Source organism: Vulpes vulpes, chromosome 2 (genome assembly GCF_048418805.1).
Source record: "Vulpes vulpes isolate BD-2025 chromosome 2, VulVul3, whole genome shotgun sequence".
In the NCBI taxonomy this organism is placed as follows: Eukaryota; Metazoa; Chordata; class Mammalia; order Carnivora; family Canidae; genus Vulpes; species Vulpes vulpes.
The window spans coordinates 91,471,493-91,711,802 of NC_132781.1; the positions used below are offsets into that span (position 1 = coordinate 91,471,493).

At 37.2% G+C, this 240,310-nt stretch overlaps 1 protein-coding gene and 1 pseudogene across 4 annotated transcripts; both read right to left on the reverse strand.

Annotated features, from left to right (window-relative positions):
* Positions 1 to 55,072: 55,072 nt before the first annotated feature.
* ODAD2 (outer dynein arm docking complex subunit 2) lies at positions 55,073 to 240,013 on the reverse strand. Of its 4 annotated transcripts, none has more exons than XM_072749250.1 (20): positions 239,959 to 240,013; positions 235,687 to 235,947; positions 229,486 to 229,643; positions 226,907 to 227,099; positions 226,181 to 226,287; positions 225,866 to 226,002; positions 223,421 to 223,537; positions 210,043 to 210,248; positions 208,564 to 208,662; positions 200,834 to 200,981; positions 182,547 to 182,693; positions 181,939 to 182,148; positions 178,951 to 179,193; positions 178,317 to 178,427; positions 175,985 to 176,139; positions 173,791 to 174,033; positions 144,523 to 144,637; positions 112,827 to 113,015; positions 111,325 to 111,546; positions 55,073 to 55,535 (listed from the first exon to the last, which is right to left on the reverse strand). In XM_072749250.1, exons 2-20 carry the CDS (start codon positions 235,908 to 235,910, stop codon positions 55,422 to 55,424), a joined length of 3,138 nt encoding a protein of 1,045 aa, XP_072605351.1. In that variant the 5' UTR covers positions 235,911 to 235,947; positions 239,959 to 240,013; the 3' UTR covers positions 55,073 to 55,421. The 4 variants fall into 4 exon arrangements, with proteins under 4 accessions (XP_072605351.1, XP_072605352.1, XP_072605353.1 ...); XM_072749251.1 differs by having other exon boundaries at positions 235,687 to 235,747; positions 239,959 to 239,980; XM_072749253.1 differs by lacking the exons at positions 55,073 to 55,535; positions 226,181 to 226,287; positions 239,959 to 240,013 and having other exon boundaries at positions 110,099 to 111,546; positions 235,687 to 235,739.
* LOC112921554 (serine/threonine-protein phosphatase PP1-gamma catalytic subunit pseudogene) lies at positions 123,092 to 127,672 on the reverse strand (annotated as a pseudogene).
* Positions 240,014 to 240,310: the final 297 nt, after the last annotated feature.

Sequence of the window (240,310 nt, forward strand, 5' to 3'; positions counted from 1 at the left end):
GCAGGATAACCAAAACCTTTCCAATATTTGGAAGTGATTACCTTTTATCCTCAGGTTATACAACAAACAATGTATAGAAGAATTCCTATGGGCCCTGAATGGTATTGGTCACAACAGCAGATTTTTTGGTTTAAAGTCATTCTAATGAGTGCTAAGTCCTATACAACAGAGGCACCGTGTGCTCTTTAATACAGTTACCTGCACACAGGTGTATGATGTAGGTCCTTTCAAAGAAAGGTTCAGGGCAGTGGCCCCTTGCCCAGGTCTAAGGGTGATACTGGTTGTTTCGAGTGCTTTTAATTTTTTTGCATTTATTTATGTACTGATTTACTGACTTCTAAAAAATTTATTAAACTTGGGTTCTCTGATGAATCAAAATGAAATCACACTTACTGAATAATTCCCATGAGTTTATCCTCTGATGAGCCTACAATGATTAATGCATGTGACAACACCTGAAGTGACAGAAAGGAGTGTCATTTTTAACAGGGCAACATACATTTTTAACAGGGGCAATTATTACAGAGCCGTTCTTAGGAAACAATATTTTCACTGAGGGTCAGGGGATTATACACTTGAGCGAAGTCAGCTTTGCAAATTATTTCCCTTAAGATGAATGAGGAGACAGCTGATTATGGGCACTGCATATGGCTACTACCACTTACCAGCCTTATTCACAGGCAATCATGAGCTCCACAAAATGCTTTTTATTTCCTTCAACACCATGTTTTTCAACATGTAGCTTGTGAACTGCCTTAAGCAGGGGTACTTGTTAAAAATGCACATTCCAGATCCCAACTATACATGCTGAAAGTCAGGTTTCCTGGGCTTAGGCCCTATGGCAATGCTAACACAGATGTTTCTCAAACCATACTTAGGGAAAAAATTGATTTAGGGCAGTGGCGCTTAAGCTTTTTAAATTATACACCCTGATTAGTAAAAAATATTTTGGGCAGACATCTCTAACATATAATCATGTATTTGTAAATAGTCTATGTGCACTATTGTCCTATTATATCATGTTAATTCTAAAACACACAAAAAAAATTTTTTTAAAAGGCAAAGGTAAGTAATATTTTTAAAATATCTTTTTCTCTCAGTGAAACAAAAATATTTTTTGCTTCCAGCAAAATATAATTGTTAATAAGTAAATATATATTAATATGATCAACAGGTTTTAGTGAAAGCATTATAATTTGAATTGCTTTATAATTAAAAAAATCTTGGCTTAATAATAATTTAAAAGTTGGGGCTCAAGTTCAGGTTAATTAGAGACTTGTTTTTCATGTCATCTCAAAAAAAGATACTTCAAGACAAGACAGATTCACACAGAACAGGTCAATTTCAGACCGCATTTACCATTTGTTTTCAGCCCACCCACAATAAAAGAAGAGTTTGCTTAAAATTATGCTTACAAGTCTTTGGGGATCCCTGGGTGGCTCAGCAGTTTAGCACGGGCCTAGGGTGTGATCCTGGAGTCCCAGGATCGAGTCCTACATCAGGCTTCCTGCATGGAGCTTGCTTCTCCCTTTGCTTGTGTCTCTGTCTCTCTCTGTGTCTCTCATGAATAAATAAATAAAATCTTTAAAAAAAAATTATGCTTACAAGTCTTCCTTGATATCAATCAGTTCTTATAAATTAATCACATGTTGCATTTTTATTTTCAACAACTGACTTTAATAATTCGCTTAAACTCTTTGAGAAATTTTAAAATAGATGTGAAAGTTTCTGTTTTCAAGTTTTTAAAGTGTGATCGGAGTTTCAATAGGCAATACAAATCATTTTAAGGAGCAAAATCACACAATGGTGGGTACACTTGTAAATCATGAGTGTCTTTTGGAAAACAGTTACTTTCTCAATTATTGTTAAATGTCATCTTTACCTGAAGGGGGCAGATGAAGAGTGTTTTATGCTTTTTGTTCTTAAATAACAGCTAAGGTAGATTCCCATTGAAAGTCATATCCTCAAGAAGATAAACAAATGACCGTGGCTTTTAAAGCTGAAGTTTCAGAGGTGTAAAGGAAATGGTGAAAATGATGAGGCTGCCAAGAAGTGAGCATAAGCTAGATATTGGGAGACCTGTGTTTTATGTCCACTGCTTTCATTTGTATCCCATAAAAAAGGAGCAGTCATCGATGCTAATTGCTGACATTGCCAATTCACTGTGGGAAGGGTATGGAGGCCTCTGGGATAATTGGGTGCGTAGTGGAATTCTTTACTGTGAGGGAGAATAGTAACAATAGCAAGAGCTGGTAATTATGGAACCCTTAGGTGCCAGGCACTGTCCAGGGTTTTATATGAATCACTTCATTTCTTACTCACACAATGTCCTGGCACAGTCCTAGAATCAGGTTTTTCTGGATGAGGAATCTGAGTTCAAGGTCATATAGCTACTAAATAATGGAGCCAGGAGTCTGGCATGTTAGGGATTTCATTTGTGAATCTGGGGATTTAAAATGCAGGCCTGGCCCTGGACCTACAATTATGACTCAACTCTGACTTCCCAGTAAGATGGAGGAGGTACTAGAGGGTCCCTGGGGGGCTGAATGCTACACACTCAGGAAACTGACCAATCTCTTGTGGAAGGTGCCCTCTGCAATCTTAAATCTGCAAACAGAGCAGAGGCTAAAATAGCTGATCTTGTCAGCTGATCTTGTGGAGCATTGATTTCCTGAAGACTACAGCCTTCTTGGCAGGATTTCCCCGGTTGTTTTGGATCTCATTTACTTCAGAATGTGTTTTTTTAATTTCTGTGACATATAGAGATGCAATATTAGTGGCTGGGGCAATTTCTTGCCCCATTATAAATATTAGTTTATGTTTTCTTGGAGGGCTTCCTCTGATTGAGTCAATACTTAAGCATCCATTCTATTCCAGGCATTGTGCTTGATTCTTGAGATACAGTGGTTTCAAAAATCTGTCCCTTGCCCTCAGTCTAGACAGAAAGAGGTAAGTGGATAGGTAGTTAATATAGCACGTTGAGATTGTTTTTAGGGCTAAAACGGCTGTGCAGAGACTTGGAAAGACAGAAAGCTTCCCAAAGGGATGATTTGAAGATAGCTAGGTGGAGAGGTACGGGCTGCAGAGACTTCATTCACGTGTGTATCATCATACTTCAAAATAGGTATCATGTGCTTCCTATCTCTTTCCTCACTTCTGTCCTTGCCCAATACCCTCTTCACAGATTTCCTTTCATTGCTCTTCTGTTTTTAATTCCTTCCTTCCTTTAAAACAGAATCACTTTCTTATGTTCAGAAGATATATTATTAGCAATAAACAAAAGGAGATGAGCAAATCTTCACCAATAGTCCTTACCGAAGATTAAGAGTTATCTGTTTAAAGTCATTGAAAATTATTTCAGTAATCAGTGTGAGGTACCAGAGAGGTCTAAAATTCTAAGGGCATTAAATCATGGGCACTCCCACCCTCAGTGTTTAATTCTTATAGTTTTTAAACCACACACACACACACACACACACACACAAAATCTTATTGTTACAAACACTGCTACCTTGAGAAAGCTAGAAAATAAGATAAGCAAAAATTAAGAAAAGAAAAGCACTATATTCCCACCATTGGAGATTATTTTTAATATCTTTTTGATTTGCTTTCAGATACTTTTTATATATGGATGTATTTTTATAAAAGTGAAATGATTGCAAAGCAAGTTGTTTTGTATCTTGGTTTTCTAATGATCTTTCCCTTTGTGAGTCAAAATTTTAATCTTATCTAATAGTCTATCTTGAATCAGATTTTCTCAATTATCTTCATAATACCATTTAGAGCTAGTAAGTCCTACGTGTTGAATCTAGTTTTTATGGCTCTTGGTTTTCTTATATTCTAGCATCATCCTTAATTCTTTTCCCCATTGTACACTGACTTGTTGAACAGATCCGACCAAGGACCCCAACAGAATGATTCGTCTTGGTTTTGTCTGGGCTTCTTCTGGTGCTATCATTGAACTTCCCCCATCCACACTATTTTCTTATGCTGAAAGTTTGGTTTAAACTTCTGTTCAGGTTATGTTAAACATTTTGGCTAGAATATGCCACAGGTGACAGTTTGTGGTTTTTTGTGTGTCACATCAGGAGACATAATGTTTGATGGCTCCACCATTCAGGGGGCTAAATTTGAGCACTGGATTCGGGTGTTGAAAATCTGATCCTTTTATGAACGTACACTTATGTTTTTCTCCTGTGACTAGAAAGAAATCTTTGTAGTTTTGCTTTGGCACTTTATAACAGATCCCCCATAAAACATGCACTTAATGCTTTTTAACACTACTTGACAACCTTTCCTAGGTCAATAATTTCATTAGGGATCAACAATGATTAAAATCTAATTCAATCCTTCCTTTTCTCTTAGTAGGTGATACTTTTCTATGAAATAACACTTTCTTTCATCAAGTGGTGTTGTTTTGTTTTGTTTTGGTTACTCTGTAATATAGTCTAACTGGGGCAGCAAAATAAATGTTTAATATTCCCCATTAGATACATGTTTTCAAAGGAAAAAACTTACTTAATAACTGCCTCAAATGGTGACATCTGGTGGGGAGGGCTTCTTTTTTCAGTATCATTCTCTATTCATGGATTTTCACTGATTCAATCAATGTTCCTATATCCTTGAAACATTTCTGGTCTAAAAAGTTTTAAGTTGAGTAATTCAGTATCAGTTGTTTTACACTGAAGTGCTACTTAAGAGAAACAGATACAGCCAATTCTACAATTTTATGAATATTTTGAAAAAATGAGATTGACAAGATGGTGAAAATCCCTTTCATTACACATGACGAGCCACCTGGCTCGGAGTATGCCCTCCCCCGGTTGCAGTGTGTGAAGTTCAGTCTGTCAGCCTCACAAGATGAAAATGAATTTACTCTTGGAAAAATGGATTTACAAGGCTGAAAGGGAGGCACCATTTCACTAACTGTTCACTTGTACCATAGGCAAGATAAGATGTCTCTATTTAGAGAATTTTTCTTTTTTATTTCACAATACAGATATGGAACTTCAGATTTTTTCTTACCCATTTTAAAAAATGAGTTGATAAACAGCTGACTACTGGGTTAGTGGTGCAGCTCATCATATAGCACATACATTGGAAAGAGGTATATATTTATTTGCTTGTTATTCTGTCTTCTAAAGTGAAGTCAAACCAAGAAGAACATGAAAATGACAAATGTGTGTGAGCAGGTATATATAAGCATGTATACATGCATGCATTCACAGAAAGATGTATTACTGAATTATAATGTTACTGAATGTCTTGACCTCAGCACTGAAAGTCTCGTGTCTGGGTAAACATTCCAGTCCCAGGCAAAAAGGGATGGTTGGCCACCCTAAAGTTACCAGATAGAAACCACATGGGATTCAGCAACAGATCTCTGATCAGTCTTCCTGTTCTTGACTCAGACATTTAATAAGGCCTTTAATTCAGACATGAGTTAATATGTCAAACTGGCAGGAAAATAACTTATTAAGTACATAAGAATATGAATTCAAGTAAGTATGAGGAATGCACTAAAAGTCTTTAAAACTGCCAGTATGAAAAGGATCAAGAATTGTACTCCCTATTTTTTCTTCAGAAGAGGTAATATAGCTGCCAGTATTTCTGAATATTCCAGCCAAAGCTTGGAAAATAGCATGGCGGAAGGTACGAGGTACTTGAGTTGATTTTCACGATGGAATTTTATTTATACAGAGAACATTCATTGACTGTTTAGTTAGAAAAGACCTTAAAGAGTTATAGAATCCATCTTTCCACATCTAGTCAAGGCCACAATTAGATCATGATGGGATTCTACCCAATATATGTTTAAAGACCCTCAAATAAAGAGATGTTCCATTATTAATTTTATGCCTCGCCTGAAACTCTCATCCTTTATATGGAACTAATTACTTTTCTGGTTAATGCTAGAGAGTGTGAACAGCCAGAAACCATTCTCTGACTAAGGTTAGAAGATTATTTTTCAATTTCCTTTAAGTATTTGAATTCTAGAAGCTCTTAACTTTTCTTCAAAGTTTGTACTTTTAAACTTTTGATTACATCTGTGCTCTGCTCCAAATCCCTAACGCATACATTTGGGTATGTTCTGCATTCCTAATAGCTCCTAGGTGATGCTGATGGTTCAAGGACCATACTCTTGCTTGCTTGCTTAATTGAAGTATAGTTGACACACAATGTTACATAAGTTTTAAATGTACAACATAGTGATTCAGCAACTCTGTCCATTATCCTATGTTCACCACAAGGATAACTACCATCTGTCACCATACAACACTATTACAACACCGCGGACTACATTCCCTATGCTGTAACTTTCAAACCTGTGATTTATTCATTCTGTAACTGGAAACCTATATACCTCCCACTCCCCTTCACCCATTTTGCCCCTCCTCCCACTGCCTTGCCCTCTGGCATCCACCAGTTTGCTTATTCTGTATTTATGGGTCTATTTTTGCTTTTTTTGTTTATTTGCTTTGTTTTTTTTTTTTTTTAACCACACGTTGAAGAGCAAGGTTGTGAAGAACTTAGTTATAGCTTACTTCAGACTTTTCTTCTTAACCTAGAAAGACAAATAGTACCCAGTTAGATACACTCTTTACAGAAAGCAGTGGACATGGATAGAGATGGAAAAACTATTTTAAGGGTATAATTGGTATAGAGAAATATTTGTAAAAACAAAATAAGAAAGCTATTTCTGTAGCATAGTGACTAGACTATGATATAAATAGTATATAAGTATACTTATAATAGTATACTATTACTTTTAATAGTATATACTATATACAATATAAATTGTATATAGTATTCAACTATACTATATACTATATACAAATACTATATACAATACTATACATAATGAATACTATATACAATGAATACTATATACAATGGTGACTTATCCTGTAATTGCTGATTGCTTTAGTTATGAATTTTTTTAAATTCACACTTTATTCACACTTTAATTGCTGATTGCTTTAGTTATGAATTTTTAATTCACACTTTATAACTAGATTTAGACTTATTTTACTCCCCTTTGATGAAATTATTTTTCTCTACTTATTTTTTCTTTTTCTTTTTTTTTTTAAACGATTTTATTTATTCATGACAGAGAGAGAGGCAGAGACATAGGCAGAGAGAGAAGCAGGTTCCTTGCAGGGAGCCTAAAGGGGGACTCAATCCCAGGACCCCAGAACTGTGACCTGAGCCCAAGGCAGATGTTCAACTGCTGAGCCACCCAGGTGTCCCAATTTTTTGTAACATGAATATATGAAATTACTTTATACAAAGAAAGTTCACATGTGGAAATGCAGTATTGCAAATACCATAAACCAAAAACATTTTTATATTTTGTAATTCAAGTTAGCATTTAGATTGGGGTGCCTGGGTGGCTCAGTCAGTTGTACATGGGACTCTTGATTTTGTCTCAGGTCCTGATCTCAGGGCTCTGAGATTGAGCCCAGCCTGTGGCTCCATCCTGAGTGTGGAGTCTGCTTAGATTTCCTCTCTCCCTCTGCCCCACTCCACTGGAACAGCTGAGGGCAGTATGGAAAACCTCAAATGTGTCTGTGAGGAGGCCTACCAGAAGACATAACAAAACTGCAGAGGCAAGGCCTCTATCGTACTTCCAAATGCCAAGTCTCGCACAGAGTGCATCTGATTTGTCAAGCCTAGATCACATTCAGAATCCAAGCTGCAAGGCAGTCTGGAAAATGTAGATCTTAAGTTTCTAGTCTCTGTGACCTGAGAAGGCCAACTAGAAAAGGGGTGGAATGAATGGTGGTCACCAATACTTTATACCCTGTTCTAGAACTATTGTTCTAGAATAGAAGCTCAACATCTACATGGGATGATGTTCTTTTTTGTCAATTCTGACAAGTCAGTATATCAATCTATCAACAGTCTTCCTGATCTTGGTTAAACCATAAAAGTTTGATATTCTCAGAAGCATACCAGAATGAGGCAATCTTAGATTTGAAATAATCGAGTTATTTAAAGATTTTATTTATTTGAGAAGGAGAGAGTAAGCACAAGTGGGAGTGGGGAGGGGCGGAGGCAGTAGGAGAAGCGGGGAGCCCAGTGTGAGATCATGACCTGAGCCAAAGCCAGACACTTAACTGACTGAGACACCCAGGCGCCCCTTGAAATAATCACTTTATTTTTGGATCGGTGCCTTCATATATATATTTTTTTTAGCTAGAAAATGCATTCTTCAGGTAAAATATCCCTTGGAAACATTATACATAAGTAAATAAATAAATAGCTGCCCTCCTCAAAGTGGCGGTAGGGCTTGTTGGCAGAAATATTTTGGGCTTCCTGTGTATTCCAGGTGGTTGCTTAGGTCTTCCAGATTCCCTTGAAGTTAGCTTGAGACCATGTGATGGCTTTCCGGCCCTAAAACCCCTGTGGATCCTCCATTCCTTTCTTCCCATTGCAGACAGTGGAGTCTATGTATTGATATATAATAGCATCACACTATGATGACAGCTGGACCCTACGCTTACTAGATGGAAGAGGTCTTTTGCCTTATGCTAGTGTTTGTGGGGAGAGAAATAAACATTCATGATAGGATACCATTGAGATCGTATGCCATTGCAGCATAGCCTGGCTCTCTTGACAAATGTGGGCCTGAAGTCTCCACCTCTCATTCTTCCAATGCCAGCCTCTTTGCCTCTCCTTTTCTCTCTGCTTTCTACCTGCCTCCCAAGGCAAATCTACATCACTACTTCCGGGTGCACAGTGTATAAACCATTACTCTCGGCTTTTCAAGTACCCCCTCCTCTGGTTTTAAAAATATAAACAACTGTGTGATAAATGAGAATTACTTTATAGATAAATGGAGGATAGGAGTGGGGTAGAAATTATGTTAAAATAGGCACAAGGGGTCCCAATTTCTGAAATAAAAATTACTACAGATACTATATCTAACCACTTGAAAATAGTATATTTGACTAACAATAGAAATAAAGTTATATTATTCAAATAAATGGGAACTATATTAATCAATCACAGATCATTCTACCTAATGAAGAACATTATCATAATATACTATAATTAATCAGCTCATGAAAAACAATCTCGACAAATAGATCACAAAATTCAGAAGGGTTTATTTGAAAGATTGACAGGTTTTGGGGGGAACAGACCTATTGCATGACTCATCCAGGAATTTGATTACTTTCTTTTCCTCATCAAACATTTCCCTGCAATAATCTTAGGTACCAGAGATCAAGCAGTTGACCTCACTGATACATTGGAGGTCAGACTGTTTCTGTCAGCTTCTCTCTGGGATCCATGGTGTCCATGAATGTCTAGAAGGTCAGAAGGAAGAATGTTAATGGACTGAATATGGATCTACCTGCATTTACAAAGCAAGCTTCTAATCCATTCACACCTCAGCTCAGATGCCACCTCTTAGGGAGATCTTCCCTGACCACCTTATCTGAAATAGCTATACTTTCCTCCCTGATCACTTTCTAGGCCTTGCTTTACCTTATTTTCTTCATACCACTTATCACTGATTGAAATTCTATTGTTTATTATCCTATTTCTTCACTAGCACATAAGCCCCACAAAGAGAGGTGCACCTGGGTGGTTCAATAAATTGAGCATCTGACTCTTGGTTTTAGCTCAGGTCATGAGATCAAGTCCTGTATCAGGCTCTGTACTCAGCACAGAATCTGCTTGAGATTCCCTCCCCTCCCCTCATTTGCTCGTTCTCTCACTCAAATAAATATTTAAAAAAAAGAAAAAGAAAAAAGCTCCACAAAGGGAGAGCTTTTGTTTAACATCACTGTAACTCCAACAAATACATTGCCTGGTACATTACATAGTAAGAATTCAATATTTCTTATATTTCTTATGGTTCTTTGCCAGACACAGTGGAGAGTTTCCTCTGATCTTTTCTATGAGAACCTGGTAGGGCTTTTGGAGATAAAACTCATTCCACCTTCCCAAGGCTGGATCCCACTCTGGAGTTTTTAATTCTCAAATTTGTCTGCACAGAGCCTCCAGCAATTTGTCAATTACAATTTAGGTTTCCTATGCCATTAATGGGTCTCTAGAAGGTTTTTTCCTGCGTGGGATTCACCTATCTGTCTCTATAATTTTTGAGGCAAGGGTTTGCCCTATGACCTCAGTTCTCTAATGGATCCCAGAATTGTTGTTGATTCAGCTTTTTTTATGTGGATAGGAGAGATAACTTCCAAGTTCTTTTTGTGCTGGACTGGACACTGGAAACCATTCAAAAATTTTACTAAATAAGTGAATAAATGCTATAAGAATGTACAGCTATCAGCTGGCTCACTATTCTAGTTTTGTAAGTCTGAACTTTATTTTAATCAATCACAACATAATTATACAGGAAGAGATGAATTCTCATGCCAGTGAATGGCACTTCTCTGATGACTGAACTTTTGGACTGAACATCATATTATTTGCATAATATGGAAAGTGGTATATAAAAGTTACATTATTTATTAATTAATAATTCCTTAAACTGAAAGCAACATATTCTAAATGTATTGATTGTGGTATAGGCTAAGCTGCAATAACAGATACTTCCATAAATCATTGGTTCAAATATAATAGAAGATTATTTCTCTCTCTTACAGTCTGGAAGGAGATGGTTGCCCACGTTGGGGTGGGCAAAAGATCAGATAGAGACCCAGGCTGAGTTCAAAGAGAATATGTAACCGGATCCTGGCTGTTTAGTTAGGAAGGATTGTATATGATCCAAATATAAAGTGTGTATATGTGTGTACAGGGCTCAGATGAATCAATTTTAGCATAGCATTCCATTTGAAGAAATATATACTCCAGTAGCCCAACAGAAATTAAAAGACATTTTAATATTTTATGTGCATTTCTCAAGAACTGTTAGGGAGATCTGTGCCATAACCCACAACAATACTTTAAAAAATATTATCTGTCTTCCACACTTCTTTCGTACTCCGTGTTTTTTGCAGTCTTCTTAAAATCCCCCAATTCCCCTGACACCCACCTTTTATGGCTTTTCTGTGTTCTTCCTCCTGCCCCCACCTTAAGCTCTTTCTTATTTAGATCAATTTAGAATTCAGCTTCTTTTTATGGTTTCATTTCTGCTTTGCTCATTACCTGGATTCTCCACAAGAAAGAAACCAGGGCTGACCCAGAAAGCAAATATCCTTTCCCTTTGCTTGACTGCAGCTCTGGCCCAGTTGCTCTCCCTGTCTTCTAATTTTGCATTACAAAAACACCAAGAACTAGACTGGCAAAGAAAGACCTGCTTAAGGTGGTGGGGGAAGGGTAGAATCTGCACAGACAGGACTGGGGAGGCAGTGAATACTTACACGTTAAGACGTCTTGTTTCCATCACACATATATCATTAAGAGCTCAAGTGAGGATAATGTGGACCGCTATAACTCCAAAACAGATGGAAAATCTCTCAGTTTAAAAATATTCACAAAGCTAGATTTATGCAGATGTTCCACCTGAAGGCAGCGCTGAACAAATTAATGCTCACTGTGGACTATGAAAGTCTAATCTATAAAGTGAAAAGGGAAGAGAAGGAAACTGAAAATTACTGAGCACTTACTCAGTATTGGGTTAAGCTCTTTAAACAATGTCATGTTATTTAAAATCCCCCATAACCCTTCAGATCAGTGTTCTCGGCTTGGGGATCTATAGACCATATCCTCACTCATATGTGAGTGCTGAGATTGAAAAATGCTTGTGTTTTCATACCAAAAATAACATGAAAAATGTTTAACACTATATAGTGTGCCTGACATTAACCTTTTTGATTGTAATTTAGGTGCCTGACATCAAGCTTTTGATTGCTGAGGTATCCATTTCAAATAAGTCCATCTCAAATAAACATACTGCCAGCTGTATGACACAGCTACTAGCTAAACAACTATGCTAAGGAGTTAGGCTGCCCTTACCTGTGAAGGTCCCTTTTCAGAAAGTCCTGTGTCACCTAGATAGATGATTGCTTGAGTCAACCCAATTTTTCTTTCTTGTACCCCAATTCCTGCTTGGGATGCTGTAAATTCTCCAATAAAGAGTGAACCCAAGAAACCCTAGGGAACCACACTTGGATGCCAATAAAGTCAAAGCCCCAGATCCACACTCCTTCCCTCTCTCTCTACCCATGACCTCACTATATGGCCCTTGGATGTGCTGTGCACCCTCCAGGACCTCCAGTGCTCTTTTATCTTTGGCACTGAGGTGCATCTTGCAAATGTAAAAACACAAAGGCTGGTACAGCCACCACCATTGACTCTGGTCAGCGAAAATGTCTATGGGACCTTGCCATAAATAATATGAACCCAGGTGATTGGCCTCGGGCATTCCTGGGCCAACACATTACTAACAATTGGCTGGCACTGATAGGAACACAGGGGCATGTTCTAGATCATCAGGGAGATTATCTTATAATCAAATAATTCTAACCAAAGAATCATATGACTGTATGCTACTGTATGCTACTGTGATTGAGGTAGACTAGTGAGAAAGGCATGCAGTCAGACTTGATCTGTAAATGACATGTGTAAGCCAAGTGAAGGCCAAAATATCTCATACTGTATGAAATAAATGATGACTTTGTAGGAGCTAAAATTCAGAATTGGGCTAAGAGATTTGAGTCATCACCCGGCATATGGTGGTAAAGTCATATTCTAAAGAACACGCCTAAAAGCAGTATTAACATTTGAGCTGTGATTTGATATAAACAAAAAAAAGTCATTACATTGTTAATGCTATTTCCTTGAGGTTTGTTGTTTTTGTGAGTATTTAAACAAATTTACAAAATGTGTTGATTTATATCAGGGTGGTAAATTGGATCATTCTTCCCAATTTTTCATCTCTCTCTATCCCAGCATTCTCTGTTCTACAAGCCAAGCTTATGTCTTGTGACTTTGCAGCACCCCTCACTAGAGAAGGCAGAATGCCGTAGGAAGCTGGAAAAGAGGCAAGCTGTTTATGTGGCAGCAAAACACTGGCAAAACCGTTGCTTTCAGTGGCCCAAAGGCAAAAAAAAAAAAAAAGTACTTAATGAACCTGTGGCAGACAGAAGGTTCTCAATCAGAATGTTGATAATGTGATAATGTGAACAGGCTGTAATTTGCTGCATTCAAAAAGGTACAACAAGAAAGTGATGAGCTCAGAAAAACTGGCCAGTTTGTAGGCAAAATTGAGAGGGGATGTAGAGAACCTCGAAATTCCAGAAGCTGTAGGGTTGATAAATAAAATTGTTTCTCCTTTCCATTCAGTAAGAGATAAAATTTAAAAACACCTTGTATTTGAAAGACCTACTAAAAAATAGCCTCACAGAAATGACAAAATCCAGGCACAACCTCATTAAGACCGACCTTAAGGCAATGTCTGGCATAGATACCTTCACCTGGACAAAATGACTTTTGAGAAAAGTGATTATGAACTCAAAGTACTTGTAATTAAATCTAGAGAGAGGCCTCACAAAAACTACAGTGTGGATTTTGGTACATGGAGTGGCTGTAATTAACGGCATCAAAAATCCAACAGGTTTTCAAGAGCCATGTTTGCAAAAGTGCTGCCATGCTAGATGAAGAGATTGACTTTGAGATGGATCAAAAAGCTCTGGGATCCCAACTTTCTACAGGTAGCAAGTGGGTGAGAGAGCTGCTCATGTTCTGCAATACTATTTCAGATGTGGCCCCAAAGGGTGGAAAGAAAAATCACACCGGAGGCAGAGCAGGGCTGTGGAGAACAATGGACTGGGCCCTTTGTCCCAGGGAGCAGAGCCAGGGCCTGAATAAAGGACTGTTCCCTACCCTAGTGGAGAAACTGGCTGATATATCCCTGTTTCAGAGTGTCTGTGGACCAGTTGACCCCATATGCCTTCCAATCTTCCCTTTTTTCAGATAAGAGAGTTTACTGCTATTTCTTGTCCCTGTTTTATGATTGTTTGTTGGCAGAGGGTGACAGATTCCTTGGGTTTGTTTTGGCTTGTAAATATCTAGATTGGGAAGAGCCACATCCGGCCCCAGGGTAAAGCACAGATCCTGAACTTTGAACCCCATGCTGTGACTGGATGAGACTTTTTAATTAAAATGTCTTGAGAGGCAGGGGTGGGGGCGAGTACCTCGCAAAAGGGAGCAAAGTGAATAATTATTATTTGAAGGAGACTGTGGTGGATTAAGCAGCTGTCGTTCTCAATTCTTCATATACTTCCTCTTATAGATCTATTCATCCATGCTCTTTGCCTTGGGACTTTGCAGTACCTCGACTAGAGTAAAGTAAGATATTTCCTTGCCCCATTGAAGCTGGACCTGGCTGGAATGTTAATAAACATGATGAGGCTTTAAATATGTGTGCATGGTTTGGCATTGCCTCTTTAGTCCAGTAATACATCATTAAAAAAAACCTAAACAAAACTCAAAGAGCCGAAAAACCCAAACAATAACAACAAAACCCCATACTCCGTGTAGCCTCTGATGTCAAAATGAAGACGAGGAGAACTGATTCTACTTGTAACCTGGGGCTAGTCTTTACCTAGTCTACCTGACATCAGCCAAACCCAGCTGTGAATTAAAAAAAAAAAAAAATTTAATGTGCAAGCAACAGAGATCTTTGGTGCTTTCATTTATGCAATCAGTATTAGTTGACTAATAAAATTCACATAAGGAATATAAGCATAAAGAATTCATACCTCATTTTATGTTTATACATCGCTCATGTCATGAAGTTAGAAAACATTTTGAGTTAACAATAGAGTTCAATTTTTTTTTTTGAAGATCTCTATGGAATTATCAAGTTTTAGAAACTTTGCCTTAGAGAGTTCTGATTAAACCCATTTTCTACTATCTGTCTTTCTGACTCTTTTATTAGTTTTAAGTATCTTCTCTTTTGGTTAGGTGACTATTAAAATTTGCTCTAAGGGCATAAAGAGATTAAAAGAAAGAAAAAAGTTTTCTAAGAAGAAAGATAGAAAGGAAAAAGCTAAACTGCTGAATTCAGATGATGCAATTTGGCAGAATAATATAAGCAGAACTGTGAATGTCCAAACCCTGTCAGAGATTTTCACCATCAAAGGATTGACGTACCAGGTTTGTGCATCCCTACTGCGGCAGACAAGGGCAGCTTTCAAAATACTTCCAAACTTGGGACCATTCATCAATAAGGCTGATACTAACATCAAAATGTGCAGCCTAAAAAAAAAAAAGATAGAATCTTGCAGAATTAGACCAGGAATGAGAGGCCCTTGGGGAATAAAAATGCAGATTACAAAACAAGTAGAATCTTTTAATATTCAAGAGAGATTTTTTTGTTGAAGTTTTCCTCACTAGACCATAATTTGAGTAGCTTCAGACATTAATCACATCATGGAGGGGTGAACCCCCCCCACCCCTGATTTATTTTTTATGTGTCTCACTGTTAACAAACTTTTTTATATTTAGAAAAAACTTGAAAGCTCCTTGGGGATTTGCACAAACTGTTCCTAAGGTGGGCCATACAGAACCCTGTGGTCAGTCACTTCATGAAGGTAGCTGTGGCTTCCTTCAGTCTTTACCTCCTTTGGGTGAGCGGAGGGGAAAGGCTAGAGCAGCTCAAGCTCCTCCCAGTCTGTCTAGAGCGAACTATAGTGACCTCACAGGTTGCTTTCACACAGGCAGGCTGATAACAAGAATGTCTTGTTTATGAGCATTACTTCCTCAAGGAGTGTTGTGGGGATACTAACGTGGTAAAAAGACGGAAAGGAAAAACTAACAAGGAAAGGAGGTTAAGTCCTCCACCTCCAGCCACCAAGAGCCAATTTTCTCACTTTAGAAAACTTCATTTCTGAAAGCTCTCAAAAACCTGCCCACTTCTTAATTTACTAACCATCTCTTGGGTAAGGGTACTCACCTCCTTCGTATGACATGTTGGGGCACATTTGCTCTGGAAGCAGTTTGGAATCAGAGAAGAATGGTTATCCCATAAATGTGGGTTCTCTTTCAGGGAATGATGCAAAGTCATTCAGTTTCAGGAGGTGAAACTTAGAAAGGTTGCTCTTGCAGATTCAGGGTCCTGGGGAGGTCATTCTGGTTTGGAGACTCTCAGCAAGCCCTTGTGTCCAGGCTTCTTTGTCATTGATAGCCCGAGGGATAAAGAGAGCAGCTGTTTAGCCAGGGCAAACTCTGTTCTGGAACCACTGTGAGGAAAATAATACTTCAAATCATATTCATATCAAAAAAATTCATGGATTTTTGGTCAAAATTAAGACTCGCACAGTTATCTTTATTATTGGTTGATTGATTGCTTTTCCCATGATCATAGGTGAGACCACTTCGTTTCCATCTTTACCTTTTCTACATTCTCCTTAGCTCCTTTTTTGGGGGATGCTAATCCAATTATTTGTGTCGTGGGGGTGGTCATGGAAAAGGAGAGTGGCTGCAATTATGGAAGGAGTGGGGGGTATGGATCTTATTTTCAGTGCAGTTTTTGCAGTAGATTTCCTTTAAAAATTACATTGAGCAGGGATACCTGACAAAATATTACTAATACATAACTCTGAAATTAGATATAGCTATGTCTTATGTAGACCACTGTACATATCCTTAACTTGAGTAATTAATTTTGGATAGATACATTGCATTATTTTTATTTTAAAATTCTTTTAAAATCAGGAAAATTATTCTATTTTAACAAATACAGAGGACAAACTGGTAGTTGCCAGAGGGGAGGTTTTTTGGGGAGGGGAATGGTGAAATAGATAAAAGGGATTAAGAATATAGACTTATCATGATGAGTGCTGAGAAATGTATAAAACTGCTGAATCATTATATTGTGCACCTGAAACTAATATAACACTATGTTAATTATACTTCAATAAGGTTTTCTTTTAAAAAAAACCAACGTTTTTGTTGAAATATTTCAAGTTATTTAGAGGTACATAAAAAATGTCCAATCTCTCTGATAACAGTTTAACACTTTGGGGTATATTCTCCCAGACATTACACATACCTCCATATATAAATGGACTTTAACAAGCTTTTCTCCCCCTAGTTTTCACTGATGCTCTTCCCATGTGAGTTTATGTAATATAATTCATTCTTCTAGACAATTACACAGAATTGTATGTACTAGAATTTATTTAATCATCCCTTTATTGATTGGGCATTTAGGTTACTTCTAATTAAATTTATATTATAAACAATGTTGAAAAACAACTATGTAGAAATACATTTTTACTCACTTAGAAAATTCTCTATAGGAAAGATTCCTAGAAATGATATATTTGATTGGCCTTTGTGCTTTTAAAATATTCATAGATGCTACCTGATTATTTTCCAAGAATTTTACTAGCTTATAAATGCATCAAAAATAGATAAATTTTGGGATGGCTGGGTGGCTCAGTGGTTGAGCATCTGTCTTTGGCTCAGGTCATGATCCCGGGGTTCTGGGATTGAGTCCTGCATCAGGCTCCCCAAAGGGAGCCTGCTTCTCCCTCTGCCTGTGTCTCTGTCTCTGTCTCTGTGTCTCTCACAAATAAATAAATAAAATCTTTTAAAAAATAGATAAATTTTCTTCCAAAATTCCTTTGAATTTTTATGCAATCATAGAATTCATTTAAAAAAAGGACATTTATATTCCTAACCTCCAAAGTAATGGTATTTGGAAGTAGAGCCTTTGGGGGGTAATTAGGTTTAGAAGTGGTTATAAGTGTGAGGTTCCCATGATGAGATGAGTGTCCTTATAAGAAAAGGAAGAGCATGAACTCTCTCCATCCCTCTTTCATCCCCCTCCTCTTCTCTCTGCTGTGTGGGGACAGTGTGAAAAGGCAGGCATCTGCAAACTATGAGGAGGATTCTCATTATATTCTCAACATGCTTCACACCCTGATCTCAGACTTCTCAGAGAAATGGATTTCCATTGTTTGTCACCCAGTTTATAGTATTTGTTTTGGCAAAGCCAACTGACAAATACAAGAGTTTTCTTTCCAGTTAGGGTGTTCTCAGCTGCAAGTGATAGAAAGCCTAATTAGGTGGGGCTTAAGCATTAAAGGCATTTGTTACCCTCCCCCCGCCCCACCCCTTAAGAACTTCAGGGTTTCAGGGAACTCCAGGGCTGGATAACCTCACAAATCCATCAGGGGCCTGGGTTCCTTTATCTTTGCACTGCATTGTTCACACTGTGTTCTTACACATATGTAGGAATTCCTGCCTTTTCTCATGATCTTGAAATTGCTGCCACAGTTCTAGGTGTCATATTCAGACAATTTTTATTTATTTATTTTTTTAAGATTTTATGTATTTATTTGACACAGAAGGAGAACCAGAGAGTACAAGTAGGGAGAACAGCAAAGGGAGAGGAAACAGCAGGCCCTCCACTGAGCCCGATGTGGGGTTCGAACCCCAATCCCAGGACCCCAGGATCATGACATGAGGCCAAGGCAGCCACTTAATGACTGAGCCATATGGTCACCCCCAGATAACAACTTTTTGAGGCAGAAATGGTAATATGTGTGACATTCTCAGAGTGAGGAAACCTTTGCAGCCCTCTCGCATATTTAACGCTAATGTCTCACTATGCAAAATGTAGTCATAGACAATGAGATTGTCATGATTATCTTGCTTCAGTGAAGACTTGCCCTCTGGGCAGGGAAGAAGCCTACCCTTCTTGTAAAATTGATTGCTTTAGTTCTGTATTGCTAGAAAACAAATTACCCCCTGAATATAGCAGCTTTAAAGAACAAACATTTATTATATCACACAGTTTGTGAGAGTTGGAATCTGGGAGTGGCTTAGCAGAGTGGTGGTGCCAGTTGAAGGTCTTTAATGAGGTTACAAAGAAGTTGTCAGCAAGCACATGAGAAAATGCTCCGCATCACTTGCCATCAGGGAAATACAAATCAAAACCACAATGAGATACCACCTCACACCAGTGAGAATGGGGAAAATTATCAAGACAGGAAACCACAAATGTTGGAGAGGATGTGGAGAAAAGGGAACCCTTTTACACTGTTGATGGGAATGTGAACTGGTGCAGCCACTCTGGAAAACTGGGTGGAGGTTCCTCAAAGAGTTGAAAATAGACCTGTCCTACGACCCAGCAATTGCACTGCTGGGGATTTACCCCAAAGATACAGATGCAGTGAAATGCCAGGACACCTGCACCCCGATGTTTCTAGCAGCAATGTCCACAATAGCCAAACTGTGGAAGGAGCCTTGGTGTCCATCGAAAGATGAATGGATAAAGAAGATGTGGTTTATGTATACAATGGAATATTACTCAGCCATTAGAAATGATGAATACCCACCATTTGCTTCGACATGGATGGAACTGGAGGGTATTATGCTGGGTGAAATGTCAATTGGAGAAGGACAAACATTATATGGTCTCATTCATTTGGGGAATATAAAAAATAGTGAAAGGGAATAAATGGGGAAAGGAGAAAAAATGAGTGGGAAATATCAGGAAGGGAGACAGAACATGAGAGACTCCTAACTCAGGGAAATGAACAAGGGGTGGTGGAAGGGGAGGAGGGTGAGGGGGTGGGGGTGACTGGGTGACGGGCACTGAGGGGGCACTTGATGGGATGAGCACGGGGTGTTATTCTATATGTTGGCAAATTGAACACCAATAAAAAAGAACTTTATAAAAAAATTGTCAGACTGAGTGGCAGTAATCTGAAGGCTTGACTATGACTGGAGTATCTGCTTTCAGAATGACTCAGTAACATGGCTGTTGGGGGTGAGGGGAGCTCAGTTCCTGGTTGGCTTTGGCTGGGGTGTTGGCTCCTTGCTGGATGTTGGTGGGGTGTCAGGTCCATGCCATCTGAGCCTCTCCACATCTGGGCTGCTCATGCTTGGCAGCTAACTTCCCGGAGGGCAAGCATTGCAAGGGAGTGAGTAGTAAGCTGCACTGCCTTTAGTGACCTAGTACCCCAAGTCATGCACTGTCACTTTTACTTTATTCTATTCATCAGAAGTGAGTCACCATTAGGTTCTGTCTCTTACAGAAACAAGTATCAAAAAATTTGTGGATATATTTCAAAACCATCAGAGAAAAGTGAGTAAGTGTGGCAGCTCTTTCACAAGGGAAGAAATGAGGGTGGCTGATGAGACAATTGATTATTTTTTTTACCTTCCATTCTTGGTTTGCTAGGTTTTTAAAGATTGTGTACACTTGAATTTTATCAAAAATCATTTCAATTATAGAAACAAATGTAACTTTTTTCTCTTTTAATGTGTTGGATTATATTCTTAGATTTTTCTAATGCTGAAGCACCTTATTACTAGTGGGATAAATCTTTATTGTCATTCTGTATTATTATTTTTTGTACATTGCTTACTTGATGTTGCACCTGTGTTCAAAGGTGAGATGCATTTCTTCTTTATTCTTCTATTTTCTTGTCAGGTTGTGGTATTAAAGATATGCTAACTTCATAAAATGATTTGGGAAGCCTTTCCTCTTTTTCTATTCTCTGAAAAATAAACCATGTCTAGCGGTCTCTCTTGCTCTCTTTCTTTTTGCTGTCCTTGCTTAGCCTTTTTTGGCTCCAGGGATATCTTTTAATTTGAAAATTTGTCTTTCTTAAGAGTGTGATGTTTTCAACCACTGCCTTTTTTTTTCTCTAATAATCATATTTAGCTTCTCGCTTCACAAGGATCCCACAGTTACAGTCCCTCTGCTTTATTTAGGGAACAGTTTTTCAGACTTTATTCTGCTAAAAATGTGACAGTTTCTGTGGAACTCTAGCCTAGTACTTTTGCAAAGTTTTAAGTAGGCATCCCTCCCTCTCAGTGCATGATTCCCTCTGGCTCCATGGATATCCTGACTCTACCCAGGGTGGCTGAGAGGGTTCTTGTTGGGAAGATGGTAACACACTTCTCTGGCAATTTTCTCCTGTTAGTGCTTGGACTCACTTATGAGCACTTGGTGCTGGTTTCTTCATAAAGGGGACCTCATTTGCTTTGTATACTACAGAAACTCTTCCCGATACCTGTTTTACTGGTGATACTCGTCCTTGATTTCTAGCACTGAATGGATTTATTCCTTTTACTCTTTGGAAATTTCAATGAGCTTTTGGGAGGAAGGATAATAAACCTTCGTGTTGTCCATCCAACCTGCCGTTTAGACTACAAGTCTGTTGCTGCTACTTACTATGCACATAGAACTTGACCTCCACACAAGCATGTCCACAACTATGGTATTTAGAATCCATTATCTTTTAATATATACATTATAAAAATAACATATGCATACTATAGAAAACGTGGAAAATGCAAAAACGTGAAAAGAAGGAAAAAAGATCCTTTGACCTAACACCTCAAAATGATGACTTGTATCAGACCTGGTATTTTCTTGTAATTCTGTTAAATATTTGTAATCATACATATATTTTTATATCTTTTTTTGTGTGTGTGAGAGAGAGAGTGAGAGAAAGAGCTTGAGCGGAGGGAAGGAGCAGAGGGAAAGGGACAAACAGACTCCATGCTGAGCACAGAGCCCTATGTTAGGCTCGCTCCCAGGACCCTGAGATCATATCCTGAGCCAAAATCAAGAGTCATATACTTAACAGACTGAGCCACCCAGGTGACCCTGTATATCTTTTTTTATTTAGTGTTATACCAGAATTCTCTTTTAGTGTTATTGCTTGTTTTGTAATGATAGTGTCATTTTTGAAGTCACAGTTTTCATGATTCTAGTATCTAATTTTTAAAATCTGATGATGGTCTTTGATGTTGCTTATAGCATTCCATTTTTCTGTTTTTACAGGATTTTCTACTAGTCCTTGGGTTGTGCTTTCTATGAGCAATGATTGCTCACCTTTTCTCTTTCTATGATCTTTTCCATTATTTTATTTGCTGTAGTGAATTTATATATACTTGGTATGTTATTTTGTTGCTGAAGGCAGCCCTACCAAAGTGTTCTCTCACATCTGAATGTAAGTGAGTCATCTCGATTCCCTTATCACTTATCTGAAACCTGAGAATTCGAGGACCGAGTGCTGGTGTTCCAAATACTTTCAGAAGCCTGGTTCTGATCTTTAGTGAATGAGTCCTGATCTTTCTTCTATAATTTAAAGCCCTGTAATGGGATTAATTACATCTAAACAGCGGCATTTCTTACTCCCTTCAGTAATTTCCTTAAGCTTCACATCCTTCTCGACTCAGGCTATAGCACTTCAGCAGAGCCACTTCTTGCACTTCCCCCAGCTCTCCCCAGAAGCTGTTCGCACTCTTCTCTGGCTCCTTTTTTTTTTTTTTTTTAATAATAGGATTTTTTAAAAATATAAAATTGACATACCATAAAATTCTTCATTTTTAGGCATACAATTCATTGTTTTTTAGTATATTCACAGAGCTGTGCAACCATCAGCACTAATTTTAGCACTTTTCCTTATCCCCCAAAGAAACCCCCTACCCATTAGTAATCCTTCCTCATTGTCCTCCTCCTCCCTCATCCCTCTACTTTCCTGGGAATTGCCAATCTACTTTCTATTGATTTGCCTGTTTGGGACACTACATATATGTGGAATCATACTGTATGTGACCTCTTGTCACTTAGCATGATATTTTCAAGGTTTATCCATGTACTATTTATTTCTTTATTTGAGAGAGAGAGGAGAGAGAGGCAGAGAGAAAAAGAGAGAGAGAGGGAAAGAGAGAGAGAAAAGAGAGAGAGAAAAGGAGAGAGAAGAGAGAGAGAGGGAGAGAGACAAGAGAGAGGGAGAGAGAGAAGGGGCAGAAGGGAGAGGGAGAGAGAGAACTTTAAGTAGGCTCTATGCCCAGCATGGAGCCCCCACAAGGTTCGATCTCACGACCTCAAGATCATGACCTGAGCCAAAATCAAGAGGTAGATGCTTAACCGACTAAGTCACCCAGGTGCCCCTATCCATCTACTTTTTAAAAATTGTGGTAAGAATCCTTAATATGAGAGCTACATCCTTAACAAAATTCTAAATGTATGATATGGTATTGTCTATAGACACGAGGTTGTACAGCAGATATCTAGAACTTATTCATCCTTTACAATTGAAAATTTATACACATTGATTAGCAACTCCCTATTTCCTCCTCCCCACTGGCACCCACCGTTCTATTCTTTGTTTCTATGAGTTCTATTGTATTAGATTCTTCATAGAAGTGGAATCATGCATCATTTGTCCTTCTGTGACTGGCTCATTGAACTTAGCATAATGTCCTTAAGTTTCACCCATTTGTCACATATTACAGGATTTCTCTCTTTTTTAAAGCTGAATAATATTTCATGGTACTTATATACCACATTTTCCTTATTCAAGTTGTTTCTTTATTCTGTTGTGGGGATAGGCCACATTTCGCATCATCAGTTAATGAACGTTGGGGTTGTTTCTACTTTTTTGGCTATTATGAATAATGCTGCTATGTCTCGGAGGTTTTAAGAGGGGGAAAATCTCATGAGTTTTGAAACAGACATTCTTTGATGGGGTATGGAAGGGGATGGGTGGTGGGAATCTCCTTAGACTTCTCTGCCCTGTGCTCTCACTCTAACAATGAATTTGCCTTCTTCTCCTTTGCTTTCTTTCTTTTTGTTTTGCTTGTTTTAAGATTTTATTTATTTATTTTATGGAGAGAGAAAGAGAGAGACAGAAAGAGCAATAAGCAGGGGGAGTGGCAGGGGGAGGAAGAGGGAGAAGCAGGCTCCCCGTGGAGCAGGGAGCCTGATGTGGGGCTCGATCCCAGGACTCTGAGATCATGACCTGAGCTGAAGGTAGATGCTTAACCCACTGAGCCACCCAGATACCCCTGTTTTGTTTGATTTTTTTTTTTTTTTTTTTTTGAGAGAGAGAGAGTGAGAGCACGAGGTGGGGGTAGCGGCTGAGGGTTAGGGAGAGACAATCTTAAGCAGGTCCCATGCCCAGTATAGAGCAAGATGTGAGACTCAATCTCATGACCTTGAAATCATGATCTGAGCCAAAATCAAGAGTCAGATACTTAATGAACTGAGCCACCCAGGCACCCTGCTCCTTTGCTTTCTGTTCCAGCAAATCCTTGTTTGTCACTGAGCTTTTTGTCTGTGCCTCACAAGGGACTGCTCTGCAGAGCCCTCTATGTGTTCTATCAAGAAAAACAGGAATGGTGAGCCACCATTCTTTGTTACTGGCCAGACACTGGCTTGGGCAAAGGAGTTCTCCCTTCTACAAGAGTTTGCTGCATTTCTTGTTCCATACTGCTCCCCTCTGTCCCAAATAACCTCTCCTCAACTGAGTAGGAGTCACAAGAATATTTAGGATTTCATGTATTTACCTTCTTCCTCCCTCTCACTTCCCACTGTTCTAGAATGGAGAGTTAGGAGTTCATCCAAATGACATTATTTATTGGTCTGTTTCTTGCCCTGACTGCCACTTTTCAAGCATTATTATATGAAATTGGCCTTCTCTCTATGCATTGCTTTTTTCCTTCTGTTTGTAACCTATTTTTTTTTCATTTTATTAGTTTTAAGAGGAGGGAGAGACATTTTGTGATTTGGCTTTGTTTTTTTCAGAAAGTCTTCAAGTGATTCTCCAAAAACTGTTATAAATTATTTATTTAATTGCTATTTAATAGTCCATGGTTCAATGTGACATGATTTATTCCAGAATTCCCTTATTTTTGGACATTAGGTTTGTTTCCCTTTTTGGCTATTATAAATAATGCTTGGAGGAGCAATTTTTCCATAAATCTTTTTGTTTCGAGATCATTTTCTTAGGCTAAACTGCCAGATATGTAATTATCTGACCAAAGAATAAGATGGTTTTTAAGTTACTTGAAACATCTATGCAAAATTATGTCCCTAAAAGATTTCTCATTTGCACTCCCAACAATATGGGTTACATGACTCTCTGATTGAATTTTTGCTCTTATTTAAACAAAACAAATCAATGAAACACGTAACTAACTTCTTGTTAGAATTTATGGCACTATGAGTTAGAAAAAGCATAAAATTCATTATAACTGCCTTACAAGGCATAAAGGTGTGACAATGCTATTATTTTGTTTTGTATATCTGCCTACTTTTTGGTGGCTAGTGTTTATTTCAATGAAAACAGTAGAAAGATACATGTCGGATCAGCATGATCCACCAAGTTTGGGTATACTTAAGTAGATTTTTCAGAATCTTGACTTCAGCCAGGTCACTTTTTGTTCTGAACAGTTTTATTAGGGTAGACATACATATTGAAACATATAGTATAGTGCATATTTTAAAGTGCTTAATTTGGTACATTTGACATATGTATATGCCCATGAAACCATGAGCACAATCAAGACAAAGAATATTTCCATAATTTCTAAGTTTCTTCTTGGTCTTGTATTCTTTCCAGGTCTTTCCAGCACTCCCGCCCCTCATCTGCTTTTTTTGTCACTGAAGATTAGTTTGAATTTTGTAGAGTTAAATAAATGAAATCATAAATTACTTGCTCTTTTTTTTTTTGTCTGGCTCTTTCAATCAGTGTAACTATTTTGAGAGTCATTTATATTGTCATGTTTCCAGTTTGAGGACATTACCAAAGAGTTGCTATGAACATTTCTGTACAAGACTTTGCATGGACATAGGCTTTCTCTTCTTTAGGGTAAATACTTAAAAGTGAAAAGTCTGGGTCATATGGTAGGTATATGCTTAATTTCCAAATAAGCTGCCAAACTGTTATCCAAAGTGTCTATGCCATGTCACATCCTACCAGCAGGGTATGAGAGCTCCATTTCTTCCACATCATCACCAACACTTGGTATGTCAGTTTTTTTGAGTTCAGACATTCTGATTCTAATGGGTAGGTAGTGGCATCCCATTGTGATTTTAACTTGCATTTCCAACAGGGTTATTTGGTGCTTTTTGGATGCCTAGTGATACAGTGGAACTGTTGTGTCCCTTTATATAGTTTTGTGATGCTGGATACCTTATTCGATCTCTCTGTGTCTTGGTTTATTTATCTAAAAATATATAGACGAAGAAAACTGTGCCATATACTTCAAAAAAGTTGTTATTAAAATTCATGGACATTGCGAATGTAAAATGCTTTGTAAATTACATAAGTAATAGATATTATCATTATGATGGTTAAATTGCTGCATGATTTTGGGCAAATCACTTCAACTTATTTGAGGATTACTTTCCAGTTCTGTAAATTGAGGCTAAATAAGGTGACCTCTAAGTTTCCTTCAAGTACAAAAATGTTCTTGTCTAAAAAATATACTGATGTTCCAATACCACACACACACACACACACACACATATATATATATATACATATATATATAACACATTTATGGAAAAGTACTCCTTAATGTGGAAAAAATGATAGCAAAACATTAAAAAATGCATACTTTATAATTTCTTATTATCTTAGCTACGCCATATTTTAGAATTTTAGCACAGATTTCTATTTTTCTGTGTCTTATGTGGAGGTGGTTACTAATAAGACCTTCCTTTATCTCTGTAACTACTCTGATCCAGAGAGAAAGAAATTTTAGCATTCATACACAAGTTCATCCTCTATTCCAAATATATGGAATTCAAAATATTCAAAATAATGTGGTCATTTCACTAAATATCATGCAGTTTAAGGCATTTTTGTGAAGTTTAAAAAACTTTATCTGCTGGGGCACCTGGGTGGCTCTGTGGTTGAGTGTCTGCCTTTGGCTCAGATTGCGCTCCCCATGTCCCGGGATTACATCAGGCTCCCCACAGGGAACCTGCTTCTCCCTCTGCCTAGGTCTCTGCCTCTCTGTGTGTCTCTCATGAATAAATGAAATCTTTAAAAACAAAACAAAACTCTACCTGCTTATTCAGATCAAGAGCCAGGCCAAATTTTGGGATGATAAAAGGTCTAGGAATCACTTCTATCTGGATTTGCATATAAATGAAATCATTTAAAGGAACACCTAATTGGAATTGGGATCAAGGGAACTGTGCTGTGAAACTATTGGAAGATTCGAGGTTCCCTATTTTAATAATGTTCTGCCAAACATCTGTTTTATTGCTTAAAATCACGTAAACAAATAATAAGAGATTTGATAGAATAGCATCTCAAAGTTGCTTTTTAAATTATTTAGAGATTTAAGGATATAACTTGTTGTATCTAATGTATTTCTTAGCAATTGACTTAAACATGTTAATTCCCTCATAATTTCAATGACTTCATTATATTTTGATGCAGTTTAACTGCTCGGTTTGAAATATACTCACAGACACATGTTTTTTCTTTAAGTCTTCCTGAATACATTATGATTTGTCCATATTCCATAGAGTTCAACAGTCATCTATTAGATTGGAGAGAAACAGTAGCAAGCAGGAGCCAATTCCTTCCTTCATATTCTCCAGTATTTAGCAGTTGAAAGCTGACAAAGTTACACCAGTGGCCTCCCATTTCTGCATAAGAATTCTGTTTTTCCAATATTTTATTTCATCATTTCACTGTCTTATTTTAGTTTCATTATTCCCATTTCCGGGCTTGATATTATTGGATTTGTTTTTACAACAGTTGTAGAATTACAATGATAGCTCCAGTTTTTTCTCCCTGACTGTATTCACACCCTTGGCCATCTCATTGTGAGTGGGGTGACTGTTTATCCCTCAACAAGGAACTCAGCCAGCTAACTTTCTTTGGTTAGTGGGATGTTAGCTGACCTGACTGACACAAGCCAAGTCTTGAAGAAGGTGTCTGTGGTTTGCTCTCTAACAATGTGGACATCACCACGAGAATATCTTTGGGCTAGCCTGCTGGAGGATGTGAGAAAGTGGGCACAACCAGAGTCACCCTGCTCATGCCCAGTCACCTGGATCAGGCAATGGCCACCTGACCCCCAGTTGTGTGAACTGGTCCAGCAAAGGTCGGCAGAACTGCTAACCCAATCCTCAAATCACCCCAGATGCATGAGCAATAAACACAACATTCTCTCCAGCAATGCAGCAATGCAGTGTTATTGTCACAATAGACAAGGACACACTACCAAGTCCTATCCCTAAGCAACTTCTCTTCACATACATAATATATATTTTTTTAAACTAAAGAGACTATGTGGAGTGGCTGAGCATCTGCCTTTGGCTCAGGTCATGATCCTGGGGTCCTGGGATTGAGTCCCACATCAGGCTCCATCCCCCCCTGCCTGTGTCTCTGCCTCTTTCTCCGTGGCTCTCATGAATAAATAAATAAAACCTTTTTTTTTTTAAAAAAAAAAGCAAAAAAAAAAAAAATAACCCTTAAACAGACTATAAGGGTAGAATAGTCTAGAACAAAAAGGTATGGATATCTTTTGGTCAAATTTTGCAAGTATGCCAGGAATCTCCTATGCTGTTGATAGTGAATGAGAAAAAGTTTTATACCCACATTGTTTGACAAGATGGATTGATTAATACCATCAGAACTTTCATTAGGATAAAAAGGATAAAAGCCAGTGACAAGTCTGATGCTTTTCTGACTTAAATAAATTCAGGTAGGTGTCTTAAAGAAAAATTGGAGTTTATTGTTTGTTTGAAGTGCAGTTAGGTGATATAGTTACAAGGCATTGGTTCTCAACCCTGGATGCATATCAGAAGCGCAAGAGGAGGGTTCCAAAAATACCCATGTTCAAGTCCATCCCAGACCCGCTGCACCGGCATGTCTGGGAATGAAGCCCAGGTTTATACATTGTTTAACAGCCCTTCGGGTTTTCTAACATGCAGGGCAGGCTGGCAGATATTACCCTAAGAGGAATGATTGCATTATATAAGAGATAATGCTAAAAATTTCATTCTGACCTCAAGAAGTAGGCTTCTTACAAGAGTAGCTTTCTACCCTTTTTTTGCAAAAAAGGTAGTGGTCGGTCAGTTCTTTGGAGACAAGGTACAGAGCAGAATGGTTTAAAGACTTGAAACATATGGAAGGTCTTCCAGAGTGGTTAGAGCTCACTATCTTGTGAACATTGTTGGCATGTAGGTTTTATTTAAGTTTTTATTTAAATTCAACTTAGTTAACATATAGTGTAATATTAGTTTCAGGTGTACAATATAGTGATTCAGCTTCCATACATCACCTGGCACTCATCACAAGTGCACTCCTTAATCCCCATCACCTATTTCACCTCCCACCTCTCCTTTGGGAACCATCGGTGTGTTCTCTAGAGCGAAAAGTCTGTTTCTTAGTTGGCCTCTTTCTTTCTTTCTCTCTCTCTCTCTTTTTTTTGTTTCCACATATGAGTGAAATCATATGGTATATGTCTTTCTCTGACTTACTTCACTTAGCATAATACTCTCTAGCTCCATCCACATCATTGCAAGTGGCAAGATTTTTTTCCTTAGGTATTATTTGAGAGAGGGAGAGAGCACCAGCAGGAGAAGGGGCAGAGGGAGTGGGAGAAGCAAGTTCTCTGCTGAGCAGGGAGCTTGATGCGGGGCTCAATTCCAGGACCCCAGGAGCATGACCTGAACTTGAAGGCAGACACTTAACTGAATGAGCCACCCAGGCGCCCCAAGATTTCATTGCTGAGTAATATTCCATTATGTGTGCATATCTGCTCATTTGTTAATTGGATTGTTTGTTTTGAGGGTGTTGAGTTTTAGAACTTCTTCATATAGTTTGGCTATTAACCCTTTATCAGATTTGTCATTTGTAAATATCTTCTCCCATTCTGTAGTTTGCCTTTTAGGTTTTTTTTTTTTTATTGTTTCCTTCCCTCTGCAGAAGCTTTCTATTTTGATGAAGTCACAAGAGTTTATCTTTGCTTTTGTTTCCCTTGTGTCAGGAGACATTTCTAGAAAGAAGTTGCTGCAGCTGATATCACAGAAGTTACTGCCTGTATCCTCCTCTAGGATTTTGATGATTTCATGTCTCACATTTAGGTCTTTCATCTATTTTGAATTTATTTTTGTGTATGCTGTAAGAAAGTAGTCCAGTTTCATTCTATTGCATGTGGCTGTCCAGTTTTCCCAGAAGCATTAGTTGAAGAGACTTTTTCCTACTGGATATTCTTCTCCTCTTTGTCAAAGATTAACTGACCATACAGTTGTAGGTTCATTTCTGTGTTTTCTCTTCTGTTCCATTGATCTCTATGTCTATTTTTGCGCCAGAACCATACTGTTTTGATCACTATAGCTTTGTCATATAACTTGAAGTCTGGGATTGGCATCCTCCAGCTTTACTTTTCTTTTTCAATATTGCTTTGGCTATTTAGGATCTTCTGTGGTTGCATACATATTTTAGGATTGTTTATTCTAGTTCTGTGAAAAATGTTCTTGGTATTTGCTAGGTATTACATTAAATGTTTAGGTTGCTTTGGCTAGTATATTTGTTCTTCCAACCCATGAAGATAGAATGTCTTTCCATTTCTTTGTGTCATCTTGAATTTCTTGCATCAATGTTTTATACTTTTCAGAGTAAAGGTCTTTCTTTCACCTCCTTGGTTAGGTTTATTCATAGATTTCTTATGGTTTTTGGTGCAATTGTAAATGGGATTGACTCCTCAATTTCTCTTTGTGTTGTCAGCATATGTTTTGATCTAATAATTTCTACCTGTCTTGTTCAGTGTAGCACACAGTTCAATAATCTTGTAACTTTCAAAAGCTTTTCATTAACAATTGCTCCTTAAGCCCCTCAGTCTCCTTCCCCCAAGAATGTACTAACCAAAGCAGAAGCAAAGAAAAGTATAGTACTTCTAGAAATCAAAAACTGCCACAAAGATTATGGGTTTGGAAAATGGTAATTATGATTTCTGCCTCCATAGCAAGTTGAACTACTGTTTGAATACTTTAAGTGGTAATATTGCTTGCTAGCATAAGAATTCTAGTTTTTTTAAAAAAGATTTTATTTATTTATTAATGAGAGACACAGAGAGGCAGAGACACAGGCAGAGGGAAAAGCAGGCTCCCTGCAGGGAGCCCAACGCGGGACTCTATCCCGGGTCCCCAGAATCAGGTCCTGGGCTGAAGGCACGGGCTGAAGGCGGCGCTAAACCGCTGAGCCACCCAGGCTGCCCAAGAATTCTAGTTTTAAGTTCAGATAGGTTTAGATTCAAAATCTGGTTTTATCACTAATTTTAGTTTTGTCATTTTAAAAATGGAGATAATAGTTAATGGTCAGTTGCTCATGAGGTTGCTGAGTGTATTAAATAACATGTTGCAGAAAAGTGTCCTTCACAGTTCTTGGCAGACAGTAGTACTCAATAAATGTTATCTATAATAATGATAATAGTTATTTTAATTACTATTATATCATAAGGCAATCATTCTATTTTATATTGCTTGGCAGCTCTGTACGATATTTAGGCCATTATATATTTTCTCATAACTTCCAGTGACTGCAGTCATATTCTGAAGTACTGGGTGTTAGGACATTGACGTATGAATTTGAGGCAGGAGCACAATTAAGCCCATAACAAAAAGCTTTGGAATCTTCTCCCAGAGTATGAAGCCAGAGCATAGTGACCAAAGACAGAACACAGCTAGAGCTGATTCATTGAGGCAGGGTTTCTTTGAGCGTCTTTCCATTAGTACCCAGGGCTGCCCTGACTTGACTTCTGTCCTTCGTGAGACTTGGTCCTTTGCTTTCTCTTTTTTTATGAGCAATCCCCATTCCACGTGATGCATTCTTTTCTTTTCCCTTTAAGCTAGCCAGAGTTAATTTCTATTGTTTGCAAGAAAAACAAAACAAAACAAAACAAAACAAAACCTCTGACACATATCCTGAAGTTTGTTCCCCAAGTGTGGACTCTAGACAACTCGTGCCGAAAGGTGGCATCACCCTTTGGAAGTCCTTGCTACCAGAACCAACAAATTCCCAATTTGAGTTAGACCAAAAGAAAACTCCCTAATTGTGTATGTGTGCAGATATTTTACTTTACGAGTGAATTATATTACTTATATGCTTAATAATAATCTGTTCAAAGAATATATGCTGGGAAAGGATTAGGAGAAAGTGCTCTTTTTTTAAAAAAAAAAATTCTATTTATCACTGAAAAACCTTAATTTTTTTGGTTTAGTTAACAATTGTGAAAGTTCCCTTATGAAGACCAGGAAAAAAGTTGGGCTAAACTGACGGAACACAAATTCTCTGGTAAGAAATGTGTTGCTTGGTAATAAAAGGTTTCGAGTGAAAGTCAAATCCATAATGCTTGATTTACAGGGTGGCTCTGACAGAGACTACTATTTATACTCAATGTTCATCCTCTATCTCCCCTTTTTATGGTATTAGACTATTTTAGTTGGGTCCATGGCCACCCGGAATAAAGGTGACATCTTCCAGCCTCTCTTGCAGCCAGTTGTGGCCATATGACTATAGCTATTGGATGAGTTACATGGACAGTTTTATGGTTTGTACCCTGCCCTTCTCTTTTATTCCTTGCCATGGCTAATTATGGATCTAGTGGGCTCTATTAGATAATGCAGACAAGGGCAACATCTAGAAGAGCACTAGGCCAAGAGAGAAGGAACATGGCCATCTGCTGATTTTATGGGACAGACCCTTGGCACCACCTTGAATACTAAGATCCTTAGTATTGGAGAAAAATAAGCTTCTCTGTTGTTTTAGGCTCTGTATTTTGGTTTAACCTGCAACAGTATCTATGTCCTATCTGATATAGTGGCCATTAATATGCTTTTTATCCTTGATTAAATATGGGGGTAATAGAGCAGCCTGGGTGGCTCAGTGGTTTAGGCCGCCTTCAGCCCACGGCGTGATCCTGGAGACCCGGGATCGAGTCCCACATCAGTCTTCTTGCATGGAGCCTGCTTCTCCCTCTACTTGTCTCTCTCTCTCTCTCTATCTCTCATGAATAAGTAAATAAAAATCTTTAAAAAAAATATGGGGGTAATAGTGGAAAATGGGACTATAACCAAATCAGAACTGTTGGTAATGAGTTGTATTCAACATGCTCAGTGAACGATGAACATGTACGATATTCACTTTTATCACATGTTGAAAGTGAGAGGAAGGCCCTCAATTTCAGTAAGAAATGTTATATTATATATTTCAATTCCTCTTTAAAAATGCTAGCAAAGAGCGTTGCCATGATTTCAAGAGGTTTGCCAAAGTAGCTTGTATTGCAGTAGAGTGGGTTTTGTTAATGGCCTGATCCTATCACTTCAGAGCCAAAAACAACTTAATTTCTTGATGTTTAAGAGAAAAAAAGAGAATTTCTTAATAAAATCAAACTCTGGTGCAAACAGCTCTATCATGCTGTGTATAACTCCTTTCAAACATCAAATACTCAATTTTCTTCCATCTTCAGAGGAAAAAAATAATGACATCATACTGGGCACATTATAAAACCACATACATATGCTGTAACAGAAGTGGGAATGCTTTTCAGAGTCAAATGGAACTAAAGAATGGAAATCATTTGCCCCTAACTTCCAACTCAAAGCATACAACAGTCCAGCTCTTGAGTGTGGTATGTTCCTTGATTTGGTCTTTGACAGAATGCTGAAAGTAGTCCTCAATTGGAAGTTTGTCCATAATTTCAATCCAAATATCCAGAGCCATTTGTCAGATCCATAAAACATTTTCTGCCAGTTCTGATGACCTATAATTGTGAGTTAGCATTTTTTTATCTAATAGAATAAAAAATGAAAAATAAAACCATTTGAACTTGGAATCTAATCTAGCACTTTAGCTATCCATTTTTGAGGTTGATGTCAATTTTTGGTGAAAAGATTTCAGATCTTAAAATCTTTCTAACAATTACATAGTTTCTCCCTAATATTCTCATGAGTGTTCTTTTAAAAATTACCTAAAATGGATGTCTCCTATGTACATCTAGTGTCTAATAAGAGGATCTTGTGTTCCAAAAGTCAAGGAAAAACTTTTTTTCCAGAGTTTACATTTTCAGATTCCTTAGGGCTAAGATTCTTAACTGGGATCCATGAGTGAATTTGAGTCTATGGGCCCACTCACTGAAATGACATCAAAATTTTGAGGATGCAGAGCCATAGCTTTCATCAGATTCACACAAACATTCATAACCCCCAAATAGACTAAGAGCTTATAAGATATTGGATAATAGATACTAAATAAGTGTTTAATATAACCTGGCTCTATACCATTAAAATATTAAAACAGTTCAATCCTTTTGCAATGATGAAAGCAAAATATCTATTGCAACAGCCCACAGTTTTCAAACCTTATTATTTTTCCTCAGTTGTACCAAGTCTTGATACTGTGATACTGAAGCCAGAGCCCTGCAGTGGCTGCTTAATGGGGAATATAACCCAAGATTGGAATAAGAGTTTGATGTTTACTGCATCAGTTTCAAAGTCCAGCTGTAAATATACTATAGTTGAGAAACAGAGCAATATAATCTTTTCAAGCTTGAAAAAACAGTGATGCATAGCCAAATACTTTGAACTGTTTGCTTGTTTAAGAACAAATCTATTTCAAGATTTGATTACCACTAACTCAGACTTTTTCATCACTAAGTCCTTTCAATTCCATATCATGTGTTTCAAATTTTGTCTGCATAACTTATTTTTGTTCTACTTTTCTGTCAAAAACAATGTGGAAATCCCAGGTTATATAATTGAGGACTTGGAGAGGCCATATACATCTAGCCAACCAAAATAAAATGAAAGCTATTATCATGAAACATGCTTAAGGAAGTGTATCCTTTGTTCGGGTAAGAGTGCCAACATTTGTGATCTTAGAATGAAGTCAAAGGAAACGAAAATGGGTTTTCCTTAATGCAACCATGTGCAGAATCACTCTTTACCAAACATATGATCCATAAAAATATTTGTGCATATTTAGATACCCATGAGAACAAATCAATTTCAAGTAAAATAATAATGTATTATTTTTATAATATACCTGGAGGCTGAAGTCATCCCATTCATCTTCCTTACTTGGGTTTATTATCCTACACATTTGATAAGTCAAGTGGAACCCTCTCTGCACACCCTCTCTGTATATAGAGCAGACACCAAACTGCTAATTTCTTTCTTCCTCCTTCCTTGTGTCAGGTTGACCATGCAACGCATTTGAATTACTGTTAGAAGGTAAATGTTGCATGGCTTTGAACCAATATGTCTCCTGTCTATAGAGTTTTAAATTCACATGTGGGTGTTCTAGAAAGAGGAGGTTACCAATGTGTAGAGTTGTGAAGAGTCACCAAGGAGATAAGGAAATTTAGATTTCTTTGTGGAGGGGTCAAGGGAGTAGGAGATTTTTCTGATAGTTACCTGATGGAATAAGGAAAACATTTCTCTATGGGGTGACAGTGGAGAAAGGCTGACCATTACTGGACTGGCTATTGTATAAAATTGCCACAAAAATGCTTAATAAAGAGAAAATGAACAGCATATGGACTCTGGTTGAGGCTTCATGAAAACATTCAGGGAAAGAAAGAACAAAGGGCAATCTTTCCAATGTATATAGAAGAAGTAAGATGTTTTCCTAAGTTTTTCTATCACTGTCAGCATTTGGGATGGAAATATGCTGTAGGAAAAAGATTAGCTCCAGTTTGCTTAGAAAGAATTTTCCCTGAAAATAATCCTGTGTGTTTTTAATATGTCGGGTTACATTGCCAATCAGTTCTATTTGGTAATTTTCAGTATGATTTCTTTTTAACCCATGAATTATTTAGAAGTAGGTTTTAAAATTTCTGAATTTATCAATTTCTTGGCTCTCTTTAGCTATTGATTGCATTTGTAACTTTGTTGCATTGTTTTTTTGAGTTGTGTTTGTGGTCAAGTGGTGATCAGTTTTTGAAAATGTTCAATGTGTGCTTGAAATTAATATGTATATGCCATATTTATTTATAGGACTGTATACATATACAACATATTTATGTACACACACACATATATATGTTATGTCAAGCTTAATAATTCTGTTGTTCAGATTTTCTCAATTTCTACTTAATTTTGATCTATTCAATCTGCCTCTCAGAAAGGTATGTTAACCTTTTTCTGCTATGATCTATATGATTTTCCACTATGATCTAAATTGTTAGCCACCCCTTCCTGCCACCTCTTGTTTTTCTGCTTACTTTTTGGCATGTATTTTGAGGTTATGTTTTTAGGTGGATACATAATCATAATAATTATGTCTTCCTGGTAAATTTATCACTAAGTAGCTCTTGATCTTTAATAATGCTGTTTTGTGCTTAAATCTGTTTAGTATATATCACCTTTTCTTTGGTTCCTATTTATCTGGTGTTGTGATCATCACTGGTTGCTCAACCAGCATCCATTTATCCCTCTTCTAATAGAACCAGGACCTCAGTTTTGTTCAGGTAGCCACCTCTTTCTCACACAGCTAAGTGTCTCAGGTGAAGGTTTGTTTGGTTTAAGGGTGAATCCATTCTTTTTTTCAGTTGATAGATCATTAGGCGTGGGATTCAATGCTGGCCAAAATGAAGTGTGTGGGTAGGTAGGGAGTCTTTGGGAAAGTGTCCTTCTTCTGAGCAAGAGCTGGGGTCTCTTATTTCCACCTGGATATTGCTGTTTCTGGTATGACACCCAGAATCGCTGCAACCATCTCGTTAGAAGCCTAAAAACTCACACAGGGATGTCAGAGCACAGAGATGGAAAAGACCTGGGTCCTTCATAAACCATTTGCCTAATTTCTTCTTGCATATCCTTTTAATTTTTATGTGTAACTTTCCTTCTAGTGCCTTATATAACCTGAATGAAGTTGATTTGCTTCAGACCTGAACACAGGTTTTTTTCTTAACCTCTTAAGAGGTACATTCATCCATTTATATTCATTTACTAATATATTTGCTCTTCTGTCATCTTATTTTGCTGTTTTCAACTTCTTTTGCTTTTTAATCTTTTGTCATATATACTAACTTTTATCTATTTTTTTCTTGATAACTTTTGTAATCAGGGCAGCCCCGGTGGCCCAGTGGTTTAGTGCTGCCTTCCGCCTGCGATGTGATCCTGGAGACCTGGGATCGAGTCTCACGTCGAGCTCCCTGCATGGAGCCTGCTTCTCCCTCTGCCTGTGTCTCTGCCTCTCTCTCTCTCTCTCTGTCTGTGTCTGTCATGAATAAATAAATAAAATCTTTAAAAAAAAACTTTTGTAATCATGTTTTAATTCTGCAAGCAGGTGCCTTTAAAAATAAGAAAAATTCTCAATGTTCAATGCCAGTTTTATAAAAGCAAAAATTGATACAATTAAATGGTAGCAAGAATGAAATAAATCATATATATACATGTAATAAGATGTTGATAAGCAAATGAAGTGGTAATATTGATATTCACCTGGAAAAAAATTTTAAGAGATAATGATAAAAACAGTTTGTAAAATTCTATGTACAGTTGACCTTTTGTGACTTCCTATAGTTTGTTCCCATTCCCTTTATATTTAGCAGAAATTTTGTTACGTTTCTGGCATGTAACGCCACTTTTCCTAGTTTCCACATCTAGTTCAGGCTTTCTTCTATTTTTATCTTCCATTGGTCCTATCATTAGCCTGAGTGGTGGTGTAAGAATTAGAGTTTTTATTTCTTTTGTAAGTCTTTTTTTCCCTTTAGTGCTGGGTTTCATTCATTCGTTCCTTCAATAAATAATAGTGACTACCAACTAAGTGTCAGGTATTTAAGTGTTAAGGTTAAGTATTTATGCTTAACTGTAATATTTTATCATATATAAACTAAAAACAAAAGAGGCTGGAAGATAGAAGGTGTTAGAAAATAAAAGCCCAATAAGGTAGCTTTGACTATGAATGAATAGGAGAGATAACTTCTCATTATGTATTTGTTGTTTTCCAACTGAGTAAGTAGAGTAGTGATCAGAAGAGAGTTCAAGGAAAGTAAGAGATTAGTAAATCTGAAGTTCCCCTTATTATTTTTTTTTAAAGATTTCTTCATTTTTAAAGATTTCTTCCCAGCAAGTGGGAAGGGAGAGACAGAGGGCAAGAATCCCAAGCAGCCTCCCTGCTGCGCCCAGAGCCCAATGCAGAGCTCAATGTCATGACCCATGAGATCATGACCTGAGCTGAAATCACTAATACTTAACTGAGCCACCCAGATACCCCAGTTTAAAGTTGGTTTCAAGGTGTGAATCTTACTCTACAACTTACCAGGAAAATCCTGCCATGTCACTATGTAAGAAAATCAATAACCTTTTAATTATCTATGCTTCAGTTTCCTCTGTAAAATGGGCTAAAAAAAATATACTGACCCTTCTAGGTCTAGCCTAAGGATTGAGTAAATACAGGTAAATGGAGTAATAATGACATAGCTATTATATATTATAATGATATTATATATTACTACATGATATTAATAAATTCTATTATATAATGATATTATATTAATATGTCAGGCACTTTGTACTTACTTTTCATATGTTAGCTAGCCCCTTTAATCCTCATGTACCCTATGAAGTCAGTGTGATCTTTCTTATTTTGCAGATGAGGTTTAGAGGCTTACTCAGAACATTTTCCCCAGGAAATAAATTTTTTTTCCCTAGAAATTTCAAAGATATGAAGACTAGTAATTACAGGGAAAAAAACCCTGAAATTATGCTTTTTTAGAAGGCCAAAGTTACTGTTAATTTAAGAATAAATGTATCACCCACAGTTGTTCTCACCAATTACATTTTGTTGAAATGAAAATAGAATTTATTGAGATGATAATTGCATATGGGACAACTATTTGCATTGAAATGTTTTTGGTTTTATTTTGAATTGAGCAGGAAGCACAAGAACCTTTGTTTTGATTTAAAGATTATTTATTCATGAGAGAAAGGCAGAGACATAGGCAGAGGGAGAAGCAGGCTCCCTACAGGGAGCCCGATATGGGACTTGATCCTGGGACTCCAGGATCACGCCCTGGGTGTGAAGGCAGGTGCTAACCCGCTGAGCCACCCAGGTGTCCGGCACAAGAACCTTTGACTCTGTGGAAGACCCATTGTGAGAAAAGGGATTCACACTCTCACATATTTAGTGACACAATAACTGAGAAGAGGAGAAGGCTTTGTAGCACCTATTATGCTTTTTAATACATAGAATTGTTGCTTTTCTTTAAGAGAGAAATGCAAGAGATCCAAGCTAAGGTTTACTCCCTGAGAATGTTCTATAACCTGCCATGGTTTGTTACACAATAGCCTTGTTTCTTACTATTTGCCTACTTATTCACCCAAATCAGTCAAGGACAGTTTATTCCTGCTCCCTTTCTGTCACCTGCATTACCTGAAGCAGGCAATTTACTGGCTCCCTCCACTGCACACTTCCCCACTGAGTACCTGCTATGTGAGGTGAGTGAGATGGAGTCTCCATGTTGTAGTCTCTATAGAACCCAAGGAAATCAGCATAAATCCATTCCCTGCCTTGGTTCCTCAGGGATGGATACAGTTAAGTCTAAATCAATCTATGTTGTCATTACCTGAGTCCGTTTAATCAGCGGAAAGCCCAGAGGTTTACTCAGTGGCTCGAGGAAGTGAAACTCTTTTGAATGGAGTGATGTGAGGATATGACCTTTGGAATTGCTGCAGCCCTTTTGCAACTATGAAGGAACCCAGCTGAGGAAGACAACATACAGTAGAGGGGACAGCCAACATAATTTCAGACAATAAAATTCAAACTATAATGGAAGTTTACTTGAAGATCACTCTACCTTTGGAGAGTGGTTACAAGGTCCAGTAAATTCCCTTTATTTTAAATGCCATTTTGAGTTAGGGTTTCTGCTATGCAACTACATGCATCTTAGTCAGTGCTGACAGTGGTGTCAGACAACAGGCTTGTAGAGAAATGTATGAAATCCAGGACTGTTTATTTAGCCATATGGTAACATAGTCAATAATAACTTGGTTTTTATTATTGCAGCTGATTAACTGCTTCCTGATGTCTTTTGTGTGTACCCTACATTGTATTATCTTTCTCACTTTTGATGTGGTCCGTCCACATTTGTGTTCCTTCTTTTTGTTCATCCTTGGTGATCTGGCTCAATATCTTTCCTTGGTTCTCTAAATTGCCTTTCAGAACTTTGCACAGTTCTGCTCCTCCAATTTGGCAGGCTTTTCCCTGTCCTGCACTTCCCATATAGTTTGTTCACCTGCCAAAATTGTTTGTTTAAAGAGCATCCAGCTCTTCTGGAATCCTTTCTTCCCATCAAGTCTTTTTTTTTCCCTCGTCAGTGCCCTACACTTGTTGAAATTTGCTTTCCCAGAACTGATTATTTTTCCCTCATCAGCTTCTTTCCTTTTCCTTAGGAAAGGAACTTTTTTTTTTATTACTTTTACAGAAGCTTTAGTTCTCTTTTAAGTCTTTATTAACTCTGCCATTATTGAGAATTGATTTTAAAAGGACTTTTCCCTTATGATGCATTTTTAAGCAAGTAACTATCTCCAGTATATTTTAAATCTATTTCACAGTTTGTGGTTGACCCATTTTCTACAGACAATATCGGGGAAGTTAGAAACCTGTCTGATCACTACACTGGGGTATTTGGATTCCTGTCCTTGTATAATTCTGTGAGGGGTAAAATAAGAGATTATAATCTGCTAAAATAGCTATAATTATCCCCCACCCCACTCCTAGCTCATCATATGCATACCTCTTTTCAAAGTGACTTTGTAGCTCTATCAAGTGGAGACCCATGACTTCAAATGCAGCAGAGGTGATGTACTAGTATTTCCTAGGATTCAAGAAGCCTTGTATACATGTGCTTGTTCTCTTAGAACTTGGCCCAGCCTCCATGTGAACAAACACTGGTTAGCTTACTGGAGGATGAGAGACTCCATAGGAGATTCATGTCAGCTCATCTGTCCCAGGTGAAGCCCTAGACATATGAGAGCCCAGCTAGTAAAAGCAAAGCTAACCTCCCGATGATAGCAGATGCATGAGGGTGCCCAGCTGAGTCTAGTCCAAATTGCTGACCAGCAGAATTACTAGCTAAATAAGTGGTAGTTTGGAATGGTTTGTTAAACAACAAAAGCTAATTGATAGAGAAATATTTAAATCTCTGAGGATACCATTATGCTAGGAATGGGGGAGGCTATGGGAAAGGAAAATTGGTGGTAAGGAAGAAAGAGCCCAACAGGGCAGGCAATGTCAGTCAGAGGTCAACTGTGAGAATGGCTGGGAGGCAGAGCTGAGGTTGGTATTACAGAGTAAGTTTTCTTTAGTCCTGCCCTAACCCCAGAATCTCCCACAAAGGACTCCTACTCATGTTTGCCTTGGATGAGTGGTATTTTTCAGAATCAAAGAAAAGAGGTTGTGTTTCATATCTGCAATCACAAGGGTATGAAGGGAGGAAGGAAAGGGGAGTAGTTGCCAGAAGTGAGACTTGGGTTAACTGAACATCTAGAAGAACCAAGCAATGATTAGAATTGTGCAGTAAGTCAGAAAGATAGGTCCCACCCAAGAATTACTGGAAATATTCAAAGTGTTGAGTTTTTTTGTCCTATGTAGGTTCAAGCCAATTTTATCTAAATGTTAGTGCATAAGATCACCCCACAAACCAGAGAATGTTCAGTCACCAGGAGCCATCAGGTAATACAAGCTTCTGTCTACCAGATATGTTGTTGTGTCTTCATTTGTTTCAAAAGCTTAAGGTGGCTACTGAAAACATGGTATGGCACACCAGTTCAGCTCTGGCATTGGTAAGAAGTCATTTTAATTAATTCATTGCTAATGTTTCTTTTAATACATCTGGGATCAAAAGAGAAATCTGCTCACCAACCAATGTAAAAAGCCAGGCAACAGCAAAATAGGTGTGAAGTTAAAACTGAATTCTTGGGTGTGTTTGAGGTAGAGGGAACAATGCAGGCAAGATGTAGAAGCAGGACAGTACAGCCTATTTGGGGAAGAGAAACAGTTTAGTCTGGCTGATTATAGTGGACAGTTGTTTGAAATACCATATGATGTATTTTTCCTCCCTATTATTTCCAGAGTTAGTATTTTTTATTTGTTTGTTCGGGTAGTTGGTTGTTTTGAAAACCCTGCAGCCTTCCCTCCATTAAACGAAGAAGATGAAGATAATTTTTTGCAGGGAAAGGGAGACTGAACACTGTCCAGAACAAAGTCCTTGCTCAGCTTTAAGTTTCAAACTAGATTTTTAAAATAAAGTCTGGAGATAAATAATAGTCTCAAAAAATTAGACTTTCAAATACTCTGCAGTGCTAGAAAATCAAAAGAGTGCTTTTGTGCAGTGATGGGGAGAGGGTATAAAAGAGAACTGGGGGTGCTGTTGGTGTCCACTTATTGATCTGTATGATCTTGATCTTATATGGATGTGTTTGCTGTGAGAACTTTAATTGAGCTACATACTCATAATTGTATAAATAAATAACTGAATGAATAATCAATAGAAAAAAATAGCCTTTCAAGCAATAGAGGAATGTTTTCTCAAATGTCTTGGAGCAGTGTTTTTATTTGAAGAACCAAAGTTTTGAGAGGTGGCCTCAGAGAAAGACGAAGAATACCATTAAAAAATGTGCCCAAACATAGAGGAGAGTGAAAACCCTCTACTTTGGGAGGAGATGCCTGGGAATGCAAGGAAGAAAAGGGGAAGAGGTTGCTTGCAAGCTCTTGTCCCACTTGGAGTTTGAGGGAAACAAAACAATATTAGGGATAGCTTGAGTAGAGGCAAGCCTCAGACAAGTTCCTGTGTCAGCAAAGCACCCCAGAGGAAGATGCCCCAGCACACCTGGCTGGGAGGGACATCTAAGTTGGTGAGCTCAGAGCAGCCTCATAAGATCCTCTTACAGCTTTAAGATGCTGGGAAAGTTGCCAACACATCCCACCCAGCCCTCCAAGAGGGCCCAGGAGTGTGGTGACCTGGATGCCAGAAGAGGCCAGGGGTCCTCAAGAGAAGCTGCTGAGATGAGGCCCTCCCTCTTGACTAGGACCCATGGAGGACTCCAGGCATCAGGACAGTTGCCAGTACAACACCCCAAACTCCAGCCACACATCAGCAGCCACCAACACAATATGCCCAGCGACCATGAGAGCCCAAACTCCCTGCAGTGTGACAGGGAGGCAGACTGGTGATGCAACCATCAGGGAAACATAACTTACCTAGAGGCTCCTCTATGCCTCCCAGGAATCCTCCCTGCCTACAAGATGCCAGTGAGGGAAGCAGGTGAGAAAAGAGAGAACACTCAAGAAGTGGGCAAGCCCTGAAAAATGTTGGAGTTAATCCAAAAGAGCTATTCTTCTAAATCAAGAGAGGCTGGACACTTTTATTTGGCAAAGTCAAGTTTTTCTTTTCTTTTCTTTTTTTTTTTAATACTTTATTTATTCATAGACACAGCTAGAGAGAAAGAGGCAGAGACACAGGCAGAAGGAGAAGCAGGCACCATGCAGGGAGCCTGATGTGGGACTCAATCCCGGGTCCCCAGGATCACCCCCCCCCGGCTGCAGGCAGCGCTAAACCGCTGCGCCACCGGGGCTGCCCAAGTTTTTCAACCATCAGCAGAAAGGCATGTAAAAATTAAAGTTCTATGAATTTCTGCACATCAAGTCAACATATGTGATTTTTTTGTTGTTTTGGACCAGAGTACATGTAGAATATATTTGAAAGAGAATAGTGGGAGAGAAGACCGGTGAGGTAGATTGAAATTAGAACACAAAAGTATTCTATAAAGGAAGGGAAATCGAAGACATTTATGTTAGTTTCCCTGATCTCTGAATAGAAGGGCCAGGACTACATCTGATCATCTAAGAATATTTATTTAGAATGTTATTATTATCATCATCATCATCATCATAATTATTATTATTTTTAGAAGGTTATTATTAATGTTTTTTCCTGGGAGACATTATGCTAAGTGAAATAAGCCACTCACAGAAGGACAAATACTGAATGATTCCACTTCAATGAGATTTTCTGTGACTATTCTAAAATGAACTCAGAGAAGCAGAAAAACCAATAGTAGTTGCCAGGGGTGGGGGCTGGGAGGGAATGGGAAGATGGTCAATGGCTATAAAGTTTCACTTATGCTATATGAATAAGTTTTAGAAAATTCTAGAATATTCTAGAAACTACAACACATTGCCTATAGTTAACAATTTGTTAAGCAGGTAGGTTTCATGTTAAGTGGTCTTACTATTCACACACAAACACACACGTGACACAAGGAAACTTTGTTTTTAAATATTTTATTTATTTATGAGACAGAGAGACAGAGACACAGGCAGAGGGAGAAGCAGGCTCCACGCAGGGAGCCCGATGGGGGACTCGATCCCGGGCCTCCAGGACCACTTCTGGACTGAAGGCAGGCGCTAAACCTCTGAGCCACCCAGGGATCCCCGACACAAGGAAACTTTGGAAGGTGTTGGCTATGTGTATTACCTTAACTGTGGTGCTGGTATCATGAGTGTTTGCATATGTCCAAACTCCTCAAACTGTACAGATTAAATCTATGCAGTTATTTGCATATTAATTAAAATTCAATAGAGAGTTAAAAAAAAAAGAATTGAGGATTTTCCAATGCTCAATAAAGAATTCCTCATTCCTTAAAAATAGATCTGCCCTATGACCGAGCAATTGCACTGCTGGGGATTTACCCACAAATGCAATGAAACGCCGGGACCCCTGCACCCCCGTGTTTCTAGCAGCAATGTCCACAATAGCCAAACTGTGGAAGGAGCCTCGGTGTCCATCGAAAGATGAATGGATAAAGAAGATGTGGTTTATGTATACAATGGAATATTCCTCAGTCATTAGAAACGACAAATACCCACCTTTTGCTTCGACGTGGATGGAACTGGAGGGTATTATGCTGAGTGAAGTAAGTCAATCGGAGAAGGACAAACATTGTATGTTCTCATTCATTTGGGGAATATAAAAAATAGTGACAAGGAATAAAGGGGAAAGGAGAAAAAATGAGTGGGAAATATCAGAAAGGGAGACAGACCATGAGAGACTCCTAACTCTGGGAAACGAACCAGGAGTGGTGGAAGGGGAGGTGGGCGGGGGGATGGGGTGACTGGGTGATGGGCACTGAGGGGAGCACTTGATGGGATGAGCACTGGGTGTTATGCTATATGTTGGCAAATTGAACACCAATAAAAAATAAATTTAAAAAAAGGAATTCCTCATTCCTTCTTTGGAACATCAGTCCTCTGCCTAAAGGGCTAAAAGAGAAATATTCTTTCTCAGGAAATTATTACCAGTATTATCCAAAAATGAAAATCTCACACAGCCACCATCCAGGGCAGGTCCGTTTGAGCTCTGTTGGGCTCACAAGCAGAATCTGCAGAGCTGAGAAGCTGGACCGCAAGTCTTGGCAAGAGCACATCTGTCTCACACATTTGTCTGATGCATTCATAGGCAGAGAAGGAGACAGGACTCTCCTTTACACCTTCACATTTGTTGTTTTAGCTCATAATTAGTTCAGATTAAGAGAATAACCCAAATAAATTGATTTCAGAGAGCACAATGTGTTAGCTCATCTTCTGTTTTAAATCAGCATCAGCTGGTGTTTATTGCTTCAACAAGACGGTATAACTAAGATGACCCCTTAATGTTTTACACCTTGCAAGTGAAGATTGGGAATAACAGCCAAAGCTTTTAAAAAGCAACACATGGGTCTAGCTGTGAGCTCCTCCCGATGTGTGCACAACACTCCAATAAGACGAGGTTTGGTTGGTGCTACCATGGCCTTGCAGTGGAGGTGCATAAAGCTGGAGGGGAAGAGCGCGCAGGTGCAGACAGCAGCATTTGCAAGCAGTCAGGAAACCGGCCTTACTGTCTTTACAGGACTATTTGTATGGAAGTTTGGATTGCATCCACAGTGCAAATTGCACAAATTCTCATCGCAGCTCCCACCGAGGAAAGAGCTCTGATAGCTCCAGAACAAACTTTTCAGAGGCCTTCAGCCTTTTTCTCTCTCAAATAGTGCAGTATTATACATGGTAGTTGCAGAAGAGACGTATTTGCCCTTTAGCACAACCTAGACATCACACAGTGGAACTTATGAGAGTTAATGTTCATTTTTTAGGCCATTTTGGTACTATTAGTGGCATAGTTGCAAGGCCTTACTATTTTCCCAAAAGTATGACTATACCTTCTTAAATGCCTAATTTGCACTCACTGAATCACACCCTGGAAGAACTTGGCTCCTTCAGGATTTAAAATATACTGAACCTACTGAAGCAGCTTGAGGGGATTCTTTGTCTATGAGTCAGTGACCGTGAAGCTGTTGGAATGCTTAGGAAACAGAGGTCCTTCTAGAGAGACAGTGTGTGAGTGTATCTCAAGTCCACTGACTCTGCTGGTAAGGATGCCCAAACCACCTTTTCTAATGATAAATTTGAGGAGTTAAGTCTTAAAAATAACTGTATCTAATTCAGCAATTCCACTCCTGCTTGTCTACCCAAAAGAACTCAAAGCAAGGGCTTGAACAGATATTTGTACACCCACGTTCAGAGTAGCCAAATGATGGGAACAACCTGAGTGCCCCTCAGTGGGTGAATGGTTAAAGGAAAGGTGGTATATACTTACAATGGAATAGTATCCATCCCTGAAATGGGAGGAAATTCTGAAGATATGCTGAGTGAAATAAACCAAACACAAAAGACCAAATACTATATGATTCCATTTATATGAGGTTCCTAGAACTGTCAAATTCATGGAGACAGAAAGTAGAATGGTGATTACCGGGGGCTGAAGGAGGAGTCATTGTTTAATGGGTAGTTTCAATTTGGGGTTCTGGAGATGGCTTGTGGTGATAGTCACACAACAATGTGAATGAACTTAATGCCACTGAACTGTACATTGAAAAATGGCCACACTGGTAAATTTTATGTCATTTATATTTTACCATAATAAAAAACATTTAAAAATAACTGTATCAGAGGCGCTTGGGTGACTCAGTTGGTTAAGCATCTGCCTTCGACTCAGGTCATGACCCCAGAGTCCTGGGATGGAGCCCCACATTGGGCTCTCTGCTCAGCAAGGGAGCCTGCTTCTCCATCTCCCTCTGCCCCTCCCCTGCTCATTCTCTCTCTCAAATAAATAAAAAATCTTTTTAAAAAATAACTTTACCCCCAACATAATGCTGACTATAGCCTTCTAGATGAATTTCATTGAAATTCAAAATTGACACAAATTTGAATTTAAAAAATCATCATGCAATAGAAAGAGCATGACTGAAACATCTGTCAGAAGGGAAACAACACTCAATAAGATGGCGAATGATCTAACATAACCTAAAGAAATAATGAAAACTTGTATAAATTAAAGCAATAGTATTAATTAAAGAAACCCCTTAGCCTAGCCAAGTGGATAGACTAAGACTTATCCAACATGGCATCCCCCTGGCTATATGAGACCAGAGAGCCCTTGATTTGAGGCTGGTCTGAGTTGAACTGTGCTATAGGTGTAAAATATACATCAACTCCAAAGATTTAGTGAAAAAGAAAATGTAACGGATCTCAATAGTTTTTATATTGATTAAATGTTTTAATGAGAATATTTTGGATGCATTGGGTTAAACATAGTAAACTTAATTTCACCTGTTTTAACACTTTTTAATAGGGCTACTAGAAATTTTATTTTATTTATGTATTTGTTACTTTTTTAAAAGTTTGTTTAATCTCTACACTCAACGTGGGGCACAAACTCACCACCCTGAGATGAAGAGTTGCATGCCCTTCCTACTGAACCAGCCAGCCACCCCTGCGTTTACTGCCTTTTAATTGAGATATAATCGACATACATTTATTAGTCTCAGATGTACAACATATTGATCCAATATTTGCATGTGTTGTGAAATGATCACCTCAAGGAGTCTAGTTAACATCCAACCATGGTTACAAAAAAGTTTTTCTTGTGATGTGAACTTTTAAGATCTCTCATAGCAACTTTCAAATAAACAAACAATCCAGTAGTTTTAACTATAGTCACTATGTTGTACATCACATCCTCAGAACTATTTATTTTATAAATGGAAGTTTGTGACTTTTTTACTTCTTTCACCCATTTCACTCACATCCTTCTCTCCACTTCTGGGAACCACCAGTCTGTTCTCTGTATCTATGAGCTTGGGTTCTTGTTTTGTTGTTTTGAGTCCACATGTAAGGGAGAGCATGTGGCATTTGTCTTTCTCCATGTACCTTGCTTTACTTAGGCTAAGCTCCTCCAGGTCTACCCATATTGTCACAAATGGCAAGATTTCTCTGGTTTTTAATGGCTGAATAGTATTCCATTACACACACACACACACACACACACACACACCCCTACGCCATTTTCTTTATCTATTCATCCATCAATGGACAGCTTAGGTTGCTTCCATATCTTGGATATTATAAATAAGGCCGAAAGGAACAAGGGGGTGTATTTATCTCTTTGGTGTTTTCGCTTTCTTCAGATAAATAACCAGAAGTGGGTTTGCTGGATCATGTGATACTTCTAATATTTTGAGAAAACTCCATACACTTTTCCAATTTTTATTTTCACCAAATAGTGCATGAGGGTTCTTCACATTCTCACCAAAACGTGTTATTTTTTCAATATTAGCCATTCTGACAGTTGTGAGCTGATATCTCATTGTGGTTTTGATTTGCATTTGCCTGATGGTTAGTGATACTGAGCAGAAAAAAATTTAAAACGAGTGGCTTGTCTTTTATTTCTATGGGACAGCACTGCTTTGGAGGTATACTAGGGTGCTTCCTAGTATAACAGTATAGAAATAGAGTTCATTTCATGATTGTGGATTCAATCTCTAACGTATAAGAGAATAGCATTATTTGTTACTTTTAAGACTTTATCAGTCCTGCCAATTTTTTCTTAACATCTTTTTCTCATACTTTTTCCTTTCCATTTCTATTCCCTAGTGTTGGCTCTCTGTGGCTTTGAACTAGATCCCGTATAACCAATAATTATTGGCTTCAATTCCTCTTCTATAATCTATTCACTATACCCTGACCAGATTAACTTTTAGGAAACCCATGTGTAGATATTTTTTTCTGTGCTCAACACTCCGTGACTACAGTCTAGGGAGTTTGCAGATTCTGGGTTTCCCCAGAGATTCTGAATCAGTAGGTTGGGGTGGGGCCCAGGCTTCACATTGTAACAGGTACCCTAGACTGCATTAAACAGGTCTAAAGAACAATAGCCTGTAGAGTTAAGCTCAGATTCCTCAAAGTAATTTTCAAGACTCTTTTCACCTTCATAGTCTGGTTAGTTCAATCTGTCTGAGGGAGAATGGAAACACTCAATATCTAGAGAACCTCTGGAAAAAAATAAGCTTCTGTCTGAGCAGCTTTAATACTTGCCTAATTGAGGGAAGTGATTTGACCCTAAAGATATCTCCACCACAGCTATTCTATGACCCTACACTTACCATTATGATAATCTACTTCTTCAGAGTAATTTTTCTCAGCTTCTATCTGAATTTGAGGAAGCCAAACTCTTCAGTACCGCATTTTATAGTGCTGCTATCATAATATGAATCTACATAGACCAAGATAGTTTTGACATGTGCCCTTTTGCACTAATTATTTTCTTTGGTTTTCTATTGATTAACACCAGGCATCTTTAGGGATGCAATTGTCAGGATTTAGTCAAATAATCTTTCATCCTACTAGATAAAGATTATGATGTTGCAGACTTGTGAACCATATCTGGTTCGAAGAGTCATTTTGATTTTTCTGCATGTTTGTTGTTATAGACTGTATCTCATAAAAATTCATATGTTGAAGCCCTAACTTCCAATCTCAGAATTTGAAGAAAGCCTTTTAAGGAGTTAATTATGGTTAAATAAGGTCAGAAGGGTGGGGCCTGATCCCACTGGACTAGGGTCCTCATAAGAGGAGGAAGAGCCATCAGAGACTTGTCTCTCTTTGCATGCACACAGAGGAAAGGCCATATGAGGACACAGAAAGAAAAAAAAAAAAGCATCTGTCTGCAAGCCAGAAAGAAAGGCCTCATCAGAAACCAACCTGCTGGCAGCTTGATCTTGGACTTCTAGTCTCTAGAACTGTGAGAAAATAAATGTCTGATGTTTAAGCCACTATGGTATTCTGTTATGGCAGCCTTAGCAGACTGATAGAATAGCCAATATTTAAAATTTGGGAGGATGCCTGTAAAAATCTGAATTTCTTTTGAGAAGTTGTAAGATTTGGCAACAACTGGCTAGAGATGAATAGTAATTTGTTTGCACTCTCTAGTTCTCCAGTCTCTGTCCCCCAGACATGAAGGCTAAAGGTCCAGTGCCAATTGTGTCACTCTTATTTTATTTTTTATTGTTTTTATTTTAATTTCAGTATAGTTAACATACAGTGTTATATTAGTTTCAGGTGTACAATATAGTGATTCAACACTTCCACACATCACCCGGTGCTCATCATGACAGGTGCACTCCTTAATACCCATTACCTATTTCCCCCACCCCACCCCCTCATGTCAATATTATTTTAAAAACAACAACAACATATCTAGCTATTTACACTCACTTATGTTACTTGCCTAGCCCTTGTGAACACTTAGGTTTAAGAAAAGGATTTTTAAGGAAAGGATTTTATTTGCTTATTCATGAGAGACATAGAGAAAGGCAGAGACATAGATAGAGGCAGAAGCACGCTCCCTGCAGGAAGCCTGATGCGGGACTCAATTCCAGGACCCTGGGATCATGACCTGAAACAAAGGCAGACGCTCAACCACAGAGCCACCCAGGTGACCCTAAGTTTATAATTCCTGATGTATCATATCTACTGTCAGTTTTCAATAGTGAAAACAATTTGCATTTAACTATCCACACTAACTTTTAGGAAACCCATGTGTAGATATGTGTAATTATCTAAATTTCATTTTTGATATATAGTCATTCTCTATGAGCAAGCCAACCAGCTATAGATTCTCTAAGACTGTATGAACTATGCTGATGTACACTAATGTACCTTTCAATCATTAAAATAAATTGGGACATAAATCTAAACTTATGACAAATCTTAACTCTGAACATCATGAGCCAATTATGTAATTTGCAAAGGATGTCTTTTTATCAACTAATAAATCAGGGTGGCATGAACTGGAGAAAGAAAAATTCCTTTTAGTCTTGACAGATGCAAATAAAGAATAAATTATTTTTACTTGAATATTTGAAAATAATGAATTGGGAGTATAAGGATTCCATCTGTTAGATGAGTTCAAGTCAGCATGACAGTTGTGTATTGAAAACATATTGAAATATTAACTTTACATCTTGCATTTATAGAAACTAAAGCATAAAAATTTTTAAGAGGCAGAAGATGTAAGAGCCATTCATCAGAGAAAATGGGAACAGAAGCTAGAGATTTGAGTGGAGAGAAAAAAGGAAAATAAAAGCTTGAAGGCAAGGAAATTAATCTTAACAATTAGAGCATAAAAGAATAGCACACAAAAGGGGAGATCAGAATTCTATGATAGTCTACAGAATTTACTTACTGGCTGGCAAATTTTGTTGGGACTGTATTTCTTATTAGACTTATACTGTATTTCTACTATACGGGCAAAATATGTTAGTAAATTACTATATCGTTTGTCTTAGCTATCTATAATGAAGTAAATAAATGAATGGGTAAAATCATTCTTTTCAAAACAACAATGTTTTATGAAGCAATCTGTCAATGACCTTCTGAGTTATTTCATTTGTCTACTTCCTATATGCTTGAGAATAGAACTGATCTGCTGAATTTACAAAGACCAAATAAGGAAATGTTCAAAATTTTGCAGATTAAAAATATTCTGATAGTAGGTTAGATGTTTATTTCATCAAAAAAAAAAAAAAAAAAAACCCAAACCAACCCTGCTCATTGATTTGATCTATGGGTTGTGTATCCCATTTGTTGATGGTGGATCTCTCTTTTAAAGTTAGTATTAGGAAGAATGTCTATCCTAGCAGTTTCCAAATAATAGAAAAGTAAATTCATTGGGTGTTTTTATTGAAAAAAAAGTAATTCATGTTCATTTTGGACAGTTTAGAAAACACAGATGGGTAAAGAGAAAGCAAAAATCATTCTTATTGCTCTATTCAGATATAATCATTTGTTTAATCACAGATTGGTGTATCTAAGTTCTTTCTTCTTTCATTGTGTCTAGCTACATACTAATAATTTTCTAAAAATGTGGCTCAGGGTGTATATACTGCTTCAGAACCTGCTATCCAATTTAACAATATTTTGTGAAAGGCCTTCTATGTCATTAGTTAATATTCTACAACACGTTTTTGTTGTATGGTTGGACCATAATTGGATTAGCCAAAATTTCCCCTAACATTTGTACCATTATAAGCAATGATGTGGTAAATACTCTTGTAGAATAACTCTTGGGCATAATCCAAAACGCACACAAAATTATGAAGCTTTTGATATGCATTGCCAAATTTCCCTTGCAGAATGATTGTGCCCATTTAGATAGACCCTAGTATGATACGAGATTATCTATTTTTACCAATTCTTCTGTATTTCAAATAAGATCACAAGTAGGAAGAAGTATATAATACAGTGCCTGCATATATTAATTAGCATTATGTACAATTTGGTTCTCTTTCTACTCCAGTCTCATTAAGGGACAGAATTCTACATTTGAGTACATGAGAAAGTGTTTTTTAGGGGGGAATTTAGTGCATTTGAGGCAGATTCTTAAAAAAGTGGGTTTCCTTACTGTTTTCAGTGAATTATAGGAATAAACATAGCCTACTTATTTCCCAAGTCTTCCGTGGGATGAGATTAAATATCTTGAATTATTGAACTGTGAAATTATCTTTTAAACCTACTCCCATTAGGTAAAAGAAAAAGAAAAGATTTACCCAATGATTTCAGTTGTCTGTTTATCAACAACTGAGATTCTCATTTTCCTAACTGGAAATGCATTTTCTGAGTATTTTGGATCATAGTCTCTTAATTCCATGCCTTAGGGAGGCATAATGATAATACCAAAATCTCTCAAAATAACAGGATTTGCAATGCCATTCCATAAATGAAAACCAAATTCCTGTTAACTGTCAGAACCTAAGACAGTTATAAAAAGAGACAAGTTATTTTTAGTGCAAGTCATTCTGATAGTGGCAAAAGAACATTCACTCTAAACAGCAGAATGATCACGGCAAGATTTCTAAAAGAAGCCCTGAAAACTGAAAATGGTGGAAGATCAAAGAATATCTATTTAAAATTCCTTCCACCTTAAATTCCTTTCAAATTGAAACAGCTGGCTATCACCAAGAGTATATTGGATTCCCAGGATGTCCTGGGGAAGAGTAAAATCTAAAAAAAAACTGTTGCTGAAAACTAATAAGGAATTAAGGTTGCCAGCTTTAAATAGCAGAAAATAAATTATAACACACAAAATCTTACTAAAAACTAATGAAAAAAAAAGAAAGAAAGAAAAGATGAATGCTATTGTAGCATATAGTAGCAACGAGATGGTGTGACCGTCCCCCGCTTGTTCTCTGATAGCTCTGGGTGCTTTCACCGTCTTTGACATTTTTCTCACGAGTTCAGAGTTTTCTGTGATGTCATTTCTCACACAGATGCACACACACACACACACACACACACGCACACACAAACACAAATTAACCCTTAACTTCAGGTTCTCATTTGTAGTACCTAAAGATACTACCTTCCTGGAGTTTAAGAATTTAAAAGAATTCTTAGGAACACACAAGACGATTTTCATATTAATTTCCCTGAACTGTTTTCAAGTGCTTAGTTTCATTTCACTTTTTTAAAAGATTTTATTTATTTATTCATGAGACAGAGAGAGAGAGAGAGAGACATAGGCATGGAGAAGCGGGCTCCATGCAGGGAGCCTGATGTGGGACTCAATCCCAGGACTCCAGGATCACTCCTTGAGCTGGAAGGCAGACGCTTAACCACTGAGCCACCCAGGTGTCCCCTTAGTTTCATTTCAAATGGCACTGTTGCTTTTCTTTTATGCATTTATTAACCATAAAAAATGAAAACTCCAGCTTCCTTCTATGAAGCATATTGTGAAAGAACCGTCCTTCACTTCCAATGATTCTTCCAATTCTTTCTGTGCTGATGTTTTCTACCTGCTGCTTCCCTTGGCTCCTAGGTCTCCCTAATATCAAGAATATTCTGATATTTTAAGATAGTGGTAAAAGCTTCCTTTAATAAAAATATAGCAATAATGTTTGTTCAGTTTCTATAGCTGAACATGATTCTAAGATGATTTCATGATTTCTAAGATGTATTTTTAATTTTTGTGAAGCACAGGCAAACAGTAACTTTACCATTAGAAATATGTTGAAAGTTAAAGGATTTACACTATTATTCAAATCCAGTTCTTAGTTAGCATTAATACTATTGCCTTGTTCTTATTATCTTCTTTTATGACCTCTGTTTCAGAGGACGGAATAGGATTGATGTTTTACAAAACCTTGAAATTCTCAGAAACGTCTTATTTTTTTTTATCAGATAATCTATCACTAGTATAATTTTCATCATGTACAGGCTTCTCATTTCATACAAATTATTTACATTTAATTCAATTAAGTTTATGATCTTCTCCAAATTATGACAAACATAGACAGCACTTAGTATTTTTCTTAATAAAAACCGCTTAGCCTGTTCTTCAAAGAATTAACTGAGATAGTCAGTTTATGGAGCTGATGCATACAAAATGATTTTCCTGGCTAGTACTGGATGCTTGGGACAGTTAGTTCCCAAACATTTTAGCACACCAAGGTTACATATGTGATTCCTTAAAGTGGCCTCTAATGTTTCCATAACCTGATAAAATGCTATTAATCTTTTGTGGCCACTTAAAAAAAAGTACTCTATGTGCTAAAGGCGAGTTCAGAAATTCAAAGCAATTTTATGTGAAGTAATATTATCCTTACAGCAACATAAATTAATTCTTCAATAAAAGTGTTGGTCAGTCCTGTGAGGGAAATAAAACATAATTGTTTATGCTTCGTAAGTCTAAAAGTAAAAATCCCACTCACTGCTTATGTTTTTGTGATTTACATTATCTGGTACAGTGACAGCCATACATTAACTTCTCCGATGTCTGATAGTATTTAGGAGAAATCTAGAATGACCTCAGGATGATCTCTCTAGGTCCCGCTGCCTGACTCTAAATTCTATTTAATAACAGTTCGTGAAATCAGCACATCTCCTTAGAGCTCTCCCGTGGGTTGCAAGTGATCAAACAGACAAAACCATAATGACAGGGCAGTGAGATAGGTTTAACAGAAGAAGAATTCTAAAGACATGCAGAATGACTATAGGACTGAACACCAGGAAGGCCATATCTTTTATTAAAATCATCACAAATACAAAAGTATCACTGAAATAGATATATGTACTGTATACATATCTATCTGGAAAATTACCACAAATTTATTAGCTTTACATTTCATTACATGGCATATCCCCAAAATATTAAATAGAACACAAATATCTATGCAATTTTTGGATGAAGAGTACCCTTTGCATTTTTAATTCCTGTGTTTTCATTCAGACATTTATCTGCCTGTAAAACATTTGCTCAACATGCTTCCTGATCTAGGCTTCTTGGCCATGGGACTGACATGTTCCCTGTCATGTAAAATTTGGTAGTTTGTAATATCTGTGCACATTTCAAGTGTATCTTGCCTTTTCTGTAGCAAGAGCCAGTCTGCGTATGTTGGATATACATCCAGCTGCGGCTTCCTGGAGGTCCTGGTCAGGAGACCCAACCATACCCAGCAGTAGCTGTCACATGTAAAAGAGGAGGGCGGAGAGGGAAACAAGTATAAAACCATTAATCTCAAGGCATAAAGTTAGGCTTTGAAAACAATTTTTAATATTAAGTGTTTTTAAAAGTCACCAAAAAAAAAAAAAAAAAAACAAATAAAAGAAAAGAAAAAAGGACAAGAAATGCCATTTAGGCAAATGCAAATATAAATGGTACTTAACCAGAACGAGATTTCTCATGAAATGCTTACCATTTTATTTCCTGAAGCTGAGATAGACCTATTTCTCCCACCTTTCTTTGGTCATCTAACTGCTATGGAGTCTGCTTTGAAATTTGTCTTGCATTCTTTCTGACTTTTCTGCCTCTAGGCCAAGCCAACAGCACACCATGCCTCGACTATTAGTACAACCTCTTAGATACGATTTCTCTGCATTCCAACCCACTTGATCATGTCACAACCTAATTATGTCAATCCCCTAACTGCATTGACTCCCAGTGCTAAATAACTACAGCTTGGGACAGTTAGTTAACTAACGAGTTAAACAGTCTGTTAACTCATCCTTTAAAGGATTTTTGTGCTTTGGCCTCAGTTTACCTTTCTAGCCGCTTATCTTTCTCCTGCTCTATCCTGTACTCCAAGGTCACGCACTTCTCCACTTCTTTTGCCCTGATTGATGCTATCCCTCTTCCTAAAAGGCCCTCTCATTCTCTTCTCTGAATTTCTAAATTTTACCTATCTTTCATGATCCAGTTAACTTTTCCACGAAGCCTCCACTGATTTTCATCAAATAAGATGCTATCTTTGCTTTATCAGAACTATCATAGCAGTTTACTCAAATGCCTATTACTATCCTTATATCATCCCTTTTATTTTTTTTAAGTTTTGTTTTTTATGTATTTAAGTAATCTCTACACCCAATGTGGTATTCAAACCTACAACCCCGAGATCAAGAGTTGCATGCTCTTCCAACTGAGCCAGACACGTGCCCCTATATCTTTCCTATTAAATAGATATGTAAGATTAGTGCTTTCTGTCCTTTAGATTATAAACTCTAAAACTTATAATACTGTATCATACCTAATACACCAAAAAATGACATCAAAAAATGTAGACACCAAAAAGTGTCAAAGAAATTAATTAGAACTTTAAAAAAAAATCTATCAGTTATGAATCAGATGAGTAGTTCTGACAAAGGATTTGAAAATTTAATTCGGGTCATCTATTTTCTACACAGTAGCATTTGGGTACAAATGTTGATGACAGAAAAGATGTGATAAGCAAAGAGATACTGTAAAGATAAATGTGAAATACCTTAAATATGACAGGCTTAGGGATTGGACTTTTATTCTGTAGGCAATAAAAAGAAGTTATTTAAACAGTTTAATCAGCAGAGTGACATGATCACATTTGTATTTTAGAAAGACAAATTTCATGACACCGTGCAGAATATGGATTATAGAAAAGAAAGGGAAGGATCCTGAAGTCCTTCAGGGCAAAATGAATTCAAGGGACATTTGGGGGTTAAGCTTGTGTTGAACACAAATGGCCCAAGGATATCTGGTTATCCAAAAAGAAGAAAATAAAGATGGTAATCTTCCATCATACATAAACATTATGTCCAGGTGGATTAATGATTGAAATAAAAATGAAAAATATAAAACATTTGGAAAGTTGGAGTTGAGAAAACCCTGATAAAATTGAGGTACTGAAGGATGTCTGGCAACTCAGGTCCTCGACCTCCTCATTGTCCATGGAATTGTCCTCCACTTCCAGGGTCACATCCTGGTCCTTATTTTTCATCATGTTCAACAGTCCCACCAGTGCTTCTTGGACATCTCTATACTAGGCAATCTCAGAACTATCTCGAACCTAATATATTACAGATAAAATTTCTAATTTTTTCTATCTAAACCTGGGTTCCCCATCCCCAGTATTCTCCTATATCAGTGAAGATATCACCACTTAATTGCTCAAGCCAGAAATCTCCTCACCTCACACTCCCACCTCATCTCCCCTGCTTCTATCCAACAATTATATCTTTGTGATTCAACTGCCTACACTTATTCCAAAGTCATTTGCTTCTCTCTATTGCCATTGTCATCACCCCTGTAAAGCCTACAGCATTTTCCCACTGTCCTTGCACCCTCTCTTGCTTGGCCCCCAGTCAATCATTCATACTGTATCCAGAGTAATGTCCTAAATTGTGAAGTTCACTGACAATGGGCAAAATTCTAGAGAAGCAAAGGGAATAAGACATGATCAGTCTTCTGAGAGTCAAGAGAAAGAAATACCGTCTTCTGAATAAGGGAAACAGAGCTGTTTGGGGGAGCTCCTGACTTGAGAGTTTTGCATTGTTAAAGTAATTAAACAGGAGGCCATTAGATAAGGTGGCTCTAAAGCTTTGGTGGCCTATGTAAGCAAACCAAAACCTAATCCAGAATTAGCACACTTGAATATAAGAATATGAAACCTGAGGCCAACCAATCACAAATAGGCTTTCCCAAATAAGGCAAGAGCTTATGCTATAGCCAATCAAATAATTTCCTTGCTTTGCTTCTGTATCTTGTTAAAAACTTTCCCCTAGTTCCTGGAGTGCTCCTAACCACTTTCAGTTTGGCACTGCCTGGTTTGAATCATGCCTCAGTTTATCTTTTTAATAACATTACTAGTGTTTTTCTCCAGCATCATTCGATCACCAAGGTGTAAGATGGAGGAAATAGGTTATAGCACTGCAACTCATTTGAATAGTCATACAGTCTGAGCTGACTGAAAGGACAAACAGAAGGCTACTCATAGGGACGCCTGGGTGGCTTAGCGGTTTAGCATCTGCCTTTGGCTCAGGGCATGATCCTGGGATCTAGGATTGAGTCCCGCATTGGGCTCCCGGCAAGGAACCTGCTTGTGTCTTTGCCTCCTCTCTTTTTGTGTGTCTCTCATGAATAGATAAATCTAAAAAAAAAAAAAAAGCCTACTTATAATCTGGGAGGTCATCTGTAAGAATTAGGAAGGTAGGAAGGCAGATCTCTGTGAAGTGAGAAAACGGTGAGATGGAAGATCAGGAAGTTGAAAAATAGGACATTAGAGTTTGAGAATGGATTATGTGGAGTTTAAGATTTTATAGATAAACTTGTATTGTTTATTGACAGGGTCCAGGATGTGACCATGGGAACATACGTCAATATAAGATTGTTTGGCAGTTTTATACATATGTGCACATGCATACACACACATACCTCTATGAACACATTTATTGAATTTATATTCTTATTCTCTCTGCAAAAAGAGAAAATAGTGCTCTATGATTATTATTGAAAAATAATGAGAAGGAAGAACAGAGTAACCAGCTCTCCTTGGTTACTGTAACACATGGCTTAGGTGTCTCGGTATTATAACTCACACTTAAATCCCTTTTCTAGCTTTCAACTTTTAACTCTTGATCAACAATTCAATATTTTTATCAATTTATTTATTTTCTTGTACCTTTTTTTATTATCATATGAAAGCTGCTAAAGCAGACACAGCTATATGAGGCTTTGGCTACTTCTTCTAAATATATACTCAACACAGACTTTCATCCACCACTCTCTTTTCACACACACACATTTTAGTTGTCCACCCCCATCCCTATAGCCTTCTATCACTCTTGAGTATTGAGTATTAGCTATAAATGTGGAGATTTTGCTCCTGTATGTCATTACAGAATCAATAAACAAGAGCAGTCCCAGTCTGGATGCCAAGGGAGCCTGATATTGATACTTCTCTATTCTTAAATGGACCTATTTTTTCTTTTAATTTCTGCTTTCCAAACTCTAAATTGGTTCTTTAATCAAAACAAAACATTCCAATCATTTCTTTGGTAAATTATATAATCCCTTGAGGATTTTAACAAGTTAATAATTTCCCTTTACATAATGTATTTTCTCCCTCCATCCCCTAAGTAGATGACTCAAAAGAATTCATGAATTCCCTCATTGATTCCATTATTTTATAAATACAGCATTAAGCTGTTCCAACAGCTTATTTATTTATTACTATATTATTTTTTTATTACAGCTATGTCATTATAATGAATAATGTCAGTTACCTGTAGACTTTTCTGGGCTCTCAATGAGGGAGGGCCTGATGCTACATTAAAATCTTGATTTCCACAAGAAAATGGGATGGATAATAATCTACCATCCAACTTCCCTATATATATGAAGAGTTGTTTAGGAACTTGGAGGAACATAGATTGCCAGCTCCATCAAGCCCAGCTAATGCCTATCTCACAAGGCCAGCCTGCCTTGCCTTTGCTTTGGTCCTTGGTCTCTCCTCCAGTAGACTCTGTTGTTGATAGTTTTTAAGTCTAGGAAGAGATGTAATAGATTTCTAGCTGTGAACACAGACTATCTGAGCAGAGAACTAGACAATTGCCTTATGCATTTTAGCTGCTTTCTAGAAAAGGCAAACAGTCATCAAAAAGGTGGGTTTTGAAGTCATAGCTCCTTGGATTTGTATCTTGATTCTTCTACTTACTGGGTAGGTTACTACTGAATCTCTAAACCCTATCATCTCATAAGTTTAAGGGGATCACCTGCCTCTGAGGCTTCTTGAGAAGATGAGTAAGATAATAGAGATCTTTAAAAAGTGTTGTATGCCGGTATTCACAGCTTCTTCCTGTCTTTACATTTTTTATCTTCCCCTGCTCTCTTCCTATTTTGTCTGTTTCCTGAGCCTTGTAAGGATCCAAGCATGCAGTGTGAGAGGAAAAACTAGAGAAACTCAAGCAGGGAGAACTCATACCAGAAAGGGCAGAGGATTCTTTGTGGGAGAGAAAGAAACAACAAATGGGGAAGGAAAGGAGGAAAGTGGAGAGAGGGAAGAGCTTCCACTCTGTTTTGAATAGAGAGTTTGGAAAGGTTTGAATGGGGGGGGGGAGTGTTATTTTAGGAGCAACTTTAGGGTGAGACAGATGTACTGAGTATAAAAAAAGATAAGAGGATTTTAAAGAAGTTTAACAGTGTACAATTGTGCTGTTTTCAAGAAAGAGTGAAACTAGAATTAAAATTACTTTCAATTGCTACCTAGTTGCCAGGCTTTTGTGTCTGACTGCATTTCCATGTCAGGACTGGACCACAAGGCAGCTTGGCTTCACAGGTTATGCGTTTGAATCACATAAACCCATGCTTAGTACAAAGTAAGAGCTCCTTAAGTGGTATTCATTATCATGGTGATTATTTCGCCAGTTCTGAAGTCTAGTTCTGGCTTCTATTCCCTGGAGTCCAGCCCTGGTTAGTTTGGGAGGAATGAGGAAGCAGGAATCTTGGCCCTAAGGTCAGGCTAGCCCTGTCAGCACTTGCTGCAGTCCCCACCTCATCTCTGGTTGACCCCTATGGGCACCAGTGGCCCAGGCTTCACTTGGTATCAGCTGTTGCTACCAGGCCTTGCATGGCTCCCTTGGAAAGCAGTGTCTTGGCTGGATGCCTGCCCAAACTGAACCTGCATTTTGCTCCTTTGCCCTCAGATCTTGTTGCTCTGTGGTTCCCCCCTCTTCTGGCTTTCCAAGTCAGTTGCATTTATTCCCAAACCCTTGATGCCAGTTATATAATTTCATATTACATAAACTAATGAACTGTGAGTGTGAAATGTACTAGTCATACGTTTGGCAGGCTGTTGGCATCTTGGTGTTTCACAGAGAGCCTGCAGTGTGTTGGCAATGCCAGGAGTCAGCTAGATAAAGGTTGCAGAGGGGAGGATCTACTATGCACTCACATGCTTTCCATTAGAATATGTTAAATCAGTGCAGGGTCCTTTTTATGAGTCTACTCTGTAAATGGCTTTTTCTAGGACCTGAGTAACCTCTAGTCCTGAATGCATTAAGAGGACTACTACTCTTTGGGGAATTAATTTAGTCTAAGTTTCTTGCATTAACCACGAGGTTTCATTCTGCATGACCTATGATGGTTAGTAAATGTTTAATCTAAAAGTTCAACCAGTGGAACCTAGCAGTCCAGTATTTTAAAGGCCTAAGGTAGAAGCAAGGGTGAAATTTTAAAAGAATAAATAAAAGAAGAAAAGGATGGCCTAGAACAATACCTGTGATAGGCAGTGAGAGTTGCTTCCTTAAATGTACCTCACTGGCATTGGGCCTACAAGTTACCTAACATTCGTACAACGTGAAATGATTTTATTAGCTACCATGCTTAGTATGTGCCAGGTGCTGTGATTTATACTTCACTAGTTAATTTATCCTGCTCTACCCATTTTCCTTAGCCAGGAACATTCTCAATCAAGGGTATAGTGTTGGAAGTGCAGAAGTTTCTGTGTTCTCTGGGCATGAATGGCTTGATATTTGAGAAGCCCTTCTGAGACTCTTTTGGTGATGCTGCTCTATGAATGTATTGGTTTTCCTGCATTTTATTTACTGCTGTAAATGGATGTTACTCATTGCTTTATTAATACACCTACAGGCTGTGTTACTAATGCTGCTTTACAAATTGAATAAGGATGTACTACTTTCCCAAACCACTATCTGGACAAATGTACTATATATGTGTCTTGGTTTTTAATCGGGCTCAGAAATCTATGCTCTTATTTTTCATAAGAGCCTCATAAGCAGACTAGGACACTCAGGAATGCTTTAAAATAAATAGAAACATCCACACAACAGAAACTTAGTACAAAATTCTGCATTCGACAGGCAGCTAACAGAAAGGAGAGAGCAGCACGTTTTTTTCAATCACTAACACACGGGGCAAGGTGAGGGCGGTTTGTAATACTTCGCCATAATTACATAAAGGAGTACTTTTCTTAGGAAACTGAACTGCAAATTGGGTACAAGTGATTATGGAATCGGTACACTCTTTTGGGTGTATATTTTTTGATCTGTAGACATTTTCCAACTATAAAAACAGTTTTGATATTACAAGGGGGAAAACACCTCAGGTTTACTTTTTTTGAAGTGTTTGTTCCTTTCAAAAACTTTCCCCGTTTTAATCTTTCCCTCCCCCAAAACACATTCAAGGACCTTAAATTTATTGGGAGTTTCATATGTACACCAGAGAAAAACTAGCCCTCCTGCTTGCTTTCCAACTTAATTGCATAGAACACTTTAAAACATCATTCAAACACATTAGTTTTTACAGCATTGGCGTGAACGAGGACACGGGGAGGGGCACAGAGCGTGGTGTGGTGTGTGGATCAGGCTAATTCGAATACTTCCTCCAGCATCAAAGGCTTTGATCTCAAGACGCATGCCCTGAGCACGCAGCTGTGACCCATGATTCACATCCCCTGGAAGGTGAGGCAAAGGTAGCATGGGAATCGGTGTCTGCATTCAATTTTTACTTTTATACCTAACAGTTCATGATTTTATATAATATTTCAGTTGTATGAAAAATAGGTCCCAATTTGAGTGATAACAGATTTTCTTGTGGTTTGACTCAATATTGTTTGGGTGAACACAGACGGGAAGTATGAGTTTTAATTAGAGCCGGATGAGCTCTGAAATACCTGCATGCACACCCAGCTTAGCAAGTTTTCCAGAAAGATTTTGAGTTCCCAGAGCTCATTTGAACTGTGAACCCTTTAGCTATTTTCCAAATCGCAAGGCACTGCAGTGTGGCTGTAGCACAAACGTGCAGCCCAGTAACAAGAAATGCATTGCACAGTGGCTTCCCAGCTATCCAGGCTGGCTGAGGCTTCACAGTGGTTTCTCTCACATCCCGACTTCAAGCCCTGGTAATTCATTTCATATGACGGCTCACTAGAGCCATGGGCCTCAAAACACATTTTACATTTGCTGGTTGGGGCAAAACCTTTGATTCTGTTCAGTCAGTAAAGTGAATCAAGGGGTTTGCCTTCTAGTGGTGTCTGCATGCATCCCAGTGACAGGAGTGTGCCCTATTTATGTGAACTGAGGTTCATGTCCACAGAGCTTGAAAGTGGGGTCTGACTTGTTTGATCTACTGCCTCTTCTGTGCATGTTTGTTTACACTTGAGTAGGTCTACCCTCTAGTTTTTCATCCTCGTTGTTTTTCAATGAACCTTCCCATAGGGAACTTTTGTGCACACACACACACACACACACACACACACACACACACACAAATTGGAGTGCTGGATCTAGAGTACTGGAAGGTAGAAATGGGGCATATAATAAAGCCCTAACAACTCTAAAGAATGCTAGAAATTCTAGAAGTGGACAATGCCTTGATAACTGGCAGCATCAGGAGATTCCTTAAGAAAAAGGAAGTGGTAAGTCTTGGCGTGCCCTGCAGAGAAATTCATGGTATCGTTTGGAATGGCTTTAAGTTCCTCTTCAATTTTTCTTCCCACCAAATGCAAAGAATATCTGTGCATATGGGAGTTTCTTGGATAAGAATGCTAAAGAAGTGAGAGGCTAGGAATGGATAAAAAGATTCATGAGGATAGGGCTGCTGAGGATTGCATTTTGCTATTGGGTAGATCAAAGTGACAAAGAAAATTCTCTGGAAGTAAAAAAAAAATAGCATGTTCTCAAAGATTATGGAGTATAGTGGCTATGAGTTCAGGCTTTGAGTTCATAGTCTGGGTCTGAACCCTGGTTTCTCCTTACCGTGTATGACATGTGGTTAAGTCTCCCAGATCCTCACTTTTCTTATCAGTAAAATTAGGATTGGCAGTAGTACCTTTTCACCAGGATTAAATGAAATAACAAATGTAAAGTGCTTGCTCTACTTGCTCATACATGATGATTGTTATAATTACCATTGTTGGTATTACCTGGAATGCGAAGTTGTTTGTTGTAGGGTAGAGAGAGTAAAATGAATTTTTTATCAGCCCACTTTCTCTGCTAGAGTTCCAGTAGGATTGACTCAATAAATAATTTTGGTCTAGTTATATCGAGAATTAATATGTTAACAGGGGCTTGTCATGTCCTGTTATGTGAAAAAAATAAGGGAAGAAAGTGGCACTAGCAGAACTCTGTGTTCATGGTAATAGATGGATCAGTTGCTCAAATTATAGTTTCCTCCTGCATCAGTGTCTAGTCCAGAAGGACATCACCCCCATTGCTAAATAAAGGCATGAAGTAGCTATTAATAAAAATGAGACAAAAGCATTAGATATGGAATATGCTTGCAAGGGAAATGGGAGAAGTTCAATGGATAGGGAAGTGGCTAGAATTCAAAATATTCACAAAAAGTTAAGGCTAAGCGATATTATTTATTAATTTATATTATAGAAAACCAGAACTCAATCACACCTCCTTTGCTATTAGAATAATTGAATAAAACTACCTTCATTTTGGAAAATATTATCCTATAAACTCATTTCTTTTTTCTTTTTTTTTTTTTTTTGAGATTTTATTTCTTTATTCATGAGAGACACACAGAGAGAGAATCAGAGGGAGAAGCAGGCTCCCTGCGGGGAGCCCCATGTAGTGAGCCGAAGGCAAACGCTTAACCACTGAGCCCCCCAGGTGCCCCTATCCTATAAACTCATTTATGAGTTTGATCAGAACTCAGATGCTTTTTTGGTCAGATTTTCTACTTCTTTCTATTGGGTTGGAAGATGTTGAAATTAGAAAATTCAATCTAAGCGAAGGAACATGGAGAAGACCACAGCGAAATGAAGTACACTGATAATTTAATATTTTAAATGATTGTCTCTTCCCCTGCCTGACCTTTACAAGGCACATTAAGGAAAAGATTCACACCCAGCCTGCTCCTGCTCTCAGACAAAGGTAATAAATTGGGAAAAGATGGAGTATATGATAGGGGCCAAGAGGAATGTGCATGGGGAAGCCACCTATGATAATCCCATGTTTATTATTTTCTATAATATTATCCATAAAGGAGACAAAGTTATATCTGTTAAGGATCCCAGAACAAGGTTTGGCTCACAGTAACTACTCTTTAGTTCTTAGCCATTATTATTCCAATAGAAAACATACTTCAAGCACTGTTCTGATTCTAGTAACAAGTGAGATGTAACAAAACATTTTCAGCACTGTTTTGGCTGGCATGATATCCTCTCATGAAGAAGTCAGGTTATTGCTACCCAGTGGAGGCTGAGAGTCACATAGGTGGGCACTTCTGTAAGGAAAGGCAAGAGGCCCTCAGGGGAAGGTCAGCAGGGTAAAGTCTCTGAGTCCCTATCAAGTTCTGCCTCTGTGATGGGTTCTAAGGAGCAAGGAGGGAGCCCTGAGAGAACGGGCTCATTGCATTGGGAACGCTGGCAGGATGTAGTACTGACAGGTTACTGCAGGTCCCATGGAAATATAGTAGAAGGAATAGACCACTCTGTATTTTCTGCCTTGGGTTATCACTATGACTTTCCTCTGGTTCTTTAGCAGGAAGTCAAAGAACACTTTTGTGGGGTAAAATGATCTAGGAAATAAAGCAGTCAGGAACTTCATCAATACGTGGTCAAGACAAAATCAAGTTTGAATCAGAGTAACTCAACATTCTCTGAAAATATCAGTGAGGGTGACAAAACATGAGAGACACCTAACTCTGGGAAATGAACAAGGGGTAGTGGAAAAAGAGGGGGGCAGGGGGTTGGGGTGACTGGGTGATGGGCACTGAAGGGGGCACTTGGCAGGATGAGCACTGGGTGTTATGCTATATGTTGGCAAATTGAACTCCAATAAATTATTTTTTAAAAAAAATGCATAGTCAACCAACAACAACAACAAAAAGAATAACTCAACATTCTCTTTGAAGATTTAATGATACTGGCAGAGTCACACTCTCCAGTAGCCTCTTGACAAATGTGCAAAGGAGGTAAACTTCTTAAGACTCATGTGTCTTTTCTATGACTTGATTAAGAGTTTTACTGAATATAGGATTCTAGGTGAGAAATAATTTTTGAAGGGTTGGAAGAGTTTTGAAGGCATTCCTCCATTTTCTTCTTGCTTCCAATGTTACTGTTGAGAAGCCCAAAGTGTTCTTCATGTTTGGTTTCTCTTGTTCACTCTATCTTCTTTTTCTATCCTTTCTCTTCTGAATATTACAGAATCTTTTATTATTATTATTACTATTATTATTATTATTATACTTAATGTTCTAAAAATTTACAGTGCTATACCTTGTGGATAGGTATACTTTTATCCATTGTATACAGGGAACCTGATGCATCATTTCAATCTGGTAAGTCATGTACTCCAACTCTGGGAAATTCTATTGCACTCTTTCATTTCATTTCCTCCTCTCCATTTTCTCAGTTATTCCTTTGTGGAACTAATATTGTGAAGTTAGATCTTTTGCACTGTTTTTTTTTTAATTTTTATCTTTCCTTTTTCATCTCTTTATGTTTTTACTCTTTCTGCGAGTTTTTTTCTTTTTAAATTTTTATTTAAATTTTAGTTAGTTAACATACAGTGCAATATTGGTTTCTGGAGTAGAATTTAGTGATTCATCACACATACAACACCCAGTGCTCATCACAAATGCCCTCCTTAATACCCATCACCCACCTAGCCCATCCCCTCCTACCACCCCTCCAGCAACCTCGGTTTGTTCTCTATCATTAAGTGTCTCTTACAGTTTGTTTCCCCCTAATTTTCCCCATTCCCATATATTCATCTGTTTTGTTTCTTAAATTCCACATATGAGTGAAATCATATATTTGTCTTTCTCTGACTTATTTTGCTTATAAAACACTCTAGCTCTATCCACATTGTTACAAATGGCAAAATTTCATTCTTTTTGATGGCTAATATTCTATGGTATATATGCTACATCTTCTTTATCCATTCATCAGTCGATGGATACCTGGGCTCTTTCCATAGTTTGGCTATTGTTGATAATGCTGCTATAAACATTGGGATGCATGTATTCTTTCTGTATTTTTGTATCCTTAGTAGTGCAATTCCTCAATTCCTTGAGCAAAAAGTTCCTCAACTTTTTGAGGAACCTCCAAAATGTTCTCCAGAGTGGCTGCACCAGCTTGCATTCCCACCAACAGTGCCAAGACGGTTCCCTTTTCTCTGCATCCTCACTAACACTGTTTCCTGAGTTGTTAATTTTAGCCATTCTGACAGGTGAGGTGATTGTGGTTTTGATTTGTATTTTATCTCCCTGATGATGAGTGATGTTGAGCATCTTTTCATGTATCTGTTAGCTATCTGGGTCTTTGGAAAAAACGTCTATTTTGTCTTCTGCCCATTTTTTAACTGGATTATTTGTTTTTGGGGTGTCGAGTTTGCTAAGTTCTTTATAGATTTCGGATACTAACCCTTTTTCAGATATGTCATTTGCAAATATCTTCTCCCATTACATAGGCTTTTAGGTTTTTTTTTTTTGACTGTTTTCTTCATTGTGCAGAAGATTTTTATCTTAATTAACTCCCAGTAGTTCATTTTTGTTTTCGTTTCCCTTTCCTCTAGTGATGTATCTAGTAAGAAGTTGCTCTGGCCCAGGGTGAAGAGGTTGCTGCCTGTGTTCTCCTCTAGGATTCTGGTGGTTTGCTGGTTCACATTTAAGTCTTGCATCAATTTTGAATTTATTTCAAGAAAGTGGTCCAGTTTCATTCTTCTGCATGTTGATGTCCAGTTTTCCCAGCACCATGCGTTGAAGAGTTTTTTTTTTTCCCATTGGATATTCTTTCTGCTTTGTCAAAGAATAGCTGACCATAGAGTTGTAGGTCCATTTCTGGATTCTCTGTTCTGTTCCATTGATCTATGTATCTGTATTTGTTGTGCCAGTACCATACCATTTGTTGTATTTGTATTTGTTGTGCTAGTACCATTCTGTCTTGATGACCACAGCTTTGCAATAGAGCTTGAAGTCTGGAATCGTGATGATTCCAGCTTTGCTTTTCTAAAATTTTCAGGATTGCTTTGGCTATTCAGGGTCTTTTGAATTTCTGTACAAATTTTAGGATTGTTTGGTCTAGCTCTGTGAAAAATGCTGGTGGTATTTTGATAGGGATTGCATTAAATGTGTGGATTGCTTTGGGTAGTATAGACATTTTAACAATGTTTGTTCTTCCACAAGCATGGAATGTTTTCCATTTCTTTGTGTCTTCTTTAATTTCTTTCATAAGTGTTCTACAGTTTTCAGAATACAGGTCTTTGGTTCTTTGATTCAGTTTATTCCTAGGCATCTTATGGTTTGGGTTCGGTTTAATCCTCTTCGGTTTATTCCTAGATACCTTACGATTTTTGGCGTATTGTAAATGGGATCAATTCCTTGATTTTTTCTGCTGCTTCATTATTGCTGTATAGAAATGCAAGAGATTTTTGTATGTTGATTTTATATCCTGATACTTTACTGAATTCATGTGTTTGTTCTAGCAATTTTTTCATGGAGTCTTTCAAGTTTTCTACATAGAGTATCATGTCATCTGTAAATAGTGAAAGTGACTACTTCCTTGACAATTTGGATGCCTTTTACTTGTCTCTGTTGTCTGATTGCTGAGTTTAAGGCTGCCAGGACTATGTTAAATAGTAGTGGTGAGAACAAGGCATCCCTGTCCTTGTTCCTGACCATGGAGGAAAAGCTCTCAGGAAGATGGTATAAGCTGTGGGTCTTTCCAATATGGTTTTTATGATGTCGACGTATGTTCCATCTATCCATCTATCCCTACTTTGTTGAGGGTTTTTATAAAGAATGGATGCTGTATTTTGCCAAATGCTTCTTCTGCATCTGAGAGGATCACATGGGTCTTATCCTTTCTTTTATTAATGTGGTATATCACACTGATTGATTTGTGAATATTGAACCACCCCGGCAGCCCAGGAATAATTCCCTCTTGATCATGGTGAATAATTCTTTTAATGTACTGTTGGATTTGATTTGCTAGTATCTTGTTGAGAATTTTTGCATCCATGATCATGAAGGTTATTGGCCTATAATTCTCTCCTCCTTTTTAGTGGGGTCTTTGGTTTTGGAATCAAGTAATGCTGGTCTTGTAGAATTATTTTGGAATTGTACCTTTCATTTCTATTTTTGGAAACAATGTGAGAAGAATAAGTTTAGTTTTAGAAGATTAAGTTAAAGAAGTAACTCTTCTTTAAATGTCTGGTAGAATTTGCCTATGAAGCTACTTAGTCCTGGACTCTTGTTGGTTGGGAGATTTTTGATTAATGTTTCAATTTCTTTGCTGGTTATGGTCTGTTCAAATTTTCTATTTCTGTTCAGTTTTGGTAGTTTGTATGTTTCTAGGAATTTATCCATTTCTCCCAGATTGCCTAGTTTGTTGGCATATAACTTTTCATAATATTCTAATTGTATTTCTGTGGTGTTAGTGGTGATGTCTCCTCTTTCATTTGTGATTTTATTTATTTGGGTACCTTCTCTTTTCTTTTTGGTAAGTCTCGCTAAGGGCTTATCAATTTTATTAATTCTTTCAAAGAACCAGCTCTTAGTGTCAATCTGTTCTACTGTTTGTTTGTTTGTTTCTATATCATTTACCTCTGCTCTAATCTTTAGTATTTCCTTTCTTCTGTTGATGTTACACTTTATTTGCTGGTCCTTTTCTAGCTCTTTTAGGTGTAAGGTTCGGTTGAATATTTGAGATTTTTCTTGCTTCTAGAGTAGGCCTGTATTGCTATATACTTCCCTCTTAGGACTGTCTTTGCTGCATCCCAAAGGTTTGGACTGTTGTGTTTTCATTTTCACTTGCTTCCATGTATTATTTTTTTTAACTTCTTCTTTAAGTTCTTGGTTAGCCCATTTGTTCTTTAGTAGGATGCTCCTTAAGTTCCATGTATTTATGGTCTTTCCAATTTTTTTCTTGTGATTGATGTCAAGTTTTATAGCATGTGGTCTGAAAATATGGATGGTATGATCTCAATCTTTTTGTTACTTGTTGAGGGCTGACTTGTGATCCAGTATGTGATCTATTCTGGAGAATCTTCAATGTGTACTTGAAAATAATGTGTTTTCTGCTGCTTTATGATGAAGTGTTTATATATCTATTAAGTTCATCTAATCCAGTATGTCATTCAAAGCCATTGTTTCTTTGTTGATTTTCTGCTTGGAAATCAGTGGGGTGTTAAGGTCCCCTACTATTATTGTATTATTATCAGTGAGTTTCTTTATGTTTGTTTTTAATTGACATATTTTTGGGTGCTCCCAAGTTGGGGACATAAATATTTACAATTGTTAGATCTTCTTCTTCTTTTTTTTTTTTTTTAAGATGTATTTATTTATTTTTAGAGAGACAGAGGGAGAAAGAAAGTGAGAGCAAATGGTGGGGAGGAGCAGAGGGAGAGAATACACAAGCAGGCTCCCTGCTGAGCATGGAGTCTGATGTGGGGCTAGATCCCAAGACCCATGAAATCACTATGTGAACTGAAAACAAGAATCAGAGGCTTAACTGACTGGACCCCAGGTGCCCCTATAATTATTGGATCTTCTCAATGGATAGAGACCTCTGAGATATTTATTTATCTTCCAATTCATGTTCCCTGAATGCTCTCTTTTCTTTTTCTTTTTTTTCTTTTCTTTCTTTCTTTCTCTCTGAGGATGTTCACTTTTTTCATTCTCTCTGCTACACTACGTTTCTTTCAAGCACTGATTTGTTTCCATTTGTTTCAGTTTTTGTCTTCTATATTCAAAACATTCTTCAGATGTTACTTGTTGGATGAATAGAGAATTCGAGCACATAAATGGGGCTTGTTGGCTGTGTTTTACTGTAGGATAATCTGAGTGGTCTCAGGCCACTCAGGATTGTGCTCTCCATGAAAACACCTGATTAAGGGCCCTGAAAAGCAGCTCTCATTTTCTCACTATTTCACTGGTCAAGGAAGAAGGGATGCCTTTTTCTTTTTCTTCCCTCAAAAGAGTTATCTCCTTTTTAAGTCTCAGACCAACAAAGCTACATCTTCTCAGAGGGAACATCTTTTTCTAATTCACATACAACAGTTTCCCACAGCCACCAGAGGCCCTGGAAAGGCTAGGTGGGGTCTTCCCCAGGTCAGTATCTTGAAATCTTCTGTGTTGAGCTAGTCAGATTCTCCAAGGAAGAGCTTTTCAAACTCCAACCTGTAGAGGAAGGGACTCACTTGTAGGAATTTGGGACTGAGAAGGGCAGATCATCCATTTAGCTTCGGTGTTTATATGGTCACTTAATCTCCATCTTCAGTAGAATATCTTTACTTCACAGGGGCTGCTGTCCTCCAGTCCAGAGACTGTTTTATTTGGGCTGCTGCTGTGTTGGGAAAGGTCAGTGACTTACTGAGTGGAGTTAGGGAAGGGGCTCTAGCTTTTACTCAGTTTCCCTTATTATAGCCTCCATCCTGAACCTTACAGACCAATTCCAGAGGCACTTAGGGCTACCAGTTCTTAATATTTTGAGGCTTCCACATTGTAAGCTGGGTTTTTTCTGAGTTTCTCCCACTGTTGACTTTACATTCTGATTCCTGAGGTCTGCCAGGCAGTTGTCACTCTTCCACTGAATTTGAATTTACAAAATTTTGTTATTTTCTCCTCTCCAATTCTCCCTGTCTTTTTTTTAGTTACTTGAACGTAATGTTAGATTTCAGAAGGAAGCAAAAGTATATTCAAGAGTTTAATATGCTTGGAACAAGCTATAGGTTTTCTTCAGACTCCAGGAAAAATGTCCTGGATATCAACTCTTAATACAATGCCTGCATTTAACGTGGGTTATCTCCCATTGAGAAGAGACTGAAAGTCTATGTGGTTGCCTGTGTTCTATTGTTAGAACAGTTTTTGAGAGAGTATTTAGAAATATTTTTCTGAGAAAGGCTGTATATATATATATATATATATATATATATATATATATATATATATTTATTTATTTATTTATTTATCAAATATATGTATATATAAGTCTCCAGCTCAGACCATTCAATTGCCTGTTTGACATCTGCACTTGGAGAGAAAATACACTGAGTTTCACATGAACAGAGCTCAATCCCTGACCCTTTCAAAACCTATTTCCCTATGGCCTCCACACCTCAGTTCATGTCAACCCATCTCTCCAGTTGCTTGGGCCAAAAACTTTGGAGTATCCCTGACTTCTTGCTTTCTCTCACTGCCTTTATCCAAGCCATGAACCAATCCTGTTTTACCCTCAAAATGTACCCAGAATCTGACCTCTTTACCTCTGCTGCGGTGACCTGAGCCACTATCATCTCTTGCTTGGATTTAAGAATGAGGCCAAATTTTTGATGCAAGAAAATCTGGAGCTAACTTTGAAAGGTATAGCCTAGAGAAAACTGAATCACTCAGATCAGCAATTTGTGAGAATCTGTTCTTCTTTTTAAGAAGAAAAGGCAGAGAAGGGAAGAGACAGTAAAGTGATCCACTGGGAGAATGAAAGCCTAGTTCAGAAACGGCCATGGGTTTTTTACCAGCTGCCAAATGTAATACCTGTCTTGGAAGTTGTTAGCATTGCTACAATGTATATTTCCTTCCATCACTACAAATCTTTGATTTTTTTAATTAATTTTTTTTGCTTTGTATACAATGACTTTATAAGAATGTTTTTGTTTATTGTTCTCATCAAGGTAGAAGTTAGTGGGGAGGACAAGATAAAAGAGTGAAATTTGAAATCTATGTCAGCTCTGGGTACAAAATACTTATAAGAATGAAACAATCCATAACCTGAATGAAATAACCAGACTCTGGGTAATACACAGAATTCCCTCTAAATTAGATGTTGTCTAGGGCATGGAAAGCAGAGGGAAGCTTGAGCCAATATTTCCTACGTGATCATGGGAATGGCAGCCTTAGCTAACATCTGAACTACTGACTATGGGTTTTGTTTGTTTTGGTGTTTTTTTTTGTTTTGTTTTGTTTTGTAACATGAATAAAATTGTGACTTAAGATGACATCTCATCTCAAAATAAAAAAATAAACACTTTGACCCAAACAATAATGTCAACTATAGCCTCAGAATTTGACCTTCTCAGTTCCATTGATTTTTACCCCTACTCCATAAAACTAGTCAGCTATTCTCATGGTCATACTTGGGCCTTACTAATCCAGTAACTGTTCCATATCTGCCTCTAATTGCCCTCTAGCAGAAGCTCCAGGTTCTGGAAGAGACAGAACGGGACTGAAAACACAGGAGACACTTGTATATTCACAGTCTTCCTGCTCTTACCTACCTTCTGGGCTTCACCATGTCAGCTGCTTTTCCATCACTAAGTTTAGCTCTCTTTTCTCTACTATTCTCCTAACATACTGATATTACAAATTGAAATCCCAGATCTCAACTAAGCTTCTGGATAATGCACACATGTTCATGGTCTCTTATCTCAACTGGCTCTCAATTCTGGCAATCCACAAAGGTATCCTTTCTCATCAGCTTTTTTTCTCTGCAGCAGCTATTTAAAACTTTCTCTATTCTCCTCAAATTACCTAACTCACTACTTCAGTTCCCTTGCTCTCAGCCTGTGCCTTTGCCTCCTACTTGATGGGGAAAATAGAAATCACAAAAATGGAAATTGCCCAACTCCCTGTCATCTCGTGCATAGATTACCACTGCAACTGCGCCCATCCTTTCCCCCTTGCCATCTGTCATACACAAGAGGTGTCTCTCCTCCAGGCTAAACTCATCTCCATGCCCTCAAGCTCTGTGTTCCCCCACCTCTCCATTCCTCTAGGAGCTTGCTCCACATCATTCTCAGTCCGATACCTTCACTGGCTCCCCTCTCTTCCTGCACTTGCCAATGAGCACATAAGCACACTCAAGTTTCTACTGTCTCAGGACACAAAATAAACAAAGAAAAAACCACCCAATCTGCCTTTACCTCCCCTTTCAGCTACCATTCTTGTTCCCTCTTCTTCTCTGCCAAACTTTCCAGAGTGGCCTCACTAGCTGTCTTCATTTCCTCATCTCTTTTCTGAGGTTATTAGAAATTGCTTTGCTATGAATCTAGTAGATGCTTTTTGTTCTTGTCTTTCTTCACTTTTCAGTTGGTCCCACTGGTTATGTCCTTGTGCTCAAAATAATCTCTCTTCTGGACTTTCCTAAAATAGCACTTTCCTGATTTGTTTTGATTTTTTCTCTTTAATACTCTGCTTGTGTGTGTGTGTGTGTGTGTGTGCATAATCCTCTTTCTTTGCCTATCATGGTATGACTCAGGATATCATATCAACCCACTCATTTTTTCTTTTCTCTATATACCCTCTAAGAGAAATGTCACCCAGTCTCATAATTCATGGACCATGGCTTTCAAAGCTGTTGTTAAGGCTTCATTATATGTATATATATATATATATATATATATATATATATATATATGTAAATATGTGTGTGATATCACATATACACATATATCACATCTCTGTATCTTTCAAGATGTTCAAAGCCAAAATGTCCCCAATGAGCTCTTGTTTTCTTCCAAAAGTGGATTCCTCCTAGCATCCTTGAATCTGGTTGTCCAACTTAGACACTGAGGCATGCTCTCTCTACCCTCCTCATCATTATTCACATTCAAAAAGCCACCTAGTGCTATTGTTTTTACCTCCCAAACATCTCTTGAATCCACTCATTTCTCTGTCTCTAGTGCTTACAACAACCTTGGTTGAAGCGACTATTGTCTCTTTCTGAACTGCTGCCTAATTCACCTTCCATCCCTCTTCCAATTATTTTCAAACCGAGTAAATTCTGAAGAGCAAAATGGACCAAAATGGACCAAATGACTACCCTGTTCACAAAATGTCAATAGCTCCCCAGTGCCCTAGCCCTACAATTCTAGTTCCTCAAAAAAAAAAAAAAAAAAAAAAAAAGATTCACAGAGGTCTTCTTCAGCAGGCTTCAGTTAATATTTTTTTATCTTTTTTTCATCTTTAGTTTCTAATTTGTTATCAGTGAACATACATTACTTATATTATTTTAAAAGTCATAACAAATGGATTAGCCAGAAAGAAGTGAGACCCGCAAAGGAGATGAAGAGTCAACAAAGAGGTGAAAGGAGGACCAGGAGACTATGGAATCACAGGAGCTAAGGAAAGGTGGCACTTTAAGAAGATGGTGGGATCAATATTATAATGAGACTTAGGGAAATTAAGTAATTTGAGGACTGAAAAGAATACCTTGGATTTGGATACTTGGAAATTCTAGAGATTATCAATAGAGCAATCTCAGAATTTTTGAAGGTAAAAGCCAATGGAATTGGCTGAAGAATCAAGGACAGCTGGAGAAATGAGGATCTCTAGAGAATGAAACTCCTCTGATATGGTGGATTCCATAGTGGATGTGATCAACTGATGGTGCAATATGAAATGAGTAAGTAGGCAAGGAGATATTAAGATTAAATATGCAGAAGTTAGAGGGAATAGCCAATGTAAGAATCTCCAGCTTTTGGAGATAAAATGAGATCATGGGTATAGTGGAGTATAGCCAGGAGAAGGAACACGCAAAGACAAGAGAGGTGTATAGACTGAATGTATTTAAGGATAAGTTTGTAGGTGTAGGACAGAAAGTCAAATTATTTTCTGCCTGTAACTCAATTTTCTTTTTAATCTTGAATGCAAGTTCATGTGAGTAGTATCCCTACTAAATACAGACGTAGGTCTATAATTGATAATTTCACATGGAAGTATTTTAAAACAATAAAAGATAAGCACTATTTATAAGAAGGTATTTAGCTTAATTACCTTAAGAAATTTTCATTGGAAAGATTTTGGTTTGGTTTACTTTGCTCTAGCAAATGCTAAGAATTTATAAAGTCTGATGTCAAACTATAAAATTATATCTTGCCAAGCTAAGAAAAAATTTAAAATTGTTTAATATAAAAATAAGGCCAAGCATTATCTCAAAATGGATATATTAAAAGGGATAATGATTTCCACAATACTCCTCAATACTAGAATCAGTCTGAATTATTAGTGTTATATTGTTCGCATTTATATTTATCTCCAAAAACTGGCACATTATTAGAAGGAATTCAAAACCGAAGACATGTTAATATTTAAAATACCTTACTAGATATAGAATTCGTCCTGCATGGGAGCAAAAATGGAAAGATATCCAGAAAAGTTGAAGCTGAAGAATTGAAAAGGAAAAAAAATCCTTTAGTGAAACCACTTTCCCAATTTTATTTTGATTTCTTTTCAGCTTTAAGAGCAGCTTAATATGGAAAAAATAAAGCACAAGGCTGGAGAGAAGAGCCACATTTTTTCTTCTTCAATGTCAAAGAAATAGCTTTCCCTGCTCCTACTAAATTGGAACTAAGCTCGTAAGAATGAAAATAAATGACTAATTTCTTGGGAAATAACCTTAAATGAAAGATTCTTTTTGCCCAATGGTTGCTTTTCTTAAACTCCAGTTGACTTAACCTCATTCTCAAGGCCTCTTCTCGTCTTCCTTTCCTTGCACCCTACTGGTATCAAGTGTGCCTTAGAAGTCTGTCTCAACACTTGCTACCCATTTGGGAAATGTTTTCCTTTTGTGATACAATTTGTGGGAAGGAATAAGTCAAATGTGATTGTGCTTACTTAATTTCTCTTTTAAAACCCACCGAATGTTTAAGATTTGTAAAAATGGCAACCAAAAATATGACCATTAATTTTGCAAAGTAATGTTTCCAACAACTTTGACAAAAACTCCTGATAATCCTTGAAGTTTTTAATATATGCCTAAATATTAATTTTAGTCTTCTCTTTTTTGCTAAAATTATTTAAAAGGATACTTCTTAGTGTCATCTGTGTAAGAATTTAAAATTTCAGTGAAAGAAACTGAATTAATTTTATTAACTAATGAACACAAAGACTGTGTTCATTTCAGAGCCCACTTTGCATGATTTTTGCTAGGTTAGCTGTTTAGAACTTCAGGGCTGGCCCTAAGCATGGTATTTAGGCCAGTGATTTAAAAAAAATTTTTTTTAAGCAGTGGAAATCTTTTCCTCTCCTGCCCTCAAACTGAATCTTAACTATCCCATGAAATTCACATATACATAAATATCATATGTAAGACAAAATGGAACATCTGAAGAAAAAGTAGGGCTTGGGTTCCTAGAACTCTGCCTATTTCTTCTTGTTTTTCATAGTGACTCTCTGGTACCTTCTTTGATTCTATGATATGCAAAAAAACCACTCATCTTCACCATAGAAAGAGGCCCAACCTTTGGTCTCCATGCTCATTTTCTAGAATTTCTCTCTCACTGCAAAACACCTCTCCTTGCTTCTCACTCCTCAACTGGTGATGTAAGCTTGTTCGTCATTTGTTCATTCCACACAGATCTGCCCAATCCACACTTGTACCCTTCCAACAACTATCCCAAACCACTACTTGCACCACAATCCCAGAAACTCAGTCCCTCTATTCCGATAGTCTTAGCTAGACATTTGGTAGAACACAGTTCAAACACATTGCTATTGAGTTTTACACGAGTGATAGCCTTGTTTACTGTTCCCAGATTTGAAAATTTTTGTTTACAAATTTTAAAGAAGATATTTTTTAAGCCAAATACTTAGTCTACAGAATTTCAATTATATACCAAAGTGTTACATTTTTAAAAAGATTTTTTTAAATTTATTCACCCTGTCTCTGTATCCTGAGAGAACTGGAATGGGTCACATCCCTAAGCTGATTCCAGGACCAGTCCAGAGATTCTGATCAGACATTTTCATAAAGTCATTCCTTCAATCTTACTTTAAAATCTACTTGGATCTGAGTTACTAAAGTAGCTTATTTGTATCAATACTAATTTTATGTTAATCTAGCTTCTTCAATACATATCTTACATTTCTGGGAAGATTTTACTTTTAAGTAAATTTTTTCTCTATTACATCTTTTTGGGTATGATAAGCAGGTGGGGCAGTTCTTTGTTTCCTGTGTCAATCAAGAAAATGTTGCTGATCACCTGTGATGGGATGTGATGTGAAAGGCACTATAGGAAAGGCACAGTCTAGCTCTCAAGGAGTGTACAGGGTGAGAAGCAAGGCATATGGCAGCCAGTGGCCCAGGGTAATAGCTCTCTCTCTGCCTTGTGGAGGGGAACCCAGGAGACAGAGAATAAATGACTTCCCAGCTTTCTGGTTGTTGTGCCCAGTGACTCAGGGAATGGGTGGTGGGGAAGATCTCTCCCTTTACAAAGCAAAGCCCAGGCCAGATATAAGTGAAAGCTCAGGCAAGCTTTCTCAGATCATCATCACCCAGTCTTCACCAGAAATGACATTCCTCCACTCATTCCACCATTAAAGATCCAGGAAAGGCAGGGAGGATAGGTATCCCTTGGGAAGGATGGAACTAATAATAGCAATAGCTAACATTTCAACAAACAATTAATGCCTGCCAGGTATCAGGTACTATTCAAAGTGCCTTATATATGTCAATTCATTTAATGCTCTCAACAAACCCAAAGTTAAATATTATCATTAATAGTCTAGTGTTACAGATGAGGAAACTAAAGCATAGAGAGATTAAGTCACTTGCCCAAAGTTGCAATGTTTGGGAAAGCCAGGATTTGAACACAGGCTCCAGATCCCATGCTCTTACCCATATACACACACTGCATCCCTTGGTGTAAGTACCCATGGAGAGGGAGCTGGTCTGCCCTGATTCCTGGACCTGGACTTCCGGGGCTAGCATTTCCTGAGGTGTGTCTAGTTTTCCCTGGTCCATGGGCCATCATGCCTGCACCTGATCTTGAAATCTGTAGTCATAGTCAACTGCCTCCATCAGCAATTCTTCCATTCAATGGGGCCTCTCTGTTCCTGAAAACTCTCCTGTGGGTCTCATAGGAGCATGTGGCTCCCTTGTTTGCTATGTGTAATCTGTGGGGCCAGGACCTAGCTGTGGTTGACCTTTTAGATGCCCACCTCCACCAGTGGTGGACCATTGCTCCTACACCATACTGGTTTGCAGTCAAACACACTCAGAGCTTCTCCTGAAGGCTGAACCCCTTTACTTTCATCTCTGTGTCTTCAGGGGCTGACTCAATCAACATTACTTTGAGGTTAAGATGCTCTGCATATTGAGTGGAGGTATGAGGTAACTAGGTGATGGCATTAAGGAGGGCATTTGATGTAATAGCACTGGGTGTTACATGCAATGGTGAATCACTAAATTCTACCTCTGAAACTAGTTATATGCTGTATGTTAACTAAATTGGACTTAAATGGGGAAAAAAAAGATGCTCTGCATATTTCAGCTCCAGCAACAAACAAAACTGAGATTTTAAAAATGCCCTTCTGATCCTTTTTTTTTTTTTTCATTTCAACTCATATTCCTTTTCAAAAGTGCTTGAATTTTTTTTTTTCTGGTCCAACATAAAACTTAAGCAGCTACTCTTTTGTCTGGGCACAATGACACTGGATCTCTCTGCTTAATATTCCTCATAGCTTACTTGTGTTCACAGACTGGATTTCATTGTGTATGTTTTTTTCTAAACTGTTCAGTGAGATTATTCCTAGGACTGACCCTTCAAGAAGGCTGCCCAGGAATGGCTGCCCCCTCTATCTGTTCTCTCTTGTCCTTGTGTCCGTGTCAGGTTTTCTGACCATAGCAAAGCTTACTTATTTTGAATTGCTTTGGTGCAGAACTTTGTCACAAATGTCCTAGAAACTTGCATGACAACTGGTTTCCTCCTTTGGGGCACTAGAGGAGCCCTAAGCACATTGGATGAATTACCAGAATACACGTAATCGGCAAAGCTATTTTTTCTCCTCAAGTGTTATGCCTTAACACAGGGTAAAAGGATTTACTTAATGTTGCATTTCAAGAGGAGACATTCACAATGAGAATCTTATCCTCTCCATGATCCTATGGTATGTTAAAGCTCTCATGTATTAAAACTAAGTATCTCTTTTCAGCCTATCAGCTTACTCTGACATAAGCCATTACTATGAAAATTATCTTAATCAGCATTAAAATTATAAGTAACAGAAATAATTTTAAAATTATTTCAGTAAAGTCAAGTGTTTATGAAGAAAGTATCAGTGCTAAATGGCTTTCCTAACTTGGTAGTGGTAATTTTTAAAGTTAAAAGCTTTGAAATTTTTACCTTAATGCAACAGACTGGCTTTCTCTTTTGCCCAGCCATGCTTTTTGAAGTTTTTCACATACCACAAAAATACATAATAAGGGATAGTTAACTTCACTCTGAACCCCAGCTACATGACCATGACATATTTGGAGGTGACTTTGAGGTGCATTCCCAAATATGGTACAATGCTTTCTAAATTTACAGTCTGATTTCCTGCTGCCAGTTATGACTGCCAAATGCTACTGACAGTGTGGCCAGTTTGTGGTGTCCCTAAAAATCATCAGCAATTTGAAAACATTAGCGCCCGGCAATAGTCATACTTTGCAATGATTGCCTGTATTTACCACCTTACTTTTCCAGGGTACAAACTAAAAAAAAATCACAGAGAAAAATTAAACTTCTCTAGCAGAGGGAAAATATAGAGTTGAAAAGTCAAATGCATTATAGGATCCCAACCCCTTTCTGTATTGTTTAAAAACAAAAATAAACAATTTAAGCACTGGGCTTCTGTGGCTATGCAGAAGAAAAAGATCATAAATATGTACCCTCCTCAAATGCTGCTTTTGTTTGCCTTCACATTTGCAGAGTATTTCGAAATATTAGTATTTCGATCCTAATTGTGGTTATGTGGCAGTACTAAAAATGGGGAGAAGTTCATTGCTTCATTCAGCAAATATTCACTACGTTCTGCACCATGGCATGAACTGTGCCTGGCAATGCAGAAGTGCATGACACAGGCCTGGCTTCTGCCTTCAGGAATCTTATAGTCTCCCGAGACAAACAGTGATGTCCATACAACAGAGAAGAGGAGGCAGTGCCAGGAGAGCACATATGTAGGCAGGCAGTAAATACAGACTCCCCGGAGGAGCAAGAGTGAATCCAAAGCCCAAAGGATGGATGTGAGCAGTGCAAAGTGTGGTATGGGCATTTGGAGAACATTCCAGACACGGGAAGAATGGTGGGGCCACCTACTAGGGATTTGGGTTTGTGCTGAGCCCAGAGGTGTCAACATAAGAGATGAGTAGCAGTCAGCCCCTGCTCTGCTCTCCATTTATACATCGTGGCAAGTAGCTGTCTCCCATCCAAGACCATGTGTCTGTCTTTTCATACAAAGGTACCAAATGCTTGCCAAATCAACTCCTATGAGTAGGTTAACTTTTTAAAAAATATTTTATTTTTTTTGAGAGAGAGAGATAGTAAGAGAGCAGGGTGGAGAGGGAGAAGCAGTTCCCCAGAACATGGGGCTCGAACCCTAGACCCTGGGATTATGACCTGAGCTGAAGACAGATGCTTAACCTACTGAGCCACCCAGGCGCCCCTGAGTATGTTGAGTCCAGGATAAACTATTTTCACATACAGACTCCCAAAGTTAGTGGTTTAAACAACCTAGAAGTTTGTTTCCTCTCATGTGACACTGAGCAAGTGGTCCAGGGGCAGTAACGTGGCTCTACCACTGTCAGTGGGTTGGCTAGAGTCCAAAGCCACCCAGTGGTCTCTATCCTTTAGCCTTCAGGAGTAGGGAGAGGGATGTGACCTGGGATGCACATGTGAGCCTTGATGTAGGGCGAGAAACACAAGTAGCGTGCATCACTTCTCACTTCTCATTCACAGGGTCATAGCAAGATTCAGGGGAGGCTGAGAGATGTATCCTGTGGCTGGAAGCCATTTGCTGTGCTAAAATTAGCATCAAAGAGGGGAGGAGGGATGTGGGTGGACACTCAGCAGTCCATGCCACAAGGGCAGTGAGGAAAGAAGGCGGGTGTGATGGTAGAGAGGCAGGCAAGAGTCCATCACATGAGGCCTCATTCAGAGCAAAGGAAACCATGTTAGTGTCTTAAAGGCAGTGGTGGATTTAGGAGTATGGTATTGCTCACAGAAGAGGCTTTTGCAAAAAGCCTTGATTGATCAGGGCAGCCACAAGCCAAGGTTTTCTACTGATTCTCCCATTGAATTGTCACATCACCTTCTTCACCAAAAACCCAAACACACATTTGGGGGACACATATCTGAGTCATATGGTCTCTGAAGAAATGGCTTGAGGACTTTTAACAGATAGTTGTGTGTAGTTATAGACAGAAACCTGAAATATCCTGTGTTATTTGGCTTTATACTGTCAGTGACCGTAGGGCGTACTCTGAGGTTACACCCGGTCACAGAGGTCCCAACAAAACACACAACCTAAGGTGCAGAGGTGGCCACAGCAGCACATTCATACCTGTAGATACAAGTGTGGCCCCTGCATTGTGGTCAAGCTACAGAAAAGAGCTAAGCTAGAGCTACCCTCTAGGGGGGCACAGTCCTGCCTGCAGCCTCTCTGGGGAGCTGTATTTGTGGTCAGATCCCACCACGGATACAGGGCTGTCCACACAGCATTTTTCAGGCCAGCACCCCAAATTCTGTCTACACTGGGAACATCGAGGTCAAGGACTTTGCTGCTGTCTGATTTGTTCGGTATACAGGAACTGGACTTGAATCCAGGGAGGAGCCTGTTAGAAAGCCACCTGCCCCACACCACAGCTCAACTTGGCAAGATGCCACTCTTTTAAGGACAGCAGCAGCTATTCTGATGCACCCGCTGCGAGGCAGGCTCTTTATATATATGTAAGTGTGTGTGTGTGTGTGTGTGTGTGTGTGTGTGTGTATGTATGTATATACATGTCATGTTATATAGAAAGATGTATATATTATATATGTCATTTTCATCCTCTCAGTAACTATGTGAGGTACATATTATCATCCTTTTAGAACCACGGAGCCTGGGGAAGCAGGGTGACTTGGCAGCTGCACCCATAGGCAGAATTCAAACCCAGTTCTGATGGCACCAAACACCAAAAATTTTACTGCTGACTGTGTTATTTATTTAATTAGTAAGTTTCTTCCTGATATTTAATTTTCTAAATTTGATCAATGGACTGGCTTTGGGACATCTGTTTAAATTATACTTATATATATTATAAATGGCTATCAACTAAAATGATCTTTTCGGGGCACCTGGGTGGCTCAGTTAAATGTCTGCCTTTGGCTCAGGTTGTGATCCCAAGGTCCTGGGGTTGAGTCCTGCATCAGGCTCCTGGCTCTGCGGGGAGCCTGCTTCTCCCTCTGCCTCTGCATCTCTGCCTCTCTCTCTCTCTCATGAATAAATAAATCTTTAAAAATAAAAAAATATGATTTTTTCAAAACCTACCTAAATTTGCATGCAAATCACTGGCTATATCCTATAAAAAGTACATCAGAAAATTCTGATGCTCTTATTCTTAAAAAATGGCTTGTGGCAACTTTAGTGCCTATAGGCTGCCTGGATTCTTGTCTTAAGGCTTCATTATCAAATCATTCTTTCTATGATAGGACATCATTTCTTTTAGGATAGCAATCAATGAATGAAAAATACAGAGAAGTCATGGCAGTGGTGTCAATTTAATTACTAATAAGTGTTATCAACTGATTAATAGTTAATTTCTGGTTAATAATCAATTATTAATTTAATTGAATTGCCAGAGTTAAAACTTAAAGTGGAGCTGAAGCACAGAGGACTGATTTAATAAAAGTCAAACCTAACCAGGAGAGTTAAGTGAATCACAGCTAAGCCTCAAAACTAGAAATGGGGCTTCTCTCAACACAGGGTTTTTGAGATTAGTCCATATTGTTGCATATGTCACGGCTTGTTCCTTCTCATTGCTGGGTAGTATATTCCATTGTATGGATGTACCTGCCATTCAGCCATTCACCTGTTGAAGGACATTTTGATTGTTTCTGTGTTTTGGTGATTAAGAAGAATGCCGCTATAACTATTCACAGAGAGGTTTCTGTGTGCACATATGTTTTCATTTCTCTTGGGTAGATAGCTTAGGGCAGAGAGGCTGGGCCATATGGTAGGTGCATGTTTAATTTTGTAAGAAACCAGCAAGCTCTTTTCCAAGGTGGCTGTATCCTGTTGCATTCCCAGTGTGTGAGCAGTATATAAGGGTGCTGGTTCCTCCACATGCTTGTCATCACTTTGTATTGTCAGGCTTTTGAATTTGCACCATTCCAGGAGCGTGTGCCTGTTTCTCAAGAAGTTTTGGTTTTCATTTCTGTGATGATTAGTGATGATGATTTTGAGCATCTTTTCATGTGCTTGTTTGCCATCCGTATATCTTTGCTGACATTTTGCAAAGTTTTGAGTTATCCTCTTACGTTGTAATAATTTTTTATGTAATTTGAATAATACAACTCCACTAACAGATATGTATGAGTGGGGACTTGCCCTGGTTTTGACAAAAGAGCTGGACTGAATGTTACCTAAGTCCAGATCTTGAATACTCAACTTCCAGACCCAAACTCCCCCACTATGAGAATTTCTGGGACTTGTGCAAACAAAATGGAGGGCACATTTTTGTGCAAGAAAGGTATATTCATCCAGATATATATCCGGACATATGATAATTTGTTGTTGACACACGGTTTCACCATAAAGTAAAGCAGCGTCTTTGCTTCCTCTCCACGTCTCAGTAAGCATGCTGCATTTCCATCTGCGCAGCCCTCTGACCATGCAGCATTGTGCCAGCAGACCTGTCCCTAGCTGATCATGCAACACATCTTAGATGTGTTTCTACTTCTCTTTGGCAAAGATGACAATTTTCAAAGAGATTTTCATTTTTACTTCTCTGCATGCAAGGTGGAGTAAAATCATCCAGTCAACATTCTTATAAGTAGTTTCACTGGCAAGTGACCATCTGAGGAAAAAAAATACCTTTTGGAATTTATTTTCACAGAAATGTGATCAGATCTCCCCCAATCAGAAAAGCATGACCTAGAGAAAGTATCAATATTTGCACTAGTCAGTGTGCATATTTTAAGTTACTTCTTACCATAAGCAGAGGTAAAAATACTAAGCCCCATGTCATAAAGAGACCCCCTCAAACAGCATGTCAGTTTTCATTGCTGTACATGGAAAAGAGGGGTGCTTTTCTAATTTTTTTCCTCCTTGGGGATTCAAACTTAAAACTTGGGTTATAAAGAATAATAGCTTCAACTTTAGAAATATTTTTCTTACTTTTACTCATGGATAACTAAAGACCTAGAGAATGAAGTGCTTTTTCCCAAAAGCATATTGCAAACTAGGATATTATAAACAAATCCTAACTTGTTAACCATAAGGATAAGCCATTATGTTTGATCACTCCTGAACCACAGGCATAGTTGCTCTGATTTCAATCTGAATAAGCTATAATTAATTTGATTTTAAAAATGTAACTTTTGTTTAGCACCTGTACTTTTAAATTTGTGTCCAAAGACATTTCAAAGAGACATCTTACACCATGGCAATAGGTTGGAAAATACAGAGAACACAGCTCCTAAGAACCCAAGAGTTTTGTATTTTTTTTCTTAACAAAAACTGATTGATCCTGAAGGAAGTGGAAAAAAAAAGGAGCCTTAGAAGGGAATGTTAATGCATGCATATTTTTGGTACATTAAAGACTCCAACGTGCTAATTCAAGCACTGTTTACTTTTTGTATATAACAGAATTGCTGTTTTCAAGTGAAAAACAGAAGATATTTTCTGAGTGCCAAAAACTACTTATTCATGAAGTCTGAAGTACCATTATTATTATTATTAATTCTTATGTCTAGCATCTGTGAATAGCTTCTTATACGAGAAAACCATTTTGGGTCAGCTGAAGGCCAAAAATAATGAGCTGGCCTCCTGCCTCTGTGTATTGAGTCAAGTAGCTGCCAATTAATAAAACTGATTTTTTTTTTTTGTTCCTGAGGTAAATTTCAGAAAATGAAAACAAACAGTTGTTGGTGCTTTTCATAAATTTCCAATGGAAAGAATATATTTTTCACAAGTTTAAAGACTGCCTGTACTATAAGTAACCAAACAATTACGAGAAGCCGCCCGGTGTATTTCTGTGGTTTAGCAAAAGGGCCAAGTCGGAAGGAAAAGACATTCCCGGCATTTTCTGAAGCTAGATAAATACAGAGAAGAAATATAGATGAAAGATGGAACTGCTCTGCACAGTCCCTGCCAGATTCCTCGACTTTTTGGCATACTGATTGAATTTGGCAAATGTAACCAGTAACAATCTTTTCCATTAAAAAGAGCAGCATATACTTTATTTTACCATGCTGTTTGTGTATTTCTGACCCTCCCAAACTGTCTCTCTTTTTTAGAAAGTGATTCTTTCTGCAGAGTTGGCTGCCACTTCATTTATTTGAAACGGATCATTTATCACCAAAAAGGCTGCAGGGCACAGCTACTGTTGAACAGCTCCAAGAGACCTACAGCTCGGCAGGAAAAGTGTCTTTTTCTAGACCGAAAGATCCTTTAACATGTGCCAACAGCATCTTATGCCAATCTAATGCCTTGATATCCAAACCTGTGTAAATTTGAGGAATCCTGGACTGTACAGTTTAGACAACATAAGCTACCCAGTCCTGTCATTTTCTTTTATTTGTGATCAGAAAAACTCTAATGTAGCCTGATATTCCTAATTTTGGTAACATGATTACGTTAAGAAAAAGAGTAACTCTCCAGCCCCAAATCTAAATTTCATGGACTCCAACACTTCTGAGCCCTAATGCTTTTTTCTTATCTGGCAGTGATACTATAGTAAATTTATTAGGATAGGTAAGTAGCAATCTTTGGAAATACGACGTTGAGAAGCAAATACTAAGGCTGTGGTTTTCAGCTTCCCCCAGTTCAGGGAATGGAGGTTCACACCTGATAGGCCTCTTATGCAACTCAGATGGAAATGACCTTTTGTCCTTACCTTTCATTGGTTTCTCCTAAACTCAACAAAGATTAGGGTGTTCACCTGTTGCTATGAAGTTTCTGAATACAACATGATAGACATGTTTTGGTTTTTAATCAGCCAAAATTCAAGCAGCCTTTGTGTGGTTGGCAGTGATTTGTGTTTGTTATTGCTCTCATGCTATTTGCCATCTCATGCACCCTTTCTTAGTCATTAAGTAGCAGCTAATTTAAAGCAAGGGAAAAACATTAGCTTGGTGTATGTGCCAGATAAATCCTGTGGTTTCAATTTACTGTTTGGAGCCAACAGTGACAGATAAAAAAATGAGAATCTGTAATTTGCCAAGTTTAAAGTCCCAAAACCAACATGTGAATACTTCATAGGCTTATATGTTCATAAAATGAAGACTGCGTAGATTCAAAATGCTGATGGAGTGTTGTTTCTTACACTTCAAGATGACAGATAATAATAGGCCTCATTTAATCACAAAGTATTGGAAAAAAAAAAAGCCAAAAGTCACTGTTTAAATTTCAGAATGCTAATTCCATACGAGTGGTAGGTCCAAAATATTCTCAATAAAAATTACAAATAATTACTTTCCACATTTTATAACTTACATCCATTTAATTCACAAAGGTTGCTTTATGAATGAGTCTTTAATAATAATAATAGAGCTAGCCAAAGCTGTTAGCAAGAATTTATAATTTTAACAAACATGGCATAACTCTTTAGAAATACTGGGTAAGGGCAGCCCCAGTGGCACAGCGGTTTAGCGCCGCCTGCAGCCCGGGTGTGATCCTGGAGACCTGGGATCGAGTCCCACGTCGGGCTCCCTGCATGGAGCCCACTTCTCCTTCTCTCTGTGTGTGTGTCTCTATGAATAAATAAATAAAATCTTAAAAAAAAATACTGGGTAAAATGACTTCTGTACATCTTTACAAGACTTGCAAAATAACCTCACAACTAAAGTTATATAACTCCAAAACACCCTCAATAACAGCATGATAATAAAAGAGTAAATGTTAACTGCCCTAAAAGTTTCTCCCATTATTGGTCCAGAAATCCAAATCCTGGCTTGTCACCTTAGTGCACACCCTTACAGTATCTGCCCAGCCCACCAGGGATGCTCTTGCCTGCTCCTGTACCTCACCCCCAGGGCCAAGCCTTGGAAGCAGTTCTGTAAATGACACACTGTTTCCTTGTCCATACTGATTGGATGAGAGGTGGATACTCTTCCTGAACTGGGCCAGTCAGATCCCCCTTCCCTGAAGTTTCCGAATTGAGAGTGGGAATAGGGGGCACCTGGGTGGCTCCATGGTTGAGTGCCTTTGACTCAGGTCGTGCTCCCGGGGTCCCAGGATTGAGTCCCGCATCGGGCTCCCCACAGAAAGCCTGCTTCTCCCTCTGCCTATGTCTCTGCCCCTTTCTCTGTGTCTCTCATGAATAAATAAATAAAATCTTTTTTATTTTATTTTTTTTTTAATTTTTTATTTATTTATGATAGGCACACAGTGAGAGAGAGAGAGAGGCAGAGACACAGGCAGAGGGAGAAGCAGGCTCCATGCACCGGGAGCCCGACGTGGGATTCGATCCCGGGTCTCCAGGATCGCGCCCTGGGCCAAAGACAGGCGCTAAACCGCTGCGCCACCCAGGGATCCCAATAAAATCTTTTTTAAAAAGTGGGAATACTATGTGGCCTCACTGGGTTGACTGGAGAGTGAAGCTTGGGGACACAGTGGAGGAAACCACAGAAAAACAAGGAAAGCCAACTGATGGAGAAAGAATAACATGAAACAGATACAGATGACAGATGAGAAAAAAATATGTGCTAGAAAACCTGTGATACCCTGTCTCAGTACCTTTTTAGATCTGGGTCTGCTACCTTCTTGCTTGCTTTTCTTTTTCTTTCTTTCTTGACTTATTTATATAGAGGGATGGGGGAGGGAAGAAGGGAGAGAGAGAGAACGTGTGAGCATGAATGGATGGGGCAGAGGGAGAGGGAAACAGAATCTCAAGCAGACTCTGCCTGGATCCCAGGACCCTAACATCATGACCCAAGCCAAAACTAACAGTAGGGTGCTCAACAGGCTGTACTACCCAGGTGCCCCTACAGCTTTGCTGCTTTCTTGCCCATGAGGTGTTAAATATCTGTGTATCCTCTTTGGTACCCAAGCTTATTTGTGTTATTTACATTGCTTGCAATTTATTGTATCTCAATTGATCCTGCATTCTATCTATGGGGCTTTGGACACATCGCTTAGACTATTGAACTAAAGCTTCACAAATCCTTAAAATGGGGACAGTATTGCCTCCATCACAGGGTTCTTGCAAAGACTAAATGAAATAAGAAAGCACCTAACCCAGCAATGACCACTCAGTAATTGGCTGCTATTTTAAAGAGATTATTCTATAATTTACATTTTATAAAATATATACAGCTATTTATATTACATATTTGTTAGTCAAGGGAAAGCACTGCAACCTCTTATTAAGCCTAATATTCTAATATTTGCTAATTATTCATTTAATGGGTGATTCCAAATTGTTTGGTGAAATTTAAAATAAAGAGGGGCTTCCTAACAACTATTACCACTATAGTATTTCCCTCTTCATAGCAGAAACCTTGTAAAAAAAAGTTTGTGAATAAATCCATAATTTTTTCTTTTCTCTTAATCTCGCATTTAATCTGTAATGAAGCCCTGTTTAGGCTGCCATGTTCCCATGCACTTGACAGCTCACCAGCTTCCTAGAGGGTTTTTGCCAACACCCTTTCTGACCTTCTCCCCACAGACTTCTGAGAGTGATCTTCAAAAACACAAATGAGATCATATCACTGTTCACATTAAAAATTTTCAATAGCTTCTCAGTACCACTAGAACAAAATCCCAATTCTTTACTATGGTCTGGCATTCCCCATGTAATCCAGGCCCCCACCCCCACCCCTCCAGCTTTCCAAACACATCTTGTGTCACTCTCCCATTCAATTGTCACTTAGCCTCAACTGCCTTGATCTTCTTATAAGTCCTTGGAAACTCTAAGCATATTCCCACCTTATGGCCCCTGCACATACTTTCTTTCTGCAAATTCTTCTTGTCTTTATCCTTCGTATCTTAGTTTAGATGCACCTGCTCCAAGATGCTTTCTCTGATTTCCCGGTCTAAATAAAGTATGTTAGCCCTCTATTACTCTTCATCCAGCCCCATTTGTTTCCTTCATAGCATTCAGCACACTTAATAATTATTTTGTCCATTTATTATTATTTTTTTGACCAGGACCTTCTTATAGCATTTGAGAAAGCTATGAGGCCTGTAGTCCTACTCTTTCCTCCTGAATTCTGGGAGTGATGACTAGGCCAAGTCCTGCCTGTGTGGAGGATCTGTATACTGTGACTTTATTCTACCCCTTTGCAAAGGGATATCTTTGTGAAGGAGGAGTCATCGCCTGGATCAGCACTAAACATAAGTGGTCATTCTTGATTACACTTTTCAAGAGGTCTTGCCCCCAGTTAGCAGTGCATAATCTCCTCTGATTTCAATAAATTAATAACCAGCCTATGGAAATGAAGTAGAGTAGAATCACTTCTTTTCACAAATAGTTATCAATCTGCAATCATTTGAAGGATTATTTTGCTAAAAGGGAAATTCAGAAGCATATAAAATTACCTTTAAATAGATTCTATAAAGCAATAGACTATCTCCTATAGATTAACTTAAAGTGGAAACTAAAAATGTGGTACCTGTGGCAAAATCTTTAAATAAATTTAAATGACAAACTGAAAGGGAAAGTCAAGTCAGCTAAGTTATTACGATTATTTTTTTAAAGATTTCATTTATTTATGTGTGAGAGAGAGCAGAAGGAAGGGTAGAGAGAGAGAGGGAGAGAGAGATTCTCAAGAAGACTCCATGCTGAGTGAGGAGCCCCACAGGGCTCCACCTCAGGACCCTGAGATCATGACCTGAGCTGAAATCAAGAGTCAGATCCTTAACCAACTGAGCCACCGAGGAGCCAAGTGATTAAAATTCTGAATATTTATCTAACATATTGGATATTTATCCAATCCAAATATTTATCCAAGTTTGAACATTTGAACTCACATCTGGCATGAAATCAGTACAGCAAAAGTAATTGTTTAGTAATAATTATTAAAACCAATTATCAGTCAGTGCATAGGTCCACCAAAAATCATGTCAAGAATGCTCATAGCAGCACTATTTGTAATAGGCCTAATTTATTCTCACTTAGTATGTAGAAGATTATTTAAAAAGCATTATGTTCAAGTTATCCATTTGTAAGTTTCTCAGAATGTTGAAGAAGTACTCTATAATTTGTAAACAATGTAAATGTCTGCAATTACACATAATGTGTTATATATTCTCTAGAATAGATGAGAAACTAGTATCTAAAATAAATTAGAAACTGGTGTCACAATTTAAAAAGTAAAAGGCTGAAGTCACTTATTATGGAATATTAAATCTTAACAGAAACATCCTGCTTGCACACACATCTGTACACAGATACCCTAAGGGTTAGGAAAGAGAGCTGAATCAAAAATAATTTACACATCATTCCAGTAATCTGTGTAAATATACAAAATTTGAATACAATTATGATGGATGCTGCAATGGCTGCCCAGTATAACTGAGTAGAAAAGCAATTGGCTGATGAAGAATATTTCTACATACCACAGTTACCTAAGAGACAATTATAAAATTTGGCATTCAAACTTAATAAATTAATTTAAACAACAAATAGTCTGAATGTGGACTAATTCATCAGAATCTAGGATATCTGAATAGTGTCCCCATGAAGTATGAAGTCAACAATATAAGGGCAAATAAAGTTGCTTTCTACTGAAGAAAGTAGAAGACTTATGAAATTTTCTCATCTAACTTGTGGTTTGGGATAATAATATGAAATACTTAGATAGTGTTAGAAAAGTTATAGTGACCACATGTCCCAAATCAGAAATTGTAGCAATGTATATAAAACAGTTTTATGCATTCAGCACACTTATAACTATTAAATTACATTTATTCATGTAACATACCTTTAGGGTCCATTCAAATCAACTTTATAGAAAATATTAAAACCATATCAAATTGAGATAATTAATAAAGGCAATCATGGAAGGAATACTTTAGCAACATTTAATTCCTTTTTCTAAGTTTAAGTGTACTCCTTGTCCAGTGCTTCTCAAGCTTTACTATGAATATTAACCATCTGGGAATCTTCTTAAAATGCAGATTCTGATCCAGTAGGTCTGAGGTAGAGTCTGAGATTCTGAACTTCTAATATGCACCTTGGTGCTCCTGTTGCTCCCTGTCTGGCACCACACTTCGAATAGCAAGTCCTTAGCCATTGGACTGTTGGGAGAGACCAAGAGCAATAAAAAGCACCAGACCAGTTGCATCCAAGCCACCACAACTTTGTCCATTTATTCCAGGGTGCCATACAAATATCCCATATTTTTCTGCTGACAGGGGAAAGGTTAGGAAGCAGTGTTTTAGAAGACAAACATATAACATATATTTTGATAAACTTTTGGAGGCAATACCATTAGTTGGCCTGGCCAGGGGTCCAGCATACTGGGTCAGGTCTTCCTATTTTAGGAGAGTATTTTAAACTGGTCAACATGTCAATTTGTCTTCTCTCAGTTTTAGGAACTTATAGATATATTTTTATAGCATTAGCAGAAAGTTCTCCTTGTTTTCTTTTCTTTGATGACATCATACACTGGAGCATTCTACATACACAGTTGTATTTGTTGAGGGGATTAGTTTTCCATGTAATGGCTTACTCATCCTCAGGCATTCTTTAACTTTTTTCTTTGAGAAGGCTGATTTTTATTTCCCTCGCATTTAGCGTCATGGACCAATGAATATAAATGATAGTCTGCTTCTCTTGCCACTGAAACTCCTGTGGATTAAGGGTTCTTAAACTTTTGTGTGCTTCTCAGTTACCTTAGGAGCTATTGAAATACAGTTTTCAGGTCTTATTCATAGAGACTCTCAGTCAGTCCATTTAGGGTATGGCCCAGCAATCTTTATTTTTTTTTTCAAGCTCCATATTGCTTCTAGACAGGTGGACTATAGACCACCCTTTGAGAAACACTGTGGCAATGCACCACAGTACATGAATGTGGCCCAGGAGTAACTGTTGGGAATGTTCCATAATACTTAAAAAGTATTGTGTAAGGAGAGATGAAAGTGCTGACTCGTAAGAAGTTATAAGGCTAAGAATGGACACTGTTATTCAAGATGTGCTAAGAGGCATGACCTTTTTATTGCAGGTATCCAGTTTGAACTTAGATTTTTAATTTGATTTCTTTCATTAGGGATTTTTCTTTTTACTGCATAATAATTAATGGCATTTAAGGTACCTAGAAGTCATCCCTTGGTAGTGGGGGATGTGTTTTTTTTTTTTTTTTTAAGATTTTATTCATCCATTCATGAGAGACACAGAGAAAGAGAGAGACAGATAGAGACACAGGCAGAGGGAGAAGCAGGCTCCATGCAGGGAGCCCGGAGTGGGTCTGGATCCCAGGACTCCAGGACCACGCCCTGGGCCGAAGGCAGGCGCCAAACCGCTGAGCCACCCAGGGACACCAGGGGGGACGTTTTTAAAAGTAAAAATAAGATACATGGAAGGTGACTAGTTACAAAGATCTTAGACATTTGGAATAAAGCTCATGTAAGTGGTAGGTATAGAAAATTGACATAGATTAGTGTAAAAGATTTAAATTAAACCCAAAGCTGATGTATTCCAGTTTTCTAGTTTCAATTATCTTAATTCTAAAAATGCAAATATAGGGCAGCCCGGGTAGCTCGGCGGTTTAGCGCCACTTTCAGCCCAGGGCCTGATCCTAGAGACCTGGGATCGAGTCCCACGTCGGGCTCCCTGTGTGGAGCCTGCTTCTCCCTCTGCCTGTGTCTCTGCCTCTCTCTCTCTCTCTCTGTGTGTGTGTCTCTCATGAATAAATAAACAAAATTTAAAAAATAAAATAAATTAAAATGCAAATATATACATATATGGGTATATACTTATGCATACAAACATATATGACATAAAATGCCATTAGTATTAACTAATACTAATATTTGGAAAATATAGCTACTCTTCTTAAAGTCTACGTAATAGAAATAACTTTAAAAAATCACAAAATCTTATGGTTTTAACTTCATATACCATAACTCTTACTAGTAATAATGCTTAATTAGTATTAAGCTGCAAAGACAGCAAGCAAGACTAGAAAATCCTGAAAACCAAGGAAAGAAACAGCATTTGGGATGCAGGAGGATGGCACCATTCCTCCATAAAACAAGTATGTTCTCTGTCAAGTCCTATTCCCCCTTGTGCCTTCCGAGACAGCTTCTCTGTCTCATAAAGTAGTTTCTCAACCAGGCTTAGTCTTTCAAACACAGCCTTACACAGCAGCGTCCACACCCACACACTGCTTTACCCTGCAGTGGCCGTTAAGAGAACAGACTGCAGAACCAGATTTCTTGGGTCCTTTCCTTATGACCTGGGTGATTCAGGGCAAGTCACCTAATCTCTATGTAACTCAGTTTCTTTACCTACAAAATAAAGATAATTCCTATATCACTGGAAAATGGAGAAGACTAAATAAAAGGGTATGTGTGAATGGCACACAGGAAGCCAAATAAAATGTAAATGATATTACTTTTATCACTATCTCTTTTGCTCTACTTACATGCAGCTCTGTTTTTCATCTTTTCTCACCGTTAGCCTTCAAGAAGGGGAGGGAAGTTTATTCTGCTGGGAATGTGGTAGTGGTGACATAAAAGAAGTAAGATGGATTCATTACAGTGAAGCAGAGCTAGTATGGATGAAGGAGACAAGTGTCCTATTAGCTCAGACTGTTCGAGACACATTTGATTTTTCCAAGGGCTCCCTGGATATTGTAGAAGACCACTGAATCACATCAAGCGTAAAAGCATTTCCTAGAGCTGTCCAAGGAAAATTTAAAAACAAACAGACAAATAAACAAACAAAAAGTGGCTTCAAAGAGTCATTCTTGTATCAGATTTTTAGATGCACTAAACTTATAAAAATGCAAAGAATTAAGATTAAAATTCTTGATTCTTATTTTGTAATCTTTCTGTCAAAGCAGAGTGCTAAATAAATATGAAAAAGAGCTCCTACTGGGTTTCATAAACAACGATTAAAGGGCAGCATGGCCCTAGTGCAGTAATTTTCAATTTTTTTCTAAAGCAACAAAAAGCTGTTTTAAAACAAGATCTCATGCATAATCCTAATATGTAAAATGGAAAAACTAGCTGCTCTAATTAAAGTAGGTGACTGCCCCCCACACCAAGCATTGGCTTCCGCCTTGCCCTGAGGACTGGGCCCTGATCTCTCCCAGGGGGACCCTAACAGTCCACGAGACACAGTTTGAAATTCCCTCATCTGTGGAAACAGCCCTAAAGTAGACATCGCAATCATTTATGATGTTATGCCATGTGTTGACAGTGTGGTTTTCGGTCCTTCACTGATCTGGGCCTTACATTCCTCATCTGCAAAATGTGTATTTAAACAGGTAATTCACGTCTCCCAGCTCTCCCTTTCCATGAATTTATTGTATAAAGAAAGGATAAAAAGAAAATAGGAATTCTGCTTCATGCATGATAGGCTAATAGGGATTGGATTTATCTTCCTGTCTAAAAAAACTTAAAAATAGTAAAATATATAAAGTAATGGCTTTTAAGACACTGGACATCAGGGAAAAAAGGACAATCATCTCTGAGAAAAGGTAAACTCAAGAGGTAAGCCCAACCACTGACCCAGGTCCTGCCTGGAGAGAGCTGGAGTGCAGGGAAAGAGAACCCGAACAAAGCACAGCAGCCTCTCCGAGCTGGGAGGCCAAACTTGGAAGGTTGGAAAGCTGTGATGACTGGAGTCTTCAGGGAAGATTACTGGAGGGGAGAGAACATTCTGAGCACAGAACTCTGGAGATGTGTAGTAGATGCCCATGAAGCTTTAGCACAGAACTGATCAGCACTTGTGTGTGCAGAAAGTACTTACCCAGACAACAATCTCGAAGCTCTTACGGGTCAAATAGTGCCTGATCTCACTACTCAGCATGAAAGCCTTAATAATTTATGGGTTTCAGGTAGAGTAACCAGAAGGCTCTTATCTCAGTAGTGGGTAAGAATTAGCCATAATCTAATTGTGACAACAAAGCATAGAACTGAGGGATGCCTGAGTGGCTCAGTCGGTTAAGCATCTGCCTTCAGCTCAGGTCATAATCTCAGGGTCCTGAGATGGAGTCCCAAGTCAGGCACTCTGCTCATCTAGGAGCCTGCTTTTCCCTCTGGCCCTGCCTGCTACTCCCCCTACTTGTGTTCTCTGTCAAATAAATAAATGAAATCTTAAAAAAAAAAAAAAAGCATGGAACTGAAAAGATCAAATTGTTTCTAAGTAATACAACCACATCCTAGGAAAAAAACTCAAGAATATTTATAGAAACTATCAACTCAACACATTAAAATTTTGTGTCTTCCAAGAAGCAGACTCTTCACTATGGAGGACAAACTGATGGTTACCAGAAGGGAGATGGGAGACGGGAGGGGTGAAAATTGGTGATGGGGATTGAGGAGGGTACTTGTCTGATGAGCACCAGGTGTTCTATGTAACTGTTGAATATTGTACACCTGAAACTAATACTATACTGTATGTTAACTATTCTGAAAATAAAATTAACAACTTAATTTAAAAAATCCCTTCTACCCCACAGTCAGTGCCTGACATGACCCATGAAAAGGGAAAAAAATTAACCAGTTGAAAGTAAACCAGAAATGACACTAGAACTGTTACTAGAACTGGATTTCATAGGAGCTAGAAAAAAGACTCAGTATATTAAGGAGAGACGTGAAAGATACAGCAAGCCCCAATTATAATCTTAAGAGATGCTATTATACTATCTGAGATATAAAACGCATTAATGGAAATAAAGGTAAATTAAACATTATTAAAAAAAGATTTTCTGAACTTGAAGGCACAGAAATAGAAACATTCCAAATTAAAACAGAGAGAGGAAAAAAGACAAAAAATAAAAAATTAACAGAGCCACAGGGAGCTGTGGGAAAACGTCAAGTAGCCAATTATGGGTGAAAATGGAGTTTCCAAAGGACAGTAGAAAGAGAAGAGGACAGATAAAAGTATTTGAAGAAACAATGGCTCTAAATTTGATGAAAACTATAAGCCTATACATCTAAGAAGTTCAACAAAGCCCAAGCATAAGAAACATAAAGAAAACAATACCAAGGCACATCATAATCAAATTGCTCAAAATCAGCGAAAATGATAAAATCTTAAAAGCAGTACAACAACAACAAAAAAGACATACAAGTAAACAAACATAAGAATGACAGATTTCTTCTCAGAAATGACACAAGGATGAATAAAATGAAGAAACATGCTTATTGAAGGAAACAAAAAGTCTTTGCAAAATTCTATGCCTACCAAAAACATTTTTCTTTTTTTAAAAATAAATTTATTTTTATTGGTGTTCAATTTACCAACATACAGAATAACACCCAGTGCTCATCCCGTCAAATGCCCCCCTCAGTGCCCGTCACACGTTCACTCCCACCCCCCGCCCTCCTCCCCATCCATCACCCCTAGTTTGTTTCCCAGAGTTAGGAGTCTTCATGTTCTGTCATAGAATGTTTTTCTGATATTTCCTATCCATTTCTTCTCCCTTCCCTTCTATTCCCTTTCACTATTATTTAAATTCCACAAATGAATGAGAACATATAATGTTTGTCCTTCTCCGATTGACTCATTTCACTCAGCATAATACCCTCCAGTTCCATCCACGTTGAAGCAAATGGTGGGTATTTGTCATTTCTAATGGCTGAGGAATATTCCATTGTATACATAAACCACATCTTCTTTATCCATTCATCTTTCGATGGACACCGAGGCTCCTTCCGCAGTTTGGCTATTGTGGACATTGCTTCTAGAAACATTGGGGTGCAGGTGTCCCGGCGTTTCATTGCATCTGTATCTTTAGGGTAAATCCCCAGCAGTGCAATTGCTGGGTCATAGGGCAGGTCTATTCTTAACTCTTTGAGGAACCTCCACCCAGTTTTCCAGAGTGGCTGCACCAGTTCACATTCCCACCAACAGTGTAAGAGGGTTCCCTTTTCTCCACATCCTCTCCAACATTTGTGTTTCCTGCCTTGTTAATTTTCCCCATTCTCACTGGTGTGAGGTGGTATCTCATTGTGGTTTTGATTTGTATTTCCCTGATGGCAAGTGATGCAGAGCATTTTCTCATGTGCTTATTGGCCATGTCTATGTCTTCCTCTGTGAGATTTCTCTTCATGTCTTTTGCCCATTTCATGATTGGATTGTTTGTTTCTTTGGTGTTGAGTTTAATAAGTTCTTTATAGATCTTGGAAACTAGCCCTTTATCTGCTACGTCATTTGTAAATATCTTCTCCCATTCTGTAGGTTGTCTTTTAGTTTTGTTGACTGTATCCTTTGCTGTGCAAAAGCTTCTTATCTTGATGAAGCCCCAAAAGTTCATTTTTGCTTTTGTTTCTCTTGCCTTCGTGGGTGTATCTTGAAAGAAGTTATTGTGGCCAAGTTCAAAAAGGGTGTTGCCTGTGTTCTCCTGTAGGATTTTGATGGAATCTTGTCTCACATTTAGATCTTTCATCCATTTTGAGTTTATCTTTGTGTATGGTGCAAGAGAGTGGTCTAGTTTCATTCTTCTGCATGTGGATGTCCAATTTTCCCAGCACCATCTATTGAAGAGACTGTCTTTCTTCCAGTGGATAGTCTTTCCTCCTTTATCGAATATTAGTTGACCATAAAGTTCAGGGTCCACTTCTGGGTTCTCTATTCTGTTCCATTGATCTATGTGTCTGTTTTTATGCCAGTACCACACTGTCCTGATGACCACAGCTTTGTAGTACAACCTGAACTCTGGCATTGTGATGCCCCCAGCTATGGTTTTCTTTTTTACAATTCCCCTGGCTATTCAGGGTCTTTTCTGATTCCACACAAATCTTAAAATAATTTGTTCTAACTCTCTGAAGAAAGTCCATGGTATTTTGATAGGGATTGCATTAAACGTGTAAATTGCCCTGGGTAACATTGACATTTTCACAATATTAATTCTGCCAATCCATGAGCATGGAATATTTTTCCATCTCTTTGTGTCTTCCTCGATTTCTTTCAGAAGTGTTCTATAGTTCTTAGAGTATAGATCCTTCACCTCTTTGGTTAGGTTTATTCTTAGGTATCTTATGCTTTTGGGTGCAATTGTAAATGGGATTGACTCCTTAATTTCTCTTTCTTCAGTCTCATTGTTAGAGTATAGAAATGCCACTGATTTCTGGGCATTGATTTTGTATCAATTTTGTATCAACACTACCAAATTGCTGTATGAGTTCTAGCAATCTTGGGGTGGGGGCTTTTGGGTTTTCTGTGTAGAGTATCATGTCATCTGCGAAGAGGGAGAGTTTGACTTCTTCTTTGCCAATTTGAATGCCTTTAATGTCTTTTTGTTGTCTGATTGCTGAGGCTAGGACTTCCAGGACTATGTTGAATAGCAGTGGTGAGAGTGGACATCCCTGTCTTGTTCCTGATCTTAGGGGAAAGGCTCCCAGTGCTTCCCCATTGAGAATGATATTTGCTGTGGGCTTTTCGTAGATGGCTTTTAAGATGTTGAGGAATGTTCCCTCTATCCCTACACTCTGAAGAGTTTTGATCAGGAATGGATGCTGTATTTTGTCAAATGCTTTCTCTGCAACTAATGAGAGGATCATATGGTTCTTGGTTTTTCTCTTGCTGATATGATGAATCACCTTGATTGTTTTACGCGTGTTGAACCAGCCTTGTGTCCCAGGGATAAATCCTACTTGGTCATGGTGAATCATTTTCTTAATGTACTATTGTATCCTATTGGCTACTATCTTGTTGAGAATTTTTGCATCCATGTTCATCAGGGATATTGGTCTGTAATTCTCCTTTTTGGTGGGGTCTTTGTCTGGTTTTGGAATTAAGGTGATGCTGGCCTCATAGAATGAATTTGGAAGTACTCCATCTCTTTATATCTTTCCAAACAGCTTTAGTAGAATGGGTATGGTTTCTTCTTCAAGCGTTTGATAGAATTCCCCTGGGAAGCCATCTGGCCCTGGACTTTTGTGTCTTGGGAGGTTTTTGATGACTGCTTCAATTTCCTCCCTGGTTATTGGCCTGTTCAGGTTTTCTATTTCTTCCTGCTCCAGTTTTGGTAGTTTGTGGCTTTCCAGGAATGCATCCATTTCTTCTAGATTGCCTAATTTATTGGCATATAGCTGTTCATAATATCTTCTTAAAATCGTTTGTATTTCCTTGGTGTTGGTAGTGGTCTCTCCTTTCTCATTCATGATTTTATTAATTTGAGTCTTCTCTCTCTTCTTTTTTTTCTCTCTCTTCATTTTAATAAGGTTGGCGAATGGTTTATCTATCTTATTAATTCTTTCAAAAACCAACTCCTGGTTTTGTTGATCTGTTCCACAGTTATTCTGGTCTCGATTTCGTTGAGTTCTGCTCCAATCTTTATTAACTCTCTTCTTCTGCTGGGTGTAGGATCTATTTCCTGTTTTTTCTCTAGCTCCTTTATGTGTAAGTTTAGCTTTTGTATTTGAGTCTTTCCAGTTTTTGAATGGATGCTTGTATTGCGATGTATTTCCCCCTCAGGACTGCTTTTGCTGCATCCCTAAGATTTTGAACGGTTGTATCTTCATTCTCATTAGTTTCAATGAATCTTTTTAATTCTTCCTTATTTTCCTGGTTGACCCTTTCATCTTTTAGCAGGATGGTCCTTAACCTCCACGTGTTTGAGGTCCTTCCAAACTTCTTGTTGTGATTTAGTTCTAATTTCAAGGCATTATGGTCTGAGAATATGCAGGGGACGATCCCAACTTTTTGGTGTCGGTTCAGACCCGATTTGTGACCCAGTATGTGGTCTATTCTGGAGAAAGTTCCATGTGCACTTGAGAAGAATGTGTATTCAGTTGAGTTTGGATGTAAAGTTCTGTAGATATCTGTGAAATCCATCTGGTCCAGTGTATCATTTAAAGCTCTCGTTTCTTTGGAGATGTTGTGTTCAGAAGACCTATTGAGTATAGAAAGTGCTAGATTGAAGTCACCAAGTATAAGTGTATTATTATCTAAGTATGTCTTCACTTTGGTTATTAATTGATTGATGTATTTGGCAGCTCTCACATTCGGGGCATATATATTGAGGATTGTTAAGTCCTCTTGTTGGATAGATCCTTTAAGTATGAGATAGTGTCCCTCTTCATCTCTCACTACAGTCTTCCGGGTAAATTTTGGTTTATCTGATATAAGGATGGCTACCCCTGCTTTCTTTTGAGGACCATTTGAATGGTAAATGGTTCTCCAACCTTTTATTTTCCGGCTGTAGGTGTCCTTCTGTCTAAAATGAGTGTCTTGTAGACAGCAAATAGATGGGTCCTGCTTTTTTATCCAGTCTGAAACCCTGCTGCTTTTGATGGGGTCATTAAGCCCGTTCACATTCAGAGTTACTATTGAAAGGTATGAGTTTAGTGTCACCATGATCTATTCAGTCCTCATTTTTGTGGATTGTTCCACTGAACTTCTTCTTAAAGGGGAATTTTAAGAGTCCCCCTTAAAATTTCTTGCAGAGCTGGTTTGGAGGTCACATATTCTTTCAGTTCCTGCCTGTCTTGGAAGTTCTTTATCTCTCCTTCCATTTTGAATGAGAGCCTTGCTGGATAAAGCATTCTTGTTTGCATGTTTTTCTCATTTAGGACCTTGAATATATCCTGCTAGCTCTTTCTGGCCTGCCAGGTCTCTGTGGAGAGGTCTGCTGTTACCCTAATACTCCTCCCCATAAAAGTCAGGGATTTCTTGTCTCTTGCTGCTTTAAGGATCTTCTGTTTATCTTTGGAATTTGCAAGCTTAACTATTAAATGTTGAGGTGTTGAATGGTTTTTATTGATTTTAGGGGGGCATCTCTTTATTTCCTGGATCTGAATGCCTGTTTCCCTTCCCAGATTAGGAATGTTTTCAGCTATGATTTGTTCAAATACATATTCTGGCCCTCTGTCCCTTTCGGCGCCCTCGGGAACCCCAATTAAACGTAGGTTTTTCTTCCTCAGGCTGTCGTTTATTTCCCTTAATCTATCTTCATGGTCTTTTAATTGTTTGTCTCTTTTTTCCTCAGTTTCCCTCTTTGCCATCAACTTGTCTTCTATGTCACTCACTCGTTCTTCCACCTCATTAACCCTCGTCGTTAGGACTTCTAGTTTGGATTGCATCTCATTCAATTGATTTTTAATTTCTGCCTGATTGGATCTAAATTCTGCAGTCATGAAGTCTTGAGTCCTTTATGCTTCTTTTCTAGAGCCACCAGTAGCTGTATAATAGTGCTTCTGTATTGGCTTTCTGACATTGAATTGTAATCCAGATTTTGTAACTCTGTGGGAGAGGGGACTGTTTCTGGTTCTTTCTTTGGAGGTGAGGTTTTCCTTCTAGTCATTTTGCTCAGTGCAGAGTGGCCAAAAACAAGTTGTATTGGGAAAAGGAGAAAAAGAGAGAGAAGGAAAGAAAAGAGAAAAAGAAAAAAGGAAGAAAAAAAAAGAAAAAGAGAAAGAAAAAGAAAGAAAGGAAGAAAAATGTGGGGAAAGCAAACAGAAATCAAAAGAAAAAAAAAAAACCATGGGGGAGTATCCTCTGATTCTGTATGCTTTAAGTCCCTTGACTTGCCCTGGAACTTGTCCCTCTAGCTGGTCTTCTGGGGGAGGGGCCTGTTGTGCTGATTTTCAGGTGTTAGCACTTGGGGGAGCTGCTCTGCCCCTGCCTGTTGTAGGGCTCAGTGGGGGTTGTTCACTCTGTGAGGCCCCAGGAGGGACAACCGCAGTGGCTGTGGCAGCTCTGCAGCCCTGGAGTCAGCTCCCGCAGTAGCTCCGGGGCTCTCCGTCTGCAGGGCCTGGAGGCTCCAGGGGCGGGGCCGCTGATCTGCTCAGCTCGGGGCAGGAGCGTCCTCGCTGTCCTGGGCCCTCCCGGCCTCTGCCTGTCCCGGGGGGAGGCCGGGTCCTGGGCTGTGTCCCGGCGCCCTGTGCTCCGGGGCCTGCACTGTTGGATTCACGCTCCCACCCCGCAGCCCCCTCCGCGGAGCCGCCCCCGAGCCCCTCCGAGCTGCTCCGGGTCCCGCCGTGCGCGCTGAAGCCCTTAGGGAGCTCGGCGCATCTCCCGGGGCGCAGGTGCCTGTTAGTGTCCCCGGGAGCCCGAGGGCATCCCCGCCCTCCTGGGTCCTGCTCCACCTCCCTGCGAGCCCCTTTCCGCCCGGGAAGGTTGGTGCAGCTCCTGCTTCTTCGGGACGGGGCTCTCCTGTCCTGGGGACACTCGCCCCGGCCTCAGCCCGGCTCCTCGCGGGGCCCCTCCCCCTTGGAGGCCTTTTGTGTCTTTATTTCTTTTTTCCCGTCTTCCTACCTTGATAGACACACGAACTCTTCTCACTGTAGCATTCCAGCTGGTCTCTCTTTAAATCTCAGGCCGAATTTGTAGATTTTCAGGATGATTTGAAGGTTATCTAGGTAATTTGGTGGGGACAGGTGACTTGGGGACACCACTCTTCTGCCATCTTGCCCCTCCTCCCCCAAAACATTTTTCAAACACAAAGACAAAATAAAGTCTTTTTCAGATGTATGAAAGATAAAAGAATTTATCAACAGAGCTATACCGCAAGAAATGTTAAAAGTCCTTTGGGCAGAAAGAAAATGATACCAGATGGAATCTGCATCTATAGAAAGGAATAAATAGCACTTTTTCCTATTTATTTAAAGCTCTGAAAGTGATATTTGATTATTTATAGCCAAAAGGAAGAACAATGTGGAGTTTATAATATATATAGGAGCGAAATGCATGACAATAGCACATAAGCCAGGAAGACAAAAATGGAAGAATAGTGTTGGATAATTCTTAAACTATATGTTTCTGTGTGTAATAAAACTTGAAGGTACACTGTGCTAAATTATATATGTATACTGTAAACTCCAAAGCAACCACTAAACTAACAATACAGAATCATAAAAACTAAATGATAAATAAATAATAAAAACAAAAAGGATAAAATGGAATGCTAAGCAAGTATTCAATTAAGCCAAGAAGACAACAATGAATAAATGGGGAAAAAAGGGAACAAATAAAATGACATTTAAAGCCAGCCCGGTCAACAGCACATTAAATGCAAATAGTGTAGACACTCTATAACCTGCCCACAAAGGCAGAGGCTGTGATTTGAATTAAAAAAAAAAAAAAAAAAAAAAAGCAAGCCCCTACTGCATGCTGCCTACAAATAGTGAATAAATAAAAATACACAAATGGGGTAAAAGTTTAGAAAGGAGTACAGAATTTAGCATACTAATTTCAACCAAAAGAAAGCAGGAGAAAAGGCAGATTTCAAAGCAAAGAATATGACAAGGCATGAAGGTGATTTCATACATATAAAGGGGGTCTCAAGAAGACATACTATTCCTAAATTTTTATGTAGCTAGTAAGAGAGCTCCAAAATGCATGAAGAACTGATGAGATAGAACTGTAAGAAAGATGTATAATATTTGAACAATATATATATTATTAAGGGAGATATATCAGTGCTATAAAATTCTCCCAGAAAACTTAAGGAGGAACAATTTCAACTCATTTACGGAAACATTACTGTGATAGGAAAACAGAGACATTACAAGAAAAAAAATACTACAAACCAACATCCCTCATGAACACAGATGCAAAACTCTAAGCAACATTTTAGCAAATTATGTTCAACAGTGTAGAAAAAGGATAACACACTGTAGCTATGTGGGTCCATCCCGAGAATGCTGGGTTGGTTTAACATTTAAAAACCAAATCAATGTGATTCTCCATAATAACAAACTCTAAAAGAAAAGCCATAATATAATCTCAATAGACACAGTAAAAAGCATTTAACAATATCCAGTATCTTTTCCTGATAAAAAAATTTTCATCAAAGTAGTAATAGAAGGGAACTTACTCAACCTGATAAAAGTCACCTAACAGGGGCACCTGGGTGGCTCCTGTGGTTAAGGGCCCAACTCTTGATTTCAGCTCAGGTCTTGATCTTGGGGGATTGTGAGTTCAAACCCCACATTGGGCTCCTTGCTGGGAATAGAGACTTAAAAAAAGTCACCTAACAAAAACCTACATCCAACAGTAAACTGAATGGTGAAACACTGAATGTATTCCCTCCAAGATCAGGAATAAGACTGGGATATCTGCTCTTATTGTTTTATTCCCAGTATTGCATAGGAATGACTGGCCCATGAAATCAGTAAAAGAGGCATCCAGGTTAGAAATAAAAGGCATCCAGGTTAGAAAAGAAGAAAGAGAAGTCTTTATTTGTAGATGACATGATTATTTATGTGGCAATTGACAATCTGTTTTTGTATGGCTTAAGAATGAAGAATGTTTTTTGTACAGTTATAATCAGTAATAACAACAACAATAAAAGAAGAATCTGCAACAGAGACTTAATGTGGTCCACAAAGCCTAAAATATTTACTATTTGGTCCTTCAGAGAAAATGGTTGCTGACTCCTGGTCTACGTAGAAAATCTGCTGGAATCTACAAAAGCCTACTAGATCTAATAAATGAATTTAGCAAGGTTGCAGGATATAAGATAATAACACACAAGGTCAATTAAATTTCTATATAACAATGAACAATCAAAAATTGAAAATCTTAAAATTACATTTAAAGTAGCATCAAAAACATTTATATAGGATTAAATCTAACAAAAGATGTAAAAAACCTATGTGAAGAAAATCACATAATATTGCTGAAAAATAAACATGTAAATAATGGAGAGATATTTCTTCTTTATGAGTAGATGACAATAATGTTAAGATGTCAATTCCCCCCAAAAGATGTATAGATTCATTGCCCATCCCAAACAAAATCTCAGAAAGCATTTCCTGTAAAAATTAACAAACTGATTAAAAATTTATATGGAAATGTAAAGAGCTAGAATAGTCAAAGTAACTTAAAAAAAGAAAAAGGTAGGAAAACTGACACCACCTAACTTTAAGGCTTATTACAGAGCTACAGTAATTAAGACAATATGGTATTGGCATAAATATAGACAGAACAATGTAACAAAACAGATATATTCAACTATTTTTTTTCAAGATTGCAAAAGAAATTCAGCAGGGAAAGGGCACTATTTCAACAAAAGATACTCATATGCCCCCCAAATGAACTGCAATTCATTCCTAGGATGGTAAACAAAAATTTACTCAAAATGGTTTACAGACTTAAATGTAAAACCAAAAGTTATAGAACTTCCAAAAGAAAACATGGGAGATCTTTGTGACTATGTGTTAGGCAAATATTTCCTAGACATAACACCAAAAGCACAGTCCATAAAAAAACAACAACAACAAAACCACAAGATAAATTAGACTTCATCTACTTTGGGGAGGGGATCATTATCCTGATCTGATCCTGGCTTTGTGGGTATGTGTCTATACCTCACAATTTATTACACTGACACTCTTGATATGTGCATGTCAATTATAAAGTTATTACGTATTTTAAGTTAGAAATGAAATAAGGAAAACATTTGTGTATGTATAATATTAGAGTTAATCTAACTCACGGAATCCTTAAGTAATCATACATTTCTTTCTCACTTTATTTTTTTAAATTTTATTTATTTATTCGTGAGAGACAGAGACAGAGTGGCAGAGACATAAGAAGAGGGAGAAGCAGGCTCCTTGCAGGGAGACTGATGTGGGACTTGAACCCCAGATCCGGGATCATGCCCTGAGCTGAAGGCAGATGCTCAACTGGCTGATCCACCCAGGTGCCCCTCTTTCTCACTTTAAAGGAGTGAGATGTTAATGCAAATAACGAGTCAATCAGAAAGAAATCTGGGGGTGCCTGGGTGGCTCAGTTGGTTAAGCATTTGCCTTCAGCTCAGGTCATCATCCCAGGGTCCTGGGATCGAGCCTCATGTTGGGCTCCCTGCTCAGTGAGAGCCTGCTTCTCTTTCTCCCCCCTGCTCATGCTCTCTCTTGCCATCTCTTTCGTTATCTCTCTTCTCCCTCTCAAATAAATAAATAAAATCTTTAAAAAAATAAAGTAGAAACAAGTCTGTATATGACTCTATCTTTGGTATCATCATATAGATACTGATACCTAAAAGTGCTGAGTAATTTAATAGCATATCACCAATAGACCATCCCCAGCACTCCAGGGAATATCTGGAATGTGAGGAAAGTGCACAAGACCCATACAATTACAGAAAGAGTTTTCATCAGCAGAAAAGATTATAGTTCTATCAAGCATTAACTATGTGGACTACAGAGAGGCACTGAGAGTGTTTGGGTGATCTCAGCCTCTAAAGTCCATTTCCTTGACTCAAAAGTATTAGTGATATTTTTTGTTTTGGTGCCAGGCTTCAAGGACTAGAGGGTGTGTTTGCTTCTGGGTTCATCTTCTCCACTCTCTGGAATGCCACCTTAGTCTGGGAGGCTGCCAAGATGGCCCTTGCAGTTCCACCCAATGTGAACTGTTCCTTCTACTCTCTGCTGGACCCACTTCTGGTTGTATTTTCTGCAATCTCTTCAATTTCCTGCCTTCTAGAAAAGTGATAGGCTCTAATGTAGCTTTCACCTGCCTGGTATAGACATTTGCAAAACAAATCCAGTCACCATGGGGAAGGGAGCTTAATGCTGTTTATAGGTGCTCATCATCTTTCTATCTGATCACTTTTTCTGTCCTAGGAAAGGGCTTGTCTTGCTCAGTTTTTCCTGCAACTTCTTTTCCTCCTTGTATTACTTTCTTATGTTACGGTTTTGTTATGATTAGCAGTAACTGTTATATCTCCTAGACTTATGCTCTCAATAGAGTTGCCAACAGATCTGCATGCATGTTCACCAGGTTTTATAATAATGCAAGTCCCTGCACTGATACTTTTGAGAAGAGATCTGTGTAAAATCATAAAGAGGATAAAGAGTGCATTATTCCTCTCATGTCGCATTTACCAGGGCAGGCGATTTCTTAGTTTGTACAGAACTTCTTATCTGGAAAGGCTCTAACACCAGGATTATTTTTCAACATAATTGAGTCAGGAAATCCTTATTGATCACTTCACAGTTTTTAAACACAAAACCTTTGGAAACTCCCTCTTCCTCTGGCTTCTAGAACTCCTGGGTAACCTGTTAACTTCCCAAGGTTACTTTGACAGCTCTTCTTCCTAGCCTACATGCTCCGTGAATGCAAATATAGACATTTCCCAGGCTTCTCTAAACTCTCTGCCAAAAACAACTTATCTACCCTTGTTCGTGACTTTTTACCTCTCACTGATACTTCCTGATCTTCCCCTCTCCTGCCTCTAGACTTGAGCTGTCAAATAAGAAAGCCACTAAGCCGGGGATCCCTGGGTGGCTCAGCGGTTTAGCACTGCCTTCAGCCCAGGGCGTGATCCTGGAGTCCCGGGATCGAGTCCCACATCGGGCTCCCTGCGTGGAGCCTGCTTCTCCCTCTGCCTGTGTCTCTGCCTCTCTCTCTCTCTCTCTGTCTCTCATGAATAAATAAATAAAATCTTTGGGAAAAAAAAAAAAGAAAGAAAGAAAGCCACTAGCCACTGCTGAGAACCTGAAACATGGCTAATCCCAATGGAGGTGTACCGCCAGTATAAAACAGAAATACTATATACATATACACATACACCCATATATATGTGTGTGCATGTGTGAAATAGTATGAAATGTAGAAGTAAAAATATTTTGGATATAATAGGTTAAATAAAATATGTCACTAAAACTAATTTCACCTCTTTTTATCTTTTCTGAAATTCTACCCCCTAGAAAGTTTAATATTACATATTTGGCTTACTTTACATTTGTACTGGACAGCACTGCACTAGACCGGAAATTCAAACTGACCATTTAAATCGAACACAGTAGAAACCGAAACCAATCTATTCCAGACCCTCAAGCCTGCTCACTGTTATTATGGAATGAACATCGGTTGGCATGAGACAGATAGGTTGTGTAACATCAGTTGCTGTTGTCAAGGAAAAGGTAAGATGAAGGAACTAACTCTAGGATAAATTACTTATGAACTGGGTGACAGGATGAGTCTGGTAATTGTCAACCTTGCTCATGGGCAGCTGTAATGGGAATGTTTGTAGGACTGGGAAATAACACTATAAGATTTTGACTAGAAAGGCACAGTAGCAATTAGGAATGAAAACAAGGGATCCCTGGATTGGCGCTTGCCTTTGGCCCAGGGCGCGATCCTGGAGACCCGGGATCGAATCCCACATCAGGCTCCCGGTGCATGGAGCCTGCTTCTCCCTCTGCCTATGTCTCTGCCTCTCTCTCTCTCTCTGTGACTATCATAAATAAATAAAAATTAAAAAAATAAAATAAAATCTTTAAAAAAAAAAAAAAAAGGAATGAAAACAACTGGGGATTTGCCAGAATAGTGGATAATGTTTATATGGATTTGGAGTAAAAAATGTTAGCAGTTACACATTGTGACACTCACAGCAGGTACTGTTAACCAAACAAATATGCCAAATATTTTCTTGCATGATCTTAGGTGATAGAATCTTCCTCTTCACCTAGCCCCAAATCTGGAGTCATTTTTGACTCAACCCTTTCCTTAGTCCTCATACCCAAGCACTACACCAAGCCCAGTTTATTCTACTGATACCCACTCACCACATCCACATTTATTTCCTCCTTAAAGAAAACCAGAGAGGGGTGCCTGGGTGGCTCAGTTGGTTAAGTGTCCTCCTTGACTTGGGCTCAGGTCATGATCTCAGGGTTGTGAAACTGAGCCCTGAATGGGACTCTGCGCTGAGTGTTGAGCCGGGTTAAGACTCTCTCTCTCTCTCTCTCTCTCCCTCTGCCCCCCACCCCCGCTCATGCGTACGCTCTCTCTAAAAACAAAACAAAACAAAACAAAACAAAACAAAACACAGAAAGGAGACATGGGTCCATATGCTGCCCCCACAGTCCCAAGAGGGAGAGTTTAGGATTAGGGCTGCCTCTATATCATGACAGTAACTTACAAAAAACAATATCCTGTTCTTTACAGTTATTCTCTGGTAGAAATAACAGGTAGTTAGGAAGGCAAATAGGCAAGATGGAGAGGCCCTCAAGAGACCTTGAGATGAGGAGGAAAGAAAGGGTCTAGGGCTAAAAAACCCCTGTTTTCTTTCTTGGCTTTTCTCTTTCCTGTCCCCTCCCTCTAATCTTTTTTATTGCCTTCTTTTTCTAGCACATATAAGCTGTGTGGGTGGGTGAACAGAGTTTCATCACTTTACATAGCAGAATACAATTCCTAAGTGATTTTTGGGTTATCCATTGGCTTGCCTTAGAAGAAATGATTCAGAATTGCATGTGCAGCTGGCATGTATGTCAATTAAACCATAAACCTTATTAAATTTTAAAACTTTGAGTAGCCTAGAAATTCTCTTCTTAAACTGGCAATTGTCTCAGCATATGTTATATTTCAGACACTGTATCATGCTACTTAATTTTTATAGTTTCATTTTTTTAAAGGCTATACTGACAGCATGTTAGGTTGGGCAAGTCTTGTTCAAGACCAGAATGTATAGATATATAAAGGTCTATGTGCAGAAACTCTCCTACCTGTGTATTGACTAAAGGCAAAGAAAATTTGACGCACAGATTTTTTTGTTAGAGAAAATATGTCTTTAAATTGGTCCTTTGCTATTACAGTTAAGACTGTCAGGTTGTAGTCTAGTTGTTGTTTCAGTCAGCTCCTTTGCTGTTGAGTTCATGCTGCTATTTTGTTATTTAAGTGCTAAGTAAATAATATATTAAGTAGAATTATGAATGCCAGTGATTATTTATGCACTGTACATTTTTAAAATCAATTCAAACTACAGAGCAATTATTTAACTAAGTATGTTTTATATTCTTTAAGAAAAATTCGATCTCCAACTTTTCTGCAGCATAAACCATGCTAACACATAGCTCAACTGCAGCCACGACCCAACAAGTAGGCAGTTTTGTGTGTCCAAATACCCATCATCAGTGAAACTTTATTGTTATGTAAGTTTCTTTTCAGCCTCCATCTACCTAATTTGGACTAAACCATAAAGTCAACCATACCTTTACAGTCAACCATACCTTTACCGCACCATTCTCGTGCATGGTGATGCAGTTATCTGCATCTTCTGAGAGCTGGTACAAGGCTTGAGCTGTTGCTCGATGTACGTTGGCATCATTTGACTTCAGATAACGCACTAATGGAGCCACTGCTTTGTACTCGCCAAAGGCCACTCTATTTCTGCCCCACATACAGCAACGTGAAATAGCTTCTGCTAGATGACGCCTCAGTTTATCATTATTCTGCACAAAGGAAATGAATTGTGGTGTATATATTGCAATGGACCTGTGAGGTCATGTTTCTGTGCTAGATGTTTATTACCCAATAAAATGCCAATGAGTCAAGGGAAAAAGGCTAGCAGGCTGGTCAGATGGTGTCTTGAAGGAAATTCGTATACTCCTGGTCCCCCATGAGCCAAGGTTCAATCCTGAGTTTTCTTTTTATGGCTTTAAAATTTTTTTAATTTCTTTTTACTGACTACTGAATGTAGTCAATACACTCAAAAGTGATCAAGTGTCTGGCATTTATTATTTGCTCAAGGATTTATTTCCTTTTGAGCAAGCGCTTTAGTTAAAAAAATAGTTAAAGAATATTGGGCATTCTTACGGGGGGGCATTTCACTTTGCTGGGATAGGTGGATTAACTTTATACCTTTACCCTAGGAATACTTCTACATCAGTAATACACGTTGGTCCTCAAGAGGGAGAAGACAATGCAGCAAACAATGACATGTTTCAGTCTGCCATATTTCTTTCTCTATCCTTTATCCAGACTATATTCTTCTTCTTCTAAGTATACTTACTCCTACAGGTATAATATAACTAAACAGGATATAGTTTTCTGTTTATTTATTATATTTTTCTCCTTATTGAGGCAACAACTTGATGTCCTTAAGTGAATTTGGAACTCAGTGTTAGGCTGGCCCTAAAAAGTCTTCTAAACCAAGCATCCTTCCAGTGATGGAATTTTTGCTCTGAGATTTTCCTGCCAAGAGGTAGCCCAAGCTATGCTCAAATACTTCTGGTCATGGTGAAGTCATTATCTCCCAAGGCTGCTTATTCTATCTGGCACAGCCCTGAATAAATAATACAGTGGTTGCCAGAGTCTTCCAGCTCAAGAATGCCATCAATCCAAGCTTTTAAGCCTGGGGAGGAGCATTTATCTTCTTAAGTTGGCATGAACAATTATCTTAAAGATAATGATAATGATGGTGGGGATAGAAGATGATAGCTAATACTTCTACAATAACATTTATGTTTGCTACCACTTCACTTCCCAGTAATAAATAAAAAACAGCCTCTATTTTATAAAGGATCTTGCACATAAAATCACACAGTTTGAATACACTTTTGCATTGATTAATCTCAGAGAAATTAAGTGAGGTGACTCAAAATCTCATACCTCCTAGGTGATGGATAATAAGCTCAAATCCAGGTCTCTGGACTTTAAGCTTATTTTTTTTTATTATACCATGATATCTTATGACAATACACATTGAATATAAAAGGATGTTGTTACTTACTGTATTTGCTAGTTTGGACAATAAAGGGACAACTCCATGATCTGTAATAACAGCTAAATTTTCTTGATCTTTTGCAATGTTGGTAATAGCAGCGCATACACTTGCCAAAACTTCTTTATTATCTGATTTCAGTAAATTGACAATAAGTTCCAAACCACCAACAAAGCAACGAACCATTTCTCCAGCATCCTAGAGAACAATTAAAAACAAAAGATGTTACCAAAAATAATCTTATGATTAATAGTTTTTTAAAAAGTAGAAAGTAATGATAGGCTGTGAGGTACACTTTTGGCATAAAAAACAAATTCAGTTTATTTCCTTATTATACGTAGTTCTATGTATGTAAGTATATGTATATATACACACACAATTCAGTTTCAACAAATATTAATTGAACAACTACTATGTGAGTTACCATGCTAACTACTGGGGATAGAGAAGTTAGTAAAATACAGTGGAGTCTTATTATTTGCAGTAGCTGTATTTTATAAAGTCATCACAAAAATTGAATTAGTAAATATTGAACCATTGTTTCTAGGGGAAATGCAGCATTAGCTTCCGACACACTTCTGGTCACAATTTCATCAACTGATCAGTATATAACCTTGTTTTATGTGTGTTTCTGCTTAAAGATATCTTGTTTCATAAATTGTTAATTCATTAATGTTGAATTTATAGACACTACACTGTAAGTCATGCCAGAGGGAAGCTTATCTAACACACAAATTTTTTTCCCTAAGGCACATCACAGCCTTCTGATGCTTAGGAAGACCAGAGAGCACTGAGCGGGTACTACAATGGCAGCCATGACAAAAAGTGAAATCACCAACAAAACCCACAAATATATGAAAAATATGCCAACAATTGAGTAGACTACAAAATGGATGCTTATTAATAAATGTATGAGAGCTAAGACAAGAAGGCAGAGTGTCATCTTGTTCAACCCCAGCTGAGAATATGCATTTTAGGTGACTCAAATTTTTCACCTCTCTGTGTATGTCCAAGAATGACCACAGAAGTGTTCTAAATATTGATTTGAGGGTTACAAACATTTTAGCAAGTAAGCAAAAATTCCCAAACTGAATTTGTGAAGAATGTAAATTAACTGTGTATACTTTTTTGCCATTGTATTACTTGCAATCCAGTGGGGAGTAGGGACGTTAAGAAGTATGATGGAGACACCTAGGTGGCTCAGTTTGTTAAACAGCCAACTCTTGGGCAGCCCGGGTGGCTCAGCAGTTTAGTGCTGCCTTCAGCCTAGGGTGTGATCCTGGAGACCGACCCGGGATCGAGTCCCATGTCTGGCTCTCTGCATGGAGCCTGCTTCTCCCTCTGCCTGTGTCTCTGCCTCTCTCTCTCTCTCTCTCTCTGGTCTCTCATATATAAATAAATAAAATCTTAAAAACAACAACAACAACAACAACAAAACAACCAACTCTTGGTTTTGGCTCACATCATGATCTCAGGGTCCTGAAAGAGAGAGCCCTGTGTGGGGCTTTGCGTTCAGTGGGTAGTCTTCTTGAAGTTTCTCTCCCTCTGCCCCTTCCCCCAATTCTCTCTAAAATAAGCAAATCTTAAAAAAAAAAAAGGAATAATTATAATGAATAGCACTAAGAGGAAAGATTCAAGGACTGCCACCAAAAGGATGTTTATTAACTACGTCTAAAAGATGAGGAGTTAACCAGTGTGAAAGGGATTCAGGGTGGAGGAATCATCATGAAACAGAGTGAGAGAGAGGAGGTGCCTTTTTTTTTTAAAGTGCAAAATAGAGCATAAACTTACTAAGATCTTGAAGGGTCTTTATTGTGAGCTTTGGTAGAGAACATGGAGTTCATTTTAAAGGTGCAAGAAAGCCATTAAAAAGGTTTGAGTGTGTGTTGGTGGGAGGGTGGGGAGTGGGGAAGAGTATTTTATCAATTTTGTATCACAATAGACCTCTCTGGATTACAGAGTTGAGGTTAGGGCAAAGCCTGGTGCTGGAAACTCAGGCTATTTCACTAAGTTCTGGTAAGAGGTGGTGGCAGTTTGGATGCAGGTGATGATCTAGCTCTGGAGGAAGGGGTGTGGGTTTGTGAGTGTTGACTGGTGAAGATAAGGACCAGGAACTCAATAATGATTTCCCTGCTCCTAGCTTTACCTAATTGTGCTAATGTTGGGAAGGTAGGGTATTGTTTTGTTTTCTAGAGGTGAGAAAGGATGGTACTTGATATTAGTGGCCTGATTTGAATGAAGTGCCTACGAGACATTTATGTGGAGACATCCAGAAGTCAGCTGGAAATACTGGTGTTTGGAGCTCAGGGAAGAAAACCAGGCTGGAGTTGTAGATTGGGAAGGCATCAGCATGAAGTCTGTAACTGAGATAATGCGTGTGAGAGGTGGGGTGTGAGGGATGAGGGCTCTCTGTACCAGAGCCTAGAGAATGGACAGGAAAAGAATTTGTCAGAGGAGCCTGAAAACAGATAGTTGCATGGAAATCTTCACCTCCCCTGATGCATGGCAGTGCCTGTGTGATGACCAATTATTTGGCTCCATGGCTTTCTCAGGTAACAGAAATGAATACTTTTGGAGGGCCAATTACATATTGGAAACTTTGCATAAATTATCTCAGTTAAACTTTGTAATAACCATGCAAAGTAGATATTATTTCCATTTTATTTTTTTATTTTTTTATTTTTTATTTTTTAAATTTTTTATTTATTATGATAGTCACACAGAGAGAGAGGCAGAGACATAGGCAGAGGGAGAAGCAGGCTCCATGCACCGGGAGCCCGACGTGGGATTCGATCCTGGGTCTCCAGGATCGCGCCCTGGGGCAAAGGCAGGTGCCAAACCGCTGCGCCACCCAGGGATCCCTTTTTTTTTTTTTTTAATTTTTTATTTATTTATGATAGTCACAGAGAGAGAGAGAGAGAGAGAGACAGAGGGAGAAATTATTTCCATTTTAGATTTCAAAGATGTTTAGATTTCATAAACTAGACTGTATCCCTCAAGGGGCCATGTTCTAGTCATCTTGGTGAAATTTATAATCATAAACCTGAACATCCCATCCCCATATCCCCCAAATTCTTCTGTAAGGATAAAATCCTTGTGGCGTGTGTGCCCCTGGCTTCCCTGCTCACCTTCTCTGCCTTGATTTCCCTTCTCAACATGCCCCCGCCCCCCCCATGCAAGCCCTAAGCCAGTACCTAATGCCAATAATTAATAATCAGAATCCTGACACTCATTTTCTGAGAATGGGGTTCATTAAGTCTGGGGTGGGACCTATATATTTTTTTTAATTTTAAAAATCTCTCCTGTGATTCTAAACTTCAGTCAGTATTGAAAACACTGCTTGTGCATTCAAGTTATTGTCCTCAAACATGCTATGTGCATGTCTCTGGCATGTCTCTGTGTCTTTGTGTATGGCTTTTTTGTCTATTTTCTGACTAGCTTGGAACTTTCCATGTGGTCTCAGCTGCTGACTAAGGTATCATTCTCTTCAGGGAGCTTTCCTGAACTTTGAGTCTGGGTTAAGCTGCTCTTAGTATAATACCTGGTTCTTCTATATTAGAGCACTTACTATTTTCTGCAGTAGTGGCTTATTTGCCTTTGACCTAGAACATAAGTTCCAGGAGGACAGGGGCTCCTTCTGTCTTGTTTATTGCTCTATGCCCAATTTCTGTGAAGGTTTCTCTGCCAGTTTCTTTCTAGAAACCCCATTGAATTAATTTGCAAGCTCATAGCTACATAAGGAAGCTTTCACTGAGGACATAAACCAAACTGAACTTCTAGTTATTGGTGAAGGAAGGACCCCAGTCAGGTTCTCCCCAGGTGTAAGTGGAAAGTATCTTTTCCACATCATTTTGCCTCTCCTGATTGCTGTGGGAAGTGTGTGAGCAGTATTACTGGCCTTGTTCTCAGTACCACACTTAAATACAATTTCTGCTAGGACATACGTTCACATTCTGATGTATTAATAAAATTATTTTGAAAATATTTGCCATTTTCCCTAAAATTCTACAAGAAAGCCTTTTATATAAAACAAAAGAGATGACTATACTTTGAATTGTATTCTACATTGCCACCTTCTCACTTCTATGCACTAGGATGCAACCACATTGGAAGATTAAAGTGTTAATTTACTAACCTTTGGTCAAATACACTACATAATTTAATCCAAATTTCCCCTTTGAAGCACTTAGTAGTAGTAGTAGTTGTTGTAGTAGTTGTAGTAGTTGTTGTTCCTACTTCTAAGGAAAACCTTAGAGAAGTGAATTAGTATGTGGAAAGTGAGATGATAAATGGCACAGTGTGTCTGAATCCATGTCTGCTTGACTCCAAAGCCATTCAACAATACTGCTGTTATGTAAAACCCTACCACACACGTGGTCTGGATGAAATAAATTCATAATCCTAACCACATACTTGGTCCAGATGTACATGTAAACTCAAAAGCAAAAACAATGGCTCTCAGAATTTCAGGGAACTTCAAAAGTGTAGCCCCAAAACTCCACTTTTCTAAGTGACATTATGTGTATCAATAAGCTAATTTACTTGTCAATTATGAAGTTATAGAACAATTCTTTTTCTCTAGAAAGACTAGAGGATTATCAGGAAGATGATGGTGGCATAGTTCTTTAATCTTCCTAAAGAAACAGAGAAATTAGTGGCAGCAAAACAAAAATACAGAAACTCTAGATGACAAGGTATCTTCAAAGATCCCCAAGAATACACAGATTGGGACAAACTACCAAAACTACATGCTCTAAGAAACCAGAAATCTACAGAGAGAAGGCAGAAGGACTTGTGAAGGCCCTAGAACCAGGGAGGCCAGACTGCCACCAGGTCTCACTGGAAAGTTCTGGAAAGCTCAGGAGCAGCCCCAATGGACTTTCTGGGCTCTGATTAATAGATAAGACCAACATGTCTCCAGGTCTCACAGTGCTGTAGCATTCTGTGGTCTGAGTTCTGTGAATCCATAGTACCAACAATTGAAAGTAGTGGTTAAAGTCCTGTACTAAGGAAGAACTACTGGGAGTTGCATCCAAACAGGAAGACAGGGATAATGGGATGAAGGAATGATACAGTCCAGGTAAAAAGGGGTGGGGGGAAGCAAAGGAGCCTGAGTCTCCTCTCCATCACTTGGAAAATAAGAGGAGTGAGATCTTGAGAAGCATGAAATTAGAAAAACAACTCTGGTCCACACTTCCCTCCTAAAACACCATGAAAACTCATTTCACTTAAAACTGAGCAAAACAAAAAGATTACAGTCAATTCCATATGGAGTTAATATAAGAAAAAGAATGAGCTGAAAGAAAATCACAGAAGCAATGAAAAGAAAATACCAATTAGAATTATCAAAGCTCATGAATTAGGTGATTAGTAAAAAACCAATCTTAAAGGCAGGTGTAACCTATCTGCAAAGGATTAGAAATGAAAGAAAAAGTCATTTTGAAAATGAAGAGTAAACTAGAAGGAATGCAAAAACAAAAACAAACTAGAAGGAATGCAAAAATGAATATACGTAATAGGTAATATCTTTAAATAAACAGAATATGTGAAGAGTCTAAAATGATGGGGGAAAGCTAACAAAAAATTCAGGAGACTAGGCAGAGAAAATAACACACACATAGTAAGTCCCGAAGAAGGAAACAAAACATAATAATAGAGCAAATTTTTAAAACTATGATTTAAGAAACCTGAAATAAATAGAATCTGAGAGTATATTGGAAAGTCACCATATACACCTGGGAAAATTGGCCCAAAATGTGCTAACATAGAGAAATATTCTAGTACAACTGCTGGACTTTAATAAAAAAGAAAAAAAAAATATTTGGTCATCTAAGCAAAAAGACCAGGTCACTTCTAAGGGAAAGAATAAGATATTATCTTTAGCCTTTTCAGTAGTGATGTTTTTATGCAGAGGGAAAGAGAATAACATATGCAGACTATCTCAAGAGAAAATGTGAATCAATGTTTTAATATCCAGCCAAAATGACCTTCAAGTATAAAACTGTTATAAATGTGGAAGACTCCAGGGAATGTGAACACAGGCCCTTCTGAGGAATCAACTTGAGACTGACAGATTTCCAAAAAGACTAGAAAGACATTGACAAAAGGATGGAAGATTTCTTAAAATGCTCTAAGGCTTCATTTCCTTCAGGATGAGGTTTAAATCATTAGCATGATTCAAGTGTTTTCCCAGTCTGACTCAACCTTACCTTCTGGTCTTCTTTTTTTCTTTTTTTTTTTTTTTTTTTACCTTCTGGTCTTATTTCTAAGTGTATACTTTTGTATAAACTATTTTGCAGCCTCTAGGCTTACTGGTGTTCCCTAAAGTGCCATGTTCTTTTACATTTGTGCCTATGTCACTTTCTTTACCTGGATGCTCTTCTAAGCTCCCAGAAAATCCTACTCAGCCCTGAAAAGTGACTCCTTTTAATAGCAGCTTAAATAATATTTCCCCCATAAAATCCACCCCCTCCCCTTCTTAGTATGGTACTCCTCCTACCCTCCACATTTCTGAAGCTGCTTTCCTCTCAAATCCATTCCTTCATTCTCCCATATTTGCCACAACTTGATTTTGTTTGAGTGTCTAACTCTCACACAGAAGAACTTGGAGAAAGTGCTTCTATGCCTCAGAGGTAATTCTTGACTGGCCTAAGCCTATCATGGAAGTCTCATTCCCTTGACCATTATTTGTTTAGGGCTGGGCTAGATATGGCCCAGTTATGATCAGTGAGTTCTGAGATAATGTCACCCAGGAATCCTCTGGAAGTTTTCCTGTTTATAATCATCATCACAGGTCATATTGAGAATGACAGCAGAGAGAGGAAACAGCCTGGGTTCCTTGATGACGTTGTTGTGGAATCAACCAGGCCTAAAATCCACTTTGACCATTTAAAACCAAAGGCATCTGTAGCAACCTTTTTCATTCTATTGTAATGATTTTCTAATGGGTCCTTTCCCCGTTATTTGTGAGCTCTTTAAGAACAGAGCTGTCTGGTCTTGTTCTTTGTTTCTCATTTGGAATGTGGTCTAGTGTCTGTCACAGAGTAGACTTCCTTTTTTTTTTTTTTTAAAAAAAAAAAGATTTTATTTATTTATTCATGAAAGACAGAGAGAGAGAGAGAGGCAGGCAGAGGGAGAAGCAGGCTCTCTGGGGGAATCTGATGTGGAACTTGATCCCAGGACCCAAAGGCCTGAGCCACTCAGGTGCCCCTCACGCAGGAGACTTCCAATAAATGTTTGACGAATTGTGAAAAAAATAAAAATAATGAGGGAACTATGACTTTAGGATACTTAGCCACAGTCACAAATACTAAAAAGCAAAGACCATTAATTATGTATTGATAGTATAACTATGTAAAAGTAATCTAAGTGGGTAAGACCAATTCAACCTCACAGTCTAGTGACTTCCTGGTTGTCTTGCTGCTTTATCAGTAGAGACAGTGAGTCACAGCGCTGGGGCCATACTGGAAGAAATAACAAAAGTGATCACATCTGCTTCTGCTCCAAGAACTTCCTAAGGTGCATGGTATGAGATAGAGGGAGCCAAAATCTCAATGAGATCATGGGCATGGCTCACCAAGGTCTTATAATGTTTACAATCTGTGGGACAGTGAAATGTTAGACTCAAGCCTACAGGTCCTGCCAAAGTTTGTTTATTTGCTTGGAAGGTGAGATTTCTCTCTCTCTCTTTTTCCCTTTTAGGTTTAAAGATTCTAAACATACGACATCTTGCCTCACATAGTTTCTATGGAAAGGGAGACAGTATATTTGAGAATGGAAAAAGTAATTATTCTGCCAAAACTGTCTTTCACTAATGCTAAACAACTGGGCAAATTTAACACATTTTCCACCTTCTCACATATCTTAAAAACTAGGCCTTGCCAACTCACCACTGGTGCGATATTGGTTGTGCACAATTCACATTTTCATCTGTCATGCAAAAACCCCCAATTAGAATAATAATAGTAATAACAATGAAAACAGTCTAGCTTTTTGCAGTTTACAAAGGATTTCCACAAAGCTATTTCCTCTGATCCTCACAGCTCTGCCTTTGGGAGGCATGATAACCCCCCCCCCCCCCATTTTATAAGATGGGAAGGGTCAAGGTTCATGAATAGTTAGTGACAAAACTAAAAATCCACTTTATGTTTCCTGATTTCTCATTTCTGCTATACACTGTGTGCTTAGACCAGAAAATGCCAACAATTATATCTACCAGATTAGACCTAGTTATAAACAGTGAGAAGAATCTTCACAATTTAGAGGATTAATAATTCCAAAGAGATGAAGCTACTTTGCCAATGACAGTCCATAAGACAAACAAAACAGTAATTGAAAGAGAGAATATGAAACACCTTTATAATGCTATTAAAGCTTGAATGTGTAAACAAGCAGGAAAAAGTGTCAAGTTCAAATGAACTGAAGTCAAGTCAAATACACAAAATAGGACGAAAAATGTAAAGTAACAAAATACTTTTGGTTAAAATTCAACTAATAGGAAAATATTAAGGCGTTATTTACAGATTAATGAATAAAACAGAAAATTGGATGTTTGGGCATAGAGCAATTATACTAATGGGTATGAAATTCCTTCTCTTGCCTCCAGCGAAAAGAACTGGCAGTTTTCTGATGAGGTGAGATATACATAATGCAACTTTAAAGCACATACAAGGCAAGCATAACATGACTTAAGAACAAAAATTTTTAACCAGAAGGGCTATAAAAATACTGTTTTATGCCATACAGAGACCATACAATGCATAATACAGTATTTGAAAAAGATTTAAAAATAGCACATTGCATATAAAAAATTCCAAAAATGCTACTTTCACATTAGAACAGCATGTCAGAGAAACCAAAACCGAACAGGCAAATCTTGTCCTAAAAGTATATTCATTACATCAAATGCTTTAAAAATTCTAAATACAACATATATACACAAGGAGAACAGGCTGTTTGTGTCGCTCTGTCACACAGTAAGATCCTTGTTCTGTTTCTAGGAGTTAACAAGTCCAACAGCTAAAAAATTTTTACTGATTTAGAACTACCTTCAACTTTCAAATGCAGTTCTTCAAAAATCAAGGTGAGGATATCAGTTATTACCTTTTTTTTTTCATTCTAAACTGAAGTAAAAGTAAATTAATTTCAGATAAAATAACTGATTCACTCCTCAGAGTGTAGATTTGCATGGATGAAAATGCATTGTACTTTGAGGGTAGCTCTATCAAATTAAATCACAAAAAAAAAAAACAAAGAATAAATTTAATGGTTTTGATTTTCTCTACTTCCCTAGCCTAATTTATGATAATTTTCTTAAATATCACAGTTCTCTGTGATATCTTCCTATGTCCTGTGTTGATTCTGTTTTAGATACATTATTATATTAATAAGGAGGTCTAAATTGTGAGAAGCCATTGTGTATCCTATTCAGAGGCTTAGAGGGTTAATTAAATGACATTCTTAAATGATGACTTTGAAAAAAGCATATAATTGGTACAAAAAGCTGAACAAATGTAAGTCAAATTATCATAAAATAGCTATTATATAAACATATGTGTGCACATATATGCATTTAATTTTTAATATTAGATATATTTTTTTAAATAATGGCTTTAATCATCATTTTGAATATATGGTAAGGGAAAGTGTACTTTAATTAAATATACATCATACCAGTGATGCTGGCAAGGCTGAGTTAATCCTAATATTGATAACTATAAAAAATATTTTGTACATGATAAGACAATGAAAGAAAAAAAGCAATCCCTTTGAAATAAAATTAAATATATATATATATATATTCACAGTGGTTTGTATAAACAGTATGCACTTCATGACAAAAACATGTACAGATTGAGCACCCTAGGGCTCTCTATATCCTAAAGAGAATGAGCATTTACATTATTCATGCGTTGAGCTGAATTTTAAAAAGATCAATTGTACACTTACCCCTTAGGATAAACTGTTCTGGGTTGTACAACTTTAACACCATCATTAAAGTTGTTTGCAAAAGGAATACAGAATTAAAAAAACAAAACTTTTTTTCTTGGGAATGGAGAGTCTTTCATTTGCTGTTATAACCAGCAAATACCATTCATTAACTCAAAAAATGGAAGAGGGGGCCCCCTAAACACACTATTTGAGCAAGCTGACCAATATACATTACAGTTTTAAAAATGAAAGTTATATGCTCTATGTTACAAGTCCCAACTAGGCAGTGTCAGAATGACATCTATTTCTTTTTTTTTTTTTTTTTTTTTATGACATCTATTTCTTTGCTTGCTTTGTGATCATACCCCTTGGAGGTGTTATAGGTCACGTGGCATTTGGCTTCTTTTTCTCTGCAGGCTTTAAAATCCGAAAAGAACCCATTAGAGTCTCGACCACACTCATCATGGCACCTGCATTGTCAAAGTCTCCACAATAATTGGGTGCAGAAAACAGAGTGATCAACTGCGTCTTTGCAAGAAATTCATATCCATCTTCAACCACCTGATGGGCTCTACATATAAGATCCAAATCATGCTTATGGAGAAATTTTGCAACCACTTCTGCACCAAATGTGAAGGACACTCCTCTGTCATTTACATCTCAGCCTAAGACATCTTTATGGGGGTCAGACCACAAAAGATTACAAAGAAGACCCTGATCTGGTACATCAGTTGGTCACGTAATTTGCCAAATCTGCTCCATAGATCAAAGATCTGGTGATAAACCTCTGTGACAGCAGAATATCTTCTCATCCACAATGGTTGCTATCGGTAAACAGTTAAAGCAGTATTCATCATAAAATCCATAAATTCTATTGATGCTGGCACACTCATGTTTTCCTCTGAGAAGAAAAAAATTCTCAAGATATTTGATTTTGTAAGCCAGTAAGGGGCAGGTAGTCTCCGATGACTGCTTCCCCTGTCCCCAAGGCACAGACTGTTGCTTTCTGGTGGGAAAGTTGAAGCAAATCATAGTCTTGCCCGTGGATATCACCACTATTGTGAGTGGCGCTTCAAGGCCTAGTAGGATAGTCTGACTGAGAAGGATCTCTCGGGACTTTACACACAGTCCTCGGATTTCATTCTCCTGTAGCTGGACATTCTTACCAGGCTTGGACCCTCTCACTTCCTGCAGCCATCGGATGATGCTGTTGATGTTGAGTTTATCCCCCCCCAACCGCCCCGCTCCCTGCTTCCTCCTTCTCTCCCCACTGGAACCATGAGAAGCAATATTAGATATATTTACAACTTCTTCCCACTTGTACTCAATAACACACAGTTGTCAAGCAACTTCAGGTTAAAATCCAGTCAGATGCCGCTGAACAGTGAGTTGCATGGACCACACTAAGAATGACACTTGAAACCATAATCTTGACAGGAAAAAAAAAAAGTTTAACTACATGAAATACTATTTAAAAAAACCAAGAGTCTCTCATTTATGGAGAGACCGTTTTCAAAAGGTTTACTTGTTTGGTCTATTACATCATATTTTTCTGTAAATATGTGGTTAATATCTCAGTTTGATAGATAAGAGTCTATTTAACTCATAACCAACCTGAAAAATAACATACTAACGGCAACTAATCTTCATTTTCATGAATGGTCTTCTAATATTTGAAGCCAGATATCTTGTCTACCTTATCTTCTGTGATGTGTACCTTTAATTTTCACATGAAATGACTTTCATGGGTCTCCTCTCTCTCTTTTATCAAAGTTTCTCTTAAAACACACCCAGCGTTTAACACAACATGGTCAGATGTGGTCTGTCTAGAGGAGAGTGCATTGGAATTCCTATCTTCCATGAAATAGATACAGTATTTCTGCTAGTGTGGCCAATCACACCTACTATTTCAGCAGTTACATTGCCCTATTTGTTCACATTAAGCTTTGTCAGCCAAAATCCCTGTATCATTTCTAAGTGAATTATTATACGGCCAGTACTCCCACATCCTGCATTTATGGGATTTCCAGTTTCCTTTTATTGCATAAAATGGACTGAGCAATTTTCAAATAAAAGAGAGAAGCTTTTAGATGTAAATTTCACTTTGCAAAAGTGTATTTCTATGTAAAACTTAGAAAAACCAAGCGAACCATCTGGATATTTTGAGGTAAGTAATTTATCTAAGCATTCTTATGTTAAAAAAAATTCCTTAGGAGAGGTAGAAAAAAATAGTTTTTGAGGCAGTAGTTCTCAAACTGTGTTTCACATTAGAATTCCAAGGGGGAATTTTTAACTTTCTCTAAGCTCAAGCTGGACCTCATACCAATTAAATCTAAGTGTATGGTGGTGGGAGTCAGCAACCATACATATCTCTAGATGACTCCAATATATACCAAAGTTTGAAAACTACTGGTTTAAGAGTGTAAGTCGTATAATGAAAACACATGGGGGGGGCACATCTAAGTTTCATCACTATTAGTTATAAAGCCTTGAGCAAGTTACATAACTTCACTTCAGTTTCATCATCTATGAAATGGAGCTAGTATTTACCTCCTGAAGGTTGTTAAAAGGATACATATAAAGCATATAACAAGGTGCCTGGCATATGATAATAGCTGTTACTAGTGTTATTTTTCTAATATTTTGAGAATGTATATGTTACCAATAGTTGGCACAACAAAATACCAACTTAAGGAAAAAGCACTTGAAATTTATTTTATTCCACATGTCATTCACCCTTATGAATATATTCAATATATATAACTCAAGTAGCAACATTTTTACTACATGTCAGTCCTGTTTTAAGAGCCAAATGGGAATGAGTTGTCAAAAAAATATGTCCTTGAGTATAATTAGATAATAAATTTGTTTATTTTATTAAAATCACTTTCATTCATGTATTCATTCATTTGGCAAATTAGGAGCCTCATAAATGTTAAGATACTATTTTATGTTGTGGAATTCAAAATAAATAATTTGGTTTCAGGGCAGCCCGGGTGGCTCAGCGGTTTTGATTCAGCCCAGGGCATGATCTTGGAGACCCAGGATGGAGTCTGTCGGGCTCCTTGTATGGAGCCTGCTTCTCCCTCTGCCTGTGTCTCTGCCTCTCTATTTCTCTCTCTGTGTGTCTCTCATGAATTAATAAATAAAATCTAAAAAATAAAAAAAAATAATTTGGTTTCATATTATAATCATCTGGAGTGATTTTTTTTAAGATTTATTTATTTTAGAAAAAGAGAGAAAGAGAGCATACACATGTGGTGGAAGAAGTGGGGGGCAGAGAGAGAGAGAGAGAGAGAGAGAGAATTTCAAGCAGACTCCCTGCTGAGCATGGAGCCTGATCCCAGAACTCTGAGAATCATGACTTGAGCTGAAATCTAGAGTCAGACACTTAACTGAGTCACTCAGGTGCCCCTGGAGTCTTTTTTTTTTTTTAGAAATATGAATGCCTAGGCCATAGTCTCAATACATAGAATGGGGATGGGGCTCTTGCATGAGAATATATTTTTTAAAGCTCTGAAGGTAATGTGCATCTAGAATAGAGAATGACTGATGTGCACAATTCAGACTGTGTTGCTATTACAAAGTCAGTACATGGATGATGATCTGAAATGCCCACATTTAGTTTAAGAATAGATGAGGGAGGGATCCCTGGGTGGCGCAGCGGTTTAGCCCCTGCCTTTGGCCCAGGGCGCGATCCTGGAGACCCAGGATCGAATCCCACGTCGGGCTCCCGGTGCATGGAGCCTGCTTCTCCCTCTGCCTATGTCTCTGCCTCTCTCTCTCTCTCTCTCTCTCTCTGTGTGACTATCATAAAAAAATAAATAAATTAAAAAAAAAAAAAAAAGAATAGATGAGGGAGGGATCCCTGGGTGGTGCAGCGGTTTAGCGGTTTAGCGCCTGCCTTTGGCCCAGGGCACGATCCTGGAGACCCGGGATCGAACCCCACGTCGGGCTCCCGGTGCATGGAGCCTGCTTCTCCCTCTGCCTGTGTCTGCCTCTCTCTCTCTCTCTCTCTCTCTCTGTGTGACTATCATAAATAAAAAAAAATAATAATAAAAGAATAGATGAGGGAGGGCGCTTCTGGAATCATTCTATAAGAATGAGAACAGTAGCAAAAATTGGCAAAAGTAATTTCTTTAGAACTCTAGAATATAATGAAAAGTTCATAATTCAGCATGTTTATGCAAGAAAAAATGGCTTGATCTCAGTAAGAACAATAAGTTTTGTGGCATTTAAGAACTTTCCCTATTCCCACCTCCCTCTCCCCAGCTTGATAGTAGCTAGAAACTATGTTATCTGAGAATACCTGTAGCCTAGCAGCCATAGGAGGAGAAGAATGTGTTTGGAGCTCCGCCTAAAGCTCTATCCCAACAGAACACTTGTGATTTGACTTTAATGGCAAGTTCTAAGAAAAGCTCCAAAGCTTTGACTTTACCTCAGGGCTTATTCATTAAGGAAAGCCCTATTCTCAAGGCGTGTCATAAAAACTATCAGTGGCAATTATTTAACATAAAACCTGTTTGATATGGTAATATAAGTTCATCAGTTCGGACAAATGAGAGGCTGGCCCAAACATAATTAAAAAGGAAAATTTTAAGAATGGGATGTCCATAGAGGGCTTTGAAAAACTCCAACATTTTTGTAGGGATCTGAAATGCCATATATAACTGAAGGGCATGTGTATGGTCAGAAAATACCTGAGATGGCCCTAAATGCTCATCTCTGGCTGACTTTGAGGCTCTACACAAGCAGAAATGAAGGGTAAAGTTGCAAACTGTTGGAGTGTTCAATGTGTGCCATAAAGTATACACAGAACACCTCATCAAAGGATGAGAAACCTACTGGTGAAAAGAATTTAAGGAAATTTCTGTCAACTCATTTGCTGACCAGTGAGGTAACTGAGCAGAAATCTCAGTGGCCATAGTGACAAAGAATACAGATATTATAGAATTAGTACAAGAAAGTAACTAACAAAGAAACAAAAGCAAAAACAGCAACACATAGCAAAAATACAACCCCTGAGAAGGAGGAAACCTGATTTCCAGAGTTTCTACATTATATTATTTAAAATATTAAGTTTCTCCAAAAAAAATTATGAGACATACAAAGAAAGGGGAATGTTTACCACAAAATATAACCAAAGAAAGAAATCAGTCAATAAAACTGGACCCTAAGGAAGCCCGTACCATCTTGGATTTAATAAAGACTTTAAATCAGCTATTAAAAATAAGTTCCAGGAACTAAAGGAAACCATGCCAAACAACTAAAGTTTGAGACCGTATCTCAGGAAGTAGAGAATATTAATAAAGGGATTGAAATTACATATAAAAAAGAAACATTAGAGGGCAGCCCAGGTGGCTCACCAGTTTAGCGCCGCCTTCAGCCCAGGGTGTGATCCTGGAGACCTGGGATCAAGTCCCACATCGGGCTCCCTGCATGGAGCCTGTTTCTCCCTCTGCCTGTCTCTCTCTCTCTCTCTCTGTCTCTCATGAATAAATAAATACACTCTTTAAAAAAAAAGAATCATTAGAAATTCTTCAGTTGAAAAGTATAGTAATTGAATTGGAATTCACTTCATGGGACCAACAGCAGATTTCAGCATGCAAAAGAGAGACTCAATGAACTTGATTTATTGAGACCCAATGAATCTGATAGGCCAATCAGACTATCCAGTCTTCAGAAACAAAATAAAATGAAGAAAAATGACCACATCATCAGAGATCTATAAAACAGCATCAAGCATACCATTCTACATATATGGGAGTTTTGGAAGAAGAGGAGAGACACGAGGGGCCAAAAGAATATTTGAAGAAATAATGGCAATCACTTCTCAAATCTGATGAAAAACTTTAACTTATGTATTCATGTATCTTAATGAATTCCAAGAAGGATAAACTAAGATATAAACACCTAGACATGTCATAGTCAAATGGTGAAAGATAGAGAATCTTGAAAGTTGCAAATTGTACTTGAAAACTATGCATGACTCATCATTTGAAAGGAAACTTCATTAATATTAACAGCTGACTTCTCATCAGAAAGCATGGAGACACTATCAAGATAGTGGACTCAGAAGTTCCAGACACTTGCCCCCCATGGAAACATTAAATAAACAACCACAGACTAACTAATATAAACTGTATAGGAGCTCTGGAAACCAGTTCAGAGATCTATAGCAAAGAAGTAAGAAAAAGGCACAATAAAAACTTCAGGAAATTTCCTGGCATTTTTTTCTTTCTCTTGTCCCACCCTCTTCCAGGCAATGACACAGGAGGAAGCAGATCAACTCCCAGTTCCTTACCTTGGAAATTATCTGCAACACTCTGGCCTGCCTATGGGCTACCTCAGAGAGACTGGTTTCTATCTCACCTCACTCAGAGCTCAGACAGGAAATTGTGGCAGAGTTTGGACCTGAGGTGGCAAAAACTATGGAAGGCAGTGGCAGGCATTGTGGTGTGGGGGACTTTAGATTCACAGATACCTGGGGGCAAGAGATTACAAACAGAGGAATATAATAAAACATCTATGCCCCCAAAGAGAAGCTGGAGTGAGATTCTTTGACAAATTAAGATATTTAAACACAGCCATAATCACAGGGAAGTTTTTAAAAAGGATACACACAGGCCCAGATAGAACACATGCCCAGAAAAGACCTCTAAAGACCTTATAGCTTCACCCTGGGCTGATTCCAATAGAAATGACAGGATCTTGTTAACTAACTTTCCACTTTTCCAATGTGGAAAAACTAGGAAAGGTGGCTGTATTTTCATATGCCCACTTAAAAGATCACAACACATACAAAGAAACAAGGCAACACAGCTCATTCAAAGGAACAAAATATATCCTCAGAAACCATCCCCGAAGGAACAAACGTATCAGAATTATCAGGAAGACTTTAAAACAATTGTCTTAAGTATCCCAAAGCTAAAGGAAAACACAAAGAATTAAAGGAAATAAGGAAAATGACATAGGAACAAAATGAGAATATGAACAAAGAGATATAATGAAAAAAAAAAAAAAAAGAAAAGGAACCAAATAGAAAATCTGGAACTGAAAAGTACAATAGCTAAATAGAAAATTTCACTAGAGATAAAAAAGAGACTCAACCAGGCAAAATAAAGAATCAGTGAACTTGAAGACAGGTCATTTGAAATTACTGATTCTAAGCAGCAAAGGGGAGAGAGAGAGCAAGAGAGAGAGAGAGAGAGAGAGAGATCAGTATAGGCATTATGAGAGTCACAGTAGAAAAAAAGAGAGAAAGGGACAGAGAGATTATTTCCAAACATTTAGTCTTGGAACATTGAAAAACTCACAGCTCATATCATGATCAATGATGAAAAGACTGAACATTGTCCAAGACTAAATATTTTAGGCCACAAACAGGACTAAATGTCCAGACTAAAGATTTTAGGCCACAAAACCAGTCTAAATTTTTTTCAAAGACTGGAATCATAAAAAGTGTCTTTTCCAAACACAATAATTGAATGAAAACAGAAATAAACACCTGAAGGAAAACTGGAAAATTCACAAATATGTGGAAATTAAATAACACACTTTTAAATAACCAATGGGTTAAAGAAGAAACCCCATCTATTTCCTAGAGGGGAAAAAAAATAGAAAAACAATAGAGAATATAAAAGAAACCAAGAGTTGGCTATTGAAAAAGATCAGTAAAATTGACCAATTGTTAGCTAGATTGACCACGAAAAAAAAAAGAGATAAGACTCCAGTAATTTAGATCAGAAATAAAAGAAGGGACATAACAACCAATTCTAAAGAAATAAAAAAGATCAAAAGAATATTATGCATGGTTGTATGCAAACAAGTTGAATAACTTAGATGACATGAACAAATTTCTAGAAACACATAATCTAATAAGACTGGATTATGAAGAAATAGAAAATCAATATATCTATAATTAGAGAATTGAAACAGCAATCAAAAAGCTCATGACAAGTTAAAGCCCAGGACTAGATGGTGTTACTGGTGAATTTCACCAAACATTTAAAGAAGAATTAACAATAATCTTCCTGAAACTCTTCCAAAGAATTAAAGAGCTAATATTCTCAACCTCAGTTTATGATTCTGATACCACAGCTAGACAGACACTATACAAAAAGAAAACCATAGACCAGTAGTGTGAATATTGATGCTAAATTCTTGACAAAGTGCTGGCAAGCCAAATTCAACAGGATTATACACCATGACAAAATGGGATTTACTCCTAGAATGTATGGATGGTTCAACATAAGAAAATCAGTAAATGTAATATACCACATTAAGAGAATGAAAGTAAAAATCCATAAGAACATGTCAATTCCTGCACAGGAAGCATTTAAACAAAATCAAATACCCTTACATGATTTTTTTTTAAGTCAACAAACTAGGAATAGAAGGAAATTATTTCAACATAAAGAAAGCCAGATAGGAAAAACTCACAGCTCATATCATGATCAATGATGAAAAGACTGAAAAATTTCCCTCCAAGGTCAAGAGCAACACAAGTATGCCTGTTTTTATCACTTCTATTTGACATAGTACTTAAGAAGTCCAATTCAAAAGAAAAAGAAATTTTATTTTTTTTAAAGATTTATTTATTTGAGAGAAAGAGAGTAAGAGAGAGTGTGTGAGTGGGGAAGGGGCAGAGAAAGGGAAAGAATCTCTAGTAGACTGCATGCTGAACATAGAGCCTCACAAGGGGTTTGATCTCATGCTCCTGAGATCATGACCTGAGCCAAAACCAAGTCGTTTAACCAATGTACCACACAGGCACCCCAAGAAAAAGAAATTTTAAGATCTAAATTGGAAAGGAAGAAAAAAATAATCTCTATTCACAAATGACATGATCCTATATGTAGAAAGCCCTAAATTCTGTAATAAACTGGTTAGAACTAGTAACTGAATTCAGCAACACTGTAGGTTACAAAATCAATATGCAAAAATTAGTTGTGTTTGCACTGTACATTAACAATGAACAATGTGAAATGGAAATTGAGAAAACAGTGCCAATTAGAATAGCATCTAAAAGAATAAAATACTTAGGAATGAATTTTTAGGTTTGTACACTGGAAACTATAAAAGATTGGTAAAGAAATTAGACACAAATAAATGGAAAGATATCTTTTGTTCATAGATTGAAAGATTTAATATTGTTAAGATGGCAGTGCTATCCGTAGTGATCTACAGATTCAATGTAATGACTATCAACATCCCAATACTTTTTCTTGCCAAAATAAATTAATTCATCCTAAAATCTATATGGAATCTCAAGAGACCCTGAACTGCCAAAATGATCTTGAAAAAGAAAAAGTTGGACTCCTTAGACTTCCTGATTTCAAAACTTACAACAAAGCTATGGAAATTAAAAGAGTGTGGTACTGACATATGAACAAACATGTAGACCAAGGGAATAGGATAAGAAACTCAGATATAAACCCTTGGCTATGTGGTGGAATGATTTTTGACAAGGCTGCCAAGACCATTCAATGGGGAAAGGACAGTTCTTCAACAAATAGTGTTGTGAAAACTGGATTCCACATGCAAAAAGAATTAAGTTGGACCCTTACCTTTTCTATATTAAAAAAAAATAATTTGGAATGGATTAAAGTCCTAATGTAAGACCTGAACTATAAAAACCTAGACGCACTGGGTGTTATTCTATATGTTGGCAAATTGAACACCAATAAAAAATAAATTAAAAAAAAAAAACCTAGAAGAAAATAATCCAATGAAGCTAAAGTTTGAGCAGGCTGAGTTTAGGTCTAGAAGTAGGATAATAACAGTATTCCAGGCATGGGACCCAAATCCATTTCACTTCTTAAAAACAAGGGTACACAGGGGCTTCCACATTCATGAAAGGAGGCAGGAAAACACTACTAACTACTGTGTATGGCTACTTCTTGTGTAAATATGTGTGTCTAGAGAAACAGAGTGGTGTAACGTTGTGACTAGGAACATCAGTGAGATGTCTCTTGGAGGAGAGTGGGGATGGGCTAGATGGGTAATGGGTATTAAAGAGGGCACATGTTGTGATGAGCACTGGGTGTTGTATGCAAGTGATGCACCACTGAATTCTACTCTAGAAACCAATACTACACTACATGTTAACTAAAATTTAAATTAAAAAAAAATAGGCTATCCCTTTGGTTGTAACTTTCCATTCTGTATATTACACCTCCATCCCCTCCTACACTAGCAACCTACACGGCAGCCCTTTTTGGAGGTAGGGTCTGAGAAGTACATGGTAGGGGAGAGCAGCCCCAGACCAGGGGAGGAATCTAGGTGAAAGCCACAGATTTGACCTTAGATGGGGTGGTCCTTCCAGCTGAAGTCTGAAGATAAGCCGTTTAACACCCTCACTATTGTTTTGGTCCTTCATGAATCCACCACTTGAAAATGTGGCATACGGAAAAAAAAATATTTGTAAGACAATTCACTTTAATCTTCTAGGATTTGGGGAACTGGGGGCCAGATGAGTATACTTCAAACTGTTTGGTGACTTTAAAATGAGAGCAGACCCCAAATAGGCAGGCAGAACACAAACATGGATCCCATTTTAAGGAGCTTTCAGATTTAAAACAAAACGAAACTGTGTAGCCTGTTAGGTGCACCATTGGACAGCTATACATTTGACAGTCCAAACATGACCAAATCAAAGCTCATAAACCATGTTTATGGCAGTAATCTTAGTATGAAACTACACCACTACACATGCCTTCTCCAGCTTCTCTTTGGCTTCCTGATTGGGCATGGGTCATTGGGCAGCTGAAGGTAAACAGTGTGATGTCAGATTCCTGTGCTGTTTGATCAGCTGTGTTCCGTCACACCTGCAGTCAGGAAGCTGGCCTCATCCACACTCAGTGCTTGACATTCCTGGCTAAAATTGCCTAAACGTGTATTCCAACCTCACAGAAAGTAACTTTTTCTCTTCCCTTTTGGAGAATCATTCACAAATGTCTCTGATAAGCTACTTTGTTTGGAGGAGCTCCTTAGGCCACTGGGTTTGAAATTACTAGCGATTATTTTCCTCGAAGATCAAAATTCAGAACCAGACATTATTTTCTAAACAGCTAGCAAAATTAAGTTTAGGGAAGTGACAAAGCCAAATGATCTCATGGATATATTACTTATTTGGAGTATTCTTCCTAATTCTACAAGTGGGTTACAATACATGCAGATTAGTTATTCTAAAAATGAGAATACCTGTTTCCTATCTAATTAAAAAATGATGGTTATAATATAACACTTTAATATAAATTAGCCTGATAAAAAGGCAAATGAACAGATCTGAACTTCCACTTTTTCTTATTAAAAACTTTTTAAAAATTAATGAAAAGAAACAGAATTAAGAAAATCAAATACTATATTGCCAAACTGTGGAAGGAGCCTCGGTGTCCATCGAAAGATGAATGGATAAAGAAGCTGTGGTCTGTGTATACAATGGAATATTACTCAGCCATTAGAAATGACAAATACCCACCAAATGGTAAGGTAAATACTTCGATGTGGATGGAATTGGAAGGTATTATGCTGAGTGAAGTAAGTCAATCAGAGAAGGACAAACATTACATGGTTTCACTCATTCGGGGAATATAAAAAATAGTGAAAGGGATTATAGGAGAAAGGAGAGAAAATGAGTGGGAAATATCTGTGAGGGTGACAAAACATGAGAGACTCCTAACTCTGGGAAACGAACAAGGGGTAGTGGAAGGGGAGGTGGGCAGGGGGTTGGGGTGATTGGGTGATGGGCACTGAGGAGGGCATTTGGCGGGATGAGCCCTGGGTATTATATTATTCGTTGGCAAATCAAACTGCAATAAAAATATACAAAAAAAGAAATAACATAAAAATGCAACGATGTTTTAAGAAAGAAAATGGTTCTCATAAATGTTGGTGAAAGACAAGAAAATAATTAGAAGCAATGTATCAATGTACCAGAGCGTCACAAATTTGAGTTGACGCTCTGCAGCAGAGTTTTGCTTCTTAAGAACAAAGAATTTAATACATGGATTTTTGCCAGACCCAGCTGTTGCATCACAAGTTTGTAATACTGAACACCTGTTCAACCACTGTTTTTCTCCCAAAAATGTGTTTGATCATGCAGCTTGAAAGGAATAGCTTTTCACTTCTATTTACAATTCTCTCAGACTTTTTACACAGTACTTTGTCTGCAACCATACTTAGGGCTCATGAAATTTACTAAATAACATCACTATAGAGGTCATGAGGATCTCTATCCTTTTCAGCAAGCTTAATTGGAAAAAAAACAAGAAATTTTCCTTAAGCCTAACACACAAAAAAACTCTCACCTTACAATGGTACGCTGTTAAATAAAATGACTTAGAAAAATATGCAGTGAATTTTTTGTGGTTATTTCAGTTCAGCTTTCTGTTCTTCAGTCTATCAAGAACTGATGAACAATGCTTATTTTCTGTCTTGGATATTCTTCCAAGTTTTATATATGACATAAAACAGGTTCATATTTCACATTCTGATTTTCCAGTCATATAAAGAAGAAACAAAGAATTATTAAGCTTGCAAAACATACCTCTTTCATGTACCATATTTTCTTTACCACTGAGAAGCTATCAAAAACTATTACCGACTTTCTCAAAAATGAAGGAAAATGTTATGTTTTCTAATTGAGGTCTAGTGGTGCAAGTGTCAATCCTCCTTACTATGAAGATGTCACATTCCATTTGTTTTATGTCTCTAACAACTATAATGCAGCTGCAGTACAAAATCAGATTATGAATCTTTATTTGTCTCAAGGATCCCCCAAGTCAGTACCTTAGTACTTTGCTGCCTAGCTCATTCACTGATATGTCGCTTTAAATATTCCTTTGCAAGAAAAGATGCAATGCATTCACTAGAACTGATTTTCACATCTCATTTCCTTTACAGGTCTGAAAATGTATTCTAATACACCTGGTGTTAAAAATATAAAAAGTGGATAACATCTGTTTTGAACAGTTGACATTTCACCATATCCACTCCACATGGACTCAAACATAGTGTGCTTAGGCTTCATGATGCCTGACAGACGTGGTAGGGACCCTGACATAGCATAAGCTGTCTGAAGGCTTGGCTTATGCTTTCTTCCCATTTATGTTGCTCTTAGCTGTATTTGACAACAGCTGATTTCTGCAGCATTTTTGTCAGTGTTCTTAATCCAGACAAAGAAATTCTTTATTTCAAAATGGTGCTAAATCCTATCATTCATAAGTTAATAAGCCTAAATGACTTGCAAAGCATCTTATGTGGAAATTCTTTCTTAGAGAATAAAACACAATCTTTCCTAGAAAGTTGAGTCATTAACTTACCTGAATGGGGGTGGGGTGGGGAGGAGGAGGGAAGAACAGACCAAAGTATCTGGCAAGATCTCTTCTAGTTCCTTAATTTTACTGCAAGCTGGAAGCCCTGCATAGTCAGAAAATGTTTCCTGCCTCTACTCTCCGTCAGAATTTATAATCTCATTAGAAAACTATTTTAATTCAAGTAAAAACAACAGAATATCCAAACTGCTACTTGAAAATGCTAAATTGAGGGCACCTGGGTGGCTCAGTGGTTGAGCACCTGCCTTTGGCTCAGGTCATGATCCCAGGGTCCTGGGATGGAATCCCATATCAGGCTCCCCACAGGGGGCCTGCTTCTCCCTCTACCTATGTCTCTGCCTCTCTGTGTGTCTCTCATGAATAAATAAAATATAAGAAAAAAAATGCTAAATTGAATATAATTGAGTAGGATAAATTTTGGATGGTGATGTTCAATAAAACATGAGACCCCAGAAGAGTTCCAGTACACATAACCTGTCTCCATGCATACAGACATTTACAAGTATCTTTATCCATATTATTTCAGCTAATCCAAAAGGCAGTTGATTGTAAAATGTGCAATTATTTTACATACCACCAAGGAAAACATTGCCCTTTAGCCTATGATGCAATGTCAATTATAAAATATTTCCCTGAGCTACTATGTTTGTATCTCTACCATTAGGTCAAAGGTAACTTTACTTTCTTCAAGTGAAAGAACATTCTAGAAAGTCTCAACTATTTTGTTTAACCTCATTCTGTATTTTAACACTGGAAACAACTGCATAAATGTTATGCATTTATGTTAAGATTACTTTAAAAAGGCATACAAAATGTAATGTGTACCTACAGAGGGTTTGGCAAACAGTGCTAAATAATGTTGCTGAATTAATGAAGTTATCTGATTTGCCCAGAGATTAAATGAAATCACTGCTGACTTCTAATATACTATTAATTATATTAATATATGATTTTAACTTCTATTTTATTGTATTCGTGTATTGTCACAAAACTCTTTAAGGCAAAATGAAAATTTAAATGTAAGTGTTTAAGAAGTATAAATCCAGTCCATTTACTAATTATTAATACTACAACATGTTCCTCTCAGGCATCGTTATATATTTGAGAACTATCTTTCACACTTACTTAAAGCCAATGGAAGTGATGGAAGATGCTGTATCTCCTTAGGTATAATACGTGGATGAAATAGGAATAAAAAATTATTCATCCCTCAAGTTACTATGTCCTAGGTTGAAAATGGAATCAAAACCAAAACCAAATCTTTTCTATTCCTGATTTGTGATTAATTCTTGGTAAAAGAATTGAAAAAACAAAGAGCCCAACAATTCATGGATTTGAATTATTAATTAGGTTTAGTGTGAAAAAGGATTACTCAATAAACTATAAAAACATTGTTGAAAGCTTACTAAAATAAATACAGCAAGACCCAAATGTCTTTGTGTGGTTTATACTGTAATTACTTCAGAGTATAAATGGTTCAAAATTTGAAAATTCAATTATATGCATTTCATTTTCAATTAATTTTGTGAATTTTGAAAAGCATGTGGTTTTTTTCTTTTTAAATTTTAGTTTTTTAGTCTCTCATTGAGGATGGCAAATACTGTTGGAAACAAAACACTGAAGGTAAAATTTTAAAGTTTCCCAAACTGAACAAGTGTCAAAGAGAGTTAAATAATGACAATTCTAAATGATTTTTAAAGCTTCTTTTTTTTAAACATACTCTGTCATTTACAGCAGTTTTTGGTTGATAGCAAAATTGAGCAGAAGGTACTGAGGTTTCCCATAATGTCTGATCCCACACATGCACAGCCCCCCCCCCATTATCAACACAGTGGTACCCCATTGTATGACAAATCGAAGATTTGAAATATTTGAAATATTCTCTCAAAGTGGCACATTAAATGATATTTTTTTAAGCTTGTAGCATTTACATTTTTGAGGTTCTCAAAGCTTAAAAGAGCCCTAAGACTTTAAGAAATCCCATATTTTCTGGAGCAATAGGGCTTTTCTTCACAAAGGAACTGTCCAGAAAAAGCTTCAAAATGAAAAGAAAACTGTAGAAACTTGTTTGTTGATGTGGGTGGCAGCTGTTTTGTGGTAGAACCATAGCACAGGATATGGAGTTAGAACTGGGTCATATCATAGGCTCAGTTACCATTCTAGTTATGTGATCTTGAGCAAGTGTTTAAATAATCTGACAACTTAGTTTCCTCAGAAGCAAAAATAATTGTGCAGTTAATTGAGATGCTATATGCAAAAAGCTATAGGTTACATACGTAAAATTAATTATGGTGAAAACAGTAAAATGACAATCTAGTGTGAAAAGAGATAAGTACCACGGAATCTGCTTTACAACACAAATCTGGATGAAGAGTTGAGAGTCCTAGAGGGACACATATCTGGGAATGACCGTGTTAACTAAAGAAGAAAATCTCTGGCCAAATTAATATGTGGGACCACACTTCCTCTTTTTTTGGTTATCACCTGCTTATTTTTTTATCATTTTAAGTTTTTATTTAAATTCCAGTTTGTTAACACAGTGTAATATTAGTTTCAAAACACAGTGATATTAGGTACTTCCATACAACACCAAGTATTCATCATAGCAAGTGTATTCCTTAATCCCCATCGTATCATTTTATTTATTTTTTTCATCATGGTAAGTATATTCTTTAATCCTCATCCTCTATTTCCTCTATCCTCTCCATCCATCTCCCTTCTGGTAACTATCAGTTTGTATTCTATAGTTAAGAATCTGTTTCTTAGTCTGTCTCAGTCTCTCTCTTTTCTCCTTTATTTAAGCTCATTTATTGCTTAAATTCCACATATGAGTAAAATCATATGGTATTTGCCTTTCTCTGACTTATTTCACTTAGCATGATACTCTCTAGCTCCATACATGTTATTACAAATGGCAAGGTTTTATTCATGGCTGAGTAATAGTCCAGTGTATATATATGTGTGTGTGTGTGTGTGTACCACATCTTCTTTATCCACTCATCAATGGATACTTGGGCTATTTCTAATAGTTTAGCTATTGTAAATAATTCTGCTATAAACATAGGGGTGCATGTATCCCTTTGAATTAGTGTTTTTGTATTTTTTGGATAAATACCAGTATTGTAATTACTGGATTATAAAGGAGTTGTATTTTTAATTTTTTGAGGAAAAATATTTTCCAGTTTTACACAATGGCTGCAGTTTGCATTCCCACCAACAGTGTAAGTGGGTTCCTTTTTCTTCACATCCTGACCAATACCTGTTGTTTCTTGTGCTTTTAATGTTAGCCATCCAACAGGTATGAGGTTATATCTTATTGTAGTTTTGGTTTGCATTTCCCTGATGATGAGTAATATGGAGCATCTTTCCATATGTCTATTGGTCATCTGTGTCTTGGAAAAATGTCCATGTCTTCTGTCCATTCTTAAACTGGATTACTGTTTTGGGGGGGTATTGAGTTGTATCAATTTTTTATACATTTTGGATACCAAACCTTTATAAGATATATAATTTGCAAATATCTGCTCCCATTTAATAGATTGCCTTTTATTTTTGTTGATTTTTCCTTTGCTGTGCAGAAAATTTTTATTTTGATATAGTCCCAAAAGTTTATTTTTGTTTTTATTTCCCTTGCCTTAGGAGACATATCTAGAAAAATGTTGCTACAGCTGATGTCAGAGAGATTACTATGATTTTCTATCTCACATTTAGGTCTTTCATCCATTTTGAATTTGTTTTTGTATATGGTGTAAGAAAGTGGTCCAGTTTCATTCTTTTACATGTTTTTAGAATAGCTCAAATTAAAATTTTTGTTTCACTAACTTCATTCTCCTTTAACACTGGAAATTTAAATGCGTAAATAAATTATGAAATGGCCATAAAACAAAATACTATACAGCTAAGGAAACTAGACAGGGTATGGAAAGATATAGAGAGAATATGAGAGGTATTCACAATTCATTGTTAAGGGAAAAACTCCAATCTAACTCTTAATCATGGTTATCCCCAAGTACTGAGATTATAGGTAATTTTTTTCCTTTGCTTTTATTTTTAATTAAAAAAACATTTTTTATTTGTAGGAGAAAACTCATAAAACTCCTTGTTTTTATTTACTTTCTATATTTTACATAGTGAGGATGTAACCTATGTTATGTAAAACTTCAGGTTTACAGCTCTTTGCAGGGGTGCCTTAAAAGACAACCCACCATTATTTGCATATCTTAGACTTGGGTTTTCCAAAACAACAGCCACTAGCTGCATATGGTTACTTAAATTTAATTTAAATAATTTAATTAACATAAAACTTAATATAATTAAAAATTCAATTCCTCATTCATACTAGTCATATTTCAAGGGCTTGATAGCCACAGGGGGCTTAATGGTTACCATATTTGAAGAGTACATTTCCATCATCACAGAAATTTCCATTAGATTGAGGTATCTTAAACCATAGATTGGGATCTGTATACACAATAAGATATGATTTTTCAATATTATGAATGTGCTTTCTTCTTTTTGCATTTCTGAGCACATGACCTCTTTCATACTCTATCCCTGAGGTATCCTTCTACCTTGGGAAGATACGTTTTGCTCTATAAAGATGAAGGAGAGAGACCATATAATGCTCATTTACCTTCTCATCGTAGAAAATAGGATTTTTCAAAAAAACAAGAGCCTTGCAAATCCACGATCTTTGCCTGAAATCATGGTCTTCTCATGTTTTGTAAAGTTACCATTTCTTAGTTGTCAAAGTTAAAATACAAAAACAAAAACTCAAACTCTCTCTTGATCACCTTCGCACAGCCAATATCCAATCACACACCAATATCTGATTCTACTTTGCAATTCTTTCTTTTTTTTCTTTCTTTCTTTCTTTTTTTTTTTTTAGAGAAAGAGAGTAGGGGAGAGGTAGAAGGAGATAGAGAGAGAGAGAATCTTAAGCAGGCTCCATGCCCAGCATGGTTGATCTCACAACTCTGAGATCATAACTTGAGCTGGAATCAAAAGATGCTCAACCACTTGAACCACCCAAGTGCCCCTGCAATTATTTCTGTACTGACTCTTCTCTTTGCCCACACTGCCACTGTGTCAGGTCAGATTCTAATTATTTTCACCTGAACCACTGCACAAGCCTAATTAATCACCTACTCATATTTTCTAATTAACCAATCTGCTCACATCACATCCTTATTTAAAATTCTTCAAATGTTTGTGTTGCCTAAATGATAGTGCATACAGAGGGGTGTAGTTCTTGGTAAGAGTAGTGAACAAGCAGGGATGCCTGGGTGGCTTAGTGGTTGAGCATCTGCCTTCTGATCGGGAGGGGTGGGGGAGTGATCCCGGGGTTCTGGGATTGAGTCCCACATTGGGGTCCCTGCATGGAGCCTGCTTCTCCCTCTGCCTATGTCTCTTCCTTCTCTCTGTGTCTCTCATTAATAAATAAATGAATTTTTTTAAAGAGTAGTGAACAAGCAGAGATCATGCATCTGCTCTTTCCTCAGGAGTGATAAGATGGGAGCTGAGGTTTTCTTGAGAAAAATTCAAAGACACTAAAGTGGTAGGAATAGATAATGCGCAGGGAAGATTCAATAGAAATGGAAAAGTAGGAGCTCTTTATAGAGGCTTGGATCCAATGTAGGACTTGGGGCCAGGGGCTAAAAGACAAGCATGATGGGTTGTGTTTAGTTTGAGTGTGGTTCAGTTTAGGTTGCTAGAATAGTCAGATATTCAGGACAGAAATCCTGGGCAGGAATGATGAAAATGAAGATATTGGTGTGTCTCTTACAGAATGTCTTATTACAGATAATAAGATAAATAGGCAAATTTGTAATTAAAATCCATGAGAATAAAGGACATAATTTACACATAACAGCACTATGTAGAACTGTTAATCTATATACAAAATGGTATCTCATCATAAAACAAAATTAAATTCTGTATTTAAGTTTATATTTTTGGTGATGATTGGGAATGAACCAGTATCCATAGCATCCTTCTCTGGGAAAAGTAAAGACTTTTAATATGTGTTTACCTGTTACTTTACACTACCTAATACATTTTTTGAATCATCTAGTAATTTAGATTCAGATTGCTACTGTGATAATATTATCTGCCTTTATTTTATTTTATGTCATTAATTTTAAATTCTTTCTTAGAAATTTTCTAAAATTTGAGAGACATTATCAACAAAAATTTATATTTACCTATAAATTCCAGTGAGTTATTTGCTTATTATTGTTTCTATAACAAATGCTATTCTCTTTTTAAAGAATGTTTTGTTTTGCTGGAAAATAGTCCTAAGTTGTTGGGGTTTTGTTCCAGAAAAGGTTTATGGGGAATAAGCTTCCTGAGTCTTGACATTTCTGAAAGAAAAATGTCTTTATTCTGTCCTTACTCTATACTCACTTGAATGCTAGTTTTTATAGGATATAGAATTCCAGGATAAAAATACTTTCCTCTAAAGACAGTGAAGGATTTGTTCCATTTTCTTTTACAAATTATTGTGAATGATGTTAAGTCTAATACTGGTGTGATCCTTGTTCTTATGTAATTTTTTCCCTTCCTCTAATTTTCTGGAAATGTCCAATCTGAATTTATGTCAAGGTATAGATAACTGTCTTTGTTCTTCCTGCTTGGCACTAAGTGGATCTTTTCAATCTGAAGACTAGAATCTTTAACTCTTCACTTTACAGAATCTTCCCTCCATTTTTAAAATGATGATTTTTCTTTATTTCAATTGCTCTCTTTCCTTTTGTGTATTTTCTTGTGCTATATTTTCAAACTTTCCCCCATCACCAGCCTACTTTCTTTTTACTTTTACTTTGCATTCTTATTTATTAGACTTTATCTTTCAGATAATTACTCAATCATATCTAGTATTTGTCTCTTCTATTAAATTTATTGTTTTGCCAAAACTATATATTTTTAAGATTTGTTTATGTATTTATTAGAGGGAGGAAAGGGCAGAGGGAGATGGAAAGGGAGGGAATCCTCAAGCAGATTCCCACTGAGCTTGGAACCTGACATGAGGCTTGACCCGAGGACTCTGAGATCATGACCTGAGCTGAAATCAAGAGCCAGATTGATTTTAACCAACTAAGCCACCCAGATGCCACACCAAATCTATATTTAATCTCCAAAAAGCCTTTGTTAATCTATGAACATATCTTTTTTTAATATAACAGCCTTTTTGGGTATAGTATTCCCCTTGGGTCATTCTGAGGATATAAGTTTTTAAAATTTCATATTATATTCCTTATGTTATCTGTTTCCTCTGAAGTTAATTCTGCTTCTTAATACTGGCTTATCGATATCAAGGATATGTAGTGATATTTCCTTAGTGGACTCTTTCTTGATCCCTAAATGATCTCTAAATACTATCATTTAAGTTTTACATTTAAAAAATTTTTTGTGGACCTTAAAGAATAGGAATTATGTTATATATCTACTTCTGAAACTTGGTATTTTTGCTCAATATATTTATAAGGTGTATTGATATTGATGAATACATTACTGAAATACATTTGTTTCTCACTACTGCATTGTATGATCATAGTATCATCCTGTTGTTCATTTTCATGTAGGATGACACTTGAGGTGTTTTTATCTTTATGTTTTATTACACTTATTTTGCTCTTATAAAAAAATAGCTCATTGACCAGTCTGTAATAGATTTCTTCTATTATCAAAACACATCACAATTCACTTTTTACAAAAGATTATTTCTAGTCACAAATATTTACAATGATGTTTAGAGTCATGTTAAATTTATTATAGGAGTAAAATCCTTTAGATTTTTTAAATCAAGCTGAAAAGAGATCTTTAAAGAAAATAATAAATTTACAAAAGAAGAGCTAAAAAACTTCCAGTTCAGCCTTTTTTTTGTCATGTAAAAATTTTATTTATGGGTTTTATATCCAGTATTTATTGAAAGCTAAGAAAAGTGGGATTCATGAAATAATTTTACTTTATTTTAATTATTTTAATTGATGCTAATCCCTGGTTCTTTGTATTTTACTTTTTCAAAGTAACAAAGTACTTAACGATCTTTCACTGTCATATTTCAAGCTATATAAATAAGATAGAAGTAATTTTATGTTTCTTAAAGTAGTAGGTATATACAGACAATTTTCTTATCACCCAAGGGATAAGAACAGTCAACTTTTCTTCCTCTTGACTTACCTGACATACCTGTTTCAATTGCACCAGCCAGGTAGAACATGGTAAGCACTGCCACCTGAGCCTAGTTTCATTTGGCATTTAAAAACTAACCAGGAAAAGACATTGCTCAAAAATTATTTTGGCACAAACATTCAGTACTCTTTTCTGCTAGATAAATCAGACCAAAAATAAGTCGAAAGCAACTAGTGACCTGTGATGACAGTATTCAATATAATATTAGAGATTCAAGAAGGGATTGATTTGTAGTCTGTTCTTACCTTAGCGTTTTGGATGCAGGGACAGAGGGCCCAAGCTGCGCTGGCCTTCACGTCTGGATGAGGATTTTTCAGCAGGGACCACAGCAAACGAACTCCATCTAATCGATCAATTATCCTAATGTGATACCAAAAACAGAAGTATAAACTGTAATTAGTATTTAGGAATGAAACTTAAGTGGCCTATCTATCCACACAACTCTAATTTTTTTTCTCCTTGTGACATTTGGCTTAGATTTTTTTTTTTCAAAACTAACAACAGCCGGGGAGTCTGGGTGGCTCAGTGGGTTAAGCAGCCAACTCTTGGTTTCAGCTTGGTTTTAATCTCAGGGTCCTGAGTTCAGGCCCCATTTTGGGCTCCACCCTGGATGTGGAGCCTACTTAAAAAAAAACTTTAACAGCAGGAATAGAATGTGCTACTGAACTGTAAGCTCTCTGATTTCAGTTTTAAATTCATGACACAGAAAGCAAGTTCTGGGATAATTATGATTCAGGCAAATGTAAAATCAAGCCATGTAATTTTTTAACGAGTTGTACACAGACTGTTACCTAAATGTCAAAATACTAGTTTCTTTTATATAGTAACATCTATATACTTTCCAAAACAAATATTTATGCCTGAAAACTGTGAAGTTACCTTTTTTATTTGGTCTACACTTAATTGACTTACCTTACTATATGACATATTTTAAACTCTGCCAGTCCTAATCTAGCATTAGGAATTAAAATCATTACACCACAGTGCACCCTTTGTTAGGCATGGATAACACGTAACTTGTTTTCCATGTGCTCCCTTCTCAGCAAGACTAACATTGCAGACTGTGTTATAATTACTTAAACACACTGTAATCAAAATATCTTCATGACTAGCTGAAAAATGAATTATCATCAGAGTCATCTCTACACCATCTGTCTTCTGTTTATATATCAATCAGTCCAGGGAGCATAACCTTGCATTAAGGTCCACTGAGTACACTTGCAGTTGAGAAGATGGCCAAACAAAACTTAATATCCTTTACAAACATGGCTTTGTTCAGAAAGATATGTTAAACTCAAAACAGATGAAAAAAGATAAAGAACATCAAAACTCCTTTGATTTTTAATCTTGAGTTAAACACATGTAGTATTTAGCCGCAGACAGAATAAATACTACTAGTTTAGAAGACCATTCAAATTATCTCTTGAAAACTGACATAAAGACAACTACATATCATATTGGAGATGAGTTGGCCAGGAAAAAAAAATATTTCAACTGGTCCAAATATGATACCAGGTTTGCATAACCTTATAAAATAGCTGGTAATGCAAACAGCCTGTAGTAAGATACAAATTGTCTCTTTAGAAAATGACTTTTAATAAGAAAGAAGCACACTGAGAAAGTATTTTAGCACAAAGTTTAACTAAATAGCTTTCCAAACTGTAAAGCTCTCTGTTGATATCATGCTGAGAGAAAAAGTTTTATTTCTCAACTGACGGAAAATGTAAAGAAAGATACCAAGCACTTCATAATGAATGATTTACTTTACAAAATTAAACAATCTTACTGCCTTACATATGCCACTGAAAGCATAATTGATACTAATCCCTCAGTCTATTTTTTTCACATGCAATTAATTTCTCAGTGAACAATAGGTCTGTCCTACCCTCTTGCAAATGTAGCAGTAAAATTTGCATTGGTAATAGTTAACTGGACAGTGCTGGACATAACTTGACATTAGAGCAGAAATCATTTGCATGGCACATCTTTTCAGGTTTCTTTTAAAGGGATAATTCGGTGTGTTCTGGACTCCCACCCCTCTGACAAAATTTCACAATTAGCTATAAAAATTCAGTATTAATTATAAAACTACATCTATTGTCCCCAATCATCACTCCAAACCTTAGGCAATTAATTCATTAGCTGCTTAGTTGTAACAGATGAGGATTGTGGCTTCATCACTGGTGCCTTAGAAGACTCAGCACAGCACAGAGTAATAACCTTAGATGAGGGGAAACGTGATTGACACACATTTGCAAGCACAGGAACTAACAAAGTCAGGCGGTAGCAGACTATAGGATTTAACTGGCCTTCCCAACTCCCTCATTCTCTGTATCAAGTTATTTACTGCTGATTTTTACTTCACAATAAGTCAAGTATCAGGGCGCCCGGATGGCTCAATTGGATGAGTGTCTGGCTCTTGATTTTGGCTCAGGTCAAGATCTCAGGGTGATAAGATTGAGCCCAGGTCAGACCCACACTCAGCACAGTGTCTGTGAATCTGCCTGAGATTTCCTCCCCCTTTGTTCCTCCCCCTGCCCCCCTGCACATGCTCCATCTCAAATAAATAAAATCTTAAAAAAAAAAAAAGCCAAGTATCTGCCCTTACTTCTCCCTTCCACCTGCCAGGTTTATTCAGTCTGTTCATCACACCACCTCGCACATTTAATCAATGCCTGCAATTCCCGGAGAAACTTTCCAGTGGCTTCCCATTACCCCTGTGGTATTAAAACCCTGATTCCTGAACTCAGTAGTTATCATTTTCAATAAGCTGATTTATTCTTCCCAATTTCCTATATTTGGGCATTTGCTTATAAAACTCTTGTGCCATCTACGAAACACTAAGTGCTAAGCATACAGAAATAACATATACAGTCAATTCTCGTTACTTGGGGGGTAGTTATGTTCTATAAAGTCATTGCAAACAGGGAATTAATCAACACTGAACCATTGCTCCTGGTTCTCCCAGGGAGAAATACAAAATTTTGTCCCTGAGAGCCTCTGTTCAGAACATTTTTGTCAAATGATCTATAACCGTGTTCTATGTGTGTTTCTGTTTAAAGCACCTTGTTTAATATATATCGTTGATTCATCAACATTGAACCAGCCCATGGCCAGCAGCACTGCCGTTCATCCTGAGCAAAGCTTCCTAACACCTGTAGTTTCTGCGTAAGGCATGTTATAATCTTCTTGCGCTTGGGAGCATTAGACCAGATGGCTCTTTCCCTCTGCTTAGGGACCATGTTAAGCAGCAACATAACCAACTCAAAACACAAAAATGTGAAGCATGTGGCATGACACAGGTTGTAAAAAAGATGCTTGTTTACAGTAGAAGAGCTGAAACAAGAAGACAGAGCCTGGCCCTCTGTTCAGTATCTGCTGAACAGGTGCATGAGGTGACTTCAACTGTTCCTGCTCTGTGCATGTCTGTGAATGACAGCAAAAGCGCTGTACTGCTTTGGAGGTTACAAATAAATTTTAGCAGGGATGTGAAGTCACAAACATGGAATCTACAAATAGAGAGGATTTTAACTGTCCTTCAGGAAAGTACAGTCTAGTGAGGGAGATAAACCGTTATAATCCATTATGATAAATACAGTAGATGGGTGCATGGGGTTCCATATGAACACAAAGAGGACACAATAGTTTACTGACTGGCTACAGAAAGTCTCTCAACTGTGAGCCTTTCCCTATACCAGATCCAAAACAAGATAGTCTTTGCTCCATGAATCTAAAATCTCTCCCAACACAAATACATTCATTTCTAACCTCATTCTTTCAAAGTACCGGTTCAAGTTCTAAATCTAACCATTGGAATAATCTTCCATTTGAAAGTCGAGGGCGCGTTTTCATAAAATTTCTTTGAACTTTATTGCTTTTTGCATATACAGCAATGGGTTTATAGGTAGCATTAATTTACACCCACAGGCCATTGCAAATGGGTTTATCTCCTTTTGTATAGTTTTTTAATCTGATTAGCGGCTTGTTCTGAATTCGTTTTCAGTAGTAAGTAAGCTCTTCTCATTTTGATTATCAATTGAATTTTACATTAATTCTTTGACATTATAAACACAAAACTGAATTGTGTTTTCAAAATCTTCAACTTTATCATAGAAGTCAAACTGTGTGGCTGGCAAAATAATAGTTCTAGAAAGATGAATACATATTCATACTCTGACTATTAAATAAACCCAAACAAACTAAAAATGATGTAGCTGCCTGTTATGTTTCTTAGGGGTTTTTATTGTTGTTGTTATGGTAACATTTGCCAAGATTGTTAAGAAGGTTGGCTGGCTTGCCTGCCCACTGAGGACACGTATATCAACAAAAGTGAAGTATCTGTGCCCACAGAGTAGGCATAGCCAAGGTTGTAGAGTTTCTTTCTGGCAATGTCAACAGAACTATATATTGAAACCATGATTTTACATGATTTCTAAAAATCTCACAATTTTCACTGAAAAGTACACTGGTAAATATTATTATCTCGTGATGGCTCACAATAAAGGTGGTTGACCTGAGAGAACATGTTATTCTTACACCTTGTTAGAGGATGCAACTGAAATCTATAGATTTTAAAATCAAGTTGGCAACTCAGTAAAAATGGAAACATGTAAAGGATGTCAGAATTAAGTGGTCAGGGACACCTGGGTGGCTCAGTGTTTGAGCATCTGCCTTTGGCTCAGATACTGACCCCAGAGTCCTGGGATCTAGTCCCACATTAGGTTCCTCGCAGGGAGCCTACTTCTCCCTCTGCCTGTGTCTCTGCCTCTCTCTATCTCTCATGAATAAATAAATAAAACCTTAAAAAAAAGAATTAAATGGTCATCTATTAAAAGCTACAATTAGAAAAGAATTTTACTTTTTTATAATGATTCTCAATGTTTTTATGTTTATCTCTCTAAATATTAGAGATTCTACGGGAGACCAAATTTGAAGAAAAAAAGTGAACATGACAACCTCTGGAAAGTTATGTCCCAGAATTTCTTGGCCCTGGTAGTATAGAATGATAACCTATCCTTTTATAGTTGTGTAAACAATATGATTAGAAAAGTCCCAGAAACATTTTCTCAGGGGAAAAAAAAAATCATTCTTACAGTAAATATTAAGAGAGTGCCCACTAGGTGCCAGGTAATTTCTGAGGCACTGGGGATATTTCCACCTTGAAAGCAAACTGAAATCCCTGCTCTCATGGAGCTAATATTCTTTTGGGAAAAGACAGAGAATAAAAGAGCAACCTGGCACATTATATGAACTATTAAAGTGACTGGAAAAAAAATAAACCAGAGAAGTGTGGTGGGATAGACGAGTGGGGGTGGGGGGTGCAAGGAGGCTGTCCATGCAACAGTAACATGCGGCAGTACCCCTGCAGGGGTGAGAGAAGCTAGCACAGGGCTACAGAAAACAGTGTTCTGGTACCTAGTGCAGTCCCTGGCATGAAGAACTAGTCATTTTCAGTAAACACTAAATGAAAGTTACTCAGTAGTTGTTACATGCATCCAATATTAATATTGGATCCTAGAGAACACATACTCCAACACTTTTATTACCCAATGAGAAAGCAGAAGTAGAGTGCCTAACCAACTCTGTATGATATGTGGTATGTTGGTTGGATATGCAAATAAAACATAATTCATTTTTTCTTTCTTCCCTGGGGGAAAAAAAAAGCATGATTTAGATGAGTGTGTGAAAAGCAGCTGAAGCATGGCTTGCCCAAAACAGAGAGCAAAATGGACCAACACAAATATTAATACTTATGGTTACCACAATGACAAGACACCCATTCCACTCACTACCCCTTCTGTTTTATAATCTGCCTTTTTAATTCAATATATGTAATGGAGCTTCTGTGTCAATGAATGCAAATGAACGTAGATTCATAGTAATCATTTTTAATGACAAGTATTGCTATATTGATGTACTATAATATAGTTAACTGATCCTTTATTAATTGAAATTAGGTTCTTTCTGGTTTTGCAAAATAATAAAAATAACATTGCAAAGGACATCCTTGCATTCTTTTGCAATGCACTGATTATTTTCTAAGGACACATACTGAGAAATGGAATTGCTCAGTAAAGATTTTGTATATTTTAATTTTTAATACATAATAGCAGACTATTCTCCATAAAAGTTATGTCAATTTGATTCCACAAACACAGATCATAAGACTACCAGCCACCAGCATCAGCAACTATCTTAATTTTGTCACTACATGCAAAAACTTTAATTTTTCATCTTAATTCTTTTTCTCCTTCATTATGGAATATTTCAAACATAGTCTTGAAATATTAATTTGTAATGGTAAATAAACATGAATACACAACTTTCAAAACCTCATTACCAGTGTCATCTATCAGTGTAAGTGTGTGTTCATTTTTTCTAAACCATTTGTAAGTGAATTAGAGAAATAATATAATTCACAGCTAAAATTTCAAGAAGGTCCTATCCTAACAACATCTTCCCTGCCTTAAAGTTTTAGCATCTATTAATTATCCTTGCCTAAAATAATTATTTTATTGGGAGTTAGAGTAAACAAAATTTTAAAAACCACTATATTTATTGACTGAATTCTTTAATAAAGAAGAGCTTCCTCTCATCACCTAGGGGCTCAGTTATCTTACAGAAAAGCAGAAAAAGTTTAATCTATACCCTTTAACCACTAATTTGTTGAGTAAGGAGTTACTATACTGGTTATTTCCAGTGGAAGAGGAAATTTTTCTTCTCTCTCATTTTCATTCTTCCTCAGTATTTAAAATCCTGTGTAATTAGATCTATCAATTATTTTCTTTATGATTTTGATCTTTTACTTATGCTTAGAATAGCCATCCATACCCCCAGATAGTAAAACTTGAATATTTCTTTTGTTCTCTTATAATATACTTTGCTTATACTTAAATATGTTAATTACCTGAATTGTCTATAAGAAGGAAGTGGAGATCCAGCTTTTTTATGGTCATTCTGTGATAGTATACTAACATTTAAAAAAATATTAAGTATGGTGGATCTGTTTCCTCAGGCAATGGACATAAAAGCAAAACTGAATATTGCAACTACATCAAACTAAAAAGCTTTTGTACAACAAAGGGAACTATCAACAAAATAAAAAGACAACCTACTAAATAAGAAAAAAACACGTCTGATAAGGGATTAATAACCAAATATTTAAAGAATACAATTCAACACCAAAGCCCACAAATAATCTGATTAAAAAATAGGCACAGTACCTGAATAAGGATATTTCCAAAGATATCCGGAAGGCCAAGAGACACATGAAAAGATTTTCAACATCACCTACCACCAGAGAGATGCAAATCGAAACCACAATGACATGTAACCTCATATCAGTCATAATATCCTAAATTTTGATATGTAGTTATATAGTTATATATATATATATTTATATTTAGCCTATCTATTGTATTCCATTTATCTGTCCATACTTGCACAATTCTTGTTTTCTTTTCTTCTCTTTTCTTTTCTTTTTTTTTTTTTAGAGAAGGAGAGAGCATGGGTACAAGCAGAGAAAGAGGGAGAGAGAGAATCTTAAGTAGGCTCCATACCCAGTGAGAAGCCCAACATGGGGCTCAGCCTCATAACCCTGAGATCATGACCTGAAGTGAAATCAAGAGTCAGACATTTAACCCGCTGAGCCACCTAGGTGCCCCTAATTGTTTGTTTTTAATAGTATGGGTAGGAGCTCTAAAGACTGAACAATAACCTGCCAAGTGGATACCCTTTAATTGTATAAAATAATTTGTTGTTTCCTGATTAAGAGGCATTTATATAATTTGACTTAGATTATGTATTTTTCAAAAATGTTTATAATTGGTTTCAAAAGAAAGAAAATTCTGCAACCAGAGACACAAAAACTATTGTAAAAAAGACCAAGTGGAAAAGCTAGACTTGAAAACTGAAGTATGAGAAAGGAAGAATTTATTAGATGGGCTTAACAACAAACTGAAATTAGTAGAGAAAGGAATATATGAATTTAAAGAAAAGGCATCCAAACTGAAACATAAGGAGAAAAAATGAAAAAATAAGAGTTCAATGTCTGTGGAATATTATTAAATAAAACAGCATGTGCAAATTGGAATTTCAGGAAAAAAGGAGGGAAAGAGAGAATGCGACCAAAGAATATATGCAAAGACAATGACTGAAGTCTTTCTAAAATTGATGGAAGACATTAATCCAAAGGTCTGAGAAGCTCAGTGAACCCTAAACAGAAAAAAATACAAAGAAAACTACACCTTAAGCATTTCATAATCAAACTGCTGAAATCCAAAGCTAAGAAGCAGGTCTTAAAGCCAGCTAAAAAAAAGACACATCGGGTATAGGGAATTAAAATAAAAACAAAATCTGACTTCTCACAATAAACAATGAAAGCAAAAAGACAAGAAAATGGCATTTATAATGTGCTGGAAGAAAAATGCTGTTCATCTAGACTTCTAAACCAAGTAAAAATATCTTTCAAAAATAATGATACAGCCCCTTCCCTGTGCCCCCGGAATAATTCAGCCCCAAAATCATTATGTGTGGGAGAACAATGTAGGGACCACAGTAGAAGGTAAAGTGCTTTAGTGGCCCTGCATGGGGTATTAAAGCCCAAGAAGATGAAGAAGGAATCCCTACATGCAGGATAAAGCAGGAATGTGGTATCCGGTTCTAAATCAGAGCAGCCCCTAGGAGTACTCAAGTGGGGAGGTGGAACCCTTGCAAAAAGAGAGCCCCTTGAGAATCAGCCTGTTGTGTAATGATGAGCCTGAACAGGGTGGGAAGTCTGGCTCGGGAAATAAGAGACTAAGCAGTATGAAGAGTGAAAGGGAAAGGTGGTCCAGCATGGGGTACCAGAGCTTGAATAGGATAAAGACAGCATAGCATGCAGGCACCTGGGCAGTCTGGCATGTTGAATCAGAGCCAAAGCAGAATGAGAACAGCATCTGCAAAGGGGACAGGATAGGGGTGAACATGGAGGACAGGTTATATACAGGGAGGGAAGTCTGATAAGTATAGATGGGAATCAGTTTCTTATTGTCAATGGAAGAAATTACAAATACTGACAGAAAACTAGAAACAAATTTATAACTGTGGTGAACAATTTTAGCACCTCTTTCTCAGGGGTAATAGAATAGGAAAAATAAATTGTAAAGATACGGAAGACTGAACAACACACTTAACCAACATGACCTAATCAACATTTTAAAAACACTACAACTGGGATCCCTGGGTGGCGCAGCGGTTTGGCGCCTGCCTTTGGCCCAGGGCGCGATCCTGGAGACCCGGGATCGAATCCCACGTCAGGCTCCCGGTGCATGGAGCCTGCTTCTCCCTCCGCCTGTGTCTCTGCCTCTCTCTCTCTCTCTCTCTGTGACTATCATAAATAAATAAAAATTAAAAAAAAAAATTAAAAAAAAATAAAAAATAAAATAAAAATAAAAACACTACAACTGCAGAATGCACATTTTTTTTCTCCCATGCAAACAGAATATTTACACAAATGGACCACATGGCCAGACCATAAAGCTAAATGTGAAAAAGTTAAAATCTCAGTGAATATCATCTCTGACATGGTCTTAAATTACAAATCAAGCATGATATGGTTTCTGGAAAATACTCAAATTTTTGGAAATTAAGCAACACCTGCAAATAACCCTTGGGCCAAAGGGAAGTCACAAAGAAATTCAGGAAATATTTTGAATCAAACAAAAGAAACCGTATTTGTGGGATGTGCTAAAATGGTGCTGAGAGGGAAATATATAATAGCTTTAAATGCCCACAGTGGCAAAGAATGGACCTGCAATGTAAACTATCACAGCTTTTACTTCAAGAGAGCAGAAAAAGCAAAAACTTAAACCTGAGATGAGTAAAATAAAATAATAAAAAGAAGATGAATAATACTGATAATCCACTAAAGTAATAGTTGACAAACTTCTTATGAAAGGAGACAGATAGTGAGTATTTTAGGCTTTGTAGGCAGCATATGATCTCTGTTGCATAGTCTTTGTTTTGTAAATATTTAACATGTAAAAACCATTTTTAACTCACATGTTATTAAAAATGGTCCTTGAGCTGCATCAGGGACTGATCAAAAAAGAGACACAAAAAGAGAGAGAACACATATTACTATCATTACAGAACCTACAAGTGATAAAATGATAAAAATAATAATACAAGGACATTATAAATAACTTTGTGCCAATTAACTGAACTTAAATGAAAACAAATATATTGAGAGAAACAAATGACATAATTGGTCCAAAAAGACATGGAAAATCTAGACAGTACCATATTTATTAAAGACACATAATTACCTTTAACACCATCAAATACAAATAAATCATCATCAACAAAAATCCTTTCCACAAAGAACTCCAAGTCCAGATGGTTTTGCTTGTGAATTCTATCAAACATTTAAGAAATAATCCTACACAAATTCTATTTGAAAACAGAAAGGAAAGATGATCTTTTGACTTGTTTTATAAGGCCAGCATAATCCATATGCTAAAACTTGACAAAAATATTACAAGAAGATTATAAATCAACATACCTCATCAATATAAACACAGAATATGAAACACCAGCTAATAAAATCCAAGAATAAATGAAAAGGGTAATGTAACATGCTCAGTGATTTTATCCAAAAAATGGAAGGTTGACTCAATCTTTGACTCAACCTTCAAAAATCAATTCATGAAATTCACCTTGTTGTTAATAGAACAAAGAAAATTTATCTGATACTCTCAAAAGCTGTAGAAAAAGCATTTTACAAAATTCAAAACCTATTTATGATTTGAAAAACAAACTCCAAAGCAAACTGGGAATAAATGAACTTCCTCAATCTTATAAAGGGCATCCACAAAAAACCTACAACTAGTAGCATACATAACAGTAAGAAATTGAATGTTTTCTCCCCAAGTTCAGGACAGCACACAGATGTCTGTGCTCACCTCACTGTAACAGAGGTCCTGGCCTGTTCAACAAAGGAAAAGAAATAAAAAGCATAAAGATTGGGGGAAAAGAGTAAATTCTCATTATTTGCAGATAACATAATTCTATATGTAAAAAAACCTAAAAAAATCTATAAAAATTTATTAGAAAGGAAAGTTAACAAGGTTGTAAGAATACTCAAAGATATACTTGAATATATACAAGTATATTAAACAGTCACTGAAATTAAAGAAGACCTAAATAAATGGAGACATATGCCATATTAGTGGATTGGCAGTCTCAATATTATTAGGATTTCCACTCTCCCAAATTGACTAGATAGGTTCCTAACAACATTTATTAAGTGTTAAAATAACCTATAATTTTGAACAAAAAAAGTCACAGTCATATTCTGTGTTTATATTGATGAGGTATGTTGATTTATAATCTTCTTGTAATATTTTTGTCAAGTTTTAGCATATGGATTATGCTGGCCTTATAAAACAAGTCAAAAGATCATCTTTCCTTTCTGTTTTCAAATAGAATTTGTGTAGGATTATTTCTTAAATGTTTGATAGAATTCACAAGCAAAACCATCTGTTACGTAACCATCATTTGTTACATAACCATATGTAACAAATACATACTATGCTTCCATTTGTTTCCAAGTAGAGACAGGACTGAGCTATACAAGGAGGCATTCTCAAGAATTATGAAAACAAAAGCAAGATATGAAATGCCATAAAAGGCAAGAGAAGGGCGCTCCCCAGAGTGAAGAGAGGTGGCACTGGATACCTTTTAGTAAGGAGGAATAGCCAGGGAGTTTTTAGGGTAATGACAATATTCTTGGCTTGGGTTGCAGTTATAGGAGTCTTCCCTTTTCAGTACATTACAAATATGTACATTTGCATCATGTACTTTCCTTTATACATATTACATTCCTCAAAATAAATGTTTGAAAATGTGTTTTAATTTCCATACACAGATATATATTCTTTCTATCACAAGAAATGGTACTGAACAGCTCATTTAATTCAGCTGTTAAACTAAGCACACATCACAACTGGATAAAATATATAAAATGAATAAATAGAATCCACATCATCTTCAAATTAAAAATCCCTACAGCTTGTTTTAAAATGAGAAAATGAAGATTCAGAAGATGAAATTATTCACGTAATTACTTTGCATTTGTTATTTGTTATCAGGCAAATCCATGTGTTTTTAAAAGTATGTAGATGAGAAACAACAAAAAAGAAAACGTGAAAAGCAGGAAAAATGTTCTTAGTGATACAAATATGTAAAACATACTCTATTTTATGTCTTGCATAAACCCTAAAAGGTCAAAAGACTGGTTCTGTGGTAAAAGAAATATTTGGGCAGCCACAAAGAGATTAAATCTCTTTTGTATACAAACAAGCATAGCTTTACTTTTTCCCCTCTTTTAAAAAGAACAAATAAACCCAATGTAAAAATAAGAAAAAACTATGTAAATGCAACATAATTATGTTTAAACCACAGAAGACAGGAAATTTAGAGTTACAGATTCCATGGTAAGCTTTAATTCTATCCTTGTGTACATGTTTTATAAAAAGAGTCTTTCATTACATGATCACATAACACTATACCATGTAACAATCAGTTCAGCAAATGTTTATTTTACAATGTGTGGAAGGAAAATATTTTATAGAATAAATTACAGGAAATTAGTACATTATTTAGGTAGATTGCTCTGTAAAATTTCTGAAAGTCTTGGGTATTTACTGAATATTAATAGAAACACTCTTTTCTTATCTTCTAAAGAAAATGAAATTTAACTCTTATGGGTAAGCACTTATATTTGAAAGTTGACCTTTAGATTTTAAGGTTATTTTGAAGTAATGAAAAATAGGACATTAGGATTTTAGCAGGTTTTGAATTCTGTATGCCAGGCATTTCATATAAAAGAACAGTAGAGACTGAAGTAAATCATGAAAACCCATGAGTTCATAATAAATCCCCAAAATAGCCCTTACTGTCACTACTGGAGTTTGCTAGGGCTCCTAACAATTCAGATATCTGAAATTTGACTTTTTTTTGAAGGAAGGAAAGGCATTTATCCTTCTGCCTTTCCTGTATTAATTATATTTCAGTTTAACCAAATAGTTAGCAATCAACTATGGGATAAACCTATAAAAATATTGTTTTATAAAAACCCCTCTTCTCCCAAAATCTCAAGGCCTCCAGAAAAAAAGATCAAATGACTTACAAAGACAAAAGAATTATGCTAGCATCAGACTTCCAAGAAAAAAAAAAAAGCTATGAAGCAAGTAAAAAATGGTGGTTTTTTTTTTTTTTACTTCAGTGAATAAAGTGGGAATAAAAGATTTTATATCTAGCAAGGCTGTCCTCTGAGTATTTATAGGAAAATAGCTTCAGTGGGTATTCACATGTATGTCTGCACAGCAAAGGAAACAGTTACACAAAGAGGCAGTCTATGGAATAGGAGAAAATATTTATGAACCATAAACTGAGGAGTTAAAAATCAAAATATATAAGGAGTTCATATAAGTCAGTAGCAATCAAACAAACACCTTTATTTTAAAAATGGGCAAAGGAACAGGCATTTCTTCAGAAAAGACCTACAAATGGACAACAGGTATATGAAACCAGCTCAACATCACTAATCATCAGGAAAACGCAAATCAAAGCTATAATGAACTATTGCCTCACTCCTTAAAAAATCTATTCCCCAAAAGACAGGAGATAAAAAATGTTTGCAAGGATGTGGAGAAAAGACAACCCTTGCACAATGTTGGTGGGAATGTAAGTTGGTACAGTAATTATGGAAAACAATATAAAGGTTCCCCCCAAAATGAAAAATAAACTATTGTATGATCCAGCAATCCAACTTTCGGGTATATATGCAAAGGAAGGAAATTCAGTATCTCAAAGAGATACCTGCACTCTCACATTCATTACAGCATTATTCATAATAGTCAGAATATGGAAACAACCTAGGTGTCCATCAGTAGATGAGTAGAAATTGTGAGTATATATATAAATAATGGAATGTTATTTGGCCTTAAAAAAGAAAGAAATACTACTATTTGTGATACGGATGGATTTGGAAGACATTATGCTAAGTGAAATAAGCCTGACACAGAAAGACAAATATTGCATATCACTTATATGTGGAATCTAAAAAAGTTGAACTTGGATGTCCATTGATAGATAAATGGATAAAGAGATGTGGTATATATGTACAATGGAATACTATTCAGACATAAAAAGAATGAAATCTTGCCATTTGTAACAACATGGATGTAGTTAAAGGGAATAATGCTAAGCAAAATAAGAGAAATAAAAATACCATATGATTTCACTCATATGTGGAATTTCAGAAACAAATGAACAAAGGGTAAAAAAAGAGAGACAAACCAAGAAACAGACTCTTACCCATAGGGAATAATAGATGGTTACCAGAGGGGAAGTGGAAGGGGGGATGGGTAAAATAGGTAATGTGGATTAAAGAGTACACTTATGTGATGAGCATTGAATAATGTATAGAAGTGTTGAATCACTATATTGTACACCTGAAACTAATATAACACTCTAGGTCAACTATACTGGAACTAAAAAACTTTTTTACAAAGTTGAACTTAGAGAAACAGAATATAATGGTGGTCACCAGGGCTAGGTGGAGGAAATGGGTCAAATGTACAATGTTTCAGTTTTAAAGTACCTAAGTTCCAGAGATCTAGGGTACAGAACAGTAACTAGACTAATAATAATGTATACTGATATTTTGAGTGTTCTTATCACACACCCAAATAAATGAATAACTGTGTGAGGTAATACACTAATTAGCTTGATTGTGGAATTATTACACAAGGTACATTATATCAAACACAACGTTGTATACCTTAAATATACACAATTTTAAAACTGTCAATCATATCTCTAAAAATTAGAAAAAAGTAAAACATTTGAAACCTTATGGAATTCTGCACCCATGAATCCTTTATGAAGATTTTACTACAGGATGAATTCTAAACAATTAAAATATGATAAAAACTTCAGCAAAAACTGATTAGTGTGTGTACACGTGTGTGTACATACACATATATATGACTAGACAAGAACACAATAATGTTCAAATATTATATGTTATGACAAAGTAGAAATAATGCACTAAAAAATGGGAGGTAAAGGGGCACCTGTGTGGCTTAGCCAGTTAAGCATCTGACTCTTGAATTCAGCTCAGATCTTGATCTCAGGGTCATGAGCCTACTTAAAAAAAAAAAAGGTAAGGGAAAGGAAAAGAAAGAGGGAAAGAAAAAACAGAATACACTTATTGACTATTATATAGAGAATAGATAGGAGTTAAAAGATAACCAGTAAAAACTGAGGAACTAAGCAGCAAAAAACGACATAACAGAAAGGAAAAAGAGGGCAGTAGAAAAATGTACAGGTACAGGACAATGACTAGAATAAAAAGAATGCAAAGCTTTCTAAATAACAACAAAAACTAGCAAAGACTACAAATCTTTTTGAAAAGCAGCAGCAAATATAATAAAATATGATTATAAAATATTATTACATTGTTGAGACCAAATGTATCAGTCATATCAACAAGTGTGACTGCATTCAATTCATTAAAAGAACAAGTATCCTGGGTGCCTGGGGTGGCTCAGGTGGTTAAGTGTCCAAAACTTGATTTTGGCTCAGATCATGATCTCAGAGTTGTGAGATCGAGTCTCATGTCAGGCCCCCACGGGCCTAGAGTCTGCTAAAAATTCTCCCTCTCACTCTGTCTCACACCCCACTCTCTCTCACTGAAAAAAAAAGAAGAAGAGCAAGTATTCTTAATTTGGTTTGCAAAGCAAGACCCATCTATATACTATTTTAAAAGGGAATACTTAAAAGAAAATTATTCAAAAAAGGCTAAAAATAAAGGGTAGGCCAAGATATCCCAAGAAAATGCAAAAAATAAGAAACCAGGAGTAAAGATCCTGATATCAGACAAAGTAGAAATCAAGCCCAAATTCATTAAACACAACAGAGAATAGCCCTTGTAATATTAAAAGCCAAAATTAACGACTATTAAAAACATTTATGTGCCAAACTATATAGAACTTGCCTTTAAGAAGTAAACTATATAAGATGTAAGAAGATACAGATAGAAGCACACTACTGATAAAAGGCTTTATTATACTATTTTTAGTATAACACAGCTTAAGTGTACAAACAACGCTAAGTAGAGATAAAAGCTAAGTAACATAATATAGTAGATCTTTAGAATATACATCAAACTCTACATTCTGTTGACAGAGAATACATTTTCATCCCAAGATGCTTTGCAAAAATTTACTTTGTATAAGCTTGTAAAAAATCACTAACTTCCATGAAAAGTAGAAATTGAAAAATTAGCCCAGTCAGACCAAAACATAGTACAAGCTTCTCCTGCTACCCAAAATTAAAGTGTTCCTATGAAACCTTTCATTAGCCAAAAGGGAATAGAGCAAAGAATTACCATTAATTTATATGAAAAAGTTTTTGAGCATTCCCAGACCCCAAAAATAACCTCTCCTAGGCTTTTCTGATACCTTAGGACACATCTTGCTAACGGATGCACAATATTGAGATAAAACACAGATGCTCACAAGACATAGTTCAAAGCTATGGTGGCTTGATGCTGAGATGCTGAGAGCAGTACCCAGGAAAGGAGCTTGACACTGCCACTCTCACTGTTTGGTATGCACACTACCTCTGTAATGGCTCACTGAGAAACGAATGCTGAATGCTATTTTTGCTTTTTGCCTTTTTTCCATAAAAGCAAAAATATTGGGATCCCTGGGTGGCTCAGCAGTTTGGTGCCTGCCTTTGGCCCAGGGCATGATCCTGGAGTCCCGGGATTGAGTCCCACATCGGGCTCCCTGCGTGGAGCCTGCTCCTCCCTCTGCCAGTGTCTCTCCCTCTCTCTCTCTCTCTCTCTCTCTCTCTCTGTCTCTCTCTCTGTCTCTCAATAAATAAATAAAATCTTTTAAAAAAGCAAAAATCTTCAGATTTCTTTTGGTTAGTGAGAACAGGTACTAATGTAGATCTTTCAAAAACATGACGTGGCATAATGTTAACTTTCAAAAAGTGGGTGATGCCTTTATATTGAGAAATAGCTAACAAAACAAAAACGTAAAAAGTTCTTCCTTGTAGAATAACAAAAAAAATCTATTAAATAATTCCTGGGCTAAAAGGAAAATAAAAACTGATATAAAAGGATTTCCAAAAAATGATGATAATGAAATCACTACATATCAACTATACAAGAGATATTTAAATCATGTCAGAGGAAAATTCATGCACAAATTACTTTTATTATTTAAACAGTAATGAAACTAAATAACTTCCTAGCTCAAAATATTAGAAAAAAAGTTACAAAATACACCAAAAGAAAGCAGCAAGGAATTAATAAAGATAAAAAAAAATAATTTGTGAGAGAAAGAGTGAGAGATCACAGAGGCAGAGGGAGAGGGAAAAGCAGACTCGCTACTAAGCAAAGAGCCCGATGTGGGGATTGATTCCAGAACCCCAGATCATGACCTGCCCCAGATCATGACCAGATGCTTAACCAACTGAGCCACCCAGGCACCCTGTTTTTTTTAGAATCAAACAAACAATTAAAAAAAAATCAAAATAGAATAACCAGATAATTTGATCAGGAAAATACTAGATGAAAGCTCACATATACCAAAAAATATATATACACAGAATATATATATATATATACAAATATATATACCATTAAAAAGACAAAATTTAAAAATCATAAGATACAACTTTGTAGACCACTTACTCAAATAAATTCTGTAATACAATGAAATTGAACATTTTACAAGGAGATGCAGATTGCCATAAATGACCATTAGAGTAGGGAGGATAAAGAGATTCTATAGAAGAACTAGAGAAAGCTAATAAGGAACTAATAACACACACACATAGTAGGGCCATTTGATTGCACAGTAGACTTCTATTGAACCTTTAAAGTCTAGGTGGTCTCATTGATCAATAAATCATTCCAGAGTAAAGAAATGAAAGAAGACTTAATTCCTTTTGTGAAGCAGGTACAACATTGATACCTAGACTTGACAGAAAAGAAAAAAAAAAAAAAAAAAGAAAAAGACACAAGCCAATGACCAACGTCACTCATTTCATTAAAAAGAAAATAAATAAAATATTAGGAAACAAAAGCAGATACTACACTAAGAAAACAGTACATTATAACCAAATGAAACTTATTTCTGGAATGCAATGTTGGTTCAGTGTTTAGAAACCCGCTTAAGGCCATATGAGCACACAAAAGGGAAAAATCATAATGATTATTTCCATAAATGTTCAAATACTCTTTGACAATTAAATACTTTTCTGATTAAAAACAACACTTTAAAATAGAAATTTATTTTTAATTTAATTTGAATTTTAAGATGATAAAATACATAATTCAGTTCTCAAGATGTTATTTTACTTGCTATAAAAATACTAGAGGCACTTCCACTAAAATCAGGAAAAAAGGCAAAGAAGACCACTAACTATACAACTATCCAGTATTATGCTAGGAAATTAGTTAATAAAATTAGACAAGAGAAATCAATTTAAAGAACTTCTAAAGAAGAGATAAAATTTTCTCTGGAATACCCTAGGGCAGAAGTCAGCAAATTTTTCTGTAAACAGGTAGATAGTATTTTAGTTTTGTGCGTCATTCAGTCTCTGTTGCAACTATTCAACCCTGCCATTGTAGCCAAAAAGCAGCCAAAGACATTAATAAATGAATGAGTGTGACTGTGTTCCAATAAAACTTTATTTATAAAGAAAGGGTTTGGACCATGGGCTACAGTGTGTCAACCACTGTGCTTAGACAGTTAATAATAAAATGAACTCAAATAATGAGAGCATTCTGTAAGATAGCTCCATATAGAATTAATATATAAAATTTAATAGTGTTCATAGAGACAATTAATTGAGGGACATAATGGCAGGAAAAAAACCATATATAACATCAACAAAGAAGATGAAATACTTAGGAATGACCTGAACAAAAATGCACAAAATCCACATTAAGGAAACTTTACTCTTCAAAGTGAAAAATCTACACTTCAACAAAGAGTCCTATAATTTCACTGTGGTTATGGAGGATGTTAAGGGAAGCTGGATAAAGGGTATATGGGAAATCTCTCTATTTTTTCAACTTTTCCATAAGTCTGGTGCTACTATAAAAGTTAGGTGATCCCTGGATGGCTCAGTGGTTTAGCGCCTGCTTTTGGCCCAGGGCGTGATCTTGGAGTCCCGGGATCAAATCCCTCATTGGGCTCCCTGTGTGGAGCCTGTTTCTCCCTCTGCCTGTCTCTGCTTCTCTCTCTCTCTCTCTATCTGTCTCTATGAATAATAAATAAATAAGTCTTAAAAAAAAGTTTAAAAAATGTTTTTAAAAAGTTAAGATCCTGACATGTAGAAAATAAATCATGGATATTTATTAAGTTTTTAACTTCTATGCTTTTTATTTTGGATTTTTACAGTCTTTTAATAGAAAATTACATTTTGCAAACTCAAGTGTTTTTTGCAATGTTGGTGTGATTTCATATACCTGAAAGCCAGATTACTTCCAGATGAATTCTGTACATTTCAAGTAGATATTAAGTCAACAAGAAGAGAAAATTCAGCACAAAAAATCTACTTTTTCACGAACTTTGTATGTCAGAATGCTGTTCCATTTTAGCTCCTGGGCAAGGGCATAATTAATATGAAATAATTCATATTGAGTTTCTAAAAGCAGTCATCTGAAGTACTAAAAAAAGCCAATAGAGTTTTATGAAATCATTGGTTTCTCAAAAATCATTTTTGATTCAGTAGCCAAATTGTTATTATTAAGATGTTTCTGATTCTTATTTAAAAGGGAGAACTGCTTATGCATTCTATTGCACAAAGTTCATAAAACTGTGCTATGAGTATATGTTTATCCTGCTATGTGACCTAAGCCTTAGCCACAGCCACAGACAAATCACTAAAACATAAAACTGCTAGTCATTAAAATAAGTTCCTAACCTATGAATTATATCAGACTCACATGCGGGAGAGGTATTTGTTTGTCATTTCCTTACCATTTACCTGAAAGCTCAAAGATGCAATAAATCCTACAAATCTAGCAAGAACAGCCATGCCTGAAATATGATGCCAAGAGCAATGCTGTTTGGATTCTTACCAAGTTCAAAACACTGTTTTCTGAAACCACCTTAGTGCGTTTATAAAAACATTTGTGGGAAAACCGTATTTACGAGTACAAAAGGATCCATCAACCCCTTGTTGCACAAGGAAGGACAATTTTGTCTTTATCTTATGAGGCCTTCTCAGAGAATTTGACAGTTTTGAACTCTTTTGCTCTTTTAAATGTTCTCTTTCCTTTCTTTCTTTTTTTTTTTTTTCAATAACTCATTTAATTTCCCTCACAACTCTTGCTGATTCTTCTCAGTTTCTTTATAGGTACTTCCTGTACATTGCTTCTCCCTGAAAGATCAGGTTCAAGTAGGATCCTGTTCGTTCTGCTTTCATCCTCACAATCTCTCATGTATAGCTATGACTTCAGTTACCAAATATTATGACACTATGTCTAACCTGCATTTCTATCCTGAGCTTTAGACACGACTAAATCCAATAACTGGTCGCCATCAGCAAATGAACATGCCATGGGAACCTCAGTGTCCACCCAACTGTAACCGAATTCACCATCCATTCCATAAGAAATGTTTGTTGGGTGTCTACCCTGAGCCTTGGACTGTGTTAGGTATTATAATGATGAAAAAATTGATTTCATTCCTCCCCTAGTCAAGTTCCTTCTTCATTCACTAGTACTGTACCTATATCCTCCATGTCAGTAAGTGGGGGACCATTATCTATCTAGTTGCCAAAGTCAGAAACCTCAATATGCATATGATATCAAAGCAACATACTGTACATCTTACACTCACATGTGACACATCAAATTTATTCAATTAAAAAAAGAATCCTAAATATTATCCATCACTATTCCTTCTTATTTAGAACTCATGTTTAATCATTCACCGGGTTTTATTCATTCTTCCCCTTTATATCTCTTTAATCTGTCAATTTCTTTATTTTTTATTATATTATATTCCACTGGCTTAGTTTAAGCCACCTTCACCTCTGGCCTACAATGATCCCTTAACATGGTCCTCTGTCTCATGCTATACTTACAACCCTTCAGTAACTTTCAGTCAACTTTCAAACAAAAAGTAAATGTATTAGCATGATGCAAAGGCCTGAATTGTAATTGCCTATTTACATATCAATGCCACACCCTCCAAGCTTCTAATTGCAGGTGAGGGTTTAAAGTGTGTTATTCACCATTTAGGGGCCACTTGTTCTCAACTTAAAGCAAATTAAATAGCATGATTAATTTGATGCAAAAGTAACATAGAAACAAGGAATTCATCTGTAGATGAGTACAGACACTAGACAGTCTGACTTTAATTTTCTATTTACGTATTATCATTTTAAATTGTTATTAATCGAACCCACTGCTACATGAACATTTACCCAGTACTTATTACATAAGTACTTTACACATATTAATTAACACAGTCATCACAACAATCCAATGAGATAGGTATCCTTACCATTCCCATTTTTTATATGTTGTAACCAAGACATCAAGTAGTTTAATAATTTGCCAAAGGAAACATAGTTGGTAAGTGATAAGACTGGCATCCAAGCAATGGTTCCAGAATCTATGCTTTTTTTAAAGATTTATTTATTTATTTGAGGGGGGAGAGGCAGAGGGAGAGAGAGAATCTCAAGCAGACTGCATGCTGACTGCGGGAGGCTGATGCAGGGCTCCATCTCAGGACCCTGCGATCATGACCGGAACTGAAACCAAGAATCAGATGCTTAACTGACTGAGCCACCCAGGCGCCCCAGAATAAAAGGGGATTGTGAAAGGTATTAAACAAGAACTTTAATTTTGTAATGATACGTATTTATCATATAGACTATATAGAAACATATAAAGAAGAAAATAAGAAGTGATCCAAATCCTGCCTTTCAGAAATAATGATCATTGATAATTAATGTATATGATTCTGGACATTTCTTTATGCCTAAAGCTAAACAGGATGGATAACAGTTAGAGAAAATGGATGCACAGATGATAAACAGATAAGAGAATGTTGTATACAGTATCTACTGATTCATTTATGTGAAAGAGGATAACATTTACACACTGACTCACTTATCTTGTATTTGTTTTATTTTTATCAGATAGTTGTATTGCTAAATTATTATCATTAGTATCTATAAAATAGTATGATTCCTCCAATGATAACTCCTCCATTATTTCCTTAGTTTAATATTTAAAGAAACTCAATGGTCTCCACTGATACATTTTAGCCATATTTTGCTGTTTTATTTATTTATTCATGATAGACATAGAAAGAGAGAGAGAGAGAGGCAGACACAGGAGAAGGCAGAAGCAGGCTCCATGCCGGAAGCCTGACATGGGACTCAATCCCGAGACTCCAGGATCATGCCCTGGGCCAAAGGCAGGCGCTAAACCGCTGAGCCACCCAGGGATCCCTAGTTTGCTGTTTTAAAATACTTTAATTTCTTGATTGACTTTCTGTAATTGGCAATTTTTTTCAAGAAGATCTAGTACTATGTTTACCGAATCCTTGCATGATTGAGAATGTGCTACTACCTTCACACTTGAAGAACAACTGGGCTGGATGTGAAATTCTTGGGTAATTTTTTTTTTCTACCTTACAATGTTAATCTGAGGGATTTGATCCTTCAATTAATGTTTTTTGACCTTCAAAGAAGTTGTGGAGGAATATGAAGGCATTTAGTCCTCATGGTTTGTTCTTTTGCCTAGATATATTTGTTTTTTCCTTTACTTTTGAGATACAAGTAGATTTATCAGGATGCATTACTGTAGGCTATTCTGTATCAATATTACTAAGGTCTTGTTGGGTCTTTTGGCCTACAGAATCACATAAAATTTTTTTCTTTGTTATCTTTAATTAAGATCATATTCCACTGGTTCTAGCCTCTTCTTAAGGAATATCCATTATGTTTAAGTTGGGTCTCCTTGGGTTCCATATTTACCAATTTCCCTATTGTAATATTAATATATTCTTCATTTCATTTTATATTTCCTATATACCACTTGCCTGATGGTGTTTTTGGTTGTGTCTATCACACTTCTTTTGCATCTATTCAGACTTTAAGTTCAATAATTTTTTTATTTCTCTTCTGAGCTCTGACAACTAGTTTGTCATAACAACTTAAGTTGTCTTATAAAGTCTTTTTGTAAAATTTTATGTAATTTCTTTTGGCTCCTTTATTATGAGGGAGTATACTGTCTTAATAGCCTTGTGATTGTAGCGAAATTTTTTGTCTGAATCTATCTGTTTCTTTTTATGATGGAATTACCTCAAAATCCTACAAAAATCTGCTATTCTCTTTGCCTTGTGAACACATCTCTTTCATTCAGTTTTGAGCATTCAAACAGTCAATCTGGCTTACTCCAAATCTCTAAAAATTTATAGCTTCATTGTGTTGCAATCCAGCAGTCATAGTCTCTAGTATTCTTTTCACTCCAAGGGGTCTCCAACAGTTTGCTTGGGCTAGAAGACTGCTGTAGACAATATAAAATAACATGTACATATGACTTTTCGTTAGGCTCCACTTCTGGTGTTTTACGTGCAAAACTAGGTCTCTGATGGGAAATTCCTCACTTCTTCCAAGGCCTATTTACTCCCCTAGTCTCTGTTATGAAGAAGAAAAAAGGTTGGCTATACATTTCATGACCATGACACTTATTTGGGGGGAAATCTCGAGATATGAAGCAGCATGTGTTAGCTGTCAACATATTACACACAGGTCAGTAATTTACCTACATTTTTCAGGTGCGTTTTACATTTAAGATTTGGAACTGTGGCATTTCCTTGTTTGAGAGGACATACCTTTTCCCATTTCTCTTCTTTTTTTGTAGTTTTCATATTAACCAGAAGTCAAATGTTGCATAAAGTTATTCAAACTAGTACTGTATATTTACAAATAATGTTTGTTTATAGCCATTTCATTATCTACTCTACCATAGTAAAATTACTTGTCTGTCTCCTCAACTCAGTCAGAAAGTCCTTGAGGCTTGCTGTTTATTACTGAGTTGTTCCTCATTACATTTTGTTGCTTCAAAACCTATGTTAAGATTCAGAATAAGAAAACTATATGGGGTCCCCAAGTGGCTCAGTCGGTTAAGCCTTAGGCTCAGGTCAGGATCCCAGAGTCCTGGGATTGAGTCCTGCATTGGGCTCCCTCTCATCAGGGAGCTTGCTTCTCCCTCTTCCTCTGCCTGTTGTTCCCTCTGCTTGTGTTCTCTCTGTCAAATAAATAAATCTTAATTAAAAAAAAAAAAAGAAAAATATGTAGCTGTTTCCTCTGGCTTTTCCTTGAATGGGTTCAACTGAAAAATCAATATAACAATTTGCCTAATATAGTTATATTAAAAAGAGTTTGAAGGCCTGTTGTAAAAGTAATGTAATGATGACATTTAGAAGTAATTTTTACAGGTCAACTAGATAACCTGGTAATAACTTATGTGGAAATCATTAAATCAGAGATACAGAATAGAAGGAGGGGCTTTGCAATAATTAATTCTAACCTATATGAATGGAATTCAATATATTTGTTATTTATTATTGGAGCAGAACAGAAAACCCAGAAATAAATCCATCCTTATGTGGTCAACTAGTTTTTGACAAAAGAGGAAAGAATATGCAATGGGAAAAGACAGTCTTTTCAACAAATGGTGTTGGGAAAACTGGACAGCTACATGCAAAAGAATGATACTGGACACTTTCTTATACTATACATAAAAGTAAACTCAAAATGGATGAAAGACCTAAATGTGAGACCTGAAACCATAAAAATCCTTTAAGAGGGACGTCTGGGTGGCTCAGCGGTTGAGTAGTCTGCCTTTGGCTCAGGGTGTGATCTGAGTCCTGTGATTGAATCCCACATTGGGCTTCTGGCATGGAGCCTGCTTCTCCCTCTGCCTGTGTCTCTGCCTCTCCCTCTCTCTCTCTGTGTGTGTATCTCTCATGAATAAATAAATAAAATATTTTTAAAAATCCTTGAAGAGTGTGCAGGCAGTAATTTCTGACACCGGCCATAGCAACATCTTTCTAAGTATGTCTCCTGAGGCAAGGAGAACAAAAGCAAAAATAAACTATTGGGACTTAATAAAAATAAAAAGCTTTTGCATAGCAAAGGAAACAATCAACAAAACTAAAAGGCAACCACCTGAATGGGAGAAGATATTTGCAAATGACAGATCCACAATAAGAGGTTAGTATTCAAAATATATAAAGAACTTATACAACTCAACAGCCAAAAAAAAATAATAACCCAATTTAAAAATAGGCAGAAGACATGAACAGACATTTCTTCAAAGAAGACATACAGATGGCCAACAAACACATGAAAACATGCTCAACATTACTTGGCATCAAGGAAATACAAATCAAAACCACAATGAGATATCACCTCACACCTGTCAGAATGGCTAAAATCAGTAACATGTGAAACAACAGGTGCTGGCAAGGATGTGGAGACAGGAACCCTCTTGCAGTGTTGGTGCGAATGCAAACTGGTGCAACCACTCTGCAGTATGGAGGTTCCTCAAAAAGTTAAAAATAGAACTACCCTATGATCCTGGAATCACACTACTGAGTATTTACTTCTAAAATACAAAAACACTAATTCAAAGTGATACATAAACCTTTATGTTTATTGCATTTACAATAGCCAAACTACTGGAGGAAGCCTAAGTGTACACACACACACACACCCCGATACACATAATGGAATATTATTTAGCCATAAAAAGAATACAATTTTGCCATTTGCAATGACATGGATGGAGCTAAAGCATATAATGTTAAGTGAAATTAGAGAAAGACAAATATCATATTCTCACTCATGTAGAATTTAAGAAACAAAACAAATAATAAAGGAAAAAATACAGAGAGAGACAAACCAAGAAACAGACTCTTCACTATAGGGAAAAATTGTTGGTTACTATATACATTATACACTCTACTTTCAAGATGAAGCTTGAGAGGTAGAAAGGGGCCAGGAGGCAAATGCTTTGAATACCAGGGTAAGGAACTTAGGTTGGGTTTTCAAAGCTTGAGAGGGCATTGATAGTTCTTTAGGCCAAGAAAACAACCCTATCAGACCTACAGTTTAGAAGAATAAATTTCAGTGCCATGCAGGGAGGTGTGGAAGGGGAGAGATGTGAGATGAGAACAAATAGGACCTGCTTCAATTGTCCAGGTAAGAGATGCCAGAACCTCAACTGAAGGCAGAGAGCAGGAGGATACATTCAAAACAAGTTCAGAGGCAGCTGGTGTCATTGGCAGATGTGAGAGACAAAAAGTAAGCAAGAGCCAAAGATCAAAAGAAATACATAAACCCAATACTGACAAGTGTTTATCATGTGCTACTGAACACCATGTGTTTTTCCGAAAGAGAAATACAATAGAAAACTGTTTTATAAGCCCTTCTTTCCTTGAAGTTATCATGCGTACAGCTAGTGTTCCTTGGTGCCTGAAATCCCTGAGCCTAAGGTTCCAGAAGCCAAATCCAAAAAGAATTATAGAGGCTTTAGTACTTTTATTCCAGATATGCGGTGAGATGAGATTCACATTAACAGTGTTTCAGGGCTGTCTTAGAAGTTGCAGGCTTCCCATGAAGGAAGAGGACCTTCATGAACACAAATGAGTCACAAAAGCCAGGAAAGTGAGAAGGAAGAGGGCACTACCAGAGACGACTGGCATAGGGTAAAAGCTTCTGGTACCAAATGGTGAAATAGATAGGAAATAATACATTTCTGCAGGGTTGTATGTATGGCCCCAAAGTATGATGCTCTGTATACGTCCACGGGAATGGTGCTCCCTAGAGTTGTGCAGGATATATCCTTACACAGCAGCCCTGGGTGCCTGGTCATACATACTGAAGAGCTGAATGAAGGAGTGAATCAGAATGAAATGATATGGGAGATACATAGGAGAGTCATATGATTAAAAGATTATAGGTGTGACTCATGGATCCAATCAACCATCTTAATAAACACTGCTCTCCTGGACTGAAGTGGACAGAAAAAGATGAAATGAAGGAAGGTTGCCAGATCTCTGGGATTATATAGGATAGGCCAATAGAGCTAACCAATTGCCAAATAACTTGGTGTTCTTTCATACATAGCCAGGACTCATGGGTCTAGGAATCAGGGAATGGAAATGAGAGTGGTACCTACGACTCACTATTACCCCTAGTGACTGATCCACTAGCAAATTTTTTGCTTCCTGTTCCTGTGACCTTCTACTTTGCTGGTTTAGAGGTCTTTGTCCCACAGGGAGGAATGCTTCCACTAGGAGACACAACAATGGTTATACTGAATTGAAAGTTAAACCTGCCTCCCAGGCACTCTGGCCTCCCCATGCCTCTAAATCAATAAGCAATGGAGGGAGTTACTGTGTTGGCTGGGGTGACTGATCCCAATTATCGAGGGACTGCTACTCCACAATGGAGGTAAAGAAGACTATTATCTGGAAAACAGGAGATCCCTTAGGGCATCTCTTAAGTATTACCATGCCCTGTGATTAAGGTAGATGGAAAATTAGAACAACCCAATCTAGGCAGGAATACTAATGGCCCAGACCTTCAGGAATGAAGGTTTGGGTTACCCCACCAGGTAAAGAACCACAACCAGCTAAAGTACTTGCTGAAAGCAAAGGGAATATGGAATGGGTCATGAAAGAAGGTAGTTGTAAATACCAGCTATGACCACATGGCCAGTTATAGAATGAGTACTGTGATTGTCACATACTCCTTATTTTGTTATGGATTATGTGTGTGTGTGTGTGTGTGTGTGTGTGTGTTTCTTTTCTTCCCTCTTATCCTCTTATCATGTAAATGAGACATTAACTTTCTATCATAGTTTTTAAGTATGATGAACTTTACATCAGTGTATTTATAGGATATCAAGGAAAAGAATAAACATCATCCAAGAACTTTGCTTCCTCTTCTAAGAAAAGGGCTAAGTGCATTTTCAGTGGTACACTGGATAGTTGTATAGTGGTAGGCAGGAATATGGCCTTGTTATTATCTTTCTATGGAGATTAAGTATGGTTTAAGGAGATGCATGAGTGGGTACCAAGTTGACAAGGGGTGGATATGTGATGGTTAATGTTGATGTGTCAACTTAGCTGGGTTAAGGGATGCCCAGATACTTGATCAAACTTTTTTTTTTTTTGAGAGAGAGAGAGAGAGAGAGAGAGAGAGCATACATGCCAGCAGGAGGACCAGAGCAAGAGGGAGAATCTCAAGCAGGACCCATACTCAACATAGAAGCCTGATGTGGGACTTGATCTCACAACCCTGAGATCATGACCTGAGCTGAGATCAAGAGTCAAGTGCTCAACTAACTGCGCCACCCAGGCGCCCCTGCTCAAACATTGTTTTGCATATTTCTGTGAAGGTATTTTCTGGGATGAGATTGATATCTAAATTGGTGGACTTTGAGTATAGCAGATAATCCTCCATGACTTAGTGGGCCTCATCCAATCAGAAGGCCTTAGTAGAAAAAAAGGCTGACTTCCTCTGAGCAAGAAGGAATTCTGCCAGCAAACTGCTTTTGACCTCAAAATGCCGCTCTTTCCTGAGTCTCCAGCCTGCAGCCTTGGGACTTGCCAAGCCTCCACAATCACCTGAACCAATTCCTTAAATCTATCCCCCCTACTCCTCCCACCTTTCTCATCCTGTTGGTTCTGGTTCTCTGGATAACCCTCATACAATATTTGACCCATATGGATTCTTGCCTTTCTGCACACATACACACACACACACACACACACATACAATCATATTTCATGTAAATATATTTACATTTAATTTATACACAAATATGTTTATATTTTTAAATATATATTTATGTATGTATAATCTCTATATAATCTTGCTATTGTTCTTACATTGTATAACGTTTAAGTCTTTTCTTCCTAATTAGACAAAAATTTGCTTAAGGAACAAGATCACAGCTTAAAATTCTTTGTCTCTTTCCCTTGTTAGTTCACAGCTAACTTGTTAGGTGCTTAAAATATGTTTGCTGAATTGAATTGAGAAACAAGGATACTGTGAGAATGCTACCTAGAACTACCTAGGGTCTCAGTTAGATAGATAGATAATTCTTCCTTAGGAAGCAGAGAAAAATTTTGTTGATTATATGAAGGTTTCCAGGTGGGATATTAATTACTGGGAATGTTAAGTCCTCCCAATATGCCCAGCCTCAGCCCTCAAGCTCATCCAAAGGAACAATGTGGCTCTGTAACTCATGACTGATAATCTTGTGGTTATTTATAAGTAAATCCATTTTACTTTTTCACCATTTGTGCACGCCAATTCTAAGTGATGACACTATTCTATTATGACCTGAGCATTTCCCCTAACACTCTCAAATAAAATCTTTCAGTTGTGAAGCTACTTACATCATACTTTCAGGTTCTACTGCACAAGCACCAACTGCTTTTGTGACATTGACAAGAAGAGTTTGGTTTATTCCAACAAGGAGGTTTACGAGTGGTTGAATGCCACCACATTTCCGGACAAGGACACGGTTTTCATATTCCTGACAACATTCTCCCAATGCACCAACCACATTCACAAGTACTTCTTCAGGCTGGTCAGTTAAAAGTCCCACCAAAGTTTCAATGGCTTTGTATTCTCGAAACCTAAGTTCATCACAAGAAAAAGAGATAGGGGGAGGGAAAGAGAGGAACGATATTAATTTTGGTATAAAATCAGCTGATAATATTAATAGCACAAAATTGCCAAATGCCAACCATATGCTCACTCAGTCCTTACAAAAACCCTATTATGATGCAAGTACGATCACAATCCCCATTCTCAGAAAGCTCATTTGAAGCTTGGTACACAGCGATGCTGGCATCCATATCTAGCCATTTGCACCTTTAATCACTATACTATACAGTCTCTAAGACAACTACAACTTCTTCCAAATGACAGTGTCAGCAGTTCTACTATTCTACAAGTGTTTTTCCCATGTCATAGAGACTATTTTACATGAACAAAACAAAAATAAATCTATCTTCTGTTAAGTAAGATGTGAATTTCTTGTTAAATCATCACACTGAGGGGCACTTGGGTGGCTCAGCTGATTGAGCATCTGCCTCTTGATTTCAGTGCAGGTCATGATCTCAACATTCAGAGATCAAGCCCCCAAGTTGGGCTCCATGCTCAGTGGGGAGTCTGCTTGAGATTCTCTCTCTCCCTCTCACCCTCCCCCCACACACGCATACTTTCTCTCTCTCTCTCAGGTAAATAGAAAGAGCCTTTCTTTTTTTAAGAGCCTCCCTTGCTCTTCTCAGCACGTGCTGGAGCTCAGCGTGAGCCCTCGATAAGCCCTTGGCCTCCTGCATGTGGAAGAGGTAGACTGCACCCGCCCCCAGCAGCACTCCCATGCTGGGGGTCCAGAAGAGTATGGCAACTTCCCTGACCCCTCCTCCAGCTGCCAAGGCACACAGCAGTGCCAGCAGAAGCAGCCCTAGGCCAATCACGTAGCCAGCGAAGGTGGCCCACCACTGAGCTTGAGCCACACCCAGGTCCAGCTCTGTCCAGGCCTCCTTTAATACGCTGATCAACCTCGACCTTTCTGCTGGTCCCTGAGTGGGGTCAGGGGTGTGCTGCTGGGGGCTGTGTCTCACACACAGAGTAGCCATCAGGGCTTCGTGATCAGAGAGGGGGGTGCCTGAGGATCTTAAAAAAAAATCATCACATTCAGACAAAGAAGGGTTGCCTCAGAATATACATCATAGGGCATAAGAACTCTAAAAGTATATGAAGAGATAAATTTGAAGATTAAAATAAATCAGTTTACAAGTATTTTAAAATTCAATGAAATAATTTGAAAATGACTACACTTTAACTGGTTAACTGGCATTCAGCTGACTCAATTATGTTTAAAAAAGGAAAAAGAATGGAACCACTTCCATCTCTAAAGATTCAGTGGGAAATTCAACCCCTCACCATCACAGGTCTCTACAAGAAATCAGAGATACTTATAATTTAAACAGCTGCCCCAAAGAAAAAGAACCCATTCACACAGACTATGTCAGCAAGTCCTTTAGTGAGGCACAGAAAACCATTGCCAGGTGGTGGGATGGGAAGTAGAAGTCTTTCATTTCTAAAAATACCTTGATTCTGCCAAATTGGTCTAGAAGGTACATGTATAAAAACTATAGGAGTTGTATTAGGATCGATTCTTTACTAAAATAACATTATGGGAATGTAGTTTAATGGCCACAAATTTTATGCATCCATACTTTTATTTAGAAACATTTATATATTGGGGCACCTGGATAGCTCAGTTGGTTAAGTGCCAGCCTTTGCCTCAGGTCATAATCTTAGCATCCTGGGATCAAACCCCATGTTGGACTCCCCGCTCAGTGGAGTCTACTTCTCCCTCTTCCTCTTTGCCTCACCTTACTCATACTCTCTCTCTCTCTCTCAAATAAATAAAATCTTTTTTAAAATTTACATATTAATAAGAGAAGATGTTAGTTGAAGGACTCACTATATACAATGTAGTTTCAGTGAGTTAAGAATACAGCTATTCCTCAATGGCCATGTTTTTATTATAGAATATTAAAAGGCTTCTCTTACTTGGTCACATTCTCTTTGCTGATAGAACATTTCCATATTGCCCCAGTGACAGCAGCCAACCGTTCTTTATTGTCAGTGTTATTGAGCAGACTGGCCAGGGGTTTAAGTCCTCCGTGCAGTCTAACCAGGTCACGGGTTTCCTTATCTTCAGCACACTACACAAAAAGTCAAATCAGAGGCTGTCAGTGATGAAGGAATATCAAGCTTCCAGTGATTGTTAAAGAGGCTGACATGCTGGTGGCTACAAATCTTCTTTTCAGAGAGTATCATTTTCTGAAGGGGCCTCCAAATAAAATATAATTCTCCTTTATATTGGCAGTTATCTGACAGTGTCTCTCTTCCCTTACATGATTTTGGCAATGTCTAGAACTTTCTACATGCTTGGAAATTCTTCCAAGCTGTTCTGAGGTAGTGTGGGCTTCCATGAAGACAGAAAGAGAGGTTGGTAAGAAATCTAGAATACCACATGCATGGACAGAGAATTTCTGCAGTCATGCAATCCCCAGTCTCGGGAAAGTATAGAAAAGATAGCTGAGTGATAAAGCTTTAGTCTGATCTTCAGTGTTTCTGCCCCCAAATCTAAGAGATGAGCATTTCCCTAATAGAGTTTCTATGCTCTGAAGAGTTAGTTATATCAATAGCAAATGGCATTATATTCATATATATTTGTCCAGAAGTTTGTGTCATCCTTTGAGATAAGTATTATGTTTATCCATATTTGTGTCATCTTTTGAAGTAAATATGTACTGCATAGATGTTCCCAGCTTATCATGATTCCCAGGTTTGAGAGAAAAAAGATGCTAAATTTGGTGTATATATATATATGTTATCATCCTAGGCATACAGTTGGTTGTGAGGCCACATGATACAGATGCATGTCATGCATCATCTGTGAGGGCCACTAGAAGAAATCCTCACAGTAAATGCACACAAGGCACCTGCCATTTTATCTTTTATTTATGATTTTCAGTTTTTTACATTGCAACTTCTAAAAACTTAATCACTATTTCTAACCAATCCTTTATAATTACTCATATGAGGCATGTATGCAAGTCAAGGCTATATATATATATATATATCTCGTTATGAGTTGTGTTTCCTTAAAACTGATATATATCAAAGTCCTAACCCCTGTATGTCAGAATGTAACCATATTTGAAGATAAAATCTTTAAAGAGGTAATTAAGGTTAAAAAAGGTCACTGAAGTGGGCTCTAACCCAATATGATTGGTATCCTTAGAAGAAAAATATTAGGACACAGAGGAAGGAACATGTGGAGACATGTGAACATGAAGATGACCATCTACAAGCCAAGGAGAGAGTCTCCAGAAGGAATCAATGCTATCAACACCTTGATCTCAAACTTGTAACCTCCAGAACTAAAGGAAATAAATTTCTGTTATTTAAGACACCCAGTGTATGGTATTTTGTTATGGCAGCCCTTGCAAACTAATACAATTCTCTACTGACATGAACCCCTTTCTCTAACTCTGTCATTCTGGCATACTGTCACTGTGCACATTTTAAAATGTATTCCTCTAGGAAATCAGCTCTGATTTCTCTGATAGGTAGAGGCTGGAATGGCCAGTAAGCAGCCATCTACTAATTTGTCAAGGCTACCTTTTCTTCCATTTTCTGATGTACTATGAAATGCATAACTCACAAAAAGCTAATGAAGATTAAAATAATAAAAAGATACAACAGGAATACACACACACACACACAAGCACACACTCATTCATCATCCGTCTTGGCAGAAGATAAATTTCCCAAGATCAGTATGTTTGAACAGGGTACTTGAAAAGCAATATAGGGATCCCTGGGTGGCGCAGTGGTTTGGCGCCTGCCTTTGGCCCAGGGCGCGATCCTGGAGACCCAGGATCGAATCCCACGTCCGGCTCCCGGTGCATGGAGCCTGCTTCTCCCTCTGCCTGTGTCTCTGCCTCTCTCTCTCTCACTGTGTGCCTATCATAAATAAATAAATAAAAAAAATTTAAAAAAAAATAAAAAAAAAGAAAAGCAATATAAAGGCACCATGCATATATTTAGCTATTTTACACTAAGTAACTTGTTTTAGGAGACAAAGATATATAAGTACCTTCTAGAAATGTACATAATCAAGATATGTTGGAGCAGGCTTCTCTCTCTCACATACACAGGCATCTATCATTAGCACAGTGATGCAGACCTGTGTGTGCAGAAAAATCCCTGGGGATTCTTGCTGAAAATGCAGATTCCTGAGTCATAGCGCCAGAGAATGAAACTTCATATTTAGAAATGCCACCTTAACTATATGAAGAACACCACAACTTTGCTGGGGAGTCCACCATACCTGGTAGATGGCCATGGCACAATGTTCCTGTAGTTGTTCATTCTCACTATTTAGGTTCTTCACTAGATTTTCAATTATCCTTTCTGCTTTGATTGCAGCTCGGTAGTTTTCCTAAGAATACAAATTTAAATATTTTTTTAAAGATTTTATTTATTTATTCATGAGAGGCACAGAGAAAGAGTCAGAGACACTGGCAGAAGGAAAAATAGGCTCCATGCAGGGAGCCTCACATGGGACTTGATCCCAGGATTCCAGGATCACACCCTGGGCCAAAGGCAGGTGCTAAACCACTGAGCCATCCAGGGATCCCTTAAATTTAAATATTTACATGTGTAATGCATGCATATAAATATCTATTTACATTTACTAATAAGTATGCCAAACAAACTTTCTTAAAAAACACTAAAGTCCAAGATTAACAGAACTGTATCATAAGAGAATTTAGTCAACATTTTAAAAAATACATCACACAGGTAACCATTTAATTAATGTTCTATTAGTTTCATCTCTTCCTAAAGAACTGCTGACTTCTCAAAAAAAATCCTTAGCAGTCACAATAATCTTAAAAATTATTATTCAACTAAAAAAAAGTTAATGTAAATGAAAACAAGGGAAGCAGAGCTGGCTTGAGTACCTCTGATGCACATTCTTGCAATGTCCCCACCACTGGAATTAGCATGTTTTCATGAGAAGTCTTCAGTAAGTGAGCCAACAAAGGTATGCCGCCGGCTTTACGAATGGCTTCTTTATTCGCATAACTCTTACTACAGCTCCATAATGCCAGTGCCCCACAGCGAGCTACTTCCACGTCTCTGGCATCATACAGACTTGATTGAGCTGGTTCTGCTGAACTCTGTGCACAGTCCAGTAAAGCGACCTACAAAAACAGATAAATACAATGTATGTGGGAATCTTTAAAATAAAACAAGATTTCCCACAACAGTTACAGGGCTGATACCAAGCTAACTTCCATCAAAAATCAGAATACTTCTAAGAATTAATTTTCATACTACACAGAAATAGTCAGTGAAAGCAAAGAAACAAAACCCTTCAAAATATACCTTCCTCCAGATTTGGGAGCCTTTATATTTCCTTCCTACAAGAAATTTAATCTCACCAAGATTGTATTAATATTAATATGGCTGTTACATTTATATTAACAATATTTGTATACTATATCTGCAGCCCGGGTTCTTACAATCCTTCCCTGCATGGATGCATTCTTTCTGCTTGCTCAGAATTCTTAACTTCTGCCCAGGTTTTCTACCACGTGTGCCTCTTTCGAGATCTATCTCCATCTAAGTGCCCAAACCCCACTGTGGTCAATGGCCTCCTGCCTGCTCTCCTTTTAACCTCCATTCCCTTGCTCTGATGTCATAACAAGCCCACTGTTCCATCTCTGTACTGAGTGATCTCCCTCTCTTCCCATTTTAGTGAGGGACTCTTATCTGTATGTCATCTACCCTCATATTGTTAGCAAACCAAAAATGGATTACCAATCCTGATCTTTCTCAGATGTGTTCTCAACCTAGTAATTACAAGTCTATTAATGGTTGATCTATTACTCTTCTTTCCCATTCCTAACTTAGCTATCATGTAAGATTATATTAAAATGTGTAGCATTATCTTGACTAAGTAATTGCAATTCAGGTACCAAATTCTAGGTCCCCGAATGTGATATATAAGACTCTCATAAAAGAAATTTACTAAAATTTATAGTTTTAAGTTACATTATTCATTTATTCTATACATTATTCATAATTCCAGTAGACAGCCACATCAGCCTAATGTATTATTTCATTACTTAAGCAGAACATTGATAATCATACTAATAATTACCTTTCCCCAACATTTTATTATGAAAAATTTTCAAACATACACAATGGCTGAAAGAGTTGTACAGTGATTATACAGCAAAAAATGTATACATCCCCTAGATTCTATAATTAACATTATCACATTTGTTTTATCTCATAGCTAACCATCTATTTATCCATCTATGCAGCCATAAATCTATCTTATTTTTGAAGCAAATAATTACACTCTATTGTGATCTACAGATTACAAGTGACATCAGACGGTCCCCAATTTATGATGGTTCAACTTATTTTTCAACTTTACTATGGTGTGAAAGTGATATGCATTCAGTAGAAATCCTATTTGGAATTTTATCTGAGCTAGTAATATGTATGTTACATTCTTGTGATGCTGGACAGTGGCAGCAAGCCTCAGGTCTGTCAGCCACAACATCACAAGGGTAAGCAACTGATATGGTTACAACCATTTTGTTCCCAATCTGTAGCCATTGTGTTTTCACTTTCTGTACAGTATTCAGTAAATTACAGGAGATATCAATGCTTTATTACAAAATAGGCTTTGTGTTAGATAATTTTGCCCAACTAGAGGCTAAGAGAAGTATTTTGAGCATGTTTAAGGTAGGCAAGGCTTATCTGTGATATTCAGTATGTTAGCTGTATTAAATGCATTTCAACTTAAATGCATTTCAACTTACGGTATTTTCAACTTACAATGGGTTTATCTGGACATATAACTCCATTGTAAATCAAGGAAGATCTGTACACAGAATCTCTCAGTAAATTTCTAAACACATTTCACTGTGTATGCATTCCTGTTAAATGCATATTGATTCAGTGTATATTTATTAACCTTTCATATGTGTAGGGTACTGGGCTAAGTGCTATAGATGACAGTAAGATAAGTAAGACACATCTCTTATCTCAAGGAGCTCAAACTATAGAAGTGGAGACTGTCCAGTATGTAAACGCTATAGGAGGAACACAAGATCCTTTGGAAGGTGGATGAAAATGCATTTCCTTAATGCCCTACGTTTTCTTGACATGAGTGTTGAACAGAATGTTCACTTATTTCTTTCAGTGACAGTTATTGATATAATCATTTTTTAATTATAAAAATAATACACAACAAATTGGCAAATGTGGAAAAATATGAAAAAAAATTGGTAGTTATTTCAGAGGAAACACCTGCGTACAATTTTGTGTATTTATTTCACATGTTTTTATAGAAAACTTGTTATATACTTGTTAGGTAGGTCTTTGAAAATTGGGGTCATATGTGTCAATCAGGTTTTGATCCTGTCATAATTTTATATAATATTATATACTGATAGCTGATGATGCATGTTTCCTCGAGATACACTTCATATTATTTTACCAATCTCATATGGTAAACATAGTTTTCAGTTGTCACTATCATAAGTAACAATGAGATGAATAAATGTCTGTTGCTCTGACAGTCTCCTTGGGAGGCAGTCCTCATGGTGAGCTCACCAGAGCAGAGAGCATGGACTACCAGAGCACTTCCCGACACTACACACACACATAAACGTCTCCCCACCAATGTGGTAGGTGCAAATTACATCTCTTATTTAGATGTATATATCTTTGAAAAATAAGATCAGACCTGTTTTCTGGCCAGTTGCTAATGTGAATACACAAAAACAATTTTTGAGGATGTTATACCAAAGAAGGTTCCTGGAACACACCTATGGTTATTTAACATCCAGGAGTGGCCAGGAAGGACAGCAGAGAGGTGACATCTTGGTGGCAGGTGATGTGCTGATGACAATGGCAGAGGTACTCACCAGTTTGGTAATGCCTCCATGGTGTCTCACTGCCCGTCGGGCTCTTCTAAACTTGGCAACATTTGCGATTGTCTCAGCTGCCAGGCATTTCAGACTCTTATGTGGAGAATCAAGTATATTAACCATAATTGGTAAGCCCCCAAGGTCAACAATATTACGTCTGATTTGAGGATTATGACTGATTTCCTTTAGGATTTTTAATGAACCAATCTAAATGAGAAAATAGGAGTTAGAGGTGAAAATAAGTGCTTAATACATAACCAGTCCTAGAGTTTTAAAATTCCAAGTCTACCTCAAATCCTTCCCTCATGAAGTTTTTAAAGGAAATGCCTTCTGTTCCCAGGTGTTACACATAGCCTCCTTATTTTCCTTCAATTATGCAGACAAACATTCATCATTTAAGAAGCACATAGAAAAGGTTCTGGAAAAGAACCAGAAGATAAAGAACAGCCAAGAAGAGAAGAGCAGTGAACAAAAGGAACAAGCTATCAGTGAGATGAGCAGGCAAAGACAAGAACTAGGCAGAGATAGCAGAGATGTATCAGTAAAAAGAGAAGCACAAAGAGGGATGAACAAGGCTCATCACCCACGTGAGGTAAGCCACTCACCTTACATTTGACTTCATCTGTATCCAGTAAATTTATCAAAACTTCAAGGCCTCCAACATCTCTGATTGCCAACTGGCAGGTCTCTTGCGCCAAGTTGAAATCTTTCATTGAACACAATGCAATCACTGTAGCTGTCTGATTTCCTCCCTACGAAAACGCAAGGCCATGGAAAGGTTAAATAAGATCATGCTTCTATAGAAATTTCCTTAATGGTTATGAATCCATGAACTGGGAAATGTGTCTCCCCATACATGGCATGTTAAATTTTTTTAAGTTCTCCGAGTGGGTTATAATTTGTTAAATGAATCATGTAGAGTTGAAGCACAAAAAAGCTTTACAGAGTATCATAAAACATTATTCCAATTAAGAGTCAACATTTAAAGGTGGTCTGCCTGCTTTAAACAGCTAGAGCATTAGGTGGTATTAGTACATTAAATAGAGTCGAGGGGCAAGCCTTGAGAAATCCACTGAGGAATGTAAGTTTTATGCAGAGGTAACAGGCGGTCCCTGTAGTTCTTGAACAGCATACTGTGCAATCCAAATCGTGTCTGGAAATTATTCTCACAGATGTATGTAGAACAGTCTGGAACAGGGGAAAACCTGAGGAAAGGGAAACCATGTGGGAAGCAGTACAACAATCCACGCTGGGACCAGGATTAAGTAGGGAAGGAGGTGGCAAGCCCATTAGGAACTGGAGATGACTCCGTGTATGGATAAAGGACAAAAAGGTAGCCTTCAGTATCGCATGCAAAATGCTATCCCAGTGTTGAGAATCATGTGATCAATGTCTGCTTGGCTAATCACCAGCTGTAAAAGGTAGTGGGGAATGGCTCCTTTAAGGTAAAACAATCTGGGAGAATTTAAAAGAATGTAATGATTGATCAGTGAAACAGATGCACCAGGAAATTATAATCAGAATTCATTGCAGGAATTCTTAAGCAATGTCCACCCATCATTAATGCTTTAAAAAATCTTCTGATGGATGCAACATAGTACATATTACTTCTCCTATTTAGACGGGATGGTAAATAAGAGTTCCAGTATAAGCACCGAAATAGTTCATAAGACACAAGAGCAATATTTCTAATGGAGCTAAGGATAAACTATTTTTGTAAAAGGTGCTCATGAAAGATGGCCTTCGGTCTCTGCCTCAAAACACAGTATGAATGGCCTCAAATAAATCTCTTTCCTTTTTGAAGAAAGACACCTACAAAATATGTTTATTCTCATTTGCTGATTATGACTTTATATTGCTATATTACAGATACATGTTCATAGATACATTTACACAAAAGTGGAAATTGTATTCAAGCAGCCCAACCTCCTCCTTCATATCTCAAACACACACACAAATCCTTTTGTGAATACAATATGATGTGTTACTTTTAAAATAAGAAGCTGAAATGGGATTATAAGAGGGCAAGCATCAAAAAGATAGAAAGGTTTAGACTTCAGCCTTTCCTCTTAATGCATCCATAAAAGCCCCTCCACATCTCTAAAAATATTACAAACCACTATCCTGTGCTGAAACCATTGTCAGTCTGCTTTTCATATTAATTTTCTTCCTGAGTAATCCAGGCTGTCCTCTATATTCAAGATTAAGTTGAGAATGGCAAAAGCCTTCACTTTACTATTTACATTGAAAATAAGGAGTTTTCTTCCCATAGCTTTTAATGCCTTTTTGTCTATATCAAGAGAAATTTTTACCACCACCAATCGTCCTACAGTTCATTTTGAAACATAAAATAGTAAATCCTTATTACATTCAATTTTATAATCTCCCTTTTTTGGGGTACAGGACCTCTCCAAACACACATTAGCACTTTTGATGCTTTTCTTTTTAAAAACAGAAGGCAGATATTTCATAAATCATAAAGAAGAATCTAAATGCTAATCATAATATATAAAAAAAGAGAAAGCGAGAGAAACAATTATTTAACAATTCTTTTGTTGAATTTAATTGGGTTAAAAGGAGCCCAAAAGTTCCCCTGGTGTACCTGGAGGAGGAGAGCTGGGCTCCCACATGAAAAGTTTAAAAATGCAAACCAAGAGCTTCAGATAGAGTTCTTTAGGCAGTGCCTTCAGACTCAAGCATGACTTGAAAGCAAGAAGGTATCAAACAGCATGTCATGCCTCAGTCAAGCCAACAGAGTCCACACACACAGACCGAACTCCGAAGCAGAGCATGCTGTCCTGGCATTCTCAGTGGTGTGTGATAGAGGACTTTCTTGACTGCTATACTTGCATTGTATTTTCTTTGGTAGCACTTTCCTACTTACACATTCAGCACAGTCATTCTTTCCTATTTCATTTCGAGGTCTCTTAATTTTTCTCTTCTAGATTATTTCTATCTTGTGTGCTTGATTTCATCATATGCACTATAACCAATGACATAACATTTTTAAGGAATTGTGTACTTGTGGTAGATGCCCAAAAGGTAAGACATTATATTTTTCTAAATGATCTCTAAGCCACTTTTGAAGCCAAAGGATGGAAAATTTTCATTTATCATTGAGAAGTTAGATCCTTATAGAAAAAAAACTCTGTAAATCAGCAGCTTTTTTCTGAAAATCTGGAAACATATTCATAGACTTGAGAGATTTTTTTTAGAACAGTTTTATATTAGGGAAAGTTAGTTTTTCCACATTTCAGGATTTAGTTCTACTCTTGTCACTGACCACACTCCCCAAAGGATTATAAATCTTTCAGAATGAATACCAGCGAATGGGAGCCAAAATATTCAACATACAGAGCCACAAATGTTAGCCAATTGCTATTCTTTAAATACCAGCTATGTCAAAGGATTTTCAAATGTTTGTTCTACTTTGACCAGATGCCATAAACATCTTACTAAGAAGAAGTAGTGCAAATATGCTTATTTTTCAATTAAATATCCCCTGAGAATGTAATTAGTTGCCAATACTTATTTTCACATTTTATCATGTATTTGCATTTGTGAAGTTTTAAGAGCTGGAGAAAACATAGTAAAATATTATTTTACTAGTTTCTGAAGGGTTTTGAAGAATGCTTCCAATAAGCTTTTCCACTTCTTAAATTAATGCAAGTTGTTTTGCTAGTTGTCTTCCTGCCCCTGCGTCTTCTCAGACATTTCCAGGCTCTGTCAGTCTTCAGATACTTCGCAGTTCACATTCCTTTCTAAGACTGGGAGGCCTTTGTTCATTATCATTATCACAATCATGTTGCTAATATGTGAAAGTTGAATAGATTTTGCTTTTTCCTTCATTTTACTCAAAATTTCTTTTGGAAAGACAAGATCAATAGGCACTCTTCTAAACAATGTTTCTCAGTGTTTTAAATAACATCTTTGGGAAAAAAAAGTATTACCTTATCTGGTACATAGAGTAATACCTACCTCCAATCCTCTTACTGCTGATAACAGAGAAATAAATGCCTGTGAAATTGAGATGAAGAATGTATCTGAGACTAAATCAGGGAGCCAGATGCCTCCAACCATCCAACCATTTTTTAATTCTTTCATTCAACAAATTTGCAGTTATTCACCATGTCTGATACTAGGAACTAGAGACATCCTGGTAGACAAAAACAGATCTAGTTTTTGCCTCGTGGAGCTCATAAAGCTTAGCGGAGAAGAAAGATCTTAATTTTTAAGCCCACCCAAATAAATGAAAACTTTAAGAAGTGCTATACAGAAAAGTGGCACAGGGTTATGGATGTTTGCAATAGGGGACTCTAGGCTGGGACATCAGGAAAAGTTTCCCTGAGGAAACTATGTCTGGACTGAGGTGTGGACAGAGTAGGAGACTTCCCTGGTGGAGGAGGATGGACATGATGAAAGGCACACCAGTCAGAGGAAACAGTATGTGTAAAGCCCTACTGAGGTTTGGAGCATGGCCTGTTAAAGACCTAACGAAGGCCAGTGTGGCTGAGACCCAGAGCCTGGGTGGCAAATGGTCCAAGATGAGCTGAAAAATTAAGTGGGCAAAGGAATCTGCTGCACCCATAGGCCAGGTTGAGGATTTTAATCTCCATTCAAGATTAAAAGGAAATATTCAAGGGTATTGTTTTGGAGGAGAGTGGGAGGACTCACATGAGTTGCGTACATTTTTAAAAGATCATTCCAGCTAAAGGGTCCCCTGCAGGGAGGGGGTAGATGGAACATATGGAGACCATGCAGGTTACTACAGCCATCCAGAGAGGAGGTAACTGGGATTAAGAGGTCAAGGATACTTATTTGTGTCATAAAGACTTCAAGTAACTTGATTCAGAAAAGGATACTATAAAACAAGTAGACAAACTCTGATAGGCTACATGCTCCCAGAGCCATCATTTGGAGCTTCCTGTAGAGTCCCACATGGTGACAGTGAGATAAGAAGGCAGTCAGAGGCACAATCGGGAGTGGAGGCCCCTCTTTTGCTCCCCACCGTCTGTAATCAAGAGACAGTGGGTAAGACCTGGTGAGGTGATACAGCCATCACACAGCCATCCAACTGACTTTCAATGATTTCAGCATTTTTTCCTCCAAACGTGCCACTCAGAGAGCAAGAAAAGTGAAGCCTGCCAGTGACTGTTTATTAATGATGACAGAGGGCCTGGCACCCAGAACAGAGGTTGGCTTACAGATACTCTTCATGTCCCAGGATGAGAAATGGTAAAAAGTCAATGCTCAGAGTGAATGGCATATGAGCACGTAAGTCAAAATAGTAAAATATATTGCTTTGTTTTCTGTTTATTTGCAAACTGGCTTTATACTGATGATTCAGCACTCATAAACCTAAGACTCAAGAGATGAGACTCAATAGAACTCCAGGAAAGAAAATGAGCAAATATTGTTCCAGAGGAAAAAAGAAATTAGACTCAAACTGTTGTATTACAAGCTTGCTGAGAATTTTTATTGGGAATGGGTAAGGAACAATGCAAGCATTCCCTACACATTCCTTTTAAACAGACATGGAACATTTACAGAAATAGATAATCTGCTGGAATGTCCTAGTCACTGCAATGAGGAAAAATTTGTAGCAAATATAACTGCCTTTCTAAAAAGATTTGGAAGACTATACTGAATAATTTTGATAATTAATAAAAATAGCTCAATAAAGTGGATATAAGGGCAACATTAAAAATGAGTGACTCCCCCATACACTAGGAATAACAAATCACAATGCATAATTTGAAAAATGTTCCCATGCCAGTATTAGCAAAATAATAACAACAAAAATACCAAGGAGTAAATCTCACAGTATGTTGAAAATATGTGGAAAAGAAGCTATTAAGTTTTACTAAAATACGTACGAATTTAAAAATAAATGAATGGTCATACCATGTTCCTAAATAGGATAACTGAATGATATAAAATTTGCAAGCCCACAACTATATGGTCAATTAATCTTTGACAATGCAAGAAAGAATATCTAATGGAAAAAAGATAGTCTCTCCAACAAAGTGTTGAAAAAACTGGACAGCAACATGCTAAAGATTGAAAGTAGATCACTTTCTTACACCATCCACAGAAATAAATTCAAGATGGATTAAAGACCTAAATGTGAGACAGGAAATCATTAAAATCCTAGAGGAGAACACAGGCAGCAACCTCTTTGACATCGGCCCTAACCTTTGACATCAGCTTCTCCTGAGGCAAGGAAAATAAATGCAAATATTAACTACTGGAACTTCATCAAGATAAAAAGCTTCTACACAGCCAAGGAAACAATCAATAAAACTAAAAGGCAACCTATGGGATGGGAAAAGATTTTAACAAATGACATATGAGTTGACAAAGAGTTGGTATCCAAAATCTATAAAGAATTTATAAAACTCAACACCCAAAACACAACCCAATTAAAAAATGGAAAGAAGATATAAACAGACATTTCTCCAAAGATATCCAGATGGCCAACAGACACACATTAAAAAATTTTCAACAACACTCATCATTAGGGACACACAAATTAAAACTACAATGAGATATCACCTCATACCAGTCAGAATGGATAAAATTATAATACAGGAAATAACAGCATTAATCAAAGGATACAAAAATACTAATTCAAAGGGAATGGAAAAAGGGAATGTTTATAGCAGCATTATCAACAATAGCCAAATTATGGAAAAAGCCCAAATGTCCATTGACTGATGAATGGATAAAGAAGATGTGGCATATATACAATGGAATATTACTCAGCCATCAAAAGAGTGAAATCTTGCCATTTGCAATGGCATGGATAGAGCGAGTATAATGCTAATTGAAATAGGTCAGTTAGAGAAAGACAAATACCATATGATTTGTCATATGTGGAATTTAAGAATCAAAAAAAATGAACACGGGGGTGGGAAGAAAGGAAAACCAAGAAAAAGAAACAGACTCTTAACTAGAAAGAACAAACTGATGGCTAGCAGAAGGGAGGGGGGAGGCGGGGAGGTGTTAAGTAGGGGATGGGGTTTAAGTAGAGCATTTGTTGTGATGGACGCCGGGTGTTGTATTTAAGTGTTGAATCACTAACTTGTACACCTGAAGCTAATATTACACTGTGGTTAACTAACTGGAATTTAAATAAAAGCGTGAAAAAAATTGCAATTTATCCAAAATAATTTATAAATTCATGTAGACCAGCCAAAATCCCCAGTAGCATTTTTGAGGGTTTTTTTTTTATTTGATTTTCAACTTTTCTAAAAATGATCTGGAATGGAAAATATGCAAAAAGTAGTTTTAAAGAATTTAAGAAAACTCTCTGGCCAATCAAGTATTAAAATACACCAAAGTAGCAGTAATTAAAACAGCATGGACCTGGCATGGGAGCATCCAAATAACTCAATGTAATAGAGAAAGATCCAGAAAGAAACTCTCACATATGAGATGACAATACTTGATATAGGTAATATTTCAGATCACTTGAGGAAAGAGTGGAGAAGCCAATTATCTGTGTTGATACATCTGAATCTCCATCAAAGAAAAAAAAAAGTAAAATTAGATCCCTGCCTCACACTATACATAAAATGACATCAAGATAGAAGCAACTTCTGAACATTTTTTTAAAACTATAAACCTACCAGGAGGAAATAAAAAATTTTTGTTCTCTTGAAATGACATCAGAAAAATCTTCTTAGCTCTTAATACACAAAATTTTATAAGCTATGAAGGGAAATCAATATATTTACTAATGTACAATTTTAAAGTTTTCAAACAGAAGAGTAGATAAAAAGACATGAGAAACTGAAAGAAAATACTTACAAATACTATAACAAAGGGTTAATTTGTATTAAGATTCAAAACACAACCATAGAAAAATAGGCAAGATATACAATGCAATGGCTATTAGACACATGAAAATATTTATCAACTTCACTAGTAATCAGGAATATGCAAATTCACACAAGATACATTCTCTCAGTTGGAACAAATTATTTTAAGATTTGTATGGAATCAGAAAAGACCCTGAATAGCCAGGGGAATTTTAAAAAAGAAAACCATAGCTGGGGGCATCACAATGCCAGATTTCAGGTTGTACTACAAAGCTGTGGTCGTCAAGACACTGTGGTACTGGCACAAAAACAGACACATAGATCAGTGGAACAGAATAGAGAACCCAGAAGTGGACCCTGAACTTTATGGTCAACTAATATTCGATAAAGGAGGAAAGACTATCCACTGGAAGAAAGACAGTCTCTTCAATAAATGGTGCTGGGAAAATTGGACATCCACATGCAGAAGAATGAAACTGGACCACTCTCTTGCACCAGACACAAAGATAAACTCAAAATGGATGGAAGATCTAAATGTGAGACAAGATTCCATCAAAATCCTAGAGGAGAACACAGGCAACACCCTTTTTGAACTCGGCCACAGTAACTTCTTGCAAGATACATCCACGAAGGCAAGAGAAACAAAAGCAAAAATGAACTATTGGGACTTCATCAAGATAAGAAGCTTTTGCACAGCAAAGGATACAGTCAACAAAACTAAAAGACAACCTACAGAATGGGAGAAGATATTTGCAATGACGTATCAGATAAAGGGCTAGTTTCCAAGATCTATAAAGAACTTATTAAACTGAACACCAAAGAAACAAACAATCCAATCATGAAATGGGCAAAAGACATGAAGAGAAATCTCACAGAGGAAGACATGGACATGGCCAACATGCACATGAGAAAATGCTCCGCATCACTTGCCATCAGGGAAATACAAATCAAAACCACAATGAGATACCAACTCACACCAGTGAAAATGGGGAAAATTAACAAGACAGGAAACCACAAATGTTCGAGAGGATGTGGAGAAAGGGGAACCCTCTTGCACAGCTGGTGGGAATGTGAACTGGTGCAGCCACTCTGTAAAACTGTGTCGAGGTTCCTCAAAGAGTTAAAAATAGATCTGCCCTACGACCCAGCAATTGCACTGCTGGGGATTTACCCCAAAGATACAGATGCAGTGAAACGCCAGGACACCTGCACCCCGATGTTTCTATCAGCAATGTCCACAATAGCCAAACTGTGGAAGGAGCCTCGGTGTCCATCGAAAGATGATGGATAAAGAAGATGTGGTTTATGTATCCAATGGAATATTCCTCAGCCATTAGAAATGACAAATACCCACCATTTGCTTCGACGTGGATGGAACTGGAGGGTATTATGCTGAGTGAAATAAGTCAATCGGAGAAGGACAAACATTATATGATCTCATTTATTTGGGGAATATAAAAAGTAGTGAAAGGGAACAAAGGGGAAAGGAGAAAAAATGAGTGGGAAATATCAGAAAGGGAGACAGAACATGAAGACTCCTAACTCTGAGAAACGAACTAGGGGTGGTGGAGGGGAGGTGGGCGGGGGCGTGGGGGTGACTGGGTGGTGGGCGCTGAGGGGGGCACATGATGGGATGAGCACTGGGTGTTATTCTATATGTTGGCAAATTGAACACCAATAAAAAATAAATTTATATATATATAAAAGATACATTCTCTCCCCATTTGGAATTGGCCAAAATAGAAAAAGACTGTAGATTAGTGAGAAATTGTAACAATGAACCTTATTTCTAGACAAATAATTTTAACACCCTGGAAAGATTTTAAAGACAATCTGCCTAGATCCCACTTCAGACCGATTGGTTTAAAACTTCCATGAATATTACCTGGGCATCGAGATTTTTGCTTTGTGTAGTTTTTAGGAGCCTGGCTGATTTCACTGTGTTCAAGGTAAAAAATCATTGGTATATTACTAATTGAGTGTAAACTAATATTTGCTTTGTGTAAGTAGCTATAAAAAATTTTTTTATTCAAACCAAGCTTGGTCAGTTTATTACTTTTCATTATTTCTCTTTAAATTTTAAAATTTCATTGTAGTACTTCTCTAACTTCATTGTGCATATATTGTTTCTTGTTTAAAATAGATTGAGGTGGAACTGATATGCAAAAAACGAGTTGGGACATATGCGTACATCTGTGAAACTATCACCACAATCAAGATAACAGGAACATCCATTGCCTCCAAAAGTTTTCTTATGTCTCTTCCCTTTTTGTCATACTTACACTTACCATGAGATCAAATACCCTCTTACATTTTTTAAATGTACAATTCAATATTGTTAACTATGCTGTGCAGCTCTCTAGAGCTTGTGAAACTAAAATTTTGTACCAATTGAACACCTCCCCATTAGAACTATCAAAATTTTAAATGTACACAGTCTTTGACCCAAGCAATTCTACTTCAAAGCAGCTATCCTACAGAAATAGGATACATATCCAAAGAATATGTAAAAATATTTACAATGTTGTAATAATAAAAATTGATCTGGAAGACAAGGCAAAATGTTATCAGTAAGGGAACTGTTACATAAATTATTGATATATTCATATAGTACAAAACAATGTGGTAATTAAAAGAACTGAGGCAAATATGGAAGATCACCAAGAAAACATTAAATATAAAATGCAAAATGTCACATAACAAGTAGTCTGACTTCATTTCGTACATAAAAATTTCATATGTATATTTATATAAACAGAAACATCTGGAACGGGGCTTTCCCTGTTATTCTTTTGCATGGCTTAAATTTTAGGGTATATATTAATGTATTATTTTTATAAGATTTAAATAACTTAAATACAGAAAAGAGATAAGGGAGGGCTAGAAGAGAAACGTGTGCTTCTGCAATGCCCTGCATGTCCCAGAAATATCAGAAGGCCACAGACAGCCACACACCCCCAGACAGCAGGAGCTGGGAAAGGAGCCACAGCCTTTGCCAGTGGGACTAGCAAAGGCTAGTGGACCAGAATGGGACCTAGAGTTTAATATTTTTCCTACAATTGCAATTTCTAATAATGAGTACAGTAGAAGTATATGCATGTAAAATGAAAAGATCACTTATACCAAATCTGGTGCCTTTTACTCCTTAACTCTTCTATTTATAGATTCTTCAATGTGCAAATTTTTATAATAGGACCTGAATATGTTGTTTTTTCAATAAAAAGTAAAGCAGCCTAAAGCATTATACAAACTGGGAACTAGGCAACGCTACTTTTCTACCATTTATTTAGCCTCTCAAGTAAATTCGGGGGAAAGCATACTTTGAGGAACAAACAATAGTGTTGCTGGCCATACACTGAGCAACAAATTCCCCCCAAAAGATTGGTTACATTTTCAGATTACATAAAACTGAACAGAAGTCACATAAAAGTTTGATTGCAAAGTTTTTTACAATCAAATATCTTATGACTAGCTAGATGAGCAATGTGTAGTATCATATAATTGTACTCTAGCTGGGCGGGCTCACAGGTACATTTATGAATGAATGAATGAATGAATGAATGAATGAATGAGTTAAAGCTTAAGAGAGCTCCCTTGAGATTTTTAACATTGTCATTTTCCTGTAGGTAAGTTGATGTAATTGTATAATGTCGGCCAATGGTGGTATGAAGTGTTATGATTCAGTAGCATTACTTCATTGTTCTTATCCAATTATCTTTGCTTTTCTCCACTTTTGTTTATGATACCCAAGGGGCAAAAAGAGCTTATAGCTCAAAAACTAAAAAGCTCAATTAGTTTATTTGTGGAATACAGATTCCTCTGTGGAGATGAGGAGACTCTCCGTCACTTTCATGACCTCCTTTGTAACAAAACAAAGGATCATTTTTTGGGGGGGGGCAATATATAAATATACAAGTGACACACAACTCAAGTAATCCAAGTACTTAAAGTATGTTCATGACTTATCTTGCAGTATTTAAGAAAACACAGTGCAAATTCTACTAAGTAGAAATTTTTTAGGTGATGCAACTTAAAAATATCTTATGATTTCTAACAGTGTTTTTTTTTTTAAGGACAAAACTCTTTTGTCATGGAGACATTTTTTTTAAAAGTTAACCCACATGAATGCAACACCACATGTATTAACTTAAAGACTTTCTCAAGAAGGTGGTAGTAACTTTGCTTTCTAACTACTGCCATTCATTTGAATATATAAAAAGTGACCATTTTTTCCATTTTTTTAAGGATTCTGATGAACACAAATAACACTGTTCTATCACAATCTTCTCCATCTCTTTCAGTATAAACTTAGCCAAAGAGCACACTCTCATAGTGCCTTCCAAAAATGAACATTGAATTCCTTTGTTTAGAAATGCTCCCTGTTTATTTAGTTTCTTACTCAAATGAAGAAAACCAAACAAGAGAGTAAATAGGAGGACACAACAGCAAGGCCTGAAGGCCCTCTGTGTCCTGAGTTTCTTGACAGAGGGACAGAATAACTAGGCAACAGGCAGTAAAGATAGAAGCCTGGACATCAGCCTGGCCCACGGCCGCCTCGCCTTCTGTGTGGCCCAGAGTGAACTATTTCTCAGCTTTTCCACCAATGAAATAAGGATCACACTACCTGCACCTCCATACCCAAAACCCGAGTAAGGGGAAAGGAATTTAATTAACTGTAATTGATTGTAAAGTACATCAAATTCCTGCAATGAAAAATCATATAACTCCCAATTACCACTTAGAAGAACTCTTTAACCAATTAAGGTGGTTGTGTGTGTGTGTGTGTGTGTGTGTGTGTGTGTGTGTGTTTAATCAGCTCATGAAAGATTATTAAGGAACTGAATGCCACAAAAGTAGTCTTTAACAAAGGTTTTAAAGTTTCAAAATGTCTCTGCAGCGAATCCCTTTCCAGACGGGGTAATCTAAAACATGCCAAGGACAGAGCCTGTGGGGTCTCCTGGGAAGCCTTGTGGAATTTCTGATGTGATTCTTTGAAATTCTGATGTGCTTCTGCTCACTGTGGAATAGAGTTTTGGTCACTGCAAAGCTGGGGGGTAACTTCACTTTTCATGGCCTGAGAGATCTCAATTTGCAGATATGTAACAGAGCAGGAGAGTAACTAGCAAGACCCCTGGCTCACATGAAAGGTGAAATAAACACCAGTGTTTCACGAATTTGATCAAAGACAATAAAAAAAAAATTAGGCACCACCCTCACAACATGGTGGCTGGGGGAAGAGAATGAATGTGTGGTGATGCCCAGTTGTGATCATATGATGTCACTCAGCAGGCAGCATTAGCCATTCTCCACTGAGTGACACACGTCTGGACAATATCACCATCCCCCAGGACTTGGGAACAACGACTGCAAAGATTTAACATTTAAGAATGATACCGCATTTGTGAATTTACATTAAAAACCCCTCTTTCCCTGACTTCATCATAGCTGGTTCCTTATGGTTTTAGGGTGCAGGAGCTTTCAACTGGAAGGAACCTTACTTTAAAAATAAACATTGTTCTCTTTTTGCTTCAAACTTTCCTATCTTTCTTTAATTAATCTTTTTTATCTACTGGCTAGTTGCATAAAATTACCAAATAAAATGTTACTTTAAGATTAAAAAAAAAAAAAGGCTGATGAATCAATCTGTTTGTAAGCTGGCAAACTAATATTTAAGGAAAGACTTCTATTGGAATAATATTGGAATTTTGATCTAAAAATATTGCTTTGGGGGATGGCTGGGTGGCTCAGCGGTTGAACATCTGCCTTTGGCTCAGGTCGTGATCCCAGGGTCCTGGGATTGAGTCCCATATTGGGCTTCCCATAGGGAGCCTGCTTCTCCCTCTTCCATTGTCTCTGCCTCTCTCTGTGTGTCTCTTGTGAGTGAATAAATAAAATCTTAAAAAAAAACTTGCCTTGGTTGTACTAACTGGAATGGGAGGCAGCTACTTTCTGATTAGTTATTAAGAGGTCATATTCTTTCATGAATAAAAAGACAAAAACAGGCACAATGCTCCACATTCATGCCCCTGGCTCCAGAAGCAGTACTTCGATTTTTAATGAATAATGTGAGCTTCAGTCCTTTATTTCCAACTACGGTATGGGCATTTCTATTTGGGTATTTCGTTCTCTTCAAACTCAATCTGATCCAAACCCAAGCCTCCTCATAAACTGACCTGCTTCCTTTCCTAGCCATTTCTTTGCTGCTTCCAAGATACTTCCAAGGACAGTATCCTATTCAAAGCCCCCAGCACACTCTGATCACTGCAACCCCCTGGTTACTGGTCTTCTGTCTCTTCCCAGTCTGATTCATTATGTAGACTACCTACTGCTGGACTCAACTTTCTAAATCCCTGCTTTCATCATTCTGATCCCCTGGCTGGGCTCTGATCAAAATCCCAGGTGTAGAAATAGGCATCCTGCAAGGAGGAGACACACCTGGGAAGATGGCCCTGGGGATTAACCCCAGATGCTTACATTATTGCCTCAAGGACCCAGGAACAAGACCAGCTGAGATGAAGCACTTCAGAGTAGCGGCAGACATCTACAAGCCCGCTTGCTAATAATCTCCCATCTGAGCCTGGAGGTAATGCCAGAGTAGTATTGACATCTTATCCTCAAGTGACAAGGAAATGCCTATAAGGGAGATAGAGCATGATTCTAGACCCAGTCTCTGTGATCCCTCCAAACTACCTAAAATCTTAACTAGTCACATTCTTGGCATCACTCTATAGCCTCCTCAATTTTCTCCTGGATTTATTTATCCTATAGTATTAAGTTCCATACCAATCCTTCTCCAATCCACATAGTAATGGATTTCAATAGGCTTGAAACCTTGTGTCCAGAAATTCATTCTTCAGTTTCATGATAGGTATAATGTGTATGAAATGCAGATCTACTTATAGTTACAACTGTTCAACATTTTTTCTCACTTGACTGAAGAGTACCCGTTTGTATTAACTTATAATACTATAATACTTGTGACTAATCCACATTTCCAAACAAAATAAAATTCTGCAACTCTCCTCCTATTTCATAAAGGGGTTCTTTGTGAATGTAACTGGTTGAGTAGTAAAACTTCCACATTTTACAAAACTTCACAGAATCAGCGTGGGATGCACCTTAACAAACTATCTTCCCCAATTGCTGGAATCGATCCAAAGCAAAACATTTTAATTGCGAGATTTTAAAGCAGCCCTGGCCAGGGGAAAAATAATACCCATAGAAAGCTAGCATATACAGCAATAAAATTGCATAGCTACATGCAGAAAGGGAACAGGAAAGGGAGAGGGTAAGAGAAGGTGGGAAAGATGTCAAGAGCAGAAGGAATGACTCTGGCTCACAGGGAGGAAAAACTGCTCTCAAGATGCTGAGCATGAAAAACAGCAGAGCCTGGCCCTTTGGGAACCCATTCTCTCCCCGTCATACCTCCTGAGCAGAGGGTAGAGAGACAAGCCTGTACTCACTGGCTAGGCACTCTGCAAGACATAGAAGTGAGTTTAATACGGTCTTTCCATTTGAGTAGCTGACAAGACAGACAAGCTGAACCATAAAGATAGCAGAAGAAAGAATGTGTATCTTGCTAAGGAAGCTGAAAAGGTGCTTTATTGCTTCTTTTAGAATTCGGGTACAGAGTCATCTGTTATGTGTGTGGGGGGAGGAAGAAGTTGGAAGGTTAAAAAGTAAAAATGCAAAGTCTTCATTAGTTTAAAAATCAAATTGTATTCTAAAAATCTAGATTAAAAGAATATATGCATATATAAAACTTGTAAGTTGAAATGAATGTATGTCAAAGCCAAATAATTAAATATAAATTCCCTTTACTTACATGCCAAGATCTGAGCTCATAGCTCTGGATAAATAACAAGCTATAGTTCATTGACCTGTTTGGGTATTAATGAGCTCATCAAATTTTTTTCAACAATTACAGACATTGCTGTACTTGGAAAATGGTAAGTAGAAAGTCAGGTCAACATTAACATTTTTCTACTAGTGTAAGTCTACATTTAAGGCATAAGTCTGCAATTAAAATGTCAGGTGTATTTATTTTGAGATTACCTAGAGACATTCAATTTTGCATTTCATAGACTTTTAATATCCTTTTGTGTCCCCATATAAAACATTTATCTGTGTCAAAAAGCTTGAAATCATTTGTAGATATACTTTTTCTTTTATTGGCTATGTTAAGAATATCTACCTGTGGGAACTATAATAATTCCAAGCAATTTACTGTCTGGCCAAAAGTATCACATTTGCACATGATTTATTGATGAATAACTTGTGCAAGCTTAAGTAGCACTTCATCAATAAATGTTTTCCTTAGCTGTTCTAGGACAGAAATAGTGCATCCCTTTTTGGCCTAATTTATATGGACTTATCCTAAATAGTCGAAAAACTCAAGATAGTTATCCAATAGTTAGGCTATTACGAGAAACTCTCATTGCCATGTTCACTGGGAGGATATTATTAAGGATGTCATTCACTACCACACTCACTGTCTGCTTCATTAAGTCCTCAGGGAGAAAATTCTTTCTGCTCTTAGTACCAGGATCAGTTACACACATTGGCAACTGGGCTATTTTTACCTCATGATGGTAAGAGTCTTTCCCTCATTGTATTAACTCTTTATTTCCCTCCTTTTATTGGTTGCTAGAAAATTTAAAGCAAAAGCTGAAGGCCAGCTTTGCAAGTCCAGAAGACTCCACACCATATGTTGTCTATAATAATAATAATATGTAATAGAAGTCATTATTATTACTAACGAGTACTGAGTACTTTCTGCTAAGCACTTTATATGTGTCAGATCTTTTTCATAATAATCATAAAACATGAGAACCTTTGTTTTTGCCAACTTGACCAATGAGAAAACAAACTGAAACTCACTGAGGTCAGTCAAATATCTCAAGGCTACTGGGCCAGTAAGTGGCGGACGCCTAACCCAATTAGAATCTTTCTAACATGGAAAGTCATGCTTCTAACTGCTCTGGTAGTGTGCCTCCTGGTCCATCCATGCGTCTTTCCTGTTGACTCTTTATTTCCTTTGACTAATGAAATAAAGTTAACATACCAGAATTCTTTGTATAAACACCAGGACTCCCATTTGGCTCAAGTTGTTCAAGTGCTAGGTGGCAAAATTCTCTGATGCATTTCCCTCCTCCCCCCGCCCCCAGAGTGACATGTGCTTTATGAGTACAGGAGAGATGGTGGGAAGATCCACGGTCCTTCCTACCATCAGGAAGGTCTTCTGAGTCTGGACATTGGTGCTGTGCATGCTAGGCTGAACCACGATGTTGACTGCATGATTTGTATGCAAAGACACCCACCAAGGGCATGTGCCTGACCATGGGGGCTGACCTCCAGCCTGTGCTCCAGATAGTTTCCAAATTCCTAGGATAGGAATATTCAAGATCCCAGAATAAGATCTCCAAATTCTTAGGAATTCTTGAAATGATAATCATTCCATGTTTTTTCCCAAATTGTATTTATATATTTTTAGGTGATAATGATGATCCTAAAAGTTTTCCATAATAATAAATAGTATATCATTTTTTGTGATAGATATGCTAAAAATTTCAGAGGTTTACTATTAAAAAAAACCTCAAACATATCTATTGTAATAACATGTAAAAGTGATCTCCACTAAAAGAGGGAAACATTACCACTAAATAAATGCCAAATCAAAGCCATTTTAAAAATTGAAGTTGATATAAAAATATTTACTATTTAAAAGATATTATTCTTAAGATGAAATTTTAAAACAAAGCATTTAATAACTAGGCTTTCAAAAGCATAGTACCTAAGGTGGGCATTAGGATTTGCTTCACAGAAGCTCCCATCCTTTTTTAATGATGAAAATCTTTGATTTTCTTGCCTGGATCCTGGTCTGGCCATTGAAATCTATGTTGCAGTGGAGAATTAGAATACTTTTTCCCAATTTCTTGATTAATTTTTCTTGGGATTCAGGAAAACATAGATGTTTTTCCTGAGAAATACAAGGAATTGCAGCTGGGACCATGCTAAGAAAGGGGGCATATTTTTCTTCTAAAGCAACTTTTTCAGCTACAAAGCTGTGTCCATGCAGAGGACGTTTATTGAATTCACAAAAATGTATGTATAAACTATTTTACCTGTCAGCTTTGAAGGACCTCAAGGGCACCAGAAAAGTAGCCTTAAGTAATTTAGGAGCCACATAAATATCTTTACATTTGCAAAGCCACTGGCAAATGCCCTTGATTCACTTGATCATGTAGAAAAGCTGGAGGAAACTATGAGTTAAGTAAAAATGTTTTTAAGAGTACTTCTCAACTATTGCTTTAGTCCTGGCCTACCTAGACATTATCAATATCAGTTATCCACTGATATTAATCCGGGTTTTGGCAAATCATTTTCCCTGCCCTGCCCCCATTCAAGTCTTAAATACATTATACAGGCCATTATTATGTAACATGTGTTTACACATATTATGTTGAGAGTAATGAAAAGGGACTGATACATATTTTAAGTATCTACAATGTACCAAACACTATCCACATCTTTCAAATATGCTTTACCAACCCTGAAGTAATCCTATAGGACAGGTATTAACCTATTTTCCTATTTTATATATATATATATATGACAGGTATTAACCTATTTTCCATAGGTTAAGAAAAATAAGGCTCAAAGCTATAATCAACAGCCATACTGTTGGTAAGTAACACAGCCTAGAAATTATAGTCCAACTTTAAAACAAATCTATGCTCTTGATGCCACAGCATACTGCAAGGTGTAAAATGATGGCAAGTCATAATAGCTGCTGGCTACCATGGCCCAGGGGAAAGGGTTGGTACCAGGCAGACCGGCTGCTCCACGAGGACTAACCGTGCTATCCTCAGGGTAATAAGACCTTCCCCTGTGCACACAGGGTAATAAGACCGTTCCCCATGCACATTTAAATAATAACAGGAGTTTTTACTACTCTTATTTGAAAAAAAAAAATATATATATATAATCAATTTGGAAGTAGAATATACATTTTTAGGAAAGGAATTAAAAGAATCATTGTAAACACAATACAAAGAAGTTTGTCTTACCTTTAAATATTTCACCAGTTTCTGAATTTGCCAATATTCAGATGGCAAATCTGCATTTGCTTCCTGACGATGATCAGGTGGTTCTTCATCTTCCTCATTCTCTGAGGAGCTGTCACTAAGAATTTCCTCAATCTTCTCAGCACTCTTACTAAGAACAGTAACAACCACCACATATAATAAACATATTTATGCTACAAAATGGATGTGGTTATAATCATTAATATTTCAGCAATATGAGCATAAGCAATGTATAAGGTACCAATACCTTCTGAGTTCTAAAGATCTTTGTTAAGATCTAAGCAAGGAGATGAATAAATCCCTGTCTCTGTACCAGGTGCAGTTCATTATTATTGCTTTGCATGCAATAATAATAAAGAAAATAGTAAGAAATGAACAAAGGCATTAAGTATATGTCCTATGGCTGTGCTGTACAAAAAGGCAGCCACAAGTCATAGAAGTTAAATATCTTCTGGTTATTTATGTTTGTATTTATTTAAATTTATTTATTGAATCATGTTTATATTTATTTATCAAATTGAAATGAAATACAATTAAAAATTCAGTTTTTCAGTCAAAATTTCACATTTCAAGCACTCAACACTCACCTACTATACCAGAAGCTCAGATAGAAACCATTTCTATCATCAGGGAGAGTTCAATTGGGCAGCACTGCAAATGCCCACAGGAAGGGTGTCTCTTTTATGAAAGGGAGTACACTTTGTTCCTCACTGCTCTAGAAGCTTCTAACTCAACATCAGGGCCATGGATACCAGCAAGTTCACTCAAGCTTTCATCACCATGTCTAATTCATTCTCATTTTCTCTTTCGCTCCATCCTCTCTTCCCTCCAATCCCCCTGTGTGATCTCTTCTCTCAATGTCTTTCCTCATTCTGTTTTGAAGCAAAGGAGAAAGCATATTTCTAATAATTGCACAGAAGTAACTTTCAAGTTTTATTAATTTTTAAAAAGATCTTCTGTTTATTTATTTGAGAGAGAGCATGAGCAGGGGGTAGGTAGAGCAGGTGGGAGAAGCAGACTCCGTGCTGAACAGGGAGCCTGAAGTGGAGCCAGGGCCTGATCCCAGGATTCTGGGATCATGACCTGAGCTGAAGGCAGATGCTTAACTGACTGACTCACCCAAGTGCCCCTGAGTTTTATTAATTTTTAAGATTATTATTTTTTGAAAGGTGCTTTTGCACAGAGAGTCATGCAGAATGATGCTCCTGTGCTGTCTGGGCTGCAGTGGAGTGAAACTGAAATCCTGAACTGAAGTGCCTGTTCCAATTCATCAAGCCACATGATCAAGCCATTTCAGTTTAATGTATTCTCTTGTCCAACAAATATCAGGAACCTGGTTTGGTTCCAGAGCAAAATCTGGTAGATAAGGCTTACTTAAGAACCAATGTAAATTTAACTCAAAGGTCCCAGATTGAAACATATACTAAATAACCTATATCCTCCAGAGAATCTCTAAATGTACTTTCCCTTAGCCTAGCAAGCTCCTGGAGTTAAGAGCAAGGTGCACTGGGTTGACCCAATCACTCCCAAATCATGTTAAAAAAAAAAAAATCAGTACCTCAAAGGAAAGCTGTTCTCTTTTTCCAATGATGAACCCTTTGACATATAACCTTAAATGGCTTTCCCTATTTTATGAGATTCCCTTCCGGTCCTGCCCCATAGCAACCATACATTTGGGAGGTAAAAATAAGTAAATCTCAATGTTTCACTGACCTATGAACTCCACCTTAAGAAATACTTCTCTACTACATCATTATATCCACTTAAGAAGAGACATAGAGAAGTTCACATTTTTATCAGAGTAATGGTTGTTGCTTGGATATACTACCCCTTTACCCTTATCTATTACTCTAGAATTCTCTGACTCACTAAAATTTGGCTTAAAATTGAAACATGTAAGGCCAAACATTTAGTTTAGGAAAGATGAAGTAGATCTTAAGTACATAAAAATCCTGGATATTATATATAAAACAAACACGATAGGACTCTGACAGGTTGAAAGGAGAAGAAAGACTATTTAGGGATCTACAGACTTGAGGAGCAACACAATGGTGAGTTCCTTGGGTTTTTTGTCTCGTGTATTCCAGATTGGGTACTAGAGAAGTAGTGATGCAGAAATATCAGTGGGCACAGGAAAAAAAGCGCCTAGGAAAAGCCTGCTCTTTCTACTCAGAGGACCAGAAAAGGAACAGCTTAACAAGATAGAAAACTTTTAGGCAACAGATGATCTATTCTAGTCAACACCACAGAAAACACTGTGGCTCACCCCCACTTCTGCTAACAATGCTAAGAGAAGAGTGTTCTACCTTTATCAGACTACAACAAAACTCCCTAATCCCTGTGTCTGAAGAGACCTAATGGAGAGTCAGGATTTCCACCAACCCCAACCCCCACTGACAAATAAACAGAGTCTCTTCCTCTCTGTTATCCACAGAGACCTAGTCAGAGCTTGAACTTCCATTACCAGTTAAAAATGATGAGAAGCCCCTCGCTCACCTCCCCAAGTTGTCAATGAAGGCCTAATTGAAAACTTGTAATTCCTTCTCTAACCTGAGGAGACAATACACATCTTATTCCACCAATGTGATGTAGGAGGAAGCCTGCTAAAACATAAAATTTAAATAAGATTCAGAAAAATTAAGAGAATCATAGAATCTCAAACATTATTAAAACCTAAAAATTACCCATTCTTTTACCATGCTCCAAAAGGTAATAGATAAAAAGACATTCATGGAAGAAAGGGTTAGAGAGAATGTAGAGAAAGAAAACCAAAAACAAAACAAAAACAAAAACAATGAACAGAAAAAAATATATATATATAATGACAAACTTAAGCCCTAACATAATAATGACATTAAAGGTAAAAGATCTAAATACACCAATTAAAAGAATTTAACTTACTGTACCAAAAAAAAAAAGAAAAGAGAATCAACCAAGTGCTACCTACATGGAACTCATTTCAAATGTAATGATATAATATCATTAGTTTGAAAGAAAAAGAGGAAAAAAACCCACCATGTAAACAATCAAAAGAAAGCAGAAGTGTCTATAAAATAATCTGATTAGGTAGACATCAATAAAAAGAAAATGACAAGGCACATAGAGGAACATTACATAATGACAGAGACATATCAATCCCAAATATGTACACACCAAACAGCAGAGCTGCAAAATGCATAAAGCAAAAATAGAACTAAAATGAGAAACAGAAAAATTATACTTAGAGACATCAATACTACTCTCTCATCAATTTGTGGAACAACTGGACTGAAAATAAGCTAGGGTATAGAAGAAATCAACACCACCAAACAATATGATTTAATCCACTTTTACAGAATACTCCAACAGCAGCAGGCTCTACATTCTTTTAAGCACCCAAAGACTCTATACCAAGATAGTGTGGCCACACAAAACCTCAACAAATTTAAGAGAACTAAAATTATATAGTGTGTGCTCATTGCCCATAATGAAATCAAACAAAAAAAAATCAATAACAAACAGAAGAGGAAAAATCTCCAAGAGTCTGGAAACAAACAAACAAAAAATGCACTTGGGTCAAAGAAGCGAGCCTCAAGGGAAATTAAAAAAAAAAAAAAACACTGAACAGAAATTAAAATGAAAATACAACATACCAAAAGCTTTTGTACACAGATAACAGCTAACACAGTGCAGAAAGGGAATTATATAGCACTAAATGTTTGCATTGGAAAAGAGAAGTCTCAATTCAATAATCTAAACTTAAGTCTAAAGAAACTAGAAAAAAGAATAAAGTAAACCCAATGCAAACAAAAAAGGAAATACTAAAGAGCAGAAATCAATAAAATTAAAACAGAAAAACAATTTGAAAAATCAGTAACAAAAAGCTGCTTAAAGAAAAGATCAATAAAATTGACAAAACTCTAGTATAACTGAGAAGAAAAAGAAAAGACACAAATACCAGTACCAACAATGAAACATGGGATATCACTATGGATCCTGCAGACAACAAAAGAATAATAAGAGAAAACTATGAACAACTATACACACATAAATTTGACAATCTAGATAAAATGGACCGTTCTTTTAAAGTATAAACTATCACAACTTGCCTAATATGAAACACATAATTTGAATAGCACAATTATTAAGAGAATTTAATTCACAATTAAAAAACTCAAAACAGAAGTCTTTAGACCCAGATAGTTTCACTGTAGAATTTTACCACACAGAAGAACACCAAATTTTATATGATCTCTTCTAGAAAATAGAATAGAAGGGAACTCATTTTACAAAGCCTGATATCAAACCAAAGACAGTAAACAAAAACAAAAACCAATACAATATCTCTCAAGATTGTGGATGCAAAAATTCTTAACATAATATTAAGCACCTATTTAACATAATATTAAGCACCTAATTCAGCTACCTATAAATAGGATGAGTGCACTATGACCAAGTGGGGTTACTACAGAGATGCAAGGCTGATTTGGTATTCAAAAATCAATCAGTGTAATCAACCACACTAACAGCCTATAGAAGAAAAATGACATGATTGTACAATTGATGTAGAAAAAAGATTTGATCAAAATGAACACCCAAATGTGAATAAAAATGTTCAGAAAACCAAGAACAGAAGGGACCTTTATCAACTTGATAAAGAATATTTGTACAAAAACCTACACCATCATCATACTTAATGGTGAAAGACTAAATACTTTCCCCTTAAGATTGAGAACAAACAAGGCTATTGTTCACTTTGATCACTGCTGACCAATACAGCACTGGAACTTCCACTTCTAGTTGTAAATCTAAGAAAAAATGCACAAGACTTGTATGCTGAAAACCATAAAACATTAGTGAAAGTAATCAAATACTTAAATAAACTGCGATATACAATATTCATGGATTAGAAGATTCTACATAGTAAAAATATCAATTCTTCCCAAATTAATATAGATATTTAATGTAATTTCAAAGAAAATCATCAGTGATCTTTTTCTGTTAGAGATATAGCAAGATTATTCTAAAATTTATGCGGAAAGGAAAGGAACTAGAATAACTAAAAGCAATTTTTGAAAAAAAAAAAAAGAATAAAGTGAGAGAAATCACTTTTCCAGGCTTCAAAATTTACTATACAGCTATAGTAATACAGATTGTGTGGTGGTGGTGAGGGGCTAGATGAAAAAAAAAATCAGTGGAATAGAACAGATACCCAGAATAGCCCCACATATGTACACCGAACTGATTTTGAAGAAAGATACAAAAGTAATTCAATGGTGGAAAGATAACCTTTTCATTAAATGGTGCTGGAGAAATTGGACCTCCACTTTAAAAAAAAACAAAACAACTAAATCTTGAACAAAGTCTCACACTAAAAATGAGAAAAAGAAAAAGGCCATAGGCTTTATAATGTAAAACTATAAACATTTTTAGAAAAAATAGGTGATAATCTTAAGGACCAAGGGCTTCATGAGGACTTCTTAGACATGACATCAAAAATACAACCCATACAGGAACCTGGGTAGCTCAGTCAGTTGAGCATCCATCTCTTGGTTTGGGCTCAGGTCACAATCTCAGGGTTGTAAGATTGAGCCCTGCACAGGGTCTGCCTGCTTGAGACTCTCTCCCTCTCCCCTTCTCTTCCCCATGCACTCTCTCTCTCTTTATCTCTAAAATAAACATATAAATCTTTAAAAACAAAAACAAAACAACCCATAAAAGAAAACATTGATAAATTGAACCTCATCAATAGTAAAACCTTATTCTATGAGAGAGACTCTATAAAAAGGATGAGGAAACAACTTACAGGGAGAAGGAAATATTTGCATACTACATATTCAATCAAGGATATCCAGAATAAAGAACTCTCAAAACTCAACATTTAAAAAGTGATCTGATTAGAACATAATAAACAAAAGACAAAGAGACATTTCACTAGAGAATATATATGGATGGCAATAAGCCCATGAAAAGATGTTCAACATCACTAGCCATTAGGGAAATGCTAAGACCATGATGAGATAACACTATACATCTTGTAGAATAGCTCAAAACCAAAACCAAAAAAAAGTTTGGATGCAAAGGCAAGGATGAGGAGAAACTCAGTTTCCCCTAAGTGTTTGATGGGAACTAAATGGTACAGCCAGTCTGGAAAAGTTAGACAGTTTCTTAAAAAGCTACACAATTATTATGTGTCAGCAATTGGACATTTATCTTAGAGAAATGAAAACTTCATCCATATAAAAGCCTTTATATGATTGTTCATAGCAGCTTTATTTTTAATATCCAAAAGCTGCAAACAATGAAAATGCTCCCAATAGGTGAATAATTAAATAAATGATGGTACAACCACACCATGGAATGCTACTCAGCAAAAATAAATAAATAAATAAAATAAAATAAAAAATAAAAAAAGAAACGCACTATGAACATATGCAACAACTTAGATGGATCTTAGGGTTATTATAGTGATGAAAATAAAGTCAATATCAAAAGTGTATAATTCCATTTACATGATATTCCCAAAATGATAAAATTATAGAAGTGGATAACAGGTTAATGGTTGCCAGGAGTTAGGATTATAGGGAAGAGGTGTGGGCATAACTATAAAGAGGTGGCAAGAGCGGCTTCCCAGTGGTGATGGAACCCTTCCACACACTGACTGACATGGTCATCACACACATCTACATGGAATAAAGTGATAGAAAATGATACATGCACATTATATCAATATCAGTCTCCTGGTTTCGGTGCTATAGTATAGTTATGCAAGATGCAACCACTGGGAAAAGCTAGGTGAAGGGTACGAGACTCCTCTGTACTATATTTGCAGCATTCTGTGAATCTGTAATTATTTCAAAATAAAAAGTTTTAAAAATTGTCAAATAAATAATTTATTATGTTGAACCCGAGAATATAGGATTAATGTAGTAGGGTGTCTTAAAGTTTCTTCTTTTTCTGCGTGCACAAACTTTATAATGTGAAATGTCTGCATTTCTTCCCACTACTACCCCAAACTCACTAACAAAAGTAGCTGACCCTCCTCCACATATGCCACTTTTGTTGTCAAAATAAAAATGGAGTCAGAAGTTTACTAGCCTTCTATTGATGGCTGTTTTTTTAAATATTTTATTTATTTATTCATGAGACACAGAGAGAGAGAGAGAGAGAGGCAGAGACACAGGCAGTGGAAGAAGCAGGCCCCATGCAGGGTGCCCGATGTGGGACTCGATCCCGGGACTCCAGGATCACGCCCTGGGCGGAAGGTGGCGCTAAACCGCTGAGCCACCCGGGCTGGCCTGATGGCTGTTTTAATGAGAAATAACATCTATCACGTTAGGATTGGCAGTGCCACCAGTGATGAGTAAAATGAGGCTCAGGAAGATGACTTACCCTTGCTGTGATAGGATTGTTCAAAAGTAAGAGATCAGCAAAGAGCCCAGTTCTCCTATCACTCAACTCATGGCAATTAGCATTAAATTCATTTGTTTACAGAGAGTTAACTAGTACCAATAGATGCCTGTGTTTCAAGGAACTCTTCACTAAAAGGATATCTTGTAAATATATTCAAAGAAATTCAGTATTATCATTTTTATAACTAGTCAATACTAGTTGGGTCCAAGGGTCCAGTAGAGGACCCGATGTAATGATAAGAACACCAGAAATTTGCATGCTAACTAGCCCACTGGGTAAAGGGTGGCTTTAAAGGATGGCTCCTTTTAAGAGATACGTACCGAACTAACTGTGCTCTTCCAGGTGAAACAGGTGGTCCTGCCCTTTCAAGTCTTCCTCCATGTTTTTCCTCTTGAGTGTCTCTTAGTAAGCTTTTGTGCCTAAAAATATATTAACATTTTAAAATTAACTTATTGTGGATTGATAGGAAATTAAAAATAGAAATGTACATAAAGATTTCATCATTTTCATGCACCCGTGTGACATGTTTTCCTAATACAGAAAATAACTGTATGAGTTCCAGCCTCATCTGACACCTGGGATGTCCCTTCAGTCTTTCAGGCACATTTTGGCCAGTATTTCTTTTATAAGGACCAAGTACTAGGAACTGTCACTCTGCAGGCCACTTCACTCGGAGCCTTCTACTCTGGGCACATCCTGCCCTGGGTGAAAGTTGCCTGGTTACTTCCCTTCCCCACCCGACCCTGCCACAGGGCCTGGATCTCGTTTTCCAAGGATTCCCAGGTTTAGCGTGGTCCTTGGCACATAGTGGGTTTTCATTACATAGTGGCTAGGTAAACTCATAACTGAAAAATGCCAGCACGTGGGAAGAGCAGTATTTTAAAATTCACCTTCCAGCATAACAGAGCAGCCTGTGTATTTGTCATTTTCACACTCCTTCAGACAGGAGTCACAGAGATCAAACACCTCAAAATTGATGAGATTTAGAGGAGCAAGAGCATCTCCTTTTTCCCCAGGACTCCTTCCATCTGCTCTCTGGGTTTGCTGGCAACATGTACTCACTCCGTGGTTCTCAGAATCCCTGCAAGTGAGGGTCCCCTGTGACCAGCTGAGAGCCACTTCTTGCTTTACCCAATCGGGGACTGCATGGAACATTAAAAATAGGCTGAAATTTGTAAGCTATATGCTAATTTAAAAAGTGTCCTTGGCATCTCTGACTGCCGGCTTTTACGAAACACAGGGCCTTAATCTGTGCTTAGGTACCTATTTATAGACATCCCTAAGTGGAACTCGTTTTGTATGTCAGACATTCTTTAAATTAGTGTCCGCTTCACTTAAGCCTGTTAATATTTTGGAGGCTCTAGCCTTTCTATGGTATTTACTTAAAGTTCTGTTAATAGATAAGATGCTGTCTCTATCAAGATTTCCCTGATTCACTTCACATAATTTTAATCATTCTAAATTCACCTAGCACTTAACTTCTTCAGGTCCCTACCACTGTGTTTACACTGCCCGTGAGATTCCTCCATGTCTTTTATCATCTTTTTCACGTGATATTAGCCCTGACCTACCAATTGAGTCAATGGTGCTCTTGCCTTCCCTTCTGGTGCCCACACATAAGCCGTATTCATGCCAAATACCTCTACTTGGAATATGAAGAGCAGAGAGGGACTGACTTGTATTATGGAGGGACATGTCAACATCTACTCTGGACTTTCTCCCATGACATAAACTAACAACTAGGCAAATGTGGTTACTGAGGATGTATCGGAGAAGCCCTTGTGCAAATTTCTACATACTCTTTGAAATCAACAGTGGCCTTCCAGTTTAAACTTGGCTCTAATCTCTTGGTCATTTGAGTCTTCCCGAAGTTAATTTGGTTCTTCTCTAGTATATTCTTGCTTGAAGCAAGAAAAGCTTTAGGAAGGGCGTCTGCTTCTTCCTTCTTAGGTATCTCCTTAGGTTCTTCATTTTCTTTTTTCCATTCTTCAGTGAATCTAATATCCTTTTTGTACAAAAAAAAAAAAAACCAGTAATTTTTTACAATGACATCACTTCTGAATTATTTTGTGCTATCTGAAAATTAAAAAGTGATAACTTCAGAAAATGAAGTCTCTGATGCCTCTAACTTGTGTTGCTTAGTGACACACACTAGAGAAGGGCCACTCAGGACTCAGGTCTCTACTGGAGTGATGTTGCCAGAAATGTGATGTTCCTAAGCTCCCCTCCCCACTGCAGCACACACAGATACAACAGCAGGGTTAGACCTACTCACTCTTCACTACTGCCAGACAGATCTAAACTCAAGGGCTGACTGGGTGGCTCAGTGGTTGAGTGTCTGTCTTTGGCTCAGGGTGTGATCCTGGGGTCCCAGGATTGAGTTCCACATCAGGCTCCCTGCAAGGGGTCTGCTTCTCCCTCTGCCTATGTCTATGCCTTTCTCTGTGTGTCTTTCATGAATAAATAAAATCTTTTAAAAAATATCTAAACTCAGATGCTATATTGACTGGGACACATCACGTATAAATTTCTGAAACAAAGGATTAAAAGCATATTTTGCAGTTAGCCAGAGATAAAAGACACATGACAGAGGAAGTCATTATATTTAAAAGACACATGACAGAGGAAGAAATATAATGATTAAAAAAGACTTATCAGAAACAATGCAAGCCAAAGGAAAAGAGACTGACATCTTTAAAATATTTTTTTAAAAAAAGACCTGCCAACCCAAAATTCTAAATAGAGATTTTAAAAAAAAAAAAAAGCTTTCAAAAATAAGGGCAAAATAAAGACTTTCATAGATGATCAAAACCAGAGAATTCTCGTTCACTTCCGGAAGGCGTGTGCTAAAGAAATGGTGATGAAGTTCTTCATTCAGAAGGAATAACATACCAGAAAGAGGACTATACCACATCTATACAAAGAAATGAAAATCTGTAGAAATGGTAAAAATATAAAAGACTCTTCATATTATTTTTAATCATTCTAAAATGTAATTGATTCTCTAATGTAAAAATAGTATCATTGTGTTGAGGGGTTAATAGTATACAAAAGTAAAATGCATGACAACAGTGCCAAGGGTAGGGAGAGGCACTGAAGGTTACTGTGGTAAGTTCTTAAAGTCTTTGTGAAATGGTAAGACAGTATTTAAATGTGGGTAGGATAAATTAGAGATATACATTATGAGCCCTAGGGCAGTCACCATGAAACTTTTAAGAAGTATAACTGACAAAAAGCATAAATAAAACCATCATTTTTAAAGGCTCAATTAATATGAAAAGGGCAGGAAAAGAGGGAAAAACTAACAAAGAAGAAACGAGACAAAAAAGAAACAAGTAGCAAGTTAGTAAATTTAAATTCAAATCAATCCTTAGTTACATTAAATAAAAATGATTTAAAACTTCAGTTAAAAGAAACTGGATTGAATTGGATGAAAAAGGTATTTAAAAACCCACTTTCCATACAACCAATAATCAAAAAATGCAGGAATGGTTACATTAAAATCAAACAAAATGGACTTAAAAACAAAATATTATCAGACCTAAAAAGGGAGACATATAATGACAGTCAACACAACTCTTATTGTATATTCACCAAACAACAGAACTTCAAAGTACATTTAAAAAAAAATGTAACTAAAAAGAAAAATAGATAAGCCCATAATTATGAGACTTCAAAAACTCCTCTTTCAGTAATCAATAAAATAAGCACACAAAAATTAATAATATAGAGAACTGAGCAATACTATCAATTACATTGACAAAATTGACAATTATAGAACATACTACCCAATGGCAGCAGGACACATATTCCTCTCAAACAAAAAAGAAATCACCAAAATTGACCACATTTTGGTCCATAAAACAAACATCTACAAAGCTAAAAGGACTAAAATCATACAAAAAAAATCTTCTCTTAATTCAATGGAATTAAACCAGAAACCAGTAAAAGAAAGATAACTAGAAAATCTTCAGATATATTAATTTGCCTGAAAACATATCAAAATCTATGGGATGTAGTTCATGTAGTGTTCATATAGAAATTTACAGGATAAAACTTTATAGTAGAAAAAATAAAGGTCTCAAATGAATGGCTAAACTTCCAAATTAAGAGATTAAATAAGAGCAAATTAAACCCAAAAAAATCAGAAGGAAAATAAAATCATCAAGAGCAGAAATCAAATAAAAAGGAAAGCAGCCAAAAAAATCAATGAAACAAATAACTGTTCTTTAAATAAAATCAACTACTTCTTTCCAGATTAATCAAGAATAAAAAGAGAGAAGACTCAAATGATCCATATCAGAATTGAAAGACCAGTCATCACAAAAGATCTTCCAGACATTAAAGGATAATAATGGAAAGTCACACTTGATGCCAATAAATTAGATAAGTTGGATAAAATGTAAGAATTCACTGAAACACACAAACTACCAAGGCTCAAGAAGAAGTAACTGGACTAGCTCTATATCCATTAAAGAAATCAAATTCTCAATATAAAAACATTCCAACAAAGAAAGCTACAGGCACAGATGGCTTCACTGGTGAATTGTATCAAATATTTAAGAAAGGAATAATATCCAATTTGTATGAAGAATTCTAGAAAGAAGAAAAGTAAGTGAATATTTCCCAATTCATTTTCTGAGGCCACATTACCCAGCTACTAACACCAGATAAAGATGTTAAAAAATAACTACTAACCCGTATCTTTCATGATTATAGATGCAAATATCCTCAGTAAAATACTATCAAATTTCATCCAGTAATGTCAAATAGGGTAAGACATAATGATGAATTGGGATTTACTCCAGAATTGAACGTTAGTTCAATACTCAAAAAAGTCATCAACAGACAAAATAAGGATAATCGTGCGATCTCAAGAAATGCAATAAAATCACCACCTCAAAGCAGCAATGGGCTCATCTCCCATGGGTTAAGTGGAGGCCCCATGGGAAGCATGTAAGAAGGCACTCTCCCTCCCTATCAGCCAAGGTAGTGTCAGCAGAGGCTTCATAGGAACTAAACTTCTACCCCTGTCCAATGGTAATGAAGCATACTATACCACCAGAGTTGTCAATTGAAAGTGAAGAACTCAGACCTTGCAGGACCTCCAGACTCCACCAGCAAAGTGCCAGAGAAGGCCTGCTAAAACAAAAGATCTAAATAAAATCCAGAGTTTCACAACATAATGCCCCAAATGTCCAAGACAATAAAAGATCATTCATCCTACCAAGAACCAAAAGATCATTCATCCTACCAAGAACCTTTTGAATGAGAAAGGATAATGCAAGAGTAATATTTATGCCAAGATGAAATAGATGTTGGAATAATTTGATATGAATTTAAAGCTGCCATCATAAAAATGCTTCAGTGAGCAATTTTAAAGACTTGAAACAAACTAAAAAGCCTCAACAAGTAAATAAAAGATATGAAGAAACAAAAAGAAATTTTTAAACTGAAATTTATGAACCAAAAAACAAAAAAAAAACAAAAAAAACTCACTGGATAGGCCTAACAATATGATGGAGAGGACAGAGGGGAATAATCCATGACCTTCCATGAAATTACTCAGTATGAATAAAGAAGGGAAAATTCATTGCAAAAAAAAAATGATAGAACCTCAAGATCTGTGAGGCCACAACAAAAATTCCAAAATTCATGTCATCAGAGTAACAGAAAGAGAAGAGGAAGAGAGTCAGACTAAAAATGTATTCTAACAAGATTTGAAATTTTCTCAAACTTGGAAAAAGACATAAACCTAAGATTCAAGAAGCTGAGGAAACCCTAAACAAACAAACAAAGTAATCCATGCCAAGACACATACAAAAAAATCAAACTCGACAAACTAAAGACAAGGAAAATTCTTAACAGCCATGAGACATAAACAATATTTTGCTTTTAAGAGGAAAACAATTAAAATAATAACAGATAATCATGGAAGCCAGAAGAAACATTTTTTAAACACTGGAAGTTAAGAATTGTCAGCCTGGGATATTATATCCAGTGAAAATATTCTTCAGAAATGAAGGGGAGGTCAAGAAATTCTCAGAAAATGAAGAGAAGTTGTCATCACAAACTTAAACTAAAAGAGTAAGTTCTTAAACAGAAAGACTATGATAAAAGAAGAAACTTGCAACAGCAAAAAAAGAAAAACAGTGGAAAAGAATAAAAGTGTAGGTAAATACAAAAGACATTCATTCTGCTTTTGAGTTTTTTAAATGAAGTTTGATGTTTGAAGCAAAACATAATGCTGTCTTATACAGTTAGCAATGAATATGGAGGAAATAAAGACAATTACAAATGAGAGAGGTAAAGGGACTTAAAAGAAGATACTTTTTTTGATTACTAAAATTGTATTTATTTTTTCAGTCCCATCAGTGTAATAGTATTATAGCTTTTGCAAGAAGTTTATGTTGAAAGAGAAATGACATAAATTCTCACATAGTATATTTGTAAAGAAAGACTACGCTGACAGTTTTTTTTGTGACATCTCAGGGAGTTGCAAGGGATTATACACAATTAAAGACACAATTAAGTCATACACAATTACTGTTTGAAGGCGACATGGTTTCTGTACTTTGCTCAAACTGGTATAATGTCAAATAGTAGATTATAATTGATTACATAGGTATATATGGTACAATACTGATAGTAACCACAAACATGCAAAATCTTTACAAAGAGGTACATTCAAAACACTATGGATAAATCAAAATAGAATTCTAAAAAAATGTTCAAGTAATCTGCAGAAACCACAGGGAAAAGAAAACAAAAATGAAAACTAGGAGGAACACAAAATAAAAGTAAAGTGGCAAGCATAAGCTCTAACATGTCAATAATTAAATGCATATTATCTAAACACATCAGTAGATACATCAATTGAGTTACACAAATTTATTTTTAAAATGACTCAACTATCTGCTGTTTACAAGAAACTCACTTCAAATATAACAATATATGTAGCATGAAAGTAATAGGGGAGATGGGTGCTGGGTGGCTCAGTCGGTTAAGCATCTGCCTTCAGCTCAGGTCATGCTCTCAGGGTCCTGGGATAGAGCCCCACATTGGCCTCCCTGCTCAGCTGGGAGTCTGCTTCTCCCTCTCTCCCTCCCCCTGCTTATACTCTCTCACTCACTTTCTCTCTCTAAAATAAATAAATAAAATCTTTAAAAATTATATTAAAAAAGAAAATAATAGGAAAGAAAGATAAAACATGCAAACAGTGGTTAAAAGAAAGCAGGAGTGGCTATAAATGTATCCAATTAAGTAGACTTCAGAAAAAGGAAAATCATGAAGGACAGAGAGGGACATTACATGATGATAAAATGATCAATCTATCAAGAAGATATAGCAATATTAAATGCATATACAGAGCTTCAAATACAAAAACAGAACTAGAGAAAAATTAGACAAATCCATAATTATAGTTGGAATACTTCAAAACTTCTCTCTCAACAACTGATAGAAAATCAGCAAGAATATGAAAGAACTTAGCACCAAAAACCACATGATTTTTTACACAAGGTAAAAAGAAGAGAAGAAATAATAAATACCAAAGTGAAGTAGAAAAAAACACACACAGAGAGAAAAATCAATGAAACTAAAAGCTAAGTCTCTGAGGAAACAGAAAATCAAGAGACCTCTACCCAGATGAGTCAAGAAAAAATAAAACACCAATGACCAATATTAGAAATGAGAGAGGTAACAATAGCTACATAGTCTACAGACATTAAAAGATGAATAAAAGAATAACCATAAACAAGTTTACACCAATACATTTGACATAGATGAAATGGACAATTTCCTTTAAAGACAATCTACCAGGGTGCCTGGCTGGCTCAGTCAGTAGAGCATGCAGCTCTTGATCTTGGGGTTGAAAGTCTGGGGATAGAGATTGGGATAGAGATTATTTAAATTAAAAAATAAAATGGTTAAAGTGGCAAAAGGTTATGTATACTTTACTCCAACAGAATCATTTTTTAAATAAGTAAAAAAAAATAAAGATTACCAAAACTTCCTCAAGAAGAAACAAATAACCAGCCTGGCCCTAACTAGTAAAGACACTGAAATCTGTCGTTTAACAACTTACCTACAAAGGACACTCCAGGCCCAGATGGCTTCACTACCAAACATGTAAGAAAGAAACAATATCAATTCTACACAAACTCTTTCAGAAATTGCAGAGGAAAAAAAAACTTCCCAACTCATTTTATAAGGCCAGTATCACTCTGATAACCAAAACCAAAGATATTAAAGAAAACTACACATCAAAACCTTATAAATATAGATGTGACACTTAAAATCTTAGCAAGTTAGATCCAATAATATATAAAAATGATACTACATCCTGAACAAATGAGGTTTGTTCCAGAAATGTATGGTTATTTTTTTAAAGCTCATCAATGTAATTTATTACATTAACAAACTAAGAGAGAAAAAAAACATGTAATTTTCTTAATAGGTAATCATTTGGTAAAATCCAACATCCATTCCCTTTTGTTTTGGTTTTATTTAAATTTATTTATTTATTTTCTTTTTAAAATTTTTATTTATTTATGATAGTCACACACAGAGAGAGAGAGAGAGAGGCAGAGACACAGGCAGAGGGAGAAGCAGGCTCCATGCACCGGGAGCCCGACGTGGGATTCGATCCTGGGTCTCCAGGATCGCGCCCTGGGCCAAAGGCAGGCGCCAAACAGCTGCGCCACCCAGGGATCCCGGTTTTATTTAAATTTAAATTAGTAAACATACAGTGTATTATTGATTTTGGGGTAGAATTTAGTGATTCATCAGTTGCATATAATACCCAGTGTTCATTACATCAAATGCCCTCTCTTAATGCCCATCATCCCATTCTCCCATCCCCCACACCCACCTCCCCTCCAGTAACCCTCAGTTTGTTCTCTATAGTATAGAATCTCTTATGGTTAGTCTCCCTTTCTGTTTTTATCCAATATCTATACCTAATAAAAGTTTTCAACAATCTGAAATAAAGGGGGAACTTCTTCAATCTTATAAATGTCATATACAGCTAACACATACTTAATAATGAGAAACTGAAAGTTTTTCCTTTACCACCAGGAGCAAGAGACTACTTCTATATAATTCTGTACTGGAAGTTCCAGATAATACATTAAGAAAAGACAAAAAAAGGCACTGAGACTGAAAAGGAAGAGGCAAAATGATCATTATATACAGTCAATATAATCACATACATAGGAAACCCTCTGGGATCTATGAACCAGACACTAAAACTAGTAAATGTTTCAGAATATAAAAATGATATATAAAAATCAAGTGAATTTTTATATAGTAGCAACAGATAATCACAAATTAAAATTTTAAAACTACTATTAACCATAGCCTTTTTAAATAACAATTCAACTTTGAAGTTAGATTCAACTTTGAAGATCTAAATAGCTTTATTAATTGATTCATGAAGCCAGCAGCATCCCATGTAGCTAGCAGACAGATGTTCCACTGAGCTAAACAAAAGAAATAATTTTAAAGTCAGAGATACCATTTGAAAAAAGGAATTTATTAGCAAGGAATGTATTGTTTAGACAAGGTTGCCCTCCTAAGAGAAGCAGAAGGGGTAAATCAGTAAATATCCTAGTATTGACCAGGAAATTCCAATTGACTTGTTATAAGTTACATTCCTGGGTGGTTGAAATTGCAGTTATTTAGGTATAAATAATAATAATGATATAATATAATATAATATAATATAATATAATATAATATAATAAATATATAATAATATAATTCTTGAGTGTTGACTTGGCCTAAGTAATGCCACTTTGGGCCTGTGGTTTTCTTTTTTAACACTCTTAAAATATGAAATATTTATAAGTAGGTTTCACGAGATATATGCAAGACCTGTGCATTGAAAATTACAAAATATTGCTGAGAAACTGAAGGCCTAAATAAATGGCGAGACATACTCTGTTCATGGATTGGAAACCTCAGGATTGTTAAGACATTAGCTCTTTCTAAATTGATCTATAGATTCATCATAATCTCAACCATAATTCTTTCAGGCATTTTTTAAAAGATTTTATTTATTATTTATTCATGAGAGACATAGAGAGAGAGGCAGAGACATTGGGAGAAGTAAAAGCAGGCTCCATGCAGAGAGCCTGATGTGGGACTCGATCCTGGGACTCCAGGATCATGCCCTGGGACAAATGCAAGCGTTCAACTGCTGAGCCACCCAGGCATCCCATCTTTCAGGCTTTTTATGAAGAAATTGACAAGCTGACCTTAACATTCTAATGGATATGCAAAAGATGTAAAATAGACAAACAAGTTTGGAAAAGAAAACATTGAAGGACATATACTACCTGACTTCCAGACTTATTATAAAGCTACAGTAATCCAAAGAGTGTGCTACTGGTATAAAAATAGACAAACAGATCACACCCATACAAATGGACAATTGATTTTTGACAAAGGTATAAAAGTAATTCAATGGAGAAACGATGGCTTTTTCAACAAATGGTGCTGGAAAAACCAGATATTTATATGCAAAAGAAAAAAAAGAACTTTGATCCATACCTCATATTATGTACAAAAATTAAATTTAAAGGCCTTAATGTAAAACCTAACATTTGAAAACTTTTAGGAAAAAACACTGGAGAAAATCTTTCTGATACTGGGTTTGGCAAAGCTTTATGAGATACAACACTATAAAGAAAAAATTAACAAGTTGGACTTCATTAAAATTGAGGACATTTGCTCTTTGGAAGATATACTGATTAGAGAATGAAATGAAGCCACAACCAGAAGATCATATTTACAAGCCATATATCTAATAGATTATGTAAGCCAAAAATATATATAAAAGAGCTCTTACAACTCAGTAAAGAAATCAAACAACCCAATAAAAAAAACTGTGTGAAAGATCTGAATAGACATATATGATATATAAATGGCAAATAAACATATGAAAAAATGCATTCAAGAAATGCAAATTAAAACCCAGTGAGATATTAGTACACACACCTATTAGAATGTCTAAAATTAGAGGACTGACCATACCAGTTATTGACGAATATACAGAAGAACTGAAAGTCTCATACATTGCCAGTGTGTATGTAAAATATTACCACCGCTTTGGAAAGCAGTTTACCCATTGCTTAAAAAGTTAAGCATGCAACCATATGATCTTGCTGTTTATTCCTAGATTTTACCCCAAGAGAAATGAAAGCATATGATCTGTGGAGATATACACCTGAAAATAAAATGTTAAAAATATGAGACCTTAAATTTTAAAGATATGTACAATATTTTGAAAATAAAAGAATATTTGCAGGTGGGTGACAGAAAAGAAAATCAGAGGATCAATCTCAGAAGCCCAACACCCAACTAGTAAGTTTCAAAGAGAACAGAGAAGAAGGAATGATTAAAGATGTGATACCAAAAAAAGTATTTTTCTAGTTTTGAAGGACATATGTCATCATTAATGAAAAACAAACAAAACCAGCACCAACCATATCATCATTAAAATTACAGAACATCCGGAATAAGAGATCCTAAAGGCTTTGTTAGATGGGAAAAGTCAAAACAGGCCATGTAGGAAAAAAATGCCTCTAAAATTCTAAGTAAAAATTGTTTTTGAACTATCATTATAGAAACAATAACAGAGAAAAAAATAAAGATATTTTCTTATGCAAACCCTCAATATTTTCCCTGTTATATGCCTCTTTTACTCAGGAAGCTCCACCAAAATGATGGGATATACCAACAAAAGGAAAACTAAATGGAAGGGAACTTCAACATAATAAAGACCATATATGAAAAGCCTACAGCAAATATCACATTCAGTGGTGAAAGCCTGAAAACTTTCCCCCAATATCAGGAATAAATATGGAGGTAGAGTTCACTGCTTCTATTCAGTGCAAAATCCTAAAAGGTCTAGCCATAGTAATTAGACAAGAAAAAGAAATCTAAGCGGCACCTGGCAGGCTAGGAAGCCTGCCTCTCCCTCTCCCTCTGCCTGCCACTCCCCCTGCTTCTGCTCGCGCTCTCTCTTTCTCTCTCTCTCTCTGTTAAATAAATAAAATCTTAAAAAAAGAAAATAAAAAGAAATTTAAAAACACGCAAATTGAAAAGAAGTAAAACTATTTGCAGATGACATGATCTTTTATGTAGAAAGACCTAAAGATAAAAAAAAAAAACTGAGTTAATAAATGAATTCAGTAAAGTTGCAGGATGTGATTTTGAATTTCACATTCAAAAGCCAGATCTGATTTCAACACTCAAAGAAAAAACAGTTCCATTTCTTCTCATTAGCAGTGAACAATCAAAAAGGAAATTAAGGAAACAATTCCATTCAATAGCATCCAAAAGAATATAATGCTTAGAAATAAATTTAACCAAGGAGGCAAAAGAAGACACTGAAAACTATAAAACACTGCTGATAAAAAAAAATTAAAGGAAACAAAAAAAAAAACAAATGGAAAGACACCCCATGTTCATGGATTGGAAGAATTAATATTGTTAAGACAACAATGTTATACAAAGCAATCTATAAATTCAATGTAATCCCAATCAAAAGCCTAATGATGTTTTTTTGCAAAAATGGTAAAACCAAACCTAAAAGTCAAGGGAACCTAAATAGCTAAAGCAGTCTTTAAAAAACAAGAACAAAGTTTGAGGAGTCATACTTCTCAATTTCAAAACTACTACAAAGATAGAGTAATCAAAATAGTATGGGACTTGTATAAGGGCAGACAAAAAAGAATAGAATAAAGAGTCCAAAAATAAACCTCTACATCTATGGCAAATTGATTTTCAACAAGGATACCAAGACCTTTCAATGGGGAAAGAACAATCTCTTCAACAAATGGTGCCCGGAAAACTGGATATCCACATGCAAAAAGAATTAAATTACACATTACTTTACTTACACCCTATACAAAACTTAACTCAAAATGAATCAAAGACTTACAGAGATAACACCATGACATTATTAGACGAAAACAGGACAAATCTTCATTACCTTGGCTTTGGCAATGGTTTCTTATGATACCAAAAATATAGGCAAGAAAAAATGTATTTGTTGGACTTTATCAAAATTAAAAATGTTTGTGCATTAAAGAACACTATCAAGATGAGTGAAGACAACACACAGAATGGGAGAAAATATCTGCAAATATTCTATCTGATAAGGGATTAATAGTCAATATATAAAGAATTCCTACAACTCAACAACAAAAAAAATGCCCCATTTTTTAATGGGCAAAGGCCTTGAATAGACATTTCTTAAAATAAATATACAAATGCCCAATAATAGTCACAATAGTCACAATATATAAAGAATTCCTATAACTCAACAACAAAAAAAATGTCCCATTTTTTAATGGGCAAAGGACTTGAATAGACATTTCTTAAAATAATAAAGAATTAAAAAATTAAAATTAAAATAATAAAGAATTCCTACAACTCTATTTCTATTTCTATTAAGAAATAGACATTTCTTAAAATAATAAAGAATTAAAAAATTAAAATTAAAATAATATAATTTTAATTTTATTAAAATTTTAATTTTAATAAAAATTAAAATAATAAAGAATTCCTACAACTCAACAACAAAAAAAATGCCCCATTTTTTAATGGGCAAAGGACTTGAATAGACATTTCTTAAAATAAGTATACAAATGCCCAATAATACGGAAATATGCTAAACATTACTATTAGGGAAATGGAAATCCAAACTATAATGGAATACTGTACTTCATACTTACTAGGATATCTATAATAAAAAAACACACATACAATCACACACAGAAAATAACGAGTATTGGTGGGAATGTGGAGAAGCTGGAATCCTTCTACAGGAGCATAAAATGGTTCAATCTAGGTATAGTTGGTACTTCAGAATTAGCATATGACACAGAAATTCCACTCCTAGGTAACCTCCAAAATTAAAACAGGGACTCAGTTACTTTTAAGCCAATATTTATAGCATTTTTCACCATAATCAAAAAGTGGAAACAACCCAAGTGTCCAACAATAGATTTACTGATAAACAAAATGTGGTTATATACACAAATGGAATATTATTCAGCCACAAAAAGGAATGAAGTTCCGACACATGCTACAACATGGATGGACCTTGAACATATTATGCTAAATGTAATAAGCCAAGCACCAAAGTACAAATTTACAATTCCACTTCTCTGAAATACCTAGGAAAGGCAAATTTATATTTGATTAGAAATCGAGAAACCAAAAAGTAGATTAGAGGTTCCTAGGAGCTGGGGAAGTAGGCATGAGGAGGTTACTGCTTAATGGGAACAGTTTTAGTTTGAGATGATGAAAAAGATTTGGAAATGGACAGTAGTAATGGCTGCACATAATTAATGCCACTCAGTGATACACTCGAAGTAGTTAAAATTACAAATTTTATGTTTTGTATAGGTATTTTATAACAACAACAAAGGAAAACTAGAGTCCAGGAAATAGGTGATCAAAAACCAGGGGAAAAAACTCACAGGATGATGACAGAGAGAAGTTTCAGGACAAGAGCAGCAGCAGAATAGTAAGAAAATAGAGTGCTCTGGAAGTGGCAGTGTCAGAAGGAAAATAACAGATCTGATAAACTGTCTGATGTAGGATTTGTGGAATTGACATCATCTTGAGAATCAGCCTGGGGCTTAAGTGTATCACATTAGTATTTCTTGCATATTGCTTCTTACCCACATCAGCTTCAATCAAGATTTAATAACTGTATTAACTGATTCCTTTGTCCACCTCAAAAACTATTTCAAAAACCATGCAAGACACAAAGGAAGCACAGTTCTTATGCATATGCAGTTGACACACTTACTGAGACAATCCAACTAGTTAGTAATCATGGGATGCCCAGAAAGGATAAAAATAATCAAAACATCTAGGCTTCATTAACAGGGATGACTGCTTTGTTCTTAGCATTATAAATTCAAAAGGAAGATGAAAAGTGCTTTTTTAGAAAGCAATCTGAAATATTTTACACCTATTACCTAAAGAGGTTCAGAAACTTCCTTGAAGTACTCCACTTATAATATTTCTTATGTAATATATTGTGAAAAACTCTCTAAAAATTATAAACAGGGTCCAAAAATAGAATTACTCTCAACAGAAGGTAACATGTCAAGTAACACTATGCTACGATATTTCAAGATTCTGTAAACTTACCTGTTTAGACATATTTTCTGAAAATTTTGCCGATTTTTCTTTTAAAAATGTGACAAGGTCTTTATAAATTTCACTTTTTCTCTCATAATTAATTTCCCCCTCATCTTCTGTTTTGCCCTTTGGAAGAAAAAGTTTGGTGCAATTATTAATGTAGTAGCATTTGAACCTGATCAATACATCACAACCCAAGGCCACATACTGTTTTCTTCTCTCGAGGATCCATGTGGCAGGTTTTATACATCAAAAATATGGGCAAAATTCTTCCCCCTTAAAGTTATCCATTTGTCCATCCATCCACTCATCCACCCATCCATCATCCATCCATTATGCTTTTACTGAGTACCTCCTATATGCACGTAGGGCATTTTGCTAGTTAGCAAAGAATGGAGAGCTTCCTTCCCTCTGCACTCCTCTAATGCAAAAAAACAAAACACACACAAAAAAAACATTATGACTTCAAGAGACTCTGATGAAGTCATAAAAGGTCCCAAGATTAGAATGCCACCACAGAAAAGCTTGTTTCCATTTGTCACACTCTGTTCTTGTTCTGTGTGTAATGAGGTTGCTATGGGATTATTTTCTAGAGTTACAACCTCCATGTAAGCACTTGACACTCCAACCTTTGTCTCCATACCTCTTTCTTTTTATCTCTTTCCTTTCCTCACCTATCCTAATAGAAAAGATTTGACTCTGCCTTAACCAAATGTATATATAAAAACCCATAGTGTGCTTTTTATATATACGTAACCCCACACATACACAAAACATCATATACACCCATATAACTCAGGCGTGCCATGCATTTTGTCGTAATTATTGAATACTCTCATTTTCCTTATCTTTCATTCTTGAAATTGAGAGGAACACTTAGATATTTCCATATCAAATAAAGGTATATGTAGATCAGTAGCCCTTGATAGAAACAAAGTGTCCTTGCCCCACTCTAGAAGGTCAAAGTCTCTTATTTTCTGATTGGAAATTTCACTTTCTTAGAGTATCAAAACAAACCAAAGGCTAAATCATATTTAGCTCATCTCCCCCCTCTGTGCAGATATAATCTGAGAAGGTCATGCTGAGAAGAAATGCACCATAAGGCAAGTCAGATGAGATGCTTGCTGGTCATCAAGAAAGTGGCACTCACATTTTGAGGCCAATCCAAACCAAGAGGTAGCAATTCTCCCAACAGTCCCCTGTGATGAGGAATCCCCACTAAGGATTTAGGTTCTCCCTGCAGATATTGCCTGTGAGGCCCCACATTACATTGAAGACACCAAGGGCAGGGTTGCCAAGGGGAAAGCTGACCTCCTAGTAAGTTCAGTGAACAGGTATGAGACAAAAACTAAAATGTGTTCATGTGGAAGATTCAGAAGGCCACCACCCTGCTTAGTGCTCAGGGGTGAGAATCTGGAATGCTGTGTTTCTCCCTTGTCAGCTTCAGTCAGCTTCAGTTGGCAGCGAGTAGAAGGAAGACTGTAAAGCTGGAGGAGGGAGAAAGTGACTACTCACAGCTCCTCATCCCCTGTCCCCAGCAGTGAACCCTGGCAGTGGCAGCTGCTTCCAGTAGCAACAGTTGGTTCCAGTTCCCAGGGGTTTTTCCCTATGTTCCCAGAACCTGGCTCATTACACCTCCTTAGAATCCCATTACAAACCAACCAGGTCTCCCTCTTCCAAGGTCTGGGTCTCAGCTCTGCTGGTTCTGCAAAGATCCTCTCCTCTGAGCTCCTGAGGTACCAGCTCCTGGGCATTGTACTCTTCTGACATCTGAGTGCCAGTTTCATGAGACCCCCTGTGCTCCAGCATAGCCTGGAAGCGACCATTCCTCAGAGATATGGATCCCAGCTCTGTGGGAGTCCCCCCTCTGAACTTGTAAGGGACCATAACCAATGTAAGCAGGGTCCCCTCCTCAGGGGTCTAAGTCCCAGCTCTGCAAGGACATCTTCTGAGACCCTAAGGAACCAGCACAGCCTGGTGGTGCTCCCTCCCCAGACACATGGGTCCCAGCTTCTTGGGGGTGCTTCCTCCAAGCTCCCACATTTTAATTCCTTCCCTTTGTCCTCTCAACGCTTAGGGCAAAAGCTATAGTTACTGCTTCTGTGTTACCTCAGCCGCCTCTTATTTGCCCAAATACTTGTATGATTTATTAATTAATTAATCAATCAGTGAACTGACCGTTACAGAGGTTTTCATTTTATAAAGTGGTGTGGGTCCCTTTGACGGTCATTTCTTAGAAGACTGATTTAATGACCTGCAATGGGGAACACCGAGGCTCATTCTGAAATGGTTTTGGATTTGCTCAGCAAACACATAGCAAAGGGATCTGCTTCAACCCAACAGAACAGAATCACATTTTCTGTGGCCATCAGCATTCAGTCCTGGAGACATGCCTGCATTTACAGAGATGGAGCCAAGCACCAAAGTCAACATGGTTCTTAAAAAATTACTTACACCATTTAAAAATACTCCTTCTGCACTACAAGTAACACACAGAGTTTCAACATCATGGGGTTTTACCAGCACGTAACAAATTTCCCCATGAATTTGTCTCCAAGGTGGGGCTCGACATCCATTTGAAAATTCATAATCTGAAACCAATTATCAATCAATTAAAAGGAGCTCTGAAAAATAAAATATGTTATCTTTAAAAAGAAATAAATATGATTACAGTGTTTTTCAAATACTCAATCCTAATGTAGCTATTGAAGCAGTTGGAAATAATAATTATTATACATAACACAAAGTAAATCTGAGAATTATAGAAACCTGAAGTATAGTCAATAGATTCCAAGACGGTTTGTTCTCCTTTTCCTGAGAAATGTTTCAGCAGTTCTATATCGTTCTTAACAGTTGTTGGGTTTAAACAGATTTGTCTGAAATGAATTATAAGAAATGCATTTTAACACTTTAAAAGAGAATCTCCAGAAAACAGATGAAAATATCCCATTTTAGCAAGGGGGGGGCCGGTGGGAGGAAGAATATCACTTTTTATAATTAAAATTGTAGTCAAATTATACAACAACAAAAATGTTGCAGTTAGTTTTAGCTATGTTATAGCCTTACAACACTGTCAAGACATCAAGAAACCAGTGATTCATATTCAATGCAACATTAAATCAACTCGTTTAAAAATTCACTTCATTTCTTAGTGGTAATAGCATAATACTAGAAAAAAAACTACAAAAATGAACAAGTTTTAAACCTTAAAAAGTCTACATGATATTTGCATTACTATTTAACCATCTATCTAATTGTCTGAGGAGAGTGAAAATAACAAGGCCACTTCATGTTCTCAGAATCAGGTGAAACCCCATAGAAAGCTCTAGCAAAGCTAACAGCAAAACTTTACATTTTAGAATTAGAAATATCCATGCAATAGCCTAAAATCTACCGTTAAATCAATAACAACTCCTATAATTTGTGTATGTTTAAAAAAATTCTGAAAGCATTTTTTGTAACTTTTAGAGGTTTCTTTTTTTCTAAAAGACTCACAATGAAATATGTTTTAGAGAATGATTCAGTAGGTGCAGATCCAGTTGCTTAAGCAGCATGCCAACCTTCATCTTTATCTCACTTTCAGGATCTTCATCTTTGGTAATTTTATCAAGAATATTTACTGTGGATGTGTCTTCTTTCACCGTGTTATAATCCAAACCCAGGATTTTTGTTACAGGATCTCTGTTAGCTGATCAAACAAGTAAATAAATAAAAATTATTCTCTTGTCTTCTGTTGTAAGAAAAATAATGACTAACAAGTCCTCTGAAGCCCACCCAAATGTGCTTCCTTCATTAAGCTTTCTCTCATGGACCCAATTTGAATTAATCTCAACTTCTCAGATTCTGCTGTATTTAGGAACTTTCTTGTACTCCTTGAGATGCTCTACCTTGTACTGCAGTATCATCTATCTATATCATATCTCTAATAAGACAAAGAACAAGACATTCTTTTTTTCTTCTTTTTTTTTTAATTGACTGTAGGGCATTGTCCAGCATGGTCATTCAATTAATGTATCCAGAATTGATTTGAAGATAGAGAAATACTGGTCTCCTTAGAAGAATCATCACTAGAACTGTGTGTGTGTGTGTGTGTGTGTGTGTGTGTGTGTGTGTGTGTATGTAACCACTGAGGCTTAGTGTTCACAAATGCTTTCTTTCCAAAACAGCATGGTTTTCTCAGTCTAAAGATCTACCACCAGTCTTTTCCAACTGTTTGAAGTGCTTATATTTTCAATGCCTTTTTATGTTCAAGTTGGAAAAACAAATCTGGCCAGTACTCACACACATACCAAAGTTACAGTGAAAAACTCTAATACTAATTCATGATCAAGGCTGACATAGGTGTGAAAGTAGACTCTAGAGATGGTGAAAACAGAATTTGGTGAAAGCCAAAGAACATGTAGTTGCAAGTGAGGAAGAAGAGGGCAAAGCCTTATTTGGAAAGGAGAAATTTAAATAAGATGAAATATATATGTATTTGAACAAGGAGGGAGAAAAGGCCCATGGGACTAGTTCAGAAAGCTCGACCTGATTGAAATGAAGAGAAGCACAGTGATGGCATTAACTCTGCAGTGGGAAATGGACTCTGGCACCAGGAAATAGCAGAAAAGGCTTAGGGCTTCTTAGAAAAAAACACACGAGGGAAGGGGCAGGGAAAAGAGATCTAGGAATCAACCACTTTTTGATTATCTCAATCATCCTTACAGCAGTCATCTCATTAAGACTCATGGAAAAAGGTATTATATGAATCCTGGGGAAAGACACAAGCCTGCCCCCCAAATTGCCCTGCACCATGGAATCTGGACCCAAAACTAAGAGTTGTACCTAGAGCTCTTACAGAAAGGACAAAATGTAGCAAAGGATACACATTTAGCCAAACTAGATATATAGCAGCCAGTCTATGTATTAAGTTCATGCACTAAGTTGAAATTAATGCTATTACCAACCTCCTTGAATTCAACTTTACTCTTAAGATTTCATTCCTCCTCAGCAGGGTAGCTATGAGGTATAGATAAATAGCCTAATAATGAAGAGTAGGCAAGAGATAAGAAAAGGCTGCTGTCCTAAGGTTCACATCTTTTTTAAAAAAAAGATTTTATTTATTTACTCATTCATTAGAGTCATAGGGAGAGAGGCAGAGAGACACAGGTAGAGGCAGAGGGAGAAGCAGGTTGCAGGCAAGGAGCCCAATGTGGGACTTGATCCCGGGTCTCCAAGATCACACCCTGGGCTGAAGGCAGACGCTTAACCACTGAACCACCCAGGCATCTCATAAGGTTTACATCCTAAAGAATATTTTTTTTAAAGGTTCATCTTCCCACGTCATAGCAGTAGACACAGCAAAGAATGAGTAGAGGCAAGACCAGGCACCTCATGCTTGAGTCCTTCTAGTCACATGATTCCAAACAGGCAAAACATGTATATGACACCATTATGTACTATTAGGTATTTCTACTCATAAGAAAAATTCAGAAAACAACTGCTCCAGGCAATTGGTCACATTCTTTTTCCTATGTTAGATGCTTAGACAATAATGAAAATCTACATCCTTAATGAAGAGGAAAACGTTTCCCATTGAGTGAATGTAAGTACCTCCACAAAGCTATGCAACCTACAAAGGAACATTACTGAGACCAATGGAAAGTGAGATTACTCTGGGCTATCTTTGCTACATACATTTTAGAGGAAACCAAGCATCATCTGTCACAGCAGGCCTGAGGGTAGAGGGTGGATTTTGGTGCAGGCCCCACTAATCTGTCTTCTCTCCTGTGTAGACCTTAGAGGATACAGGCCTCTGATCTTTCCAGAAGTGAGGAAGCCTCTCTTTAAACCACATGCTAAAGTTAGAAATCTAGAAGCTTGCTAGTGGTAAAGCATTGGGCCTTTCATTTTAAAGTAGAAACTTGATATGAGCTTGACATTCAGCCAAGAAAAATGAATGACATTTTTACAAAGTCGAACATACAACTTTTTGCCTTTTAGGTCACAGAACTTTTTTCAAGAGACTGCAACTCCCCCTCCCCCATGATTATGTTTCTAAAAGTTCAAGTCATAGACTGGAGCATAAATATCACCTTCGATACAAGCCTGTGCTTCCTTCAGCTTTCTGTCTTTGGCAATAAGCAGCAAACGTGACAGCTGCCCCAAGCTCCTGATCTTAATGTGTGGCACAGAGAGAAATAGCAAAGGCTGCCCATCTTTATCAACTTCTTCTGACTTGACTGTTGTTTCACTAGGAAATAAAATAAATAAATAAATAAAAGCTTAAGGTTACCTGGATGCTAGTGAAGTTAAACGTAAGACATTTTGACAAATCATCCCTCTGGCTCATTATAAAACACAAAATATAAGTACTTCTTGTTAAAAGCTCATGTCTTTTCCTCATTTGTCCACACTCAGATCCCTAAGTTCCCAGGCTCATTAGCAACCATAGTTAGCAACATGATATATCCAGGAAGAACATTTTAAGCCATGTCTTGAATACTTACATGAACTCAATCACAGTTTTTGGTTTTGTTTTTCTAACAATGTGTTGGACAACTTTAAAAAAAATCACTGGTTCTACAGGACCATTCATGTTTTGGGGATTTCTAAAGTTATTTTATTTATAAAGTTTACACCACAGTAATTAGTGGTTAGAAATCTTCTTGGCTACTCTGTGTTTATGAACAAAAAGCTATAAAAAAGAGAAAGAGAGAGAGACAAACTAGGTTCCCTCTGTGGATTGTTTTCCCACTCCAAACCCCCTAATTTGGTTTACTTTAGGATAATAAGCAGTTTTTCTAAATGGACTTTTCCTGATCAGAAATTTCTGGGTCTCCTAGATTTGTCTTTCTGCCCATTTTAATTATTTTTTTAGGTCAGCATTTAAGAAATATTAAGATGTTTTTACGGCAGTGATATTTCTATAGATTTCTACCACTTACAACATTAACTAAGCTACCTAGGTTTTTATTAGATATGGATATCCCTGGAAAAACTGCTCTCCTCTTAAGACCTGATCTAACGTATTTTAAATTGTAAGGCAGATAAACAGATGAGGTGTATTGCCAGTTCATCAGAAAAAGTAAACTTGATAGACTCAGACTCAGATGTACTACCAGCACGATTTCACTAGAAAAGGAAGAAGATAGAGATCATGGAGGCAGACTAGTGGCTTGCCACGGATGTCCGCATCCTAACACCCGAGGCCCACAAATGTCTTATCTTACATGGCAAGAGAGACCACGCAGATGGATTAAGGATCTTGAGATGGGAAGACTATTCTGAAATGTGCAGGAGGGTCAAGTCAGAAAAGCCAACGTGACATGGAAACAGGGTTCAGAGTAACACAGGGCCAGAAGCTACGGAATGTAGGTGGCCTCCAGAAGCTGGAGAAGACAAGAATGGATCTTCCTTCAGCCCCCAGAAGGAACACAGCCCTACCAACGCCTTGATTTTAACCCTACACACTTATTTTAGTCTTTTCACCTCCAGAACCCTAAGAAATTAAATCTGCATTATTTTAAGTCACTAAGTATGTGAAAATTTGTTACAGCAGCAATAGGAGGCTAACACAGGGACTTTTACCAGGCTTTCCCACTGTTCTTCCAGCAGTGACTTTCATAGTAACTCACATAGTAAGTAACTTACATAGTAATTGTACACAGAAGGTACTCAATAAATAGAAGAGGAATAAATGAATAGAAGATTTCTAGGCTGACCAGTGATGTGTGTTGTATACAAAATGTGTGTTTTCTCTAAAATAAAGCTTTTGGAATAATGTCTTCAGGTTTGAGATTTCTTAAAGGTCTGTGTCGGGCTGGTCATATGTGCTAAGTGGATGATGACAAGACTAAGTTATAAGCTGACTGAATGCCAACAATATCAAGCCACTGAACTTGAGAAGGTGAAACTCCTGGTAAGATATGGGAGAAGTCAAGGGCACAGGACACATATTTCATTGCTCCCACCAGTTGAAGCCTGTAACTCAGCAAAGCAGTAGGAACTAAATGCCAGCTCCAGGGAGGATGTGGAAGAGCAGGTTTGTTTCGGGGTTTGCAGTTTCTAATACTGGAAGAAAGAGATTTTGGAAAGAAAAAATACTATGCCCATCTTGTGAGGTCAAGATAAATGTGCTGCAAATGAAATCCACTGACCTGAACAAAAGACTTTCAAACTGTAATTGTGGAAGGCAGCTGAAAATACTATAGCTTTATGCTATAAGGTGAGAGAGCAGGAAAATGTCACATTTATTTCATCCCCAGTGTCTAGTTTAGTGTCCAGAACATAGTAATTACTCAATAAATGAGCCTAAAAAGTAACAAGAGATATAAAGCTACAGTCGCGAAACTAGTTAGTAATTCTCAGGAACAAAAAACAAAGAGCTCAAGTAACAAACGTTATGGCCATCGATTTTAATAGCATAACTTGGACATTTCACCAAAATATGGGGCACCCATGTGGCTCTGTTGGTTAAGTGTCTGACTCTTGGTTTCTGATCAGGTCGTGATCTCAGAGTCATGAGATCAAGCCCTGGTTGAGCTCCACAGTCAGTGAGGCATCTGCTTGTCCCTCTCCCTTTGTTCCACCCCCATCTGCTTGCTCTCTCTCAAATAAATAAAATCTTTTAGAAAAGAAGTTTTACCAAAACATAATAATTATCATCTCATAAAACAATACAATTTTAAGATCAGAGATCATGTAACTGATCCTTCAAGACATTGATAAGAGAACTAGAACAAGAAGGTAAAAGGATCAAACAATGCCCATTACCAAGGAGTATTGGGAAGTCAACAATAAAAAAGATGCCTGTAGAGATTTACAAAAGAAAAAAGAAAACTAGGAATCAGAAAGGTATGAATTGTGAGGGCGGTGGGCAGGACAGGGGGAAGAGGGTCACTGCTCGGGGCTCAACTTCTCATCTACACAGCACTCCTACCAGGAGAGAATTTTGTCCCAACTCAGACATTTATTGAGACAGCAGAGAGACTTTAGAAGCTAAAATATCACAGTATTAAAGCTGACATGAGTCAAAATCGTAATTTTACCAAAAAAGAAAAGAACTGATAATAACATTGTCACTAAGTGATTCTGAACACTTATCCAGTCTCTATATTTCCTGAGCTACATTCTAATGAGTCAAAGCAACTGAGCTCTGTATACCACCACCATATGGTGTTAATCATTGAAGGGTGTCATTTGTCCTTAGCTTACAGTGGACTCGGGTTACATTCTGGAGTGTTTTAGAAACATTAGTTATCTCATTCTGTCTGATAAGAAAAAAGCAATTGAAAATGGTAATACAAGGAGACCTATGATTTCCATTAGAACGAAAGTGGAGTTATTTTCCCCAAAACAATGAACACGGAAAGACGATGACCAGTGTTATTATAGAATGAAGGGTTGTACATTGGAAATGATTCTAAAAGAAAAAAGTAAGTCATCTAACATGTGGACAGTGCCATGCCTATCTACTCAACAATGATCTGCACAAAAGAAGATGGGTGACGACATGTAAAACCTTTTTTCAGTGCATGATGAGCAGATCAGTTTCAATGTCAGATGTCTGTTAGCCTAATTCAGAAGAAGGCTGATCAATTTTTTAAGGACTGCCGCAAAGAGTACATTTGGAGATGTGCAACATCAAATGAGAAATGAGGCCTCAAGTGCGAATATAAAAGAGATCAACAAAAGAGGGTAGCTTACTTACTTCAACAGACTTTCCATGTAAATAAAACTGACTTGTTTTGGAACAAAAGGCTGAGAGAACATATAGTCCCAAGAGGAAGAAGAAATATCCTAAAACATCCAAGAATATTGTGGTTTGGTAGAAATGCATCCAGAGGCTCCAAACTCAAAGCCTTTATGATGACTTAGATATCCATATTTATGTGGACTTACAGAGCTGAATCCTATCTGAAAGGACAGCAGTACCCTCCACCCTTTAAATAAATGAATAAAGGGTGTCCTAAGGGCCAGCAGCCTAAGCAAGAACAGTGCATGTGAACAAAAGGGCAAAGAATGAGGTAGCCGGGACTCTTTTAATGGTACATTCTTCCAGCCATTGAGGGCATCTCTGGTCTATATCACTTTTGTTATGTTGGTGGACACAGCATACCAAGTGGCCATGGGTTGCTGACAGTTCTTTGGTTTGGGGGGGGGGAGGGTAGAGCAAGGGGAGTGGTCAAGACTTGGATGTGTAAACATTTAGAATTTTCCATTACTACCAAAATCTCAGCTGTATCCTTTGCCTTCTTCAGGACTATCAGTACCTACCTGGTTTTCATCCAGCCACAATGGCACGGTTTCCTTCAACTACAACAAATGCTACTCTCAGACCCTCTTTTCCCTTCTGACATCAAAGATATCACCAATAAAAGTCAGAAATAAGAATAATGGATAGAAAAACTGGCCCAAGGAAAAGGTGTCCAGTAAATTTGACAGAAGGAAGACAATCAAGGGGTAGTTGGTTCAAAACATATATGGTGCCAAAATGTTGAGGCTTCCTGCTTAAGAGGGACCTCTATGCATAAAGACTGTATGCAAAAAAAAAAAAAAGACTGTATGCAGAGGTATAAGAATAGAGATAGAGCAAAAAAGCAATTGGATAAGGATAAAGAAAGAGAAACAGTGATATAATTGAGGTATGTGTAACAGCCCACCTAAGTAGGTTGCAGATGTGGTCATGTTTGTCCTTGGAACACAAAATAAATAGAGGTAAGATACAATGACGCTCTTGATACTCTTATGACATCTGCTTTAAATCCATCTCTGTACTAAGTAGTTCATATGTTTTTGAACTATATGGTTTTGCAGATGAGTTCATCTTTCAAAGGTTAGAAAAAACAACATGTGACACTACACTGAACTTAAGTGGGAGCAATGAATAATGACAAGCACTTTGGGAGGAAGTGACCATAGGCAGAGTTAGAAATAAAATACAATTTTAGAAAAAGGCTTCAGGAAATTCAGAGAGAAGGTAGAGCATGACAACAGAACCGAACACTCCTGAAATACAGTTCAAAAAAGGTTTTTCAGTACTAAAAATGAAATTCAGAGTTTATTCTCACAAATAATCCCAAAGGGAAAATGTGGAAAAGGCATCTATAAGAAGATTTGACTGGTTAGTGACCTGTCTTTGATAATGTCAGACTTTAAAAGTTCATATGCAAAATTAAGGAGGAACACGGTGGCAGAAAGGAGGATCCCGATGCCTGAAAGTGGAAAATAAACTGAAGCTGACCAAAAACAACAAAAAAGATTTACATATGCAAATGTCAATTACTCCTATATAATTATGATTACATTTATATTATACATATATATTTTTTACCTAAGCTCTCTAGAGCTAAACTGACAGCTCCCTGTTTGAGGTAGAGGTAGGTTTTTCTTAAATCTCAGATTTGGAAGGTTCTCATTTGAGGACAATGCTAATTGTTAATTAGCCTCTCCCATATATTGAGGAAAATTTACCACTCCCCAGGAATTAATAGATTTTAATACCAGAAGGGATTTTGCCTATAGCAGAGGTCACAAAACCAATGCCTACTGACACTGGTAGGGTTGTATGGATGAGTGGAAAGCCCAAACATAAAGCAACAACAATTGTTGGAGTGTGGTGAACTCGAGAATGCATCCCCTATCAAAAGAAATTCAAATCAAAATTTAAAAATTAGGTGCCAGGGCACCTGGGTGGCTCAGTGGTTGAGCATCTGCCTTCAGCTCAGGTCATGATCCCAGGGTCCTGGGATTGAGTCTCACAACAGGCTCTCTGTAGGGAGCCTGCTTCTCCCTCTGCCTATATCTCTGCCTCTCTCTGTGTGTCTCTCATGAATAAATAAAATCTAGATAGATAGATAGATAGATAGATAGATAGATAGATAGAAAGAAAGAAAGAATGAATTAGGGGCACCTGGGTGGCTCAGTCGGTTAAGGGTCTGCCTTTGGCTCAAGTCATGATCTCAGAGTCCTGGGATGGAGCTCAGTGTCTGGCTGGCTCCCTACCCAGCCAGGAGTCTGCTTCTCCCTCTGCCCCTGCCCCTGCTCATCTCTCTCTCTCTCTCTCTCTCTCTCTCTCTCTCTCATAAATACATACATACATAGATACATACATAATTTTGTTGTGCTAAACAGAATGTTCCCAGATTTCAGCAGAGTGCCTCCTGATTGCAATTCCTGGGTCAGAATATTTCTGAGATTCACAGATGTTAAATTACTTGCCCAAAACCTACAACTCATTTATCAAAATATGTACAATAAAGACATTAAACTCTAGAAGCTCTTTACAAGCTTACCTGACAATATATCCTGATTCAAATGCTGAGGGGTCCAAGTTTGTTTTCCATTCAAGTGGTTCTACAAAAACATATTTTGCCTCTTGAGGATGTTTGTAGATAAAACTCTCCACAAACATCATAATTTCTTTCAATATCACTTCATTCAGCGGAGTAATTTCCAGGGTTCTGGTCCCATATCCAGCAGCAGTCCACTGCGCAGACCTTGTCAGAGCCACCCCCATGCTCAGTCAATGCTCAGATCTGAGCTCACCACACACCCTGCATCAGAGTGGAAAGAGTTAGAAACACAGGATGGCAATCACCTTTTTCCTGGAACCGTTCTCACTTTCAAGCCTTTAAGCCATCCAACACATATTCTGCTTCTTAATCTTAGTGGTCAATTTTTTTTAATCATCAAATTGCTCCTTAATGCAACAGAAGTATTCATTTTTACTGGGCCAGCTCTAAGTAAAACTGACAGGCAATTGGATTTTCTAGTATCTATTTGCCCTAAGCAAATAGCTTTCTCATTTCCCTGGGCCTCAGAAAGAAAAGCTCAAATAACTGGGCAGAAAACAGAAACAGAAAACTCCCCACAGTGGAAGGAAGAGCTGGGGGAAGATGGCATCAAGGCCTTTGGTCCAACAGGTTTGCTGGAGCCAAAGGCTCTTCTGGGCTGGGCAGTGCATAATTTAGAACCATGCTGTCAAACTGAACTCTGTTATTCTGACTTTCTTTAAAAAGAGAACATTATCTGCAGCATTGAATAAAAGCCGAGTTAGCAAGCAAGTTCTCACTGTGAACATTCAAGGCTTTTTTTTCCCTGATAGTCTATACTTGTTTGATTTTTCACTAATAGGATCATGAAAGGCTTCCTTCCAGAATATTAGAATAGTGATAAAGTTAAATATAGAATAGAATTAGCTTTCCCCCGTTATTACTAAAGCTCCGAAGTACCAGGACCCTATTGAAATGACTTGGGAATTTTGGGTTTTGTACTGCACTAAATCTAGTAATAGGATATCTAGATCAGTGGCTCTCAATGAGGCAATACTCATAACTCAGAAGTATTATTAAGGATATTTCATTATCAAAATGATAGGAAGGGGACATCATTGGGATTTAGTGATGAGGACCAAGAATGTCAGACATCAGGGCACCCGGGTGGCTCAGTGGTTGAGTCTGCCTTTGGCTCAGGGTGTGATCCTGGGGTCCCAGGAGCGGGTCCTGGGATTGAGTTCCGCATCAGGCTCCCCACAGGGAGCCTGCTTCTCTCTCTGCCTGTGTCTCTGCCTCTCTCTGTCTCTCATGAATAAATAAATAAACTCTTAAAAAATAATGTCTGATGTCCTGCAATGTGCACAACAGTCCCCAGACGGAAAAATTATACTACACTCCTTAGGCATCTGGTGGGCTTAAAACTTCAGATAAGTAATACCTGTGCTAAGAACCTAACTCCACTTTACAATCACAAAGTAATTTTTCCACAGTTTTGACATACACTGAATTTTCCAGGATTGCAACTATCATGTAAGTCGAAGGAAGGTTGTATATATTCTGTCTTATATGGAAGTCTACCAAGAGATCAGTATTTTGGAAAATCACACCATTGATGGCCATGCTGGTCACACAATTTAAGTTTCAATGATGTGTTTAAATCAGCCTGCATTTGGAGCTACTGCATTCACAGTATATAATTCTATGTAAGGCTGGAGCACCTGACTACTTCACTACATATTCTAGTGTAGCGGTACCTGAGCATTTACATAATGTTATTGTATTACAATTATTTACCTTTTAATTTTCCTTTATTTTACAGTTAGGGGACATCATTGGGATTTAGTGATGAGGACCAAGAATGTCAGACATCAGGACACCTGGGTGGCTCAGTGGTTGAGTGTCTGCCTTTGGGCTCAGGGTATGATCCTGGGGTCCCAGGAAGTAGCCAATATCATTTTGATAATGAAATATGGTTAATAATACTTCTGAGTTATGAGTACTGCCTCATTGAGAGCCACTGATCTAGATATCCTATCTACATTTAAAGATATCCTATCCTACATTTAAACTATGCACACATGTAGAATTACTATCTAGGATTTTGATTTTGGAGTAGCAAAGAAGCATTACAAAATATTTGTTATAAAAAATGATAGTTCTCAGGGCTGAGAATGGCTGATATATGTGTACATAAATAGGTATATATATTTTTATATCTGTGTATATACTTATATATACAAATATATACAATTATAAAATATATACAATTAGGGTACAGATTTTTTTTGTGTGCATTTATTTTAGTATTCTAGTGGTTTGTTTCTATTGCTTGATTCCAAACATGTAAGCCTGTACTAATGCTTACATCAGTAACACTGTTGAGTTTGCCAGTATTAAGAGAGTAAGTGCAAGCTAAGAATAAGTGCAAACAGCTTTATCACATATAGAAAGTCTTATGTGCACAATTTATTTTTAATCTTAAGCATACCACTTGTTTCGGTGGTCTTATAAAACTACAACATGTGTATCATTTCCTTCTTGTACTTTTTAAAAGGAAAATGTGAACATACACAGATTATATAAGACTGTAGCAGCAGTCAACACCCCATACAGCAACTTCCTGAAAGACACTTTAAAAAGAGCTAAGAAATGCAAAAAGGTCTTCATCATGATAAATTTTTATACAAAAATAACACGTTTGTATCTCTTCAAATTGTTTCTCTAAATCTGGAAAGGCAGGAGCTGCAACAATGAACAGGCTTGATTTGAGAAGGTCTAAGAAAATTTCAGGAGGGTCTGGGACAACCCAGAAGGCAAAAAATATTATTAGGGGGGAAAAGTGGATCAAAATCTTGAACAAGATAGGTAGAAAAAGCCTTTGAAAATGATAGTGAGAGCAGAGAGAGAAAGAAAGAGGGACAGCCTGGGTGGCTCAGCTGTTGAGCGTCTGCCTTTGGCTCAGGGCATGATCCTGGGTCTGGAATTGAATCCTGAATCCAGCTCCCTGTGAGGAGCCTGCCTCTCTCTGTATCTCTCAGGAATAACATCTTTTTAAAAAAAAAAAAAAAGAGAGAGACAGATGGACAGAGAAAGAGAAAGAAGTACTTTGTAGGCTTAAGTGAATAAATTACAAAAAGAAAACAGTGTAATCTAAAGCTTTTCATGTTAAGTCTAGGACATTTCTAATAGCCTCATTTAGCAGAACCGTATTTATTCCACTAGTCCCAGAGGTGTTAAAAAAAAAAAAAAAGGTCAGTGTAACTCAGGTAAAAATACAAAAACTAAAAAAAAATTTTTTTTTAATCAAAACAGGCTGTTCCCCAGTTTCTACCCACTGCCAATCCAGGAGTCCGTTTGGCCTAAGAACCACAGTTACAACGAATACATATGAATATGTAGTAAGTATCTTTGAATTAAGGTGCGATTGTTAAAAAGTTCAATGATTAAATGGAGAAAAGTTTTTGTGCACGTGTTCTCATAAATGGAAAATCATTTATATTCACTTTGTCTATTATTCTACTCATTTTCTGTACGAATCAAATCACTGTAACACAGCTTGTTTTTCTTTTTTAAGGATCAGCTGCAGCTTCCCGTAGCACTAAGAGAGTGAAACCCGTCCGTGAATAACTTGTGTGACACTTGAGCAGAAACAAAGCGGAGGGGAGGTGAGCGTCCGCGCTGAGATCTAGCGGGCGGCTGGTGACACGGCCTGGGAGGGGGTCGGCGCGTGCACTCGCCACTCGGAGAATGAGGGAGCTACAGAAAAACCACAATTCCAGACCTGGCATGTGCAGGGCCCCGAATCCACGTACACTTAAAGCCTGCGTGAAAACACGCGACGGTGGCACCGAGCAGACCCGCGACAGGCGTCAGTTGGAGCTGGAGCTGTCTGTAGGGACGAGGGCGCGGGGGCCGCAGGACGGCGCAGGGAGCGAAGACGGCAGGTGGAAGGAGGGCGAGCTGCAGGGGCGCAGCGTGGGCGAGGGCCGGCGGGCCGGGCGTCGCCGAGCCGCGGAGAGAACCGGCCCGGAGAGGGGAGAGGGGCTCGGGAGCCAAGGAGCAGGAGGCGCCCGGGCAGGGGGTCGGCGGGGAGGGCAGGGAGAGGGCCGGGGGAGGGCGGGCCGCGGCCCGGGGAGAGGAGGGGGCCGGGCGAGAGGGGCCCCATTTCTCGAGCCCCGCCGCGTTAGGCTGCAAGGACCCCAGCGCGGGGCGAGCGGGAGCGGCGGGGCCCGGGGCGGAGGGGCGGCGGCCAGTCCCCCGCGGCCGCCCTGCGCCCACCGGCCGACTCACCTGCAGCGCCCCGCTCCGCGCCCGCACTGCGCCCCGCGCCCGCGCCCCGCGCCCCGCGCCCGCCGGTTGCCAGGGCGCCCGGTAAACACCCAGCGCCCCGCCGCGCGCAGCGGCGCCGCCCCGCGGAGGAGCCCGGGCCCGCCCAGACCTGCGCGCCCGCCCCCCCCCCCCCCCGTGACTCCCCGCCGCGCGGGCTGCCTCTGACGCCGGCCGCCGCTGCTCCCCGCTCGTCCCCTCCGTGGAGGCAGGGCCGTTCGGGCTCCTTCCGCGAGGACGCCTGTGCCTCTCTCCACCAGGTGGGAAGCGTTGACCTGAAATAAGGCCCCCCGCGGTGGGGGCTTGGGGTAGCAAT

What these genes read in the sequence shown, in the direction of transcription:
- ODAD2 (XM_072749250.1), bottom strand. Translation starts at nt 235,910, where the DNA reads ATGGGGGTGGCTCTGACAAGGTCTGCGCAGTGGACTGCTGCTGGATAT. An exon ending in GGAAGAGCACAGTTAGTTCG is followed by an intron (nt 200,982 to 208,563) that starts GTACGTATCTCT and finishes TACTGTTCTTAG; the next exon opens with TAAGAGTGCTGAGAAGATTG. An exon ending in CCTGCATCCAAAACGCTAAG is followed by an intron (nt 113,016 to 144,522) that starts GTAAGAACAGAC and finishes ATTGTTCTCTAG; the next exon opens with GATGCTGGAGAAATGGTTCG.